Raw genomic sequence first — 277,500 nt, forward strand, 5'->3', positions numbered from 1 at the left:
GTCCCTTGCCGCTGGGGAGGTTCTGACATGAATAGCGTCCTGGAAATCTGCAGTTCCAGGGATCTTATTACCCACGTCTGTCGCAGTGGCTCTGCCGGGCTAATGTTTGTGTGTCGCTGCTGGTGAGGTAGAGGCCTGGCTGGTGGTGAAGGAAGGAAGGAAGGAAGGAAGGAAGAAGGGAAGGAGCGGTGTAGGTGTGGGTGAGGCCTGGATGGTGGTGAAGGAAGGAAGGAAGGAAGAAGGGAAGGAGCGGTGTAGGTGTGGGTGAGGCCTGGCTGGTGGTGAAGGAAGGAAGGAAGGAAGAAGGGAGGGAGCGGTGTAGGTGTGGGTGAGGCCTGGCTGGTGGTGAAGGAAGGAAGGAAGGAAGAAGGGAGGGAGCGGTGTAGGTGTGGGTGAGGCCTGGCTGGTGGTGAAGGAAGGAAGAAGGGAGGGAGAGGTGTAGGTGTGGGTGTGGGAGAAGAGAAAGAGGAAATGGAAGAAAAGGAGGAGGAGGAAGTACTTGAAGGTGAGAAGATAAAGAAGGTGGTGTTTAAGGAGGAGGAATGCAGATGGTAGACGGAGGACTGGAGAAGAGGACGTGGTGTGTCTGGAGGAATATGGTGAGGGTGGTATGAGGTAGCGCATGACGCCTGAGAGAGTGAGGCCATGAATGAGTTAACCAGTCTTGACTGTGGCAGGTCCGGTGCAGCAGCAGGTGTTGCGGCAGCACTTGAAGTAACGTGAACCCGCTCGCCGTGTCGCAGGGCTAGGTGGTCGGCGCCCGTCGTACGAGACCCCGGGACGTGACGAACAGGTGTTTAGCTTTACCTGTGTGTGTGTGCGTATGTGTGTGTGTGTGTGTGTGTGTGTGTGTGTGTGTGTTACTCCCCCACACATCACCGCCGCCCTAGGCCGCACCCGCCCCGCCGGCGCCCCGTCCCCTGCAGACGGCGTGATAAAGACGCAACGAAGGACAGGGATATGTGATGAGCAGGATGGGAAGGATCAGTGTTGCCGAGCGAGGCACATACACCCCCTCCTCCCCAAGCGGGCGAACCCAATTACTGACGGTCGTAAATCAACGCGTGTTAGTCTTTAGACAGGTCGTAACCATTAGTTAGCGGCGCATTATTTGATATGTACACCGGCCTACATGGGTTTGTCAGCGCTGCTATCTCTCTAAAGGGCAACAGTTCATTGGTGGCGGAGGTATTTTACTCGGTGGGAATAAATCTGAGAGCCTTTGTCTCTGGGACAAAATTGCTTTTGTGAGGGAAATGAGGATGGTTGGATTTTATCACTTGGGTATTGTGGGGGGGGGGGGGGGGGGACATATGACGGGAGGAGTATGTTTGTGTTTGTGTGTTTGTGGGGTCCTTGTTCCGACCTAAGTCTCCTGCTGGGGGTCGGTCCGCCCTCCCGCATCGCTCACGACGCCCCTGTGAATGGCCATCCTCAGTCAGTGGCCTCCTTTGCCGCGCTCTCTTCCTGTCTCATCATTGAGGCTTGGGAACACCTCTGTATAGACCTTAATAATGGTCCCTTTTTTTTTTTACGGCACTCAGGTGGCCTTTCCCGGGGGGTCTGTTAACGCCAGTGAGGCTTGATAAGCGGAGTGTAGTGGCCCGTTTGTGTGATGGACGCAGAGGTGCACCAGCCGAGGCAGTAAAGGGGCTGATGTTCGGCCCGGGAGGACGGAATAACAGCAGCGAACCGGAGGCAGAAGAGACCAGGAGGAGGAGGAGGAGGAGGAGGAGGAGGAGACAGATGGTGACTAGGAGGGATATGGCGGGCAGGAAGAGTGCTGTGGTGTGAGGGAGGGTGGCTATAGGGGGTCGTGTTCCTCACAGCCACTACGTCAGACCTCCCTGTCACCTGTGCCCCTCCTCCTGTACACCACCAGCTGTCTCCCGTCTGCTCTGCCGCTGTTTTCGCTCTGTCGCCCTTTCACAGCCTCGGGGCATCAGCTGCGCACGCGGGCTGTCTTCCTCCTCTCACCTTATTATGGTATATATTTCATCATGGTTTTGGTGTACTGAGTCTTGTGTGTGTGTGTGGTTGAGGATCTGGTGCAGCTTGCTCTCTCCCTCTCCCCTCCTAGTACCCCGGCTGTGTTGTTAGCTCGTTTGTTTCAGTGTAAGTTACCTGGGACCTGCCACAAGTTACCTGGGACCTGCCACAGATTAACTAGGACCTCCCACAGGTTACATAGGACCTGCCACAGATTACCTAGGACCTGCCACAGGTTATTTGGTCCTTGCCACATGTCCCTCTGGGCCCTACCACACATAAAGGACCTCCTACTCCTCCTGCCCGTCCTTACGTGGACGTGCCGCCCAACGGTGTGGATGATGGGCCTCGCGACCCCGTCTCCACTGACCGCCCCAGGTACACATGGCCAGACGCTCATGCAGGCCGGTGAAGCACGCAAGCGTACACGCGTGTGTGTATTGTCCACGCTTGCGTCCATACGCGCTCACACGCACTCAGGCACATGCACGGCCTGACGCACTCATGCGCAGTGGTGCCGCGTCACGCGCTAGCGCGCACCTACGACTGCCCTGAGTGGGGATGGGTGAGGTGGATACTGTGTGTCGCGGAAGGTGGTGGTTTGACGCGCTTACCTGCAGGTTACTGGTGACTTGGAGGATTGGGATGGGTGAGGGTAGGGTGTGGGTGGATGGAGGTAGGGTGTGGGTGGACGGAATGGGGGTTGTAAGTTGGGGTGGTGGTGGGGGTATGAGGGGAGATCGCTGGAGGAGGAGGAGGAGGAGGAGCGGCAGAGTTGGGGGGGTTTGGTCGGGGGCGCTGCCTTACTACTGCTTCCTCCTCCTCCTCCTCCTCCTCCTCATACACGTGTGTGTGTGTGTGTGTGTGTGTGTGTGTGTGTGTGCGGTGCGAGATACTGAAGGGTCATGCGGATGGTGACGCCCGTGGTCGAGTCATGCTGGATGAGTCGAGGGAAAGGTGTTCTACCTGCTGATGTATGTATCTCGACGGTCGGCAGTACACCAGGGGGTTTGAAGCGACGACGAAGATTCACTGGAAGGATTGTTGATTTTGATACCGGTGGCTCGATAAGGAAGTACAGATTCGTAGACTCTTTTGACAAATTCGTAGACTCTTTTGACAGATTCGTAGACTCTAAGAAGAGGTTCAACGGAGAAGAATGTGTACGTAGAAGTAGCTGAACCTCGTCTTATTATTGTTCAACAGTAGATGGAAGATATAGAAAACGTCATACGTGTCCACCTGGAAACTCGTCGCCCATTTTCTGTCCTCACATCACTAGAATGTTAATGTAGGAGTGATGTGGGTTTGATTATTGCCTTGTGTTTGTACGACGGGGATGGGTAGAGGTTATAGCCACTTGAACCCCTTGATTAAGCGTCATTAGCAACGTGTGTGGCGCAACATAATTACTTTTAATTACGATGAATTGCTAAGATCACGAGAATTTGTTACCAGTTCTCGACGTCTGATCAGTTGACAGCCACTCCTCGGATTGCCATTCATCACCGAACCGCTGTGTCAAGTGTTGAGTTTGTTCCGCGGTGTTTGTGTCTTCAGTCCAAGAGGATATCTCCCTCCCATGGGGCACATCATGCTTGATCCGTGCTGGTGGCATGGCACACTCCGGGACAGGAACGTGGACTTTTTCTTCCATTCCCGGCGCCACACACACTGGTTTACCTCAGGACGGACATCCGAAACCCGCAGTGTGGTGTTTGTTTCGTGAGCCGTGGGCACAGTCGACACCTGCCCTGTCTTGACTGTGGGGATGCGACGGGTCCAGGGGCGTCGGGGGAGGCGGGCGGCGCGGGCGGCAGGGTGTGAGGGAGATGTGAGGTGTGAGGCGGCCGGCCGACAGCCCGAGCGACACCTGTGACTCAGCTGTGGGTGAGTGTGGTCTTGCGGGAGTTTGTGGGAACACGGCCGTCGTCGGGGGGGGATCTGTTTTACGGGCGGGCGTCACGAGGACCAGTCGCTGTGTGGTTGTGTCCGCTGCTACAGGCTCGTCCATCGCTCGCTTGCCTCCCCCTACTCTCGCTCGCTCGCCTCTGTGTCTACCTGGCGGCGGACGGTACGCACAGGTGTACGTGGCGGCCTGGTGTGTTCGTAGTGTAGCGTGGTGGAAGATAAATAGTGTAAGACGTGTATGGCCATAAGTAGACTGTGGCCCCGGGAGATAGCACTAGCCACAGCTGGAATGGACTGAATATCGTGGCCCGGATGGTTGGAGGGAAGGTCTCCATGAACGCACTGGTTGAGAGGGTGGATTGTGAGGGTTCGGTTCCGTGGATATTGCTTGGTGCTGGGGACGGAGGCAAGTGCCCCGCTTCCGAGAAGGACCATTTGTTGGCGTTTCATCCCTGGGGGAGTGGCGGCTGATGGCCACCAGTCCTCTGGTGTCGGTGGGGAGTCGGGTTATCATGGTCCTTCCTGGAGTGGTGTAGTTAGTCCCGCAACGTCTGTGGTGGCGATGGAGGCTCGTGGTCATGGTACGAGTATTCTCGGTGGTGAGGTTGGAGGTCCGGGCACGCTGGTGTCGATGGCGAGGCTAGAAGGCTAGAAACAACCTTTGTGGTAGTGGAGTGTTGGGGATGCGGGAGACTGGTGGTGATGGAGACTCCCACAATGATGATGGTGAGGAAGGAGCGCGGGAAAAGACCGCTCCATTTTCCATGGCTTCGGGGTCCCTGGCGGGTCCAACTCTTCCACTTCATCGAAAAATCTGTGGAGGTGCTGAGCGGTGAGGGAAGTGCATTGTTTCACAGATTGGATGAGGCTGGCGGCGGGGAAAGTGCAGGGACGCCGCTGGCAGCCGCTGACTTGTGGTCACACTCCCCGTCATCATATTTTCCCTGTGCGTCTTCTCCATTGGCCACCATATTGGTGCGTGTGGGGCTGGCAGGGAGTCGGTCAGTTCGGGGCTCCTGCACCGTGGCACCCCAGTACCTCTGCCCTAAGGAGCTCCTCAGCTCAAGAAGTACTGGTGCGAAGTGCCATTGTCTACCAGTGAGGTGAGGACGGTACGCCAGGGCCGGGGAGAACAGGAAGTGGGCGCGGGAAGCAACGGTAGAGGGCCGGCAGATGTGCACCACCCTCTCCCACCCTTCCGCCTAACTTAACGTTGGCCACACGGGCCCCCACCTGCATTAGACTTCCCTCCCTCCCACCTGCGATGGTCACCCAAGCACTCACCCACACAGTCCCACACAGATCCCCTCCTACACAGGGCCACACAGCCCTACCCCCCCTCCTACACTAGGCCACAGAGGCCTCCTACACTGGGCCACACAGGCCCCCTCCTCCTACACTGGGCCACACTGGCCCCCCCTCCTCGTACACTGGGCCACACTGGCCCCCTCCTCCTACACTGGCCACACATACATAAGGATGATCGTTTCATGTCATTACCTGTGGATCTTTCCTTGGCTCGTGGCGTTACACTCTTCGTCACATACGGAACCGCGTCACGCGATCCTTTCGTCACGTAAGGAACCCCGTCACAGAATCCGTCCGTCACATACGATTGTTACAGTGGCACGGGGTCACCACTCGAAGTTCGCCTGGGGGTCAGTGGTGAGTCGGTGCCTCGCTGACCCAGCCCACACGAAGTGTTGCCTCCTCTCCCTCCTGCAAAAGCACTTGACCCGGTTTATATTAAAGTCAGACGCTCGAAGAGAAACGTTCGTCACTGGCAACGTTTAAGGAACTGCCCCCCAGACCTCTGGTAGAACTGGAAACGTTTTTGCCGTCTGTACGGAGGAGGTCTGAGGAGTCAGGAAGTGTCGGAGTGGCAACCAGATATGATCGGCCCCGAACACCGTGTGCGTCCAGGTGCGCAGACCAGAGCGCTGGATGTGGACGATGATGATTCTCACCAAAATTGGTGGTTATAATGGGATATGATGCACTTGTATGTTATTCTCAGAGCCAGTGCCACACTTTCTCCACACACACACACACACACACACTCACACACACACACACACACACACACACACACTCACACACCACAGTCCTGCAACACTGGCATGACCCAGCAGTGCCACACGCATGCACGTCAGCATTCCCTCACCCTACACGCCCAGCGCACCGCATCTCCCTCGCCACTCCCGTGCATTACCTCCCCCACACGTAACGCACCTCCAGGTGGGCACCTGTGTGATATACAGCCTAAGTGGAGGGCCACGTGTGGTGTATTACCAGGCGGCGGGTCGGTACGTGGGGGGGGGGGGGAGCCACCAGGCGGTGTAGGGCAGGTGGCTGGAGCCAGGAGGGTGTAAAGTCAACATCTTACAAGATTCATGGCTGTCTGAGCTCGGAGAGGCGCCGCATCAACAGTATGGCGGGATGCGGCCGCCCACCCGAGCCTGCTGGGATAATCCTCACCACCACCACCACCCACCACCAGATCTCCTCCCCCTCCGTCACCACCACCACCACCCACCACCAGATCTCCTCCCCCTCCGTCACCACCACCACCATCAGGCCCTGTCACCGTCACCACCACCACCACCAGACCACCGCCCCACCACCGCCAGCCACATGAAAGTCGAGCAAGGCTCCCACACACACACACACACACACACACCTCTTCCCAACACCACCTTTCTCCCGGCTCACGCACGCCCCTGGGAGACGGCGGCACGCTCCCTGCTTGGCCCTCTGCTTGTGCCACGCTCTGCCAGCGATCTGGCAGTGCTCTCCTCCTACCTCACACACACACACACACACACACACACACACACACACACACACACACACACACACACACACACACGGGTCATAGCACCGAGGGTTGGTATGGATAGAGACGCAGCCGAGTATAATATTGTTGAGGTCTTATGATGGTACATGAGTGGCACTGTGTCACTACTGGGAGTAATTGTGCCACTTAGCATTACCCCCGGTCGTCACTGGCGCTGCGCAGCGTCATTATAACATCGCGTGAACGGTGGAAGCAGCCGTGAATTGTGCATTACGTCGACTTCAAGGGCCATCTTCTCACCCCGCATCCTGTTCTTCCACGAAGCCCCTGTAACCCAGGGTTTGGGAGTTGCTGGTAGTTCTGCCAGGCAGTGGACTGACACATCTAAGTGTGCCACCACCCGTGCGATGATCCGAGGCTGCATGAGATGGTGCCAGACGGGTCACAGTGTCACCCAGCAGCCGTGAGGGAGCATCCGCCGCTGGTGTGTTGTGGCAGCAGTAATTTGGAAGGACTGCTCCCGAGTTCACTCCTTATGACAGATGTCCCGGTCACGGACGGAAGGCCTCACCAAGCCCAGGCCATGACTGCAAGATCAAGGAAGGAAGGCAGGAGACTGTTAGTGGATGAGACTGTGAGTTGTGGGACGAAATAACGAACCCATGAGGAAGAGATGTGAAGATACGACCATGGTGGAAAGGAGGATTGGATGTATATGGGAGGATGGGAGATGTGTGTATACTGTGGCCCTCTGGCTAACTGTACAGGGACCATCAGTCATGACTCGGACGGTTCCCGCCCTCACTTCGACACTCCTGCGCTAGGAGGGCAGTACTTCCCAGTGTGGCTGCTGACACGGAGGGTGTAAGATGGTTCCGGGCGTCATTTCGACTCGCCTACGTCAGGAGGGTAGTACTTCCCTGAGTGGCTGCCGTCCACTGCGGACTCGGAGGGTGTAAGATGGTTGCAGGCGCCACCACGACCCTCCTACGTCAGGAGGGTCGTGTACTCCCTCCAGCGGCTGCCGTCTGCAGTTTTCTGTTTGGCGTGAGGAACGGGTGTTTGGTGGCACCAGTGACCTGCATTTAGATCCTTGCACTGTGAGGGATCCGAGCCACTTGTGTGTCCCCCAGCTGCGGGACAGGCCGTCCAATAGACAGAAGATTGACTCTTGTTAACACTGGGTGTAAATATTTACCCTGGCGCCTTGTGGGTTCTCAGCGCGAGCTGCGACGGGCAGGTCCACTACGTATTACACCCAGCCCACCCACCCCTCCTCCTCCTCCTCCTCCCTCCCCCATTCCAAAAATTGATCCCTACACTTTTGTGTTAAACGATACGACACAACGGACGAAGGATTTGGACAAATAATGTAGGGTCTTAACCTCACACTGGTAGTCTGGCTTTCCATGTACACAAGTCTTCGTGCGCGTAAACCAAATGTATACCATGTAGGGTACACACTACGTAGTTCAAACACTTGCGACGCGTCTTATGTATTTTCTACTCCGAGGGTAAACACTTCACAGAGCAGTTACCACAATGCTTCAGAGATGCCTCTAAGCTTTACGTCGGTCGACTCGGCCAGCCCTTAAGACAACGGGAGTCGTAATGTTCATTATGCAATCATGAAGACCCATTCGTCGTGATCACTTGTTGGTCTGGTGTACGTGTGTATATATATAGCGCTCTTGAGAGGGACGTGTTCAGAGCGACGTGTCTCCTCTGACGAATTAAGTCGTCATCATTGTGAGGGAGGAGCGGGGGAGCGGGAGGGGGAAAAAGAAAATGAATTTCTACCTTCCTCAATGTTGTTTAATAGGCTATTAACGCAGTCGCCACCTTGATAAAGTGCTGCTACGCTCGCACTCGAGGGAGTAAGGAAGAAGAGGAAAGTCATTTACTCTTTTTCCCCCCCGAGGTCAGAACTGTTCACGGGAAAAAAAAGAAGGAATTATTCATATGAATGTAAATGGGGACAGAGTTAAAGATGATAGACAGAAGCCTTACTCCCGTGCTGTGGGTGCGCGGGGTTTTTTTTTGTGTCTTGTTGACGAGGCGAAGCTGTGCGTTGCCAGGAGAGAGAGAGAGAGAGAGAGAGAGAGAGAGAGAGAGAGAGAGAGAGAGAGAGAGAGAGAGAGACTCTCTCTCTCTCTCTCTCCACGCTCCCGACCCCCACACACACTCACTCGCCACCTGATGGATGAGCTGGTTCTACTAGTCATCCCTCTAAAGAGCGACAGAAGGATGTGTTTTATCATGACGTCATGATCACCCCCCCCTCTCTCTCTCTCTCTCTCTCTCTCTCTCTCTCTCTCTCTCTCTCTCTCTCTCTCTCTCTCTCTCTCTCACTCTCTCTCTCCCTCTCCCTCCCCCGCGTAGCGATGGTGGATCTCGCAATGGTTTCCGACGGCAACTTGCCGGCGAACAGAGCGCTGTCGCTCATACCCCCCCGCGTCGTCACCTGCTCTACCCATTACTCCCTTCCCTCTCAAGATCTCCCACAATTACGATTCCCTGTGTAGGGGGTCAGATCACCAAGGGTCAGAGGTGCTCCTCTCTCGAGGCTGACGGAGGGCACTCACTCCTTCAGGAGTATGTGTGACCGTGCGATACATAAGGCTTACGATGCCACACGTAGCCCAAGACTTGCTTCTAGGACCACGGCGTGTGTGGCCAGGGGCAAGCTTTCCTCTAACAGCATGATTGATCTGAGATATGGGGGTGCGCCGTGTTCCCCCTTGCCGAGCTGTAGGGCTAGAGACGTGCCGCCGCCCACTGAAATCAACGTAGCGTATACACATGAGGTATACATGTATACCCAGATAGGTAGATAACATACATCGTAAAATAACGAGACCATGTAACTCGACAGGAAGGATTTTTGTGGGGGCGCAAAAGAAACGCTGCTCAAAATATATTGTGACATTTTCATGGAATTTACGAGTGTTTTTTCTTTTTTTTTTTTTTTCCTTTTCAATATTTGTTGTGTAAACACTGAATACTCGGAAAAGCGAAATATATTTCTCGTACATTATCTCAGTTGATATTTTCCGTATTGAAATAGTTTTGTATTATCATTTCATGACTTGATAGTGGAGCAGTGTTGTCTTTAGGAGGTTCGAAGGATATCTTTAAGGACGTTGAAGTAGGGAGAGGAGGCTGGTTCCAGGGTGGCGACAGAGGGCTCGCCCGGACGGTCGAAGCAGCGAACATCATAATGAATGAACCACGTAGGGACGACCAGGCCCTGCCGACCTTGTGGTGCAGGCCACGCCGCCGGGGAGGGTGTCAGGGTGGCTGAGGTGAGGGGGCTGGAGAGTGAACACCTTGCACGGGTGGTGTCTGGGAGTGGTAGGCTTCAGATGAGTAGGGGTTGGATTGGGAGGTTCAGATGTAGGGTAAGGTTGGGAACCCCCGGAAGGCAGAGTACTAGGGGTGGGACTCGTAATAAAGAACCCCGGATTATAAACCCCACAAAGATCCCCGGAACATAAACCCCTCAGGAACCTCGAAACATAAACCCCACAGGAACCCCGGAACGTAAACCCCACAGGGAGGCCCACACACCCCACCACTGTAGCAGGTTGAGGTGGTGCACGGACCTCCTCTCTCCCTCCCTCCGTTGCCTCCTCCTCCAGTGATGGCAGACGCGTACGTCGCAACTCCCTACGGAAAGTGGGAGGATGAAGAACCAGGTGAGGTAGTGTCCCGGGCGCTGGGAGCCGCGGAGTGGCTAGTGAGAAGCAGAAACACGTATGCTCATGACGTGTCTTACCTTCAGGTGTGGTGTCTAGCTTTGGAGGGTCCTGCGGGAACCACTGGCAGCGCCAGGTGTGGAATTGACGGCAGGTGTGTAGAGTGTAGGCTATAGTGACGTAGTTGAATAGGACACACACTCTGTCGCCGGTGTAGCAGGTGTAGAGGACAGACACCCGTCGGTGTTGTGGGTTTAGAGGACACATACCCACCGGTGTAGCAGGTGTAGAGGACAGACACCCGTCGGTGTTGTGGGTTTAGAGGACACATACCCACCGGTGTAGCAGGTGTAGAGGACATACACCCGCCGGTGTAGCAGGTGTAAAGGCCACACACCCGCCGGTGTAGCAGGTGTAGAGGCCACACACCAGCTGGTGTAGCAGGTGTAGAGGACACATCACCCGCGGGTGTACAGGACACCTCACCCTCGCTGGCCAGTAACGGGTGGCGGGTGTTGGTGCTGTGAGGAGGGATAGTGCCGTGATCATGAGTGGCGGGTAAGATGAAGCTATGGCGCGGACGGAAGAGTCGTCACCCTCATGTGGGCAGCAAGGTAGTGGCCAGGCGCGGCAACGTCGTGATCCGGGTGCAGTATGGGCGTGGGCCGCGCCCCGAGCCACAGCCGGGGGGGCTGGCATGGGCTTGTGGCTGCGGCGGCCTCAATAACCCGCGCCGCAAGACTGACTCCCGCGGATGTGTCCTCCTGGTGTACAAGAGGGGCCCGGGCCTGCCGCCCGCCAGGGGTGCCCCTAGCGGTTCCGGCCGGCCTCCACACGGAGGCAACTCACTCCTCTCGTACGCCCACCTCCGTCGCCGCCTCCGCCTCCGAGAAACAGGTAACTCCCCTTTTCCTCCAAGAGCCGCCCTCTCACAGGCTCTGACCTCGACCTAAGTGACCTACGTTAACCAGAAGGGTCGCCACACTCCAGTGCTAGTGTGGCTGGCTGCCGGGGCCTCTCTCTCTCCTTCCTGCTGGGGGTGTGGGAACACCTAGGTGTTCATCTTGTTTGAATGCGGGTGATGGTGGAGTTGCAGAGTTCTGGTGTTGGAGGGGCTGGTGGTGATGGTGGTGGTGTAGGTTGAGGTGGTGGTGTTGGAGAGGTGTGGTGGTGGTGTCGGAGGGCTGTGGTGGTGGTGGTGGTGGTGGAGTGATGTGAGTGGGGTAGGAGGATTGTGATGGGGATTAGGAGGCGAGAGATTCAGATGATAGGGACAGTTCCGCTTCAGCTGACACTCCCTCCCTCCTCCCTCCTCCCTCCTCCCTCCAGACCACACCACCCTGGCACTCAGCCTCCAGCCACCCCTCCTCCACAACCCCCCCCCCCCCCCCTCCTGCTGGACAGTCCACTCTAATAACTTCCAAACAGACATCAAGAGCTGGGTGGTACTCACAGTGGGCATACGTCTCGCTGGCTGGGAAAGGAAAGAAAGGGGGAAAAAAAATGATTTTGGAACGAACTTCAGCGAGTTGATGTAGAGTTTGGGTACACTGTGTCGCATAAGTGTCGTGAATTGGATGCATGAATAAATCAGAGGAATTGAAGGGTGGAAATTAAATGGTCTGTGATGTATATTTGGTCATGGAAAAAAAAAAGAATATTACGAAAGCTTCAGATTTATTTTAAATCCTGTGTTTGATCTGTTTCCTATGATGAGGCTGCACGAGGCAGGTTCATGAGGACCTGGGCTCATGTTGTGTGGGTTGCCAGATGATGAGGAAGTGTGAGGTAGGTTCATGAGGACCTGGTCTCATGTTGTGTGGGTTGCCAGATAATGAGGCTGTGTGAGGCAGGTTCATGAGGACCTGGTCTCATGTTGTGTGGGTTGCCAGATGATGAGGCTGTGTGAGGTAGGTTCATGAGGACCTGGGCTCATGTTGTGTGGGTTGCCAGATGATGAGGCTGTGTGAGATAGGTTCATGAGGACCTGGGCTCATGTTGTGTGGGTTGCCAGATGATGAGGCTGTGTGAGGTAGGTTCATGAGGACCTGGGCTCATGTTGTGTGGGTTGCCAGATGATGAGGCTGTGTGAGGTAGGTTCATGAGGACCTGGGCTCATGTTGTGTGGGTTGCCAGATAATGAGGCTGTGTGAGGTAGGTTCATGAGGACCTGGGCTCATGTTGTGTGGGTTGCCAGATGATGAGGCTGTGTGAGGTAGGTTCATGAGGACTTGGTCTCATGTTCAGTGAAGTACAGATGTCGGCGTAGATGAAGTCCCTGATCGTCCCTTAAGCTCGACGATACGACCCTTGGACTCGACGTAACGACCCTTGTGCACGACGGTACGACCCTTGAGCACGACGGTACGACCCTTGTGCACGACGGTACGACCCTTGAGCACGACGGTACGATCCTTGAGCACTACGGTACGATCCTTGAGCACGAGGTACAACCCTTGTGCACGACGGTACGACCCTTGAGCGCGACGGTACGACCCTTGAGCACGACGGTACGATCCTTGGGCACGACTGTACGATCCTTGAGCACGACGGTACGATTTCTGGATACCTTAGGGTCGTACGGTCGTGGTCTTGAGGTCACCCAGTCAACAAACAACTGCCAGATCCTCCGTATTTTCCTTTTTGCTCTTGGTGGTTGTACCTCCCGTTGTCTACCCCCTCTACATGGTGGTTATACCTCTCGTTGTCTACCCCCTCTACATGGTGGTTGTACCTCTCGTTGTCTACCCCCTCTACATGGTGGTTGTGCCTCTCGTTGTTTACCTCCTCTCCATGGTGGTTGTACCTCCCGTTGTTTACCTCCTCTCCCTGGTGGTTGTACCTCCCGTTGTCTACCCCCTCTCCATGGTGGTTGTACCTCTCGTTGTCTACCCCCTCTCCTTGCTGGTTTTACCTCCCGTTGCAGTGGCCTCAACCGTCCATGTCGGGCAGGTAAGGGGTACCGTTCCACCATACTGTCCCTCGTGGTGCCCCTGACTGTGTGTGTGTCTGTGTCGGTGTTTGTCTGTTGTAGTTCTTCAAAGAGGAGCGAGTTCTACACTCGTCGGGGAAACCCCCCCCCCCCCCATCTCTCTCTCTCTCTCTCTCTCTCTCTCTCTCTCTCTCTCTCTCTCTCTCTCTCTCTCTCTCTCTCTCTCTCTCTCTCTCGTGTGTGTGTCAATAGTTCATGTTAACCCACGTCAAGTCAGGCTCCTGTTTACTTCGTAGTCATATACAGGGGGAGGCAGTGTGCTGCAGGGCTTCGTCTCTCTCTCTCTCTCTCTCTCTCTCTCTCTCTCTCTCTCTCTCTCTCTCTCTCTCTCTCTCTCTCTCTCTCTCTCTCTCTCTCCCTCCCAACAGCCAGCGTGCAAGTCTGGCAGCAGCACCTGCTGTGTGGTGGGCAGCCAGCTCCCATCCTGGGCCTCCAGACCAGAGCAGATCATAAAGTGGAAATTTCTCGAGGAAGTTTTGAAGTTGGCGACTTCACTCCTTCCCTATCCCGTGGTGTGACCCATGTGTGAGCTGGTAATGTTGTCTCTGGGGGGCATGGATGTAAGCATTGCCTGACATTTTCATTCGCGTTTTGGTTCGTATTGTTGTGAAGACTTTTGTTTAAGCGTCTTTGACAAGTGAGACTCGCCCTAGTCGGGTTTCAAACGACACTTCTGACTTTCTAGGGTGTGTGTGTGTGTGTGTGTGTGTGTGTGTGTGTGTGTGTGTGTGTGTGTGTGTATGGTGTCTTTACCCACACAGTTTGTACTGACGAAGTTTTCTTTCTTTAGTGCAAATATATTTCTTTTGTGTTGCTTAAGATCGTACCAGACCCGGAACTCAGGGAGGCCCTGTGATCTTCCAATATTCTGCAATAAACGAATTTTTTTTTTTTTTTTTTGAAATGTGGAATTGAATATTGAACGGGACTTATATTATTATCTGTCCATTATAACAATTGGAGGGTAAGCAGGCCTGCGCGGTGCATAGCTATCTCCCCTTAGCGCGGTATTGGATGATTTGATCGTTACAAGCGAGGCGCAGTGTTGGTAATACTGAGTGGAGTGGTAATTGGATGGTGCCTACGTTTTGCTTAATTGATCAGATGAGAATTGGTTGTCTTTATTGCCTGGTGGGGGGGTTTTGAAGGGGTGTTGCGTGGTGGGGGTCGTGGGAGGCTGTTGTGTTGTGGAGACTGTGTGGTGGAGATTGTGAGGGGGGGGGGGTGTGTGTGACATTGTAGTGGAGTTTGTCCTGGGATGTTGAGTGGAGGAAGTTGTGAGATGTTGTGTGGTGAAAGATGTGAGGAGGGGTTGTGTGGTGAAAGATGTGAGGAGGGTTGTGTGGTTAGAGGTCGTGTGAGGATGTTGTGTGTTGTGGTGAGGGTGTTGTGTGGTGCAGACTGTGGGAGGGTGTTGTGTGGTGCAGACTGTGGGAGGGTGTTGTGTGGTGTAGGCTGTGGGAGGGTGTTGTGTGGTGCAGACTGTGGGAGGGTGTTGTGTGGTGTAGGCTGTGGGAGGGTGTTGTGTGGTGTAGGCTGTGGGAGGGTGTTGTGTGGTGTAGGCTGTGGGAGGGTGTTGTGTGGTGGAGGGTGTGGGAGGGTGTTGTGTGGTGTAGGCTGTGGGAGGGTGTTGTGTGGTGGAGGGTGTGGGAGGGTGTTGTGTGGTGGAGGGTGTGGTATTGCAACATCGATCCAGCAGGTTTCAGGCCAAAGTCCCCTCTAATCTCCTGCAGCAGGAGTGAAGACATCAGCCCATCCACCTGGGGATAGCCGGAGTGTCGCAGCTGTTGCTTCTCTTCTCCCTCACTGGAGGTCCTTACCTTCGTCAGGTGGTGATGCCGTCCCCTCTTTCCCTCACTGGAGGTCCCCACCTTCGTCAGGTGGTGATGCCGTTCCCTCCTTCCCTCACTGGAGGTCCCCACCTTCGTCAGGTGGTGATGCCGTTCCCTCCTTCCCTCACTGGAGGTCCCCACCTTCGTCAGGTGGTGATGCCGTTCCCTCCTTCCCTCACTGGAGGTCCTCACCTTCGTCAGGTGGTGATGCCGTTCCCTCCTTCCCTCACTGGAGGTCCCCACCTTCGTCAGGTGGTGATGCCGTTCCCTCCTTCCCTCACTGGAGGTCCTCACCTTCGTCAGGTGGTGATGCCGTCCCCTCTTTCCCTCACTGGAGGTCCTCACCTTCGTCAGGTGGTGATGCCGTCCCCTCTTTCCCTCACTGGAGGTCCTCACCTTCGTCAGGTGGTGATGCCGTTCCCTCCTTCCCTCACTGGAGGTCCTCACCTTCGTCAGGTGGTGATGCCGTTCCCTCCTTCCCTCACTGGAGGTCCTCACCTTCGTCAGGTACTAATACTGTCCTCTCCTCCTCTTCCTCCTCCCCTCCTGCTCGTGCGGCCCATATCTGTTCAGATAGTGGGAGGGTCCGCAGGAAAGAGGTGTTGTCGTGCCCAGTGACCCTGACGACGGAGGGGCAGCGCCGGGGCGCCTGGCATCACAAAGGACACGACTGACACCGAGCAGGAATAACACACCCCCTGGTCTTTTTGTGTTCTGCTCAGAAGCAGATGTTTTGGAGCCTTGCGATACCCGCTTTAGACATAGGTGGTTGGCTTTGATATAGACTTTGTGTCATACAAGAAAGAGATGAAATTGTCTTCATGGAGAGACACTCAACGTCGATCCAGGGATGGTGCCGGTGTCATGTTGTCGGTAATGGGAGCCGTGTGCCAGCCTGGGGCCCCGGCTGGCCGGCCTCCCGTAATGCGATCCGTAGCGTTATGAAGGCCAGCCTCGACGCCTCCCCTCGTATCAACTTTAAAACAAGGACTCGATGGTGTATTTGCAGCTCACGACCGGCTGGTACAGCTGGCACCAGGACCAATTAGACAGTGGTGTGTCTCGTTCATGTACCGTTGGGGGTTTTTCCTCCTGCAGGAGGGCGGGATGTGTGCAGGCGGGTATTAACAGTGTTTGCACTCGAGATTATCCCGGGTTTATTGCGTTCAAGTTCCTTCTCGGGAGGAAGGATTGAAGGTAAGCCCTTGATGCACGAAGAAGGTACGATCATGGGTACGACGGTACAGCCATTGAGCACGACGACGGTACGACCCCCTTCAGCACGACGACGGTACGACCCCCTTCAGCGCGACAGGTCTTTTCCTGGGTACGTTGGCCCGGCTGTGCGGCTCGACCAGGTCGGAAGTCGGGCCCACCTCCATACCCTTAAGTCGTGTATTTAGAGATGGTAGCGTTGTGTTCGGGAGATGGTCGACCCGTCGTTGGCTTGAAGGGTTTAAAGGAGTGTGTTGGTGTTCGCTCGTCGCCCCAGCCGTGGTGATCGGGGCCTGCTAGCTCGGTGGAGATTGAAGCGGACGATTCCATTCACCCGACCCGCGACGGAATCAGGGCCACGCCGGTGGAGGAGGAGGCGGAGGCTGGCTGCGAGGGAGGGAGAGGGAGGGAATGACTCTCTCTTATACCCGGGTGTTCATGACAGGCAAGGAAAACATGGTAGTGCCGCCTGCTGTGTATACCTGCCATTCATAACTCCCGCGCTGCACCTCACGGTGAACCCACTCGACCAGGATCCTTTTGGTCTTATCCCGGTGCAGTGCCACCGGACTGTGACGCTGCCACACACCTGCGGGTGTTGAAAAGGCCACAGTGTTGACGTGAGGGATACAGGTGTTGACACGTTCCTCTATACTGACGTGAGGGATACAGGTGTTGACACGTTTACTTGGACCAAGATGTAACTCGACGTATGTTTTAGTGATTGAACTATAGTCAGATCCCCTTGTTTGCTTCAAGTTTCACTAGTTCTGTTGTTCGACCAGGTTTGCCTGGTATATGACTAGTCGTGTTTTGTTCGACCAGGTTTGCATGGTATATGAGTAGTACATATATTCTGGGCCCTCCAAAGTTGTGTGAAGAACCGCACATTGAGTCCACCAACTTCACAGAGGGAAAAGTTTTGTGTTGACGTAAGTGAATACAACGCCTGACCGGAATTGTGAAATTGGTCGTTAAGCTTTCGTGCAGGACGGTCTACGACCCTTGGACATGACGATCTTGACCTTTGACCTGACCCTCAGAGGCCGGGGGTCATCACACATAGTGTTACTTCTTGCTTGAGGATCCTGCTGGCGTGCTCGGTAGACCTGTCGTTGCGTTCATGCGTCTTACCCCACAGTCAGGGCTCCTGCCGTCGCGCTGTAGGGGGGTCACGGTGGCGCTCAAGGGTCATACCGTGGCGCTCAAGGGTTCTACCGTGGCGCTCAAGGGTCATACCGTGGCGCTCAAGGGTCATACCGTGGCGCTCAAGGGTCATACCGTGGCGCTCAAGGGTCATACCGTGGCGCTCAAAGGCCATACCGTGGCGCTCAAGGGTCATACCGTGGCGCTCAAGAGTTCTACCGTGGCGCTCAAGGGTCATACCGTGGCGCTCAAGGGTCATACCGTGGCGCTCAAGGGTCATACCGTGGCGCTCAAAGGCCATACCGTGGCGCTCAAGGGTCATACCGTGGCGCTCAAGAGTTCTACCGTGGCGCTCAAGGGTCATACCGTGGCGCTCAAAGGTCATACCGTGGCGCTCAAGGGTCATACCGTGGCGCTCAAGGGTTTTGCTCTGGCGCTCAAGTGTTGTACTGTCTGGCTGGCGGGTCGTACCGTTGTGTTGAGAGGACTGTGAGATATTACCGGGATCGGTCAGGAGCTGGGTACGTGTGGCCGACGTGAAGGTGAGTGAGGACGGGCAGCCAGCCAGGCCTACGGCTACGAGGGTGACCTCTCGCCCTCAACCCGTCCAAGGGTGACCTCTCGCCCTCAACCCTTCCAAGGGCGACCCCGTCCTCCAGGTAATACTACCCTCATCTTCGATTTTCCCTTTCATCTCTACTCCCCTCTCATTCTTGACCCCTCCTACCCTGAGTCTCTCTCTCTCTCTCTCTCTCTCTCTCTCTCTCTCTCTCTCTCTCTCTCTCTCTCTCTCTCTCTCTCTCTCTCTCTCTCTCTCTCTCTCTCTCTCTCTCTCTCTCTCTCTCTCTCCCCAACGATAGAGGCTCCAGTCGCGTACGAAATTCCACATCAAGGCCGGGTCTTAACTGAAACATATAGAGAGGATTTTGAAAGGGAAAATGGAAGAGACAAGGGATAGTATCAACGAATGTTGGAGGAAGTGAACAACCTGTCTTTTAAGATGTGCGGCAGGTCATAGTCGTTGGGAGAGACACGAGTAGAGAGTTCCAAAGTTTCAACGTTTAGGGAAAGAAATAGTAATCAAAACGGCCCACCCTTGAGCTGCCAACGGCCACATGATAATCATGTGACGCAGCAGCTTGCCGAGTGTTGCGTGGTCTAGCGAGTGGTGGGGGGCACACAAGCAGCCGACTCTCGGGGACAAAAACCGGAATGATACTTACAGAGGAGGGAAAGTGAACCAACATTGTGGCGTAGGGCAAGGGGGTCACGTTTCGAGGTTGCCTTGAGAGAGTTTATATGTCGGACCACTTTCGACTATGTCAAGTAAGTATGCAGAGCAAGAACCACCCCAGATGTGAGAGCAGTACTCCATACAAGGACGGATCAGTGGATTGTATAAACGGAGCAGCTGTATGGAAGCAAAGAAATTTCGACATCTAAACAGGACTGCCAGTTACTTAGAGGCTATATCCTTAATGTTGTGGTTCCAAGAAAGATTGGATGTTGCAGTAATACTTAGTAGGTTCATTGAATCAAGATATTGAATTACAGAACCGTCAGAGGAGAGAGGAAAGTTGTGAGTAATTTTCGGTGGAGAGATGGGTAGGAACTTGGTCTTGGAGCCATTAAACTTAACCAGATTACGTCTGCCCCACTGAGATATTCTGTACAAGTCTAAGTTTATTGAGGAAGTTATGTCGAGACGATATGCAGATCGAGTGAGAGGACGAGGAGGAGGAGGAGCAGAATTGAAGGACATGGAGGAATGTAGTGTTGAGTCGTTAGCGTAAGAGTGCATTTGGTTATTTGTGGCATTGAGGAAATCGTTGATAAAAGGAGAAAAAGTGTAGGGGACAGGACAGAACCTTGAGGGACACCAACGTTGATGGAGAAAGTGGGAGGTGGAATGGGGGGAGAGGCTGATCCATCAACAACCACGGAGACAGATCGGCCGGAGAAGAAGCTAGAAATGAGAGAGCAAAGTGAGGGAGGGAAGCCAAAAGAGGGGAGCTTAAGAGATGAGACCCCGATGCCGTACCATGTGAAAAAGCTTGGGATATTTCAAGGGTAACTTCATAAGATTCCCCAAAATCTTTCAGGGATGATGATCAGACATTAGTAGCACAGGAAAGAATCCACCATTTGATCTCGTCTTACGGAAGCCACACTTGTGATCAGAGAGAAGACTTTGACATTCATCATGTCTGAGGATAGGTGGGTGACGAGGAGGAATTCAAAGACTTTGGAAATGGTAGATATCAAAGGAGGAGGACGATAGTTAGAGAGGTTAGAACGATCTTTTCTCTGAGGGATGGGATGAACCAACGCAGGCTTCCATGAGGAAGGAAAAGCTTCTGATTTTTAGACAGAAACGTAACACACGAGCAAGGACAGGTCCAAGATCAGAGGCACACTCTTTCCGTACACGGGAATGGATGCCGTCAGGACCATAACCCTTGCTTGTGTCCAGAGAACGAAGCGCTTTTCGGACAGTTCGAAATGAGATTATAGGAAGAGGCATAGGATTAGTAAGAGGAGCATCAAGGGTGAAGGAATGTTGAGAGTCATCCAAGTTGGAGTTAGAGGAGAAGCGGGAACCAAAGAGAGTGGCTTTGCCTTCGGGAGTGTGAGTATAACTACCATGTTCATGTTTGACGCTTGACTGAAACAACAGGTTGAGGTGTGGGTAGCAGGCAGGCCTTACGTCCCCTCCAGCACAGCGAGACACAGCCTTCCATATTGACTCTACAGTTTTCCAAAGCGTCCGATTTAAGGCCACCATGTACATGTCAGCGAACCCAAGACCCCTGGACGCGTGTAAGTTTGTATGTGACCGGCTGACGTAACACAGTGTTACCCGTCTAGTGTTTCTTATTGACAGTGATGTTGGTCTTGCTTGTTGCTTTGTGCTGCTGGCCTTATATGTTGCATTGTGTTGCTGCCTTGTGTTACTGGCCTTGCATGTTGTTTGTGTTGTTTGCCTTGCATGTTGCCTTGTGTTGCTTGCCTCGCTTGCTGCCTTGTGTTGCTGGCTTGGCTCTTTGCCTTGCATGTTGTTTGTGTTGTTTTCCTTGCATGTTGCCTTGCGTTGCTTGCCTCGCTTGCTGCCTTGTGTTGCTTGCCTTGTATTGTTTGCCTTGTGTTGCTTGCCTCGCTTGCTGCCTTGTATTTCTATCCCTGCTGGCTGGCTCCAGAGTTTGCATATATTTTCATCTTGTGTTTTATCAGTGGGCGAGACATTGTTGGTCGTAAAGCATAACTCCAATTCTGCCCACTTGGTTGTAAATGCAGCAGCAAACGAGCGGGAAACAATGGATTGGTTAGTGTTGGCTCCAGAGAACATAAACTTTATGATGTGGGCTTACTTCCTGGTGAGGCTGGGGGACGCCATGCTCCCTCAGACCAGCATTCCCCGTGAGGCAGCGAACGTACCCCGTGGAAGGCCATGGTGGTACAGCGGTCGATGGACATGATGATTGTGGAAATGAATTTCAACAACGATTAGAAAAGAATTTTATGTATTTGTTTTTTGATAATTGACTCACAAGAAAACTTATTTATGTACGACTGATAAACCCTTAAGCACGACGGTACTACTCGAGGACGACGGTACGACTCGAGTACGACGGTACGACTTGAGTACGACGGTACGACTCTTGAGGACGACCTAACACGACGGTATGACCCTTAAGGGTGAGGTCAGATGCCAGGGGCTTCGCACCTGAAGGCCGTACCGTCGTGCTCAAGGGTCGTACCGTCGTGCTCAAGGGTCGCACCGTCGTGCTCAGTAATCGAACCCTTGTACCCTAGTGATCGTACCGTTGTACCCTAGTGATCGTACCGTCGTGGCGATCATGGATGGGGTTAGTCTGGGAGGCTGGCTCACGGTGTGGCAGGTGTGGTGTTGTGACATTTACGACTTGAGTGGAAAATGGCAGCCATTTTCCTCCTCTCCTGCTGGGCGGACGTCATCTAATTTGAATAGTAATTGTTGTTACCTCACTTGCCAGTTGCCGTTACTACACTGGCCAGTTGCGGTTACCACACTGGCCAGTTGCGGTTACCACACTGGACAGTTACGGTTACCACACTGGACAGTGGCGGTTACCACACTGGACAGTTACGGTTACCACAAATGGACAGTTGCGGTTACCACACATGGCCAGTTGCGGTTGCCACACATGGACAGTTGCGGTTACCACACATGGACAGTTGCGGTTACCACACATGGACAAGTGCGGTTACCACACATGGACAATTGCGGTTACCACAGTGGACAGTTGCGGTTACCACATATGAACAGTTGCGGTTACCACACATGGACAGTTGCGGTTGCCACACATGGACAGTTGCGGTTACCACACATGGCCAGTTGCGGTTGCCACACATGGACAGTTGCGGTTACCACACATGGACAAGTGCGGTTACCACACATGGACAGTTGCGGTTACCACACATGGACAGTTGCAGTTACCACACATGGACAAGAGCGGTTACCACACATGGACAATTGCGGTTACCACAGTGGACAGTTGCGGTTACCACATATGAACAGTTGTGGTTACCACACATGGACAGTTGCGGTTGCCACACATGGCCAGTTGCGTTTGCTACACATGGACAGTTGCGGTTACCACACATGGCCAGTTGCGGTTACCACTCATGGACAGTTGCGGTTACCACACATGGACAGTTGCGGTTACCACACATGGACAGTTGCGGTTACCACAGTGGACAGTTGCGGTTACCACATATGAACAGTTGCGGTTACCACACATGGACAGTTGCGGTTACCACATATGAACAGTTGCGGTTACCACACATGGACAGTTGCGGTTACCACACATGGACAAGTGCGGTTACCACACATGGACAGTTGCGGTTACTCTAGCACTATATAAAGAGACATTATGGGGCGTGTGAGTGCGGTGTTTCAAGGGTTTACCCGAGGACGTTGTGTGTATGGGTGTCATGTGTTGTCGTGGAGGGTGTGGGGAGCCGGGGGGAGGAGGAGGGGGAGATGCAAGAGAGAAGACACGCGGGAGAGTAAGTAAGGGTGACGTGTGATCCCCTTGGAGGGTGCCAGTCGTTGCTGGTGGGGAGACCAGCTCTCGTCGCCTCCCGCTACACGCCAGGAGTTCACGTCGTTCTCAGACCAACCCTCAACTAAATATGCTCCCGTCCTCCACGCGATGGTGCACGCCATCACCACCGAGACAAAAAAAAAGTATAGAAAAAAATAACGTAGGAAATGAGGAGATATTTTTGTCCACGAATTTTTGGGGAGATATATTGGGTAGGTTGGGTGAGATTAGGACGAAGTAATCACCCAGGGGTGGCTGGCCGGGGAGATGGGGAAATGATCACCCCGGGGTGCCAAGCAAGGCGGGAAGTAATCACCCCAGGGTAGACGGGGGGAAGGGAGGGAGGTAGAAAGTAATGGCCCCGGGGTTGGCTAGGGTGTGTGGGTAGGCAGGCAGACAGAGCCAGTCTGCCGGCCCAGCCCCATCGTTGACAGCCAAAATGGAGATTGCACCTCATCATGACCTAATGACTCGTCTGTCTTTTTTTTTTTTTTTGTCTTTTCGTTAATGAATGCATGAAATATAAGCAGGTCTCCCCGGGGGAGGTGGGGGGGAACTCCCAGGACGTCATCCGAACGTGGGCCAAGCTCTGGGGGGAGAGTGTATTCCACCACCACGACCACCACTACTGATATATTCAGTGGGGTGGAAGACTCGAGAGGAAACTTAAACAAGACAAATTTGCCTGGCTAGGAATTCTGCACTCCTGCTGCAGGCCCGGGCGATGGAGATTATCCTGCAGGAGGGAAGGATTAACCGGGTCAGTAGACAGGGTTATCCTGCTGGTGAACACCATGGTGAACGCTCCCTCCTGGCTCGGCTACCCTACACTAGGGTAACACTGGCTCCTGGCTCGGCTACTCTACACCAGGGTAACACTGGCTTCTGGCTCGGCTACCCTACACTAGGGTAACACTGGCGCCTGGCTCGGCTACCCTACACTAGGGTAACACTGACTCGGCTACCCTACATTAGGGTAACACTGGCTCGGCTACCCTACACTAGGGTAACGCTGGCACTTGGCTACCCTACACTAGGGTAACACTGGCTCGGCTACCCTACACTAGGGTAACACTGACTCGGCTACCCTACACTAGGGTAACACTGGCTCGGCTACCCTACACTAGGGTAACACTGGCTCGGCTACCCTACACTAGGGTAACACTGACTCGGCTACCCTACACTAGGGTAACACTGACTCGGCTACCCTACATTAGGGTAACACTGGCTCGGCTACCCTACACTAGGGTAACACTGGCTCGGCTACCCTACACTAGGGTAACACTGACTCGGCTACCCTACACTAGGGTAACACTGACTCGGCTACCCTACATTAGGGTAACACTGGCTCGGCTACCCTACACTAGGGTAACACTGGCTCGGCTACCCTACACTAGGGTAACACTGGCTCGGCTACCCTACATTAGGGTAACACTGGCTCGGCTACCCTACACTAGGGTAACACTGGCACTTGGCTCAGTTAACATGGTCATAGGAGAACTTTCTCATGGTTGGGTCTCGGGCTTGCTGAAGCTACCGTGTTACGTCTTGAGCACGACGGTACGACCCTTGAGCACGACGACACGATCCTTGAGCACGACGGTACGACCCTTGAGCACGATGGTATGACCCTTGAGCACGACGGTACGACCCTTGAGCACGACGGTACGACCCTTGAGCACGACATACGACCCTTGAGCACGACGGTACGACCCTTGAGCACGATGGTATGACCCTTAAGCACGACATACGACCCTTGAGCACGACGGTGCGACCCTTGAGCACGACGGTGCAACCCTTGAGCACGACGGCACGACCCTTGAACACGACGGCACGACCCTTGAGCACGACGGCACGACCCTTGAACACGACGGCACGACCCTTGAGCACGACGGCACGACCCTTGAACACGACGGTACGGCCCTTGAGCACGACGGTACGACCCTTGAGCACGACGGTGCGACCCTTGAGCACGACGTTACGACCCTTGAGCACGACAGTACGACTCTTCAGCGCAACGGTACTGTCCCATAAGCACGATGACAAACCCCTCGGGTCTGATATTCTGACCCTTGACTCGCATTTATTTTTTTTGTGGTAAACATCCACATCCAGGCCACACAGACCTTTCCATGGTTTCCCCCGGACGTTTCACATACCTTGGTTCAATTCATTGAGAGCACGTCGACCCCAGTATACCACAGAGTTCCAATTCACTCTATTTCGTACATGCCTTTCACCATGTGCATGTTCCTCATGCAGACCGTTGATGTTTCCTGTCCTTGGAGAAGCTTCTAGCATCTCTTCCATCTCGGTTGCCAAGGAGTAAATAGAACTGTCTGTTTTTTTTTTTTTTAGACTTTGTCCTTTTCGTTTTTCCCTTTAGCTCTGCTCGTGGCTGTACCCTCATAATCCCCCTCCTCTCTCTCTCTCTCTCTCAGCCGGGGAAAATCCCCTCTTAGTGTCTTTAAATTACCAGAGGTGTGTGTATTCATGTGTAGGGCAGTCAGTCGGAGATCATCAAGGGGGTTGTTTGATAGCGCTGTGTTTTCTCCCTCCTGGTTGGTGCCACCAGCGGTGTGGTGTCGTACTATGGCTTCGTTCGCACCGTCACCTCCCTTGCCTCGAAGTGTGCCCGAGCTGGCGTGGCTCCTTATCCCTCCCCCCCTCAACGCAGGCATCAGGTGGTAACTTTTCCCCTCCCTGCAGTGTGTATATCCTAGCTGCTACCTGTTACGCTCTCTCTCTCTCTCTCTCTCTCTCTCTCTCTCTCTCTCTCTCTCTCTCTCTCTCTCTCTCTCTCTCTCCCGGCTGTATACCCGAGGTGGTGTCTCCTCCCCAGGGCACGGTAAGAAGCGCCTGGTGTGGCTCTTGTTGGCCTCCTAAGGTGAAGGTCGGGGGAGTTAATTTTCGAAGACGCCGGGCCTTGCTGGCGTGCATTATGTAGAGCGGCCATGGAAGGTCCTGGGAAGACGGACATGTTATATTTGCAGAGGTTAGGTCAAAGGTCAGGCCGGCATACCCCAAAGGTCGTACCGTATTGGTGGGTCAGTGGTCGCACCGTCGTGCTCATGTGCCGTGCCGTCGTGCTCTAGGGTCGAATTGGCGTGCTCAAGCCATGGATCTTCGTCTTTGGGTGTCGTGCCGTCGTGCTCAGTTGTCTTGCGGTCGTGTTGAAAGGCTTTACCGTCGTGCTCAAGGGTCGTACCTCCGTGCTAAAGGCTTGACCGTCGTGCCCAGGGGTCGTACCGTCATGCTCAAGGGTCGTACCTCCGTGCTAAAGGCTTGACCGTCATGCTCAAGGACCGGGTTGTGCCTTGCCCAAGGACATATCGTCGTGTCCAGGGGTCGTACCGTCGTGCTCAAGGACAGGATTGTGTCTTGCTCAAGAATCGTATCGTCGTGCTCAAGGGTTGTACCGTCGTGCTCAAGGGTCGTACCGTCGTGCTCAAGGGTTGTACCGTCGTGCTCAAGGGTAGTACCGTCGTGCTCAAGGGTCGTTTTATCGTGCTCAAGGGTCGTACCGTCGTGCTCAAGGGTCGTATCGTCGTGCTCAAGGGTCGTATCGTCGTGCTCAAGGGTCGTACCGTCGTGCTCAAGGGTCATACCGTCATGCTCAAGGGTCGTACCGTCGTGCTCAAGGGTCGTACCGTCGTGTTCAAGGGTCGTACCGTCGTGCTCAAGGGTCGCACCGTCGTGTGGTGTGTACATTTTCCTTAAGGATGGAACATTTTCTATGTACTTGGTATTACAAACCTTGGACTCTCGTTCTTTGGAGCAGATTGTACTTCTATCCGTATCAAGGTACATTATGATACAGTAATTTCCTGTGTACGTAACGCCATGTAATATCTCTGTGTGTGGAATTAGGCAATAAAGAAAGACTGGACGACTTGTATGGAAAGGTTTTCTTCAGTATGTACAAATATCCATTTGTTAGATATTTATCGCTTTATACATTTTGAAGATAATAGTATGAAAAGTGGCTTTATCATCTTTCATTACGAAGACCACAGTTGTGAACTGTTTGTCTGAGAGGTCTGGGATCAAAATGATGTGTGCAACACACTCTACGGGACGCCTTGTGGCTTACATGTGTATCCCCTCAACCCATTCTCTCGAGCCCCTGGACCAACGCGTTACAAAAAACGGGAGTTTCTCCACGGTTAATATTTTTTTTTCCGATCTTACATTTTAACGTTTTTCTTGTCCTGTGTACCAAGATTCAGTAACGGTGGAGGCATCTTGGGTGTAGGGAGGTATACCAGGGTCATGTTGTAAATAAGAAGTTATCATTAATAGGCAAAACTTTTTTGCCGTTGAATATTGTGGAAGAGCCAACGGATTTGCTCATTCGTTCGCGTTAACCATACGTCTCATTCATGGCCGCCAGACTCTAGAAACCCAGGGCACTTGGCCACCATTATTTACCGAAGCCATCAACCCTCCCTCTGTTCAGCATGGATGATCAACCAGAGGTTTGTGTCATGTTATAAGACGTACGAAACTTCCCTCCTCCATGACCTTGGGACCCCGCTAGAGTCGTGCGTCCTCAGGTTCCCACTCTGCCCCCTGGTTGACACTCTACCCTCCTCCTCACCTCCTCACACACACACACACGTCACAGCTTTCCCGTTTAATGCTTGGTTAATCCTATACATTGTACCCCTCACACTGTATAATCCACCTTGAAATTGGAGCGGGACCAGGCCCAACCTTGGCCTCCCTGTGTGGACACGATATATGAACTGTAGCGGGGTGTTGCCATCTCCATTAATCATTTATATAAGACACTTCGATCAGGGTGTCAGTTAATGGATAACATTTGATAGAAAAAAATAAGGTTGAATTTATAGTTATGTGATGATGTGTGTATGTATGATTTATATTACCTTTCTGCAGTGTATTAAATGGGCAAGCCACTCGATATAGGTGGGGGGGCGTGTGGACCACCTCCTCGCCTCTGAGGGAGAGGGCAGTTTAAAATTTAAAGGGCTAACGTTTAAACGTGGCTAGGCTTCTCTTTATAATTCTTTTGTGGTAAAATATGGCTAGGACAAAAAGAAAACCTTGCTAAAATTTACATTCAGCGTTAGATATATATATTAGCTAATTGTCGTTGAGACTAAAGAGGGGTTGGAGGGGTTGTGAGACGTGATTGGTGTGCTGGTGTTTAGTGAATGTCGGTGTGACAGCTCACCTCCCAACCGTTCCTACCGGACGCCATTCTGGCCTCTACAGCCCGAACCTGCTCCTCCTACCCCTGGACATTTAAATCTCGGGAGTGTATCCAGTGGTGGTGGGTGGCGAGAGTCGTTGGCCAAACCTGTTCCCCAGATGGAGCATTTATTTTGTGTTCTCTTCATCACACACACACACACACACACACACACACACACACACACACACACACAGACTCACTCACTCACACACACGTAACCTGTGCGCACACGTGTCTCGCCTCCAGTGTTGGGCTGGCTCTCATTTGCGAAGTACCGCGTTTTGGAAAGCTTCACGTGTGTGTGTGTGTGTGTGTGCCTTGCCGTCTTGATTGATCTTAATTACCTCGTAGTGAAACCCTGTGATGGTGTTCGTGTACGGGTGTCCGCAAGTGTAAACTTCAAGATATTTAAAGTCTGTCTGACTATTTGACACTTCAGTCTGCTCCGACTTCAACGTGTGAGATTTACCATTTTTTTAAGGAAAGGTGTTCTCTCTCCCCCATTCCAGGTTGGGTCGCATACTTCCGGATCTCATGCCTTGTGAGGTGAGGATGACTCTTCCGTAACACAAATGTTTGTAAATGTTTATTGTGGAGGATGAGGAGGAGGAGGATTGTGGTAGGGGATGGAGGAGGAGGTTTAGGTTGTTCAAACCTAGCGTGCGGTGGCGAGCGTTGCGCTCCTCTGCAGTCAACTGTGACCGACATGATATATATTTTTTTTAATGGCGCAATTTTACAAATGGAATTTGTAATACATCAGAATTATACTGTTGTCGGATTCCTGAGAGCGTTACACGTTCTCAAGGTCGGCCACTTGTACTGAAGCGCATATGGCTCTGATTTAATGTATATCAACTGACTGTTATATTTCTCTCTTGTGTCTCCCCTGATGTTAATGTGATTATTACACGAAAGTGCACTAGGGAACTTTTCGTGTTTCATTTTCCCCGTGGACTCATAGGAATATATATATATATATATATATATATATAGGGGATAGGGGAGAAAGAATACTTCCCACGTATTCCCTGCGTGTCGTAGAAGGCGACTAAAAGGGAAGGGAGCGGGGGACTGGAAATCCTTCCCTCTCGTTTTTTTTTTTTTTTTTTTTTAATTTTCCAAAAGAAGGAACAGAGAAGAGGTCCAGGTGAGGATATTCCCTCAAAGGCCCAGTCCTCTGTTCTTAACGCTACCTCGCTATCGCGGGAAATAGCGAATAGTATGAAAAAAAAAAAAAAATATATATATATATATATATATATATATATATATATATATATATATATATATTATGGTGAAATCGTACTTCAATAGGAGTTCATACATATCAGAAGTGATAATGATAGTAATGATAAACACTTTTTTCACAGGTCATAAGAGTTCACGTTTATAAAATGATATAAGGAAATTTATATAATTTGTTTGTGAAGCGGAAGATAACATGATCATACATATATTTGAATTTAAATCATCGCGGTCCATGGCGCCATCAGCTTTCATTCTGACGTAAAAAAGAGATACTTTTTGATATGCTTTTTTTTTTTTCCTGTGCATATACGGGTTTAAATATATATATATACGTACATAGGATTTTTTAATGTAAAGTGAAGTCCATGTACAGAAGTGAGTATAAGTGATATAAATCAACAGAGTGGGATTATTGTGTTAGCTGTCTGGTAAGCCTGTGTGTGTGTGTGTGTGTGTGTGTGGGTGAGGGTGAGGGTAGGTTTGGCCAGAGCAGAGCGGCGGCTGCCGGGCTGGTACCAGCAGCCCTCTTGTTGAGCAGGAAGACACAACAACCTCACAAGAGACCTTAACTTGGACGATATATATACATTTTTTTTTTTTCTGTCCTGTTTAAGGGTTTTTAGTCGGTCAAAGGTGTGGTGTGTGTGTGGGGGGGGGGGGTGTAGTGGTATTTTAAGGAGCATCAGGTTGGGGTTTTTTTAAGAGTCGACGTGCTTATTACTGTCCTGTTTGACGTCTTCTGTTAATTAGATAAACGAATCACCTCAGAAGTGGTTAGAGTGTTTGTGTACGAATTATTTGCTAACGATGATGTATATCTGGTATTCAGCCCACTGACAAGATTATAAACGATAATACTTTTATATTTTGTTTTTTCAAGTGTCAAGGTTATAGTAACGTGGTTTTTATTGGTCGAAAACATTATAACACAATATAGATGAGAAACGAATATATTATTTATATTTATTTATTATACTTTGTCGCTGTCTCCTGCGTTAGCGAGGTAGCGCAAGAAAAAAGGGAAGGAACAGAGGAGAGGTCCAGGTGAGGATATTCCCTCAAAGGCCCAGTCCTCTGTTCTTAACGCTACCTCGCTATCGCGGGAAATAGCGAATAGTATGAAAAAAAAAAAAAAATTATATATATATATATATATATATATATATATATATATATATATATATATATATATATTATTGGTTAGGTTCTGCAAGACTAGGTATAGAAATGCTATGATATTCAAGGTAGACATTATATTTGAAATACACTGGTAGTCGTAATGTCAATATCTCCAAAGCCGTAAGTAAGCCCAGAGAAGGAAAAAAAAATTATTCCTTGACCCTACTGATAATTTGGTGAGGATTGTACTGACCAATTCCTGTTAGGGCGGTGGCAGAGGCGTATCAGTGCAGGAAGAGAAACTGACCATCCTTGGATCATCGGCCTGGTCGTTGCCAGCAATGTAAGTCGTCGTAAGCAGACTCGTGGATGCTTGCACACATGAGTGTGACTGTTTGATCTGACGCCTGTGCACCTCACGATCCTGACGGAACTTGCAGGTATGATTAACGTGTATATTTTTTGAAACGCTCGTGATCAATATGGCAGGTCAGTTTCGGGCACGGTGCGTCGTGAGAAAATGTCGTAAGGTCAGCCATATTTCTGGTGATCTTATTGGTAACCACTTCTAATGCTTAAGATTATTGTGGCTTATATGAAAGGGCCTTCGTGTCGCGAATTCGGGCCGTGTTTAGAACGCTCGCTCACCAGTCGCTCAAGGAAAACGGGGCAGTCAGTCAGTGTGTAGGGGGGGGCTGACTCAACAACGCTTCCGTAGCCAGACAGAACTACACATGATTGCCAGCCATAGGCAACTTGTTTGATGTTTAGAAGGAAGAAAGTAAATGGAAAATTGAGAAATATCTCGAACGCTAATTAGGAAGTGAAGGATGATTATTGATGCGTGTTGTGCATGTTAAGTTATATATATACAACTAGCCATGCCAAGACCTTGGAATATTAATTGATAAAGATAACATCCTCCCGGTATCTTTAATGAAACTTCACTCGAGGAACTTATTTATTCTATTTTGCATTATTTTTCATCATAAGTTTGACTGATAAAGTTTATTAATTTGTTTATATATTTATATTTTTTTTCCGTCAGTTTTTACATGGTGAACGTTAGATAAGTTGAAATGAGTTGTGACGTGAGCTGACTTGGAGATGGTGTGGGTAGTGAGGGTTCCTTGGGAAGGATAGCCTACTGTGTATACTTTACCCATTACATCACTGGTATTTTTACCCTACCCATGACAGGACGCGGGGTAAAAATTCGTAAGTGCATATCTATACAACAGTGGAATTTCCCTTTAGGTTAGGTTACGAATACCTTATGATGAAGCCAGACATGCCTGAGGTATGTTGAAGGGATAGTTTGAATACCCTATGATGAAGCCAGACATGCCTGAGGTATGTTGAAGGGAGAATTGCAATACCCTATGATGAAGCCAGACATGCCTGAGGTATGTTGAATGAATATTATGAATACCCTAAGATCAAGCCAGACATTCCTGAGGTATGTTGAAGGGATAGTTTTTCTCTAATGTTCATGATGAATACATGAGTAAAGGAGAGAGAGCCGGGGCAGGTCACAATGCCTCACTCCGCTCCACCATCGATTTCACCAAACAAGACCCCAAGGGCTGCCTCATGGTACTGAATTCAACCGGACATTTTTGGTCCAGTCGTTGGCCATGCTGCACAGCGGTGTAGAAATTACCAATTACTGTGTTATTACAAGGCTATTAGTTTAGGAGCGGATGGGGGGGGAACAGGAGGCAGCCGCTGCACCGCTTCCATATTTGACATTATTTTTTTTTTCTATACAAACGTTCACGTTTTCGCTCGTTTGTGTGGAGCTCTGCCCCGCCTCGGGTTAAACCAGACGCAATGGTTCTGCTTTCAATTTTCACTTCCCGGAACTGTTGTTATATTCTGTGTGGGAGAGAACCTAAGTCTATTTATTTGGTTATTATCTTTACTGCGTTTTCAGTAAACAGGATGCATCATTTACCCACACACACACACACACACACACACACACACACACTGGCCTTCATGGTGTAACGGTTAGCGTTACTGACCGTCACGCCTGCACTAGGGTCAAACCCGACCTTAGCTTGAATCCTAGTCGGGATAGCCAGTCCACAGTCCAGCCAGCTTTTCATCCTTTCCTTTGGGACTGGGCGATGAAATGGGTACCTAGCATAGGCTAGGATGTGTGTGTGTGTGTGTGTGTGTGTGTGTGTGTGTGTGCATACGTACTGGTGAAGACATTGTACATGTATACAAGATAAAGAGACGGGGGCAACACGAGTGTAAACACTCTCTCTCTCCGTAACACACGAGAAGTAATCACAGACACCATTCACACACTAAACGTAGGCCCACAGTTTTAGTGAAAGACGTGTGTTATGAACCATATTACTGTGCACGTAGTATACACAGCTTGAGTCAGTTTTTACTGCAGTCGCTCCATGGTTAAGAGAACTTGTACTGTAACTTCATTTATTTCCTTTGCAGGTAAGAGCGTGGGTGGGCGTTGGACCTCACCCCCAGGCCAGGGTGTGGGTGTCGTCTGCGTAAGTATACCATTGAGGTGCTATTGTTCCTTGACATCCAGTCGCTCACGTATTTAAGGGAGTTTATAGTGTTATCATTTCTGTACGCGTGTCTTCTGAGCTTAAGTTACGGTAATGAACACAAAATGACCTCTCTTGATAGTGTAGATATTATTGTTTATAATTATCAATTTTTATTAATAGATTTACTATAAATTCACCTTTTTTTGTGTATTGTTATCGCTCTTGGTGTACATTGCCAGCACAGTATGGGTAGTGTTAGTAGTGTATGAGGGTGTATGGGTAGCCGAGGATACAGCCTTGCGTGACAGTGTACCAAACACTGGGGCGCTGAAGATGTTTAACCACAATGATGTTTCCAAAGATAAGACGCAACACTGCCAGGATGTTGAGGGTTTCGAAGTGTGACCTGGATGATTTTGATTGTCTCTGGTCATATTGGAGGCCCAGCCCTCGGAGGAGTGCGTTAGAACAGACGAATTCAATTAGGTGTTGGGGTGGAGGCCAGGTGGAAGCTGGCATTGTGGAGGTGACCAGGTGGAAGCTGGCATTGTGGAGGTGACCAGGTGGAAGCTGGCATTGTGGAGGTGACCAGGTGGAAGCTGGCATTGTGGAGGGAAGTTATGATAATGCGTTTGTGTAGTCCGGCGTTGATAGGGCCGGCGCGTGGGAAGGGCTGAAGTTTGGCGATGTGAGGGTCCAGGGTGGAGGGAGCAGCTCTGGTGTTACTGGTAGTGATGATGATGATGGTGGTGTGTGTGTGTGTGTGTGTGTGTTACGGTTACGAGGGTGGCAGTAAGGAGAGGTGTTAACAGTTGTCATTATCAGCGTCTAGAACACAGAATCGAATCCCGTCCATCTGTTGTCTTTGTCTTACTGCATCTCACGTGCATTAGGTGCCTGCTGTGCCACACTGGACTCCCACACATCACCCACCCTCGACCACAGTCCTCAAGCCAACACGATCATATGGTAAACACGCTTCCCTATTGGCCATCCTGCGCCGTAAGGGAGTGCTTACATACCACTTCACCCTCACACAGGAACCACCACCGCTGTGCTCGATCGGACGCCGTTCCCTTGGGGGGGCATCGCCCTGGTCTTGACCTGTGCACCTCCAACCGGTTAGGGACAGACTGGTGAACCAGTATGGCTCGAGGGTCGCAGGTTCCTCCAGAAAGCCAGATGACACAAGAGCAGACGGGCCTGTGTCCAGCTCACCATCTAGTGTACAGTATTCTCGTGCATTCCTGATCTGTATACGCAGAGACACGACTCTAAAGCAGACGGCTCCTCCCTCCTGCTGCCCGTCTCCAGTATGACGACTTCCAGGAAGACAAGAACAACAACAAAAAGGAAAGACCAAGTCGATGAAATACACCGACGAGGAAATTTGATAGATAAGAATCAATACACTACACACTCGCATCTGGTTTCAGTTACTGTGAGGGAGGGAGAAAAAAAAAAAAAAGGACTGTGGCAGCTTCACTGGAAAGATGAAACGTTAGATTACCAGAAAATTATGTCGTCGTTTTTTCAAAATCTTCTCCTGGACCGTAGATGGTATATTGAGTGATCATTGAGTCCATTAAGATGCCATGTCGAGTAGTGTGTTGGCTTTGTCAGCGTGTCTGTTCAGTGACCAGTGTTTATATTCCTGCCACTTCTCTTTATTATGATACTGCTTTATGTGGTCATGTTACGTCCGTGTTGAACTTCGTATCTTCGAGTTGCGTTGGCGAGATTCTTGGGTGTTTTGGTGACCTGTTTAGTTTCCAGGGATCCGGCCGGAGCTGCTCTTGCGAAAATTATGATTTTAGATTTTTTTTTCCATAACGTTCAGTTCTGAGGGAATGAATTTGGTTGGTCCTCTTTGTATTGTTTCTCGTCCATGTTCTTTGATGAGCTGAACTGAACATCGTCTTCTAAATTTGGTTTGATTTAGATGTTTTAAAAGGTAAGCATATTGTATCCTTCCTCATGTTTTATTTGTAGCAGTGAACTCTTGACATTTTGTATAGCAGTGACCCGTGATATTCAGTATAGCAGTGAAGCGAGACATTCTGTATAGCAGTGAACTGTGACATTCTGTATAGCAGTGACCCGTGACATTCAGTATAGCAGTGAAGCGAGACATTCTGTATAGCAGTGACCTGTGACATTCAGTATAGCAGTAACCTGTGACATTCAGTATAGCAGTGAACCATGACATTCTGTATAGCAGTGACCCGTGACATTCAGCGTAGCAGTGACCCGTGACATTGTGTACAGCAGTGAACTGTGACAATTTACTTTGCAGTGACCCGTATTGGTGGTTGTTGCTGCTGGATGTCGGTTCATTCTCGTCATATGTTGCTGTTCTTGCCTCAGCAAATACTTCAAAAATTCCCGTTTGATATTGTTGTCACAATAGTGAATTGGCTTCCATTGGTCTGCAGTGAAATCCATTGGCCGTGTCGCTAACCACTGTAACAGCTCGTCCGAATACCCTCGAATCATCGAACAGTCTGCCTTTGTCTGGCCGTAATTTCGTTTATGATAACATCAGCAGATTATTAAGGTTTTTATGGTGAATTATGTCTCCAGGTCTTTGATAAAGAGGGTGAAGAAAATGGGGTGTAGAACTGAGTCTTGTGGTGCCCCCAGGTCCTGGATAAAGAGAGTGTAAAGAAAATGAGGTGTAGAACTGAGTCTTGTGTTTAGCCTTACCACAGACACGGGTGTGTAGCCTTATCAGAGACATGGGTGTGTGGCCTTACCACAGACATGGGTGTGTGGCCTTACCACAGACACGGGTGTGTGGCCTTACCACAGACATGGGTGTGTGGCCTTACCACAGACGCGGGTATATGGCCTTGCCACAGATATGAATGTGTGGCCTTACCACAGACGCGGGTGATGTGGTTATTTATATATGGTGACATGAAAGAGGTTCATAAGGCAGTAGATTCCTTCTGCAGGAGGGAGTGTGTCGCCCTGGAGTACGCCAGTGTCAGTGACGTACATACTCGAGAGTCCCCGCTGGACCTGTGAGACCTGGAGGAGGTCTGAGGCTGGCGAGACAGACAGGGACGTTCTCGCCGTCGAGTGATGAGGTGTGGTCTTATATGGTACATGACATATCCACGGTCTAGGTGTTGCCTCCTCCCGACCGTGTCGTCTCCGCCTATGGCATCCATCGCACGTCCATCACGCTACCTCCTCCCACCGTGTGCGACCTCGCCAAACGCCCCCTCGACGGGGAAGGTAGGAAAAGGACCTCCTCCCCTCGCCCTTCCTTCCTCCCCGCCTTTAGCCATGCTAGGAGGGTGGAGCTCAGGTCACGAGGCGTCGACCGCTTCGCTGGCAGACAAATAGGGTAGGAGCCTGGTGTGATGGACACGATGATACTGTAGTGTTTGTGACGCACAACACTGGTCGTAGATAGCAGACGCTATGTTGTGAGTGACTGACACGGGCTGTGGCAGGCCGAAGATAATGTCAATGATTAAGACAATTTAAGAAAAAAGAAATAAAAGAAAATCGTCGCCAAAGCGACATTTAAAGTGTATGTTATTGCCGGGTCCACACTAAATATCATGGAGTGACTTTGCTTTAGATGTTCATAAGCAAGATTGTCCATGTTGCTCTGGTATACGATGTCGTGTGGTGTAGTGCAGGTCGAGGCTTGGAGGAGGAGGCGCAGCCGAGTTAGAGCAGCTGTGGTTCTCTAACATCTGTGTTCAGGACGATGTATCTGCTACAGTCGGTCTCATTACCTGGTGTGTATTAAGTTCACCCTCGTCATTGGCAGAGTCCGTGTCGCTCATGTACGAAGATGTGGTTATGATTATTTGGCTGATCTAACGTAGGTGGTGAGGGAGGAGGATTATCTCCTGGTGAGGTGGGAGGGGTTTGGTGAGGCTGGGTGGGACGGACGCCTAAGGGAGGTCCGTGGCGCGGGGCGGTCAACTCCTGCCGCCGGAAGTGTCGGCCCGCTGATAAGAGGAATGTACGTAGACCCCCAGCAGGACGGTGCCGCCTCTGGGGATGTCTCGGTCTCGCTCGTGACCAGGTCAGGGACTGAGGGTTGTGACCTGTCCTTCATGACCAGGTCAGGGACTGAGGGTTGTGACCTGTCCTTCGTGAGTCAGGTCAGGGACTGAGAGGTGGGGGAGGGTGGGGCCATTCTGCGTCCATGGAAGGACGGGGCTCTCGTGAGACGGGGGCCCCCGTGCCAGGCTGGGGACCTTGTCTATCTCTAACGACAGGCGTCAGGGACGTTACACCCAAGGACCTTACAGTCATGCACGCGGGGTGCGATGGAGGGACCTCCTGCCTCCCATCCTCCCTCGTAAGAACACACCTCCCTCCCCTCCTCCATCCATCCTTCACTTCCTCAGCCCAGTGTACAGTTCGTGGTCTACGATGTGGCCGACTGACGTCTCTAATGATGGACGTGCGACTAGCAAACAGAATTATCCTCGGTGAGTTTTAGATTGTGGGAGTTGTCCGCGTTATTATTTTTTGTTATAACCCCTAGGACCCGTTTTCTAGGTTTTCCTGCAGGGTGGCATACGTAAGGGTGGGTGTCTTTAGTTCTTTGTTGTTGGTCTTGTCCCCATCGCGTCTAGGAGTCTTCCGGATGCGATGCTTCTAGTCTGGGGATTATGTTACGATTATATATGTGTCCAGGGCTGGGTTCCTGGTTGAGGGAGTCGGGTCCTTGTGGCTAGGGGTGGGTTCCTGGTTAAGGGAGTGGGGTCGTTGTGGCCAGGGATGGGTTCCTGGTTGAGGGAGTGGGGTCGTTGTGGCCAAGGGTGGGTTCCTGGTTGAGGGAGTGGGGTCGTTGTGGCCAGGGATGGGTTCTTGGTTGAGGGAGTGGGGTCCTTGTGGCTAGGGCTGAGTTCTTGGTTGAGGGAGTGGGGTCCTTGTGGTAGGAGTGGGTTCCTGGTTGAGGGAGTGAGGTTCTTGTGGCTAGGGCTGGGTTCCTGGTTGAGGGAGTGAGGTTCTTGTGGCTAGGGCTGGGTTCCTGGTTGAGGGAGTGGGGTTCTTGTGGCTAGGGCTGGGTTCCTGATTGAGGGAGTGGGGTTTTTGTGGCTAGGGCTGGGTTCCTGGTTGAGGGAGTGGTGTTCTTGTGGCTAGGGCTGGGTTCCTGGTTGAGGGAGTGGGGTGCTTGTGGCCAGGGGTAGGTTCCTGGTTGAGGGAGTGAGGTCCTTGTGGCTATAGGTGGTTTCCTGGTTGAAGGAGTGGGGTTCTTGTGGCTAGGGCTAAGTTCCTGGTTGAGGGAGTGAGGTTCTTGCGTATTATTACCTCTCTCATGCACGTTTGAGTCGCGGTGGTTCTCGGGGAGGGACGGAGGGAGGCGACCAGCGCGTGGCTGTGCTTCAAGGCCGGCGGTCATATGCCGCGCGAAGAATGCTGCCCTAGCCGACCCAGCTCGCGCTCCCGGCTGGCTCACCCGTCCCTCACTGTCCAAGGCCACATACCTCGCCCCTACCCGTCTCATTCCCGTCATTTCTACCGGAGGACGGAGTAGGGGAGGTTGGGGTGTAGAGAGAGGGCGTGTGTAGGTGTTCCTCTGGCGAGACTAGGTCTCCCCCAAGCTGGGAGCGTGTCCCGGGGGCTCTGGGCTGGACGCTCCGCCTGCCCCGGGTGGAGGAAGGTGGCCACTGGAGTCATGGTGTCGGATCATCCCCGGGTGGAAGTGAGGGTGGGTGTAGGGGTATGGTTCGCCGTACATGCGTCAGGTACGACCCTGCCTGGCCTTGCATCAGCCTCTGGTACGACCCTGCCTGGCTTTTCATCTGCGTCAGGTACGACCCTGCCTGGCCTTGCATCAGCCTCTGGTACGACCCTGCCTGGCCTTGCATCAGCCTCTGGTACGACACTGCCTGGCTTTGCATCTGCGTCAGGTACGACCCTGCCTGGCTTTTCATCTGCGTCAGGTACGACCATGCCTGGCTTTGCATCTGCGTCAGGTACGACCCTGCCTGGCTTTGCATCTGCGTCAGGTACGACCCTGCCTGGCTTTGCATCTGCGTCAGGTACGACACTGCCTGGCTTTGCATCTGCGTCAGGTACGACCCTGTCTGGCTTTGCATCTGCGTCTGGTACGACCCTGCCTGGCTTTGCATCAGCCTCTGGTACGACCCTGCCTGGCCTTGCATCAGCCTCTGGTACGACCCTGCCTGGCTTTTCGTCTGCGTCAGGTACGACCCTGCCTGGCTTTGCATCTGCGTCAGGTACGACACTGCCTGGCTTTGCATCTGCGTCAGGTACGACCCTGCCTGGCCTTGCAGGTTCGAGCATTGGTCTGTAGATGACCCACGACGCCAGGAACCCATGATAAGACGAGTCAGTAATGAGAGCCAGGTTCTGTCGTTCACATTCACATATCTCTTTTATTTCTCTTCTTTTTTTTCATTTAGTGGAATAGGTACCTAATAAAACCGACACATAACAGGTGAATTGTTAAAAAGTTCTCGTATTTAATGTTATTAGTGAACTTACGGGTCACTGGAAGGATCTTGTGAATGGAGATCGAGTGGTGTTGAGTTGTGAGTGAGTGTGTGTGTGTGTCGGGCGGTAGATGTAAGTACGTGTGGTGGGTGGGGCGAGGCAGCCGTCCCTTTCAACTGGGCCGGAATCATAATTTTAGAGAAAGCCCGACGTCCGCCCACCACCCTCCTCCTCCTCCTCCTACTTCTCCTTTCATCATCACCCGTGGTCTTTATATGGTCGGTGGTGAAGACCTGGGCGACGGACGGAGCCTACGCCCTCCGCCGCCAACACCAACACTCGAGGGGTGTGTGTTGTCACCAACACCACCACGGGGCTTGTTCGCTTGATCACTGCACAGATGTGGTGCTGTCCCTCAGGAACTGGAGGACTTCTCGACCTGAGGACACGGGAGGAGTTCCCGGAGGAAGGAACGGGACTGTGTCTCATATCAGGGAACGTCAGCCAGCCACACTGTAGATGGAAGTAGCCTCGGAACAACATTGTAGCCGAGAATACCACTGAAAATACTCCTAGATCAACAGATGTAGAGAAGAGAACTGTTCGTAGTGTGTGTGTGTGTGTGTGTGTGTGTGTGTGTGTGTGAAGTTCGGCCTTAGTTGGGAAAGAGCGGAACCAGCCTGAAGAGGACGACATTCAAGAACCATTCCCTAACGTATAGCGTCGTCCTCATCTGTGACCTGAGCGTCTCGGACACACACTCTGGTGCTCTGGTCACAACCTCGCCCAATCTGCATCCAGTATGGAAGGTGTACGTTTCGGCGCCGAACACACGCCAGCCTGGAGGAGGGTTTACCAGTTTCAGTTGCAATCGTGAGCGGATGCTTGTCACGGGGGTGAGTGACGTGCTGGAAAAGGCAGTATGACTTGGTGTTCAGTGAGCCAGAAACTACCTTGAGTATGGTTGACCCATCCGAGTGCTCCTTAGATTGTAACGCCCTTGTGTTACACGTAGCGGAACTCACCACCTCCCTTAACAGTAACGCCTGTGTGTTACGCGTGTCGGGCCTCACCACACCTCCCTTAACATCGGGAGGGCCATTGAGAACATGCCCATGCCCCCAGGACCAGACTCTCGGAACTCGCTCTGTAAAGAAATGCAAACCGACCCCCCTTTTGCTCGAGCACTTACCCTACTCTGACACAGAAGTCTGGACTGTGGCATCGCATCCGAGAGTTGGGAGCCGTGTCACGGGGCCCCACACTCCACACAGGAGGAAGCAAAGCATCGCCAGAGATCGACACACACCATTACTAATGCCATCACATCAGATTGCAAGGTTTGGAAGAATCGTAAGATGTGGATGGAACATCGGGGGTCCAGGACTGGTCAACACGTAGCATCCAGCCACCAGAAACACTACGGGATGTTCACTGGAGATGTTATAAGTGTACCAGGTTATCCAAGGTGTGGTGGTTACGTGATCCTTCAGGCTACGGCTTCCAACAGCTTGCTTGGCCAGCGCGGCCCAACCCCAGCCGCTGGAGGTCGTCAGTCCGGGCTGTGGAGGTGGAGGGCCTCCGACGACAACGTAAGGTGAGGCAAGGTTTCCAACCGTTAAGGAAGAGATGGGACGGTCTGGAAACCCCGTCAGATCTTCCATGTCCGTGATTTACGCCAGCAACACCAAGCCCCCCCACGACAACCCCAAGCCCGAAGTAACACCAAACCCACAACAACCCCAAGCCCACAACAACCACAGGCCCATAACAACCCCAAGTCCACAACTGCCACAGGTCCACAGCAACCACAAGCCCACAGCAACCCTACGCCTACAGCAATCCCAAGCCCACAGCAACCCCAAACCCATAGCAATCCCAAGTCCTCAGCAACCCCAAACCCACAGCAACCTCAAACCCACAGCAACCCCAGACCCACAGCAACCCCAGACCCACAGCAACCCCAAACCCACAGCAACCCCAGACCCACAGCAACCCCAGACCCATCTTCATGACAAGTCTTGTTTGTTGTCATCAGTACCAACACTACCTCCTCTGCCACCATCATCATGCGTAGTGCGACACCCGTGTGTTGTCATCACTGCCAACAGCATATCCACACCTGAGCGCGTGTCATTTGTGTGCTGTCATTACCATCAACACAAGTCCTCTTCCCGGGCACCAGTTTGACCCCTTTGTCGTTCGCACCATTTGGCAGGGGAGGTCAGTCTTCTTGCCGTCACCAGCGCTCGTAATCCCCAAAGTTCACCGCACATGTTCAAGACAGAGTGTTTATGCCCCAAGTTCAGAAGCCAGACCTCTGGAAATGGGAGTGTGGAACGTTGCCAGGTCAAGCGGCGTCCACTTACATCGAAGGTGGATCGCGACCCCACCCTTTTGCAAAACCTCCACTCTCCCTAAGTGGATTCCTTCATCCAGTCGGTTTCCCCGAGGTCGTGTCGGTGCTGGAGTTTCCAAAGTTCAGTGTTAAAAGAATGTTGGAAGCCGACGCTGTACCGAGAGTGATGTATTGTGTTCGCGGAAATTTTTGTTCTGTCTCGTATACCGTGAAGCTCCGACGGCTGCTGTGGGTGTGGTGGAGGAGAGGCACAGGTGGACGCGTACGAGATGAACCTCCTCCACTAGTGTGGAGGAGCGCCTGTGTGTTCAGTACACACACACACACACACACACACACACACACACACACACACACACACACACACACACACACGTCCATTACATTGATTGTGGACATGATCCGTACGTCTGATACATCACCAGAAGGGGATAGTGTTGTTAACAAGTGCTAGACGAAGTGTGTGTGTGTGTGTGTGTGTGTGTGTGTGTGTGTGTGTGTGTGTGTGTGTGTGATGCACGCCAGGCACCACAGACCCATGTATTGTGACACTATTCACAACCCCTGGTGATCCTAGATGGACCAGTCTTATTTCCCAGGTGGTACAAGATTGTGTGTGCATCCCGGGTGTGAGGAGGTGGCCCTCTCCGGCGTTATCTGGTGGGGGAGGGCCGCTGTTATCTTTGGCTGCGCCAGGGTCGTTGAAGCCTCCTCTCGGTGCGCAGCTGGGGGGCAGTACAAAGGTAACTTGCTGACCCTCGAAAGGAGAGACGAAATGTTTGAGCCTTGGTATATGACAAGACCAGGAGGAGGTTTGATATGTATGGTGGCGATGGTAGGGGAGCGTTCGTGAGGACTGTGGGGGAGACATGGTGGTGGTGACGGGGGGAACATTAGTGATTGTGGTGGGGGAGCCATAGTGGTGGGGGGGTGTAGTGATAATGGTGGGGAGACATGGTGGTGGTGTTGGGGGAACGTTAGTGATTGTGGTGGGGGAGACACGTTGGTGATGGTGGAGAGGCCATAGTGATGATGGTGGGGGAGACATGGTGGTGGTGTTGGGGGAGCATTAGTGGTTGTGGTGGGGTTGTCATAGTGGTTGTGGTGGGGGAGTCATAGTGGTTGTGTTGGGGGGAGACATGGTGGTGATGGTAGGGGAAGCCATAGTGGTATTGGTGATGGTGGGATCGCCATAGTGGTGATGGTAGGGGTCGCCATAGTGGTTCTGGTGATGGTAGGGGTCGCCATAGTGGTGATGGTAGGGGAAGCCATAGTGGTATGGGTGATTGTGGGATCGCCATAGTGGTGATGGTGATGGTGTGGGGGGAGGACACAATGGCGGAGGGTTTAAGAGTTACAGGGGCTTTGTCGTTGTGAGAGGCAAGCGCCAGGTGGTGGCCGCGCCCACCGTGCCTTGAGCGTGGTTATGGACACCCCTGCCCGGGTGCTCACTCCAGCGAAGGGACCACGCAGGTGGCATGAACGACCTTGGCAGAGCAAGTCCAAGGACCCAGGCGCACTCCAGCCACATGACAGATCATCCACACCTCGAGCACGGCCACTCTGGCCGTGGGTCGGCTAACGGGCTTTAGGTTATGTTATAAGCAAACTGCGTTCCAGTTAACCAGGCCCTTCGACGTCAGTGGTATGGCGTAGGCGCGGCGTCTTCGACGTCAGTGGCATGACGTAGGCGCGGCGTCTTCGACGTCAGTGGTACGACGTAGGCGCGGCGTCTTCGACGTCAGTGGTATGGCGTAGGTGCGGCGTCCTACCGTATGGAGTTCAGAGTAGCTGATGGTGGAGAAGATTGAAGGTTTCGTCGTATTGGTGTATAAAGCTACTCCTCTTAGACGAGCTGGCCTCTGTTCTCTACTGTGTGTGTGTGTGTGTGTGTGTGTGTGTGTGTGTGGAGAGAACAAGCCGGCCGTCCAGGGTATAATATACAGCTGATGGTACCTGTGTCGCCAGACTCGGAACTCCTTCCGTGACGGATCTCTCTAAGGCGGCAGTTGACCCGCAGATACCTCGCGCCGGTCACCACACCCTCCCGCCTCCTCCTCCTTCTGCAGGGGCACACCTTCCCGCCGCCTCCTCCTCCTGCAGGGGCACACCTCCCGCCTCCTCCTCCTCCTGCAGGGGCACCTGCTGGTGTGTTGGGGGGATGGTGAGAGGGTAGGACTTACGGTCGTGTTGGCAGCGTCTCATCTGTCTCGTACCGGGTGAGGTGTGATGCCTTCCATACGCTGGTTCGTGAGGTCGAGTTTGGATATGGTCATAACACAGGAGGAGGGGCGCACTGGTGACGTAATTTTTTGTTTGTTTTTTTAAACGACAGGACGACCGTTTGAGCACGACGGTACGTCTTTGACTTAAGGCCAGGTGTTCACGCCAGTGAACCCGAGGTGTCGTATATCGTCGTGATCAAGAGGTTCGCCAGACTAGAAGTTCGCTACACTACCTTAGTATCACGTGGCGTTACATCTCGTAGGTCACCAGTGTGGTGTGGGGTGAGCGGTAGGCGGCCTGGGGTGTGTGTGTGTGTGTGAGGTAACCACATGTGGTGTGCCGTCATGCTCGTAAAGTGACCTGAAGATTGTTGTAGTTAGCCAGGTAGTCGATTGTTGGCGTGGTGGCCTGGTTTGTGTTGGCGGGGGCCAAGTGAGTGGTATACTCCATATAGACACGGCGTTTCCAATGTCCAGAAGTCATAGACGGAATCCTGTTTCGCTCTCATTCAACAGATGTTCAGATTGCATGCCATAACTTGCATACACTTGCCCCTGTGTGCTCCAGACTCGTGGTTAGGTTGATATATGTTCAAGGTGTGGGATCTGATCATCTGTTGAAGTATAGGAAAACAGCGATTCCCCTCTACGTAAGACACTCTGTATATGGGGGAGATATGTGGTGACGTTGGTGATGCTGGTGGCTGTGTGGTGGAGATGGTGGCGTCCCAGCCTGCCTCCCTATGCTGCCGAACCCAGTAGCCCATCCCCCGCCTCCGCTCCCCTACTGCCCCTCGTAGGATAATGTTAAAGGATACCACCAGGACTCCCAAGATGTCTATGATAGCTCCTGCCCACCACGATGCCTCAAGCCCACCTCGCAGTATCCAAGTCGAGACCCCGCCACGATATCATCAGACTATGGAGCCCCCGGGGTTCGATGCTGGAGCGCTGCGGAGATGTAGGATTCCAGGCAGCAGGTTGTGAAGGATATGTAGGTCTGCGGGCTGCAGCCTCACATAGCCCGGCTGCTGAGAGGAGGAACAGCAGAAGCCTGGGTCCATATCAAGCCTTGGGGATAAACACCACCCGTCTGTCTATCATAGTTCCATCGCTACCCAGTTCCACGTGATGGATCAAGGACATACATCACTATTACACGACCTCGACCCACGCCCAGGGTGTTGAAACTTTGAACTTCCACAATTACTTCAGTTGCTTCTTAAGTTCTCGCTCTGTGCACTTCGAGTTGAATCGTGAGTCTGGACCTACACCTCAGTTCACACTCGCTCGATATGTAAAACACTTTCGATCCCAAGTTCACACTTCCTGGTCTCCGTTCGTGAATTGTCCTGCGACTTAGAAGATCCTGTCTCCACATGTGGCCAGCAGTGCACGGTGGACGTAAGGACCCCTCTTCCTCCCAGGGTTTCACAGGGAGACCATAATGTGTCGCATTACCGTCCGGCGTGGCAAGAAGACGAGACGCTCTGCTCACGAAACAAAACTACACGAGGCGTGATCTCTCTCTTGTCCAGCGGTGGAGGCCGAGCGTGCGAGTCGTCACAAGTGTTCGACATGTCGCTCAAAACTAAAACGTCAAGTGTGAGTCGCTGGAGATGCGACTTGCGCGGTAGATGCCAGATCGTCGCAGGCTTGGCTTAGCGGAAGCGGGTGCGGTGTTGGAGGAGGTCTCTCGCAGGCGGGTGAGCGGCGCGTCCAGGCTGCTGCTCCAGGCGGCCACAAGTTATGTTCCAGGCCAGTCGCCGCGACCACCATCCGGGCGTTGGAAACACCTCACTCTCCTACAACCCTGGCCACCTTCCCTTCCCACCCGTCTCGTGCGAACGAGGGGTGAAGGGGGTTGGGGGGGATAGGAACGGAACGGTTGTGAACGGCTAGCGTACTCACAAGAACCGACGCTGCTCACAGAAGCGGACATTAAGATCAGCTCCGGGCACCAGGAGCTACCAGCTGGTACCCATCACAGAACTTAGACCAAAGGTGATTCAAGCTTAACTGAAGCACAAGAGACACCGGCCTAGGTGACACAGTGTTGCCTGGCCCCCGGATCAGCCCGGGAGATTCAGTCTGAAGTGATTCAAGAACTGAAGAAAACAGGAAATACAGACTCGATGTATCGTATTCTGGTGATGCTTTCGTGAAAGAATCAGATATGCATGTGATGTCTCGCGGTAGATCTTTCGCCAGTGGATTCTGTTTGTTTTGGGATGAAAACCGATGGTAATGCGATACAGTAAAGCCGACCTTCCTCTCTGTAGCGGAATATGGGCAGGTACATTTCCTGGGAACATAACTGACTGAAGTTGTCCTTTGCTTCGACAGGCGGGGGACACTGTGCTCTGTACACTTCCACAAGGCGCCAATCTGGGCTCTTCTTTCCATGGACTATATAAGAATTGTGGGTTATTTTTAAGCTGGTCAGTAATTGATTTTCCCGAGAAAAAATTTGGCAAATTTTAGTATCTATCACTGTGTGTGTGTGTGTGTGTGTGTGTGTGTGTGTGTGTGTGTGTGGAATGAATGTGTACGACTCCTTCTTGATTCTGGTCTGTTTGTCTCCCTTCTTTTTACCCATGATTTCCCGTCTTACAACCCTATTCCTTCACTAACTTTAATTTTGCATCATCATCTGAAACGCGACCTGTTCCTCGTCTCGTCTCAACTTCCTCTGCAAACTCAAATTTGGACCGAGTGTCCTAGTGGAGCGGACGTAGCCTATTAAAAGTTTAACGCCTCCCGAAACCTAGTACCCTCTCATTTGCTGGTTCCGTAATTTCACCACTCCATAAACATATTTGATGTTACCTTAACATTTCATGTCTTAAGCGGCCGGGGGTTAGCGACGCTGTTTCCTGTGTGGCGGGGTAGCGACAGGAATGGATGAAGGCAAGCAAGTATGAATATGTTCATGTGTATATATGTATATGTCTGTGCATGTGTATGTTTATGTATGTATATGTACTTGTATGGGCGTTTATGTATATGTATATATGTGTGTGTATATACGAGTGGATGGGCCATTCTTAGTCTTTCCTCTCGCGACCTCGCTGTTACGGGAAACAGCGATTAAATCAAATGATAATAATATATATATATATATATATATATATATATATATATATATATATATATATATATATATATATATATTAGCCGTTGCTAACTTGAGAGTAGGATGTGATGTTTCCCTTTCTTTGCATTTACAAAGTTTTGTGTTTTTCCTAAGAAATTTCCACAACTTCAGAAACTTAAATTATCTATCTTAATTTCTCTTTACTTCAGACTGTTCTTGTTACACCAGGAAGTCTATGCTTGTGGTAATTTTAAGTCTTACTCCCTTGAATTCAAGCCTCAAATGAAGGCCTTCCCGTCTCATCGTTTTAGATTGTTCCGAAAAAAATCTTTGTTGTGGTCAGTTAAGGAGGGATTATGTATATAAAAAAAAATATAAATGCTTGTACTTTCGTGTAATTTCTTCTTTAGTATTAGTTATATTTTTCAAACATCGTTAAAAAAAAAGTCGTAGTCTTATTATTGTTAATGCTCCTTTAGGAAATCCCCATTCGCTAGCGTCTGCCAGGACGGTCAGTTTTCCACTTTTGCTTGAGAAACGCCCAATGACTGACACACATTTACGTAAATGTGTGGCTATGTGGCTGCCAGGTCCGTCCCAGGCAGCAACCTGTTTGATCGCACTTCATTGTGATTTACGAGTCATTAGCCTGTGATGGTTTTCCTTGATCGCATCGATTGTAAAGACTTTAATACAGCAGGAGCTACACGCAATTCATGCATCGTACCTGGGCTTTATCTAAATCACAGCGGTTCATGCCCTGTGTGTTGTGAGGACAGTTTGCTTGACGGAGATGGTACAGTGGTCGGATGCCGTTGAAGACGTGTTCATCATTGTGTATGGTGCTCTCCAAGTGAATGATGTTTAATGGTCAAGGCGTCAGTTGATGCACAAGGGTGATAGTAGCGTGCCACAGACCGTACTCGCTGGCGTCGTGACCCGTCACCCAGTAACCGCCGTGTCCTCTGTGCCCTTAGGTCAATGTCTTTTTTGATTTTCCTCGTTGGCTGCTGGTCTTGTCAGGTTGCTGAGGTCGACTGGTCTTGATACTTGTTATTAGTAAGTGAGTCTAGTGTCTGTTAATATAGGATGGTGAGTGTACGAGGCTGTGCAGGGAGCCGGAGGGTTTGGTATGCGCGGCGGTGGGCAGGTAGCGGTAAGAATGGCGGGGGCTGCGTACGCACAGACGCCGACTGGGCCGCTTGGCCTCGCGCTGTGGACCCAGTCTCTTCTTTTCCCTAACACTCTACCTGCTGGTCTCACACGGAAGGATATGGAGACGTACTAGGTACATTTGGTACAGTGAGATCATGAAGAGAGCCGTGGGTGTGGAGGGGAACATGTAGTGACGGACAGGTGTGTGGTCGTGCGTCCGGCAGCGGCGGGGTAAGGTGAGGCTCGCCCGCCGCCCCCGGCCCCGCATACCTCCGCGCGCCCGGGCACATCCACTACGCTACACTCGTACACTCTCACACAGTCCTAACCTTACCCTTCACTTGTCACACACACGTTGACCTATGTTTTGTCTCCTCCGTCAAGTACACTGTCCGGTCCAGGTTGTGGGAGGGAAGTGTGTTGTCTGGTGTTGCTGTGTAGGTAATGTTTGGGTAGTTGCGAGGTGTGTGTGTGTGTGTGTGTGTATGTGTGTGTCTGCCCTGGCGGGGGGGGTGGTAGGACGGGGGGTGGGGCTGGAGTGGCCGCGGGCTGTGTGAGTGGCGGCAGGCGGCAGTCTTCACCAAGCCCTGACTCTGAACGATAGTGCTAGTGCATGTAAGACAAACACATTGCCCACACTGACAGGTGCTCTCGCCCGTACGCCTGTCTCCCTACTGCTGGCGATAGGGAAGCGGAAAACCTTTAGTGTTCAGTGATTGATGTGTATCAGTGACGTGTTTAATTTCTCGGGTTGTAGGAGGGAGTGTGTGTGTGTGTGTGTGTGTGTGTGTGTGTGTGTGTGACTCTTGGGTGCACAGTGCTCGCTGGAAGGTGCACACACCAGGAGGCAAACACCTGTGTGTTAGATGTACGGGTACAACACCTTCATGGAGAGGGTACTGTGTGAAGGGTAACGTGTGCGGAGAGGAAGAACCATGTTGGTGGTGGTACCGAGCTGCCTCCAGGACGGTTGGTCGTGTGTTGTGGAGGCTTGGCAGTAGTGACCGACCACCAGCACCTGAGCAGCAGCAGTCGTAGTATACCTGCTGGGGTGGACGGCAGGACGTCTTCCATGCACAAGACACCTGCCCTCAGCCGCCACTCAGCTTGCTCCTCAACCCTCGCACACCTCGCCTCACCAGCCCTCGCAATTCTCCCTGTGACTTGAGAAACTTGACTTCATGCTAGGCCTTCAGTTCCAGCGGTGACCTCGCATAACCCCTGCTGCCTCTGCCACTGGCAGTGATCGCGTTTGTGACTTGTGTTGGTTCAGTGTGAGATCATATGGTGCAAGACCTTGGCCTTGAGCCTGGGACCCAACGCTGGGCCAGTATGTGTTCCCAGCAGTGGTCCTCATTCTCCTGTCATTCCAGCCCACACAGCCACACTCATCCACGCTCTCCCAGTGTATCCATGTCTCGAGACATACCCACACATCCATGTCCTAGGGCTCACCCACACATCCATATGTCAAGGCTCACCCACGCCACGACACTCGTCCACGCCTTGTAACCCAGACTTGTTGTGCTGTCCAGTTCATCCACACTGTTTACTTTACGCCGTGCTGTGAACCCTGGCCGCCCCATGTCAGAACCCTCCCATACCAACTTCATTGCGTCTCCAGCTGTATGAACCAGCCCACGCCGTTCCAAAACCCATCCACATCTAGGTGTGTGACCCACACAGCTCGCCTACAGACCTCCTCTACCACGTAATTAACGCCCACACTACCCATTCCCACACATGCCAGAACTCATTCATACCGCCTCCACTCTGCATGAGAACCCAACCCCACCACGTTACTTCACATGTAAGTAGTTGAGCCGATCCTTCCCTCCTTACCCAAACTCGGCCTTCTTATCTGAATATACCTGTACTGGTGGCCTGGTCGGTGTCACACTCACATACTTCCCTGACACACTAACGTCCTGACCCCGAGGTTCACACACACACACACACACACACACACACACACACACACACACACGTTCCTGTACGACGTGGGTGTATCACAGCAGGCAATTTACATAGACGAAACTTCTGAGACTCTTCTCCAGCTTAATGAGTCTTGTAACAGTTCACCTGCGTCAGAACATGATAGCAACAGGACAACCAGAGTAACATAACAACGCACCTGGACCCACACACACACACACACACACACACACACACACACCAAGTGATGTGCTTGTCTTTGTCTTCCGCCTGCCCTCCGGGTCGGAGGCAGGGAGGGAGGGAGGTGTTGCTTGTCTTCAGACTCCATGGTTATATCTCCTCTTGTTACCTTGCGCTTGTGACGTGTTAGCGAGGCACGGTCCTGTGAGGTTTGCCGACGGAGAGACACGGGAGGTGCTTCCAACGGGTCCAGTGGAGGACGGGCTTGCGTCCAGGGGATATGGTGACACTGAACAACTGACACCATTGGTGACCCGCCTCCCGTAACCCGACCCGGCCTGGCGCCCCTGTCTCTCCTTCCATGCTAAATGTACGTGTCTGTTTCTAGGGTCATAGATTCATGAGAAGGGCTGTGCGTGGCCGAACTCGATGTGGACCTGACTAACAGACTCTCAAGAACATTCGAACTGAATCACGACTCCTGCTTCAGGAAGAGCAGCTGCGGTGGTAGTGTTGTTGTCCTTCTGCAGCCGCGGCACTAGTGTTGTGGGGTCGCAGCAAGTGATATGAGGTGACGGCCAGCACTGTGGGTGGCAGTGACGAAGCGGAGACGGTCGTGCAGTGCCAGTCAGGTGGTGACCCCGTGGCCGGGTCACCCAGGGTCGCACCCGCCAGGGAGGCAGGCCGTGTGGCATGTGTGGTTGTCTGCCGGCGGCAGTAGCAGCAGGTGGGCGCCTACCGTGGTGCGGGCGGCGGGGAGCACAGTGGGTGTGGGCGGCGGGTGGTCGGGGGGGCGGCATGAGTATGGGGCGGGCGGTACGTGATGGTGTCGTGGCGAGTGTGCGGGTGGTGTAGCGGGGGCCGTGGGCGCCGTCAGCACTACCGCTACGAGGTGGTCTACCGCCGGGACGACAGCCTCTACTCCGGACCCGACTACCTCGAGTCCCTGCCAGGGGGCCGCGCTTCGCTCAACCCCACGTCGCACCACGCCCACTACCACCGCCAGCCGCAGGCCCACCCGCGCCCGGAGCACCACCACCACCACCACCACCACCGCCACCACCCTCCGCCCCCACTCCACCCAACCCCCACGGACAGCCTCACCCGCCAGAATCGCGTCAACCACTTCCTCACTGCCCTCCACCACGCCCACCCGCCGCGCCACCCGAACCACGCCCACCGAGGCCCGTGGCTCTCGTCTGCACACCTCGGAGTGGCCTCCCCCAGGGCAGTAGGCCTCCCACAGTGGCGCTCCGCTCCGTTGTTGCCCTCAAACTATCGCGACCCAAGCGTCTCGTCGCGAGACCTGAGTCGAGACACGTCCAGGGACATCAGCCTGGCCTCGAGCAGCGCCCAGAGCACCAAAGCCCTGCTCTCCTACGGCCCGGGCCACCGTCCGCCGCCCCTCCTCGCTACAGCATCAACTCCCTCGCCCTCCAAGCCGGCCCATTCCCCGAGGACGCCCCTCTCCCCCGGGCCGCCTGGCTACCCCGAGGCCTTCACATTCTCCCCGCTACACAACCTGTCAGTAGGTAAGCCATCTGCCTCGCTACACAGCCTGTCAGTAGGTAAGCCACTTTCCTTATTAGACAGCCTTTGAATAGGTAAGCCATCTGCCTCGCTACACTATCTATCAATTGGTAAACCACTTTGCTTAACTAACTACAGCCTCCCTGTCAGCTTGGTTCTGATGGACCACACCCTCCACCTGTGTCAGGGTGCGTATAGAAGGATCAGGTGTTGAGGCAGTGGATACCAGCGTTGGTATAGTTATGGCCAGTGTGTTCCTAGAGAGGTAACACGACCAGTGTTGTCTGGAGATCCGGCTAGTGTTAAAGGGAGAGTCTGGCCTCACACCACCAACATCCACCCAACTCACTCCACCAACACCACCAACACCAACACACACTTTCCTGTCCAGAGATATTCCTTTACCATCTCCCTAGAGATGCCACCACAGACGAGCGTACTTCACCAGTATTTTATCCTGTTTGAAGGTCTTCAGTAAAGGTGTTGTCCCGCTGGAGCAAGCATGTCGTGTCCAGAACTGAAGACATATCCACTTGCTGTAGGTGGGGATGCAAGTCCCATCTAAAACCCACCTGTGTCTTCCACTGTTATTCTGAGGTGCTCTTACCTCGAAAGTTCTCATCTTTACTTCACGAGAGGTAGTCCGGTAAACTCCCTTATATATATATATATATATATATATATATATATATATATATATATATATATATATATATATATATATATATATATTATCCCTGGGGATAGGGGAGAAAGAATACTTCCCACGTATTCCCTGCGTGTCGTAGAAGGCGACTGAAAGGGGAGGGAGCGGAGGGGGCTGGAAATCCTCCTCTCTCTTTTTTTTTTTTAATTTTCCAAAAGAAGGAACAGAGAAGGGGGCCAGGTGAGGATATTCCCTCAGAGGCCTAGTCCTCTGTTCTTAACGCTACCTTGCTAATGCGGGAAATGGCGAATAGTTTGAAAGATATATATATATATATATATATATATATATATATATATATATATATATATATATATATATATATATATATATATATATATTCATCTTTACGAGTAAGGACTGTTGTTACTGCTGGGAACTGAGTCTTAAAAAAAACTTCTGATGGACTATTTCAAGTATGACGAATTTCAAGACGAAAATTTCTACTGTTTACAAAAGTTTTTGAAGACGACAGACCTGTTGAACGGGTGATTTTAAAGTGCCCGGGTTACGGTGTAGAAACTCTCTGGTGGTATTGTTCTTGTAGGTACTGTATCAAGATGCTCTACCTGGAACCACTATACAGTATGGTTGTATGATGTATTATGGGAGTGGGGTGGAGGGACCACTATACAGTGTGGTTGTATGATGTATTGTGGGAGTGGGGTGGAGGGACCATTATACAGTATGGTTGTATGATGTATTGTGTGAGTGAGGTGGAGGGACCACTATACAGTATGGTTGTATGATGTATTGTGGGAGTGGGGTGGAAGAAACACAATACAGTATGGTTGTATTATGTATTGTGGGAGTGGGGTGGAAGGACCACTATACAGTGTGGTTGTATGATGTATTGTGGGAGTGGGGTGGAGGGACCACTATACATTATGGTTGTATGATGTATTGTGGGAGTGGGGTGGAAGGAACACTATACAGTGTGGTTGTATGATGTATTGTGTGAGTGGGGTGGAAGGAACACTATACAGTATGGTTGTATGATGTATTGTGTGAGTGGGGTGGAAGGAACACTATATAGTATGGTTTTATGATGTATTGTGGGAGTGGGGTGGACTGTGTGTGACGGCAGCTGCAAGATGTTTGGTGAGGAGAGCAGCTGGAAGGCTGGGGGGCAGCTGTGTCCCTCTCCTTGGGCGGCTGCTTCCTGCCCTCGCCTCTCCAGCTGCGTAGGTTCCGGCCAGGTGGTCGGGGACCTGCCCGGGCCAGGACGACGGACCACTGGCGGCCCACCATACCTGCCCGGGCCAGGACAACGGACCACTGGCCCACCATACTTTCCCGGGCCAGGACGAGATCACTGGTCCACCATACTTTCCCGGGCCAGGACGACGGACCACTGGTCCACCATACCTTCCCGGGCCAGGACGACGGATCACTGGTCCACCATACCTTCCCGGGCCAGGACGATGGACCACTGGCCCACCATACCTGGTCGGGCAGGGTACCTTTTCCCTCCTCCCAGATGTTGTTATATTATCATGGAGAACCTGGCTCTCTCTCTCTCTCTCTCTCTCTCTCTCTCTCTCTCTCTCTCTCTCTCTCTCTCTCTCTCTCTCTCTCTCTCTCTCTCTCTCCCCCTCCACCTCTCCAGCTGCAGGAGTGTTGGGGTCCTGACTCTCCCCGCGGATCGTAAACCTCACCTTCGTATTGCCTTGGATTCAGCAGGAACGGAGTTTGGATAAACCAGGGGACATTTCCGGGCGGTCCAACGTAGGTGGTTGAAGGGATTGTTAGCCTCGTCCCAAGTGTATATGACTGCTATATTTACCACATGTCTGTTGTTAAGGTTACTTGGCCGTCTGGGGCGTCGTTCGCTGGTGGTGTTGTGTGTAGGTTGTGGTGATGATGCACAGTTGTGATGGAAAGTGAGGTGTGTAGCGCGGCAGCGGGTCCCCCCGCCCACACCCGGCCGGTCATCGCTCCGCGTGTGTGTGTGTGTGTGTGTTTACCATGATGTATGGTGGCAACTGGGTTCACACCCCCTCACCTGCCCCACACCTCCATAGAAACCTCCCTCAACTGTGCAACAGTGTTGTGCATGGCAATACGACGCGCCAGGACCGTGTAGGTGGCAGTATTATGGTGGCATAAAGTGGGTTCACCTGGCCTTCGTCTCGGAAGTCTGGTCCCCGTCCTCCGGGGTTGCGTCCGCCGCCAGGCTCCTCTGTTCTTGCTCTGTGAGGTTGGTGGGGGTGTGGAACGTTCCGTGCAGCCCACAGACCCGCATGTCCACTGACACCGTGGCCTGTAAGGGGGCCTGGCTGTCGCGTTGAGGTGTCTGTACCAGAGGCTCCGTGTAGACCACGGGTATCGCCTGATGTTTGGTACTACGCGTTGTCCGTCGCTCCTGAGGCTTACCGACAGTCGTATTACCTCCGGTGCAAGATAGGAGGCTGGTCAATCCCTTCGTAAAATCTTCGTTGGTTCTCTTGACCACACCGACGCTGGAGGAGCGTCCAACTTTGGTCTGTTTCATGGCAACGCCCTCAAACGCGCGAACCCCATTGTGTCAACACCTGTAGTATGTAGGGTGTGTGTAGACCTTTGTTGTCATATCCTCAGCTGTGGAAACATTCTAGTTTGAAGATCGAGAAGTAGCATTATTGTTTCCTAGATGATGTGCAACGCTTCGTACATAACGTGTCGTGCCGTGAACCCTGGTATTGCCACTCGTTCCCTGACTCTCCTCCTTGTAGCATCTCTATCTGTATAGTTTGTCGCGTCTTGTGCTCATTTTTTCCTCTCCGGGTTTGAAAGTAGACGATTCAGTATCACTTACACTTGTCCGGGGGGGGATGGGGACTCGCTGCTCTCTGTGTATTTGTAGATTTGGATCGCCCGTGTTGACCTAGCAGGACTCCCAAAGATTTCGATTGAGCATGTGCCTACGTAGGTAGCATCGTGTACGGTGTGTTCAGGTACACCTCACCTTCGCAGCCGTGTTGACTCACGGGAAGGGTCACGGTGTTGGACGCGGCGGGTAGAGTCACCTCGTAGCCCCTCCGCCAGTTGGGGTATACACACACACACACACACGCACACGCACACACACACACATATACACATACACTAGGTATGTATCGAGTTGCTTCTTAAATGTGTGTGTGTGTGTGTGTGTGGCGGGTGTTGGTTGGTGTGTGTGTGTGTGTGTGTGTGTGTGTGTGTGTGTGTGGTGAGTCCTCCTCCTCCTCCGCCAGCCGGTGATGGCGCGCCCCAGGCCACGGATGTCGGCGGCGCTATTTTATCGCCGTGCGGATATGACCTTACTGGTTCTTACTGGGATAATTCTATACAGTCTGCCATGTTCCTCACGCCAGTGCGGATTTATTTCTGTGTGTGTGTGTGTGTGTGTGTGTGTGTGTGTGTGTGTGTGTTTTTAGGAGGAAGATGTTCTGGTGTCCTTCGCGCATTCGGTGTATAGGGGCACCTGAAGCCGCCGTAAGGTATGCGTAATAAAGGTGACCCTCCCCCCTATGCGTCTGCGCACCAGGCGATGGCGCTGCTCTGGACGTCATCCCGGTAATTTAGATCCGTGGGTAATAAATGCTCTGTCGCGGTAGCATTTATAACCAGAGGGGTGACTCAGATTCATCGTCTTATTCTATTTTTCTGTTATGGGCATCTGCCTTCTGCAACGTCCTCGTATTTCTTGTTTTTAAGTATCGCAGGATCCAGCCTGTCGTCTGAACAGAGGGAGATGGGTCTCTGCAGTGGTGGACCACAGAGGTAGGTAGGGTCGCTGGTCGTGGTGGTCTGTCATGTTTTGCCTTTGGAAATTTGTGATGTTGTAAGAAGGATGTGTTTTACAGTCTTGGTTTTTTTTTTGGGTTAGCTGAGAATGCGCGACCAACTAAGGCCCAAATCAAGGTCATGGACACTGCTTCCAGTCTGTCCTTACGGCGCCTTCCGGAGGGCGCTGCGCAAGTCTTCCGGGTTTGACCTGACCAGACTCCATTAGGCGTAGCCGATCTGCCAGACCTGCCGTGTTAAGCCTTCGTGCTCCCCTCCTGCACGGTCAGGTGTGGCGTGGCTGCTGTCGTGATCCGAGTGTGAGCTGCGTCAGCTATACCGTGGCGTATGATCACCGACACTTAAGCTGTTGTCCTGGTATGTTGGCACGAGTCGCTGATGATATCAGATAACATCTTTCCCCATCTTCGTTATCTGTCCCTCGTGTTTCCTTTCGTCTTACTCATCCATCTTCGCCCGTCACGCCCGTTCCGTCTTATCTCAGGATTCTGCTCATATCGCACAGTGCGATTGTCTCCTCGATCCCCCACGGATGACAGAGGGTGACAGACACCCACATAGGTACGTACTTATTACTCCCACTTCCCCTTGTACGGAAGGCGTCCCAGCCGGATGTTGAAAAATATGTCTATTCAATCACTTGAGTAACTTGAGAACTGTCAAGTTCTGTCTGTCACTTGTTTAAAGTTGTCTTGTGTAAAGTTTGAGCCGCAGGTGAATCATTGAAGTGCGGTGTGGCCAGCTGTTCCTGACGACTGCGAAAGGACAAGTCAGTCTAGAACTTAGCGCAAAGCTGCGACACATACGTGTCATCTGTGACACATACGTGTCACCCACCTCGATACACCCGATATTCCGTTTTCTTCGCTGTGCAGCAGATGTCTGGGTTTTTTTTTTTTAGCATACAGAAGTCAGTTGCGCTGTACAACAGATGTCCTCCTCCTTATAGCTTGTGTCTTTTCCGCTGTGCAGCAGAAATCTGTTCCTCCAAAAAAAAGCAGTTGTGTGTTCCGCTGTGCAGCGGCTGGGTTTTCCTTTGTAAGAGAGATATTCGGTATCAGACGTGCGTCGTTCCTCAATATTCCTTTCTGTGCAGTTCGATGGGAACTCGTGAAAGCCTACACCCCGACCCTGTGCCCGAGTCTGGCCTCAGAAGGTCTTAACCATCATCTATACCATCACAGCGGATAGTGGGGGCGACCCATAGAAGATTTTTTGTGTCACCGCGAATTTTAGGAGGTCGACGGAAGAATTCACTCCCAGGAATCTTTTTACCCACGACTTTGGGAGTGTATTTACCTCCGTATAACCCCGCTCTGTCTGCCAGGGCCCAAGTGATAGATTGCAGCTGCACAGTTTCTCGACAGACAAGTTCGCTTCAAGTTCTTTTGAGACGGTGGCCCTCTGACCTGTAGCATTAGCCTGTGTGGAGGACACTCGACACACAAACTTAGCGTCGTCTGTCTGAAGGAACACATTGTGAATTTCGAAACTTGCCACCTCCATATTTTTTGACATGTCTTCTGGTATACGAGAGGACCACCTCCCCTTTGCTGTATTCCCCGTTAGATTACAAGAATTATTGCCTTTGAACAGACTATTTTGCCTATTGTGATTTCCCTGTGTGTGTGTGTGTGTGTGTGTGTGTGTGTGTGTGTGTATTTAGATTTATTGTTTGCATTGTTGATGTTGTGTGTTTCCTCTGTAAGTAGACGTGGTGGTTTGGGTGAGTGGATGAGGCGAAGTCTGGTAGTGAAGCCGAGGCTGAGGGCTCTGCAGAGTTGACAGAGGACTGTGGCTGGTCCTTGCTCCCCCAGGGTGTGTGTGATCTGGAGGCGAGTTGGCTGTGAGTGCGGTCGGTTGTGGCCACCTGTTCGATCCTCACTCCTGCAGTGGCCAGGAGCCCTTTGCCAGCCACAGGCAGCTCATCCAGCGCCCTCAAGAGCACCCTGTGTAGCGACGCACATTCAGCGTCTCCCGTCACAGACAGATTTGATGTATCATACGTCTGTGTATGCTGAAGTCATACCGTAGGCGATGTTGTCATGGAAGGTACATAAGACTCGCTTCTTTGCGTTGGTTTGTGAAGGATGCCATTAGCAGAGAGGCCGATCTGTTGGAGGACCGTGGGGTCTCACCAACAGACAAGGTCTGTTGGAGGACGTGGGTTCCACCGACAGAGAGGCCGGACTGTTGGAGGATGTGGGTTCCACCAACAGAGAGGCCGGACTGTTGGAGGATGTGGGTTCCACCAACAGAGAGGCCGGACTGTTGGAGGATGTGGGTTCCACCAACAGAGAGGCCGGACTGTTGGAGGAGGTAGGTTCCTCCAACAGAGAGGTCTGACTTGGAGAATGTGGCCTCCACCAACAGAGAGAGCGTTCTGTTGGAGAATATGGACTCCACAAACAGAGCGGGGGTACTGTTGGAGAATATGGCCTCCACAAACAGAGAGGGCGCACTGTTGGAGAATATGGCCTCCACAAACAGAGAGGGGGTACTAGTCGAGAGTATGGCCTCCACAAACAGAGAGGGGGTACTGTTGGAGAATATGGCCTCCACAAACAGAGAGGGCTTACTGTTGGAGAATATGGCCTCCACAAACAGAGAGGGGGTACTAGTCGAGAATATGGCCTCCACAAACAGAGAGGGGGTACTGTTGGAGAATATGGCCTCCACAAACAGTGAGGGAGTAGTTTTGGAGGATGTGGTCGTATCCATTGTTGTGAGGATGTATCAGGTAACCACCCCCCTTGTGTACATGCACCTGCTTCTCCCCCTCCTGTATTAAATATGTATATCCTTTGTGCATCTCCGGGACGGTAACGCAACGCGGCTCTCTGTCTCAGCGAATGACGTAGTTCCTTGTGAACCATCGGAAGATGTGAAGGCCCAGGTCAACAGCAGGTGGTCGGGGTATGTTGGTCTGTGCACCGAGGGGACTTCGAGTGGGTGCAGCTCGTAAAGCGTTGCCCCCGTGAGGTGGCAAGGTGATAAATGTAAGGGCCAGATTGGAGGTCCGTTTCTACCCCGTTACGGGTCCTTCTTAGGTCCTTCTTATACATACACACACACACACACACACACACACACACACACACACACACACACTCACTCACTCACTCACTCACTCACTCACTCACGGAGGACTTGGCGTCTTGGAGGAAGGCATGGCAGTGCAACGAATGTCCCAGTCCCATTGCCATTACGATCCCAGCGGGTCCCAACGTACCCTCCGTCGTAGACAGCCACAATCATCTAATTGAACGTCATTCCGCTCAGAAAAAGCTGGGAGATGAAACCCATCCATGGTACAGTTTTGTTTGAAGTGTACGGTGGAGGATGACATGGGCGCGCCACACCCCTGGTCCTCGCTGTATACCGCGTGATGCTTTTTTTTTCGTGGGGAGTTCGAGAGGACGCGTGAATCCTCCTCCAGAAGGTCAAGACCTTGGCGGCGAGGCGGCAGAGTGACCTCCCACAACCCTTGCTATGTTGGTGTGTACGTGTAGTTAGCGGAGGATACTGGGCGGGGAGGACTCCAGGTCAGGACACACACACACACACACACACACACACACACACGCACACACACACACACACACACACACACACACACACACACACACGGATGATGTCCCTTCCTCCGTCGCTGCGTCAGCGTTGTTGAAGAAGTCGATCCCTGTGGCTCAGCGTGCGAGCGCGTGTGAGTCTGTATGTGTGTGTGTGTGTGTGTGTGTGTGTGTGTGTGTGTGTGTGTGTGTGTGTGTGTGTGTGACAGATTGAGTGAGATATTTATCGTAGCGTCTGGACATATTAATGACGTCCCTGCCCGGGGAGGTGACATGACTACTGGCGCGAATTATCATCTGAAGATGGTTGTGAGGTGGCATGGGAGGGGTCTCTCTCTCTCTCTCTCTCTCTCTCTCTCTCTCTCTCTCTCTCTCTCTCTCTCTCTCTCTCTCTCTCTCTCTCGCCTGTTGTGAGGTTCTCATGGCCATTCTCTCTCTCTGGCATGTCTGGCCCCCTTCCTGTCTCAGGCACGTGGGTGAGGGGGGCGGCTGTCGTGGTGGGCGGGAGGGAAGGATGGTGGGTGAGGGGATGGCTGTCGTGGTGGGTGAGAGGGGAAGGATGGTGGGTGAAGGGGTGGCTGTCGTGGTGGGCCGGAGGGAAGGATGGTGGGTGAAGGGACAGCTGTCGTGGTGGGCGGGAGGGAGTGAAGGATGGTGGGTGAGGGGATGGCTGTCGAGGTGGGTGGGAGGGAAGGAGGGATGGTGGGTGAGGGCAGCTGTTGTGGTGGGGCGTCGATCGATGTAATTTGATGACAGGTGTTGGCGGGACCAGGGTCTTCTGCCGCATCAGTAACACGTGTCGATCATTAGCACGTGTTGATCATTAACACGTGTTTGATCATTAAAACGTGTTTGTTCATATCCGGAGTATCAGTTCTGCTTCTCTACGTACTGCTGGGGAATCTTGGTTTATCCTGAATAAATCGTTTATATTTTGTTGCTTCCTATGCACAGCTTCAGGTGGATTAGAGTCACGAACTTCCATTCAAATTCCAGTAAGTCATTCGGTTTCCAGACACATGGCAGCCAGAGAATAGATGTGAGCGCATGACGCCTTTTCTTCGTCTGTTCTTGGCGCTGCGTCGCTCAGGTGGGGAAACGGCGAGTAAGTATGACACAAAGGGAAAACTTTATGGGTCGTTTTCCTGTGTTACTGTAATTGCCTGGTGGACAGGTATGTAACCTTTTACATTACGTGGGTGTGGAGGCTTCTGCACCCTTCCCTTCTCACATCCATCATCCAGGCTGTTTGAACCCGCAACCCGCAAGCCCTTCCAGAACACGGTCACACAAGCACACCTCCGCTCAGGTGGTGCAAAATGCTTGTAACACTTGAAGGAGACCAGCTGGCTTACAGATGCCGAATGGTTATGCGTTGTTTCCACTTCGTCGTTCATGGCAACTTTGGATTTTATTGATGGCTTTTTTTTTTGACCGAGTTTTGCTGATGTATCGCACCAGAAGGAAATACATCGTGGGGACTGTGTCTCCCCCAAGTAAATCATGCTCCACCTCTTCCCGTCTGTTCGCTGTGGGAGGTGATCGCTGCTTTCAGTCGTTGCCAGTAGCTTGCAGTGCCAGCAGAAGGCAGTGCGGGATGTGTGCGAACTCCGGTATACATCACTGGCATACCGCAGTGAGGTGTGTGTCCACCGGGTGCTTTCAGAAACGTCGTCGTGGGTTTTAAGGTCACGTCTTGTGTGGTTTGATGTGTGTGTCGGTATCCTCGGAGAAGTTATGCACTACCAGACTACCATCTTCGAGGGTGAGGCACCAGACGCTGTTGGTAAGACAAGATCTTAAACATCCCCTCGACTGTGTTATGAGGGGGGCCTCTCGTCTTTGTGTCTGGTGTTCTGTCGGGGTTTTCATTTCTCACTTCCATTAATAACGATTTGGTTGAATGTTGTCTCCATTTTATGCCACGTCCGGGTATCTTGACTCAGTTTCTGGTATGGTTATAATTTTTTCGTATTTGTTGCGTACGCCAGCTTCACCAGTTGTTACCATTTACGCATTTTGAGCGCTGTGACGCCGCGGTCACTGTGTCGTCTGCGGTGGTTAGGCATGTTGGCTACATCTGCGTTTCGACTGTGCTCCCGCAGGGCGCCACCACGGTTCCATGGTGGGTTATGTGGTAGGTGGGAGGTGATTGTCCTCCTCCAGCAGACGCTCTCCTCTCGTCACACACACTCACACACACTTCACCGTCTCCCACGCCAGCTGCCTGCCCTCATGTCCCAGGTGATGGGAGGGGTGGTGTGGACCAGGTGATGGTAGGGGTGGTGTGGACCAGGTGATGGCTGGGATGGTGTGGACCAGGTCATGGTAAGGGTGATGTGGGTCAGATGATGGTAGGGATGGTGTGGACCAGGTGATGGTAGGGGTGGTGTGGGTCAGGTGATGGTAGGGTTGGTGTGGACCAGGTGATGGCTGGGATGGTGTGGACCAGGTCATGGTAAGGGTGATGTGGGTCAGATGATGGTAGGGATGGTGTGGGACAGGTGATGGGAGGGGTGGTGTGGACCAGGTGATGGTAGGGGTGGTGTGGACCAGGTGATGGTAGGGGTGGTGTGGGCCAGATGATGGTAGGGGTGGTGTGGGTCAGGCGATGCTTTGGGTAGCGTGGGCCAGGTGATAGGGTGGTGTGGGCCAGGTGGGGGGTGTGTCGTGCCCGCCTGCACCTCGTCACTGTCAGAGCCCCTCCTCCGACGCCCCGGGTCAGCCACAACTCTCGTATTCCCATCATACACACACACACACTCGACTCGTCTTTTTTTTGTGCTTGTTTGATTATTCATCCTGTCGTTGTTTCTTGTTGGTCCGTCGTGGTGCTGACTGTGCTTTCAACAAAGCATTTCTAATACAGTAGTGATGCGGGGGTTTCGATCTCATCTTTACGAAGGAAAGTTACACTGACTTACGATCCCTAATTCCTCCTCACCATGGTATCCAGTCTTCACACTCAGGTTTTTCGTGATCATTCGTCTCCTGTGATGACCTTCCCCCCCTCACGTCATCCTATCCTCCTCCCGGCGCCCTCAGGGCTGGAGTTACTCCGCGCCTCGTCTATTTCCGTACTGTTGTTGGCCAGTTGGGAGGAGGGGTGCGTCAGCCTCCAGTAGAGACGCCGGGATGGGTTGGGATCTGCCCGTCCGGCCCGGCCCCCTACACACCCACACATTTCCGCCCAGTAGGCTTGGCCCGTGGGGCGGGCGGCCGCCACCACCCACTCAGGAACTGTGCAAAACGTCATCCCTTGTTTTGAGACGAATGACTGAGGAACAGTTTGTTTCCCCGCGGAACAAAAAAAAAAAGAGGCTCTTATCTGAGCTCTTGATTTTAGCCCTTTGAACACCACGCGATGGGCGGCGGCGTCTCTCCGTGTCTCCCATGACGCTCGGTTTCATTCCTGTATTTCGATGTGCTTGATTGTATCGCCCGCTCTAGCGAACTGGCGCCAGGAACAAAGGAACAATGGCCTCGCTTGCACACACGTCCATTCTCTAGGTGGCTAGCGAGAGGCATCGCTTGATCGCTAGGTGAGCCGTTCTTGTATTGGGAATTCATAGCACGTGTACAGTGAATATGTTATGTGAAAGAACAATATATATATATATATATATATATATATATATATATATATATATATATATATATATATATATATATATATATAAGGAAATATGTAATACAAGATTCCTTTTTTGTCCAGCGCGTGATGTGCTAGGGGCGTATGGTAGAGAGCTGTTGACAGTGTGGTCTGTTGTGTGTGTGTGTGTATGCTTGGGGTAGTGTATGGGCGTCCTCGGAGACAGATAAGGAGAGAGAGAGAGAGAGAGAGAGAGAGAGAGAGAGAGAGAGAGAGAGAGAGAGAGAGAGAGAGAGAGAGAGAGAGAGAGGTACGGTAAACGAACAGCTGCACAGAGAACATGAGGGAGGCTTAAGGGAAGTGTGGGTGACATGATGTTGATGCTGGGTGAAGGGCAGGGTATGTGTGTGTGTGTGTGTGCGGGTAGGTAGAGTGTGTGTGGTGTTCGGTAGAGTGCGTTGTGTTAGGTACGAGGGTGTATAGAGTGTAACGGTACGTGGTGTGTGTAGTGTTAAGTGGGTGTGTGAGATGTTTGATGTCAGGGATGTGTAAGGTATTAGGTACAGTGCCTGGTGTTAGAGAGGGAGGGTGTGTTGTGTTACGTAGAGTGTGTGCAGAATGTGTAACGGTTGGAAAGGGTGTGTATGTGTTCAGGCGAGTGTGTGTAGAGTGTGTGGTGTAAGAGGCTCTGTAGAGTTCGGGAGAGGTGTGTGTTTAGTCGTAGATATGATGTTTGTAGAGTGCGTGATGTTAGATGAAGTGCGTTTAATGTGTATCATAGTAGGAAGAGTGCGTGGGGTGTTGATGGAGGATGTATGGTCGTGAGGAGGCGCGGGGAAGGGCTCCCCCTCTCCTCCAGGGTTCGACACCCCCTCCCTCTCACTCACTCACCCCCGCCTGCTTTACATAGTGGCGTCATCCTGCTGCTGTTTACCTCAGCCGCCGGGTCCTCCTCGGGGTAAACACCGGCAGAAATAACCGAGGGCGACCGTAAGGAGGCGACCTCCCTCGGGCGGCGCCGACCCCGGCCGTAGCGGGGTAGCAGGAACGGGGCTGTGTGTGAGGTGGGGTCACTGGTGGGTTGTACGGAGAGTGTGGTTGTTGCTGGCGTCCTGGATGTGTGTGTGCTGGGTGAGGGGGGAGGGAACACGGGTCACACACACACACACACGTTTGCCACACTGTACATCTGGATGGTGCAATGTCATCGCAGGAGTCTGGGGTGTAGGGACGACCCACCAGCGCTATTTAGTCATTAAGAGGCCTGTGGGTCTCGACGGAAATAGAATGTATACACAAGACAGTAATAAATGGCTGTCTTCCCAGTTGATGCATCATGTTGACAGGCGCGATCCTTCCCTCCCACAACCTGCCCAGGTTCATGATGGATATTTTGATTCGTTTCCTCTTCTGCTGACTTCGTACACCATCGTGTGTGTTCGCCTCTCTGCTTCGTACATTATCGTGTTTGTTCGTCTGGTAGTTTCCCAGTCGTAATGTACCTCCTGCGTCTGATCCTCCGTTGTCACTGGTGAGTTTTGGTCGAGAATTAAGAGGTTTAATCTTGGTCAGTGTTTTGGAGTGTCTGGTTGTCAGCCGTGGGGCCCCCGGGGATGCAACGATTCCATATACGTAAACAGCTCCAGGCTCGGTCCTGGTGCTAGGGTTTGCACTGATTCAAGTATCTTATCCAATACAGAAATCAGTTCGATCGCTTGATACCTCTTTGGTTAAGGAATCCGTAGTCTAGCTTGAGGTATTGGATCGCTTCATCGGCTGGTAATAAGAGATCTGGGGGTCTGTGACGAGGTTATCTGCTGGAGGACAGTAATATTATATCCCAAGTTCTTAATCTGTGATGATATAAACAAGACACAAGATAAGGATATAATGTCAACTCTAAAAGGAATGTATGTAAGGATGCAGAACTCTGATACGCTTTACTCGAGAACACTGATAAAAAACAAAAGATAGTGAAGCCCTTGGCCGCCTTTTTTTTTAGTAAGTCACTTCGCTTATGGAAGTTCCAGAGGATTGGAGGTTTGCCAGCGTAACGCCGATACTCAGAACAGATTGTAAGTCTTACCCGGAATTGGACGCCCAGTTACCCAGACGTCCGTACTTGGTAAACATATGGAAACGGTAATCCCAGACAAGGTTGTAAATCATTTACATGGCCACTTACTTGACGACGGTTCACAGAATGGGTTTTTTACGAAATCGTTCGTGTGTGTGTGTGAGGAACTTGTTCGATTCCCTTATGATATAGCCAAAATGTATGATGAAAGTGAAGCAGATGTTATTTATGTAAAAAAAAAAAAGAAAAGAAAAGAGGAGCATTTGATCAAATCCCTCATTAGATGATCCAAGCAAAAGTGAAATCACATCGTATAGATGGGGTTCTATTTCATTGGTTAGAATATTGGTTAAGTGTTCGCAGGCAGAGAGTAGTTATCAGTAGTTTGGTTGTCTTGGACAATCGCATGTTTACCAAATGGCGTCCTAGCTTCGTCTCTTCCATGTGGATCAAGTGACTTATATTTCTCTCTCGTGTCTCCCCTGATGATGTGATTATTACACGAAAGTGCACTTGGGTACTTATCATGTTTCATTTTCCGCGTGGACTCATAGGAATATCATGATCACGCGCAAAATTGTGATCCTTTCCAATATATATATATATATATATATATATATATATATATATATATATATATATATATATATATATATATATAAAGTGATGATAGTTTTATGAAGGGTTGATTGCACTGTAGTAGGAGTGAAGATAATTTCGTTTATGGAAACTTTAACAGAACGATGTAAGAGGAGGTTGGGAGGTACGGGAGGGTCTGTGGAAGGACAGAGGGGTAGTATAGCAGGCGGTGTGGCTGGAGGAGGAGTGTAGGTCCCCTCCTTACCAAGTCCACCACCACCCCGGCTTTGGGTAGGGTCGGGAGCTTGGCACAGGAGCCCGTGCGTGTACCCCCCGCCCAACTATCACCTTCTCCTCCTCCCCATCCCCGCGTAAGTCAGTCACTGACGGCAGATGTTATTCTTAGTCATTATCTCGAACCACTTCTCGGGTGTAATTGGTTGGCTCTACGGCGCCCTGTTAGCCCGGGGCGTTGGCCTGTAAGTGGGAGTGGTCCAGCAGTTGTGGTCCGGTGTGGTGGCACTGTCGTGTCTGCTGTGGGAATATACTGAAGCGGTGTGTGTGTGTGTGTGTGTGTGTGTGTGTGTGTGTGTGGCAGAGGGTAGGACGCCTGTATTTCATGGGCAGGGTGTAGAAGATTGGTAGAGAGGTTGGCCTTGGGAAGCGTAGTGCGTCACCAGACGAGTAGGTGTACTGTGTACAGATGACTGTTGGTCATCTGTACACTGTACACATGGAGGTTAGGTGTAGTGGTCATGGTAGGGACAGTCTACACCCCCCACCCCCGTCCAGTGTGGGTGTAGAGTGTCTTGCTGTGTGGTGTAGGTGTAAAGACGTGTAGAGTGTAGGTTTACTTGAGGTGTGGGGGTCGTTTGATGGCGAGGTGTGTCAACACCTGGCATGATGGGAGTTGTGGGAATGAAGGATGGGAGGTGAGGGATGTGTGTCTGACCCCAGACGCTGACCTCTCCTATCATGACCTAATGTATAGAGGATCGTGGCTCTGATGTTGTTCTGTTGTATCATGTTTACTACAGTTGTTGCTCATCTGTTTACTGCAAGGTTCAGGTTGTCTTGTATCATGTTTACTACAGCTGTAGTTGTGTTTTGTTACACCTACTACAGCTGTAGGTGGTGCTATGCTCGCTACAACATTGACATTCTGTTGTAGGAGTATTCTGTGGTGCTTTATACAACTGTATCTGTTTTGCATTTTTGGTTTGCTACAGCGTTAAGCCCCTGCCGTAGCTGTATCGTATAATGCTTTTACGTTTTTTTTGAAGGAAGATGACAATAGAGAAGTCAAGAATGTTTACCTATTGATATGCGTTCTGTTGATGTGGTCTTGTCATGTTCACCTCCCATGAGTACTACGCGATGACCCTTGGATATGATGTCCTAGCCCTTGAGTGACCCCCTTGAGGGTCAGGTCGGAGGTCAAGTCATGATAATCAAGGGTTTTAGCTTCCTGCTCAAGGGTCATGCTGATCTGCTACCCTGCTGAGTAATGTTTCTGGTGTGTTGTTTGGTGTAGTGAGTCACTGATTGTGGTGGTGTGTAACTAACTTGTTTTTCTTTATCGTTTCAGGTAAGTGTGGACGGTAGGCTACTTGCTCCCGTGTGGCAACGGCAGGTAAGTGTGGTCAAGGCAGGGACGTGTGGCCCTGTGTGGCCCACGGCAGGTAGGTGCGACTCTGTGGGCACCATGGGGTGGGGGTGTGTGCGATGGTGGGCCACGAAAGCCATGTGGGGCAGACGTGATGAGAGGAACAGATAACAGGAGCCCTGGTGGTCCATAATGAGGTTATCTGTTGAACGAAAATCTAAATATAGTGGTCGAGACAGGACAGCAAAACAGAAGGCATCTCCCCCATCCCACCGCTCCCTCCGGCTCAAATGACGACAGGGAATGAGAGTTGATAGCATGGAGTATAGCAGTAAGGTACTGCTGTGGGAGTTTTATGGGAAAGTATGGACGGGTCAAGTTCTCCGTCAGTTTGATAACATCTTCTTTGCGTCTGGATACTGGGAAGAAAATGGACATTAATTGGAATATGCTGTCCTTACTGATGAGAAGTGTTGGTGAGGTAATTGCGCTTGGGCTTAAATTAAAATGTTTACAGCAGTGGTGGAGGCGCGGATCACAGTGGCCACGAGGGGTTAGGTTTCCTGGTGGAGGAGGAGGGTTGGTGGGCCATCGCGGGCCACGTTAAGGATAGGGAGTGGCCAGGCCAGGAGGTGGAGGTGACAAGATTTCACTGGCGGTGGCCCTCCGCGCCGCTGTTGGGGTCAGGAACCAGCGATAAGGGACAAAGGACGTCGGAGACCCGTCTTGCCGCATAGTATGTTACACACTCCTCCTCCCACTCCCTCCCCTCGTGCCCGGGCGCCACGCCACTATATGACAACAAAGGCCGGTGGCCCAAGTTCAGGCAGGAATCGCCTCTTGGCGTTTCCGGTACGGGTCTCGGGTTCACGAGGTCGCCTGCCGGCACGCCCAACGTAACACAAAAACGGACGTCCAAGTTAGGTCATGGTGGGTGAGGGAGAGGCCCAGGGCACAGGAGGATATGTGTGTGTGTGTGTGTGTGTGTGTGTGTGTGTGTGTGTGAGAGAGCCGGCTGCCTGACCTGCTCCTAACTGTAAACAAGGGCACGACTTGACCAGGGTCAAGACTGGACCAGTGTGCCATAGGTCACCGCCGTCTTGGGCATCTGTAGGTTGGAGTGTGTGGTCCCTGTTGTTAGCAGTGCTGGTTGTTGAGATGTTATGGGTCGTTATGGCATCGTTATCCTAACTACTGCCTGCAGAAATCCAGGTGGCTGACCCCGATTGGCTCAGTGGACAGCCATGATCCGAGATCCCCAGGCGCCGCAGGTGTCCTCCTGACGAGGCTGTACGTAGGCAGGTGTCTGTACGCACGCGTCGAGGCTGTACGTAGGCAGGTGTCTGTACGCACGCGTCGTGGCTGTACGTAGGCAGGTGTCTGTACGCACGCGTCTGTCTGTGGTGGAAGACGTCGAGCGATGGGCGTCCTCTGTCGAGGCACTTTTGCCCAGCCCTGGCGGTCGTGAGGACTGACCACATATTCACAGCAGCCGCAGACGATGCCAAGTTATGTGTGGACATAATGGCCTTCCTCGAAGACACTGTAAGACGTCGAAGACGCTTCCAGGAGTTTTATCGGTCGCGCCCTCCAACGAGCCGATGAAATCATGGTTTGGTCTGGGGAGATGTGATGTCGTCGTAGCTCAGAGAGAGAGAGAGAGAGAGAGAGAGAGAGAGAGAGAGAGAGGAACGTCCAAGACTTGGTAGTTATTATGCCAGAGAAGTTAGGGCTGCCGTTTTGCTCCTGCGGGGAGGAACACACACACACACACACACACACACACACACACACACACACACACACACACACACAGAGGCTGGTGAATCATTAAGAGAGTGTGGTCCTATGTTGTGTGCCAGCATCAGCCCCGCTCACACCATCTCGACAGATGGTACAGGAAATATTCCCCTTATTCTCGTGGCCTGGATCCTTTTTTTTACTGCTGCCTCTGCAAGTGCAGATGGCGCCGCCCAACTCGTACGATTGCCACAAATCTTGCCTCTTGGCAGACTCACTGCCAGCCATAAAAATTATCTGTACGCCTCGTTGTTGGTCAGCGTTTCCAGCAATTTCATGGCTGTCATTGGGTTAACCAAGAACCAGTATTCATTGGAATCCTAAGAAGTAGTCGAGCTGTTTTGCTCACTCGGGAACAGGATTCTGTCCACGAAGATGTTGTATATCTTAACGATAATAATTGGGTTTGTGTTTGTTGTGCGCACTGTCTTGCTGGCCGAGTTCAACTGGGTGTTGTGGGAGTTTTTTTTTATGTAACGATGTACAGTTTTTGTCTACTGCTGCTGCTGCTGTGTGTGTGTGTGTGTGTGTGTGTGTGTGTGTGTGTGTGTGTGTGTGTGTGTGTGTCGCGACACCCAGTGAGTCGCAGTGAAGCACCGCAGTCAGTCCTCCTCTTGTCCCTCTTCCACACACACACACACGCACACGGGTTCTCTGTTGCCACGCATCTCCTTTGTCGTCTGTTTTCCCGCCTCTTTTTGTTATGTCATCTCGGGGAAACACGTCCAGGTTACGTGTTGCCCGGCCATTGTCTTCATTTGTCTATTTATATATATATTTGTTTTTATCTGCTAGTTTTTTTTCCACATGTTTTCGTCTAGTGTGTTTGTTGTTTACGTTCCTGGTTGCGATGTGGCCAAGCACTGGCTTGGCAGACGTAACTCTGGTGTAGAGTTTCGGGGTATCTTTTCCGACCCCCGGAAACCCTGCCCCAGCCCCCTGATCTGACTTTCATCTCTGTGGTACGTGATGAGCCAGACTGTTCATGGCTGGAGCCCTCATTCCTGCATGATACCCGCAACCTGACTGACTCGGTGCAGTGTCAAGAGTCCTTCCTTTCTCAAGGAGTGGCATGGGGTTGTCCTTATGACGCTGTAGGACCGGGTAGGATACTAAAAGCCCTGGCCCTTCGCTCTCATCTGACCCTTTATAGATTGGGCATGCATGTGTAGCCCCTGTCATGATGATGCATGGGAAGCCTCTGTCATGTGAGAGTTCCTCTTGAGGAAGTGAGGTCGTGGTGTTGATCCGTGAACACGTTGGTGACGTTTCCCGGGCCATGGAGGTTCGGGGAGGGGGTGGTATGTGGCGGTACGTGCAGCACAATGATGTATTCCGGTCAGGCTGGGGTGACCACTGTAGGCAAGATCACCGCTGACCCTTCGATTCTCGACCTCTCCTCCGATAGTTCACTCGTTACAAGGTCGTGTCAGGGTGTCTGTGTGTTGTCGGGGGGTGAGAAGAGCCGGTTGATCCTATGTACAGCTGTGCGGAGGGTGGTGGATTCAGACGGATGGCGGGGTCGTGGAGGAAGACGAGATGGACGTGTTTACGTCAGTGTGTCAAGAGTGGAGGAAGGGCAGCGGGTCGGCCCCCCCAGAAGACATGCTAACCTTACGTTGGTGTTACGGCTCAACATAGCGTCACACTAGGGTCTGATTGCGTCATTGAGTTTGGCGTACTGGCTGTCTGGGTGGGGACTGTGTCATTCCAAATATTGTTTTCTATGGCATGAGGAGGTAGCTGGAGAGAGAGAGATACGTAGGTAGGTAGACCAGCAAGTGAGGTGTGTGTGTGTGTAGAGTTAGTCAGTGGGTGTCGCTCTGGTGGCCGACCCCTTACACCCCAACACACCTCCCTTGCAGCGCAAGTCTTTCCATGAAAGTCCTGTGTTGCCTTGAAAGTGGAAGTAGGTAGCTGATCAAGTGTAAGTAGGCGACATATCCGGTGTAAGTAGGTGGTATATGTAGTGTAAGTAGGCTGTGGAGGGCGTAGGAGTGCGGGTGGTTGGAGCGGTGATGATGGTGAAGGTGAAGGCTACTACGAGGCTCCTCAACAACATGCTCGCTGCCTCACTGGATCCCGCCCCTCCTGCCCACCGCGCCACTGGCTGAGGAGGAGGCGCCATCACCCCCCCCACCGCCGCCTCACCAGCTCTGCCCCAAACTCTGCAGGTCTGAGTCTGGCATTCCTCCAGTCCTGGTCACATGGCGGCTGTGATAGAAAGTTGAGAACGGGTCGTGCAAGATGGGGGGGGTTTTTAAGAGGCGACAAGGGCTGGCTGCCGGACGTACGATGTTCCCGACTGCTGCGAGTACGCGCGCTGGTCGACCGACCTGTGCGTGCGTGCAGCACCTGTGGTGGATGTGAGGGACGTTTTGTTTCCACTCGGGATCGCCCAGGGAAGTGGTCACCAGCCGCCATCGGGGGAGACCGCAAGCCAAGGACAAGGTCGCTGTTTTCGACCGCCAGTCACGAACATTGTCTCCCTGCCTCACCCAGCAGTTACGGACGGTCTCCCTGCCTCGCCCAGCAGTTACGGACGGTCTCCCTGCCTCACCCAGCAGTTACGGACGGTCTCCCTGCCTCACCCAGCAGTTACGGACGGTCTCCCTGCCTCGCCCAGCAGTTACGGACGCTCTCCCTAGCTCACCCAGCAGTCACGAACATTGTCTCCCTGCCTCACCCAGCAGTTACGGACGGTCTCCCTGCCTCACCCAGCAGTCACGGACGGTCTTCCTGGCTCACCCAGCAGTCACGGACAGTCTCCCTGGCTCACCCAGCAGTCACGAACATTGTCTCCCTGCCTCACCTAGCAGTCACGGACGGTCTTCCTGTCTCACCCAGCAGTCACGGACGGTCTCCCTGCTTCACCCAGCAGTTACGGACGGTCTCCCTGCCTCACCCAGCTGTCACGGACGGTCTCCCTGCCTCACCCAGCAGTCACGAACATTGTCTCCCTGCCTCACCCAGCAGTCACGGACGATCTCCCTGCCTCACCCAGCTGTCACGGACGGTCTCCCTGCCTCACCCAGCAGTCACGAACATTGTCTCCCTGCCTCACCCAGCAGTCACGGACGATCTCCCTGCCTCACCCAGCTGTCACGGACGGTCTCCCTGCCTCACCCAGCAGTCACGAACATTGTCTCCCTGCCTCACCCAGCAGTCACGGACGGTCTCCCTGCCTCATCCAACAGTCACGGACGGTCTCCCTACCTCATCCAACAGTCACGGACGGTGTCTCTTCCCCCTCTAGCAGCCGTGGGCGTCCCGTCCAGCACCCTAATCATTGTATACACTCGTGGCAGATCACTCCTCTCCCTCCCACACCACTGACCCTCCGTCACCGTAGCCCAGCACAGTGACGAAACTGCTGCAGTCCTGATGTGGAGGAATGCTTTGGGTACTGAGAACGGTGGAAGACCAGCAGGTATATTAAGCATGATCTCGGGTGGTTGGAAAGAACGACCAATACGCGAGATGGATCGTGGAGGAATTGTTAGTCCAGGTAGGAAAGTATGACGACTGGGTCTTCAAGGAAAGAAAAATACAAATAAAGTTCCTTATTTGATATTAACTTGTGTGAGACTTTGCTTAAATTATGTTATTACAATTAAAGTTCCTTACTTGATATTAACTTGTGTGAGACTTGGCTTAAATTATGTTATTACAATTAAAGTTCCTTACTTGATATTAACTTGTGTGAGACTTGGCTTAAATTATGTTATTACAATTAAAATTCCTTACTTGATATTAACATGTGTGAGAGTTTGCTTGGATTGTGTTGTGGCAGTGCCTGAAGTGGCACTCCACCTAGCTTGTGTTATGCAGCACTGGAGTGGCACCTTGTGCTGGCCAGTTTTGGTCACCGGTCCGTTAGATGCAGGACGCTCCCCAGGAAGTACACAGAACAGAACGATTGTGTCGCGTGAGTAATTTCTCTGGTGAAGGTGAACGAACAATATTAGATTGACGTAGTGAGGCGTGGAGTGATGAGGCTATACGATGGATGTGTTCAGGTGAATTGAAGATATTTAAGTGGACGGGAAACATATAAGTGACGATAGTAAACAAGAATAAACTCGTAGCAGATTCGAAAGATGTGAAAGTAGACATCGAGAGGGAAGTACTGACTTGTGAGTAGAGGTGTAAGTTTTGATGTTGTCAACACGTGTGGCTTGGGGAGGGGGTGTCCAGTGTCAGCTTGCCGCATGGCAACGCGTCTTGCCAGCCCTGGGGAGGAAGTGGATCAGAAGCTGTGCTTTTGCATAGGCGATGGTACGTTGCCACGCCTCAAGGATGTACAGGTCACGGTAAGTTCGTGTTCGAGATCGTTGCGATGCCGTGTTACCACAACACAAGGAGACACACGTTTACGTAAAGTGAGAGAAGTTTGAAGGGAGAATATTAAGTCCTTGACTGGTCTTTCCAATAAGACAGTTTCAAGAGGCAGCGATCTTGAAGACTGTGAGTTTGCCATTGCTTCGTCAGTATTCAGAAAAGGTCGTAAGTTGCTGCTCGGGAATCATCCCCCCAATTAGCCCGATGTCCGTGGTTGGTAAACTGATGGAAACCATCATTTGAGTCAAGATTGTAGATGGGTCAGATCACAGCTGGTTCAACAAGTTTTTAGCCAAGTTTCCAACAACATTGTCCGTCTCTGACGAATCTGTGTGAGTCCTCTTATTTACTTTCGGGCACGTGTGATGAAAGTAAAAGAGGTCGATGTCTTACATTTTCAGAAGACATTCAGTAAAGTCTTGCAACAAAGATTACTAACACTAGTTAGATCATACGGTATAGATAAGGTTGTACTTAGGTGATTAAGTAATTGGTTGAGTGGACGTAAACAAATGGTGGTGATTGGCTGTTTGGCCTCAGATGGTTCCACGTAACAAGTGGCGTGCCACGGGGATCAGTCTTGGGACCAATCCTCTTTCTCAAATGTGTTGATGTAAGATATCAAAACCCGCTGGCGATACTAAGCTGGGAAATAAATCTGCCACAGAAAATTGAACTTGAACATCTGCAAGACAACATAAAATGGTCGACTGGTTTCAGAGGTGACAAATGAATGTTAATATCACATGAGCGCAGTTTTTTTTTTGCAGTCGAAGCAAAAACGAGAAGGCAAGCTACAGGATGAATTCTAGCGAGCTTCAAAAGGTAAATCAGAAAAAAGCAGGTGTAATAATGTCAGATGACCTAGAGCCCAGTAGGCATTACGTCGAAGCAGCAAAAAAAAAAAAGAGATAATTCTAAGCTTCATTAGGAGAGCATTCAAAGTCAAGTCTAAGAAACTAATCCCCACGAATTACGTTCTGGTCACCCGGCTGGATAAAATGACATCAACCGAATCAAGAGAGAACAGGATGGTCTGTTTCTCTGTGTTTGTGTGTGTGATCCTATGTATACAGGATCTGTTATGTGCACAGTTCGTTGATCCCCTTACTTAGGTCTGCTGGAAACCCATCATTGATGCTCGTATCTCTTTCTCCAGTCTGTGTTACTGTAGTGACCATAAACAGTCTCTCCTGCTCTACAGAAGCGTCGCATTATTAACGTGTTTGATTTCTGCCACCTCTGTAGAGGAAGCTGGCAAGCAGCTGGTAAATGGATATGCCACCTTAGAGATCGAATCCCGGTCCACGCCTGGCACCAGTGCCCGAACACATGCAGTCCTGTGGCCTTCCCCTCACCAGCACACACACACACACACACACACACACACACACACACACACACACACACACACACACACACGCTGCTGATCCTCCCATGTCGATGACCCAGATGTACCTGGCTGTCTGGCTAGGTCATGGGAGGTCGAAGTTGTTGGTGTGAAATGACAGTGTGGGATGCCTCGCGTGGAGACGTGGGACTTGGCAGTGGTGGAGGTGGTGGTGGTGCATTGCACTGAACGTGTGATGTGTGTCACTGGAGGAGAGGCATAGTGTGAGGGGTGATGTCTGTTGGTGTGGACGGGGTTATCATCGCCTGCTTGCGACAGTGCTTCCTCTGTGATGTGGCACTGAGGCAGACGAGCTGCTCCTGCCCTGGTGATGACGCACAGTTGGTCCAGTGTTGACTGTTCACACAGGCTTTCTTCGCATCAGCGACTCAGTGTTTATAATTCTGGTCATGTGTGAGTGTCGGGGTGAGTGGGTGTGGAGACGGAGTGGTTCTCGAGAGAGTAACAGCAGCGGCGCTGGCGGGCTGTGGGTATGGCCGGGGGAGAACTGGCCACTCCGGCAGGAGAGACGTGATCTTCATAGGCGTTGGTCGTGGCTATGGTGAGGGAGCGGCCCCCAGCTTCAGGAGGACGAGGCGGGAGGAGCCTCCGTGTTCCCGGTTGGTGGGCGGGACACGCGCCCCCTCAGGTCCGTCCACCCGACACACTTTACAGCGAGGAATGCATCAAGATGTGGTGGTGTTCGTGTTGGTCAGTGAGTGAGTGAAGGAAGCAGCTTCCGTTGCGCCCCCCCCCCCCCTCTCTCTCTCTCTCTCTCTCTCTCTCTCTCTCTCTCTCTCTCTCTCTCTCTCTCTCTCTCTCTCTCTCTCTCTCCAGCATCAGTGTGTTATGTGGGTCAGCACGGCCGAGTGTGGGCTGGGATGTGTGTGTGTACCTTGTTCCACTTATAGATCGTGTGCCAATCTCGGTCTCACTTGAGTAAATACAGTCCAGTGTCTTCCTTTCAGTCCGGCAGAAATACCTGTCTTTCCCCACAGCTTCCAGATTCCACCATGCTGTACGTATAGCCAGGAGACTTAAGGCGACTTGGGAATTTCAGTGAAATCGTCGCCCTGCGAGGTGATCGGGGAGGAAAGGTGAGGTTCGCGTCGGTGGCGAGGTGAAGAGCGATCCGTTAGCGTGGTGTAAAGTGGTAGTGTGTGTGTGTGAGTGTGTGTGTGTGTGTGTGTGGGTGTGAGGCTGGTAATAGCGGCCGAAGTTCATTAGTCGTGTACGGCCACCTGATGCTGGAGGGAAGGAGGCGCGAGGAATGCTGTTGCCCAGAGCCAGGCTTCTGCTACACCACAGACACACACACACACACACACACCCCACACACTCGTCCCCCCTCCCCTTCTACACCTACACAGGCCAGGGCGGGGTCTGTGTGCGTGTGTGTGTGTGTGTGTGTGTGTGTGTGAGGGAGACCTCACCACCGCTGGCTGGCCTGGAATGCGGCCTTGCGCTCACCTCTCTAGCGTGACCCCAACAGTTCCCGGCCCTTGACCGCCCACCCGCCTCGTTAGTCCGGCCCTCTTGTGGGTACGGGGGACGGTAACCACTCACTAGGGGCGCGCGGCCCTACCGGCCAGGCCTCATTATGAGGGGCTTTGTGAGGCATGACAGTGAAATAATGGCGGGGAATGTGAGGCGTCCCAGGAACAAAGGATGGCCCGTGGAGGTGCATCCCTCACTGTCTCACCTCCGCCATGTATCCTCGGTGACCACACTGGGTGTCACTGACTGCCTCACTCTTCCTCACTGACCACACTGGTGTCACTGTCTGCCTCACGCTTCCTCACTGACCACACTGGTGTCACTGTCTGCCTCACGCTTCCTCACTGACCACACTGGTGTCACTGTCTGCCTCACGCTTCCTCACTGACCACACTGGGTGTCACTGTCTGCCTCACGCTTCCTCACTGACCACACTGGATGTCAGTGTCTGCCTCAGTAATCCTCACTGACCACACTGGGTGTCACTGCCTCACACATCTATCCTGTGTGGGGTTGACCTGGTGGGTTTTGACCGGGTCTAGGGTTGAGGACCGACCCTCCCCAGTAGTTGATAGGGCCATCTGTCCAACACTCTGTTAGTCCTCGTGTGGGGAGCGGTGGTCAGGTGTGTCTGGGGTCAGAGGTGAGGGCAGAGTGAGGCTATTCTTCCTGGAGATAAATGTCTGTCTCTCCCTGTGTCATCTTGTTGTTCCATGGTCTCCTTTGTCTATTAGCTTACTTCCCCTGCATCACTCGACAGCTCGGGCGAAATTTGCGGAATTAGAGACTGTCCAGGAATTTTTTCTCAGACCGTATTGATGTAGGAGAAGGAACTGAACGAATGGAACGGCTGGAATCTCTTTGAGGCAATACTCCCTGGAGCGCAGACGGGAGAGGGGCGCCATCGCCCATGCCTGGAAAGTCATGGAAGGTATGGTTCCCAGCTCACATCCGGACATGACATCCTACTGGCTCGACAGGCGTGGAAGACTTGGGTAAAATCTCTCCTATGAAGTAAGAAGGTGCCGTATGCATGCAGAAAGAGAAGCCACCCAAGACTCTTCAACACCTCGCCATCTACCCTCGGAAAACAGCCTGGGTTGCTCATTGGAGAAGATCAAGGATGCGTTGAACGAATACCCACAGGTTGTACCAGACACCAGCCAGGCTGGGGGGGGGGGGCTGCGGCTGTAGGGGGGGTGAAGACCCCCAGAAGAGCTCACCAGATAGACGGGAACTGAAGATAATCATTTTCCAGTGATGAACTTCGGGGCCATATCGTTCAAATTACGAGTTATTTATATTTTTTCCTTGTTTTGACCTCTGAAATGCATTGTGGAAACTGTGTGGGCTTTGGAATGGTTAATGTTTATCAATGAAGGTCGACATGGGAGGCGTGAGGTTGACATTCAACAGCGAAGGTTATCACTGTAGCTGTGAGGTTAATGGTAGCAATAAGAGGCATCGCGGTAGCTTTGAGGTTAATGTTAACAGTGGGAGGCATCACTGTCGCTGTGAGGTTAATGTTTACAGAGAGGCATCGCGGTAGCTGTGAGGTTAATGTTTACAGTGAGAGGCATCACTGTAGCTGTGAGGTTAATGTTTACAGTGAGAGGCATCACTGTAGCTGTGGAATCATGACGGTAGATAAGAGGAGTAACTATGACATGTGGGTGACAGTGACGGTCTGTATGAAGGACACAGTGGGTCACTTTGGTTGGCTGAGGTGGCTCACCTCCTTATTACCCTCCACTTACTCTTCTTTTCCCCCTCCTCCTCGTACTCCTCCTCCTCCTCCTCCTCCTCCTCCTCCTCCTCCTCCTCCTCCTCCTCCTCCTCCTCTCACCCTCATAATCTCTCGTCTCATAGTCTCTTCCTGGTCGTGTCTTCTGTAGGGGGGAAGCCTGTTACTGGTGCCTTACCCCTCCTACCATTCACAGCCAGGCTGGCTCCTCCTCCTCCTCCTCCTCCTCCTCCTCTTCTCCTCCTCCTCCTCCTCCTCCTCCTCCTCCTCCTCCTCCTCGCTTAGCAACGCTTCAAAAGTTACATTTGTTGGGGGTTTCATCAGGAGGCCATCTCTTTCCCTCAGACATTTCCAGCAGGATAACTATTGTGTGGAGTGAGTGCGGCCTGTGGTCATTACTGGAACCACCACAGAATGTAAAACAAAACTTTTAATCTGTATTCAAAAGACTCTTTTTTTTTCTTCTTTTAATAACAGGCAGACGTATTTTGGAAAAAAATAACTCTCTCTCTCTCTCTCCTCTCCTCTCCTCTCCTCTCCTCTCCTCTCCTCTCTCTCTCTCTCTCTCTCTCTCTCTCTCTCTCTCTCTCTCTCTCTCTCTCTCTCAGACCAGCACCGTCTCACTGATCTCGCGTCATCCATTGGCATAGTCGTCATTATCACTGACCCGTCCGAACTGCCTCGATCGCTTGACATTGCTGGTTCAGATATCTCACTTCCCCCTCCTCCTCCTCCCCACCACCACCTCCTCCTCCTCCTCGTAGAAGCGCGATCTGAGCGGAACTTGAACCTTCATCTCGAGGGCGTGGTTGTGTCTCGGGTGAGAGTCAGAATGCGAGAGATTAGTGTGCAAACCTTGACTGTTGCCTGATTGGCCGAGCATGTCAGGTCTGGTGACATACACCCGAGCCGATGCCCACAGGTGTCAATACTTGACAGACGTTATCTCGAGGGACTTGGGCTGACAAGGACCTCTGCCTTAATTAGCCAGATAAGCTTGTAAGATATTAGCAGATAGCAGTCGACCCTCCCACAGAATCTGTGTTATCAGTGCGTCTCTTATCTTAGGAGAAATTCCTGACCCGTTGCCATTTCTGTGATGATCAGACTTGCAATTATTTTTTTCGGTCTCTTATGAACGGGCATGGCCTGTAATGTATCGTGGTTGGCTCCCTCAGAATTGCGTAGAATTGTTAGGGTAATTAGTGTAGCAGTGTGTTCATTCTGTGAGGGTCGGTCCATTGGCCAGTACTGGCTGAGAGAGAGCCACTTTCCCTCCGCCCCGTCACCCCCGGCGGGAAGTGGCAGGAACGTACGAGGAGGAGCTGAGGAGCTAGGGGTCATCCTGGGTCTGGCTGAGCACAGCTGCTGGCTGGGGGGTTTGTCTGATGATGGCCAGCAACTCCCATGGTTCGCTACCGGTACTCGTTCCACCACCGTCCCTCCCTCCTTGCGATCATTATCGTTCCACCATCGTCCCTCCTTGCCGTCACTTTCCTCACTGTCACACACTCGGACCCCCATCATTATCATCATTAACATCGTCACTTTCACACTGCAATTCGTTGCAGACCCTGACGCCCCGCCTGTGCCACGTTCGTGCAGCGGGGAGGGATGGAGACACACACAGCCGCCCTCCCTCCCGTGCTCCTCGACAGAGGGTCATCCTCGTACGTCATCCTCCGGAGAGGATGTGGGCTAAGCTTCGTGAGGGACGCAGGAGTTAGCGGGGTAAGCTCGCATCGCAGACCCAGAGTTTGTGGAAAGATTTAGAGTCAAAAGCATTGAGGGAGACCTGAGTGAACATGGCGATGTGTAATTGAGTTAAAAGAGATAAGGTGATATGATGATGCAAGCGGGAGCCAGTGTGCGTGCTTGCTTGCCGTATGTTCAGCACAAGACCTCACCTTCTCAGCACATCACCACAGCCCTGGCCCCTGTGAGGAACATGGGACTTGCGGGCTCAAACAGCTTGACTGGGACAAGAGGAAGAGCGGGACAGCTTGGTCGTCGTCACCTTATCCGATCGACGAAGAGCTGGAAGCTCCGCCGACGCCGTCCACAGCTCCATCGCGTCAGAAACACAGCCTGCTGGAATATGGTTTCACCTCAGTCCAGTTCCGTTCGCGGAAGCGAAGGTTTGAGCCACAAGATTCCCACTGACAAATATTGAAAAGGATTGTGCGCTCCTGGACTCGCTGGGTAAGGTAGGCTGATGATGCCACGGTGGAGCGCGAGGTAGTGTGGATAGATTTCTGCAGAGTAGGTGTCTTGAAAGGAAGGTGTGGTAGTGGTAGTGACGCTCTGGACTGTGTGAGAGGCTCCAGCCTGCTGCTGCTGGCCAGTACTGGAGGTACAGGCTGCCGCTGCTGGCCAGTACTGGAGGTACAGGCTGCTGCTGCTGGCCAGTACTGGAGGTACAGGCTGCTGCTGCTGGCCAGTACTGGAGGTGCAGGCTGCTGCTGCTGCTGGCCAGTACCAGGACCAGTACAAGGTTGTTGCAGAGTGTCTTCGTGAGAGGACTGGACCAGTCCCCTCCACAGTGTCCTGACCCGTCCTCCTCACCCAGCAGCTGTGCTGGCGTAAGCACAGGGCAGGGTGAGTAACTGGGTTGGACGTAACTCCGCCGTATGTACGGGACTCGAACCTGTGTCCTCGGAATTCATGGGTAGCCATGCTGACCACTGTGTGTTTACGTGATGACGTCTTGTACTGTACGGGAAGGGAATTTCACACGCGTATGGCACCTTTAATTGAAAATTCTGGGCCATTAGACTGATTATTAAGTTTCATATATGCAGTCTGCATGAACCATGTCCTCAAGTCATTCTACTCCAGTCATCCACCACTCGTACTCAATACGAGGACTTTCTGACATCTTTCTTTAAAAATTTCTGGCTTGATTTCTCGTTACGTCCTGGAGTTCCTCTGGCTCCACCTTTCTCGAAGAACTGTTCTATATTGACGTCATCATTTCTGCTTTAAAATGTTGAAAGTAGTGATCAGGTCACCCCGCCGCCCCCCACCCTACTCACCTTTCGCTCTTCCAAGGTGGGCAAATCTGAGGTTTCAAGCCTTTCCAAACATTTTAATTCAGTCACCATCTTTCGTATTTTTCTTGCTCTCCTCTTGACCTTCTCTGCGGACAGCCCTTTGTGCTCCTGCAGGTGCTGTGACCAGACTTGAGAAGCATAGGCTAGTTTTGGGCCTTAAGTATGATGTGAATACCTAACTGACTATTTCCTTATCCATGAACTTGAATTCATTCCTCATACTTGCCAGACGACACTTGGTCACCTTGACTCTAACTCCTTGGTTGGGACTCTGGCCACACAGGCCAGGGACGATGTCGAGTCCCGGGTCCTTCTCACCCACAGTTTCCAACAGCTTATATCCTGGTTGATGATGATCATAGCCAGGCCTTCCTTCGCAGTAACTCATCCTCGAGACTTTACTTTTCCTTGTGGTGAACATCATCGACCATATGCCAGACCAAGTATGGAGTCTGTTTAAGTCCCCTTGTAAGATGATGCAAACCTTTTTATGTCCCTCATGACCTCTGTATCATACGCAAACATATTCAGGTAGACGTTCACGCCTTCTGGCGAGTCGTACACGTTGATCAAAAGGAATGATGATCCCAGAACAGAACCCTGCGGTACTCCTCCGCTGGTGACTTGCACCCATTTGTGTATGTGTGTCTTCGGGTCCCTGCTGCTTGGGTGTGAGATTTTTTTCTTTTCGTAATTTTGCGTACCTCCGCCTGCTGCAAGACTCCGTGTTACCCCGTGCAAGTTATATCGCTCTTGTCAGACGTGATTATCTTGGTAAAGTCTTGCCGAGAGAGACGAGTATAAAGTGCATCGTATGATGATGGGACTAGAGTGTTGTGTAGCTCAGTCAGACGAAGCATGGCAGCTCCTGATCCACCTGTAGGCTGCACCAGCTCGGTAAATACGCGGGTCCTCTACCGCCTCCGGTGCTGACCTGGATCTGCCCTCCCTCCTGCAACCCTTGCACTCCTTCCAGTCGTGGTGGAACAAAGAGCAGAGAGTCTCCTCCGTAGTGCAGTCACGCGTCGTGTGTCATATATATTTCAGCATGTTTGGTGCCTCTGTGTTTGTTGAGCCCTCCGGGAATAGCATGACTGTCCATCTTGGAATGGGTCTTCCAGCTCGCCTGGAAGAGCTTCTCCAGGCCTCCTGGAGTCGTTAGTCCAGTCGTACTGGAATAGCTTGTCAAGTCCTCCGGGAGTAGAGTGTCCAGCCCTCATGGAATATCTTGTTCAGCCCCCTGGAATAATTGATCTGACCCCCTGGAGTAGGTTTTCCAGTTCCCATGGAATATGTTGTCCAGCCTCCTGGAAGAGGGTGTTCAAACCTCCTGGAGCATCTTTTCAATCCTTTTGGAGTAGCATGTCCTCCTGTAATAGTTTCTCAAGCCCTCCTGGAATCAGTTACCGAACCTTCCTGGAATAATTTATCAGACCATCTTAGAATAGTTTGTCCAGCCTTCCTGGAATAGCTTGTCTAACCCTCCTGGAATAACTTATCCAGCCCTCCTGGAGCTGCTTGCCATGCAGCAGCTGATCCAGTCTTTCTAGAGCAGGTTATCCACCCTTTCTGGAACAGCTTGACCAGCCCTCTTGGAATAGCTTGACCAGCCCTCCTGGAATAGCTTGACCAGTCCTCCTGGAATAGCTTGACCAGTCCTCCTGGAATAGCTTGACCAGTCCTCCTGGAATAGCTTGACCAGCACTCTCTCAGGCAAACACAGTTCTAAGTTGGGTGGTTCCTCCTCATTGGGTGAGAGAGCTGTGTGCGACGCCAAAAATGGAAGATGAAGAGAGCTGTTCAGAGTGCAGACAATAAGCTCTGGAATTATAATTATTGGCGATGGCAGAGAAGCTAATTATGGTGTGGGCTTGACGGATGACCTGACAGAAGGAACAAACAGCCCGAGACACAAGAGCCCAAGGGGCTCGAGGTATCCAGGCTAGAGAGCTGGTCTCCTGGATGGACGGGTGGTGGGACCGGGTGGCAGGCAGTGCAGGCCAGCTTCCCCAGGTGGTCACGAGAAGGTGTCATGGAGAATGAGGCGGTGGTGGGCAGGAAGTGAACCAGTACAGGTATAGATGTATTGCCGCGAAGAGATGTTCCTCACCTCCCTGCTTGCCCACCGGTACCCGCGGGCTAGATTAACCCTCTTAAAAGACAGGATGCGGTGATGGAATGGCTGTCGTGGGGTGGCCAGGTTGATAACTCCCAGCCCAGCACACCACACGGGTACTGGACGCCCCTCCAGACCTGCCAGAGGTGTTGGTGGACGCGCGGCCGTTGGGAGTCATGATGCCTCATGCTTGTGTGGGGTGCGACGTGTGGCTGCCGACGCTCTCGGTTGGGGAGGGTGGCTGGGGGTGCGCTGGGAGGTGGGTCACTACGAAGGTGTAGTGTGATCAGGCAGGTAATGAGGCCGTGTAGCGGGCCAATCATGTCTGATGGCGCGGCCAGGCGTGGGAACCTTACGTGTAGGGTGCTACCTCCCTCACGCCCACACGCCTCCCTCCACCACCGCCGCCGCCGCCACGCCCTCCTGTCCACACCACCTAGTACTGCTGGCCTCAACACGCCAGGTGTTCGGTCCCACCGGTCGAAAGACTCGCCGTAGATCATCTTTATTATATCAGGAAGCGGCGATCGAGGCCCGAGGCACCTCGCTCCTGAACCCGGAGCAGTGTTGCTGGCCCTACGGTAGCCTGGCGTGGAGGAGGAGAGGGTTGGCAGGGTGAGGGTATAGTCAGGGTAGAGGGAGGGGCGGGCTAGGGTGCAGCCTGGACCGTGGGAAGTTCCTGGAGCCTCGTACCCAGGCACCGACCTCTCCTGCCTGGCCTCAGGAAGACCAGCATCCTCCCTCTCCTGCGCCACACCTCGCTTGCCCTGCCTCGTCAGGACGGTATACCCAAGGGCCGTTCCGTCGTGCCCAAGGGTTGTTCTGCTGTGCCCAGAGATCGTAACATCCTGTTCAAGGGTCGTGCCGTCGTGCTCAAGGGTTGTTCTGCTGTGCCCAGAGATCGTAACATCCTGTTCAAGAGTCGTGCCGTCGTGCTCAAGGGCCGTATCCTCGTGTTCAAGGGTCGTGCCGTCGTGCTCAAGGGCCGTATCCTCGTGTTCAAGGGTCGTGCCATCGTGCTGAGGTAAGGGGATCTTTGGAGTGTGTAAGGAGCAGGGAGGGGATAATGCCTCCGTCTCACGTCTAGTGGCAGTGGGAGGCGAGGAGGTGGTGAACCACAAGTGGCGGTGTTGGGGAGCCTTGGGGTCAGCCTGCCAGCCTCCCGTGACGCTCCGCCTCGCCTTATTACCATGCAACTCCTGCTGCACCTAATAGCCTGACTGATCGCAGGGGAAGCACTACTGCACCTTGGCCACAACTTTTGGAGGCAGAGAACAGCCTCTTAAATCAACATAAAGTGGAGACAAGGTTGAAGGCGGGTGCTCATTAAATCCGGTTTGACTCTAGTGTCATATGACATGCGTGACACAGTATCCTTGCATGGTACTCTTCCTCGCCCTTGACACTTAGAGTCGACTCGTCACCTCCAGAATCCAGGCTTTATGGAGACGGCTAAAAGTGCAGTGGAGAAGCTCTACTGTGGATGTAGAGGGTAAGCTAAGTTCCGGGACAAGTGTCCACAAAGTGTACCAGGCCAGCCAGGTTTGTCGGGGCTACGCGAGCCTCGGGGAGCAGCGGCCTTCCAGCCACTTGGTCGACCAGACGACCCACCCCAACAGCCTGGGCCAAGCCCGGTCTGTGGGGGGTAGAATCCCCCCCGAAGACTTCACCAGGTATTCACCCTTTGAGTTTACAAGAAAATCCCCGAGGCACAGTGAGTATACAGGCCCCTTAGGCTGTGAAGGGGAGTACTGTATTATGGACACAAAAGGGAAGCTTGTGGGGTCAGCCGAGTGTAATGGGTCTGAGAAGACGAAAGACATTTGGCTCAGGCAAACTCAATGCAGAAGACTGTGTGAGTTGACTGTGGTTTACACCAGGCGATGTATGGATGTGGTGGGTGAAATGGTGGACGTGTGTATGGCACACATCCCGTCCCGGTTGCCAGTGTGGTTTTAAGCGTGCGTGTGTGTTGACCAGAGCTCCTGCAGCGCCGGAACACGCCCCGATAATGATGAAGTGGCAGACTTACAGAGCAGCCCAGGAGACGTGTGTCTTAGGTCTGGAGGATCCCTATTGACCGCTACCGTGGTAGCACTGTGCCAGCACCAGGAGACGGACGTGTTTATGTTGTAGCGCACACACACGCTGGCAGTACGTCTAACGAGCGTTCACAGTCGTTGTAAGTAACGTTGAATATGGCGATTATTTAGTTGGTAGACGCAGTGCCTAAGTAGGGGAGATCCCTAGACATTATAGAATCAATGTTTATTCACGTCTGGTGTTGCTACGTCAGAATACAGTTGTGTATTCAGAGGTCGTGACGCGTCAACTTGTTGCCAGGAAAATATGAACTTAAGTTCTTCAAAAGATCTTTCGTGACGTTCAGCAGGGGGCTTGACCATGCCCTGTGGTGTTTAGGATTAAACCGATTGTTGTGGATGTGCAGGCTGCAGATGCAAACACCTCTGATCGCCCAAGCAGAGCTACGAAGCCGACCGATGGGGTGCAGAAGGGCCCTGGAAAGCAGTTGCAGTCATACTCCATCTGATCCAGTCGTGTCGTGAAGCAGAACTGGTTTGCACAGTGGGGGGCGGGGGCGAGCTGCTGGTGGTGACTGGTTCGAGAGAGCGTACGTGTTGCCACTCTTCACCCACTGACGCCAGACACTCGTCTTCGGCACCCACTGATGCCACTGACTCGCCCACGACATCCTTGCCTCTTCGGGGGCCTGGTGAGTGAGCGACCGTCTCGGGTTACCGTGGGGGGGGTCACACGCTACGGAAGCAAGACTTTCATCAACTTCCTCTGTGCTTCTTGCTGTTCCTGCCTGCATGACAGGGTGGCCGCCAGCAGGGCTTTGCTGCCACCGAAATGTTCGTTTCCCTCGTCGCGTTTAAAAACTAACATTTATGCACGTTTAAAGCATAAGAACACTAGATTTTTGTAAGACGTTTTCTTTGTTAAACAGAGTGACATAAGCTGGCTCAGGATGCAGTGGGTGTGCGGGAGGAAGGTGATGTACTCTTAGAAACGGAATTCCTGCAGTGGTGAGAGAGAGAGAGAGAGAGAGAGAGAGAGAGAGAGAGAGAGAGAGAGAGAGAGAGAGAGAGAGAGAGTTTTTTGACGGGTAGGACCTTCACTAGCAGTGGATATTGTAGGTGGACGCGACGGGCTCCCTCGCCAGTCAGTGTACGCATAAGGACGTTACTGCAGTGTTAAGTTTAACATGATGGTGGGTCACCAGGGACGTGTGGGTGCGTGAGGTGTGACGCGGGCGGTGTGGGTGCGTGAGGTGTGACGCGGCGGTGTGGGTGCGTGAGGTGTGACGCGGGCGGTGTGTGGGGGAGCAGGCGGGCGGGGAGGGGAACCCTTCTTCGGGGTGATGTTTGTGGTTCTCACGAGTAGGATGAGAAAGAATGAGGGAGCAGTGTCAGTGGGTGAACTGAAGAGGAAGTGGATCTGGGTGAGTGGGCTAGTGACGGTGATATCAGTGGTAGGCGCTGCGGAGAGTGCCACTGGGAAAGCGTGGTGATGATTGCGTCAGTGGTAGACGCTGCCCACTGGAGGAGTGTGTGGTGACGTTGTCAGTGGGAGAAGTTTTCCCTCTGAAGCAGTGTGTTCTTAGCGGTGTCAGTGTGAGACGCTGCCCACTGGAGCAGTGCGTCCGTGGCGGTGTCAGTGGGAGACGCAGGCCACAGGGTCAGTGTGGAGTATGATATATAAGAGAGTGGAAGACGCTACCCAGTGGGTCATGGTCTGGTGATTGGCGGAGAGAGGGTTGAATGTACGGTAAACATTGTGACGAGGTTCGTGGTATATGTGTGTGTGTGTCTGTCTGTTCATGGGGGAAGGTGTGTGTTGTGTGCAGGTGGCGGGCCTGGGTGTGGTTGGGGCAGCGTGCCTGGGTGTTGGGTGTAGCTCGGCCAGCTGGTCTCACACCCACCGCCCAGCCTCGATCTCAAGAGGTTTTCCACCCGCTGTCCCATGTATCATCATCCCCAGGGGCAGGTGTGTATGTCCTTGGCCACGGCCTGGCCTCCATCCTTTGTGTGGCGCTACTGGCAGTGGTGGGCCGAGAGGGCAGCACCCCTGCAACATCCGGTCAGGCCCTCATTCCCCCAGGGACACAGCTGAGGAGCAGCTCCCTGCCGCTGCGGGGACGAGCCAGCACAAGCAGAGGTGCGCGGGAGTTGGTTGAACCGTCTGTCAGTCATGTCTTTTATGTGTCTGGCAACTGACACGCTCCAACCCTCACACACACACACACACATTGTGCTTCTGATGTCAGCACCCGTGCAGTATAGAGGAGGATTTTTGATAATGCAGTTGAATTTAATGACAGAGGATTGAATTTATATTACACTCTTAAAACACATTACTTTAAGCGAGTCCCTTTGTATTATAATATGCTGGACCATACTATACTATACTATACTATACTATACTATACTATACTATACTATACTATACTATACTATACTATACTATACTATGCTGTGCTATGCTATGCTATGCTATGCTATGCTGCCGTTGAAATGTAGGTAGGAAGGGGAGGAAGGTTTTTAAGTGGAGACGTGTTGCTGCCAGGGAGGACCTTTGGTTGGGGTAAAGATCCAGGGGTTTGTCTGCCTTATTGTGTGAGGCAGTTGGCCCCACGACCCCCACAGTTCCAGCCTCCACTCCACCACTCCAGCTCCGGAAACGTTGGCCAAGTTTCCTTAAACGTCCCGTCCGACGCTGGGTTAGTGGGTTGGGGGCTCGACCCAGGCCCGCTGGGCTGGGCTGCTGGATGCGTTGCCCTCAGACGTAGACGTCCGTTTTTGCTGGAGAAATGACTTGCGATGAATCGTTTCTGTAAAGAGTTTAAATACAGTACCTTGTATGTATATACTGAAATACAGTCTCTTATGAATATAGGTACGTTACTTGTATGTATTGAAATACAGTCCCTTATGGAAATAGATACAGTACCTTGTATATATATATTGAAATACAGTCTCGTATGAATATAGATACGTTACTTATATATATTGAAATACAGTCCCTTATGAAAATGGATACATTACCTTATGTATATATTGAAATACAGTCTCTTATGAATATAGATACGTTACTTATATGTATTGAAGTACAATCCTTTATGAATATAGATACAGTACCTTATGTATATATTGATGTACAATCTCTTATGCATATAGATACGTTACTTATACATATTGAAATACGATCCTTTATGAATGTAGATACAGTACCTTATATATATTTAGATACAGTATCTTATATATATTTAGATACAATACCTTATATATATTTAGATACAGTACCTTATATATATTTAGATACAGTACCTTATATATATTCAGATACAGTACCTTATATATATTTAGATACAGTCTCTTATGAATATTTAGATACAGTACCTTACATATATTTAGATACAGTACCTTATATATATTTAGATACAGTACCTTATATATATATTTAGATACAGTACCTTATATATATTCAGATACAGTACCTTATATATATTCAGATACAGTACCTTATATATATTTAGATACAGTCTCTTGTGAATATCACGTAATATTGACTGTTATCACTGCTTTACATAAACACACCTTCATGCATGCCAAGCCTCTGTGGGGTCCCGTACGATAGTTCCGACCTGGTGAGTGGCGTCGGGGGTCGCGCGTTTCGGCTGACTGGCAAACTACCCTGCCAGGCGCAAGGCTTCCGATCATGAGAAGTGTGGCCGTTGGCATTCTGTAATTATCAAAAGAAAAGAGAGAAGAAAAGAACGAGAGGAGGTCGTCAGGCGTGGAGAAATAGATAAAGCAGTCTTCGTGTAAGGTGGACCAGTGATTATAACACACACACAAAAAAAAGGAGAACATACAGTGCACGTATGTGTGTGTGTGTGTGGAGTCGAAGGTGGGGCAGAACGTGACCGCTTGCCGCTCGCCGGACCTGTTTCAGGCCAGACACATCACACTGTTAAATACCAAATCTTGTTCCCTGATGGAATTTACGAATTCGCCGCTAAAGGCCAAACCTGTTGCCGCATGACCTATTCAGGCGAGACCATTTTAAGCATGAAACCTTCTCAGAGTCAGGTTCGTGGCTGGAGATCGGTAAGAGACTCCCGTCCTTTGCGCCTGGATCTCTCCGTACCGTCATTGCTGTACCGACGTACGAAAACGGGAGGAACTAGTGAGACGGACGTGTGTAAATGTCCTTAAGTGTTGTCACAGACTTTGTGAAGCACCTGAGTGGCTAGGACGCTCTAGCTAGATCTGCAGAACTATGTTTTCTAGAGTTTAGGAGCGAGGGGGGACGTCCTACGAATGTCGGAAGGCCATAAAGATGGTACCTTCCTGGAATGACTGACTGTGTAGAATGTGCGAGGTGGTGGTCCCAGTGAGGAACGGAGACGCAGCGGGAGATATGTGGGGAAATACCACCCTCGCCTGGTGCAGTAAGCCCTAGATGAAGAGCATAATGTTAAACCCTCGGCAGACGTCGCTGGTATTCCCAACCCCAGTTTACGTTGACTTCGTGGGAGCGGAAACGACGCCTTTGGAAACCCAGATCGAAAATCGTAATTCCTGATGAGTGGACACAGTGACCACCTGTAGGTGCTGCCATGATGCCTCTGGTCAACTTACGTGTCTCGCTGGAACGCTTCGTGAGAGCAAGACTCTTGTTTGCCATCCTGTTGTTTGCCATCCTAGACTCGCGTCTCGCCTGGACTCCCATTCTTTCGTTTTATATTCGTTTATGCTTTTCTTCATTTGTTTAAAAACTTAATGAACCGTTTTTTTGTGTGTGTAAGCGTTAAGCCAGTGTTGGATCAGAGAGTTATGTGTGATTCTTGATAAAGCAACAGGTTGTGATGATGTTTTATGGTCAAGAGTCGCCACACGGAGGGAGGGAGGCTGGAGTGACCCCGCGCCAGACATGCACCAGACAGACGCTCCCTCACTTGGCACCTGGAGGGCCGGGTCTCTGTCCTCCTGTGTCAGAGTTCTCACCTGTTGCACCTCCTTTATTGCGTCTCACTCAGCTGGTAGGGATTTCCTTGTACCCTGTCTTACTTATCCTTTCCTTTAATGATGATCAATAAAGACTTCAACATTGTACATCGTCCTCAAGACTGTAATAAAGTACAGTGATACAGTGTCTAGTGAAGGTGTTCTGTTTTCCCGTTTTTTATTCATTAATGGTAAGAAATAGCTCGTAATTTGAACGATTCGTCGCCAGTGACAGTTGACGACCTTTGTCCTGTTGCCCTTCGTCAGGAGACTGGCTTTATATGTGTGTCTGGAGTCGCCACACATGATTGCCAGCCACTTCACGGCCCAACACTTCTGCCAAGATTTAATTTGATTGCCGTCTGAGGCGACCGCTTCTTCCTCCAGCAGGATGCGTGTAGCGCTGCCTCGCTAATATCCCACTACAAGCGGGGGTGAGGCTGCGTCTGGTCCACACTGAGGAGGACTCCGGGTGCACACGCAGGGGGAAGGGGAAACCCGAATTGGCTATGTGGCTCTGTGTTTTAGATTGGTTTGCTGGTTTAGTGTGGGGTGTACTGAGTGTGTAGTGTACTGGGTGTACTGGGGTGTAGTGCGTGTGTTTGTATTGTGAGGAATGTCCATGTTGGTGCTGTGGGGGAAAGGGGGGGTTGTCGTGCGTTCGTAGGCGCCCCTCTCTCGTTCGTGCACCCTCACTCCTGGCCCGCCCCTCCACTACTGGTCCACCCTGGCGGTAAGGGCCCGCAGCCTCTTGTGGTCCACCGTGAACTGTTGCCGCCTGAAGGACCCCCGTGGTCCACACCTTATGTCTGACGCTCCTGGCTCCTCTCCCCCGTCATGGTAACCAGCCCTCCCCCTGCGTAGGTAGATAAGCCCCCCGGGGCGTGAGGGTGTAAGTCCCGGGGCTCCCCAGGGTCTTGTGTGTGTGTGTGTGTGTGTGTGTGTGTGTGTATACTAGGGGTACGCCCGCCATTGTCCCACCGCATTTACATCCATTACATAGTTATTAATCTTCATCTCTAATGGTTGTGATAGTCTCTTACACACACACACACACACACACACACACACACACCACACACACACACACACACACACACACACACACACACACACACACACACGTCGTATACAGACCGACACAGCTCGCAGCTGACCGTCCGGGTTGCTGTGTAGGTTTTCTCCATGTTGGAGGCGTACGCCACCCCGGGTCAGCCCCCGCACCTCGGGTTCGACGGCGAGGGTGAGGTGGTATGGACGAGGCTACCCGGAGGAGGCGGCGAGGGTCGCTGTTTGCTTTACGACCCTCACATCCTGGGGATCACTACTTACGCCCCCGTTGAAATTCTGGGGTGGTGGTGGAGGAGGAGCCAGTGACCGGCCGCTTCGGGCCTCCCGCTCGAATATTGATCGCTGGGTTTAGTATGCGCTGGCTGGTGCCGTGGCTTGTCTCACCTGCGTGAGGACAATTTAGAACTGTCGATTACGTTCGCATTTACCTTTTTATGTCGACTGGTAGCTTTGTTTAGCCAGCGTCCTAAAATAACTGAGGCTCCGAAGAGGCCGTCTCATTTTGTGCCTTCTGAAGCACGAATTCGTGTGGACCGGGTCTGGCGTTCGTATGGTTCTTCCATTAACGAAAGAGAGGAGGAGCTTCAACATTTTGCAGGCGACAGCTGCTGCCAGACTCAGGATTGGTGTGTGTAGTGTCCTGGAGTGATTCATGGCACCCGGAGTGTATCAAGACCTCTTGATCACGACGGTATGACCCTTGACCTGGCCCTAGGTGCTCAGGTCAAGGGCTAGGTCATCCTACTCGAAGGGTTTATCCCGTCGTGTTCAAGAAGCTGGCCAGCTGGAAGGGGTCTGAACTGTTGTTCTTCGTCTCCCTTGTACTGCTGGTGAAAGGGTGTGAGGCCAGAGGGTCATACTGGGTCACAGGGAGGGGGGAAGAGGGACCTGACGCTAACCACCGGGTCCCCCTGGGGCGTGTTACCCCTGACGGGGTTTAGTGGAGCAGTGAGGGCGAAGCGTGCTGGCGGGTCAGGGTGTATTGTGTTGGGAATGGGGATGGTATCCCTGAAGCCATGTCGATGGTGTTTTACGCCAGACCAGGTGACCAGGTATGCATAAAGCTTGTCATACCAGGTATGTATATTTAAGTTAGATGTACCAGACATACCTAAAGTGAGATGTGCCAGGTATACCTAAAGTGAGATGTGCCAGGTATACCTAAAGTGAGATGCGCCAGGTTTACCTAAAGTGAGATGCGCCAGGTATACCTAAAGTGAGATGTGCTAGGTATACCTAAAGTGAGATGTGCCAGGTATACGTGAAGTGAGATGCGCCAGGTATACCTAAAGTGAGATGTGCCAGGTATACCTAAAGTGAGATGCGCCAGGTATACCTAAAGTGAGATGCGCCAGGTATACCTAAAGTGAGATGCGCCAGGTATACCTAAAGTGAGATGTGCTAGGTATACCTAAAGTGAGATGTGCCAGGTATGCGTGAAGTGAGATGCGCCAGATATACGTGAAGTGAGGTATACCAGGTATATATACAAGGCAGGGTGAGGTATAGTTACCACGTAATGCTAGGGACAGGTTGGGAGGGAGGGGTAGGCTTGAGGGCGTAGGCGACACAGGCGTGTGGTGGGTGAAGGCGCGCCCGACCAAGGGGTCATGGCGGCCACACCCAACACACACACACACACACACACACACACACACACACACACACAAACACAAATGCTCGAGGCTCGGCTCATATCTCCACGGCCGTTGTCCATTATTCCGTAGAGACGTTTACGTGAGTAGTGGAAGTGGCGAATGACTTGGTCGTGGCCGTGGACGGACGACCCTCAAGTGTGTGGCAGGAGGGCTTGGCCGGCTTTACAGAAGTGGCTGCCTCCGGCACCTCTGCTCGTCTCTGTTCTGCAGGGCTTGCTAGCGTCCTTTCCCGGCCATTCCCTAGCGACTCCTTCCGCGGATCCTGACCGCGGGTGGCGTCCCTCAGGGTTCTGTGTTGTCGCCCGTCTTGTATGATTCCCCGCTCCATCTTCATTCTCCATCTGTTTTCACTCGTTGGACAACGATTCCACTGTCCGTTCGTCAACTCGCTCTCCTTTCTCTCTCTCTCTCTCTCTCTCTCTCTCTCTCTCTCTCTCTCTCTCTCTCTCTCTCGTTCATTTTCCTCGATGTGGACACATTTCTCCTCTTAATTCGGTCCTGTGCAAGAAGGGAGACGGAAACTTCCATTGAATTTTACGAGTGGAAGAAAAAAAAAACGCAATTTAAATTCTCTCTCTCTCTCTCTCTCTCTCTCTCTCTCTCTCTCTCTCTCTCTCTCTCTCTCTCTCTCTCCTTCCTTCCTTCCCTAAGCCCCCATTCGTTCGTTCTCTGTAGTTATTTACGTTAACGCTACCGTATAGGCTACAATAACATGAACTTATTAAGGGTAACTATATCCTGTACTCCCTGCTAGAAAACCTTATCAAGTGAATCTCAAATCTTCCCAGAAGGTGAGGGTGTTGTATATACAGAAGCTGTGGGTGTTGTATATACAGAAGCTGTGGGTGTTGTAAGTACAGAAGTTGTGGGTGTTGTACGTACAGGCGTCGCGTTCATTTGTTTCAGAGCAACCAGACCATATCGGCAGGGGGGTCTTCCTCCTCCACCTGTGTTAGTGAGACGTGGCCTCGAGTAAGGCACACATATGCCCGTCTCACATGTCGTCGACAACATAACGGAAGACGTACATGAGCACACATATGCCCGTCTCATATGTCGTCCACAACATAACGGAAGATGTATGTACGCTCACCGGGAATATTTACTTACATGTAAGAAGGTAATCCCGGTTGTTACCATCGTAACTCCCTCGCAGGAGACACGGTGACTTTCCCTTTACACGCGGGGTAACATTTACAAAAGGATTGCCACTGTGCAGGGGTTATGGTGGGTTACTGCAACCCCTCCCCCACCTTGGTTGGGTTACTGGGGTGTGGGCGGGGGTTCCGTGGGTGGCAGCCGCTGTGGTGGTGGGGCAGCACCACCGCCATCACGTCCAGGACCTATAGAGAGCGAAGCCCACAGTGGGTGTGCCTGGTCCACGGTATAGTACCGACCACAGGTTTTGAACAGTGGCTGTTAGACACCGTAGAGTTACGTGGCCTTTTTACTTTACCTCGTATATACGTGTATATCTAAGCTTACCTTACCCTGCCACATGTTTACCTTACCTTACCTTACTCATACAGTACCTTATGTAACTATACCGTACCTTACGTACGTGTGCCATGCCTTACCTTACGTATACCTTAGCGTACTTACCCTTACCCTACCACAAGTTCACCTTACCGTTCTATGCTTTAAATATAACTTACCTTCCGTCCATCTTACCTTACATTAGGTATACCTTACGATGGTTTGGGAGGTCTTCTACCCCCACAGCTAGGTCTGGGACCTTACTTTACCTTACGTATACCTTACGATGGTTTGGGAGGTCTTCTACAAACACAGCTGGGTCTGGCACCTTACCTTACCTTACGTATACCTTACGATGGTTTGGGAGGTCTTCTACCCCTACAGCTGGGTCTGGGACCTTACCTTACCTTGCGTATATCTTACGATGGTTTGGGAGGTCTTCTACCCCTTCAGCTGGGTCTTGGACTGCGCTATCATGTTGCTCCTCTGCTCCGTCAGGCTGTTCAAGGCCGCAGTGTGTATGCCTGGGTAACTACTCCATCATGTCTGCTGTGGTGGGACATTCAATAGACACCTTCCCAGTACCTATATAAGATTTCATGATTGAATACTTCACAGTTGCTCTCATGGCTGGAGGAGGCAGTATATGTAGTCGATTTTTAATCACCCAATGTTTACGTCTTTATTCCTCGATGTTCCTCTGGGTTTTAGTGATATTTTTAAGTGTTGGGTTCCAAATGTTCTGTACAATGTTTTCTGATAGTGTTTTCCTAGATTTTCAATTTGATTTTTTTCTTTTATGTTCGTCATCTTTCGTTCTGGAATCAATATGGCTCCCAGGATTTTCATGGTGTAGATCGTGACATATTATATCTTCCGTCTTCGCTCAAGAGAATTCATGTTAAGTCTTGTGACTCCAGTCGTTCCTGGTCATTATGGTTTCTGACTGTCACTGTGGCTTGTGAATGATGCTACACATGTCCCTCCTCCCCTGGAGGGTGCGGTTTGTCTGCACATATTGTGGTAAAACACACACACACACACACACACACACACACACACACACACACACACACAGCTGTGTTATAAATTGAAGAGTGTAAGTGAGGTGAAGAATTCTGTCCTCAGGTACGTCATTTCTCTCGTCTTGAAGGTTCTCAGACTCCAGCCAGTTCTTTGTGGTGTCATTGTCCGCTGCCGGTGAGGTCAACTCAGACCATTACCCACCCATCTTCACCGTCTCAGTCACATGGTCATGTTTGTGTCAGGTGTCATGAACGGGTCAGTTAGTACCTTCTGATTCCCAGTTATGGAGGAGTCGAAAACTGTCTCCTTCGACCCCGCATGGCGGTGCATGTCCAGCGGGTGGACTTGGTCGGGGTGCTGTTGTAATGTTCCCCCGACCCGAGATAAGGTATCTCTGGTTCGTATGTGAATGCTGATAAGAACCCGACTTGTATTAGCACCTATGGCCGGCACTAGAGGTGAGGTATACAGCACAGGAGTGTGTACAGGTCCCTGGGGGAGGAGCTGTTGTGCTGTGTCGGCAGCGAGTCACCTGCTGTTGGCCTGACTGCTCTCTCTCAACTCCTCCAGTCTGGTTCGTAGGCGTTTACGCCGCGGGGAGGGTGGCGCGCACGTCTCCTGACTTGCTCCCCCTTTCCTTAGTGTGTTTATATACCTCCCGTTTACAGTTGGTCATGGATATTCGAGGGAGAGGATGTAGCTATGGCGTGCGAGAGTATTGTGATCCGAGCCGGCGAGTTCGACCCGAAGTGTGAAGGGAGAGGTGGTAATCCGATGAGGATTCTGTTTCGCTCTCACGTCCCCAGAGAATGAGATATGGAGGAGGTGCTCCTCCCATGCTGAGGAGACGGTGAACGCCAGTGTACTGTGTGTAGGGGGATGCCACCCGACCCTACACAGTGCAGGAGACCTGGTCTTTGAGGGTGTCCAGTTCTTGTCATACCGATTGGCGGATGTTATGAATGTTATTGTCTCCTTTAACAACAACAACACACGTTACGAAGTGCCAACAGCTGCTAGGAATGCATAACGTACAGAAACATTCTATTCGCTAAGTGTTGTGTATGTTGGAGTTGTGTGTGTGTGTGTGTTATAGGTTTGTGTTTGGTTGTATCATGTAAGTGTTGTGATCCACACATGTGTCACGAGGCAGATAGTGTTGTGATGATACTGGCCAGTGTTGCTGTGACACACACACACACACACACACACACACACACACACACACACACACACACCAACACAGCAGTGTTGCCGCTAATTTGCCTCTGAGCGCAGGTCGTATTTTGCGCGGGAATGCTGGTGTCATCATGGTGAGGTAGGTGAGCCCCGGGCTGGGGTGAGGTGGTGCTGAGGGATTAGCGGGTCCCTCCTCCTCCTCCTCCTCCCTCAGGAGACTACCGAGCAGCGTCAGGTCATGATGGCCTCACAAGAGGAGGTCACACACTGGGCCGCTCGGCAGCGTCCTGACGTCACAGTGGGGTCAGGGGTCATCCTGTGCCTGGATGTGGGATTTCCACGCGTAATTCACCCACAGTCATTCGGGGAGCAAAGCAACACCCCTCTCCCCACCTCCTCACTCTCCCCATCCTCCCCACTCGTCGAACTGGTGGAAGATTTCCTCCGCCTCCAGTAACCAGAGTTGACCTCAGTGTTTTCTGACCTCAGTGGTCAGGATCCTCTCCCAGGGGCGTCCCATGCTGACAGAGTCTCTCTGCCTCGCTCAAGCTGGAACGGTGAATTTTAACGACCCTTGAGCACGACGGTGCGACCCTTGAGCACGACGGTACGGCCATTGAGCGCGACGGTACCACCCTTGAGTACGACGTTACGACCCTTGAGCGCGACGGTACGACCCTCGGGAACGATTGTACGACCCATGAACACGATATTTTTGCAGAGTTAACATCTAAGTTAGTGGTAAACTGACCATTATGGTGGAAGGTGATGCTCGGCAGACGTACATAGCAAGAGACCAAGTGCGTTAGTTCTTGTGAAAATAATGAAATATGTATCTTCACTACATGGGAATATCCCGCAGCGGGAAACTTACATAATCTGAAAATATTCACAGCTACACTGGTAAATATTCTACCCTGCCGTGGTGATTTTCTCACCGTTCTGGGAAATATTCATCACTGTACTAGATATTTAACGTTGTACTGGTAGATATTTGCCGTTGTACTGGTAGATATTTGCCGTTGTACTTGTAGATATTTACCGTTGTAGTGGTAGATATTTGCCATTGTACTGGTAGATATTTGCCGTTTTATTGGTAGATATTTGCCGTTGTACTGGTAGATGTTTACCGTTGTACTGGTAGATGTTTACCGTTGTACTGGTAGATATTTACCATTGTACTGGTAGATATTTACCGTTCTACTGGTAGATATTTACTGTTCTACTGGTAGGTATTTACTGTTCTACTGGTAGATATGAGAAACACTTTGGTCCTCACCAGACAGGTTGCATTGGTAGGCAGGTAGGCCAGCTGGTCGCGGCCTCTAACAGCCTGACAGATCAGAAGCCATTGAACGCTTCATTGTGTATGTTGTGTTTGGCCTAAAGGAATTTCATTTTATATTGACGTTTTGTTTGGCGTACCTGTGTGTAGGGTTCTTGGTGTAGCAGTCTAGATGTCGGGTTCCATCAGCTTGGTCGACCAGCGACCCAATCCAGCAGCCTGGGCCCAGCCCGGGCTCTGGGGGTAGAAGACTCCCCAGAGACTCAGCGAGTCATCCATAAGGTATTTTAAGGTTGTGAATTGCGTCTCGCGTAATTATTTTAAAGGTAAAATATACACGGAGGTTTTAGGTTACATTTTAGAAGGGGTGAACTAGGTAAATATAAGGGGGATAGTATAACACGTCTTATTTACGGGTCATCATATCGCTCTTGGTTACGACACGGAGATGTAACTGCTGACGTAAACATACGTCACCCTCCCCTTCCAGTACGCCCCTCATTATGAGGGGAAAGCTTGAGAGGATAATTACGGGTAGTTAATGACTGTAGCGTGTAGGAGCTACGGCCTCCTGGGTCATTAGGAGGTTAATTATGAACAAAGGAGTCGTGTGTGTGTGTGTGTGTGTGTGTGTGTGGGTGATGGCGCCACAGCTAGCTTGACACCCGCACCACCCACTCGCGAAGACCTTCGAATGGTCACCAGTGGGTGGCACTGGCGAGGTCGTGAGGCCGAGCGTCGCTCACTGGTGGAGGAGCCAGATTCTCAACACTCCGCCAGGACTGGCTGGTGCTATGGCGTTCCTTGGTGTGTGTGTGTGTCATAGTGAGGTGTTCAGTGGGTCAGGAGGAGGGGAGATGTGCCGTGTGTGAGGAGCGCGGTGGTGTGGGGGAGGAAGGCGACGTTGGTAGTGAGGGTGGCTAGTGACGGAGGATGCGTGTTCCTCCCGGGTGCCTCTGTCTGTCACGCATGACAGCCCCACCCTGCTTTTTGGGTCCCCCCCCCCCCCTTCACACACACACACACCACACACACACACACACCGGATGCATCCATGGTGTCGCCTCGGCCTCCGCCCGTGTACTACCGACGTTGTCAGAGACTGAAGAGCCATCTTGAAGAAGCTGGGAAATCCAGAGGCGCAGTTGATGACCGGTATGATAACAAGAACATGGAAGAAGAAGAAGAAGGAGAAGAAGAAGAAGAAGAAGAAGAAGAAGAAGAAGAAGAAGAAGAAGAGGAGGGATGGCGGGTGTTCACTGCTCACATAAAGTGACTGGCGGGGATACTGTTGTCACGTATGGTCACCAACGGAGTAAGGTAGGCTTGATAACCAATGGGAGGGGGGAGGTCGCGAACCCTTACGAATGGTAATGACGGAATGGTCCACGTGTACCGTCCTGGCGGAACGTGAGCCATGCAGGGTAGATGATAGGAACGGTCTGTGGTGGTTCATGCCTGGCAACAGGTAAGGATTCGGAGATGATATCTTAAGCCTAAACAATTAACAGATTGGAAGAATGAGTCAGTGTGCGAATGTTCCAAATACCTCGCTCGTAAGGCGACAAGCAGAAGCGATCGAAGGCCCAGCGGGAAAGGAGAGAGAGAGAGAGAGAGAGAGAGAGAGAGAGAGAGAGAGAGAGAGAGAGAGAGAGAGAGAGATAGAATGGTCATTGTTTACCTCAACGAGAGTGGACGTGTTAGCAGTCCACATTGGGAAAGCTTTCTGAACTCGTCGTATGACTCAGAACTGTGCCGGATGAACCCGGGGAAGGCAGCTGTGTGTACTGTGTGTGGCTGCAGGAAACAAGAGCATTGTGGAGCAAGCAAGGTGTACACGGTGAGCGCTACGCGTTACCCCTGCCTCTGGCAATCAGTCTTGAGCTCACTGGTAGTTAGCAGGGTCTGCCTCTGTTCTCCCCTACAATACGCACCGCCACAACTCTCTCCCTAACAACACTCACCACCACAACTCTCTCCCTCAACAACACACCGCCACAACTCTCCTACCCCAACAACACTTACTGCTACTTCTCTCCTCGTTCCCTCACCTACTGCCAACACTTCCTGACACCACACTGCCACCACTCCCCAGCAACACCCACTACCACCACTTCCAGACACCGCACTGCCACCGCGATTCTCACCTGCTGTCAACACCCTCTCTCCCACAACACGCACCTCCGCCACTCCCCCTTGCAGCACTCACCGCCGCCTTACAGTTTTTGAGTAAAGGCCGACACTGGGTTAGTGAGTAAGACTGTGTTATTATGTTATTAGTTAGGGCAGACATCCTCTGTGTGTGTGTGTGTGTGTGTGTGTGTGTGTGTGCGCGTCTGGCCTCGCCCGATGGCTGTGGTGGTGGCTGGCTCCTGACTCACTGGCGACACTCCTTAACACACTGTTCCGACCACACTGTACATTGTTATGGGAGGCGGCGCTCTCCCTGCTAGTCTGTGCCTGTCACCTTCCTCACACGCACGCACCTGTCGCCCCATACACGCCTGCGCCATACACCTCCCACGCTCTGACCTCTTTTCACCAGTTGCAGGGGCCATTAGTGTGGCGCAGTTGCGAGGACCATTAGTGTGGCACAGTTGCTGGGACCATTAGTATGGCACAGTAGCTTGGGCCACTAGTGTGGCACAGTAGCTGGGACCATTAGTATGGCACAGTAGCTTGGGCCAGAAGTGTGGCACAGTAGCTTGGGCCACAAGTGTGGCACAGTTGCTGGGAAAATCAGTGTGGCACAGTTGCTGGGACCATTAGTGTGGTACAATTGCTGGGGCCACTAGTGTGGCACAGTAGCTGGGGCCACTAGTGTGGCACAGTTGCAAGGACCATTAGTGTGGCATAGTTCTCGTCCGTGTACATAGCTATGGTTGGTCGTGCTTGGGTTCGGTTCTTCCGCCGGGAAGAAAACCTTTTGGGTAAACTACAGCGTTTCTTGTGTGTCGGGTGGTGTGAGGACGCGCGAGTGTGGCCCGTGGTACAGGGCGTGGTAAGGATGGGTCCTCCCGGGCGGCTGTTGCAGGGGTTAGGTTCCGTATAGCAGACGGCAGTACGCTCCAGGGCGAGCTGTTTCCGCAGTTTCTTCAACTTTCCTCGAGGTGGGAGGGTGTTGGGGGCGGTGGGTGGAAGTGGGTCCCCGTGCTCGGCTTGATGACGGCCACAGCGGCCACTGTGTGTCGGAGCGCCGCGGGGGTAGGAGGTACGCTCGGGACTCGCTCCGCCTCGCTCACCCTAACCCTCGTCCTCGACCTTAACTGGAACTGTAGCACCTCGAGCCCAGGCGGGGGCCTCCGTCAGCCAGCCACATGGACCACGCTCCTTCCATGCCCTTACAGTGTGACGCTTGAAGCCAAGTGATTCCTGAGTGCTGGAATACCTCAGGTCGTCTGTGGCTCGTTGTGAGATCGAGTTAGGTCCAGCAAGTGTTAGGAGGCAAGTAGGGCCAGCAGTGTTGGATTGGCCCTATGGAACCGTGCGTAACCAGCCATTCAAGTGTGTAACGGAGTAACCCCGACATGTCAACACGCAGTGATTCGTTAACTTCTTTGTATTTGACAGAAATGACTTCAGTCTTTAAGAATTTGGAGGAAAAGTGAAGGTTAAGTGGAAATTAGTGATGTATCCGGACGAGGCAGCTGTAGCAGTGAGTACGCGTGTTAAGGAGGAGGTGTGCAGGTGTTAATGAGAGGCCCCGGGCCAGTCAGGTAGTGTCAGGTGGCGGGAGCGGGAGGACGGACGGCACGAGTTTCTCTTCCGTTATTGTGCCAGGCACACCACACACACGTATACACACTCACTGACGCCTCGCCTCTGTAGTTGCTGTGGTCCTGGCCGCCCCTCCCTTGTGCCTCTCATGCTGCCATACGGCTGAGACGCCGGTATGCCAGTGTCGGGAACTGGATTGGTGAGGGCGTGGCGGAAGAGGAGGCGTGGCGGTCGGCAGCGGGCACGGTCGTGCGCGGCACTCTGGAGGAGAGCCAGTGCCAAGGTCAGTCTTACGCTGCGGCCGGCCATCAGGTGCTCATCGGACGATGCCCTCGACTCCCTGCCTGACGAAGACGAGTTCGTGTTCCAGTCTGGCCATAGCCTGGGACACGATCCTCTTGTGCAGCCCTCCCTCACCACCACGCACCACCTCGACAGACACATCTTCAACACTGCCCTCAAGAGCACCAAGCCCCAGTGTGACAGAGTGTCCGCCACGCACAACAACTACGTGGACTACCGGTACATGCCTTGGGTGTCGGCGCCGATCTTGGGCTACAACGAACGATGTATCGACGACTGCATCGCTGCCAAGACCCGCGTAGCGGAAACCGCAGGAGACACGTCCTCGAGTGGGGTGGAGAGCATGACACACGACAGCGGCGCCTCCACTGTCTCCTTCTCCACACGTAAACGCGTCACACACGCCTCCACGCAAAATGGTCATCTCTCTAAGATGCCGAGGACACACCGTGGACCTCCCAAGCCTCCGCTGTCACCCAGGGGTGAGCCTTTGTACGCTCGCCCCAACAAAAGGAAGTCCAGTAAGGGCGTGTCTAGAGGCGAGTGGAGCGACACGAACACATACCTGGCGAATAACACTGTTGCAGGAGACACTCAGCAGGCGTTCCCTGGTTGTGAGGCGCCCGTGTGGCCCCTCATACCCAGCGCCCACACCATACATCCTTCACGCTCCACCCAGCCACTTCCCCGTTCCACTTGTCCTCCATCCTACCCGAACAGTTTACTGCCCCTCCCGACCAGTCCACCGCCCCTTCCGACCAGTCCACCGCCCCTCCCAACCAGTCCACCGCCCCTCCCAGCCAGCCCACCGCCCCTCCCGACCAGTCCACCGCCCCTCCCAACCAGTCCACCGCCTCTTCCGACCAGTCCACCGCCCCTTCCGACTAACCCACCGCCTCTTCCGACCAGTCCGCCACCTTGTCCAACCAGTCCACCGCCCCTCCCGACCAGTCCGCCTCCCCTTCCGACTAGTCCACCGCCCCTTCCGAACAGCCCACCGCCCCATCCGACCAGTCCACTTCCCCCTTCGACCAGTCCGCCACCCCTCCCTGCCAGTTCACCTCCCCTCTCGTCCAGTCCACCGCCGCCCCTTCCCAATAGTCCTCCACCCTTGCCAACCAGTCCAGCACCCACACATAGCAGTCCACCAGTCATACCCGCCAGTCAGCTGTCCGTTCCGGCCACTGGAACGTCCAGTCTTCCTGGACCTCAATCCATTTCTTCTGCTGGGACTTCACCTCGCCCTCGAGAGGTTGGTGTGCAAGTCACGGCGCCCACCGACGCCCGCAGAACCACAAAGCAGAATTACGTGGAGGTTCGTGACGCTTCCGCCCTGTGTCGTTTGGTCATCAGAGCGGGGTTGAGCACGCACGACTCGTCGCAGGATTCAGCGCGCAACACCTCCCCCAGCGCCCTGTACGAGGCCACGTCCACCGAGCAGGTGAAGAAGGCTGGACCCCACGTCACCGCCACTTCACAAGCTGTCGGTGCCACGTTGAAGGAGTCCAGGGCGGTGGTGCGGGTGGGGAGGGTCGTTCAGTGCAGTGAAGTGGAGGGTGAGGACCCTAGCTACGACTCGGCGTCGTGGCGTTGGTATGCTGGTCCTAATGTTGATGCCTCCGTCATCCTCTCTCCTTCCAAACTGCAGGAGGACAGGCGCGCCCTCGGTAAGAACGCCGCCGCCCGCTTACGTGCCCGCCCTTCTTTTGCCGGTTTCACGTCCAGAACCTGGCTCAGGACAGCCTCCAGGGCCTTCCCCGACCGTACCCAGGACTCGGCAGGTAAGAATCGACGTCGCACTCTATTTTGGCGCAGGAGACTCAGTGGTAGGGTTGTCATGGACGACGGTGTGAGAGTAGTGGTGCGTACTCTGCCTATGAATTGTAGGGACACCGTCCATGGGATACTCTGTGGCTCACTAATGAGAGACACATTACGTTTAATGAGTGGTGAGTAGCAGGTAGCACTGGCGCTACGGATGATTCATATTGTGCAGCCCATCGCCACAGACCCACGTCTCGCTCCGATGGTCATGTTGACATCTTCAATCCTTAGTCTTCAGTGAGCAAGGTTGACTTGGCACGGTTGAAGAAACGCGTCAACTTCCCCTCCTTCGTCTGTCAAGGACACATTGTGATTTTTCTCTTATTTACCTGGGTGAGTTGAAAAGTTTCGTACCTTTAGCTGTTGATAAAGTTTTATATATGATTTTAGTTGTAAGAGATGATGATTCTCCGATACCATAGTAAAATAGTACACGTAAATTGATCGCTTCCCCGCGACGCGCGGATTCCTTTAATGTACTTCATTGCGAAATTCTCCCTGTGTTTAATTCCGGGACCTTCGTATGTGCCCCGTATTTTAGATGGTGTGGATACACGTCGGTATTGTACAGTCGAGAGCGCACAGATTCCTTGACGGGTGTCGTGGTCGGTGAGGTGTCTCAAAAGCTGCTGCTCCGTGATCTTGACTCTTTTGTGTCGAAATCTGTCCCCAGTGGCTTGAGGTGGATCTCCAACACTTGAGAGCGTCCCAACTTCTGCCACACTCGTCCTCATCCAGTGTCTTAGCTGCCGGGGGGGATATGAGGTTTGAGGCTACTCCGTGGTGCAGCGTTTAGCGTTCCTGACCGTGACGCATTCACGGGCCGCCCAGGGTCGAACGCATAGTTTTAAATCCTGGTTGTGGCAATCGGTCCACAGGTAGCCCAGTTGTTCATCCACCCATAGGGGTTGGTCGATAAAATGCGTACCTGGCTAAGGCTAGGATATATATATATATATATATATATATATATATATATATATATATATATATATATATATATATATATATATATATATATAATGTCTTCGTATTATTTCACCTCCCACACCGAATTCATAGAATCCCATCTTGTTACGACTGCGCGATCCCACCTTGCTCTACCACAGGAGGTGAGGTTGTCTCATGATCACCGGCCGACCTCCCCACCTTCCCTCCTGTCACATTGTGCCTCATGAATCCCTCCCTCATGTTTGTACCTCATGGCCCACTCGAAGACCGAGGACCACGGCTTCGGTCCGCTGAGACCTCATGGTTGATGGTGCCTCGATGGCGCGATGGACGTTTGACGGGGGGGGGGGGGGAATCGTTCCACGTGCCTGTGATCTGTGATGTTCAGAGGTGAACGCTGGAGAACAGTTCATGGGCTGGAGAACAGTTCATGGTGATGGAGCAGGAGTGGTGTGTTGGTGGTCAGTGCAGAGAGTGTTGGCTTACTACTGTTGATAGCAATGAAGTCTCCACACTGCATGATCGTCAACTGTGTCGTGTGGAAAAGATCTCCCTTCAGTGGGTGATGTGTGCTGAAGTGCATGTGACGTGTGCTGAAGTGCATGTGACGTGTGCTGAAGTCCACGTGATGTGAGCTGAAGTCCACCTGATGTGTGCTGAACTCCACGTGATGTGTGCTGAAGTCCATGAGGTGTGTGTTGAAGTGCATGTGATGTGTACTGAAGTCCATGTGATGTGTCCTGAAGTCCAGGTGATGTGTGCTGAAGTCCAAGTGATGTGTGCTGAAGTCCAAGTGATGTGTCCTGAAGTACATGTGATGTGTGCTGAAGTCCATGTGATGTGTCCTGAAGTCCATGTGATGTGTGCTGAAGTCCATGTGACGTGTGCTGAATTCCATGTGACGTGTGCTGAAGTCCAATTGACGTGTACTGAAGTTCACATGGTGTGCTGAAGTCCACGTGATGTGTGCTGAACTCCACGTGATGTCCATGAGGTGTGTGTTGAAGTGCATGTGATGTGTGCTGAAGTCCATTTGACGTGTGCTGAAGTCCACGTGATGTGTGCTTAAGTCCACGTGATGTGTGCTGAAGTCGACGTGATGTGTGCTGAAGTCCATGAGGTGTGTGTTGAAATGCATGTGATGTGTGCTGAAGTCCATTTGACGTGTACTGAATTCCACGTGATGTGTGCTGAAGTCCACGTGATGCGTGCTGAAGTCCATGAGGTGTGTGTTGAAGTGCATGTGATATGTGCTGAAATCCATTTGACGTGTACTGAAGTCCTCGTGATGTGTGCTGAAGTCGGTGTCATGCACTGGACGCCGTGGTTTAGGAATAATGTCGTATCCATTGATGTGTTCTCCAGTGTTCTCCGGTGTTCTCAGGTTGATGTGTTCTCCGGTGTTCTCAGGTTGATGTGTTCTCCGGTAATGTGTTCTCCGGTGTTCTCCGGGAATGTGTTCTCCGTGAATGTGTTCTCCGTTGTTCTCCGTGAAGGTGTTCTCCGGTGTTCTCCGGGAATGTGTTCTCCGTTGTTCTCCGGGAATGTGTTCTCCGTTGTTCTCCGGGAATGTGTTCTCCGGTGTTCTCCGGGAATGTGTTCTCCGTTGTTCTCCGTGAATGTGTTCTCCGGGAATGTGTTCTCCGGTGTTCTCCGGGAATGTGTTCTCCGGTGTTCTCCGAGAATGTGTTCTCCGGTGTTCTCCTGGAAGAACATGATCATTCATATAACCTTGGGTAAGACGATATGCTGGCAGGAACGGTTAATACTGCAGGCTAGGTTCATCGCTCTCATCCTGCACGTCCGGCAGCCGGAGGAAGGCTGTCAGCCTGCATGTCCGGCAGCCTGAGGAAGGCTGTCATCCTGCACGTCCGGCAGCCGGAGGAAGGCTGTCAGCCTGCATGTCCGGCAGCCAGAGGAAGGCTGTCATCCTGCACGTCCGGCAGGCAGAGGAAGGCTCTCATCCTGCACGTCCGGCAGCCGGAGGAAGGCTGTCATCCTGCACGTCCGGCAGGCGGAGGAAGACTCTCATCCTGCACGTCCGGCAGGCAGAGGAAGGCTGTCATCCTGCACGTCCGGCAGCCAGAGGAAGGCTGTCATCCTGCACGTCCGGCAGGCGGAGGAAGACTCTCATCCTGCACGTCCGGCAGGCGGAGGAAGACTCTCATCCTGCACGTCCTGCAGGCAGAGGAAGGCGGTCATCCTGCACGTCCGGCAGGCAGAGGAAGACTCTCATCCTGCACGTCCGGCAGGCAGAGGAAGGCTGTCAGCCTGCACGTCCGGCAGGCAGGCCAAAAACCCTTCATGACTGAGCAAGTTTTCTAACATCATGAATATGACAAATCGTTGCCTTTGTTGAGTCGTACATGTTGTACTTGTTGTTCTCGACAGGCTGCAGACAGGATGGGGTGGTGTGAAGATACACGAAAAACGTTCGTATTAATCATGATATAGTCATTCGAATGCTCACATTTGAGGAATGGAATTTGATGTCTGGGTTCGAATCCTTGCTGCTGGAGGTGAAGATACACGAAAATTGTTCGTATTAATCATGATATAGTCATTCGAATGCTCACATATGAGGAATGGAATTTGATGTCTGGGTTCGAATCCTTGCTGCTGGAGGAGGGTATTATATGTGATATATATATATATATATATATATATATATATATATATATATATATATATATATATATATATATATTTTTTTTTTTTTTAAACTATTCGCCATTTCCCGCGTTAGCGAGGTAGCGCTAAGAACAGAGGACTGGGCCTTTTTTGGAATATCCTCAACTGGCCCCCTTTGTTCCTTCTTTTGGAAAATTTAAAAAAAAAAAACGAGAGGGGAGGATTTCCAGCCCCCCGCTCCCTCCCCTTTTAGTCGCCTTCTACGACACGCAGGGAATACGTGGGAAGTATTCTTAATCCCCTATCCCCAGGGATAAAATATATATATATATATATATATATATATATATATATATATATATATATATATATATATATATATATATATTAACTTGCCAGCAGAAAATCATTTGGTAATGCTAGGAATACTCCTTTCCCTCGGCAGGGAAGTGCAGACGCTCACGTGGACGATGGAACAGACGGGAGGGTGTCAATGTCCTTACACGTCTGCTGCTTCCTGAGAAGCAGCAGATTGTCTCACTTGGCAACAGAGGTTGCAGGCCCACCCGATACGAAAGTCTTGGTTGAAATGATCCTCAAGTTGCGACATTCGTTTTGGGATTTGTATTTGCTTTTTTAAGCTGGGTAGATCCCGGGATGGGCCCGGGGGTCGGTGCCTTCTTGCTCAAGAGGGTCTTCACGTGACGTGGACGCCTTCGGGTCTGGCAGGTAACAGTACATGACTCATGAAATCAAATAATTCTTCCTTGACATTAGTGGTGTGGAGTGGTGGGAATGTTGTGGAGGAAACACAGGACGCGCCACTCACCTTGGAATGCCGGCGTAAACCATCTTCAGGACTTCGATCGCGAGTGGCGGTGCGGTCGAGGAAGATATGAAGACTGGTGGTGTCCGTTGACCCGGGTTTTGTGGTGGCCACCTGCAGCAAGGCGAGGGTGTGTCGATGCTCCCTCTGCTTCTTTCTGAAAGGTTGGAGTCGTACCTCATGCGTTGCAGTCCTCAAGAGACCCACCTGTGGGGCTAGGAGACCTCCGAAACCATCGTAAGGTTAGGTAAGGTCCATGACCTAACTGTAGGGGAAGAGGCCCTCCCGAACCATCATAAGGTATACGTAAGATGAGATTGTCTTCCGCCTCGCAGTCTCTCTTCCTGAGGAGTACAGTGACCTTCGCGTCATTACGCTGCCTCGTACGCGTATACCCGACCCCTTCCCTACCTCTGCCTTCCTACCTTCCCTTCCTTGTGCCCCACCGTGTCGTCTCTACCCCCGGGTGTGCGGCCGGCTTTCCTTCGGCAGCAAGGAAGGGAAAGTGTCGGGTCTGCGGAAGCCGGAAAGGTTTTGATTTCCGTCCTCTCGTATATATCAAACAGACCTTTACTTTACTATCGATATTTGTCCTTTCTTTTCGCTTTGCGTACCTTACTGTAGCGCTGTATGATATCATCCGGTGAGGAAGAGAAGAAATATGGCAGGAGAAACTCGAGTTTAGGGAGGATGTGTTGTGGGTAGCGGGGGGGTTGGGTTGTTACATCATCATCCCTTCCGCTGTTCCTCTCTCCTGAACCTCCCACATCCTACACCATCACCAGTGGCACCTGAACCTCCCGCCTCCTACACTCTCACCAGTGTCACCCTGAGCCACCTACATCCTTGTGATGTGTGGTAGTGTATAGTACGGTGGTGGTGCTGGGCGTGTGGTAGCGGAGCATGGTTGTGGCGGTGGCAGGCCAGACCTCTGGTACCAGAAATGTAGTGTCGCCAGCGTACGGTAGGTACTTTTCTGATGGTGGAACCCCGAAGGGTCTGAGATGATTTAAGCTGACGGTGGGGCCACCAGCCAGGTCACCTCCTGACCACTGACCCATGAAGGTCACACCGTGACCTTGTCCATGATGGTGAGTGGTGCTTGACCTGCTGTGGGTCGCTCGTCTCCCTCGGGGGCTCCGTCGCAAGTGGACCCCAAGCCTCAGGCTCTTAAGCCTATTATAGGTACCAGTCAACCACCGTCACCACCACAACCCGTCCTCCACGCCAGCCACTCCCAGTATGCCAGTTGACGTAGGGGTAACGCTGGTAGTTTGATATACGGAACTCGGAGAGTAAGCTGAGGTTGTTACCTGGTTGAGGGGTCGTGTGTTCAGTCAACAGCTTTGGATCCCGGAGTGTGGAACACATGAGTGGCCATTGTTTGTGTGTGTCGAGTTGCCTTGCAAGGGGTAGTATGTTTTCACGTTACCTTGACAGACCTTCACGAGGCCAATGTGAGGTTTGGCCTCATGGAAGACAAGGTGGGACTGCTAACGCCTTGAACAAGGTGGTGCGGCGATCCTTCGGTCTGTTGGCCAATCCTTTGACCTTACCCCTTAAGGGTCAGGTCAAAGGTAAGGTCATCATCATACAGAAGGGTCGTACCGTCGTGTTCAAGGGTCGTACCGTCGTGCTCAAGGATCGTACCGCCGTGCTCAAGCATCGCACCGTCGTGCTCAAGGGTCGTACCGTCGTGCTCAAGGATCCTACCTCCGTGCTCAAGCATCGTACCGTCGTGCTCAAGGGTCGTACCGTCGTGCTTAAGGATCGTACCGTCTTGCTCAAGGGTCGTACCGTCGTGCTCAAGGATCCTACCTCCGTGCTCAAGCATCGTACCGTCGTGTCCAAGGATCGTACCGTCGTGCTTAAGGGCTTGACCATTTTCTCTTTCTTTCAGTCAGTTGTCCGATGTACCTTGTTCATCGCCCTGCCACGGTAACTCAAGACAGGTAACGATAGAGCGAGTTCAGAACTGTGTAACACATTAAGCCACTGGAGTGTGTTGACTATAGTCGGAACCCAGTGTACAGTGTGGGGCTGGCTGGGCCAGGCCGACCTCCAGTATTTGGCCTTTTAAACCTCACATTTCGGTACGGTTTGCAGAGAATGACACAGTAATGACAGGTTTGATGCGCGGGTTGGGTCTCCACGTTCACGTAATTGTAGGTATAGTGTGTGTTTGTGTGTATTTGTGTGCATAGGTGCTGTCTTGTGTGTATGTTTCTACGTCCATGTATTTGCTGTCTTGCGTGTATGTTTCTACGTCCATGTATTTGCTCGTTTATGCTTTTGTATTTGTGTGCATGCAGGTAGGAAAGACATGAAATGATTTTTGGATTTTCTTGAAGATATTCTGAGGCAGAACTCAATCGGACGACCACTAGTATGTCAACAGATGATCAGAAAGATAGAAATATCTCACTGAACGGAAGGGTAAGACCAGATATAGGTAGCAGGGAGGGGAGATGTCTGCCCCAGTGATTAGACCTGACAAGAAGTGTAAAGTAAATCACCAAGAAAGTCACAAGAAATGAGGTAATGGTGGCTACAGTGCAAGAGCACAGTGTAAGGAAGTCTGTCACTTTTTGCCTAACAGGGGGAAAAGAAAGGCATCACCACCACAGAAAACGGAATCACTCATGTCGACGAATGATGATCAGAGAATGAACTATGTTGTAGATGAGTATTCTCTCTCTCTCTCTCTCTCTCTCTCTCTCTCTCTCTCTCTCTCTCTCTCTCTCTCTCTCTCTCTCTCTCTCTCACTGCCGCAGGTCTAAGCACCGTACCCGAGGTCAGGCAAGTGTTTAGAAGTGAGGAAAGTATATGATGCAATAGTCTTCGTGGTGATCTGAAACAGAGATCGGGAGAATAATAATCCCCTCCAGGATATGAAATGTATCCCATTTATGATAGAATTTCAGTGTTGAAGTCAGTCGGCCATTACGAAAAAAGAATATGTATACCACATCTTTCAGGTTTCGTGGACAATGCATGCAAGATGGCAACTGTAATTCCACTCTTCAGAAAGGATGTTTCAAAGAAGTAATTCGCTTTTCACTTTCATTTGTCACAAATATTTTCGACGTGATGATAAACAATTGATAAATATGCTAGTATTTACCTCGATTTCAGTATAGCCTAAGGCTGTGTTCTTGGCAGATAAACCAAACGCATGAGCATGGTGTTAGCACGAGAGTGCTGTGGACTGGATCCGAGAGTCTGGCCTACTGACAGGGATCTGAGGGTTACCGTAAATGGGTATAGATCACAGTGGGGACCAGTGACTGGTGGCGTCCCTAAGGAACCAGTCTTGGGACCTCTGTTATTTATATGTGCTAATGACTTGCACGTCCTGCTAGCTTTATCAGCGCTGGCGGTATTTGGAAATGTTGATGTACTGAACAGGAAATTCGCTTATCAGTACAGGAAGACATCTGTGAATGACATATATGCACGTAAAAAAAAAAAAAGAAAAAAAGTGGCGTATGAGATTTAGTAGTGACACACATAGAGCATCGACTTAGAAACATCCGAAATAAAGCGAATAGAGTCCTTGGGGTTACTTTTATAAGTGCTGGGAGTAACGGGACAAACGTTATACTACGGCCGGGTCTCTCTCTCTCTCTCTCTCTCTCTCTCTCTCTCTCTCTCTCTCTCTCTCTCTCTCTCTCTCTCTCTCTCTCTCTCTCTCTCTCTCGTGGGAGTAAGAACTTTGATTTTGAGCGACGTATTTTAAGATGAACGTAAATTCTCCCGAAGGGATGACCAAAAAAATGATCCATGGTATTTGAAGTCTTTCCTATGAAGAGAAACTGAGGAAGTTAGATGCTCATTACTTAGTTAAGCCTGGAATAAAGGATGGTAATATCCAAGTGCAAAGTGGATGAAACGCTTAAATAGTGTCAATAAAGATGGTGTCTATACAATGTACAGACGATCCAATCAGGAAAGAATTCGAAGTAGCGGTTTTAAACATGATTGATTTATACTGAATAATGATGTAACAAAGCGTTTGGTTTGCAGTGTTAAGAGATGTTAAGTGGAATAAGCTGCCAGATGTAGGATATTACGTGTAAACACTATTAGAGAGTTTCCAAATCAGCGTAGATGGCTTACAAATGCTGGCCCACCCGGTGCGATGCCCGCTGCCGCGCATCGCTTTCGAAAGTGTCGTACGCTTCTAAAAGCAGTTCTGATTGTGAATATGTCAGAGCCGAAGGTTGGAGCCATAAGTCACCGTGCAGTTACACCAACGAGTTTTATTAACATGAAGTTCTTGCTGAGTTGTGTGTTATTTGATTCATGACAAGTCGGTGGTATTTGACTAAGGACAAGTTGATGGTTAAAGTAATTTATATGATGTTTGATTAAGGATAGGTCGTTAATGAAGGTAATTGGATGATATTTGACCAAGGGCAAGTCACAGATGAAGATAATTGTGTGGTAATTGATGAAGGACAAATCAGTAATGAATGCAATCGAAGCGATGTTTCTTTTCATTTGTTGTATCGTAATTTTCATTGGTTGTAACGTAATGCTCATTGGCTGTATCGTAATGTTCATTGGTTGTATCGTAATTTTCATTGGTTGTATCGTAATGTTCATTGGATGTATCGTAAAGTTCATTGGTTGTAACGCAATGTTCATTGGTTGTAACGTAATGTTCATTGGTTGTAACGTAATGTTCATTGGTTGTAACGCAATGTTCATTGGTTGTAACGCAATGTTCATTGGTTGTAACGCAATGTTCATTGGTTGTAACGCAATGTTCATTGGTTGTAACGCAATGTTCATTGGTTGTAACGTAATGTTCATTGGTTGTAACGTAATGTTCATTGGTTGTAACGTAATGTTCATTGGTTGTAACGCAATGTTCATTGGTTGTAACGCAATGTTCATTGGTTGTAACGTAATGTTCATTGGTTGTATCGTGATGTTCACTGGTTGTATCTTAATTGATGTTGTGTATGTGACGGTAATCCTCATCCCTCCATCTGTTTGCATGAGAGGCCGCAGTATGTGTGCTTTCAGTGCTTTACCTCAAGCCATGACTCCCACGTGTCTGGGTGGTAGGTGGCTGCCTGCGCCTGGTGGCATTTTGTCTGGATTTAAGGTTAACGTAAGGTAAGCAAGTGGTGCCATTTCTCACAGACCCTGCGGACGACCCTCGTCTCTACTTGGTGCACCAGGGCTGCCCATGGCATGGTATAGTGCCATTATACTCGTATCTGTCTTGCCTGATTGGTTTGGGGTCAAATATCATCGTGTTCTCTCATTATTTTGCCTCATTCCTTTCCTTGTCTGCTTCTCCTTCCACATTGCTTATGCTCATGTCTTGTGTTTGTGTCACGCTGCTTCCAACGCCTCAGCTCAGGTTGGGCGCATTGTCAGTGAATCATGTTCATTGTTATCACTTCCCATCCTCCTCTTCCTCTCAGTATCAGACTCCTTGTTATTTGATGTTGGCTGTCTCGCTTATGGTGACCTGACTGGTAGGGGCGACTGTCAACCTTATGGTGACCTGACTGGTAGGGGCGACTGTCTCGCTTATGGTGACGTGACTGGGAGTGGCGATCTTATCCAGTGTCTCAGTCATAACACGGTACATCATCCTGTTTGTGGGGTTTTTCCCCGGCGAGTTTCTGCTGGTCCCCAGTGTTGGGTTGCCAGTCATCGTACGGTGGGTATCGTACGTTGACTATTATTATCGTACTGAACACCTGAGGGGGGTGGTGTCGTGCGCTTCACATGCCTGGCATTTATTTGACTTAGTTATCGTACTAATAGCTGGACGTAGAGGGTGTCATTACCCATTTATTGCCGTTCATTTATTAAATGATGCACCTCACCAGGGTACACTCGTCTTCCCATTTATCATCTTTTATTAGTTATGTTTTCTCTTACTTATAGTTCATTCTGTTTGTATTTTGATTCGTATATTTTTAGATCTCTATTAGTGTGTTTCGTGCTCCCTCTCTCTCTCTCTCTCTCTCTCTCTCTCTCTCTCTCTCTCTCTCTCTCTCTCTCTCTCTCTCTCTCTCTCTCTCTCTCTCTCTCTCTCTCTCTCTCAGACTTCACCAGAGAGAGAGAGAGAGAGAGAGAGAGAGTCGACTCATGCCCACTGCCAAAAAAAAGAGAAAAAGTTCCATGAGTGACCTAGTGGAAAGCAACACGGTACAGAACGTTAACAGGTATGTGTGTGTGTGTGTGTGTGTGTGTGTGTGTGTGTGTGTGTGTGTGTGTGTGTGTAAAAACCTCAGCAGTTTTGTGGAAAAGGCAGCAGGTGTAAGTGGCTGGGGACGCCTCCACACACACACACACACACACACACACACACGAACACCTCATTTTTAGGACTTGAGTGACTGTCTTCGCCAGCAGTTGTAACCTTGAGATGAGAGGGAGGTCTTTTTTTCCTCTCTCTCTCTCTCTCTCTCTCTCTCTCTCTCTCTCTCTCTCTCTCTCTCTCTCTCTCTCTCTCTCTCTCTCTCTCGCGTCTGGCCGGCCCCGGGGGGGCGGCGCTGGCTCACACCATCAAGGCTTTTCTCGGAAGGCCACGGAGGGATGTCCCTGGTAACAAGGCCTCACAAACCTGTACCACCTCCTCCTCCTCCTCCTCCCGCAGAAGAAATACCAGAGGGTCGGGCCACGACCATTGGGGTGGATGGGGGAACTGGTGTACGAGAGAGTGGGCGAAGCCGCTGCTGCAGCGCTGCGGGCCCGCTTGGTCCAGACGGAAGGCCATCTTGTTGTCAGCTGAATCTACGTTTCCCTTACCTTGGGAGAACACAGATGCTGGAGAACAGCTGTGGAGAACATGACGCACACGCTGTAATGTTCAGCAGCTGATTCGTAAAATAGCTGAACGGTGATTTCTATGGCCAGGTTTTCATTAAGAAGTTATTATTGTTGTGGTAAATGTAACGAAATTTATTTGCCATTTTGTTATTCACTGGGGAAGATATCGTTGGGTGATTCGCAGTGGCTGTTAGCGGCCATAGCCAGTGTGAGGAGCCTGGTAGAGGCTAAGTGCATAGCCAGCGTGAGGAGCCTTGGTAGAGGATAAGTGCATAGCCAGTGTGAGGAGCCTTGGTAGAGGCTAAGTGCATAGCCAGCGTGAGGAGCCTGGTAGAGGCTAAGTGCATAGCCAGTGTGAGGAGCCTTGGTAGAGGCTAAGTGCATAGCCAGCGTGAGGAGCCTTGGTAGAGGCTAAGTGCATAGCCAGCGTGAGGAGCCTGGTAGAGGCTAAGTGCATAGCCAGCGTGAGGAGCCTGGTAGAGGCTAAGTGCATAGCCAGCGTGAGGAGCCTGGTAGAGGCTAAGTGCATAGCCAGCGTGAGGAGCCATATAGATGGTTCGCTGTACCAGAAGGATGACCAATTATCGGCGGTACAGGACGGTACAGTCATGTTACAGTGGAGTCCTTGTGTTGGGCGTGGCAAGGTCCATGCACTTCAGATCACCAAAATCAATGAGATCATGGAAACGTCAGGACATTAGGGGGGAAAAAAACTCGAACGTTATTTCACTCACTCAGTCCACACGAAGGAAAGTCAGATGTTTCATTACATGTGGTCAGGCTGGGAACGATCAAGGGACTGGCTGACTTCCTCGGGGGAAAAGAGAAAGTTCAAGTTTTCCCCCCATTGACCAGCATCCTAAGATTGCCTCGTAGAACTCTCTCCCTTCACGTAATTTACGATCTGATTAGGAGAACGAGTCGTCAGAACGTCCCTGGAACTCCTGTTCCATTGGGGAAGGGAAGATGGAAAGGCACGTAGATCAGTTATCACCACACCGGGTGGCTGGCTGGAAGGTGGGATCACATCCCTGGTCTCCTAGCCTCATGTCAAGACGCTCCCACCTGCTCCCTTATCGCTCATACTATGGAGCAGCAGTCTCAGCCTCCCTCTCCCTTCGGTGAGGAGGGAGTCGCAGATACGGTGGCCCCTGTGATGACGGCCGTGATCACTAGATACACCCGTGTATGTATAATTCAGGTGGAGTAGTTGGCCCTAGAATACAAGTACAGACTAACCCTGTTGATCGCTTGGCCTCCCCTCACGTCTTTAGGTTAATGTAGTCACGTTGGAGGAGGGCCATCAGTTGGTTGTGGCACATGCAGGCATGTTCCGTCATGGGTTTCTTATACCCCCAGATGGAGTGATCTTGCTCCCTAATAATTAAAAGGGAAATGTTAATGGAAATATGTGTTTGGAAATAGTTGTTTTTCTGTGTGTAATATCTGATTTTCAGATATAATCAGTGAACCGATATTGCTTACGATGAAGAAGTGTTGGTTCAGTTGTATCATACGTCACAGGGATGATATTTACATTATGTACCATATTGATTGATATTTTATTTAATCTTTCGTGAAGAAATATTCCTTTCGTCCATGTTCAAACAGACATTCCCAGCGCTCGATGACCTATTTTTCCTTGAGTCTGGTAAAGAGTTGTAGTCTCAGCGTACGTAAGACCATCACTTTTGGAAAAGAAATCTTTTTTTTTTTTTTTCCTTTGGTTATAGATATTGTTTGAGCCGACCATGATCATTAGCCTGCCTGGCTTGCGTGATTTAACGCATCTCCTGCTGGCCAGGCTCAAGCAGGAGTGCGAGGGGCCACGCTGATCAGAGATCAGAGAAAGGTCACTGAGAAGCCATTGTCCATTTACTGTTACTCTTTGAAAGTCTTTACACTCGGGCCAGTGTTTTTCTCCAACGAGTACGTATTGTTGGAGACGCTTGACACAATCTATTGCCGTACCTGTATCAAGCCTCCACCGCGGCTGTTATTTTAAAGGGGCGATGATGACAAAGACGACTTAGTTGTCTTTGTTATAGCTGCTGTGTCATCCCTTAAGAAACCCACTCTCCAACAGCAGGAAAGCACAGGCCCTTTTTTTTTTTTTTAAGAAACTTGTGATAGTCTCCACGTAAAGAGGTAAGCAGCAGTTGCTATCGAGTGAACGAGTATCAGTCTCAGAACTTTACTGGTTCATTTCGTAACATTGAACAAGTTTTTGGGATATAGTGTTCAGGGTTCCCCAGTTGTGCATATAATGGCCTTGAGTCGAAGGTTTTTAGGTCACCGGAGTTTTACTGACAAGGAATATAGTTATATGGGTTAGCGTTCCTGGCCGTGGAGCATTCGCGTGCCGCCCAGGGTCGAGCGCATACGTTCGAATCATGGTTGCGGCACTCGGTCCACAGTCAACCCAACTGCTCGTTATACCCTAGGGGCTGGTCGATGAAATGCGTACCTGGCTCGGGCCAGGATATATATATATATATATATATATATATATATATATATATATATATATATATATATATATATATATTACTTAATCGCTGTTCCCGCGTCAGCGAGGTAGCACCAGGAAACAGACGAAGAATGGCTCATCCGCTCATATACACATATGTACATAAACGCCCTTACTCGCACATATACATATCAACATATGAACACACACATACACATACATGTAAAGATATACACATGTACATGTTCATACTTGCTTGCCTTCATCCATCTCTATCGCTACCCCGGGAGATGGAGTTTCTTGGAAGTGCCGAATAGCAGCAGTTCTGCAGTTTTTTGTTGTATAATGGCAGGTGACTGAGTCAGTCACAACGGCTCTGAGTCAGCCCCCCGAACGCCAAGTGAGGGAGGGAAGGAAAAACAGACCCCCGTGAGTCTTGTTCAGGGAAACCTGGGCGTTGATCATGTTTCCAGAGGCTGCACAGGTTACGCCTGGAGGCTCCCCCCTCTCCTGCCTGAGAGAGAAACTGGAGTATTGCCACGTCTGCCTGGAAGATGATAACCTTCCCCGGTGACAAAGGCTTTCCTTGATCCCCGCCCTATTGGGGAGATAAATGGCCATTCAGTAGTCGGTGTGCAGTGGTGGAGACATGGTTGGTGTCGTGACGGAGGAAGGGGCGACGCATTACTTTTCTCCTGGATGAAGGAACCACTTGGGATTCGAACCAGCGTGTGGCGGTGTGAATTAAAGTGTAGCGTAGTACCAGGCGCCGCCGCCGCCACCGCCCGTAATGTTCGTTGGTGCATGGTTCCTAGGTAGGCTAGGCACGGCACGCCACAATTATGTCAGTGAAACTCCCTCAAGTTATGTTTCTCCTTCATTAAATGACGATAAAGATTAAAAAAAAAAGTTAATGCTGAGCGACGCTTGATGATTGATGATGAGCGCGTTATGAAATACTGCGAGTCGCCTGGAAAAATAAGGCGAGGTAATGAGAAGACCGGCCACTTCCGGTGTTTGTTTTTTCCTCCCACGCCAAGATTTACTCTCTCTCTCTCTCTCTCTCTCTCTCTCTCTCTCTCTCTCTCTCTCTCTCTCTCTCTCTCTCTCTCCATCGTACGGGTTGTATCCGACGACGTAAGTTGCAACCACCAGCGTATGCTGTGCTGCACACAATACTTGAGACTTAAATCCGAATTAAAGATTGAACGACGAAGTTTTTTGTGGGGGGGGAGGGGGGAATCCTACCCTCACAGCCTAGCTCATCACTTGCTTGTAATGCCATCTCGGGGGAAATCAGGGCGTCTTGTGTGGTGGAGTTTGTCCCGGATGGTTACCGTCATGATCTAGCCACACACACACACACACACACACACACACACACACATCCATCCATGAGCGCAAAACCCAAGCTGTCATTAGTTTCGGTTCAACTTTTTTTCTTGTAGTTTTTATCATGATTTTTGAAGACTTAGATTTAAGCAGAACGATTTATGTCCATATCTTCTACCCCTCAGTAGGTCCTGAACACAGTGGGACTCAGTCTAAGAACGAGTAGTATGAGTATTTTGTGGCGCTTCGGGTATGGCTCATCTGCTTAGATGATGCATCCACCTCCTCCAGGAGGGTTCTGCCGTACCCCACCTCCAGTCACACACACACACACACACACACACACACACCACAGCTACCACCAGCCTAACCCAGATGTGTGTGTAGAGACATGTAGGAATAAAGACAGTACACATTTAGTTATATGTAAAGTTAAAAGACGAGGCAACACATGTGTATGTAAAACCTCGTAACACATGCATGAATGAAATGTTCATGGCAGGGGAATATACAGTTGACTTCTTAGAACTAATGGAAAACCCTTTCATCGGAGACACAATAAGAATGACTGTACAAAATGGCTTACAGAAAATAGGCCACTTGGGACTATCCCCGGACTGCTTCGCTGTGTCAGCCAGTCTTCGTGTCTTTGGTGACGATGTTAATGATTTACACTCTAGTTTTAAAGAGCGACAGGACTAGTGCAGAAGAAATGCTCCTTGATTGAGTGTTCTAAGCAAATTCTGGCATTGGCAACGCATTTTGATTTCGCTGCTTTGTTTCCCGATCTCCAGAGAAAACACAGGTTTTATGGTGTCCGCCAGCGAAGGCCACAGTGATCATACGATTTAGCTGGACACAGTTATGAAAATAGTAGGATATCTCCTGGCCATATGTTCTGCAGACCTTGGGGTTATGTAAATCGTTTTGTAGTGGGGGGTTTCCTCCTTTGCTTTTGATACGGGTTGGACAAATAGTACTAGGAATACATTAGGTATTTTGAAGTGTTTTTGTGGCGCCTTCGTCTTGTGTATGGTTGGGGAAAAATGTTCTCTCCCAGCTCGTTGATTTATAATGGCCAATTCGTTTGTTTTTTTATAATTAACTACATTTTCTCTTTCTTTTACCTCAGCAATACTTTTATGCGAGTAGCATAGCAGATTCAGAGGATGTCTGAACCCCCGACCACAAAAATTTAATGGACCACTAATACCGAGGTAGTTTGAAGAATTATTGGAATGAAAACCGCAACATGGCAGCTAAGAAACTGCTGCCTGGTGGCCAGGTACAGAGGCGGTGGGAGTTCAGGACAGAGTGTCAGTATTCTGACGTATGGAAACGTAGAACATCTGCCGATGGACACAGATTTAGAAGTGGGTAGTTTGCGTATCTGCATGGATTTTATCCGCTGTATTTATAACCTTTTCATTGCAAATGTGACCATTGAGCAATGCGACCATGGTATCTTGTAAGGCGTACAGAATGAGAACTCTGGCTTAGCTAGTAAAGGTGAGAGATGGGTGTATACAACCCCTTCATTAACAGATCACAACACGTTGCTGGTCAGGTTATTTCCAGCACCTCCACAGAAGAAAAGCTCTGTCCCCGAATGAATCGTACCTGCACCCTCACTGTTCCTCATTGGAATAGCTGACATTGACTTAGTCTCAAATCACTTTCATAACATCCTTTGCTGGTGGTACTAAGTTTAGTATCAACACACCCCTCAGTTGAAGACATTGACAAACGAAACAAAATCTTTCACTGGACAACCGAAAACATATATGAATATGGTGGAAAGTTCAGAAATTGATGACAATACAGTATAGTAGAGACTGCTGGACGGACACAAGGCACCGGCATGTCACAATTGAATAATGTCAGAGACCTTGGAGTCATACGTCTGGTGACCTTACCTTCAAGCAGACGAAACAAAGCAACCGTTGCATCTTTTAGAAAGGTGGTAGGATGTATCATGCAGATTGTCAAGACGAGAGAGGATATATATATATATATATATATATATATATATATATATATATATATATATATATATATATATATATATATATATATATGTATGTATATGTAATTATTATTATTATTATCATTATCAAGCTTTTCAGGGCACTAGTGCCCTCTATAAAAGAATGCCTCTGTTTACTGACGTCATACGAGACGGGCCAAATTGCTTGATCTAGAAAGCGTTCAAAGACCTTTCACAGCCCGCATTGACGCAGTTAAGGCAGTTGAATAGTATTGGGATCGACTGAAATCACTGAGCCTGCACTGAATGAACGCAGACTGGACAGGCATATCACCATTTCCCCTTGGAAAATCCATGAAAGCATGATCCCAAACTAACACTGAAAAATCCCTCCCTGTTGGCATGACAATGTGTAGAACACCGTAAAGTGGTACCTCAAAAATCGAGAGGTACAATAAACACATCCAGAGCTCAAGAATGTGTTGTTCGGTGCTTGTGGATGTCAGAAATAGCATGAGGTGCACCGTGGAGAAATTGGAGTAGGACATGAATAAGTAAGTACAAGATGCAGGGTGTGGCTAAGGGACCTGCCAGCCGTCGACCAGCGTTTCAGCTTGGGAGTTTGGACCCAATCCTCACTCTCGAGGGTTGAAGACCTCTGAATCCTATGCTAGTGTAAACATCTCATTAGAGATGAGGAAAGAGGACATGGTGTTATGCCACTGTATTCTTTGTCGTTCTTTATTAATCGCATTCTATTTGTTTGTGGGTTAAGACAAGACTTAGTCTCAGTCATAAGTGGAAGAGTTAAACTATTGTTTGTCTCATTTTCATATTCTGGAACTTAACTGTCAAACATCACTTTCGAAAAGTTAGGTTTACGGAGGTTGCGATTCAGTGCGGGACATCCCACTGGTATTATGGGAGTGTGGAAGACAGTCTACAAATTGGCGAGGCTTTATAATGACAATGTTAGTGGCGTGTAAACGTGAGAGTTGAGTGAGTGAGTGGTTGGGTTAGTTAGATAATGGCAAGTGGTACGATCTCAGCGGAGGAACGTGGCTCCCACGGTGTTGTTGACGTCTGAATTGTTTCCATAAAGTTTACAGTTTCCCCGATCTTCATTGACCGATGGGTCGCTGCCCGATGCCCAGAAAAGTCGAGGGACATACATTTAATTTTTTTTATGTGGTTTTCAATGCTCGTAAATTCTGTACATTTTGATTGCCGTGTGGGATGTTGCATACCGATTAGATATTGTGGGGTAGTACAGAAAATTTTATAGTATAGATAGGTAAGGTTCCGATAGGCTAGAGGGCTTTCGTATAGCTGGTTAAGTTTCCGAGGGCGTCCACTGCCTCAAGCCACACACCATCGTCCTCCGCTTTGGGCCACCTAACCACGCTTTCCTCAGGAGGTAACTAGGCTATATGTAAATTGACAGAAAGTTGAATTAGGAAGTTATTGAGTGCGGATAGTGCCTCCGCGAGCATTCATGTTGACAAAATGGACCATAAAAGTATTTAGTGACCTGAATTGTGAAAGGCTACCACTCAACAAATAGACGGTGGCCAGCAGTGGAATCCAGGGCTAGCTCTGTTCACACCCTCATGTTAGAGTTTGATGCTTTAGACAGCCTTTGGGCTATCGATGTCAAAATGGGTGGAGTACTTTGGATATCAATTGGTTTTTTAGTGCGTGTATGTAAGATATCGTCACGAAACTAAAATAGTATTGTGGAGAATCATTTGAGCACTGCCATACTGAAAAGTATTGAAAGGGATAAGAAGCAATCATACATTATGATAAATTCCCTTTTTTGACGTGTTCTAGAAAATATTTGTTACAGTTGACACTTCAGCCCCAGCTTTAAGAAATCGGGGATATGTGTATCCCCGTGCGATATAGATTTGCATCATTACTACAATCTATAGTCAACCTCTCATGTAACTTGTTCCTATGGTGACTGCGTGCTCTCAAAAATGATAAAAATATGTGTTTTGTAAAGAAAATAACTTCCTGTTCTCCAAAATTACTGAGAAGACGTGTACTTACTGTAAAAGAATCACATAAACATTCATAGTTGAAGTATATACAAATTAGTCTGTAGTAGAAGTTATACTTGAGGCATAAACCTGGCGAGTATTTTAGCAAGCTTGTACTCAGTATATTCACACTGGTAAAGGTCATAAATACGGTACAGTTTGTGGGCATAACGCATATCCAAGCTCTTGCGTCGGACACATGAAAGTTACCACTTTCAGTTTATGAAAGCTAAGATATAATGCTTCACTGTCTTATTGAGAAATATTAGAGGGATTTAGCTATGCTAAAACAGTTTTGAACTTTGTGTGCTGCTGCTGCTGCTTTGTATGGTCAACGTTACTTATCAACCCACAGTTTTTAACCAGTAAAAAATGTTGTCCACTAAAAAGAAAATATCTTCCCGTATGGGTCCGATGAACTTCGAAATAATTGTTCGACTCTTGGTGTCTCGTGGTGAGTGTGACAAATATATCATTGATGACTTTAACCTCACTTCATAGTTATTTCCATCGAAATATGAAACTTGTTTAACATTTATTACGGCGAATGACAGGAAATGCCGTTACTAATCGATACACTACAGTATAATGAAAGCCAATGTAATAGCCAGAGCAGTGTGCGTTTCTCAAAATCCTTCGTCCGTGGTGTCATATTGTTTCACGCGGAAAGTAGTAAGACCTTTTTTTTTTTTATTCTTTACCGCGTGTGCATCATGTGAATTGTGTTGTTGAAAACATGGTGTATTTATGGCGGGCCGAGTGAAATTGTACGATGTAGCACCAGGAAACACACCTGTGCATGGTTAGGGTGTGTAGTGAGGTCAGGTAACAACCTGGCCTAGAGGGATGAGAAGGGTAGCTTGCATTTGTTACCAGGACTTTGCTTTCTGAAATGCTCATGGTGAACCCGCTCTGCTTCCCCTCACCCAGACCCTTTCACATGTTGTCATGGTTGTTCTGTCACATCTGCCTCTTTATTTTTTTTTCATGCAATCAAGGTTTAAATCCACCAGTCAGTTTATAACATTGTTGTGGGAATTAGAATTACAAGGAATCAAATTACTGATGAGTTATTTATCGTTAGATTTTTTTTCGAGGTTTTTGAGAGACGAAGGTGAAGAGACAGGAATGTGGTAGTCCAGGTTGTATTGGAGGTAGGTGGAAGTGTCACAATAAGGCCACTTTTACAACACCCAACACAGTCAAAAATAGAAATAAAAACATTTTGAAATATTAATTTCAATGAACAACATGTGTAACATTATTTGAAAAACACTTGACTAATAACAAAGGTTTTTATGATATTTTTGCACTACATTTATGACTATAATGGTGTTGGTAAACTCGGGTTTGGTTAGGTTAGGTTATTTTAGGTGAGGTGAGGTAAAGTTAGGTTAAATGTAAATGTAATTAATTATATTCCAATGCCTTTTATCCGTATTCGTCTTAGGAAGGTAATTATATTCCAATGCCTTTTATCCGTATTCGTCTTAGGAAGGTCTAGGCCAGACGTGGTGGAGTGGTAGGAGTCACGGACAGACACCCCCCCCCCCCCAGGCCATTCATTCACCGCTAATGTAAGAATGACTGTGGTTCCCCGGGGCGCCCTGCTCCGGCCCACAATTACCGGCGGTGCGGTCCGGGGGAACCCTTGTCACCCGCACACCCGTCTTGCCCCTAATTAACATACCCCAGGCTGAAATCATGGCAGACAGCGACCGCTACCCCTCCAGTAATATTAGAACATTTCCAATGAGCGCAACTTAACCTTGAAATGTACAGCATTGATCATTTTTTGAAGTAGTGGCTCGCATTAGGAGAGAAAGGTCCTCTCCTTCAGTATGTAGTGGTTTTTATGGTTATTGATTGGTACGGTAAGTCCTTCTTATCAAGTTGAACTGTTTGAATGGTCTCTTTGTGTTTTCAGAATCTGTGGTTGGGGTAATATAAGTTACAATGACGCATACCCACATCGGCCGCTCATGGTTACCTATCAGTCTGTTCAAAAACAGCTCATGTCATAAGTTGTGTTGTAACTGATGCTGCATCTTGTTTCACACTTTGGGGGAAAAAAAAACTTTGTTATAACTCGCTGGGGCCGCCGGGCCGGTAGTGGCGTAGGAAGTTGTCCAGCGAGACGCCTCCGGCAGGCGAGCTGCCCTCGCCACATTCCTGTGCTCCCGACACAACGGAATTCGCAGAAAAATAGGTAGTCGTGACCAGAGTAGAGAAGCCCACATCACCCTGTGTTCATACCACCAGCTCTCTCGTCATTTGTTTGCTTTTCTGTTTTAACGTTGTACTCGGGCAGTCATAATGCTTCTTCTGTTCTGTCTGTAGAGAAGGAACTGGTTGGTCCTTAGGGAAACTCCTTTGAAGAATGTTTTAGAGGCTGGGGCATGTCCAGGGAGTCACCCCCTACAGCTGTAGACAATAAGCTTGATAATATACATCAAATCATGTATTATGTTATTCAGTAATGATATATACAGTCTTATTAATTACTCCCTTCCTAATAGTCCCTCAAGAAGAAAGAAACAATGTAAACGTATGTCTGCTTAAATTTCAGTGTTGACCTTGAAACAATGGTAAATTACCACGGAAATAATTCCACGATAAGTCATTTTTCCCCTAACTGCATAGCATATTTATTTGGTTTATTGATCAAAACTTTTTAATCTCGGCTTTCTTTATATTTGGTACCCGGTGAATGTAAAGGTATTCACCAGCTACTGAATGTATTTTTATTGAAAAATGGTCGCCAGCCTCGATAAACTTATTTCTGTACAGCAGCTGTACTCGCTTCCTTGGGAATTTTGGATTAATACTAGTTATTTGACTTGAAATTCCAAATATAGTGTTGATTTCTTTTAATAAACTCTTATCTTTCAAACCACATTTGTTCTGAGTTTTTCGTACTCAGTATCTTGACCATCTCTCTCTCTCTCTCTCTCTCTCTCTCTCTCTCTCTCTCTCTCTCTCTCTCTCTCTCCAGGTAAAGCCATTGTGAGTTTGAGTGTCGTGGCGGCTGAGTATGAAGTTAGCCAACCATTTAACTTCGTTAATGTGGAGAGGGTGTCAAGAATCCTGGTGTGACTCAGGATATCTTTCCAGGGACTCGTGCAGCCTAAGGCAACGCAATTTCCGGCTGCATGGAAATGTGGACTTCATAGGAATAAGAAATTCTTTGGTAAGACTGCACTCCCAGCGATACAGTCTTGCCAAAGGTGACTTTTACCTTTATTGGTCCACCCTTATTACAACTATGACTGCGAGTGGTGATATGGTAATTAGTCGCGAATCGATGACTTAAGTAACTTTTATAGTACAATATATATTAAGTATTAAGTTGAATATTTTGAAACCCAGACGATCGTTATATTTTCTCTTCACCGGAGATGGGATTTGATTGAGGCATGTTTTATATGTGCCATGACAAGTCATGATTAAAAAAAGAAAATACACTTGTCCACATTTGTGTAATTGCTGGTTTGAAGAGCCCTTGATGTTAGACTCATCCTAATATTACAGTTTCACTGTTGAGAAAATGAACCATTTTTCGTTAGCTTTGGTTCATATCTGGATAAGTTTAGATTATTGCTCACCTTTAGTCATGTGTATAATGGGCATTTCTGTTGGCTCTTGGAAAAACAAAGTTTGTGATGAAAAATTACCAAAGAAATATGGAAACATTCTACTGTACCCACATCCCGTATATACGAGAAGTATTTTACTGTATTCAAAGCCATCTTAGATTTAGTTCTGCCTTATTTGTGTAGTATGGAACATGTTGCACTCATGATCACCTCTTGTTTTCTTCTCCCAGGGTCCCTGACACGCGACCTTCGGCAGTACCTGAATACCCGGTTTCAGAAGGGCAGTGTTGACCATGAGCTACAGAACACCATTCGTGACAACGTGTACCTGCGCACTGTTCCCGTGACCACCAGGACACCACGTCAGGGAGAGGTCAACGGGGTAGACTATACTTTCCTCTCTAAAGACGAGTTCCGTGCTCTCCAGCGGTCTGGCAATCTTTTAGAGTCTGGGGTCTTCGAGGGTGAGTCTAAGGACTGATTGTCTAGTTTTGCCTGTGTTCATTGCTGCACTAACACACGAGCTGCACCCAGCTTATATGCTTGCCTGCTATGCATGATGCTCTTGTTTTAAAGGCACTAATCCACATTTGCCCTGTGGTTTGATGTCATAACACAAAACGTATAATTCATCTGTAGAGTAAATAAATATGCATTTATTTTTTGATTAAATTGTAATCTGTTTTGTTAATGTTTCAATCTAAGTATCTCTATTTGTCAGGTAGGCAAATTCATCTTCACAATCTTTTTTTTTTTTTTTTTCCTTCAGTGTTTGGTTATGATTTGATAGGCTTGATGAAAAATTATCAGATTTTTCATCATGTTCTTGAAATGAACACTTCTTGTAAGAATCATCTTTGGGTATGCCAAATCCTGCTTGGCTCTGGGAAAATGTGCTGTTTACAGAACTGTCATCTTTTATAATTATTCTAGAAATCATTGTAATTTCAAAAACATTCTTGGCTTCTCCTGGGAGGCAGGATCTTTGAATTCATTCTTCACCTCAGGTTTAAAATCAGATACAGGGAGGTGTGTTGCATATATTATATAAGCATTGCGAATTGGCTACAAATTATGTTGTATCTATTGTATCCATAAAGGTACAGATTTACATTGATATAGAGATAGGTATAATGCTGTAGATTCACCTGAGCAGAAGTAGAAGTCTCAGATGTTTTTCCTTTCATAATATTTTGTCCTCTGTAATGCCTGAATATTTTAACATCACATACTTATTAACACTGAAATGTTTTGTTTTGTTAACTGTATAATGTACAAGTGAAACAAGAAATACAATAGTGTTGAAAGATAAGATTAAAGATAACATGGCTTTGATGATAACTGATAAAGGAGGCACAGAGTTGTTCACCTGCTCAACAGTCATTGTGTGCTGTGATGGAGAATACTCGTAGACCATCCTACAAGGACCTTCTGCATCAATACAATCGTAATCGTGCCTTGCAGAAAATATCACATCATGAAGGTAAGGTGAGGGGCAAGTAGTCGAGTTAGCCAAGGATTGGGTTTAGGAAATTGCTTTAAGGAGCAAATAAGGCACTGGCATACCCATTTAGGTGTGCATGGAGTGACTAGTGTTTAGCATGTACATCAAGTTAATCTTTAGTCACTAAACCTTTAAATCTCTCTCTCTCTCTCTCTCTCTCTCTCTCTCTCTCTCTCTCTCTCTGCAAAGGGTATAGTTTTATGATTGCAGGTCATGAATATGGGACACCAGTACCATCTCCTGTCTCATCAGCATTGCCACAGAGACAGACAGTGGAACGGGTAACAAGGCGTAGACTGCAGCGTTGCATGACATCTGCTTCCTCAAATGCCTCTCCAAGTATGGCATGTGATGTTCACTCTAGCATTCCTGAGGGATCGCAGCATTTGCCACCCCTCCATAGTCCTTGGACAAGTGCCAAACGTGGGAGGTCGTGGCTGCCTAGCGATGATGCCCCACCTAGTGAACCACAAAGTGAACCAGGTTTAGACCCAGAGATCCTTATAGAAGCTGTTGATGATAGTACTAGCCTCTCACGATCTCATTCTCTACCAATGAAACAACCACGTTTTGGAAAACGCAGGTCAGACAAGATCAGAACGCTTCCTATTCGATTATTAAAAGGAGTACAGCGCCCTTCAGTTTTGGAACTGAATCGTACCTTCAGTGCAAATGAAATTAAGGAATATTTTATTCGACATGGAAGTCAGCGACACCGTTTTCCAGTACATCAGGTGCATGGACAGGCCCATGTGTCCAGTGTACAAAAAACAGCTTCAGAAGTGAAGCAGCAGACAGGTAGTTATGTTCAAAGATCATTTAATCGTAGTAGAAGTTCTCCTTCCTTGGAAAACAAAAGTTTGATATCATTTGCTGTAGATGCTGGATACAAAGCTTCACCTGCCAGCTCCTATGTAGCTCAAACCTTATTGACACAGCCCCGTACAAAACATCATAGAAGTTTGTCTAATGTAATTAGTGAGGAAGATTCAGATGAAGAATCTTTCTTTATGGACAGTAGTGATGGTGATAGTGATACAGTTGTGGGCAGTGACAACGAGTCATTATTTTCTAATGCAACATCAAGTTGTAGTTATCGTTCATCTGTTTTTTCAGATAAAGAAACTATGCCTGAAGACATGACAATTACACAGAGTATTTCTAGATGTGATCCTGCAGGCATATCTCAGATTAACCCTCTTTACAGACTCTCAGTATCTTCATTAGAAAGCCTTCATCCTGATGGATGTAATTATTTTGATCCACTTGATAATCTTTCCCTACTCAGTAATGAGGAATCAGTAGACCCTGAAATTGATGTAGTACTGCACCAGTCTGTGGAGCATCAAGAGCATGATTTGAACTGCTCAGTGACTCCACAGGGTGAAAAACCACCTTTTTTGGCTTTGGGTGGTAAATTGTTGTATAGAAATAAAGTAAACATAGACAGAAATAAAGGTTCTTCAGTTGTCATGCAGGAAGGTAATCTAAGTAGACACTCTGTATCTTCAGCTGAGAGCTTTGGTCTTTCCAACTGTAAGAATTTTGATCCACTTGATAATATGTCTTCATTTTCTAATGAAGAATCAGTTGATCCAGCTCTTGATGTCTTACCCCACCAGTTGCTGGATTGTACAAAGAATCTTGTCCAAAGTAATGTTTCACGTCCAGGTTTCACGTCTGTGAATAGTAGAGATCTAAGCAATAATGAAGTTAACACACCAAGCATTGTAGAGGAGAGCATTTTACCCAAACCAACAGGATTCACCTCACATTCAGTATTGATTAATGATGTGAGTAGTATGAATGATTCTCACACTGGATCAAAGTGTAACAGTTCTTGTGATGATAGTGATTCGGCTCTTTATTCTACACCAAGAGGAACTTCTGCATCATCTGATGTGGCTTCCAATGACAAATGGGATGTTATATCTTGCACTGATAGTGATATGTCCAGTGTTCACTTAGATGACTTAGCATGTGACTCTGGATGTGAAAAGCAGTTTGACAGCAATGAGAGTGGTTCCTCATCAGATGTTTGTGTTGTTTATCAGGTTAATCCTCCACAGCAGAATCAGCTTAAAAGTTTTCGTCCAAGTTATGCTCTCACATTTGATAAGTTATCAGGAATGAAGCTTGTACCAAAGGAAAAGCCAGTTGTTCCTCCAAGGAGTTCGTCACTTAAACAGTTATTGATGCATAGTAAACGTGATACATGTGTAAAGGACTGTATATCAGGTGTACTTCCTCTGAATGATAACCATATTTCTTGGAAAGATACAAACAATTGCTCAGTTGATGAAATTGATAATTTCAAAAATCTGAAAGAGGGAGAAATCAAACAAGCTAAATTCTGTGGCTCCCCTGATAATGATCGGCTTTCAGTCTTAAAGGAAGAAGCTACATCTGATGGCCCAGTTTGCAGTGATGCACATGAAAGCTTGGTGAGAGATGAGAGCATCTGTAATGTATTACCCATTTCATTATTTGAGAGTATGAGTGAAAACTTCAGAAAACCTTCCAACAAACAGGATTTGTCACCTGTCACAGCTGTAGAAGGTAAACATGATACTTTGAAGCATGTAAATACAGGAGATGCATTAGACCTCTCATTCTCAACTGATGAAAGCCAGGGTATTCTGAAAACTGCTCGCAAAGAGGAAGCATTTGTTGACACTGTTCTGAAGAATATGGTGCAACCAGTGATTGAAAAAACAGATGAAGTGGTTGCAACCACTGGCAAAAGTGTAAAAGATATCATTCTGGAATTAGAGAATAATGTGAGCAGGAAGAATGCATTGGATGACACAGCTTTGAACAGTGCTTTCCAAGAATTAACAGAATATGTAGGCAATCAGAATATAGTAGACACAGATTTGGATAATGCATCTCAGGAAATAGCAGAGTGTGTAGATGGTATGAATATATTTAAGGACGCAGATTTAACGGGTGCTTTCCGAGAAATGGTTGATCAAAGGAGTGAAAATACATCAGTAGAGGAACCTGCTAGGAAGCAGAATTCATCACTTGTCACAGTTTTGAGTGGTGCACGTGATGGTATGAAAGATTTTGTGTGTAGAAGAAATGCAATAGAGCATTCAGTCACAACCACTATAAATACAGTTTTAAAGAAAATTAATAGCAGAGAGGAAGCTGTATTTGAGATAGTTCCAAAGAATGTGATGCAGACCATAAATGAAAACACAGATGAGTTGATGGCACCCACAGATATGATTTTAAAGGATACCATGCAGGAAATAGAGCAGAATGCAAATGAACAAAAGATGAAAGAGGATTTGATGTTGAATGACGCTTTCCCAGCATTATTAGAATGTGCAGACAATCAGAGTACATCATTTGACACAGTATTGGATAATTCCTTTGAGGAATCAAAAGAATTTGTTGACAATAAGAATATATTTGTGGAAGCAGTTTTGAAGGATGCTGTCTTTGAAAAAATTAAAGACACAAATGAAGATTATGTTTCCACAAAGTTGAAGGAATCTTCAGGCAGTAAACATTTAGTAGATGGAACAAGTACGAATAAGTTCCATCAGAGTGTTTCTGGTCATGATACGTATAGAGTGATTGAAAAAAATGTAATAGAAACTTGCAATCAATCTCCAGGTTTCATACAAGAAGCGAACAACAAAGAACAAATAATGAGTGGAAGAAGCGTGTGCGTTATAAATAAAGATATTGAAGAATGTCAGGTGAAAGAAAGTAATGTTACTTCAAAGACAGTTGGCTTAAAAGATGTAATGATGAGAGGAGCAGGATATCCAGGGTATCCAAAAGAAGATTCAGTTGAACTTTTCAAAGAAAATGTTAAAGATGTAAAATCTAATTCTTTAGACAAAGGACAATTATTGTATGAAACTGAACCAAGCAGTGAAGAAAGAAATGCAACATCTTTCCTTATGCAAGAAAGCAGTAAGGAGACTTTTGATTTACCAGCTTTAACCGGTGTATGTAATAATCGTGTGCAAGAAAGTATTGATACAAATAAAAAGGTGCTATATTCCTCATCCAAAGGACCTCGTCCTCCATTACCCCCCAAACCAGGTCTAAATAGTACTAGGAAAATAGGACTGTCAAATAATAAATCATTTAGTTCTAGACACAGTCTAAAATCATCAAGTGGATCGATGGACCATACTCATAACATTAGCAAAGAACAAGAGGATAGTTCATTTCAAGGTCATGAAGTACATGTTGTAGATGAGAAAGAAAACTTTACTGAAACAGAAACAGTACCAAAAGAAGCCTGTGGATTTACCCAAACTAGCAGCAGTGTGTTAGACCATAGCATGGGATTTCATCATGAAAACTCACCACAATATCCTGATCCAATAGCCATTAAAACTAGTTCAACCAATGAGACTATGAAAGTTTCAGAGGAATTTAATTGTGAAACTCGAGTAGATGACAAAGGACTTGAGCAGAGAGCACATCCTCCCCAAGAAGTGTTTGGATTAACCCAGACGAGGTGCAGAATGTTTGATCAAAGAATGGGTTTTCATTCATCCCAGTACCTTGATTCATCAGTCATTGACCAAACTAGTTCAAGCACTGAAACAGTGATATCTTCCTCTGAGGAAGTTAAATGTGAAACAGGATTGAAAGATAGAGAACTCCAGCAGAAACCACAAGCACCTCTAGAAAGAACATTATTTATTAGTAGAAGTTCTCCAACTCGATTTAGCTTGATAACAGATCCAGAAAAGAGACAACAGCGTGCCTTTCATAGGAATATACCAATAAAGAGGCCTCGTATATCAAAAATGAAAACCAGAAATATTTGTAAAGACTCTAGTTTCACTGGTGATATTGAATCCAGACGCACCCCTGTAATTGACTGTTGTGACAGTCCAAAAGATGAAAAAAGCTATATCAAAATGTTGTTGAAATCTCAAAATTCAATTAAAGATATTGATAAGATTGATAACCCATCAGCAACTATGAAAATTTCTAAGCAGGATAGCTCCAACTCTCTACCTGGTGGCATGGAGCTTTCATCTCTTAGTGTTATTGGGGATGGAACAGGTATTTGAATTGAGAATGCTTTTTAAAGTCTTATGCAAACTTAGTGCATGTTGTAGTCTGTCAAAACTTACTGTATTTTTGCATGTTTGATGCACTTAACAAGTCTTTTTACTAAATATTTCTTATGAAACGTATTTCATATCTGTTTGACTTAATGTTTGATATACATACTGTAATATGATACTTAATATGAAACTGTTTCATTTTGAATAATGATTACAATACATTAGTTTGCTTTAGTTCTTTATATTTCCTCACTTGATTTTCTGTTGTAGGTAACCACTACGGCACCCCAAAACCACCCTCATTACCACCAGACCATTTAGCTCGGGGGCCAGGGGGCACTGCTGTCTTACCAGGAGCTCATCCCAGCTCTGAGGGTAAACGTCGACGTAACCGCTCCAATGTAGAAGCCATGGCTGCCAATACCTCCGGTACAGAGCCTCCTCTAGAGTCCCCCAGCCACCCTTATTCTTCTGGGACACATTACGGCCCCCCAGGCATGTCCCAGAGTATGGTGGCAGAGGAGGGTGGGATGCACCTTCAGCCCCCAGATTCTCCTACATCTGGGGAATTAGGGCCTCTTCCATTTAATTGGGAGAAAGCCTATACAGAAAATGGCGAGCCATATTATATAGAGTGAGTAGGCATTTATGTTTGATTTTGAAGATTTATTTTAAAGTAATGAGATAGTGGCAGCTTTTCTGCATGAACACCTGCATTTTAACTAAGATTTGGTGTCATAATTGCTTGGGAAGGTGCTCATTTGACATAGGAAGTCAAATTTGCCTCAAGTAGTGTTTTTGACATGGGAAGTCAAATTTGCATCAAATATTTTATTTATTTACCTTATGGTACATGTATATACATAAGATACCATCTGAAAAAGTGGTAAATAAAGATTATTGATGTACTAGAATATTAAAGAAGTAAAGATTATTGATGTACTAGAGCATTAGAGAGAAAAGAATTACAAAAGAAAAATTTTAGTGATAACATATAAATAGAAAATGAGTTCTTTGATCCTCAAAAATTCACTTGTTTGTGCTGTATGGAATTGTAGTAAAGTTTTTAGGCTTCAATAACATTTTGGGAGGATCCTGTGGGTGCAGTTCAGATTAAGTAAGTATACATGATAGAAATACTTGGAGAACTGGAGTATTCCAAGTTAGTTGAATGTTAACAGAGGTATGATCTTTCTGTTTTTCTTTAACTAGTCATATGGCTGGAACTTCTTCGTGGCTGGATCCAAGGCTTGCCCGTGTTCAGAAACGAAATGCCGAAGAGTGTGGTGAGGACGAATTGCCTTTTGGTTGGGAACGAATAGATGATCCACAGTATGGTACATATTACATTGACCATGTGAATCGCAAGACTCAGTATGAAAATCCTGTAATAATGGCAAAAAAGCAACCAATTGTCCCAGCTCAAGGTAGGTAATAGAATATATATTATGAGATGGTTAATTATTTGTAAAGCAAAATAATTGTTTGCTACAATATTTTTAGTTGTGTTTGAGCCTTTGCTTGACCAGGCAGAATTTGGTGGACAGCAGGTATTTTTTCAACAGATTCTTGAAATTCCAATCAAGGCATGTGCCAGCTGCCCTGAAAACAGGCTGTAATACCCAGTCCATCAGGACAACCCAATTTTACATCCTCCAGTCTCTTTCATACCTTAGTTTTCTTCACAGGTAATGATCAGTCCATCATTTAGTCCCCTTCTTCGTGAATGGTGAACAGCAGCATTAATTTAGATATGTTAATCCTAATAAAACAGTTTTTGCTGTAGTTCTTTCTGGAAAGTGTTTACAGTGCAAGCTTTATTATCGGGCATCTACCAAACCTAGGTGCTGCTGGAAGATATTTTACTGAAAATGAATTTGGCACCATAACAGTGCTTTCCAGTAGTAGCAGTTTTAAACTGTGATAGAGCTGGAAATAAACCTTAAACTATCATTTTTTCATACTGCTTTACCATTTCCTGTGTTAGTGAGGTAGCGCCAGGAGCAGATTAAGAAAAGGCCTCATTCGCTCTCATCCATTCTATAGCTGTCATGTGTAATGCATTGAGAACGCAGCCCTCTATCCACAACTAGGCACCACAGACCTTTCCATGACTTATACAAGGATTTTGTTTACCTTATATTGGGAAATGGGAAATTTAAATTCTCACTCTCTCTCTCAGTGTACTGTTAGAGAAAATGAAGAACATGTATGGAACTACTAAAGAAACATGTAAAAATTTGACATATGGTTAAAACCAGTTCCAGATGAGCCAAGAATTAATAGTTATGTAATGCAGATGGCAGCCGTACATCAAGCAAAATATGTAGTTAGCTCTTTGCAATACCTCTGCCATTCTGGTTAAATCTTATTATAGGTGCTCTCTCTCTCTCTCTCTCTCTCTCTCTCTCTCTCTCTCTCTCTCTCTCTCTCTCTCTCTCTCTCTCTCTCTCTCCTGATCAGATGGGGATGTAAAAACACTGACACAGTTTTTAAATGGGCAAAAGTAAACATAATAGAATGTAATGAAGATAGATTTGAGCAGGTAATTTATGGGTCAGGGAAGTATTCTTGAGTACTATTATCATATAAAGGCCTGACAGGAAAAATGGTATGAAGTGGGCCAAATGTAAAAGATTTGGTTGTCATCATAAATGAGAAATTGGATTTCAGAGGGCATATTGAGAAGATAGTGTTATCAAGTGATGAGTGATATGATTCTGAGAGCTTTCTCTGCAAGAGAGTAGCTTTCTTAAAATTTTTGATACATGAAACCTGTAGATGAAAATGTCTGATATATTAATAATAAGCAAAATTGATAACATCTTTTTTTTTTTTGGTTCAACAATGAAACACTTAGAAATAAACATATTAAAGAGAAATCAGAAATGCATCACATGGAGAATCAAGGGGATTAAACATATGAACTACCATGTAAGGTTGAAAGAACAGCAAATACAAAGCCTAGAAAGAAGAGAAAGAAATATGATCATGTATGAATTGCAATAAATTTAAGGTATAAAAGAAAATTTTTTAAACCTGTTAAGCATTTACACATTTATACAGAGCTGTTAAGGTTTCAGGAATATCGTGGAGCTTACCAAAAATAAATCAAACAATAACATTTGAGAATCCAACCAGAGAGGTAGAACAATTATTCATTATACTGCCAAGAGAAATTGGAAACATGCATGGAACATCTACAGAAATATTTAAAAGAAAAAGTGATGTAAGGTTTAAGTCAGTCCCAGATGAACCAAAAATCAGTGATTACAAAGTAGTACAAGTGGCAGCTGAGAAGAATATAGCCTTATACATCAAGGAAGACGTGGTGAACCCTGCACACTAGTTTTTCAGTTTGGCTAAATCTTGTCTTGTCATGGTACACTCTCTCTCTCTCTCTCTCTCTCTCTCTCTCTCTCTCTCTCTCTCTCTCTCTCTCTCTCTCTCTCCAAATCATGAGTAACAATTTGCAAAAAAGACCCACCATTCATCATTTAGAATGTAAGTAATATTTGGCAGAATATAGATATGTAAATGGTTTGGACATAAGGAGAGAATAGTAAGGAAAGATTGACAAAGAGGATATATTTGTCAGAGGTGGAGGGAACAAGGAGAAGCAGGAGACCAAATTGAAAGTGGAAGAATGGAGTGAAAAAAGATTTTGAGCAAACTTGGCCTGAACATGCAGGAGGGGGAGAGGCTTGCAAGGAATAGAGTGAATTGGAATGACGTGGTATACTGGGGTCGATGTGCTGTCAATAGACTGAACCAGGGCATGTGAAACGTCTGTGGTAAAACATGGAAAGGTCTGTGGGGCCTAGATGTGGATAGGGAGCTGTGGTTTTGGTGCATTACACATGACAGCTAGAGACTTGAGTGTGAATGAATGTGGCCTTTTTTGTCTGTTTCCTTGGTGCAACCTCTCTGAAGTAGGGGGTAGCAATGCTGTTCCAATGTAAGATTGAGTAGTTCTGTAAAATGGAAGAGTACTGTAATTTTTTCATTATTCAGGTGGAGGAAGTAGCCCAGCAGAAGGTGGGAACAACACTTTTCCCCGGCAAAAGAAGTCAGCACCAGATGCCGGTGGTGGAGTGACCCCAAACACTAATGAAGGTTCACAACCTGTCTCCAGTAGTGGACACAAGCGCGCAAACAGTGAGTGCGATCTAAAGTCCTCCCACACAGGTACCTAAGAAACCTCTATCTGTGCCGGTGTTCAGTAAAGGCATTGGTTAGGAATCATCTATTCTCAGTACCTGTTTTCTTCTGACACACTTGAATGTTTGTCTTTGTAAAGAGAGTGGTAGAATGTGAACACTTTGCCTTTTATGAACATAGGCCATCTCTTCTAGGTGATGCAGGCATGGCCCCTTTGAGCCATACTCCGTTTGTTAGTGTTAGTGTAATAATATCTCCATACAGAATATAAAAGGGCAGTCTTTTTGGATTTTCTTTTCTTGTAGTATCCCTATGCTAAGTTCCAGTAGGGATTCTAACCCTCTGATTTTCTGGCCTAAGAGGGGACATGTCTTGCATGCCACTTGTAGTTTGCATCTAATAATGTCTCTGTTGTAACAGTCCAGAGACAAGGATTACTTTGCTATTTTGTTTTTGTTTTTAGCAGCTTTTTGTAAACTAGTGAAAAAAGATTTCATGTGTTGTCATTGCCTCTAGGTAAAGATAGTTACATATGTTGTTGTGCAAGCAAGAAAATGTATTAAGATATAGATAAGGATTGGTCTTTGGCTAAAACAGTCTGATTTGCTTGCCTTTGTTTGTAAGTGAGTTGTCTCTGGGTTGTTCTAGGGCTCATGCTGTACCTGCCCTGTTTACCGTGCTTGGCATCAGAAGGCAAAGACTCTAAGCTGCAGTTACAAGCGCAGCAAACGAATATTCGGGTCCACAACCGGATGGACAACTCCCACCCACGCTCTCGCTCTCTTTCTCCTAATCACAAACATCCTGAAGTATCACCCAAGCATTCTAATCTTAACAGACAAAACATTACCATTTCAAGCCCTATGGATCCTGTACACTTGGCCAGTGGTACTCCATATAAGGCAAATAATCTATCATCAGATACTCAGGTTTCTAAACCAAACAATATAGCTCTTTCCTCAAAGCATTTTTATCCTAATGACCAAAATGTTCCTGCCAGTAAACAAAATAATTTTAATAGAAACCAGAAACCTGTGTTAAGTCAGGGTTTCAAAAGTCAGGAGGTTAAAAACCCAACATTTAATCAAACAATAGTGCCAAATTTTGCTAAACCTCACTTTCCAAACTACCAAAATATTGTACCAAATTCTCTCCATCCCCGCATACCTCAGGCCTCATCATCCCCAAAAGGTCCATCTCCATCATTGGGGAGGTCCTATAGCAGTCCTAGATGTAGTGTAATTAACATTTCCAGTCCATGGCATTATGGCCCTGGACAGTCATATTCCCCAAACCATCCATGGGTTTATTCTTCCTCTGCAGTCATATCGGGTAGTCCTCAGTTTCCTTCACCTCATCCTTATACACTTACTCGCTTTTTCTCTTCTCCACTGCCCAGTAGTCAGGATTTGTCATATCCTACTATTCACCACCAAAGATCATACTCAAGCTATTATTCTTATACTGCCTTCACTCCCTCTGCGTCCCCTCTCTACCTTCCATCCGAGGACCCTATAGTATCGGCAGTCAGCTTAAGACGGAAAGGTATTCTCCAGATAGTGTTGGCTGCTTTATGCTTGTGCTAATGAAAGTTCTGCTGGGCTGGCTAAAGCTTTGGCATTTTTTAAATGCAAAAGAAATTAATATGTTTGTATGTATAAGCTGGAATGCAGTATTTGGGGCTTGTCTTGTTGAGGTGTTTCCAGTGGTACCTGATGTGTGGACTTCATTTATTCATTCATTTATGCCTACTAATTATCATAACACACTAATGAAATGTGCTTTTAAGATAATCTGATATGGAAGACTGGGTGGTCTAACACATAAATCACTAACTGAATAACAGCACCATATACTTGTGTGAAAACTTTCATCATTCTCATTCTCTCAGTTATAAAGTGCTTTTTTTTATCCTCTTTTGATCAGTGATTGGATGTATACTGTATATCCTGATGTGATTTGTATATGAAGCCCTTTTGAATACCAAGCTATAAGAACAAAGAAATCAGATTAATAGAAATATACAGTATGATAGATAATTGATGCTTCACAGGTAGATGATGAATTATTTTTGCATTGCAGATCGCTCTGGCCAAAGTGTGCTATTTACACGTAATCCAGCAGAGCTTCAGGGTGAATTTATACGCACTAGTCTCGTTAAGTCTTCCCGAGGTTTGGGTTTTACTATTGTTGGTGGAGATGATAACGAAGAAGAGTTTCTACAGATAAAAAGTGTTGTCCCTAATGGCCCAGCGTGGCAGGATGGAAAACTTCGCACTGGTAATCCTAATTCTAAACATGATAGTGTTGACACATTTCAATATTGTTGTTTTGACTAAAGTTATAAAGATATGTGTAAGCTTGGTGCATGAAAAAGTGATAACTTGAATTATCTGGTACTATTTATTATACTGGTATATATTTTTCAGGGGATGTGCTGGTTTATGTTGGGGACACATGTGTCCTGGGTTACACCCATGCAGATGTTGTCAGTATGTTCCAAAACATAGACCCTGGTAGAACAGTGTATTTGGAAGTGTGCCGAGGCTATCCTTTACCTTTTGATCCCAATGACCCCAACACAGAAATTGTGACAACGGTAGCTGTTACATCAGCTGGTAAGTTATGGTAACTTAGTTTTTTTGATACATCCTATTTCACTGTTTCTGATGTTAGATTATAAGATACTGAGAACTGAACTGTAAAATTGAGTACATATGAGCATGCTGGAAAGTCCATCCATTGTTTGTAATTCAGAGCTCTTTTATTATCGATATGAATTATCTGTGATTATTATGTTTGCTAAACCATCAAAAAGAAGCAGGCGCTTTTTCAGTAACCTTTAAGATGTTGATTTAGTCATCAGAAAGGTGAAGCATTAACTACTCTCATATAGTAACAAAACTGATTTTGAAAAGGATCATAATCCACTTTTCAGGTATATATGAATTGATAGAAGAGGTCAAGAGAGTGTGGAATAGGTAAAGATATTACAGAGGAGATTTGAAAAGTAATGCACCTTTTAATGATAAAGATGTAGATAGTAAAGATGAAGTAATGAGTGAGATGAAGAAAGGATGAGTTATTGTCTTTTTTTTTTCCCCAAAAGAAGGAACAGAGAACGAGGCCGGGTGAGGATGTTCCCTCAGAGGCCCAGTCCTCTGTTCTTAGCGCTACCTTGCTGACGTGGGAGGTGGCGAATAGTGTGAGAGAGAGAGAATGATCATTCCACTGTAAAAAGATAAATTCATCAAAAATGGTTAAAGAAATACAGAAGAATAAGTTTTAGCTTATTTGGCAGTGCCTGTTTGATTGACTATAATCAAAGGAACCCTTTTATAGGGCTTCTATAGCTTCAAAGGCTGTGTTACATTCAACATGGAAATGAGTGAGTCTTATGGAGTAAGAAGCTTTTCGACAAGACTGTACTTTTTTGTTCATTGACAGCAATACAAACATTAGCTCATGAAGCCAGAGGAGGAATTGATTGTTTTTGTTAAGTAGATTACAGAACCTCTTTTAGGTGAAAAACAAATGAAAACAATTGGTAGACCATATTTTTGCTCCTGGGCAGGTAATTGAAAGACTGAAGAAATAAAGAGACAGTTAAGAGTACTGTAAAACACAAAGGTAGTGAGGTGCAGGAGGGGTATAAGTGGATGCTTTGAGTGCAAGTTTATATAGGGAGAAGAGTGCTCTAGGTGCCTACGAGTGAACATGGCAATGAATGGAACTAAGGAGGCTGGAGAGATTCATAGGGTGTAAGAGGGTATTGAGGTCTTGGATACATAAATGAGCATTTGGAAGGAGAGGTTACTATCTTTAGGGTAAAAGGTATGGATGTGAGTCTTTGGCACTGAATGCGGAAGAAAGGAAAAGGGTTGGTTCATTGGAAATGAAATGCCTCGGTTTAGTATTGTAGGAAAAAACAGTGTAAGGGTAAGGTTTGATTGTAAGTGCAGCCTATTGAGAGAGACCAGGATGCACTGATATGGCTCAAAAATATGATAAACAGAGAAAGAATGATTGTCTTTCCCTCCTATGCAAGGTATCATCAGTGACACTACCATATATGTTGCATGTGTGGGATTTGATGGTTAGCACAGTAAAACATACTTTAATGTACTTTTAGCCATTTCATGATGTAGACCCCTCTTGAATTTTGTCAAAATATTGATGAAACATTTGTTTTTTTCATATTAAGAAACTGCTTTTCATTTTGACCATGGTATCTTGACAGGTAAAGCAATGTATGTGACATAGCTTCCTAAAGCATTATAATGATTAACTATTATTACTATTTCTCTTGTATTTACAGATGCACGATCTTCTAAGTCAGCATTTGGGGAAGGATATGAGCGATCTAGGAATAATTCAAGTGAAAGTATGAACACAGCAAAATCAATGCCGGACTTAAGTAATCCTGAACGTGTGCAACAGGTTCCGAGGCCTGGTAGTGCTGATCTCCTTAGTTCAGAAAATTTTGAGCATACTCCGGATATTTTAGACTTTTACCCATCAGCTCTAAGTAAACCTGAATATTTGACTATACCAATAGTGAAAGGTACTAATGGGTTTGGATTTACAATAGCTGACAGTGCTTATGGACAAAAAGTAAAAAAGATATTAGATCGTGGAAGATGCAAAAACCTTATTGAAGGAGATATTCTAGTGGATATAAATAATATTAATGTAAAAGGAATGAATCACACGGAAGTAGTGCAGGTGCTGAAAGACTGTGCACAAGGGCAGGAGGCAGTCATTATGGTGCAACGAGGAGGGCTTAGTTCTCCATCTAAATCTCGAGGGCTTCGTAAGGAACAGTTAAGCCCCAAGAAGTCTGGAGTTGCAACTGGGCTGTTTAGAAGCAAAACTCCTACGGCAGATATGTACAGTTCACAGCCAAAGGAGATAATTCCAAACAGACCAAAGACTCCACTTGTGGATACTCGAAATCGACCGAAAACTCCAAATGTCATGAGTGGGGTTGACATTAGTGGGTCTGGAGATGGAAGCAGACAAGTGGAAGGCAACTCAGATTACCGGCCACCCTACACAGCTACCTCTGTACATGCACCTTTTCCAGGTGCATTTTCTTATACTGGGGGTCAGGTAGATTCCCAGTATGACACAAAGGTCAACAATATGTCTGCTCAGATGAGTCAAGTTAGCTTAGAACAAAATAATTTTGAAAATTATATTGGTGAGAGTCAGGGTTACCGAGGTGATGGTCAGGTTCCTGAGCAGAATAGCTATAATTACCACCATGACCTTTACAGCCAGGATGGTTACTTTCAGCAGCATGGTGATGAAAGTGATATGAAAAGAAGCCACACAAAGACACCCACCAGGGAATATAATAACCAAGGCTATACTCAGTATCCCTATTTTAATGAAAGTAATGGTGGTAATTCAAATCACATAAATAACAACCATCACAACACAAGCATGGAGCAGAACTCAGGCTATGGCTACATGCAGTATCCTAAAGATGGCTATGACCTACCCCGGCAGGACTCTGGATATAGTTCACAAGCCCAAATTCCACCTGCTAGGAATCCTTATCCTCCTTACTATGGCCAGAATAATTCTGCTGGATATAATAATCAAGCTGACAGTTTAGGAAGAAGGAAAGAATCAACCAGCTTTGAGTATGAACATCCAGCACCTGTCAGCATGCCCAGGTAATATAAAATGAAGTATTTAGGGTTTCTAGTGTGCTAGTGGTTGTAACTTACTTCTTTAAGTTTACAGCAATTAATTATGTGTGCTTTTACTCCCTGGAAAGAAGTGGTAATTGGAGATACTTGCATATTTGTATATTCTGTGGTAAGTACCTTTGGTCGGCCATTAAGTAATTCTCTAAGGCATTGTATTAAATTGCTGGCAGTCATTTTTTCTTATATTTCACCTTAAGTATAAAAAAAGGGAAGAAGTGGGTCCTTAATATTTAGTTTTTTTTTATATTCATTATTTGTATGAAAATATGGAATATTCTTGTGCCTGACAACTGGGCAGTGCTGGTAAGATGTATAGAAGGATAGTAGCTGATGTGTCAGAAGGAGTAGTGATCCTGTGAATGAAGATTAGGGTCAGTTTAGAATGGATGAGGATGTGTAGACCAGATATTTGCACTTAGACTAGATAGATGGAGGAAAAATTGATGAATGTATGTAGAAAACACATATGATAATAAGATTAGGAAATCTTTTGGATAGATTGTGACTTTTTGGTGAATATGGAAGACTTCTGAATGGTGTTAAAGAGTTGTTATAATGGTCATAGTGCATGTGAGAGACCAAGTATGAATAAGTCATTTGAAATAAATGCTGGGGTTCATTAGTGGTGTGCGATATCACCATAGTTGTTAAGTGTTTTTATAGATGGGATTTATGTAATTTTGCAAGGTTGGGGTGATAGTGTGCTGTTCGCTGAATCTGTGGAGGTCTCATGAATTATGTGTCATTTTGTTGGTGTGTGTAGGATAGGGGTGCTGAAGGTGTGTTAATAAAAGATTTTAGGTACTGAAAAACTGGAATGTCAGATAGTAATATTAGTTTGAATGATAATGTAGTGGATGAGGTTAGGAGTTTTTAGAAAAATTTTGAAAGGATGAAGTGTGAGCAGACTTATGAAAAGGAGACAGTGTGGAGAGGTAGTGAAAGTTGTGATGTATAAAGAAAATTTTGGTGTTGAATATCCGAGAACATAAAGGGTACTTGTCCCATCTTTGATGCATAAATGTGAAAGCCAAGGTTATATAGGGAAGTAGGAGAGAAGGATAGCTTGCAAAATAGGATTAAAGATAGGATGACAGAGTAAAGAATGAAGATGTCAGAAGGGCATGCAGTGCAAAGAAAATATTAGCTAGCCACATGAATGAAAGTTTTCATGATATTATGATCATTTAAGAATTGTAACAAATTATAGGTTGGTCAAGAAAATATATAGTTATTGGGGGAGAGATTGATTGTGGAAGAGATTACCTATTAACAGGCTTCTTTGAGTGGAAGACTAGTGGAGGGAGAGAAAAGACTAAATACCATTCCTTGTGGTATATCCAATAGCATCAGACATCATTCTGCTTGCCACCAGTTTCTCATTTTTCTGTTGGTGAAAAGCTCTTTAATCCATTATTCTAGTTTTCATATAGTGTTTTATCACCTCTTTCTGTAGTAACAATCTTTTTGCTTTGTCAAAGACTTCAGCAAAATCTAGAAAAAATGTCTGTTCTCTTGCATTAGTGTTGTATATGTCATCTTAGGAAAGCAAGTTTGTCATTGGATCTGTTTGTGTGTGGTTATGCTGCAAGTGAAAATTTATCTTCAGCAAGGTTATATCATTGTCAGTGGACAAAAAGGAGTACAATCTTGTTGAACTTTTCATATCAAAAGAGTCTATCCACTTCCTGCTGCTGATTGTAATGGGGCCTTGAAGCTACAGAATCTCATGGAGAAGGGGTCCAAGGATTATATAATAATAATGATTATCATAATGACGGAAATAGTGACTTGATAGTTGTGATTGTGTACTCTTACCTGTACAGATCTATGCTGACCTTCATTTGTGATATTGTTACTGATAAGTTGTTCCTTAATGTGTTAACACTCTTTTGTATATTTTGATTACATAAGATGATAGGTAAACTGGTCTGTGTATTTTTGGTATTGGAGAATAAGATGGTTTGGAAGGAGTTAGATAATGTGCAAAAGACAAGTGAGGAAATAGGAACATTGGTGAAGGGGGCAAAAGAGGAAGTGATAACAAGTAGAAATGAAGGGAGGAGGAGATGGACTTGAGTGTTTTGAAAGACTGTTAAGTGTGTTTGATGATAGAGTTGCAGATGTAAGGTGCTTTTGTTGGGGTAGTATGCAGTGTGAAAGAATCACAGAGAGTGGTTTGGTGAAGAGAGAAGAGGTGGTGAAAGCCTTACATGATGTGAAATGCATCTGGAATGGATGGTATTGTAGTTGAATTTACTAAGAAAGGGGATGACTATGTTGTTTGGTTGGTAAGGATTTTCAAATGTATATATGGATCATGGTAAGGTGCTGAGGATTGGCGGAATGCACACACAGTGCCATTGTATAAAGGCAAGGGGGACAAAGGGGAGTGTTAAAACTACTACAAGAACACACAGTGCCATTGTATAAAGGCAAGGGGGATAAAGGGGAGTGTTCAGACTACTACAAGATGTAAGTTTGTTGAACAAACCTGGTAATTTGTATAAGAGGGTGTTGACTGAGAGGGTGAAGGCATGTACAGTGCATCAGATTGGGGAGGAGCAGTGTGTTTTCAGAAGTGGTAGAGGACGTGTTTACTTTAAAAAATGTGAGTGAGAAATACTTAGAAAAACAGATAAATCTGAATGTGGCATGTATGGATGTGGAGAAGGCTATTGATAGGGTTGATAGAGAGTCTTTGTAGAAGGTTTTGAGAATATACGATATGGGTAGAAAGCTGCTAGAAGCAATGATAAGTTTTTTATGAAGAGTGTAATGCTTGTATACGAGTAGAAAGAGAGGAGAATGAATGGTTCCAAGTGAAGGTCTGTCAGCATCAGAGGTGTGTGATGTCACTATGGTTGTTAGATTTGCTTATGGATGAGGTGGTGAGGTAGGTAAAGGCTAGGGTCTTGGCGAGTATGCATCCTGCAGGGGATGAGAGGGCCTGGGAAGGGAGTCAGTTGTTTGCAGATGATATAGTATAGTAGGTAGATTTGAGTGAGATACTGCAAAAGTTAGTGATGACTGAGTTTGGAAGTATGTGTGAAAGGCGAAAGTTGAGAGCGAAGTTGAATAAAAGCAATGTTGTTAGGTTCAGCATGCTTGAGGGACAGGTTAGTTGGGATAAGAGTTTGAATGGAGAAAAGTTTGAGGAAATGAAGTGTTCTAGATATCTGGGAGTGGACGTGGTAGCAAATGGAACCATTGAAGCAGAGGTGAGTCATAGAGTTGGGAAGGGGTGAAGTTTCTAGGAATCTGAAGAATGTGAAAAGAGAGGAAGGAATCTTGGAGGGCAAAATTGGTTATGTTTGAAGGGAGAGTAGTCCCTACAGTATTATGTGGATGCATAGCATGAGCTATAGGTAAAGGTGTGTGGAGGAAGGTGGATGTGCTGGAAGTTAAATGTTTAAGGATGATATGTTGTGTGTAGTGGTTTGATCAAGTAAGTTGCAGAAGTGTAAGAGAGGTTTGTGGTAATAGAAAAAGAGTGGTAGAGAGAGCAGTAGAGTGTGTGCTGAAATGGTTTGGACATATGAAGAGAATGAGTGAGGAAAGGTTGACATAGAGGATATATGTGTCAGAAGTGAAGGGAAAAAAATCGTAGAAACCAAATTGGAGATGAAAGGATGGAGTGAAAAAAATTTTGAGTGATTGGGGCCTGAACATGCTGGAAGGTGAAAGGTGTGCATGAGATAGAGTGAAATGGAACGATGTGGTATAATGGGGTCAATATGCCATCAGTGTACTGAACCAGGGCATGTGAAGCATCTGGGCCAATAATAGAAAGTTCTGTGGGGCCTGGTATTGGATAGGGAGCTGTGGTTTCGTTGCATTACACATGACAGCTAGAGAATGGGTGTGAGTGGATGTAGCCTTTCTTGATCTGTCCCAGGCTCTACCTTGCTGGTGTGGGAAATGGCAATCAAGTATTAAAAAATAGTATTTTGCTATAAACTATAGGTATTTCATCTTTTTTCTTTTCTGTTTATCAGATACATTAATTTTCATATGTAGTTATTTACTTTATGTCAGTTGTGCGTATTTGTTATTGGTTAAAAGAAAAGCAAAACCCCCCCTCCACTTCATGTTTATCATGGTGCATAATGGGAAGAGCTTGGAGCAGGGAGTGAACAGGGCCTATTACCATGTGGTGTCATCTCTGGTTGGTCTGTTACTATGTGGCCTCATCTGGTTGGTCAGTTGTGTTCATTGATATGGTCTGTCCCTAGTTTTTCACCATGAGATCCAAATTGCCAGCAAGTTCTTATTTTGATGTGCTAGGCAAGAAATGAAACATCTCCTTAGAAGACAAGTTAGCCATTATCAAGAGACTGAAAGGTGGTGATTGACAATATTATGTAGCCTACTTCTATGTGGTTGACAAGTCTTAAAATTTTTACAGTAAGTTTTGCCACTCAGAAGGTCAGGGACACTATTTTTCTGGCTTCACCAGCATCATTTGAGCTAGTGGCTCAGGCATGAGACTCAGCTTTTGAAAAGATAGAAGATATGCTATGTCTGTAGCTAGAAGACCAGAGTAAGAAATGCATCAGTGTCAGTGGCCTGATGACTCAAGAGAAAGCCCTAAAGCTGTATAAATATCTCGGAAGAAACTATTCATTCCTCCTCATCTATCAAGCTATGTCAAGGAGGCAGAGGCTGGTTTGAGAGTTTAAAAAAATCCACAGTCTTCAGAACATCAGCATTAAGGAAGAGGTTGCCAGTGCTGGTGAACCTCTTGCCTTGACTTTTGTGGAAGAGTTCATGAACTATGTAAAGAACATGGCTACACCCTTGGATCATATATTCAAAGCCTTTGAAACTGGACAGGTATATTAATTTATGTATGTCACTAACGCAGTGAAAAAGGCCACATTTCATCCAGAAACCATTTTAAAAGGATCAAGTTTTTTAAGTCATTTAGAGGCTAGTGAAGGGGAGGCTGGACCCATGTTATGGTGCTTTTCTGAGATGCACTTTTCCAGGAACTCAACTACTGTGTATTTTGAGGTTAGTGTGTAATGGATTAATCTTTGATTTACATGATTATAGAGGAGTTGCCATAATTCACAGGTTTGGTACCAGAGGCCTTCATGAATTTTGGGTCGATGTATTTAAATGGAAGGAGTTAGTTAGGTTACAGAGGCCAAAACTTATATGTAAACTTTTAAAAAAACTGCTTTAATAAACACTAAACATTGTACTTGATACATCAGCAAATACATTAAATGAACACAGTAAAGGAAAAAATGAATGGTAGGTCAACTTATATGATATAACTGGTGTGTAGTGAACCTGTTGACAGAGAATCACTGGTGCATGATCATACATTTCAGCAGAGAATGCATCAGACTTTTTGTGTGTGATGTCCAGGTCTTAACAAGTCACCATTCATTCCAAACCATATATTTCAGTACCAGATTTTCTTGAATTTAGTAACTGAAAATACCTAGTGTAAACCCAGGGCTGAGGATGCTGTAGGAGTCCTCTCTAGGCAGGAGCATAAATTTACCATCCAAGCACACTGACCTAGAGATTCATGGACTACAGCCGCCGTTACATGTACACAAATTATGAAAATTGACTGTGACGTTTCAAAAAAGAGGCATAGTAGAGGTAACTGAAAAATTTTTTATTTGAATTTGACAAATTACCATGACTCCATTAGAGGTTTTGCTATTGTTGTCTTTATTTTTTTATAGAATTGTTCTGGTATCTGGTGCTGAGTTGTCTCGAAGTTGGTCAAGTGCTTGAAACATGGCCTTTTCTGACATGATATCTGTAAGGTCATGCACAATGTAGTGATTATTTCATCATCTGTATTTTATTTTCTCTTTCATGAAAACTGACTGGTTAGTTTTTTAGCATTTGACAAATTTATGTATAACCTGTTCATCTCCCACTTAAAGGTATTATTGCTGTTTTGTTTTTCATTGACTTCTTACTTCCTGTGCTAGGAGTCCCTTCTGTCTGTCCCTTAGGTGGGACTGTAGATCATAAAGTGTAGTGATGTATGTCTCTATGTGGGGAGGGTGTAGGGCAATTGAGCTACAGGTGTTCTGTGTCTTGGTAGTTGCATTGTGGGCATGAAGAGTATTGGGATGTGCTGAATAGGTGTTTTTAGTAATATAGAGGTTGGTGATGTTCAGAGCATTGACAAGAAAGTCTGACTCATACTTGCCTAGGGAGTATGCTTTTAGATGGGTGTGGTGATGTTTAAGACTGAGTTAGGAATGTGGTTGTATAGTGTTTGTCGGCTTATTTTAGTGTATATGTTTTCTGTCTGTTATGTTAGGGACCTGTGAGTACAGGTCCCTGAATTGTGAGGCAGGGGTGAGCTTTTTATTTCCAGTTAGGGATTGGTGGTTAGTTGTGGAGTGGTTTGGGTTGGAGGGATTCAGTGCTTTCACAAATAATTGACTGCCAAACATTTTGAGGTGGGATTGTACTAGGAGGATCTTTGTTTCATTTTGTGTGTTGAGTGTTTGTTGTTGGAAGGAAGTCAGTAGTTGTTCTGAGTACCCAGTTTTGTGTGGTTTGCAGCTTTGTTGTATTTGCTTATGAAGGGGTTCTTTCCTTGTATATGCAAATGAAGCTTTTGGAATTTGTTTTGTGCTTTTATTACTTTCTCATTCATTTTCTGTTTTCTATGTGGCTCCATTATTTACCAGTCAGCAGTTCTCAGATGTTCTTTTAGTCCTATCTTATCTCAGTGCATACCTCATGTTTTTCTGCTAATCTCCTCTGTTCTTCCATTGCTTCTTTGTCTCAGTATCTTTATTTGTATATTATTTTGCCTTTTATATGGCACTGATTTTGTAATTATTTGTTTTATATACTAAAGGAAACTTTTGTATTTGTCTTTGCATCACTGCTATTGAGAACTCCTTACTTTGCTGTCAGAGTATTGCCTTTGTTCCACCCACTGTATTTTATCTGAGCTGAAATTTAGATGAGTTGTATTCATTATGTCTTACCTTGCTTTATTTTGCTTTCTTCATTTATTTCTCCATTAAGAGTTAGTAAACAAGTCTCTGGTGTTGTGATCCAGGATGCTAGTTTTGTGAACCTCTGGGTGTCTGTGATGAGTGCTGTCATTTGAAAGAATTCAGTACTGTTAATGTTGTTTTTTGTAGGTTTGTGTGTTGTCTGTAATAGGTTGAATGTATTACATATTGTCATTAGCTTATTTAACTTTTCTCTCTGCCCATGCACGAATAGCTGATTTGCTTGTATGTTTGCATGGGTGAAGTGGTCCCATCATTTCCCACTTAACAAAATCAAAATGAAGTTAAGTGACCAAATTATTATCAACTCAGGATTGCCTATATGCCTAGACCCTGCTAGACTTTGGAGGTGCATTCCTGGAAAACGCAAGTGGAATCAACGGATAGTGAATCCCAATTTGCCTGAGAATTCAGTGTGATAATGAAGGGTTATATTCTTGGGGAAGAATTCTCAACTAAATTTTCTGTTAAGAATATCAGTAAAATATGAAGGAAAATGAAGAGCAGTACAGCTACATAATTAATCTAGGTTTTGGAATGAATACAACTTAAGAGGGTATTATCTTAAGTGAAAATATATTATCCTGAGAACAGGCATATGATGTCGATTCTGAACCTTCAATCCAAACACAGCATTTACTCCATGTTCTCCATAGCTTCTCCTCTAGTATGAGTGATCTTTAAAAATGTTGCACCTAAAAATATCACATTCGAAGCACACTGCCTCACTCATAACTATAGGGGGATTGAGAGGGTAATAGTCTTTTCAGTTGCTAGTGAGGTCCAGATTAATAGAGATTAGGTACATAACTCAGGAGCTCATCCATCTTGGTCCCTATTGGTCTTTATGTCATTACATTAATTGTATTTATGGCTAGTGTGCCTTCTCTTATTGTCACATTTTTTGTGAATTAATTTCTGTAGCTGATTTCCTTTAGACTTGCTGTTGGAATAAACTGCTACACCAGCTTGTTTGATTTTATCTCATGTCTGTTGTGAAGTTTAATAGCCATCCATGTATTCACGTAAATATTCACTGCGGCAACTGTTGGCAGCAACTCGTCACTGACAGCTGTTTTTGGGTATGCCATCACTGGCAGCAGGTCAGGTGTGTGTGCTCTGGGTGCCACTTCCTTATCTTAAAGCTACACTTGCCTTGTCCTTTGGTTTAATTTTTTACTACTTTTTCCTTGTTTATGGTTGTCTTTGAGGTGTTATCAATCTTACTGTCTTAATAATCCTCATAAGTGATTTTTTCTGCAGCTTCATGATCGCTATCCATATCATATTCTATGTTAGAGATTGGAGTTTTCAGACCTTTACCTTTAAGTATATTTTGTTTACATATCTCACATGTGGAGACTAGCACTGATTTTACATCATATTTGTTAAATCTTAAGCAGTCCTGCATTCCTACACATTTAACTGCAGGTCATTAATTGCGATCTACTTTATACCAGTTTGGACAGTATTCAGATGTGGCCATACAATTTTTAACCATCTGGTTTAGGAAATCACAGCTTTCCCGTATTCTTTTGATACTCAGTTGGGCATGCTTGCTCTGCAGTCTGTATAGGTAGTTGCTCTTTCATTTTTAGAATCCTACTTATGGTACTAATGAATTCTGTAATTTCAGAATGTAGCATTTAATTTAATTAACCTTGATACCTCATTTTCCTTTGCTTCGTTTACTAGTTATTTACTTTGTTACTATTTATTTGAGGTGATGTATGGGTATGTTTCCCAAAGTTTTCATGGTACAGTCTTAATTTATTCTCTTTATTATCTGGGCTTCCTCGTTTATTTATTTTAATTTCTATATCAGCTTGTGAATTCTTCCAAATTGCATTTACACTTGACTGTGGTATTGACTAGGATTCACATCTCTTACAACATATCTTAAGTCACTGATTACTGAGTTTTTTTTCACTCATAAGTGCTTATCACATATTCTTATGAAAATTTGTTAAGCCAGTTGCTTTAATATAATCAATGGTCTTTCATTCAAGTATGTGTTTCTAGGTGCATCAGATAGATAGATGGAATCAAAAGTTAGATTAAGGATAGAGATATTTCAAGTAATACTGTAGGAATGATGGGATTGGATTCTTAGGAAAAAATTTTGTATAGAGGTAGTGTGAATGAAGATAATGATCTGATATGCAATGTAAGTAAGAAGCACTATTATGAAAAAAGGGATTATATGTATGAAAATTCATGCCTCTTTTTTTTTTAGCACACTCGTATGGTTTAAGGATGTATAGAGTGATTTGAGAGGCTTTTTATCCTCCCATGAAATTTTGAAGGGAGTTCATAATAGAAAGATAACTGGTACATCTTTATGTTGATTATTAGTATTTGAGATATATGAGATTGAAGCTCCTTAAGTTAAAGCAGTATAATTTCTTATTACATTTCTCACTGACTTTGCCACTTCTTTAGGTTCCCTGATGGCCGGTATAATGTAAACCCAAGAGTTCCTCCAATTGGTCCTAATGGCAACCTCGGTTTTATGGAGTTCACTGTAACACTCAAGAGACAAGAAACAGGCTTTGGTTTCAGAATAGTGGGAGGCACAGAGGAGGGATCTCAGGTAAAGTAATTATGTTTCTTTTATAGTTCCTTGTATTGCAGAGTATTGATTTTGTTTCTCCATTTGTAGTAAGATTGAGGAATGTTTTCTTCTGTTACTGAATATTTGCAGAATTGAACTGAAATGCAAGGAAAAGACTAGCTGTTGTGTAATTTTTAGTGTTTGTTCGGAAGGAAGATTTTTTATTGGCTAAAAATTTTAATCGCAAAAGTCTATTAGAATTGATATGCAACAACTTTTAGCAGCCATTTGTAAATTCTCATCTTTTAATGGTGGGTGTCTTTTCATGCCTGTAGCTTGCTGCCAAAAGTCTTCCTCTTTCATTTTTACCTTAAGCCCCACTTGGTTAAATACGATTGAAAGACATTCATCTTTGTCCTATGTTCAATTACTCTGCATGTATTTTATATCTTCTGTTTCTGTTGCCATTTTCCAAATTCCACCTTTAGATATAAGCAATCCATTTTCTGTGTTCTTGATTGTGACTCCTCTGGATTTAGGAAAAACAAGATTTCATATCCATATATTAGAGTTGAAACAAGTTCTCCATCATGGAAGTATCTGCTCTCAATTCATTAGTATTCTTCCTCTTCACCAGAGCCCTCATTTCACCTTGTTTTCTTCTTTGTATAACTTTACTCACAACTTCCTTTTTACTTATTCCACTCTTAGTGATTATTACTCCCAGATACTTAAACTCATTAACAGCTTATAGATTGTATATAATCAAACTTGTATTACAGTGTGACTGCCTACTTTCATCTTCCTCAATAACAAGAACCACGCTCTGATTTGCATATGCCCTTGACACTAATTATTAAAGGCTGCAATTTTCTAACACAGGCTTTCTACTTAAAGTTTTCTCCTACTGCTCCTCTTTCTCTCTCTCCTCTAAGTTAGATTTGGAAATTGAACTATACTTCCACTTCATCATGTTTTTCATCCAAAAATTCAAGCAAATGAGAAATTTTGTGTACTTTAAGGGAAGGAAAATGTTAAATTCATTCCAATTGAAAAATGTTATTTGGTGATTCTGCAGTATTTAGTTACATATGATTACCCCGGGGTCTCCTGCTGCTCCTGAAATATGTACTGTGGGTAACTACATTCTCTTCAAAGACTTTCCTACAACAGAGCATGGGGAAGGTGTAGCACTCTTTTTTTACTGAAATTTAATGTGCCAGAGGGTCAGGAGGTATTGTGGGTGAGATTTACACAAACGACGCAGCAAACTGCCTCCATCATTTATCATGCAGTCTGCCACTCACTGCCTCTTCCACCAGGAAGGCATTTAGAATACGTAGCATATATCTCTGAAGCATATACCGAACAAGATACCCATATTTTAAGCTTGTAGTCCAAGGAGAATTTAATAAGGTAGACATCATCATCAACCTCCAAGAAGAACTACACCTGTCTCAGATAGTTCACTTACTCATTTTGTGTTTTTTTTTATACTATTCACCATTTCCCGCATTAGCGAGGTAGCATTTAGAACAGAGGGAATATCCTCACCTGGCCCCCTTCTCTGTTCTTTCTTTTGGAAAATTAAAAATGAGAGGAAAGGATTTCCAGCCCCCCGCTCCCTCCCCTTTTAGTCGCCTTTTACGACACGCAGGGAATACGTGGGAGGTATTCTTTCTCCCCTATCCCCAGGGATTCGTTTACTCATACATGGCCAAAACACTCTTGACCTGATTCTGACTGACATAGCTGACCACTACCTCTCCCCCTAGTCTCTCTTCCCCCTTGGTCATAGAACTCATTTATCAGTGTTGTGGTTCCCTGCCCCGTCACCTAACAACACAGGCAGACACCAAAATTTATCAGCCACTTACTGACTCAGCAAAGAGTTGGTCAATGGGCACTTCAGCATCACTGGACTGAGATGACCATTAACCCTGACAGCCTCTTAGAGTTCATCTACTGCAACTTGGAGAAACACAAGACCACAGTGGCATTCACTTTTGTTGACTTCATTAAGGCTTTCAACTTAGTCAACCATAACATCTTCATAAAGAAAGCTGTCAACTTTGGACCTTGGGGGTGTCTCATTTCATGGCTAGCAGACTTCCACTTCCACATCACTGTCCTTCACTGCAGTGTCCCACATGGCACCAAGATGGGGTCAGTCTGCTTCATCCATATTAATGACACCCAGAGGGACGCAAACCATCACTAGAAGTAAGTAGACAACTCCAACTTTGGCATCACTGTCACCAACAACTCTCCTGACTTCGGTACACTTCAGGACATCATTAGCTACCTTCAGGAGTGGACTCTGAGTAGTATCTGCATCAGTCACACCAAGATTCTGCTGATGCACACTAACTTGGCGATAGACAGCATCTTGCCCGTGACATAACACTAGGCCCTAATGACTCCTGGGTAGTCAGAGACATCAGATTTCTTGGTGTCACTAGAAGTTGGTTTACCTTGGAAGAGTCAAGTGAGCACTATCATTATGCATTCCTCATACTATATCTACCTTCTCCGCTGACTATACTATCTTCATTCTACCCAAGCTCATACTCTTCCCCAACCTACACAGAGGGACCAGCTGGAAAGAGTGTAGAAAAGAGTTTACTGAATCATTTTGAGCTTATCTTACACCAACTACCAAGAGGCCCTCATCTTGCTGAACCTGGTCACCTTTTCTGACCAACACTGGCAGCTCTCACAGCAGTTTGGCAATAACCTTCTAACACCCCCCATCACTGAAATTTCCTCCTCCACTGCTCATATATCTGCCACTTCGACTATGTAGATGTACCTCACTCGTGCTTGTCCACAGCATGGAAGTAACCAGTTCCACCTTGATCTTAAGCTCTTGTATGATAAGTTAACTAGTTACTGTTATGACCTCCAGTTCTATAGTATCTCTTTACTAGTTGCTATTATGACCTCCAGTTCTGTAATATCTCAACCATTCATTACCATTGTTATCATTTCTTCAGGTTTCAATAGGACATATTGTCCCTGGTGGAGCAGCAGATCAGGATGGTAGTGTTACTACAGGGGATGAAATTATTGGAGTCGATGGGGAGATGGTTCTGGGATCCAGCCATCACCATGTTGTACAACTCATGGCAGCAGCGGCAACTCATGGCAGAGTAACCCTTACCTTACGGCGACGAACACCTAACCCTACTGGTGTGTGACAACTGAAGATCTCTTTATGCATAAGGTTTTTTATATCTTGTTATTCAAAATGAATATTAGTCAAAGTAATTAACTGGAATAAAGAATATGATAATGTTTCCCCAGATACTTTAACTCATTGATTTTGTCATTTCAGAACTCCACAATAGATCATTAGATATGCAGTTTCCCTATGATGTAACGGTAACTAGAAGAGAAAATGAAGGCTTTGGATTTGTCATAATATCTTCAGTCACAAAATCTGGCTCTACAATTGGTATGTTTTTTTTTGTTTTTGTTTTTTTCAGGTTATTATGTAGAATGTTGAGTATTGGGTTTCCTGATACATGCATACTGATCTGTTTCCACCGTAAGATTGCAGCATATTCAGTTACTGTGCTTGTTAACTATCTCATATCTAGATCATGAGGGTTCAGCAGCATTACCTAAAATAATTTCACCCAAGGAATTCAAAATTGTTGCAATAAGACATCTGAAGCATTATCAGTGATAGTGACAAGTGTGCTAAATTTGAATTTCAAGGATCAAACATCAAAGTTTTAAATGTCTGTATAGTAATGAATATGGATGATTTAATAGATTTTTCCATATTCTTTTACTTTTCTTGATATTTCTTATTAATTGATGAGACAAAGATTTATTTTTATTTTTTGTCATAAATTTCAGTCCTTGGAACCCCTTTGAATCTCCATACTCAGTCCTCTAGTGGTTCAGCCGTCATTTATTTCATATTCTGCAGCTAGCCATAACTAGCAAAGAAACTTCATATTTCAAAGCCCCCAGCCATTTTCCTTATAATCAGCAACATCATATCCATTTACTCTTCCCCATCCCATCTTCCCTAACTCCATGCCTCCTTCTACCAACACACCTGCATGTGGCTAGCTTCCACAGCTGTGACTAACCCTCCTAATTTCCCTTCCCTCTGTCATGAATGTTGATTTTAAAAACCAGTACGGCTTTTATGCTTCAGGTCGCATAATTGAAGGTAGTCCAGCTGAACGTTGTGGCCGGTTAAATGTTGGTGACCGCATTCTGGCAGTCAATGGTGTAGACATTAAGACCCTACACCATGGGCACATAGTCAACCTCATTAAGGAGTCAGGCTATTCTGTCACTCTTACCATTGGCCCTCCCAGAGGTAAGTAGGTTAAAATGAATTGAAATGTATCAGTCCATATACATCACTAGAGGTTTGTGAATCTTAGGTGTTGTAAAGATTTTATGGTAAGAGGGACAGTTCACATATATTGTAGTGTGGTTGAAAGAATAAGGAGATTTTTGTTTCCAGAAAATATGAAAAATATGTTCACAAATGATATGATTTTAGCTTGGAAGCATGTATTTCTTTATTATCCCTCTGTAATATCATTTCTGCCTAGATCGATTGACTGAGTAAGCAGTATTATTGGCATCACAGGAACAAGAGCTGCCAACATAAGTATTGTAATGAAATTTTGATATGTATACTTGAAGTACTTACTTTCTGGGGCAGGAAGTTCTTTCTAAACTGGTCTCCTACAGCACTCAGGAAGCCAGCCATATTCAGTGGATGGGACCATAGGTCACAAAAAGTCATAATGTTGTGTATGTTTCTCTGTGGGAAGAGTCTGGGACAATTGAGCTGTAAATATTCAGTGTCCTCACTGAATGAGTTGCATTGTGAGCTTGAATTAGTGTTTGTAGTTACGTAGGGATGGATGATGTCCAGAGCATAGATGGAAAAGTGTGACTCATGTGGTCCAGGGAGTGTGGTTTCACATGAGTTTGTGTTCCTAATGGTATAGTATTAAAGTTTGAGTTGGGAGAGTGGTTCTTTAGTGCTGTCAGGTCATTTCAATGTCTGTGTGTTTTTTCATTGTTGAATATGTTGGGGATGGGAAGGATGTGTGAGTAGAGATTTTTGTAGTGTGAGGCAGCGATAAAGTTTTTTCAACTTAGGGTTTGGTGATTAGTGTTAGAATGGTTTAGGTAGGAGGGATGTAGTGCTGGTACAAAAAATTGGGTGCTGATCATGTTCAGGTGGACTCGTATTGGAAGGATCCATGTTTATGTGTTTCATTGTATAAGTGTTGAGTATGGTTGCTAATCAGCAGTGACTGTTTAGTGCTCAAATTTGCCTGATATGCAGCTGTATTATATTTGCTTTTGAGAGGGTGGAAGACCAAGGTGGTGAGGCATAATTTAGAGTGGAGTAGATGAGTTGTTTGTAGAGAGTGCTAAGAGTTTCTTTTACTTGTCTTTGACTGGTACCAGTTAGTATTCTGGAGGCATTTAGTGTTGATATTGATGTGGAGGGTGAATGTCATCTGTGATGCCTAGAGCAATTGATGTTTTGGTCAGTGGGAGTGCTTGTCCTTTCAAGGTGACCAGAGGGTATGAGCTGGAGTCATGTGTGTCTGGAGTTAAAAGAGTGATTGAAGACTTCTGTAGAGATACTGACATTCTGTTTTCAGGGAGCTCTTGTTCCAGTTGTGTGATCTAGTGCTGCACATTTTTGTTTCTATTGTGATGTGATTGTGAGGTTGTCTTCTTATGAGAAGACCTTCATGTTGTGGTTTGCTGGAGGTAATGGGAGGTCTCATAGGAAGATAATGAAGAGGGCTGGATAAGGAACTGCTCCTTGAGGAACTTTAAAGGGTATAAGAGAGGCCATTGTGAGTGACACTGGCATAATGGCCGACTGTGATGTTGGCCGAGCACTTTTTGTTGTTAGCGGAAGGGTTTCTTTTGATTGAGGATGTATTAGGGGACAGTGTCAGATGTTTTGTTGAGGTCTGTTGCCATTGATATTGTGTGGAACGTAGGTTGAGGATGACTGAAGAAGCCATCTAGGATATGTTGTGTGAGGTCACTATGTAGAGTTGTGATGGAATAGTTAGTCTGAAGTCATGTTGTGGTGATGAGAGTGGGATGTTTTCCTTCATTCTGTAGTGGATAAATTGTTCACATAGCTTGGTTGCTGAAGACAGAAGTGTTGAAGGGCAATAGGAGGAGGGTGAGATTGGCAGTTCTGAAGGTTTTAGGATTCACAGTATGATGGCAAATTTCCATATGTTAGGGATTTTGTTGTGTAGCTAGGAGTGGCTGAAGATATCTGAATGTCCCTGGATTTCAAGTAGGCAAAATGTTTCATGTAATTGATGTATTGTCAAGGCCTGTTGCAACATTTTTTTTAAGGTTTTAATTACATTTTGTAATTGGGAGTGCAAGGTGTTGCACGTTTGTTTCTGGATGGACTTTGTGTAGGTGTTTCATGACTTTCCTGTTTCAGTGAGTTTGGTTTGTTACTGATTTTTGTGTTTCATTAATATGATTGCATCATGAGAAGGTAAATGTCTCTAGAATGGGTCAGAAGTTCTCCTCGATCTGGGATGGAGTGTGAATCTTATTCATTGTTCACCAGAGTTGGTTGCTGTGCCTCTCTTGGTTCATTGTGTCAAAGGAGTGTCACTTTGTCATTTGCCTATCAGTGATCACTTTGGTGATTGTTATTTAGAGTTGGGATTATCCCTGTGGTTTCTATTTATGGTGAGTGGGTTCTATGTGAGGTGACTTGTTTCATGAGTTGTGTAGCTTGTAAAGGCTAGGCTTATATTTCTTTCTATGTCCCTGTGGTATGTGCTTTTTGTTGGCATGGGTGAATTATTGATGAGTTGTGATTTAGCATGGTTTATGAATGGGAAATCTTATATACTGAAGTTTTGGAACATTGTTTTCATGTATAGTATGAAGGCTGGCTAGTTTGCTTCCCTGTAGTTTGTGTAAGTATTTTTAATAGGTGTGTGGATTTGATGGGTCAGTTGGAGTGTTATCAGGATTGGCATTTTGTCGGAGAACAATTCATGTTAATTTGATCCAGTGTGAGCAGAAATTGGTGTCTGATGAGGTTGACCATTGGTGTTTGTGTCCCAGGAGACTGTTCGAGTAGATTGAGGATACTAATAGGTTGCAGCTGATTTATTAGTAGTCCACCTTTTTAATCTTTGGGGTAAGTGTAGATTTAAGTGGGATGGTGGGCATTGAAATCTTCACAGGGATAAATGTTGGGTTTGCTGGTCAGGTTTTGTAGTTGGATAGTAAATCTGGAAGGGCATGTGGAGGGAGGATGTATGTAGGTGTTGTAGTAAGTATTGTATAGTTTTATTCTTATGGATTGTATTTCTAGAGTGTTTTCATTCTCTGTGAGCTGATTTGTCTTGTCACTGGTGTTGGAAAATGGTATGGTATGGTGAAGTGTCATGAGTCCACCTACTTAGCTTTGTTGTTTGTTTTCACCTTACAGTTGTGTAGTTTTAGAAAGGTGGAGGATGGATTTGGATGTGATTCAGGTTTCTTGGATGAGGGGCATGTTGTGTTCTTGGAGTTATTTAATTATTTCTGTGTTTGTGTCCAATGATGTTGCTATTGAGTTTCAAGATGTTGAGTTTGTTGCATGGATTCTGTGAAGTATTAGGGTTTGTATGCAAAGAGTGAGACTGAGTGTTTGGTGCTGTTGTTTGTTGGATGTTTGCGTTGTAGGTGAGTGTTTTAGGAGTTGCTGTTTTAGTCATTGTTGCATATCCAGTGATATGAGTTGTGTTTTATGAATGACAGTGATATGCAGTGGAGGTGGTACCACTGAGTGCAGTTACAGCATCTGATGGAATAGTGCTTTTTGGTGATAGCATTTGGCACTTTTGGCAGAGGTACATGTGGAGGCATTTGGCACTTTTGGCAGAGGTACATGTGGAGATCCATGGTTAGGTTTAGTGTTACTGGATTGCATTAGTACATAGGAGATAAAGTCCAGGCTATCATCTTCCAGCCTTGATAGCACTAAGTAGGAGGCTAGAAGTCCTTCCCTCCTGCATTACTACTTTCCAGAAGGAATCAGGCAAGGATTCTCTTACTCTCTTTCTCAGGCTTAACTTGTTTGTTCCTGACACTACCTTTCTAAGGAGGGAAATGGTCAGTATTTTTTTTTCTTCTTTTACATATTTCATATCGATAAGGTAGTGCCAGAACAGGCAGAAAAGGTTCTCATTTACTCACATATACTCTCCAGTTATCATGTGTAATGCACTGTTACCAGCATCCCAATTTTATAACCAAGCCCCACAGCCCTTCTTTGGTTCCTCTGACCATTTCATATGCCTTGTTTCAGCCCATCAGTAGCACATAGCCTCCTCTATAGTACATTAATTGAATTTTTTCTATCTCATGCATGCCTTTCACCCTCCTGAATGGTTAGGCCTCAGTAACTTAAAGCTACTTCCATCTCATTTTTTGTCTATCCCTCCCCCTGCACCCTCTACTTTCAACATGTATATCTTCTTAGTGTCAATTCACTCGTCCATTTCATATTTAATCACTTCCTTTGGTTAAACTCAAACTCTGCTTTCGACATATACAGCTTCTTTGTGTCCGTTCAGTCATCCTTTTCATATTACTAAACCATTTAAGTGCACTGCGATCAGTTCCCTCAGTCATATTCAAGTACTTTGAAATGTCATTCATATATGAGCAACTCTCCTCACACCAGTTATTGTCCTCAGGTATTTCATTACCAACATCTCCATGCTCTTTCATTCTTTTGCATTCATAGTCCAAGCCTCACACCTGTACAACTGTTAGGTGAACTATAACATCAAGCATACCCATCTTTTCCCTCACAGATAGTGACTTTACCTTCTTTCTACACACTCCTCATTACACCCAACACCTATGTTCCCTTTCCCACACTATGTCTCACTTCAGTCTCCATGGATCCATCCGCTGCTAAGTCCACTTCCTCCAGGTCCTTCCCATTTACTTTTAATTATAAACCATCCTGTTTCATCGTCCTGCAGCATCTCATCACCTTGCTTTTGTTTTCATTCACCTTTTTTTTTTTTTTTCCCCACACTCACCCAAGCTCTATTATCAGCTTCTGTAGTATTTCTGTTGAGCCTTCCATGAGAGTTATATCATATGCAAGCAAAAGCTGTGTTGTCCCCTAGACCCCTAACCCTCTACCCCAAGTAAACTTCCATCAGGAGCAACACTCTCTAGACAAGCACTACTCATGCTTTCCCATCTGTGTACTGAAGATAATCTATCCCTACAACACTGCAAACATCATTTCATTATATAACAAGACCATTTATGCCCACCTTATGACTGCCACAGTGAAGACACCAAACACCTGTTACTAAGTTGCTCTGCACTCTATGCACCTAGACTTGCAAACATCATTGATTAATCATTTGCCCTACACTCTCTGCACATAGATGCACAAACATCACTACACTTTATGACCTATGGTCCCAACCAGTGGACTTGGCCAGCTTGCTGGGTGCTGCAGGAACCTCATAAACATGGAAGGAAGTCTTGAGGCAAGAAGTAAGTAAATAATGAAAAAGGGCTTTAAGAAATGGATTCGTTAATGTGTTTTTTCTATTTCTATTTTAGATGATGCATCGAGTACTACATCAAACTCCCAGCGGGTAAGTAACTTTGTGCATGTTCATTGCATGATAGCATTGCGAATGCATTGCACTAGTGGATTTTTTGGTTTTCCAACTAACAGTGTTTGTGTATTTTTTAAATTTTCATTGTCTTTCTCTGACCTTCATAATGAGAAACATAAGTTATATAACAAAGTAAAGAGTATGGTGGTATTCTGGAGGAGCTCTGCATGAAAAAGAATGCTAAATTTTCTGCATAATTTGATGAATTGGCAAAAACTAAGCAAAGTAAAAGTTGGAGATATTAACCTTTGGCTGACGTATAGGTGATCTGGTGCCATGGATGCTGTTGACCATATTGCTTTGACAAAATGTTGGACTTCTGTGACTTGGATGTAGCAGACTGGATAAGACTTAGGTTGTGGTGCTATTCATTATCAGTATTTTTCTACTTAAAGCTGTTTGGTTTACATTAGTATTGCCAGCTATAGAGGTGTGTGAGGAGCAAATTTATTTGAACTTACAGAGAGGTATAACTAATGCTCCCTTGTAGGTGAAAAAAGATCCAAGGAACACAGTACCTTAAAGTATGAAATTCTGTTTTTGTATTAAATTATTAAAAAACATTGTACTGGATTTGTCACAACAAATCTTTGTGAAATAAGATTTTGAAAAAAATTTGTAGGTTGAGGTTCTGTACCAATCATCTTATTGAGAAATTCCGTTGAATGGCTAGCAATAAGAACTTCCGTTGTGATTTTTCAACTTAACCCAGATACATATATACTCACTGTGAACATATGTTTACAAGGTTACAAAAATTTTTATTTTTGATTTGTTTCTTTTGACATGTTTAGAGGTTGAGATATCAAAAAGAAATTTAAAAAGCAAGTATATTGGCAAAACTTTAAGGAAGGGGATGAAAAGAGAAAAAGCTCATCAAATGTGATTTAAGTTTGAAGGTCAGAAATAATCCTCTTTATCATATGATAAGCTTTTTAAACTTAGGTTTTTGATAGTGTTGGACTAGCTGTTAGAGTGCAAGCAGTTGAAACAGATTTTTAAGGAAGTGTTTTTAAAGTTTACAGGATAGAGAAACAAAAATATGGATGAAATTTGACAGAAATAATACAGTCAGGAGTGATATTAAGTAAAAGAGTGCATTTACACACATCCTTGAGTTCAAATTCAGTATTAGCATGTTTCACGTAATTCAGAAAAAATAAAGACAGGATAATTACAGTATATGGACAATGGGAGATGCTGATTAAAGGACATATTTAAGTGATGTGACATGATGCCCAGGGAATTGGGCATATCTGATGTTACACTAGCCTGCATGCAGTATTGGGGCTAGGGACTTTATGGTACCAGAATTGGTTCTTACAAAAGGTGTATTTATGCATTAAATTTGCCTCATGTAAATATGGTTAAAGATAAAGAAGAAATGAATAAAGAGAAGTATACAGAGAGAAGTAGATGAAAAGATCATAGTCAAGGTTGAAGGAAGGAATGCTGAAGTACACCTGTCAGGAAGGTGTATTAATAAAAGCAGAGATGTACCAAAACAGAAATATAAGGAAGAGGTTTTAGAACACATAATGAGTATGGTGAGAGATTGTTCATGGAATGCAGATTAAATAGATAACATATACTTTTTTATGTTTTATGCAGGCTCCATTACAATGAACATATGCAGAAGTCCACTTCTTCATTCAAAAATAATTACTCCATTTAGATGTGTGATTAGATCTTGCTTATGACTTGTTCATTGAACTACTCAGTAGTGAAAATGGGGAGTGTGACCACAAGAGAAGTTTGATTAATTGCATCAAAGAGGATTTTGTGATTTTAGAAATTCATGGGATGAAATATAAAAAAGATAAGTTCAGTAAAATTTAATGGTCAGAAAAGGTTTCTAAGCATTCATAGAGATGATGAATCATGTAATTCCACTATGAGATTTATCTAAGTGCTTTTTATATAAGCATTTGAATTTAGCATTATAACACATGAGGAATTAATTAATTTGATCCTTGGTAAGTGCAAGATGTAAATTTCATCAAAGTGGTTTTTAGAGTGAAAAAATGAAAAGAGATGGCAGTGGCAGTCACTTCAGACAGCCTGTGATATTGGGGCAGGGAGGAAAAGCAGGAACAAGATACACAGTTATTTACTCGGACTATATGTCAGTGATAAGTTGAAAATTCATTTAGGTACAAATCTGTGGAGATGCCTACATACAGTACAACTGGTTGGAATCTCAAGAGATGTTGATTTTTATTTTTTTTAGAAAGATTTCCAGAATTGTTAAGTCTGTTGTTAGTCTGTTGTCTCATGTGTTTATGCTTGCCTAGGAAATATGATAGTATATAGAATTAGATAATACAATTGTTAATCAGTCATTTACCCAAAGTTTGATGGTAACTTCCTTCAGGAGTTAGCCAAGCTAAGCTAAGCTAAGAACTCTGTTCTTAGCTTAGCTGATTCTGCCCAGCTCTGCTGTTGAACCCATTTTATTGATTATGTAAGGTATTGTGCATCTGGTCATGGCATAAGGTACTCATATGGAGCTTTGGTAAATACAGTATCATTAATATTTATATTTCAGAGATGGCTGATCAAGCTTACCTTTTTTGAAAATAGTTGTGATGGTTATTTTTAATGAGTTATATGGAATGAGAAGATTGGAAGAGATTGATTTTAGAAGGAATAATTCTTTTTGTGAAGGACAGAGCTATAAGTATATATTTGGATGGATGGAATGAATGATTTTATGAAACCAAGAGAATACATAGGAAGAAATATGCAGTTATAGAAGTATTGGAACTCTGTAGAGTAGATGGAAAGATATATGTTAGAAAGCATGTAGACTTGAAGGATTAGTATATATGAATGTACAGTGATTTAAATGTATGAAAAAGTATGCATAGGCCATTCATAAAATTAATAATATTTATGACTGTTAGTTTGTTTTAAATCTTGATCACCATGTTTACATAAGAAAGTAGTATTAGCTATGAAAAGCTGGCTGAATGATACTGAAATTAGGTGAATGAAGATTCTGGGGTTGGTTCCCCATTTAAAGCATCAAGGACTTTTTATGGTTAGCTTGATAGACTTTGGAGCTTCTGACTGAAAAAGTAGAGGACACATGGCAGTGACTGATGACTGCTGACCTGGCTGACAAATTGACTGGTTCTTTCCTCACAGAGCTCTCAGGGGTCCATGATACTGGCTCAGGCCACACCAGTCTCGGCCCCACAAGCCACTGGCACTCCGGCCCACACCTCTGCCCAGGTGGGTCATGCCTGCTGCCTCCATCCATAGCCAGTCTAGAACACTATGGTCTTGTCCTTACACAACCCCTTCCAATACTCAGTTCCTCTAATCACATTCTTTTCCAGCTTTGAAGACTGGTTATTTCCTTAGTCCTTGACTTCTTAGGGCTTTGTGGTCGTACCCTTGATTCTCTTACTTAGCCTGTGGCGGTATTTTCATACCTTTACTCCCCAATCCGAATCCCTGTATCAGAGATGCTTTCAATCATTTCAGGAGAATGTAATTATATTTTTGACATCACCCATACCTCTCCTCATGGGACAGCGTGGTTGCACTGCAATTTATCTTACCCAGCCAAGCAATTACTAGTCAGTTAGTCTGTAGTTTATTTCAAGATTTTCCCAACCCTGTCTTGCACTCTTTTCTTGACGAGGACAGTATGGTCATTCAGTTTATATTATGCCAGCTGAGGATGGTGTGCAAACACAAACACTGCACTGTTTATATATATGTATATATATATTTTTTTTACCTCCATTTTTTATCAAAACCATATTGTTCTATAACCCATTGACTCTAGCCACTTCAGTTGTTGAAGGTAACCTCAGTGTTGCACTTACCAAAATAGATAAAAAAGTATCATGATTTTTTTTCTTATCGTTTGAAAGTGATTTTTCTGAAATGAACTTATAACAATATACAATATATGTTCGTATATGGGCGTTTATGTATATATTTATATGTGAATGTGAGTGGATGGGCCATTCTTTGTCTGTTTCCTGGCGCTACCTCACTGATGTCAGATGCAGCAATTAAGTATAATATGATGAATATGAATACAGTATTACAAGTCTACCTACGTGTGTAGTGAGCTTCCCAGATGAATGATATTCATGCTGCAATTCTGTTGGCTATATAATGCAAACCTTCCATATTCAACAATATATGTACATTTTACTAGGTAGTTTTTTAAATTTTGCTTTTTCCAGTATTACATGTTCTATCAATTTATATATACATGACTGCTGTGGTGTGGAGGTGAGTGAATGAGGCCATTTCTTCCTCTGTTTGTGGACTGTGTCACAAATGCAAGAAATGGCTGAGTGTGAACGAATGTGGCCTTTGTTGTCTTTTCCTAGTGCTTCCTTCATCCATTCCCATCGCCATCCCGCCACACATGTAATGGCATCCACCTCCCCCCTGCACGCACACGATGTAGCGCTTAGAAAAGACAACAAAAGCCACATTCATTCGCACTTAGTCTCTAGCTGTCATGAGTAATGCACTGAAACCACAGCTCCCTTTCCGCACCCAGGCCCCACAGAACTTTCCATGGTTTACTCCAGAGGCTTCACATGCCCTAGTTTAATCCATTATCAGCACGTCGACCCTGGTATACCACATCGTTCCTGTTCACTCTATTCCTTGCACACCTTGCGCCTTCCTGCATGTTCAGGCCCCTATCACTCAAAATCTTTTTCATTCCATCTTTCCACCTCCAATTTGGTCTCCCACTTCTCCTCGTTCCCTCCACCTCTGACACATATATCCTCTTTGTCAGTCTTTCCTCACTCATTCTCTATATGTGACCAAACCATTTCAATATACCCTCTTCTGCTCTCTCAACCACATTCTTTTTATTACCTCACATCTCTATTATCCTTTCATTACTTAGTCGACCAAACCACTTCACGCCTCTTATTGTCCTCAAACACCTCATTTCCAACACATCCACCCTCCTCCGCACAACCCTAGCTATAGCCCATGCCTTGCAACCATATAACATTGTTGGAACCACTATTCCTTCAGACATACCCATTTTTGCTCACCTTCCACACATTCTTCAACACTCCCAGAAGCTTCGCCCCCCTCCCCCACCCTGTGACTCTCTTCCGCTTCCATGGTTCCATCTGCTGTGTATGTATATGTATGTATACGTTACAATGTATAAGTATGTAAATGTGCATGTGTGGATGTTTATGTATATACATGTGTATGTGGGTGGGTTGGGCCATTCCTCATCTGTTTCCTTGCACTATCTTGCTAACGCAGGAGACGGCAATTATGTATAATGATATTGATAATGAGAAGAGGAAAAAGAATATGCCATATATATTGTCCAAGACATTTCCTCAAATGACCTCTTCTCTTGTTCTTCCACACTAAACTGCCTTGGAGTCACTGTAAATATCATGTTGAAACATCATCGAAACATCATCAAAGAATCCAAACTTCAGTAGCTTTGGTGGTGTTTAAAGGCATTATGATTTTGGATCATGTCAATATTAGTGTCTTTTTGTATGTCATATGATGTTTATTTATGGAAAGAATTGGTTTTTTACAGCATTAACACCATATTTTTCCATGAACAAGTTACATTTTCTACCTTCTGTATCCATCCAGTAAACTACTTCTGTTTTAGTTGATTTTCATTTGCTGTAAAAGTTGGTGTGTTTTCTATTCTTACTGGGGCTGGCTTCCTGACCATTCATTTTAGTGGTTGGGTGGAAAATTATTTAGATAACTGGAGTACAGCTACAGCAGACACTTTACATATGCTTAGTTTAAGTACTTCGAACCAGCCAACCACTCAACACACACTGGCAGTGCAAAGACATGGAGGCAGAGCTGGTCACAGCCATTTTACATATCATTCTTATTGCGCCTAGAATATATCCAGGTAAATTTGGTCATTTTGAATTCTTAGGACTTTCATCTTTCAGATTTATTGTTCAAGTGCTGCAGTCAGCTTTTTTCATTAAACAATGAAAGTTAGCTCTAGAATATAAAAGAAAGTTATATTGAAAAGTATGGTAATACTTTTCCTAGGCTACTGCCACAACAGTGCATTTGGCAGAGTTTTCAATTATGTATATATCTTAAAAGTAATGAGGTTTATCAAAATCCATAGTGAATAAAAGATTATGTTCAATAAAACTTGATTTATTCTGGAATTCCAAAAAAATACCGGAATTTAAAAATTTCAACTATCAGATCAGTTAACACATCCTAGAAAGTATGAATATCCGGAGATTCCACAATTCTGACAAATTTTGACAGGAGTCCAGGGAGATGGCAACCCTGATTCATCCAGAAGTGGGCTTAGTGACACCATTAACAGAGCACTGGGTATTGTAAGTGGATCGAAAGAGACAGAATAGTGCCGAATAACTGTTTGATGGAAATGATAAAAAACAGTACTAAATTATCTCCATAAGCCTATACCCTTGACTCCAAGAAATTATCAGACATCTCACCAATTTTCCCTCTGAGCACATACACATCCAAAATTCTTTCTTTAGTGTGCTTTTCAGAGAGGACATAATCTGGTGATGCCCACTTACCATTATCCCCACTCAACCATGTTTGTTTATGTATGTTCTTTTTAAACCAGGTATCCCCAGTTGCCAGTCATTTTTCAGCACACAACTCCAGAAGCTGCTCACCATTTTCATCTTCACTGAGTATCCCATGTGTCACATCACCCACTCTTGCATTCAAGTCACTCACTATTGTGTGATTCCTTAACTGAAATTGCTGACATACTCACCCAGCTCCTCCCAAGACACTCACATCTCGTCTTCACTCCTTTTGCTACCAGTTCATAAGCACTAATAACCACCCACTTTTTGTCATCCACTTTCATTTTCACCCAAATCAGTCTAGGGCTCACTTCCATGCACGGTTTCATAGATTGCTTCAGCTGTTGCAGCAGAGGTGCCAACATTCCTCTTTTCTCTCACCCTCACTCAGACCCTAGCCTACCAAGAATGGTTAGATGTAACAAGTAGAGTGCTAGAAGGATCATGCCTGGGACTGATACTCTTTCTCATATTTATTAATTACATAGAATATGAGGTGCATTGCAATTTATCAGATTTTGATGAGGGTACAAAGCTGGAAAGTAAGTCTACAAAACTTGAATCTCTACAGCTTTAATCTTATATAGACAAACTGATGCATTGGGCTCGTAGGTGGCAAATGAATTTTGATATCAAGAAGTGCAAAGCTTTGCGTATTGGTAGTAAAAATGAAATGGCAAGCTATAGTATGAATTTTGTTGTTCAACTACAGAAGGTAAATGAGAAAAAGACTTGACTAATAATCTCTGGTGACCTAAAATCAAGTAAGTGGTGCACAGAAGCAGTGAAAAATGTGAATAAAATTCTTATATTCTGAGATAGGGTCTTTGAATTTAAGTCCAGGGAAATCACCCTTCCTCTTTAAAAGTCATTAGTTTGTCACATCTAGAGTTTTGTGTTCAGTTTTGGTCTCTTTAGTTTATAAAAGACAGACAGAATGGAGAGAGTTCAATGTCGAGCTACTAAGATTATACCTGGGCCAAAGACCAAATCTGTAGCTACAAGAGCAGATTAAACAACTTGAATCTATTTACTTTAGAAATGAGATGGTTAAGAGATGATCTAATGTAAGTATTCAAAATTATCAGAGGTTTCAATTATCTTAAATCTGTCATGTTGCTTAAAACTTGTTTTACCTGAAATAAGGTAAAGTACTATTTCTTCAACAGGAAATAGTATAATGGATTTTTTTTTTTTTTTTTCCGCTGTCTCCCGCGTTTGCGAGGTAGCGCAAGGAAACATACGTCCACACACGCAAATATACATACCTACACAGCTTTCCATGGTGTACCCCAGACGCTTCACATGCCCTGATTCAATCCACTGACAGCACGTCAACCCCAGTATACCAAATCAATCCAATTCACTCTATTCCTTGCCCTCCTTTCACCCTCCTTCATGTTCAGGCCCCGATCACACAAAATCTTTTTCACTCCATCTTTCCACCTCCAATTTGGTCTCCCACTTCTCGTTCCCTCCACCTCAGACACATATATCCTCTTGGTCAATCTTTCCTCACTCATTCTCTCCATGTGCTCAAACCATTTCAAAACACCCTCTTCTGCTCTCTCAACCACGCTCTTTTTATTTCCACACATCTCTCTTACCCTTACGTTACTTACTCGATCAAACCACCTCACACCACACATTGTCCTCAAACATCTCATTTCCAGCACATCCATCCTCCTGCGCACAACTCTATCCATAGCCCACACCTCGCAACCATACAACATTGTTGGAACCACTATTCCTTCAAACATACCCATTTTTGCTTTCCGAGATAATGTTCTCGACTTCCACACATTTTTCAAGGCTCCCAGAATTTTCGCCCCCTCCCCCACCCTATGATCCACTTCCGCTTCCATGGTTCCATCCACTGCCAGATCCACTCCCAGATATCTGAAACACTTTACTTCCTCCAGTTTTTCTCCATTCAAACTCACCTCCCAATTGACTTGACCCTCAACCCTACTGTACCTAATAACCTTGCTCTTATTCACATTTACGCTTAACTTTCTTCTTTCACACACTTTACCAAACTCAGTCACCAGCTTCTGCAGTTTCTCACATGAATCAGCCACCAGTGCTGTATCATCAGCGAACAACAACTGACTCACTTCCCAAGCTCTCTCATTCCCAACAGACTTCATACTTGCCCCTCTTTCCAAAACTCTTGCATTCACCTCCCTAACAACCCCATCCATAAACAAATTAAACAACCATAGATACATATAAGAATAACTTGATAGATACTTCGTTTCCATGACTTGCGTTATTTGCACCTCCTTAATCACAATGACGATTTGCAGGTCTATTGTCTTTGAATTGTCACTATGCCCTCTAACTTTTACCAAGCTAATAAGTGAATTTTTGATTTCGTCCACTGTCACAGACAGCCTCAAAATGGTCCCAGTGGTCTGTTGCTGTTTGAACTCCTTTGTATTCCTTTGTATTACCCCCAATACAGTCCCAAAGTATTCTTCTTTCCTTTTACCCTTTGTTTCCCCTTAGAGATACAACATCCAGGTTCCTCTCTGCAGACATATACTTTGCTCCCTTTTCCTCATCCTGAAAAAATCCATGTACATTCAGACTGCAGCTGAGTCTTCAAAGAGGATAAGCACTCTGTTTATCTCTCTCCCCAATTCTGTGTTTTAGAATTTGAGAATACATGAAGAGGTTGGTTTTCAGCACCCTGCTCCCACCCCTTTAAGTTGCCTTCTACAACATTCAGGGAATTTAAGGTTGGTATTCTTTCTACCCTATCCCCAGTCATGAGGATATTGAAGTAAAATTGGAATGTTACGATGGAGTAGGGTCAGTCACTAACCCTAAGATCTTAACAAGGTCTGCTAGTGTGTTGCATCATACTCTCTGAATGTCTTTTCATTAATTATAACTCTCTTTTGTCTGTTTATCACCTGTTCCTTGTTTACACTTTCTTTTTTAATGATGATTAAGTACTGTATTGTTTTATTACTTCCTTCAACAATTTTTAGATAGAAAAGTTTTTGAATTATGAACAAGTTTTTGAATTATGAACAATTATGATAATAAACACGCATTAGTGTGAGCATATGAACTTTTTTCTTCAGTTTTGTTTTATTGTATTTAATTTTATAACTGTACTGCATTATTGGACAGTTTAAAGCTGAAAGTTTGAAGTTGAATTAAAGAACTGAAAAACAACCATGTTTCGGAAGCATTAGGACTTGATAACTTTTACTGTACCAACGGCGGTCATAGATAAAGCCAATGCTTAGGTTTTTGTACCTTCAAGTGCTTTAAAAAACTGAAAACTTAGTATTGATTATAATTAGTGCAAAGGTCTCTCAGATAAAGGCGCAAGTGATTCTGAAGGTAATGCTCTAAATGATTAATAAGCATAAAAAGTTTTTTGAAAGTAAATAGACTTACTGATGCCTTGACTAGGCACTGGTTATTTTAAAGGAATTAAAGGAGACAGCAGAGTGCAGCTTTGTCCTTGATGTATCCATAAAGAGTATAGGCTACCTGTGCATTGCATACTAAAAGTATAAATTAGCTTTCTGGTCACGTGTAATGTAGTTTTCAGTAGGTTTGCCTAAGATGAGGAGCTTAGCTTACTGAAAGTATGGCACAGCATATAGTTACTGATTAGTAAATATTTCTCATATTTTGAAATAACTGTTTTCCCTCCAGGCCTGCATGGATTACAACTCCTGAAAATATTGCTCATTTGCAAGTCGATCCCCAATGTTTTTGCCCAAAGCTTTTGTGTAAACACAACTGCTACACGAGTATACATAATAAGTAACGTTTCATTTTATGCAGTCCTTCCTAACACCAGTTAGGAAATCCAGCTTCTCAATTTTCCCACTGTATAAAATCATCGTGGAGTACAATCCAACCACCCACCTCTCTTATCTCAGATATTGCCTACTCACTTAAAGTTTAAGGCATTTTGTTATGCTTTGTATCCTCATAAAACTTTGTTGAGAGAAGTAGTTAGTATAGGATGGAAGAGAAGGGTAAGGAAGTATGTACAGAGATGAGAAGTATTAGGGGAAATATGATGTTATGACTAAGTGTTTTGTGATCTAGTATGTAGTCCATCTGGTTGTACTTAAAGAAAAAAATTGTGGAAAAGTCACAGAGATTTTCAGTCACTTTTTCCATAGAAACATCTGTATGCATTGAAATTAGTGGCATTCTGTCCACAAACACACAGTATTTCCTTGTCATACATAGCACTTGACAACACCAAACTCACATAGCTCATTCTTTGTATCTAGATTTTCTTGTGGTGAGCGCTATGCACTAACTCTGCCTTTTGGCAAGATGATAGGAGCAGTAGATAAGATAATAGGTTGGAACATTTAGGTAGGAGCATTAGGTAGATGTAATCAGTGTGAAAATTAGATAGGAACATGTGCAAACACTATAGTAGAGTTGGCCCCTGCTAGTGGCCTGTTAAGGGTGAGATTCTATTGCTGTGACGACCTCTTGAGAGATTAAAGTTGGAACAGACATCAAAGATTTAGATAGATAGATGCATTATGATTATTGGTGTTGATATATGAACTATTGCCTGGTAAACTTTTCCCTGTAGCTGTCTTAAAATGAGTTTCTTGTTTTGTGCCCCATTCTAGTCTTCAATCTAATCATAGAGGTTTTGTCTCCATTAGGATTAAAAACTGATGCCAGAATTATGATATTACACATGAAACTTACAACAGGATCTAATGCTGTAGGATGTGTGTTGGGTGTTAAAATCATGATAAACCTGTACAACTTTAGCATGGATGAAGCTAATTGAGTAATTAGTGTGAGACAAAGTTCCTTACTCTTGTCAAGATGCTTTTTTCATGTGTCTCCTTTTGTAATTAGAGCTAGTACTGTAACTGTTTTTTATAACTAGGTATATTTTCATCTCCATATTGTCAATGCTGACTTCTGTTAGGTCTATGGGGAGAAGTATTTGGAGGATGACAAGTTTTCATGTAATTTTCAGAGATGTGGGACCCAGAGTTGCTTGGTTTTTCTCTGTCCATGTAAGGCAGGTACAAAGGGTAATGTGCAGCATTACATTATCCTATTTTTTATTTGAAGGGCTTCACATGACTTGCCCATGCATACATTTAACCCAATGCGGGAAATGGCGAATATATATATGAAAAAAATATAGAACGTAACATATTACATTTGAGTCTTGTTAGCGCAGAGCAGTTGATAAAGCAATATAAATACAAGAAAAAATGGGGACATAAGATTAGTTCTTAAGAGTATAGATGATCATTCACCACTTCCTGTCTTCAGTACTTATTGTCTAGCTGTTGTAAATAAACCTGAAGGCTATGCAGTTTTTGTGAAGTGACAGACTCATAGACTGACATTTTTCACCAAAAGACATGGGTTTCTTTGACGTAAGAATGACAACCAGGTTCTTTATTTACCTCTTTGAGCCTCCTGTTACAGTGTATATCCTTCTGGCATATCAAAATGAATAGCTTGTACCTAAATTGGTGTTACTCATGTTTTACTTACAAAATTGAATATATAAATAATGTAGACATCTTGTCACAACTTTCATAATTGGACTCCATGTAAAGTTTCCACTGTCATTGTAATATGACCCTGTCATAACATGAAGTCCTTGTTCCACCCTTGAAGCTCACAATTTGACCTGGCACAGCTTCATGACACTGAGAGGGCTCATCATTAAGAAATTCTTGCATCCATGTGGTAGATAATTTGTATGGCATTGAGCTGAACTAGGGACTGTAGCTTGGCTTGCATTGCTTATTGGTGGACCTTGCCCCTGCTTCATTATATTTTTCATAGCATTATGGATGATGCTCTTTTTTAAGGTTCCCTGTAATGTTTAGTTCTTTCATTCTAGATAGATATTTTGTGCTTGTTTCTAGTTGCACTAAACACCCAGTGTTCTTTCTTTCCTGTATTTTTGTTGTACACTATTTTGAATAATATTTTTTTGTAGACATACTGTATATTCTGTATTCATTTACTAATATATGCTGCGTTGTATTTCATTTGTGTGTTCGGCTTAAGTCATTTAACATTTAACATTCAAAGTATTGCATGGAGAAGTGTTTGGTCTTCTTTTTTCTTAAAAGATGTTAATTAATGTTATGAGAATTTCAGTACTTCCTTTGGTTGGTTTGTAAATTCAGCAGTTGATTAATTTTAACAGTAAATCCTCCAGTTGATGAAAAATGTTGGGAATGCTTTATGTTAATTACAGCATTTACCTTACCATTCAAATTTTACAGCCATTCCCTTTTTTTTATTTTCTTATTTGCATAATTATTTGTTAAGTATGATAGGTGTATAAAAAATCTTAAAGGATCAGTAAATGAATCATGGACTTTATTCCAAGATTTTAGCGAATAAATTGGATCACCATCAGGTGACATCAAACAGATAGTAATTGGAAAAGAATTGTGTAAGAGGCTGATTTCCCTTATCAAGCATATCACAGTGACACGATATCATTGGAACTGTAATTCAAATATCAAACTTTTGTTGACTAAAAGAATTTCATTAGAATTGTTTCAGTTGGAGGGATTACTGTATTTAAGTGTGAAATTAGTCGATAATGCAACATTTATATTTTTCTATAATAATACTCCTATTAGAGTAATATCTTCAGCTATATCTTTTCTGTTCATAGCCATACACTGCTGAATGATGTTATTTGTTTTACTGCTACTATATTCTGGTAGGCTGAAAGCGATGCTGGTGATGATGGCGAGTACTATGGGGTGGAGCTCCAGCGTGGTACCCGAGGCTTTGGCTTCAGTATCAGAGGAGGGAGGGAATTCCATAACATGCCCCTCTTCGTCCTCAGGATTGCCGAAAATGGACCAGCAGCCGAGGATGGAAAGCTAAAAGTAATTTGATTTTCTTTTATTTCATTTTCAACATGGAATAATGAACCAAATCATTTTAAGCAAAGGCTAGTTCCATCTTTGTCAGCTTCACTTTTCAGTTTGTAATGGCTCACTTCAACACATAGAATTAAGGAAAATCTTTCTTTTGTTCAAAATTACTCTTTATCAAATTGTCTTGAATTAGTTTTATTGAATGTGCTTTCTCTATCAGTCCTATCTAGGTAGACCTTTTGGATTTTAGCTGTATGTTGGATGATGCAATATGCTCACAGAGTTATAGAAACTTTCATATAAGCTGGATAAATCCCTTTGAATACTAGACACATTACATCTCAGGATGCTACCTTGCTTCTTGTTTCCCCATATATATGATAGCTTGTAGTTTTGAATACATGAGAAGGCTTGTACTGTTACTTCATATATTATTTATAATTGTTGTCAATTTTTATTTTGACATTCAACAATATTTAGAAAAATGCAAGCTCTTTTCTTGTGCAATCTGTAGCTCAACCCACATACATCATGCCATAAGCCATCCTAACATTATTTACTTGTCAGAATAATTGGTCTTACATCAGCCAGCTAACATCAGCCCAAAAAGGTTAAATGCATCCACCACCAGATTGTTGCTACCCACTGCAACTGCACTGAAATAGAGGGCTAAAACCAATCAGACATTAAGATATAAGTTTGCTTACTACACAAGCAGATGAGGCTTGCAGGCATTCCTAAATGAGATAGGTTTCACTTAAATTTTCTTTTGATCATTGTTCTTTTTAACAGTTGCTGGGACTTATATAAACAGCCATTAATGCTTGTAGTTGCATTGCACATGGTGTTTCCCAAGAATACAGCCTAAATTTTTTTTCATACGCTGGTCACCGTATGTGATTTCAAGGTATCCTGTACAAGGCTTCTACCCTCATTATTTCAAGTTTTGAAGCTGTTTTATTCTCATAACATAATAGATTTTACGGATGGAAACCCTTGGTAATCTTGTTTATTTGTAACAGATTTACTTCCAGAGGTAACACATACCACCAAACACTAATAATTTTTAAAGCAGTATCACTTTTACAAGATGATAGATTTTACTGATGAAACTCTTTGTAATCATATTTTTTTGACAAAAACACTCCCAGAAGTACCACACACATTGCTTATGGAGTATCTGTGCCTGGCAATGGAGTGGCATAAGTTAAAGGCAGCATGGCACATGTAAACAGTCTTACATAATGAGTTGTATAGCCTTTTATTTAAAGATTAATGTGTAGTTAATCATAGTAACGAACATGAGTTTTTTTTATGTGGGTGTGTGTGTGTGTGTGTCTTGCCAGAGGCATGTTGCAAAACCACAAGGTATGAGTAAACCAGTGAGATGGGTTACTGTACTTGTAGACTGATATTCTCTACACTTTGGTGAAGACAGTAGCAGACCCACTTTGTCTGCCTAGGTAGTGAGCATAGGGAACATAGTGGCTCATGCACTCATGAAATTTTTTTCCCCAATTCTTAACTGTCACAAGTAGAACTCCCTCCATGTACTGCACATTTAGAGGTAACTACACTCAGACAAAAAGACAAATTGACAGAAATCAAACAGACAGGGAAATGGACAGACATGGCATATTGTGAATAGGTATGGTAAACGCTCAATAACTGAGGAAATGGCAGTAGAGCACTTTTCTCACTGATTGTGATGATAATGAAAGTTGATTGTAATCAACTAACAGTTTAAGAAAAGAGTTGTTGAATGAAAACAATTTGTGTTAGTGACCTTCCATTTCCTCTTCTCTGACCATTTGATATGATAATTCTCTTTCATGCTTTTGTAGAATAATTATAAGGTTTACACATGTATGTTCTGTATTCTGATTTGATGAATATAATCAGAGACAGAAAAGTTTTGAGATCTTAGGTTATGCTGCCATCATAAATCCTTAACCTTTGACTGTGGAATTACCTCCCATGTTCATCCCCATTTGTGCAAAAGAAAAAGGAAGAAATAGATTTTGCCTTTGTGAAATAGATCTCTATACAAAAATAAAAAGGAAGACACAATATAGTGTGGTATTGATAAATCTTGCACAATCTTTCCTCACCTCTCTGTAAGAGACTTAGAAATAGATGTCTGATATGTTTTGTTTCCCATCTGTTGTCACACTTTTGATTAAATCCTCACACAGGCATTGCATTGGTGGTGAGTAAGATGAAGCCTTAGTTTCATAGTTTACATACTTTCTACTTTTATGTTAATTGTAAACTTTATAATTTTGCACACTACGCTCTCATATACATAGCTCTGTGTTATTGGTTTTAGTACTTGCCCAAGCAGTAAAAGTCTCTGAAGCACTCACCAGTATACAGACCATCACAATTCCTTACACTTTTTTTTTTCCACACTTTGCACTGTCTTTGTTCAGTTGTTCTTTAACTTGTTAATGGCACTGGTTCAAGAAGGTGTCATGACATACCTTTCTTGCCAACCAAACTGTTGAGGAGAATGGGTTGGCTTTCCATTGTGGTCATCTTCCTCATTAAGTAATCTTACTAAAATTAGGAAGTCACTTGTTAATTCACACCTTTCATATTATTCTTCACTTTCTTTACGAACAGATGCATATGAATGTTTCTTTTAATCATATAGGTCATCTAATAGCCTACATATTTTTTGCATGGATACTGTGTACACACAACCTGCAGGTTGAAGGCTGTTTAACTTTAACGGAGGTTGGAGAAGTGTTGAGGAAAGTGGAGTTTTTGTCCTCCATATCATTATACAATGGCACTATAAGTGCAATTTGCTATTCCTCAGACACCTCACCATGGGTCATACATACTGTACATCAAAAATCCTAACAAACGAGTCGACAACAATGCAACTACTAACTTCTAAACTATCCACTCCAGCTGTCATGCCATACTTCATTGAGTGTGAGGCTTTCACCATTTCTCTTATCACCAAACCACTTGCCATGACTCACTCACTTCACTTACCTCCCCACCCAAACATCCTACATATGTGTCCCTATCATCTTGCGCATTCAGCATTCCTTAAAAATGCTCACTCCTGTTCATTACCTTTTTCTTACAGGTTACCACTTCTGTATCAGCTCCATTCACTGATGCTCCCATTTGTTCTCTTGTTCTCTCACTATTAACCACCTTCCAACACAATTTCTTATTCTCCATGAAGTTTGCTGATCCTCTCTCATTTGCCCTCTTTTTTGGCCCCTGCACCCTCCGCATGACTTTGTGGCTTGCTTTTACACATCAACCAGTCACTTGTACAACTTCCTTGCAGGCAACACCCATAGAACTCTCCCTTCTCTTTCACTAACATCTATTTCCTCATCCTACAACGCTTTTCCACTAGCCCACATCGCATCTTCTGTATGTCATATATTTTCTTGCACATGTAAGCACTGCTTCCTTAAATCCCTACTCATCTACAATCCTAGTTTCATTTACTTTCACCTTTTACCATTCATTCCTGGATCTGTCCTGGTATTTCATCACAAGCCTCATTTCCATATTTTCTCACTCTCACCACCTTTTTCCCACCCATATCATTTTCACTTGTCCAAAAGCTTTTTCAAACTTTCACCCTAATCACCACTAGGTCGTGATCAGACATTCCTCTAGCTGCCCTTTTCAGCACAATCAAATAATACAGTCTGTCTTTTGTATGCCTATCAGCTAGTACATAATCCAATAGTGACTGCTTACTTTCACCATCCTTTTCCCACCCATACCATTTCTGCTTTTATGAAAGCTTCTACAAACCCTTATTCTCACCTCCACCAAATACCAGTGAGACAACCCATCAGCCTCCCCCTATCATCACAGTCACATCCAAAAGTCTCTCTTTTGCATGCTTGCCAACTAGTACCTTATCCAGTTATGTCTGCACACCATCCTTCGTACTTACCCATGTATATTTATGCATGTCCCTCTCTTTTAGCTAGGTATGCCGAATCACCAATCCTTTTTCATGAAAATTCATTAAGCTGTTCACCATTTTCATTTACATCACTTTGTACCCCATTTCCCCTAGATATACCCTCACCTGCTATATTACCCACTTTCATATTCAAATCACCCAATACTGATACCCAATCCCTCAAATCATAACTAAAACACTTCCCAGCACTTCCCATACACACGGCTCCTTTCTTCACTGCTGTTGCTTCCAGGTGCATGAGCATTAATAATCACCTGCTTCTCATAATCCACTTTCAGTTTTACCTACGTTAGTCAGGAGCTCACCTCCTTACACTCTTTCATACACTGCCACAATTTCTTCCTCACAAAAACTTAACCCCAAAACATTTCCGAACCATTTTCCTCCTTGAGCCATGTTTCACTCTGAGCCAGAACATCCAGCTTCCTCTCATACCATTGAGATTGAGTTTGTGGTGGAGTGAAATGGGGGCTGTTGGAGGGGGCCAGGCTTGTCAAGGTTACCCCCCTGAATCTTTTGATTCAGATGTTTTAGCTGGATTACATTAGGACTTATTGCAGTGCCTGCCCTAAGAATGGATTTGATAAGTAAAGGGGTGGCAGTGCACATAGATAAATGCCTCTTGCCAATTGGTAGCATATAAATCAACTGGTATGCATATATACACAAAGACCTTATATTCTGGTGATATACTCTCTTAGTTAAAGATAGTATTTTTAGACATCAAAATATACATCTAACAAAATTTTGTTTTCCTCTTTTGTCACAAGTCAAAGCACAGTTTGAAGTTAATACATTATGCACATATTCTAAAGTGCTTTAAGTACAAAACAGCTCAAAACAGTATAACATGAAACCTTGCTGTATTGATCCTATTATGATCTGGTTTTTTTATTGTAATGTGCAAATCTTTTAATCCCAACAGTAATTCTAATAGATCCAATTATTATGATTTTTATAGGTTGGAGATCAACTAATGGAAATTAATGGAAGATCTACCAAAGATATGACCCATGCTGATGCCATTGAACTGATTAAACAGTGTGGCAACAGTGTGTCTCTTCTTGTAAAGCGTGGAGGAAAATTGCCACAACACCTTGGTAAGTGATAGTCACTGTTTGTTAGAACACTTATTTTGTATTTTGATGTACAGCATAAACTGATTTTTTCTTTAATTATGGAATTGGCAATTGCGAGTTGTTTGTTGGACTTTTAGATTAAGAATGCATCAGTATTGGTTAATTTTTGAGAAAGCAAATAAAAGTATTATACATGACTGGAGTGGCGTTCAAGGTTCTAGATCCATACAACCCTTTTTTGGAAAATTATATGTGCTTTTTAGAAAGACTGTAAAACTGATGATCATGTAGCATAGTCACATGAATTGCTAAGTTTAGATGACATATAGTAAGATGAAGTGTGCTAAAGCAACAGTAGTGGATGAGATTACAAAATGACTTCCTTAAGAAAGGGGATGATGCATTATAAAGTGGTCAGTCAGGCTAATATGTATTTATGGAACAACTTGTGGTTCTTGAGAACTGGCAGAATTCTTTTGTAGTTCATTTATACAAAGGGAAGGCTCATTTTAGTGAGTAAAAGACTTTTGAACACCTGGTAAGATGTATAGGAGACTGACAGTCTAGATGATGGAGGCATGCATGGAACATCTGCTTTAGGAAGAGCTGTGTAGGATCATGAAGGGTAGAGGATGTGAGGACTAGTGGTTTAGTCTGAATAATCTGCATGTGAAATACTTGGAGAAGAATTTCTGAGCCACTGAGATTTGCTGTGACAGCAACATTAGTCTAAAGCATTCTCTGCATGAAATGTATGTTGGAGAATGACATTTCCTTCTGCTGCTACCTCACATCTCATCACTTCTCTTACTTGTATAATGCTTTTTTTTCAGCTACTTCACTGACTGGCTAAGTTATCTATTCTAGGTTCATCTGATACTATCTCTTATGTGGCACTTTTGGGTCTGAAGATTGCACATAATAGGATTGACAGAGAGGCCTTGTTGAAGGTGTTATAAACATATGTGGTAAAGTTACTAAATGCAGTGAGGAGCTTTTACCAAGAGAGTAAGCCATGAGCCCCTTTAATGCACTGCATAATCCAATAAAGTTAGCCCTTCTAAAATTGAGGGTAATGGAGAGTTCACAAATACTTTATGAGCAGAATTGAATGGATGGAAGTCGAGAACTACTATGATAAAGTGCAAGAACATGTGATTCCATAGTCTAAAAAGGAGAGGATATATGATGATCAGTGCATGGCAGCATTGAAGATGCAAGAGAAAACATAATGAAACTGAAAGCCTCTCAACATAGAACAACAAAGTTAAGTCTGCCAGAATCCCTTGAACATACAAAAGTTATAATAGAGAAATATATATGAATGCCTTTGAAGGAAGCTCGAATGGCTAGTTAATATACTACTAGGAGAAATTTTAAGAAACTACTCAAATTGTTAAATGGAAACTTGACATGTCATTGAAATCAGTCTTAGATGAAACCAGAATAGATAAGTATGCAACAGAAGAATGCTGTAGTCATCCATCGGGCATAAAGTGCAGTGAGTACTATGCAATACCCATATGTGTACTGGGAGGTTTTAGTGACGGCTGCATAAGGATTAAGCATTTCAGTGGCTATCACATGTCACTTCTTTGCCCCAGTTTATTCTGCCTCATCAACACATGGACTGCTACCATTCAGTCCACAAACATAAAATCTTTATATCACACAATTAAATAACACAATACTTAACATAACTCACATGAATTGTTTTTCATAAATTGATATTCATGAAGTTAGCACTTTGCTAGCCCTTCCATGTAGTAAACTTTTGTCGTAAGTATTCTCTTACCCACCTGGGTATGAGGAAGTTTATGACAGTTGTGCAGTGAGCCAGCAGTTCAGTAACTTTCAAGTTTCTTTCGTTTCGTCCAGGTCGTTTTCTTTTGATTTACCCACACACAGATTGCTGACATTCACTCCATAGAAATACATTCTCTCCATTTCAGCCAATACACTTGACAATTTATTTCTCTCACTTCATTCCTTGTAGCTCTATATTTTCTTGTGGTGAGTGCTATGTGCTAGCCGTGCCTTGCAGCAGAGTCTTGTTGTATGTACCTTACATTGCAACCTATAACTTGACCTGGAATATTGATGAACCTTAACTTTTTGAGCAGAACATTCTGATTCAGGCATATATGTGCCGTGTAAGTCGTCCACTTAAAACTGAACAAACCAATGTTGAGACTCATGGTGTTTATCCATTATTTCAGTTATTATTTTTGATAGAATCTTATATATTTTGAAAGAAGGTAAATGTTTAATAGTAGGAACAAATGCTACAGGTTCATACCATAACATGTTCTATTAGTGTGTGTGTGTGTGTGTTGAAAATCCGAGTTACAACCCAGTAATAAGTGATTTAAACCTAAGGTTCAAGTCTGATGAACATGACTCAGCCATATTTTACTCTGTGATGGATTTTATGGATAAACTATTTTATATTGTTAGCTAAATAAACCCAGGAACCTATGTATTGGGTTCCTGAAGCATATATTAAGGGGATTTGCTACAAATGGAAACATTGTAAGGTGGGCTCCTTGGGAGTGGGAAGGTTCAATAATGCTCAGTGTTATCATTTATTTATAGGTGGAGACTGGGAATAACCTTTCACATTGTTATAAATGTATATATGAATATGAATTTTTATATTTTAGTGTTACCAGACTCCACTGTTATAAGGCTACACCATGAATGAAGTTATCCTCGGCAAGTGTTTATCATAGGAATTTGTCTCATAAAAGAATTTCTCACTCCAAAGGAGTCCACATTTCCTTGCTACTGGAAGTAGTGCAGCCTTAAGCTGTAGGAGCCTGTGGAAGATCTTAGGTAATAGTAATATTGTTTCTTAGAAAGAGGTCCTGAGGGTAATTTAAAGAAATAAATCAATTTATTCTTGTTTTGCCTGTTTATTGACATAAATTGCCTTACTGTTTTACAGATACGATGAATCCAAACAGTCTAGGATCACCTGTTGGCCCACCCCTGCCAGGTACCAATGTAAGATCTACAGCTACTCTCCCACCTCCTTCACCAGGCTCCATGGGTCCATCATACCCTCCCCCTCCAGGACTATCAGGTCCACCAGGTCCTCCATATTATTCCCATGGAGGTTACAATGCATTAACCACCTCTTCCACTGGGTACCCTCCAGCCTTCCCTCACAATGGTGCAATTCGAGGACCCCAGCCACTCCACTCTTCCCCAGCAACACAGTACCCTCCACCACTTACTCCAAATGGTCCACTAAGCCAGTCTTCTCCCAGGGTAATGGGAGGTGAGAATGACCCTTATTGTAACAGAAACCTCAGAGTAATGTACCCACCATGAAATCTACATAATTAAGGGAATTGGATCCAAAGTGTACATTACTCATTAGAAACTGATATGTGATCCAGCAGTGATAGTCACAAAAATGTCTTATGTATGTTGTAATATTTAAATGCAAATGCTGTTGAATGTCAAAAAAAAAGAGAAATCAAGATATTTCTGGACTGTGTTTTACCCTGCTCAGTGCCTCCAGTGTTCATATGGGACCATATTGTTTCCATAGCTTCATCTCTAATAATTCTGAAAGTTGTTCAGATAAAAAGATATGATGGCTGTTTTATTGTGATCTCCTCATCTTTATCTGATTCTGCCATTTGCCTAATGGAAGTTTTCTGTTTGAAAACTTTTAAATTAGGTACCGATTTTAGATGTCTATGACAGTTACATTTGTTTTATCATTAAATTGTCGATTAAAATTGGTCCTTTTTCGTTACCTACAGGATTATGACCAAAGTGACCTTATATACCGGAGTAGGACTCGTGCTCAATGCATTTGTTTTGTCAATATTTATAAATGTGAAATCAGTCTTATTTAGGTTTTCATAAAACAGCAAGTGTCCTGTAAAAATGTGGCCCTTTGCCATGTGTTTATGCATGTGTACATATTGTGTAGTTGAAATAGCATAGTCAAACAGACACTGAAACAGTCTGTGATGTGTTGCAATTTTGTCAGGAAATTGTACATGGCAGTTCTGGATACCAAACATATGACATGAAAATGTTAAAACTGTAAGTAATTTGTAAATTTACTATAACACCAGATTGTCAAACACTGCCTTGATCAAAAGCCCTCAAATGCCTTATAATGAATTATAAGTATTTGGACAGTTATAAGAATATTGTATGTATTCTAAAGGTTTATTTTATTTTGATTATCAGGAAAGTCACATATTAACATGTGACAGTCCTGTGTATTATATACCTTGTTAATAAATATTCAAGACAGAAATGAAAATTTCTAAGCCTTTTAAGTAGTTCTTTACCATGATATATACAGGTACAGTGAAACTTCATCTTTTAGACTAATTGGTGCTAAAGATGGGTTATATATAAGAAAGTTAAATATGCATGTGAAATTTTTTTAGAAAGAAACCAATGTAGCTTAAAAACATTTAATCTTTATGTGAATATCATGAAGTGAGTACTGACCAGGCATGTTGAAGGATGATGCTGTACTGTTGTGAGGTGCATAGGAGTAATGCTCAACTTCTAGGACTGGGAAGAAAAAAGATCAAAGGTTCTCTGGATTTTAAGGCCCCCATGGTTGCCATCAAGGGTAAAGGTTTTCTCCATTAAACATCGTTTGTGGAAACACTTTATTGATTACATTGTATGAAAGCTAAACTACCAAATCAAAGTGATGAAACATTTCCCATGGAATAAGTTCTCCATTCAGAGTTTGTTGACAAAATGATCAGGCTTGTGAAAACTAGCAATTACCCATCCAGCTCCACCACTCACATCACTGCCACAGCTCACACCATCGTAATCACCGCTCTGTACAACCATCATCTAATAGCATTAGCACATTTTTAGCTCTCTCTCCAGGGTTGGTGATGGAGGAAGACATCATGCATAGATGACTCAAATGTGTTATCCAAAATACTGGCCAACCTTTCCCACATATTATCTAACTAAATCACGTGTCAAGTTGTGAGGGCCTGCTCCCTCCTGACATTTCAGCCTTTCTTTATTCAGCAGGTGTAAGTAAAGCCCTAATTAAGGCCTTCTCAGTATTGCTATATATATATGTATATGTATATTTATTTTATTTAATTTATTTTGTCGCTGTCTCCCGCATTAGCGAAGTAGTGCAAGGAAACAGACGAAAGAATGGCCCAACCCACCCACATACACATGTATATACATACTTAATCGCAGTTTCCCCGCATCAGCGAGGTAGTACCAGGAAACAGACGAAGAAAGAATAGCCCATCCACTCATATACACATATATATATATATATGTAAATGCATATACATACGCTGACATATACATATGTACACATGTACATACACTTCCTTGCCTTCATCCATTCCTGGTGCTACCGAGCCCCATGGGAAACAGCATCTTTACCCCTGCTTCAGTGAGGTTGTGCCAGGAAAACAGACAAAAAAGGCCATGTAATTCACACTCGGTCTCTAGCCATTTCCTGCATTAGTGAGGTAGCATTAAGAACAGAGGACTGAGCGTAAGACGGAAAATCCTCACTTGGCCCCCTTCTCTGCTTCTTCTTTTGGAAAAGTTAAAATGGGAGGGGAGGATTTCCAGCCCCCTGCTCCCTCCCCTTTTCGTCACCTTTTATGATATGCAGGGGATGCATGAGAAGTATTCTTTCTCCATATATACACGTGTAAGTATTCATAATTGCTAGATTCATACATTCCCTAGATAGAATATTCTTAATGCAAAACAAGGCCAAAAACAGCATCACAAATTTAGTTATTGGAAGCATTTACATACTAGCAGTAGCATACATCTTTAAAAAACTCACTCCATAATGATGTGATATTATTTACTGATTGATGTGTATGTTGATAAAGAGCAGTCATTTATGAAAAAGTTAATGTGGAAATTGTAAGTCCAGTGTCAAAACTTGATCATTATAAGCATGTATTCAGTAGCAGTGATCTGCATTTCAATCATCTCAAATCTCGTGTTGTTTTTATGACTTTTTGTTGCACATAATCATTTATGAACACATGCCAAAAATAATTATGAGCCCAAAAACAGCTCAAATTATTTGTTTTAAATATTTATGAATTATTAGTTCAAACCTGAAAAAAGAAGTTGATGTTTACCTTTAAATGCAACAATATTGTTAAAGAAGGCTTTCATGCATCAGGTTTTATTTAGATACCAAATCCCAGTACTTGCACCATAATACATTCTTAGACAACATAATTTGTCACCTCAGTTACACCATGGTATTGGAAGTGGAGATATGCAACTTTTGCTCACTGTTCTAGTATGTCCATTAGTGATAACTGTTTCTGATCCAGGTGATTTTTTTTTTTTTACCAGTAACTAACCATGGGTCCTAAGAAGTTGTCCCTTGAAGAAAAGGCCTCTCTATATTCTTGCTCGGAAACAAGACAGTGTGTTTACAAGTGAGATTTCAAGATGTCTTTAGCAGGACCAAGTTAACCACCATTTAGACACTGTTTTTCTCTTATGTCATCTCAACCTGAAAACTGGGTCTGGTCAATCTAGGAAGAACAGTAAGGTAGCTGATAACCTGAGATGGATTTTGCAACTCCATTGATTCACAGCAAATGAGATTTTTGAAATAATGCAAGTTTTGGTCCTGTCCAGAAGGATAAAAAGGTTTGTGTGTTCTTTTCTCAAAGTTGTAATTTTATGATGCTGGGTGCAGACATTGATAGTCTAAAAAGAACAGTACAGTTTTTGCTTCATAGAACCACTGAGGGACTGATAAAACAAATCTGTGGCAGCAATTGTTATTCTTGACTGCTTGTATGAATGCAAAATTTTTTTAGTTTTTGACCCATTCTATGCCTAAGCTTGGTCTACTTTTGCATTCCCCCAGCCTAAGGTTTTCAAAAACAAAATACCTCATTAATTGATTCAGAATAATGTTAAAAATGAAAAGAAAGAAATCTTCCTTAACAACTGTAATCCCTTTAAGTTTCCTTAGCAGTACCATACATTGTGAGCCTGTTTCTGCAATGTATTTCTCATAATTAGGCCAAAATTTATATTATCATCATCATCTTTATATCCTTGTTTATCACCACGTTTCATCACAATTTGATCCTATTCCTTCCCATGTTACAGTGCATTTCTATTTGTGACTGCCAGATGCTTGTTGTGATACATGTCCTTTCACTCTTTCACCCATGAATAACTGAGTTAGAGATTTCCAAGACTGAATTTTTACTGCTGATGACATATGATCATTAAATGGCTTAAGACTGCTCTAAAATATATGAAATGGGCAGGAAACATTTGCACGTATTTCATATGTGTGTAGGTCTTGGGTCTTGTGTATAAGGTATGTGTATAGGAGTGGTAGGATTAAAGCCTGAGCCAGCAGTTTTTACTCTGTGCCCTTAAAGTAAGCACTCATTTATCTTTCCTATTAGCAATTATTTCTTTTGGCTATAGGTCATAGTTAAATTGCTGTTGAGGGAATTAAGGGAGTTGGACCAATAGTACTTGCCAGGAAGAAAGCAAGTGATTGGGTGGAGTGCAAGCTGAAAAAGAAGACAAATGAGAGTATCAATGAAGTGAAGAGAGAATATGTTTTGAAAAGAGATGAATAGTGTTAGAACAAAAGAAAAGTTGGAGGCAACAGTGTGGAAAACAAGTGGGGGAGTGGTAAATGGCAAAGATATAAGAAACATGAAGCAAGCACAGTTTTATGAAGGACTGCTGAATGTTAGATGGCAGTATAGTGCATGTGGTGTGTTAGGGATGAGGTGGCATACAAAGCAAAAAGGTAATGGAAAAAAAACAGGTCATGAAAACTTTGCATAAGCTGGCGTTGGAAAGTGTCAAGAGTGGATGAGATTCCAGTTGAGTTTCTTGATAATGAGGCAAAACTGCTGGTGACTGGTTCACCATGATGTTTGACATTTGTATAACCCAAGGTAAAGTAGTAGAGGACTAGCTAGACCCAGCATGTGCTTTTTTTTCACTTGTTTGCCATTTCCTGCATTAGCAAGGTAGCATCAGGAACAGGTAATGAGCAACCCAATTCATCAGCTATCCAGCTCTCATTTATGATTGCTCAAAACCATTGCCTCTTATCCACATCCAGGCCCCACAGACCTTTTATGGTTTCCCCTGTCAGCTCCATATGCCTGGTTCAGCCCATTGACAGTATGTACCCCCTCTATATAAGACATTGCTCCAGTTTGCTCTATCCCTTGCACTTCACACCTTCCTGCTTGTTCAGGCTTTAAACACTCTTAAGCATTTTTCACTTCTTTCCACCTCCTCCTTGGTTTCCATTTTTCCTTGTACCCTCCATATATCTGATATGTATATCCTTTTAGTCATCCTCTCCATATTTCCAAACCATTTTAGCACAACCTTCTTCAGGTCTCTCATACCTCTTACCTTATCATGTCCTGCTTGATAATCTCTCCAATATGTACCACATATTGTCCTCAAACATTTCATTTCCAACACAGTCATCCTCGTGTGTACCTTGTCATCTAAAGCTGATGCCTTGCATCTGTAGAACGTCAGTGGGACCATTATATCAAACACATCCATAGTTGCCCTCACAGGCAGTAACCTCTCTTTCGACACATTCCTCAATGTGCCTAGGAACATTGCCCCCTCACCCACCCTATGGCTCAGGCCAGCTCCTATGATTCCATTTGTTGCCCTGTATACTGCCAGGTATCTCAAATAGTCCACTTATTTCAGGATCTCTATTCAAATTCACTTTCCAAATAACCTGAGTGTCAGCACTGCTGAACCTAATAAATTTGCTTTTATGTATATATACTCAGAACTTTCTTCTGTAGCAAACTCTCCCAAGCTCAGAAACTAGCTTCTGCAGTTTCTCACTCAAACTTGCCAACAGCACTGTGTCGTCAAACAGTAACAGGCCTCCCCACCTAAACAGACTGCAGACCTTCCCCTCTCTTCTAAACCCTTGCATTCACCTCCCTTGCCACCCCATCCATAATCAGTTCCAACACCCAAGCACAAATAAGATAACAAACAGTTACAGCCCTCTCGAAATGCAGTCCATGACATAAAAGTACTCAGCACCAAGCACTACGCAATCAACACCTAAATACCTTTTGCTTTCCCCTGCTTTCCCATACACTCTTCCCACTGTCTCGCACAGCTAAACACCCACACCCAAGATCCATGAGGTGAATTGCCTTTAAGCAACTGAACTCAATCTTTACAACTTGTCAACCAGACTCCTCAAGTGAAGCGTCAACTTTGGTAAGGCTGTATCATCATTAGCTGATGAAACAGAGTACAATCTTGACAGAAAACTTCTCACTTAAAAGGAGACCATCTCATCCTGCTAATGAGTGCAGCACAGCCCTAAGTACCCCATGATTATTTTGAATGGCGTCCTGTAGTTATATATAATTAACCACCAACCTGTAAGTAGAAATAAATGGGTTACCCCTGGTTCACACGACAGCAGCCATTACTCACATATCCCCTTCACTCCCCACCCCAAACAAACATCACACTGACAAAACACAAATCCTAAATACCACCCCTCCAGACGTACACCCGGGTGAAACTACACTCTCTAGACAAACATGAGTCAAACTTTCCCATCTGTGCTTTGGACGTCACCCATCCCTACATTGCCACTCAACTGACCATATGTTCTCCCACCACTGCATCTTCCTCTTGACCTCCTGCTGCTTTCTCATATACCCCTTCCAATAATTTGCATTCCTTCCTTGTAAGTACTGCCAACTTTCCTTCATCCTACCACTCACTGCCCAGTGTGTAATTACAACTCAGGTGAAAAATCACCTTCAGCAAAGTATCATCAGTGACAAAAAGTAATGCATTCTCTTTGGGAACTTCTCACTCCAAAGGAGCCCATGTAGACTGAAACTCAGACTTGAAGCTGCATGGTTCCTTGAACAGATGTTTGGTGACTGATATGCTTAGGAATATCTTGTATAAGCCACCTTGCTCTTCTGAATGGGATAATACACATGCAGAAGACAGAAACCCAAGCACAGGACTTGAAGACAAACCACTAAGCAAGCTAGAGGAAACAGTTCTCATATGTTTTATTAGAAACTTGACTGGTAGTTCAGCGATGCATTACAAAATATAGTTTATAAAGAACATGGCTTTACTTTTCATGATATATTGTGATCCTACAGTGTATGTTTTCTTGCATTCTTGTTGTTTAAACTCATGTTTATTTTCAATTTACAATATTCATAATAGTGTATAGTATACATTTATCTACAAAATTTAGATGATAGCAAAAGGCAAAATTTCAAGAAATTTTGTGCAACAAATGAAAAGAATTATTTGGTAGATTGCTGGAACAGTCATGTTAGCTTTGGATCTTTAGTGAATGTTGGTAGAAAAGTGTAAATTGCAACACCTAAAGCATTCTTCATCTTTATTTTTTATTTTATGACATATCAATCACAGTTAACTAAAGTATATCATTGAAATAGTATATATAGTATATATATTTCATACATGCTTGCCATTTTCAGCATGTGCGAGGTAGTATCAAGAACAGATAACAGAGCCTTAGAGGAAAATATATCTTTTCTTTCTTTTTTTCAAACGTATTTGCCATTTCCCGCATTAGCAAGTTAACTTCAAGAACAGATGACTGAGCCTTAGAGGGGAAGAATCCTCACTTGCCCCCTTCTCTGTTCCTTCTTTTGGAAAAGTAAATAGGAGGGGAGGATTTCCAGCCACCTGCTCCCACCCCTTTTAGTAACCTACCATGTAAGTCTGAATGGAGAAAAATTGGAGGAAGTGAAGTGTTTTTAGATATCTGGGAGTGGACTTAGCAGTGAATGGAACCATGGAAGAGGTGGTGAGTCAAAGGGTGAGGGAGTGGGCAAAGGTTCTGGGAGCAATGAAGAATGTGTGAAAGGAGAGAATGTTATCTCAAAGAGCAAAAATGGGTATGTTTGAAGGAATAGTAGTTCCAATAATATTATATGGTTGTGAGGCATCGGCTGTAGGTAGGGTTGTACAGAGGAGGGTGGACATGTTGGAAAATTATGCAAAGAATTTTTCACTTTTATTATTGGCATGGAAAGGAATGCTGAAAGGCTGTGCTAGATTTCAAGAAAGATCCATCTGGTTTATATTTATTCCAATTTCAGTGTAACCTTTGTCCCTGTATAGTTAATCCTCACTTACAAATTATTATTATTTATCTATAATTCCTCACAACCACATCACTGTGTATACTGTTGATCCCTCGCTCAAGTAGTGCCTTTCTTCAGGACTTTGTACTCATTCATACCAACTATATACATTTATGTATAATATCTGATCAACCTAAACCTAAATGTGTGTCAATGATGTGCCTAGGTGTTGTGAGAAGTAGGGATCCAACCCTCCCCATGGGATGCCTCACTGTTCCTGGCTCTGTTTGCCTCCACTTGCCTTCCACCGCTCTCGCCCTCCTGCTGGCCTGCTCCTCCTGACCGCTGATGCTGTTGTCGACGCTGCAAAGCATTCTAGAAGAAAGAGTGGCTTTTAGCAACAAAATATGTGGAGAATTATACAACTGTAGAAAATTACAGAAAATTAGTAAGGTATTAATGAGAAGTGCAACTGTTAGAAACAACTGGATTGTTTCAAGCCTTGTCATACCATCTGTCTTTCACCCATGCATTTACCATTTGTGTCATTGTATGAAAGTTTTAGACTTGTATTGCCCCATCTCCCCAGTCTCCCCCCAAAAATCCAGTGGTTACCACTTCATATGAGGCTTTCGTACATCAGGTTTTATCTATGGAACAAATCCTATTGCTTATGGGGAGGATATTGCATGAGTCAGATGTTCTTTGCTGATGACACAGTGCCAGATTCAACTGAGAAACTGCAGAAGCTGGTTTTGAGTTTGGAAGAGCATATGGAAGGAGAAACTTGAGAGTTAATGTAATTGAAAGTAAGGGTATTAAGTGTAGCAGCAGAGAGAGACAGGTTGATTGAAGTGCAAGTTTGAATGGAGAAAACCTGGAGAAAAGATAGTGTTTTAGTTACCTGTTGGATATGTTAGTAGACGAAGCCACGCAAACTGAAGTAAACCACAGAATGGGTGAAGGGGCTCCAAGATGCAATGAGGAATATATGGAAAGAGGACACTGTGAGGCAAAGGTAGTTATGCATGATTGTTTGGCAGTCATGACAGTATTGTAGGAATATGAGCCCTAGATTAAAAAGTAGGGAAGAGGAAGGACTTGTTGGAAAGGAGACATTTAAAGATTACATGTGTTGTGAGAAGGTTGATTGAATAAGAAATGATAGGGTAAGGCAGAGGTATGGGAGTATGACAGAAGATGGTGTGCTGATATGGATTAGACAGATGGGTGGGGAGAGGCTGAATAAGAGTATACATGCCGGAAGTGGAGGGAGCAAGGAGAAGAGGAATACTGAGAAGGAGCTGGAAGGATGGAGTGAAGGTGCTTTGAGGTACTGGGACCTTAACATGCAATTGGTTGTGAGGCGTGTATGGGATAGAACAAATTTCATTGTTGTGGCATACAGGGGCAATATACAATCAATAGGCTGAATCAGGGCATATGAGGAGGTCGGGAGAACCACAGAAATGTCTTAAGGGGACTGGTTATGAGTGGTATTCTGGTTTCAGAAGAAAAATTGGATTGGCCATGAGCTGGCTGCCCTATCCAAAACCCAAATCCAGGCCCATTTGTTTGTTGGGTCAGAATGCAAACTGCTGTACTAAAGAGATACCTAATTATCTTTTTACAGGACTGAGCAATACATGTTATGTTTCCTGTTTTCTATCTTCACATCATTATATTTTTCTTTGAAATTATGAACGATTTTGGCACAAAATGATGAAATCATTATTTTCACCTTTCAGTTACTAATTTGGAAAGTGAATATCCTCATTTTGTCTTCCTCCCAATTCATGTAATTTATTGCTATGACCTCTTGCCCTTCTCTTTGCAGGTATTATATATAGTGCTCTTTATTTATTCATTTTAGTCCTCAAATAATTAAAGAGCAAAATCAGTTTTTTAAGTCTTTCCTCAAAACTTAAATTTTTGAAGGTAGACAGCTGATGTGTGGCTTTTCTCCATGCTTCTTTTTTTCTATCTTATTCACATATTTCTTCAGACATGGGATTCAAACAACTGCAGCATATTCCAAATTGAGTTTGCCTTATGATACCTTCATCTACATATATAAAGGCAATCTTCATATTGGAATATTGAGCACATATTTTTAACTTTCTCATTAATGTGGTCTTCTAGTGATAACTTAGAATTAATAATTATACCAACATTTTTATTATTCTCCTCTTTATTGACTTTTTTCTCATGAACCTCCATACTCCATTCCTGGTTCCATTCATATATTTCTGTAACATTTCTAAGTGATACACATGATTCTATGCTTTTATTTGGTAACATAGTTTTGGTATCATTTGCGAACTTTATGTTGTACCTGCCAGAACTGACATCGTCAAGTAAATCATTCAATCAAACTAAGAATATTACTGGGGTCACTACTGATTCTTAAGGTACTCTACTGGTGACATCCCTCCAGTGTGAAGATTTGCTTCCAATCAATGGTCTTGTTTTTGTTTGATTCAAGAACTCCTTCATCCATCTTAATAAGATTCCTTGAATGCTTCCTTTTTGCTATAACTTTCATGTTAATCTTTGTTGAGGTACACAGTCAAATGCTTTTGTAACCCTGAGGCCATATAATGAATTTCCAGTTGCATTCCCAGAAACTTAGTGCTCCAACAAAATATGAGAATGGTAATTGGTCTCTTTTACTTTTTGTTTTTTTCTTTATTGAGGCAAAACCTTAAAGTTTCCACATCTGGCATTGATATTTCTTGATGACAGTATTTGATAGCATAGGGTTGGGGGAAAAGAAGAAAAATGAAAGTAAAGTATTTATGGATGATGTCTGCAGGATGGCATAAACTCCTTCAAGTGTAACAGATATCTTGCTCCTTACACTCACAGTGACCAATTTTAGATTGTATGGAAAAAATAGATAGGTTTCTTTCAAACATCTTTATGTACATTTTTTTAACCAGTCTAATAAACTCTCAACTCAATGCTTCAAAATGAACAAGGGGGACATGGAGCTTGTTTCTGACCATCCAGTTGTGTCTGTGAGTGTGCTTGTACCTGTGTGTGTAGCCCACCCTAACAGCAGTTACAACTAGGTTGTGGTACTCACTAGCTTGCGTCTTGTGGCTGCCAACTGTTCCCTCAATTGGCGACGCTCTTGCTCCCCCTCCTCTTGCGCCAGCACTGATGTATTGAGGGCTGCCGTCACACTCTGACAGGAAGATTGAGGAATTAAGTTGTGGTTTTTCTATTACACACACACACACATACATACATACATATCGCCACTATGAAAGATAAAAGTTTGAGGGGTGACCTGATCACTACATTTAAGTTTTCAAACTAAACTGACAGAAGACAGTGAATAGTTCTTCAAAACATCTAGGAATAGAACAACCAGAGGGCAAGAAACTTGTTTAAAAAGATGTAAAGAAATACTTATATCGTATTTGAGTGGCAGATGACTGTAATAATATGAATGAGGACACAGTAAATGCAAGCAGCATACAGAGGTTTAAGTATGATAGACGCGATGGAGCCCCATGCGTGTAAAACTCCATCTCTGTACAATACAATTAGATAATTGTACAAACACATATCCAGGGGGCTCCTTAGTGTAGAGATTAGCTCTATATGACCATGAGCCATTACTTCTTGCATTCTAATCTTGGGAGCAACATTCAGCCCACACCCAACCCCGTGTGTTCATCCTTCCCTGAGGGCTGGCCACTAAATGGGTACCTGTTTTAGGCTAGTGTGTGTGTGTGTGTGTGTGTGTGTATGTAGTATACCCACAATAGTAAAGACATATATATATATATATATATATATATATATATATATATTTTTTTTTTTTTTTTTTTTTTTTTTTTTTTATACTTTGTCGCTGTCTCCCGCGTTTGCGAGGTAGCGCAAGGAAACAGACGAAAGAAATGGCCCAACCCCCATACACACGTACATACACACGTCCACACACGCAAATATACATACCTACACAGCTTTCCATGGTTTACCCCAGACGCTTCACATGCCTTGATTCAATCCACTGACAGCACGTCAACCCCTGTATACCACATCGCTCCAATTCACTCTATTTCTTGCCCTCCTTTCACCCTCCTGCATGTTCAGGCCCCCGATCACACAAAATCTTTTTCACTCCATCTTTCCACCTCCAATTTGGTCTCCCTCTTCTCCTCGTTCCCTCCACCTCCGACACATATATCCTCTTGGTCAATCTTTCCTCACTCATTCTCTCCATGTGCCCAAACCATTTCAAAACACCCTCTTCTGCTCTCTCAACCACGCTCTTTTTATTTCCACACATCTCTCTTACCCTTACGTTACTTACTCGATCAAACCACCTCACACCACACATTGTCCTCAAACATCTCATTTCCAGCACATCCATCCTCCTGCGCACAACTCTATCCATAGCCCACGCCTCGCAACCATACAACATTGTTGGAACCACTATTCCTTCAAACATACCCATTTTTGCTTTCCGAGATAATGTTCTCGACTTCCACACATTTTTCAAGGCTCCCAAAATTTTCGCCCCCTCCCCCACCCTATGATCCACTTCCGCTTCCATGGTTCCATCCGCTGACAGATCCACTCCCAGATATCTAAAACACTTCACTTCCTCCAGTTTTTCTCCATTCAAACTCACCTCCCAATTGACCTGACCCTCAACCCTACTGCACCCAATAACCTTGCTCTTATTCACATTCACTCTTAACTTTCTTCTTCCACACACTCCACCAAACTCAGTCACCAGCTTCTGCAGTTTCTCACATGAATCAGCCACCAGCGCTGTATCATCAGCGAACAACAACTGACTCACTTCCCAAGCTCTCTCATCCCCAACAGACTTCATACTTGCCCCTCTTTCCAGGACTCTTGCATTTACCTCTATATATATATATATATATATATATATATATATATATATATATATTCTTTCTTCTTTCATACTATTCGCCATTTCCCGCGTTAGCAAGGTAGCGTTAAGAACAGAGGACTGGGCCTCTGAGGGAATATCCTCACCTGGCCTCGTTCTCTGTTCCTGTTCTCTGTTATATATATATATATATATATATATATATATATATATATATATATATATATATATATATATATATATAAAGGTTAGGATATAGGGCAACACTCTCCTCATAACACAACAGCATTAACCTCAGCTCCTGTATCTTATCTCTTTTGTGTTGGAGTGATTAGTGGTGCTGACCATGAATCATAAACGAAGCCGTCGACGTTCGACTCCTGAGCAATGCAGCAAGCCCACAGCCAACCCAGCTGTTCATCCTCCCTTTGAGGCTGGTTGATAAACGGGAACATGCCTTAGGTGTGTGTGTATACAAGTATATACACATAATTATTACAAAAGGATGGGGTAACATGAACGTAAAATCAGCTCCTCATATTACACAAATAGTAGTCAAAGTGGATTTTGGTTCCTTCACACTAAAGTGAAGTATATGTAATTTTACCGAATGGTACAATATGTGAGCTGTGGGTGAAGGACGAAGATTGTCAAATGCCCACCACAATATGAAAATTGCAGCTGTAGAAAAAGAAATACCAGTAAAAAAGAAGTAAATGAAATAATCATAGTGGTGACTGCTCCACTTATTATAACTCAATTGTGGCAATAATAAAGCCAACACCATTCTCGGATCATCTGAATGTTTTCTGCTAACGTTTTTATGATCTAAACTAAGGCTTCTACTCCCTCCCATACCCCAACCAAACTTAAAAGCCATGAAAAACGTCAGGGATACAGGCGAGTCTTCAGCTGAGCCCAATTATTTACCAGGGATATGAGCTATTGTACAAGGTAAACTGAAAAAAAGTCATATCGAGTTTGAGTGAACTAGTGGCTGTTGAAGCTGATAAAGAAAACAGACTGATAATGACTGAAGAGGTCTAAATTCCATATTTTCTCTTCTAATAATGTACTGGATTACTATATATATATATATATATATATATATATATATATATATATATATATATATATATATATACATATGTGTGTGTGTGCAAACTGATATCAAGAACGGTATCTTAGTCAACATTTCCCCTTGCATGGCATTTCCTCGACACGTTTTCCTGAAGAAAAATTGTACTTGTATAAGATATAATTCTGGTGTCGAATACACGGAAAAACAATTACGTTCGTTGATAAAACATATATTGAGAAATGTTAACAACACGCAGTGGCCATGTCATCTTTACTTGATGACTTCCAAAATTATTACAGTACAAGAATAAAAGAAATTCGACTAAATACAAGCTAATATCTTAGCTTATCTTTTTAAATACTTATTTACGGTGTAAGTAATTTTAGGTTTATTTAGTTCGTTTTGTGGTCATAGTTTTGCTTTCGTGACTCGCCACCAGAGGGGTTTGTTGTCATGGAGGAAGAGAAGGTTGCAAGGAAATTTTTTCCCCCAAGAGTAACCATTTTAGTGTTGTGAAAGCCCTTTTTTTTTTTTTTTTTAAATCAATGATATCGGTTTTGGATGCAGGAACAGAAGGATGTTTCCCTTGGAAGGTAAGTGGAGCGCATGCGAGATAAAGGGAAATGGGGACTTAATATTTTCCTGTTGTTAATTTGCTTTTTTTTTTTATTTTAAGCGAATTATACTAGATGTTCATGAAACTAAATATTCAGAATATTATTATATCAGGAGAAGAACAGCCGCCACAGAGAAAGCATCCTAAGTTCTTAATATACGCATTAACGTAGTATCTAAAGAAACTGATGACATACAACCCGAAGTCTGGGATACTATAGTAATTTGGGCACCAGATTCATGTTATTCCTCTAGTATTATTTTATATAACCTGACCATGTCTCCCCAAATCACTGATGAACGCAAATTGGATATATACATTCCCCGATTCTTCACTAATCTCCCTTCGAATTGGTTTACTCCACTGAGCTGTAAAGATATCCCTAGATGAATTGTTAAGGAATAGAATATTTGTGGTATACCATTGTCGTCACTCAGTACCTTGATTTGGTCGTCCTTGGAGCGGAGTTGGTGGATGAGGTGGGCCTGGGCGGCGGCCGCGTCCGGATGCTGGGTGCCCGAGCGTTCCATCATCCGCCGCAGCTCCTCCACTTCCCTCTCTTTATGCGCCACCTTCAGTAACGTCGGAAATACAAATATACTTAGAATTTGGAGTACATTACAACGGCTTTAGAACTAATCTTTAACAATGATTATTCCCTATGTATCGATAAATTGTCCTCAGACATTAATGATGATATATGATGAACTATAAGTTTTCCAGTAATGGATATGTTGTGATAGGTGTTGGCCTCCCTTCACTGAAGGCCGTCTTCCTCCTAGTAGGCTGCGCTACCTCTCTCCTAGCATTGCTTCAGTTGCCCTTACCGTCTCAGCTAAAAGAAAAAATGTAAAGCTATCTGAATAAATTTCATTACCCCAAGCGGGGTTGACTTTCACCTGGATAATACTACATAACTGGTCATGGTGGCTGTCATTTTGTGGTCACTTTGAACAGAAAACCAATTCTAGTTGACATATTTGCATGAGCAATTCGGTAATCCTTCAGCATTTGATCATTTGCAGTGTGTTCCAGTTTGCTACCGAAGCTTTTTTAGCGAAACTTTGCTTGCATTGGCATAGCAGTACCAACGTGCATTTGAACGTTCTTTTGGCACTAGACCCATTTTTGCCTAATGAGTTTCCAAAAATAGCGCAGTGGCAAGTGCGATGAAAAATGTTTAGACCGGAACCATATCAAAAACTTCACCGCGATGTAATAGCATTGTTTGCCGTCAAATTTAACGAATGAAACTAAAGTATGTACAAAGATGGTACCGGAATTAAGAGAGCTGAGTTTTAGGGAAAGGCTTAGAGGCCATACTTTTGCCCACTGTAGAAGAGATAGGTGACGTGATCAGTACTCTATTGGTTTACAAAGTGCATAGTTCTTTGAAAAATGCGGGGATAGAACATAACGAGGCAATAGTGTGAAATTAAGAAACGTGCTGGAAAGGATGTGAAGTACTTGTAGAGAATAAGAATAACGGATGAATGGAATAATGACATTAAATGCGGGCAGCATACAGGAATTTATAAGGTTGTATGATATATATGGATCAAGATAATCGGAATCAATTTCCTCAACAACACTGTAACCTCGAATTTTACGTTATTAACTCTCACTATCACATGCTGGTGAGAAAATTCTACCAGCCAAGTTATCAGATAATCTGTTATAACTCGAGTTTAACAAACGTTTAAGCTTACAGGCGTCGTGAACAAAAGTCGTATATCCTTTTAAGGCGGGTGCTGAAGCATGGGGCCTCTGGTGGCGCAGTTACTATAGGCCACTGCCAGTGTTTCTTACCTCCAACCTGACCACCTCACCTCACCCTCGCTGGCCGCCACCCTCTGTGTTGCCGCCACCAGCCTCTTCTGCAATAGTTGGTTCTTGCGCAGTAGGTCGTACTTGCTAGGATCAGATGCCTGCAAAACAAGGTGCAGTCAACAGGTGTATCTATATTTGAACAAAGAATATGTTTTGAATAAGTAAATTTACAGGTGATATTTCCTGTGTGAAAGATATCAGCATTGCGCAAAGTTTATTAATCTCTGTTAACGTATCACATATGACCACTTAGAATGCAAAATTAAACAAGATGACTAATCAGAAACTTAATGCTAATCACTGGCTTTTTGCATATGGAACTAGCCTAACGTACTCGCTGAATGTCCGTCCTAAACTTACCCAATCTAACCTAATGTAAAATGACGTTAACTAGTCCTAACAATACGTAACAACCTTAAAACTAAGCGTAACATTGGAGTCATGGAAAGCGAAACTTATGAGTTACTGAGCCGATGGGCTGCTGTTTTTTTTTTGCTGCTTGTGCCTGGTGTAGCCTCGAAAATTTAAAATTTTTCTGGCAGAAATGAAGAGTAGACAATGGCTGTGTATTCCTGACAATGGATGTATATTTCTGTTCATGTTGGGAGGGATACTTCCGTGTTTTTATGCAATAGCGGCATGCAGTAATGACCGAGGCATAACTGCTCAGGTGCAGGCAAATTACTCTGCTGCATGCCTAGTTTCATGAGTATCCTCAGGAGCAAAGCCAAAATCAGCGGGAAGTGCTTTCAGAGTGGTGCCCATAGAAGCAAAGGGAATAGAATGAGGGAAGCTCCTCCTAGTGGCATTTGATGGGTATAACACCAAGGGGGTTTGTTTAGATGTGCAGGCTTTCAGCTTTAGGTGTTGTCATGCTTTCCAGGGAGGGAGAACAAGCCTCACCCACCATACGGACGCCCATGCCTAGCTTGCTTGTATTTACCCAGCGCCCTATGTGTTCAAGTCTGCATCAAGTAGTGTATGATGATAGGGTTTAATTTTCAGAAAAAAAAAAAACGCTCCCAGTCAAGTACAGGTTGACTGTTTGCTTTATTAGTGAACGTAGATCGCTATCATATAGAATAATAGGTATGTAGTGACGGACCAAAGGCTACACACGTATATAGTCTTTGATGGCTCATAGGGCATGGTCAAAACATACCCATTTGGTAGACCGTCTCTGACGAAAGGAATAGATGTAAAAAAAGTAGACATTAATCAAGACTCCGAAAGTGTTAGTAGACCTGATTCTTTAACGGAATAAGAGGGAAAGGTGAAAGTAAGAGATTTCTACAGCTCGGCTGTGCGAGGAAGGATGATAAAGGTAAAACATCCTTTTGTCAGTCTTAACACGACACCAACAGCGGCCAGATGCGTGCTTCGGGTATCCAGTCCTTGGGGGAGGAGACATGACAGCTAATGTGAACAGTTGATGTCGTCGTTAAAGAAAATCCGTGCAAATGATTATGTACAATCCTACGTTACTGATAAATGTTCTTGATATTTTACGTGCATCATATTTCAAAGGTGCCAGATACATCATCGATAAGTTTTTATTTTATTTTCCAGAGCTGGGCACGGAGTTGCTACGTAAACAAAAATCACCTTAATCGTTTGAGGCTTAAGTTCATGAAAGTTATGAAGAAAACCCAATAGTTAAGGGAAGGTGAGTACATCCGAACTTAATTCTGTAGCAGTTTGAATTAGGCAACCAGCACTTTTTTGTGGAGGAACTAACCTATTCTAATGGATGCCAGGGATGTACTATAACTTGTGTAATAGTTCTTACCCTGAGGGAGCCTTCCTTCAGTATCAAGTGAATGTTATCAAAGTACTTATCTCAGTTCGTAGGGGAATGGGTGAATGCTTGAAGGAGCAGCTGCTGTGCAAAAATCGTACTGTCCCGCTGATAGGTAATGAACAGTGGTTTTGTATTGAGTATTGTTTAAAAACAATTAAATACTTATTGGGCTTATGGAAAAGACGTCGTAATAGCACCTAGAGTGTCATACACACACACACACACACACACATCATGTTATACTAACATCTGCGTAGACCAATTTATCTAGCAAGTCTCTAACGTACGTGAAGAGACATCATGTATGGCCGACCTTGAGCGTGGTCCAACGGTGAGACTTTTCTCTGCGGATGATCTCTTCTTCCAAGACTGCTCGCTTTTTCTGGGAGGCGATCAACTCCCTCTGGAGGCGCACCAACTCCACCTTTAGGGACTCCACCAGTTTCACATGGCGGGATAGCACCTGCCGCTCGTCCCTGTACCGTCCGGTGACACCCACAATATAGGGAGTAGAAGGTGAATTTCAGCATTACCTGACGTTTAATGGTATAATTCCTAACGTGAAAAATACTTTCACCAAAATCGTAATGATATACCAGCCTATTAAGGTCTCTCAATGGCTAATTATTTTAAATATAAGTTGTAGCCTAATGACATATACTCATTTTTCTTTGTACCATACCACCCTTTCGTACGAAAATACTGGCTTGCAGCTACAGTTGTGCATTATGATTGCGCTTACAAGGCTAGTGCGATCGCCCTTATAGTTATTCAGAATGAGTATGAGAAAATATGCCATGGGAGTTAAATTGGTGTCACCTGAGTGCGTTGACTTCATTGGCGAGAGTTTTGATATCGTTGAGGCGGCTGGTGTAGTCTTTGTCGCCCTTGTGGAGGACGTGTTCGAGAAGCCTCACTCGCTCCCTGAGCGCCCGTACTTCGTCGTTTCGCCGTGCTAGTTGTGTCGCCACCAAGCCTCGTCCCGTGCGCTCCTGCCGCCACACACCACAAAGAGGTAGTATAAAGAGCGAGAAGGGACAGGCATACAGTTTCATTCACTTAGGAGTCAGGGAGAGGCATTATACAAGGTTATGACTAACAATGATAACGATTTCGTTGCTATAGTGATAACGCAGCTAAGGTATGTGAGATAGCACTGCCTGTAATGTTGAGAATAAGATTAATGGCAAGAAGTTTAGGCATCAAGTGATATGAATACGAAGATGATATAGTGCGTCTTGAACTTATGTGGTAATTCTAAGGATCAGATGAAGCATCCATGGACATACCTCCTCCAAGTCTTTCTCCACGGCCTTGATGGTGTTATCTTGGTCATGGAGGACGTGGGTAAGTCCCAGCTTTTCCGCCTGGGCGTACTGGACAGCCCGCTGCCGCTCCTCGGCCACGCCTCGCGCTGCCCTCTCCGCTGCCTGCACCTGTTCCTGCTCCCGCTTCATCATCGAGACATCTGTCCCCGCCCACCACGGGAGTTAACTGAGCGATATATTGCTGTGGCTGATGATGCTTGTGTATCCTAACAACATCTTTACGGCCTAATGAGGTCTATTGCTGGGTTTCGAGTCACTAAGTCATGCTTGTCATTTTTTTTTTTAGGTTTGATATATGGCATAACAGACGTATTCTGTATTGTTTCTGGCGTATAAATATTCCAGACCAACACATGTAACAGCTGCTAGTAATCTCACTATAGTCCTTCCGGCGTCTGTGTTTAGGGTTACTTGGATTTGCTGTTTATACCACACTGGAGTTTATGAGTGACTGTAGTCTGCTGTTAGGCCGTCCTTAAGCCTGCTATCAAACTATGACGAGATCAGTTGTCTTAAAGCAATAATTTGTTTTGATCTTACTGAGGTCTATTTTCCCCTTGTTGATTTCTGTTCGGGTGTTACCGGACTCCACCTGCTCGAGGATACATTCGAGTGAAAAGTCACCTTTGACGAGGTAGAATATAGTTGAAAGTAGTATACTGCTGTGGTAGTATATTGTTGTAGTATATAGTTTATGGGGGCGACGTGCTGTCACTGGGTTGGGCTCGGGCATATTAACTGTTTGATTACGACTTGAATAATAATCAAAGTTCATAAGCTCGTCGGTGAATGGAATTTTTAAATAAGATAAATTAGCTTGAATTTTGAGTATCTTATTGTAATCGGAATAACGTATTATTTGCGTAAATGTTTATGAATGTTGTACTATTTTAATGTGATCCATGTTTAAGAGAAAGTAGTTAAAGTAAATTTCTTTTAGACTATATATATATATATATATATATATATATATATATATATATATATATATATATTGGAAAGGATCACAATTTTGCGTTTAATCAAGTATATTCCTATGAGTCCACGGGAAAAAATGAAACTAAGTTCCCAAGTGCACTTTCGTGTAATAATCACATCATCAGGGGAGACACAAGAGAGAAATATAACATTCAGTTGATATACAACGAAGAGACGTAGCTAGGACGTCATTTGGTAAACATGTGATTGTATATATAGGCTTAACAATTTAGAAAACTTCTTATTTCAGCTTGAACTTTTTTTGTTAAGTACATCATCGATAAAATCTCTTGATATTCATTAAGCTTAGAAGTTTGTTCGGGGTTGCAAACGACTAAATGTCCATTGCAGATGAAAATGCTGCAAGTGGAGGGAAAGCAACATATGTACACAAATGTTAGAAAGAATATCCCAGAAGACTGCTCACCACACGCCCACGCGGACAAATAAACAGCCCAGGATGAGAGGGCATATATCGGGCCCACAAAACCCGAGTGACGTCACACTTTCTATGACTCTTTTTGCGTGTCTGGAAGTGTTTCGGATTTTTATGCTTGATCTGAATGTGGATATTTGCTATTGAACTAAGATATATGATTCAGGTTTACTAATGTTGCATTGGGGCTTGGGTCATCGGTGTTGGGACATCGGTGATACGGCGGGAGTCAACGCCCTGTTGCCTACCCTTCATTTGGCTTGTATACACAAAACATTTATTCATGGGGTCAGAGTCCTGCCTCAACGGAACTCCCTCCCACCAGGAACGTACGGCTTTACGTATATTGTTCCTAGCTGGGTAAATAATGCAGATAAGCAAACTCACTCGAGGTATATATACAGAGGGATGAAAAGGTAGATGAAAATTGCAATATGTGGTCGTATATGTGATTAATATTCATGATTATTGTTTGTGTGATGAGGGGAGAGTTTTTCACTCGTGTTACCCCGTCTCAACTTTTTATATAGGTACTTTTTTTTTTACCTGGAAACACCCAACTGTGTATGTGCACTTGATTAGCTACATGTTACCTATGAATTTTCTTCGAGGACAAACAAACACAATGTAATGTAAATATATGATGGTCTTTCCATTGTTCAAGGAAAAAAGTGGACTCATAGGAATATCTATATAACCAAATAGTTATATAGGAAGAATTAATTGTGCTCTTGGTATACTGTATGGATTTGTGTATGGAACAGCACGGTCACCACTTGTATCGGCTTCAATAAGTAATTAGATATTCAAAGGTATTGTCCATGTTTATTGTAGCAAAGAACGCCCTGGTGTTGAAGTATCCTTCCATCTTCACATCCTCTTCCAGTACCGCCTCAGGTGCAGATCATGAGCTGAGATAGATATTTGATCAACAGAAGAATGATTATTCTTGTGCGTTCGTATCAGAGCGCCATAAGTGTGGAGGGATGGTCGCCTCTGACGTCACAGCCTCTCTTGTCATAACCTTGTCCTCGATAAATCTCTCTTAAAGGTCGGGAAAGTTACAGCAACACTTTACCGCGGAATTTTATAATTATGTATAATTATAAACTACCTTACAAAGGCTTAGATATTTCTGAAAAGGAATATCAACTGTTTGATGAATAGCCCCTTAAACTCGAGTAATGTACAAGAGAGTACAGTATAATACGCCTAATCTAATCAACCATTTTTCAATTTGGATGTCTTTCAAACAACTTATTTTGTAGACATTAATGCCCTTATCTGTCAAAAAAAAAAAAAAAGATAGCGTGTATTGGTTGCCTCCCTCCCTACCAACATGTCTTGCTCGGCGGGCGGTGGGTGCACCTCTTGCGGCTGGACGTGGTGTACAAGGAAGGAGCATTCGGGTGCAACCTCTGATATGTGGCCGTTTTTATATGTTTCACTAGTAGGGTTTCTTGCGATATGACGTACATTTGGTATGCATCTTTGTTTCATTGTCCCTTGTAAGTTAGGGTTGTTAAAAGATTTTTCATCTTTGTCCATTATTTACCAAGCTAGCACAATATTTCTTTAGTTACACTGCGACAGGCATGTCGTACACCGTTACACAATCAGCAGCGTCACGTAATAATGTACCTCTCATCTAACCTACATAACTCGAGACATGGCTGTTTCACTTTTTTCCTCTGTCTCTAAAGTTAAAACAGTTAACGTCTTTAAGAATGATGTATTATTACGCTACTGATAACGTATGTAATAAGTTGTGTAATGTAAGTAGATGACTAACCATTTTGCTTATTGGTAACCTGACACGAATGATATAAAAAGTAGATTTTTCCCTTGGCTTAACTTTTTATTATTAATATTTCTGGGGTTCTACCTGTATCCTTTCTACGTAGTTGGCGTTGTCAAGAGAATACAGTTCACTGCAAGGTAAGGAAGAGTGAGAGGCGATGGATAGTCAGAAACGTGGGATCAATGGAGAGCAGGAGGTGTTTGGTGTGGAGTGACAGAGGAGGTAGTGGCGTGGAGAGAGTGTGTGAGTGGCGTGGCAAGGTAGTGAGTGTGTGGCATGGAATGAGAATGGCAGGCAAGTATGTGGTGTGGAATGCGTGGTAGGATCGAGATGGGTAGTTGGAATGGATAGTGAGTAAGTTGTGAGGATAGGGATTTAGAAGAGAAAGGGAGAGAGTTTGGCCATGACAGCCTCTTCCCTGTCCAGTATCAGATGTCGCAATAAACCCGCCAGGTTTGTTTTAAGAATAAGCTTTACTCTTCCGCTATACAAATTAGTTCCTGACAAAACCGGTTAAGCTGGTGTAAGGTGGTAGAAAGGAAAGCTATATAGTTGGGCTGCTTTGAATGGTACTGGGGGAGCCTTGTTGTCACCAGGAGACTGTAACGTGTTATAGATAAGAGAATGTGGCAGTCCCTGGGACAGTTTGGTGGGGAAGAGGTTGTAAAACTGTTGGTCTAGGTCCTCAAGGAAAATGGAAGAAAATGATTTATCTTTCTCCAAACTTGAAAACCAAAGTTGAACATGTTTCTCTTGGCATACAAGAGACATTACCAACAAACGTAGGTTCCTTTTATATCTTAGAATTTTTTCTTAAACTAGTGCCGCAGTTTTAAGTCTTGCTTACCAAACCTTTCCCACTAGGCTTGCTTACTGGGCCATAGGGGCTACACTTGCTCACTACGCAAGAACGGTTAGTTTCCTCATAAGCCGGAGGATTTTTAGATGGCCACAGTGGTAAAACCTTTCTCACAAGAGTCAGGACCAATATATATATATATATATATATATATATATATATATATATATATATATATATATATATATATATATATATATAGGTCGGCATGTTCCCATTGACGTAGGCTTTTCCTGACCACAGCGTTAGACTTATTCAAAGTGGTCACAGCTATTGGCTTGCCCGCAAAGTTGGATTGGCAACTTGTTTTCAGAGCTACTTTGATAATTAGGATTGTTCACAAGGCATACATACTGTCTAGATGTGCCCACCATGCAACAGGACTTAGGTTTGCTCACGAAATTAGAGTGCCTAAGCTATCTCACAGATGGCATTGGACTTGGCTTGCTTTGTAGTAACTTACCTGATAAGAGCTTTTGGATGTCATTTTCGCGGGTATCCAGGTTTTGCTGCAGCTTCGTCACCAGGTACCGCGCCTTTCGTGATTCCTCCACCACTTCCTCCTTCTCCGTCTAGGGGGAAGAAAAAAATGGCAGTTATTAATCGTGCCAGGAGAAGGTGAATTTGATTTAGATTAGTGGTACGGTAGGAAGGCGTACGGTATGTTTATATGATCTTTGACCTGCGTGAATGTCTTTTAATCACGATAATGCAGCTGATACTTTACTAGGATTGAAAGACAACTTATTACTAAGGAACGCATACCTCCTAGTTTTCGAGGCCGAGCGTGATAGTAGAAGGAATTAAGAATGCAGCTCTAGTTTTGAGAAATGGCAGAAATAATTGTGAACTTTCATAAGAACGGAGGTGGAAAAGTGCTTCTCACAACGGCGTTGCGGTGTTAAGCTTCCTGGCAAAGATAGAACTAAGCTTACTCGCAAGGTTATTGCGACTAAGCTTTCCCGTAGAGTTATGACGTCTAAGCATGTTCACAAGGTCTTAACCGCGAGGCATCTTCCCAAGGCCGTGGCGTCTCAGCTTCTTAGTAAAGCCAAAGCGTATAGGCCTAATCACAAGGCCATAATAGCTAAGGTTGTGCACAAGGCTGTAGCTACTCAACTTTCTTGGTAGGCCATAACAGCTGGGATCTCTCACAGCATCATAATGGTTTAGGCTTGCGCACTGAACCATACCGGCCACGCTTGCTCACAATTCCTATACTTTAAATAAAATTGTTCTAAAGTAGCTAACTCCTAGCGGAAATCCTATTCGTCATAAATTCATCACATTGCTACTAGACCTTTTTACAGTGATGGGCTAGCCGTACATTAATTGTAGCTCAGGAAATTTTGTTCCCAGTTATTTAATCCACTTGGGTTCACAAAGAACAGGCCATTTACTTGATCTATAAGGGTCAGTTGAAGGACAGGCTATTAAGATATGAAAATATTAAAGGTATGATTTAAGAATATATATTGAAGTGGGAGGATAATATACGGTGATTATTTAGCAAGTCCTTGACGATGTCAGCCGTAGTTAGGCTCTGTACATTGACCCACATGCGGGTGATTATACGGTTGTCGAAATTTTTACAGCCGCCGCGTATCGGCGCTCCTGTGTTAAAGCTGTGTTACAACCTTTCAGAGACATCTGTATCGACTGTATCAGTTACACTGTAACTATGATGTAAGCTAAATGAAGAGCAGTTTATGACCAGCCTCATTTGATAAGTAATGAAATAAAATATGTACACAAAATTTTAAATACTGAAAGACTCAGGACTTTTAAGAACATCGTGGTATACGTAATTTGAATAGACCAGTAGATGTGGTAGACGGTAGAGTTTTTATATGGCGAGGGGGCCCCACCTTGATGTTCCTTAGTTGTCTGGTGAGGATGAAGTTGTCGGTCTTAAGGGCGTCAGCGAGGGTGTTGGACTGCTGTAGGTGGGCTTGAGTGACTGCTTGGGTGTGGTGGGAGCGCTGCACCTCCCGACCTCGCGTCTCCACCTCCGACGCCAGCTCCACCACCCGCGTCTCCACCCGAGCCGTCTCCTCCAGTTGCCTTGAAATTACGTGCCATAAGCTTACACGTGACTATTGAATAAGCATATTAAAATCATGTATATTTAAAGTATATGAACATGGAATTGAATATGTTTGCAAATAAATGCGTTATTGATAGAAGTGCATACTGTTTTGATTAAAAAAAGTGTGCTGAAAAAGCATCACCTGTTCTTTATAATTGAGAAGCTTTTGTGTGTAGTAAGTCGTTAGGAAAACTGCGTTTCAAGGCGAGGCAAATCTAAATTATAATACTAGTTAAAGTTGGATATTCATTTGATGTTAATTTTGATGACATGTAGGTTAAGTATAGGAATATGTTAGTTTGGAATGAGGTTAGACTTGGCGTCCATTACTTTGAGATGACTTAGATAAGAACAACCTTTCTCTGTCATGCTGGAGGGAGGTGATGAGTCTGTCCTGCTTCAGGAGGTCGCGTCGGGTTCGGCCGAGCTCTCGCTCAGCGTTCTGCCGCTCCACCTCCCGGATGTGCACCAGACCAGCGTGCCTCTGCACCGTGCCTGAGGGAAAGTAGGTCATGCATCATTCCCCTGTCTTGTCATGCAGTTTGATTTATTGTCTGGTTTATATAGTATCATTTCATGATTCTACTATACCTAAAGAAACAGGATTTTTGTATCAATATGTTTTTCTCGTATTTTTCTCAAGTTTTTCACGATCAATAGCTACCAAGGCTTATACATGCATTGAAAATAATAAAATGTAAACATAAATGACAGCGGACGCTTACTATGTGAAATTTATGATTTTTTTCAGTAGAATGACACTTTCTTCTGATGATTTTAAATATGCTAATGTGTTCTTGACAACTCGTAAGTGATGTCAGTAGAAATAGGACACACCTGATGATCTTTGTTAGTTCATTATTGATTATAGATAAACACGTGATTTTTAGAAAGCTAGATCATTCAACAAAACCAGATGCTATAGGAATAATTGTGATTGGAAATTAAGGTGATGTTGCAAGATAATTATTCCCTTAATTACGACGGTACGACCTTTGTGCACGACGTTACGATCTTCAGAGTTGGACGGTACATTTAGGTATGGTAACCTGAGTAGGATGGTACGACATTTGGGTATGATAATCTGTGTAGGACGGTACGACATCTGGGCATGATAATCTGAGTAGGACGGTACGACATTTGGGTATAATAACCTAAAGGTCAGGCCATCATGTGGTTAGGGAAAGGAGTTTGGGAAGCCATTGGTTTCGGCACACTCAACCTACCGAGAGTCTTGACGTAGGTACGATGTAAGACGTCTCTGTCCCGCTTAAGCTTGTCTGCCTGCCTGGTCACCTTCTGCCGCTGCCGCGACTCCATCAGCGCCTGCTTCTCCACCACCTGCAGCCCGACAGTAACATAAGTTACCGTACTCTAGGGGTGATGGTATTTTAATGCTAGGCCGCTAACAAGGCTATCGTGATTTCCCTTTAAAGGTGAACTTGTTGTGTATGGAAAAGGTCATGGTATTCATGGGGTCTGAGGATAAGATTTATAGTTTGTTTTTCAGAGGGTAAGGGGTATGTAAACATTTGGGGAACAAGTGGGAGGAGTAGAATGCTCTCGTAGCTCACACAGTAGAATTATGAGCCAGTGAGAGGCTTACAAAAGTGCTAACCAACTAGTCAGTAAGGTTGTTTGTTCTCACAGTGAGGTTGGTAGTTTGTGAACACTTGAGGGACGGGGTTAATTACTTTGTCACCGTTTACGATGCTGGAATTACTATTCATATTCGATGCATAGGAAAAAGCTGTATTCTCTGTTTTCGATAAGCTTTTTAGTAAGTGGATATAAGTGTTTTAATTGCAAAACTTTCCTGTAATAGATATAACATTGTGAACGTCTACAAGGTGGGGAAGGGGTTCTGCAAGGGATGAAGAGTATGTAAACATATTAGGAAAGTGGAAAAATAAATGTCAGCAATGTAATTTACGTATAAACTTTTCATAAACCTTTGGGGTTAAGAAAATATGGGCTTGAGAAACTTCAGTTCTTGCTAACAGTGTTCGTTTATCTTTCCACAGGATGTGAGTGTCGGTGCTTTTTACTCAAGGGGTCAAAGGCCTCCCTTGAGAACGGGTGATTGACTTAGGGCTTTCTGGGAGTGTATAGAAGGCTCTGGCCTGGTGCTGTCGTACCTTAAGCTGACCCCGGAGGTTCTTGACCTGCGTCTCGACGTCTGCCCTCCTCTGGTCCTGGCGACGCACCGCTTTCTCCAGTTGGTCGTACTGACGCCTCGCCGACGACGCCTCCTTCTGGAGTCTCACTACCTCTTCCTCCTTCAGCTACGACAGGGAGGTAAGACAAAATGTTAAGTCACTTGATAGGTAAAAGGTTTGCTGCTGGTGTATATCTATACGTTCTCTCTCAATTTCCGCTCTGGATTCCAAGGGCATCCCCATCTTCCGTATCCTTTCTGGATTCCCAGTAATCCCTACTGTTACTTCTTTTTTCATCCCTGAATTCCTTAACTTCTGAATTCCACTTTACCTCATTATCTCAATAACTCCTTCGATTCCTTTCGTGATAGCCTCATGCCCATCCCTACTCAAATCTTCATGTCAGTCAGAATCCCTCAGTAATGTCCTACATCCCCACATGCATCCCTTCAACACTGAATTTCCCTGAACACCCTAAGAATTTTGCTTACCCTCCTGAGCCCCACCTTGACCCCTGATCCGTCTCCATTATTCCCATCCTGTGCTTCGTAAATTCTCCCTTACACTGTCTCGTAACTCCCTAGTCTTTTCCCGAACCCACAGACCACGTCCTTACCCACTGTAGGGGGCCTCTTACCTTTACGACGCTGACGGTGTCCTTGTAAGTGGCTTCCAGTCTGGCTAGGACGCGGGCACGCCCCTCCGCCTCCTTCTTCAGTCGTCCGGCCTCCTCCTTCCCCTCCTCCAGCAGCCGAGCCATATTCTCCCGCTCCTCCTGCCGTGCACGTCTGGTTAGTGGTGATCACCTGACTCACAAAACAAGGCCATGACGTATGCACACACCTCCCAGCGGGTCTAATGATGATGTTGCATCACACATTTTTAATGCCTGCCGACATGGCTTGAGCAGACATGCCCTAATCGCGGCCAAACCTCGAATGAAATAGAAATAATTTCGGCGTCAACTTGTGTTTGTCGACCGCACTCTACGGTGCGAAAGTTTATATGAGCGGGAATAAAAAAAGAAAGAAAGAATTCCGCAACTTTGCTGTTCGAGGGATGAAGGAGGCATCGTAACGGTCAGGCCTCTCGAGTGGTGGCTAGGCTACGTTGCCAGATGCGCAGAAAAGTGTGGATACTTCGAGAAATTTTGTCAGACAATTTCAGAATTTTTGGATGAGGTGAATAATTAGATTATCGAGTAGAAGTAGAAATATTACTCAGAATCTACTTTGCTCTCTGTAGGACGACTATGGTAGCAGGTCTCTGAATGTACCTTGGTGTCTGTATGACAACTACTGTGGAAGCAGGTCTCATGTTCTGTAACCATTAAGTAAGATAATAGATTTAAGTAATACATTTTTATGGGCGCTCTGTGCGTTCTGTCTTCCTGTACTACAGTTGGTAGTGAATACGAAACAAGCACCAGCGCTCAAGCCAAATGAAAAGTATTGTCAGATATATTCCAAATCCTGGGACAATGACGACAGATATATTCCAGATCCTGGGACATTGACGAGGAGTTTGAGAAGTAGCTGAGAAGTAGTCCTAAATTTAATTCCGAAAGCTGGAAGAGCTGAGTTTAGGATACGTTTTAAATGCAAAGAAACACACTGTAAAGTGTTCTTCGCCTCCTGGGCAACCGTCAGTGTTTGGACTGCCTTCCAGAAGCGAGAACAAGCAGGAGAGGGAAATAGTTTAGTGACATTCGGGTTGCAACAGTCTTTGCTCATGATCTGCCACGGACGGTAATTCATCATACGCCTAAATCCACTTTAAGGATGTTGATCATACGCTTAATTCTACTGAGAATGTTGATCATACGCTTAAATCTACTAAGAATGTTGATCATACGCTTAAGTTTACTAAGGATGTTGATCATACGCTTAAATCTACTGAGGATGTTGATCATACGCATAAATCCACTAAGGATGTTGATTATATGCTTAAAATGATTATAGATGTTTCCCCCGACTCCGAAATAGCGAGGCACATTTAATGTGGCAGAACTGAACCAACGGTGAATATTGCAACAGCAGGTCAGGAATATTTTTTTGTGGCTCATTCGAATGCCGCAGCATAGCAGACCCTCTCGTGTTTTAGAATCTATGAGTCTAACGATAGAGGTTGTATCATACACTTAGGGTTTTAGTTGCTGTGCAACACTTGAAAAATGACAATGAAGTTTGTTTTTCTAGCTTATTCCTGCACAGGAATGATCTGCTATCGTAGTGCACTCTGTCATTGTCAAGTTTGTTGGGGAAAATAACATACAATTTAGGAATAACAAGTAGGCTTCGGTGTTGATCGTGCCTATATTATGCTTAATCCTTCATCAGTCATTCTCCTCGCCGCTGAGATGAAAATCCTGGTGTGTTGGTTATTAAGTCGCTGTGTCTGCCATTCACTTGCATTGTGTTCATCAGACGCATGCCCGAAGCTGCCCAGAGAAATAGATGTAGCGCGCGATGTTGTACAATCATTTTTGCTAGCAGCCCAGAGGGGCTAGGATTTTTGGAAGACCTTTGCAAATTGTCACTCCTCCCTCACCGGCTGCCGTGTCCTTGCCATACCTTCAGGTCTTTCACTGTACATTGTTGTGATCAGATTCCTCTGAACAATACAGAACTGTTATTCTATACTTTACTGATGTGAAACAAGAATAGATGAATGAATCTTAGAGGTTGAAAACTCCTCACTTGGACCCCTTCTCTGTTCCTTCTTTTAGAAAAGTAAAAACTGCAGAGGAAGCTTTCCAGCCCCTTATGATCAGTCGCCTTCTACGACATGCAGGGAATACATGGGATGTATTCTTTCTCCCGTATCCCCAGGGATAAAGTAATTATTGATAAGAAACGATAATGATAATTGTTGTGTCTATCTCAGAGCGACACCTATTATCTTTAACATATCCGTCTTATCTATTGGCCTTATCGATGCACAACGTGTTTGTGAACAGCTGCAGCAGCTTTGTTTACAGTTGATATGAAGACGACCTGCTTCAAAGTGGGTTTCTCCCAGGGAAAAAAAAAAAAAAGACGTGATGGAAATGAGAATAAGAAAAAATGGAATCTGTTTTGATCCGGCTCAAAACCTGGGAGCAACGCGGCTCTGTACCGTGTACCATCGATTGAGGGCTATTAAAGCGTTATTGTTGTGACGCAGTAGGCCGTAACGATGGCGACGTAGTCGGCCGTTACTGACGCTAGTGACGCAGTTGGCCGTAACGTTGGTTGACGCAGTAGGCCGTAACGATGGCGACGTAGTCGGCCGTTACTGACGCTAGTGACGCAGTTGGCCGTAACGTTGGTTGACGCAGTAGGCCGTAACGTTACAGAACTTTTGCGACTGATATCCTTGCTTCCACCTCCCCCCATGATTGATCCAGTGCGTCAGCCCCGGATGTGTGACTTAGTCCAGTGCCCCAGGTTATATACGCCCGTCTGGACGACAACAATCCTCACCTGTGGCGTCTCTGGTCGTGTGGGTCGTCACACATAAGCCACTGGTCGTGTGGGTCGTCACACACAAGCCACTGGTCGTGTGGGTCGTTTCAGGTAAACCAATGGTCGTGTGGGTCGTTTCAGGTAAAACCATGATCGTCTGTACTGTCTTAGGTAAACCAGTGGTCGTCTCTGCCGTCTTAGGTAAACCAGTTGTCATCTGTGCTGTCTTAGGTAAACCAGTGGTCGTTTCTACCGTCTCAGGAAAACCATTGGTCGTGTCTACCGTCTCAGGTAAACCAGTGGTCATTTGTACTGTCTTAGGTAAACCATTGGTCGTTTCTACCGTCTCAGGTAAACCAGTGGTCATTTGTACTGTCTTAGGTAAACCAGTGGTCGTTTCTACCATCTCAGGTAAACCAGTGGTCGTCTATACCGTCTCAGATAAACCAGTGGTCGTCTCCACCGTCTCACGTAAACCAGTGGTCGTCCGTACCGTCTCACGTAAACCAGTGGTCGTCTCCACTGTCTCACGTAAACCAGTGGTCGTCCGTACCGTTCGGATACATACACCAGTGGTCGTCCGTACTGTTTCGGGTACATACACCAGTGGTCGTCTACAGTTCCCGACGACTGGGGAAGCGACTCATGTGGCACCCACCTTCTGCATGTTGAGGGCCTTGCTCTTCTCCTCGACGAGTGTGTGGAGGTTCCTGACGAAGGTCTGTAGGTTGGTCATCTCCTTCTCCAGGCCCTCGGCGGCCTCGTACTGAGCCCTCAGCTCGCCCTCAAGCCACTCCCTCTCTCGCTGCTCCTTCTCCACGCCCTCCGTCAGGATCTGGTTGTCCCTGAAGGTGGAGAGGGGAGTGTGAACTGAATTGCCCAAAGGTATAACCTCTCCACCTATGTTGACAGTATCACCAATGTTCGCCTGTTGACTGCAGCTCATATGACATTCTTTGGTAACCCTGTGACGTCGACCAGTCACCCACCTGTCACTGGTAAGTCTGGTCGACCAGTCTCCCACCAATCACTTGTTACTCTGGTCGACTAGTCACCCGCCTCTCACTTGTTATTCAGGTCGACCCGTCACCCACCTGTCATTTGTTACTTTGATCGACCAGTTACCCACCTCTCACTTGTTATTCAGGTCGACCAGTCACCCACCTGTCACTTGTTACTTCGATCGACCAGTTACCCACCCGTCGCCTGCCAGTGCACTTGTTCATGTCGACCAGTTACCCACCTGTCACTCACTCGTTATCTGTCCCGTTCACATTTACTCACCTCGCCACCCAAACGTTTATCGTTTTCTCTCATGTGACCTATCTTTTGAGTGGTTGTCCTCTCCCCATGTGACCTAATGTGACCCCATGGGACCTCATGTGAGCTTATGTTAGCCTATGTGACCCCATCCATGTGACTTACGTGGTGAGTGTCTCGATGCGTCGCTCCAGGTCGCGTCGTGCGAGGAGGGCTTCGGCTCGAGGCACGGAGGTGGCCAGCTGCTGCGTCAGTGCCCTGATCTCCTCCCGCGCTGCTGCAGTCTCGGCCTGCGACGCCCGCAGCTGCTCCTCCAGCTCCTCTACCGTCACCCTGACGGAGGGACACCGCCACAGTAGGCCAGGGAGAAGGAGTTAAGGCTGGGAGATGCCTCAGGGGTGAGGCCAGGACACACAGATAGGACAACGAGGGTGCGTAAAAACAAGGAAATGCGTAAAAAACGTAAAAAAATACGTAAAAATTAAGATAAGAACAGACTCATTGAGGGAGGAGATGGAGAGTAAGGTAAAAGAAACAATAAGGGAGGAAATAAGGTAGAGAGGGTGCGTTAAGGCAGGGAAATACGTTTGAATAAGGTAAGAACAGGCTCAGTATGGGAAGTGGTAGGGCAGGGAGGGTGCGTTAAAGTAGAAAAATACGTTAAGAACAGACACGTTAATGGAGATAGGGCAGGAAAGGTGCGTTAACAGAGGGAAATACCAAAGAGTAAGGTAAGGAGTGACAGGACAAGTGGGCAAATAAAGGAGCGTTAATGTCAGTGTATGTTGTGCATGTAGGAAATGAATATGTGACCAAAATATGAAGGAAAGAAAGTATTCTATAGAGGAAGTCAGTAATGGACAAAGAAGCGTCTAAAGGAAATGCCAAGAAATTATCAGAATGTCATATACGGTGAAGGGACGTTACGATGTTATGATATTAAAAGGAAATTAATTAACGACGTTAGAAATAAACAATATGGTAAATTCGTCATTATTACAGCAATTAGTGTAAGAAGATTGAATTCGGAGATTAAACAATGCAACTGTGGAGTAATATGATGATTAAATAGGTTACGGTGCATCTTCACAAGATGACGTAAATCAAGTATACTAGCACCTACAATGGTCGAGGGACGGAATTATAGACAGGTGCACAAAGACGACAGAACGAATCAAAGCTATAATGATCACGCGTCTTATCTGCAGGTGGAAAATATAGTTCTAAATGAGTTATGATAGGGTCTTCGGTGGCATTGGCTATAATGGGAAAAGTAGCTACAGTGAATCATGGCTACACTGAGAAGAGCAAGTGTCATATAGGCTGTTGTGACACAAGGCTATAATGAATGTAGAAATAAGAAATCGTCCTCGCCTACAATGAATATAATCCACGTTGAGTAATTTGATTATTTGATTACAGTTAGAAAACGGTCTTGAATTACATTGAGAAAATGGTCATGAATTACATTGGGTAGAACATGGGATGAACATGAAATATAATGACTCATGTCTACATTAACTATGGAAAGTAATAAACATGAAATTCACTGAACCAGATTTTTCTAAATCTACCAACCGTTTTGACTGGACATGATTATTTAACCAACTAAAGCTACAATATATGGATAACACAAACTGATCAAGAGGCAACACTTAAAGCAAGACTTTAGTGAGTGAAAGTTAGTATTATCTGAACTGTGTCCCGAAGCTACTCTAAATATTCTAATGGGTTTTGGGAGACAAATAAAGCTCTGGGTTATTTTAGCTTCCTGTGAACAACTAGTCAACCACTATGACTTAAAACTGTGAAGAACTTTAGAAAATGAAGTAGTCAAACACTACAAGGAACTTAGATTATACTGATTAAGAAGTGAAATAATTTGCTGAAGATGAAGCAAATGAAATATCTAGACACAAACTTTCAAACTTAAAAAAAAAAAAAAAGACGTAGCTAAAGTTACACTGAGTTAAGACTATAGGTTTTCTAAGTCTAGAGTGTCATGAGAGCAAAGTAGAAGGAAATGTGACGCGTACGTCTCATCAGCGTCTGCCGCTTGTGGTGTGGAGACAGACACCGGCGTCTCCTCCTGTTGCGTGTGGTCCTCCGGTGCCGCATCCTGCTGGGGTAAACACCGTTATTGCCTACTCTTCCCAAGAGTCATACAGCATGTATGTCACTTATCTATTCGAAGAGTTCGTATCATAGGCTGACATCATACAACTGTGCCCTGGTCAGAGAGAAAAGATAAACGTGGTTTCTTGTTTATCTTTTTTGGTCCCTGACGGTATGTCGTTGTCGCGAGGAAGCCATTCCGATATAAGTTGTTTTAAACCGGGATGAAACTATACTAAGTTTGCCTCTAACGTTTAGTAGATCTATTTCCTATTACGCCTCGATATTTGCTTTTACCTTATGATATGAAGTTGAACAGGTATGGATAAAGGTTGGAAATAACCACGAGGAAAGAAAGACAGCCTCACCATCGTTCCTTCCATCTTATTAACGCTTTTCCCCTTCCGTTGGACAGCCGTTTAAGCGTCACAGGCTACAGTGTCTGCATTATTTCCTCCGTGGTCATGCAGCCGATGTATTTGATTCAATAACAGGCCAAGTTACTGTCTACGGAAGGGTCCGTCTGCATGTTTAGCGTCTCCGTTACCAAGGCAACCAGACTAGGAAGATAGGACGCCTGCGCTGCGATACACTCTATAAATATCTATATCTGTATATATATATATATATATATATATATATATATATATATATATATATATATATATATATATATATATATATATATATATATATATATGGGAGTGGGAATCGCGTTATATTAGTTGCTATAAGAACCAGTATAACCAGAGTAACAAAAGAACTCGGAAAACAAGTGATTGATTAGTGAAACAGAATCTAAACTCCAGGTCTTGTGATCATAAAGTGAATTATCAGAGTTCATAATGAAGGGCATTGGTCACATGAAGTTTATGAAACAAGTTGACAAGTTTAACAAGACTTCTCAAAAGTTTACGGACAGCGAAACTTAAAAAACATATGAAGGAAGACTGATATGCGAGAAATAGTTGAGTCATTCAACTCATGGAAATTGACGTTCATGAATCTTTTAAAGAGAAGTCAAATGCCAGAGGCAGAAATTCTCTTAAATGAAATCAATAACCATCTATCTTTCATTGAAATTGAGTTGGTTATGAACCTCAAAAATAACAGATGGTGTATTCTAAATAAACTTTTAGAGAAATGCCATAATACTGTTCTGTTGATATTTATATTAATAGGGTCTGGTGCATTGACGTCATGCAACCCTGGTACAAGGGGTATGGCCCGCTGGAGTTGTAGTTCAGGAGGTGGGAGGAGTTCGAAGGGTAGAGGGGCCCCCAAAGGGAACTCAACCCAGGGCTCTTTGGCCAAAAAGGTAAGGCCGTACCTGACATGGCAATACTTTTTGAAGTATAAGTAAATTGTGTTTAAATTGTTGCCTTCCTGGATTTCGGGTATGTATGTAGTGGTTCATTAGGAGATCAAGATGGTTTTAGTAAGCTCTGTACTGTTACTGATAATACTTATCTTAAACTCGTTGTAGATATTTATTTATAAAGAAGAAAGAAATTACTGTGAATGTTTAGGTTCAAGAAGATGAGTGATATATTCTTAATAACTTAAAACTAATTGCAAGTCGCACTAATGTTTAATATACCAAGGGAATGAGGAGAAAGAATTCGTTCTTGTCATATGAAACACAAAGGAACAAAGACGGAGGGGCAGGAATTAAACAATTATTTTTCCCTAAAGGCTCCGTGGCGCTACTTCGCCGTTATAGAGCGATTTCTCCCTGTTATCCAATCAACAGTGGTGTTCCTCAAGGTTGTGGCCTTTCACTTACTCTCTTTCTTGTCAATAAATGATCTGTCTTCAGCTTGTAACCGTATTTATACTTAATGATTCCACTTAAGCTTCAACTCACTTTCCATGCTTTCAACTTTCTAAAGCACTCTCTTACTGAACATATTTACGCTCTGTCCAGTTGCTAGAAGGCAGTTTCTCCCCACCTCGTTTAAAGTGTCACTTGTTTCCCTTCTGTTTAGTTTCAGATCACCACAATTCAACCCTGCAACAAGGAGAAACGTGTAGGGCCAAACCATACTGTTCACTCTTCTGGAATTTCCACTTTCTATCACAACGTCTGCTTTTCCTAAGCTAGTAGTGTTGTATAGTTGCTGTAATTATTTTTCGTGAAAGCAGTTTTTTGTTTACAGGGGTTTTATTTGACATGGTATGGAGTGCATTTCAAATATATGGGGTGGTTCTTCGTCCACCCCATCTGTTAGCAAGTATGGAATCATTTTTTCTCCCCAGACTTCACTCAGTCTCCAACCTCATCAGCCTGTATATCGCGATGATGCTACTGCTCTCGTGAGCTGCGTATTGTCCTTGCCACCAAGGCTCGTACCCAAGGCATGTATCGGGATGCTGCTTCCCGCAGTTTACGTGGGGAGACTGCCCATCTGAGGATTGACCGTTATGATACCTCCTCTCGAACAGCTAAGCTGGAGAATTCCCTCTTATCTTTCGTGTTCCGCTGCTCCTGCAACTTTTCTACGATTTATTTCTATATTGTTTTCTCACCCAGTTTCCTTTTAATTGAGACGGCCTTGATTAGGGCATATTTCGCCCGTGCCATGTATATATATATATATATATATATATATATATATATATATATATATATATATATATATTCATACATACTCGCCATTTCCCGCGTCAGCGAGGTAGCGTTAAGAATAGAGGACTGAGCCCTCTTGGAAAATTAGAAACGGGAGGGGAGGATTTCCAGCCCTTCGCTCCCTCCCCTTTTAGTTGCCTTCTACGACACGCAGGGAATAACGTGGGAAGTATTCTTTCTCTCCTATCACCAGGGTCAATTCAATTGGGAGGTGAGTTTGAATGGAGAACAACTGGAGGAAGTGAAGTGTTTTAGATATCTGGGAGTGGATCTGGCAGCGGATGGAACCATGGAAGCGGAAGTGGATCATAGGGTGGGGGAGGGGGCGAAAATTCTGGGAGCCTTGAAGAATGTGTAGAAGTCGAGAACATTATCTCGGAAAGCAAAAATGGGTATGTTTGAAGGAATAGTGGTTCCAACAATGTTGTATGGTTGCGAGGCGTGGACTATGGATAGAGTTGTGCGCAGGAGGATGGATGTGCTGGAAATGAGATGTTTGAGGACAATGTGTGGTGTGAGGTGGTTTGATCGAGTAAGTAACGTAAGGGTAAGAGAGATGTGTGGAAATAAAAAGAGCGTGGTTGAGAGAGCAGAAGAGGGTGTTTTGAAATGGTTTGGTCACATGGAGAGAATGAGTGAGGAAAGATTGACCAAGAGGATATATGTGTCGGAGGTGGAGGGGACGAGGAGAAGAGGGAGACCAAATTGGAGGTGGAAAGATGGAGTGAAAAAGATTTTGTGTGATCGGGGCCTGAACATGCAGGAGGGTGAAAGGAGGGCAAAGAATAGAGTGAATTGGAGCGATGTGGTATAACGGGGTTGACGTGCTGTCAGTGGATTGAATCAAGGCATGTGTATGGGGGTGGGTTGGGCTATTTCTTTCGTCTGTTTCCTTGCGCTACCTCGCAAACGCGGGAGACAGCGACAAAGCAAAAAAAAAAAAAAGATATATATATATATATATATATATATATATATATATATATATATATATATATATATATATATATATATATATATTCCTATGAATCCACGGGGAAAATGAAACACGATAAGTTCCCAAGTGCACTTTCGTGTAATGATCACATCAGGGGAGACATAAGGGAGAAATATAACTTAGTCGATATACATCGAAGAGACGAAGCTAGGACGCCATTTGGTAAACATGCGAATGTCCAAGACAGTATATATATATATATATATATATATATATATATATATATATATATATATATATATATATATATATATATATCTTTCTTTTCTTTTAAACTATTCGCCATTTCCCGCGTTAGCGAGGTAGCGCTAAGAACAGAGGACTGGGCCTTTTTTGGAATATCCTCAACTGGCCCCCTCTGTTCCTTCTTTTGGAAAATTTAAAAAAAAAAACGAGAGGGGAGGATTTCCAGCCCCCCGCTCCCTCCCCTTTTAGTCGCCTTCTACGACACGCAGGGAATACGTGGGAAGTATTCTTAATCCCCTATCCCCAGGGATAATATATATATATATATATATATATATATATATATATATATATATATATATATATATATATATATATGAAAAGGTTGGTATATACAGAGTTTACTTTTGTTACTTGCAGGCTAGAGGGTGAAAGTCCGCCTCCCGATGTCAAATGCATTACCTAACTCCCATCCGGAAGTTGGCGGACGAGTTGCATGGCGACCTTTCGCTCGCCCTAGCGTCTCGTATTGATTGCATTCTTTGTCCGCGGAATGCATTGCATTATTGCTGCCGACATATAGACACAGCGAACTGTATTATGGCTCTCTGGTGTTGAGCAGAATGAGCTCTGTTGCCTGTTTGAGGTAGTGAGCTCTGTAGCGTATCCGAGAGCAGTGTGAACTCTGTACAACAGCCTTCTTAAGACAGACATTGAGCTCTATAGCCTACGTGAAAGATACACACACAGTTTGCTCTATCGACCACTTGAAATACACTGAGCTCTATAGCCTGCTTGAGAATAATCGCAGAGCTATCTTACGGAGAGATACACAATTTGCTCTGTTGTCCACTTGAAATATTTGCTCTATAGTCCACCTGAAATACAAAAAAAACTCTATAGTCTACTTGAGAATAACCATGGTGCTCAATAGCCTACTTGAGAATAATCATAGAGCTCTATAGCCTACCAGAGATAAGCATAGTAACTTCTTTAACGTACATGAAATAGACAGTGCGCTCTGTAACCTAGTCGAGAAAAGCAGTGAAATCTGTAGCCAACCTCAGATAATGACAGTGAATTCTGTAGCCTACTTGAGGTACACATTGAGCTCTATGGCTCAGTTATAGCCACCTGGAGATACAAACGAAAAACGTCTTTGAGATACATGCAATGAATTTATACCTTCCTCGATATAGACACACTAGATTCAGTTGCTTTTTTAAGACATACACTAAACTGTACAGTCTTTGTGAGGCGGATACAATAAACTGCCATAGCTCACTTGATATAGACATAATGAGCTGTTACATTATATAGGTTACGGGAGAGGTACAACGAACTGTATCGCTGATTTGGCTCATACCGCGAGCAGTATAACCTGTTTAAGGTCTGCTGTTGTTTGAGATAACAACTACTATAGAGTCTGTATGAGATAACTTATCAGAGAAAGGGAATTGTATATAAAAGTATTTAAGCTGGACACATGGACCTAAATTAAATACACGCAGAACTATATACCTTGTTGAAATTAAAAAAAAAGTTATGGACAATAGGATAACGCAAGAGACACATGTACACTTGTAGCCTGTGTAAGATAGCCAAACTGAATTATAAATAACGTGAGGACATTGTGAGGACATTTGTTGTCGCCACTGGGAGGCTGTGAAATCGTCTCTAAAACCACAGTAAAGGTCATTTGTTGTGCATCACACTTCGAAATGCCAGGTTGTACCGCTGAGTGTGAGGCAGACCACACAAACATGTATCAGAGGAACAGAGCTTACTCCAATTTTTCTATCTTCACCTTAGTATTTATTATGTACGTTAGGGTTGTAGGCCTTATCGCTCTATTATACCAGAATTGTAGAATACGTTGTGAAACAGAAAATTAGGACACAAGGTATTATCATGATTATGCTAGTGTTATTTGGAATCGTTCATTAGGATCTGTCTCTAACAAAAATGTATCTTTCATGTAACAGAGATAGTCTGGGTTTATTGGTAGTTATATTTCTAATGTTATCCTGTATTCTCCAGTTTGTATGTATGTGTGATTGCTATTTGTGTGTTGCTATCTCAGCCTTAACCGTAAGCCATTTCATTACTCTATAGTGCACACACACACACACACACACACACACACACACACACACCGAATAACAAGTTCAAAAATAATTTAACATTGAGACACTATATCCTTGCAACACTGAGATGGAATGGGGGCGATCCCTGCAAGGCGCATTGATCCTGAAGAAATTCAACTAAAGGTGCAAAAGATCTGTGCATTTACGCGCGATACACCATTTGAATTCCTGTCCGAGGTGTCAGGGGAGAGAGAGAGAGAGAGAGAGAGAGAGAGAGAGAGAGAGAGAGAGAGAGAGGAAAGGATGACCATAATCTTCATACTTATATTCACAAATAGGAGACCGGGAAGAGATGTTGAACTTCTTCACACGGGTCTCACTAACGAGTGTGGTGCGTAAGTTTCTCAGAAAGATTATTAGAAAGCAAGTGGTTGATTAACCAGGAGATATTTCCCAACTGAGAGACTGCAGGGTTTTAGAGGAGAGAGAGAGAGAGAGAGAGAGAGAGAGAGAGAGAGAGAGAGAGAGAGAGAGAGAGAGAGAGAGAGATACGGTATATAACCCATGTACGTATCTTCTGTGGCGGAAATTTACCTCTGCAGAAAATGAAAATGGCAACATAGTCACTGTGTATGCATACCAAAGTTCCCTGTAAAACACATAAACCTGATGTTTGTATATATATATATATATATATATATATATATATATATATATATATATATATATATATATATTTCTAAAGAAAACCATAAAATGAATTGACGTTACCGATTATGGAAATTGCGAATGTGGGAAGCCGTGGACATAACCCACCTGTGACCCCTGTGTGCCCGGCAGCCCACACGTTGCTTATATTGCAACACAATATTGGCTCATGCAACCTTAAACAAGATCGAATGATTATATCTTATAAGGCCTCTATGTGGGATTGACCTTGAAAAAGCTCAAATTCCTCGGAGGCACACTGACGTCAGATGGAGTAGATGTGATTTAGATTATACAAATATTTGTGAGTTGCAACACATAAGCCGTAAAGTACTCACCTCTTCACATATGTCGGTCATATTAAAAAGGACGTCTATCAAGTCTAATGTACATCGGTAGTAGGTTTGGTATGTGTATGGGTGAAATGAGACACTGCATACGATTAATACTCATTGTATGAGTATGCAAGGTAGAACAGATAGTAGATGGAAAAGTAGATAAAGATAACATATTTTCATTAACCTGATAAGATTGGCAAATATAGTGGTTGTAAAGTGCGTATTACTTTTCACTAGAAGGTAGTGTGGTTATTAAGGAAACTCTGAGATACCTCGTATATGTAGGAGATAAATTAAAATTGCATTTGAGAGCAAGTGCAATGTATGTTTGGAAAACACCGGGATTTGTTTTGGCAACTTATGTTTGTAGAGCCAGTGTGTGTAACGTGGACATTCCTCCGTGCAGCATGGAAGAGTCTTCAAGTCATATACCAGCTTTAATATGAATCCCATACACGCATGTTTAACACAGGCATTGTTAGGAATCTTAGGGAAGTAATCTGATGTACTACGATCTTTTGAGAGAGAGGAATGTGTGGCGAGGTGCGCCATGCGAGGTTCAGGTGTCGGCGGCCGCGCAGCATTGTGGGTCGCGATCGAAGCAGCAGCAGCAGCAGCAGCTCCAGCCAAAGTGGTCGGGTGGACACACGCACGCAAGACCTCTCAATAATTTCCCTTTTTTCTACTGGTGCTCCCTCTTCGCATCTCTCTTGTCATCATGTCGGCGCATGACCAGATGCGTGCGATGCTCGACCAGTTAATGGGGACGTCCAGAAATGGTGAGTATGTTCAAGTGAATGGATGATTTGATCAAGTTGAGGGATAGAAAGTGGATCAGCGCGAAGGAGCAATTGCTCTCTCACAACAATGGCGATCGGTGTAGGAAGTAAAATTCATGTTGGTTATACGATGTAGGGAATAATTTGTTTTTATATACACCCATGACATGCAAATTAAGATGTAGTAACGTAGTTTATATAAGTATTATGTCATCAGATGTTCTGATAAGCTTCCTCGGTCTTGAGGCAGTAGGGTAGGCGCCATCACAGGTATTTTATAGGGCAAATATAGGCAGGCGGTATGTTATTTACATACATGATTTTTTAGGAATGTATATAAATGTTGTATTATGGAGTAGATTGGGAATACCTAAGGTTAATATGTTCATCGCATGACAGTTTCACAATAGGTTATGCCATGCAGGACCATTATTGTATGTAGCCAATTATTTTTGTTGACAACTTAAGTGTTTCTTGCAATGGGAAATGGAAATTATTTCCCCCAGTGAAGTTCACTTCAGTGCTGCCTCAAAAATAGCTTTGGAATGAGTGATATTTGGCAGGTGTAACTTGTGAAGATTAGAATGAGAATGATAAAACTTTTTTCTTCAGCGATAGATAACTTTGGGGTTGGCAGTGAGCTGTAGGGGTGTGTGTGTGTGTGTGGTGTTATGTAACAGTAGATGATATACTTGTAAGAACTCAACATAAGCTGTGAAACCACCAAACTTCCTCTAGCAGCCAAGTTTTACTTATGAGGTTTAAGGATGTTGTTGGCCATTTTGTGGATTTAAGGTCAGTAAACATCAAACATAGCAACAGGATGCAAGCATGTTTATTGGTTACACTAAATGACCAGCAAGTGTATGCAAACTTTTAGCAAATTACTTTTACCATGTTGGAGCTGGCTGCAGACAGATGTTTTATTGACATATTTTGACTAGTACATTGAAAGTTAATGTAAATGTCGGCTGATAACTGAGGTAAAGTGATGTTTTCATAAGTTGTGTTGGTTTCAACTAGCATGTCACCTTTTAAATTCATCAACGCCTAATTTTCTCAGAACTTCATGATTCTCCCGAGGATTGCCTTATTTTTCATCGTTAAAGAAAATGCCACAAATCACCATATACCACACTTTTTGTCCCGTTTACACTGTCACTTTAGGACAAGTATGTCCTATTCCAAAGCTATTTTTTGGGGGGCATTAAGCTGGAACTTAACTTTTTATGATCACATACATATTAGCTCACGCTGTGTTTATGTTTTTACTGGTACTTTGGTTATTGGTAAAGGATTCAAGAGAAACTGAGGACTCTTTCATTTATGTAAAATTATCCCATTTTTTGTAATATAAGTATCTGCTATTGGTGCATGCTCAACCAGTGTTGTGGACATGTTTAGCAATGCTGTAAATTATTAGGGATTAGGAGTTAGGCAGTTGTTAAGTTGACACCTCAATACACATTTTACAACATGATGTGTCTAAAATAAAAAATTCTCACAAGTACTTGTAATCCAGTAATCTGGTGAAGGAAATGAGGAAAGAGGATACAAATGTACACATATAGATTAAGGAATATTTCTTTGATGTGCTGTGGCTGTTGTTGACTTGTTTTTTTTATTCAAGGAAAAGTGTTAACATAGACCTGTCAACCAAAATAAAGAGCCGAGTTTGTTAGGTTAGGTTGGTTTGTCTGGTTTGTGTTGTAATTTTGGACTTGATGACTCGCCGTGAAAGTGTAGGTTGGCCCAGGTTCATTATTGAACATTTTTTGTTATGCTGTTGATTGTAAGTTCATTACATATTTTGTCGTTGCTTCCATTACAGTTTTGAAGTAAAGGGAGGAGCAACCTTTCTTTTATACCCATACCCTGACTTCTTTTGTTCCTGACACATTTTGGACTTCTAACATTTGAGATTATTGGGTAGTAGTTGGTAGGCAAGCAATGAGCAGGGAGATACATTATCGGTATTATCTGTCCTGGTATCAGGAGGGTTAGTGATGGCTGTGTTGTGAACTGCACTTCAGTGGTTGTAGAGTTGCACTCCTTTTATTTAGATAACTGTCATTTCTTTCTGCCCCACCACATGTGGAGTATTGGCATTCTGTCCACAAATATACATTCTTTCCTCATCATACTTAACACTTGACAATGCTTAATTCCCACAGTTCATTCTTTGTAACTAGATTTTCTTTAGGTGAGCACTGTGCACGAACCCTGCGTTTTGGCAAAATAGTAGGAACATTAGGTAGAGGTAATAGGCGGGAACATTTAGGGAGAAGTGTTTGGTATAAACATTATATAGAAGTTGTAGGTAGGAGCATTAGGTTGTAGTCAGTAGGAACATTAGGTAGGAGCCTTTGCAAACACTGTGCTAGAGTTGCCCTCTGCCAGTGGCCTATTAAGAGTGAGGCACTCGAGGCACTGGAGTTCACTGGTTATGGAGACTGTGGCCACCCCCTTGAGGGTGTTACAGTTGGGAACAGGTGTCAGAGATATAGGTGGATGGACATTTGAGAATGAAGGTACATTATCAGATTGCAGCATTTTTGCTCCTTGCTTGTGACATTTCAAGGTATTTTTATACTGGTGCATACTTTGATGGTTGTGGCAAAATAGTATCCATTTTATTACCCTTCAGCTGGCAGAATGTATTACAATTCCTGTTCAACCTGTCAGCAAACATTGTCAATCAAATGGTCAGTTTAGCTACAGTTATTCTGCTTTTGCCTGATATACTTTGTTTAGGGAATACTCTGGAGGAAGGAGGTTACGCCTCAACAGTTGCATTGCATTGATAAGAGTGGCTTACTTTGGAAATAAATGTCAGCTTGCATGGAAGAAGAGACTGCTCATGGATGCAGATCACATGGCTCTTTATACTGGGAGTGATTGCTGGGGGAGATTATAAACTTAAGCCCATGATTGTGTTTTATTCAAAATCCCAGGGCAATGAGAAGTCAGAATTGCCCTTGATTTGGCAACAGCTGTTGAATCCTTCCCTAAATCCTTACAGATCCTTGTACCCATTGTTCTGGAGAGGCTATTCATCCTGTGTCTCCAGCTTTTGAATCACATAGCCACTTTGGTAGTGGTGGCCAAAGCGATCGTACATTAAATGTGCTTTATAACTTGTCTTTTGCTCTTGCCTTTCCCATGCTTTATCCATATTTCTTGAAAATGTCTCAACAGAACTATAAGTAGTGACAATTAGACATTTCATTACAATTGTTAGTTATCTTGTTGCTGAAAGCATGTTTCTGGTGTTTAACAGGTCTGGTTCCTGAACATCTTGTTCTGTCCTTTAATGATACTCGTCATTTGATGGAACTGTACCCTCACATCCATCCCTGTCATGTGTTCTCCATCAAATCTTAATTCTAAATCATGTCCTCAGTCATCAACATTTTCTGTCATTGTTGTGAATATCAATTTGATAATTAGTTCTTGAGAGATAAGTAAAAACTCAGAAAATAGTGGCTTAAATTATAAAAGTACACATTACCCTTGCATTTATAGAGAAAATAATGAAAATTTTCTTATGCATACCTAAGGATTTAGTATGGCACCACTGGCTAGCTTACCTTTGGATGCATGCATGTTTGAACTCTGCCATTTTCTCCATGATTTTTACGGATGTATAAATAGATATAAGGTCATGAGTAAGGTAACAACCTTATGAGGAGAATTAAGTCAAAAATTTATGTGGTGTGAAATTTGCTGAGTTAGGTATATATATTAGATTTATACCATGGGTGCTTTATTCAACATGTGGCTGTTCAAATTATGCCATCCATTCTTCATGATTTTTGTAAGTATTTAGATAATTACTAGTTATAGAGATAGGTAGCAACCTAATGGAGAGAATTGTATGGAGGAAGATATGTAGAAATATCATTTGTTGAATGTCTTGCAAGGGACTAGTTTCACATGCAAAGGATATCATTTGCTATCATTCATGTGTATGACATGTAGTTGTTCAAACTATCTTCCATTCTTTGTTATTTTTCTGGGTATTTAGATCATTGTTTGTTCTCAAGTCAGATAAATTCGTACTGGACAAAACTTTATTGAAAAAAATATGTATATGCAATTTAGTGAGTGAGTGTTGGATATTTTGTCACTGGTGCTTAGCACTTACTAAGTTCAGCATTGGTTTATTTGATATAAAACTTTGAAATGTACCATCCATTTTCTCTTATGTTTGTGAATATGTAGGTACTTATTAGTAATGGCACATGGATAAGTTAACAATGAAAAGATGTATACTGGTGTTATGATATCTCTTTACCACCATTTCCTAAGTTAGGGAGAAAGCACCATGAACAGATGAAGAAAAGGCCTCATTCACTCACATCTATTCTGTAGCTGTCTTGTAATGCACTGCCACAAAAAAAAAGGCCAAACACAGATTTTTCTGTTATTTCTTGCATTTGCTTCATATGCCCTGGTTCATTTGATTTCTTGATTGGGCAAATGTACTAAATGGTCACTAGTGCATATTGGACTTGCATATATTTCTCCTACCTTCTCTATATTTTTGTGAATGTTTTTATTTTTTTTTTTATATAATTTACTGAAGAGCATGATGCAAGAAAAATTTACGAAAAATACAATTATCATTTTACTGGTTGCATGTTAAATGTTTCTTGTTGAAGATACTCAAGACTACCATTTACTTCACCTATATTTTTGTGAATATGTGGATGATTATTTGTTGAAGAATACGTGAAAAATTCCATTGATGGTATCATATAACTGGTTATATAAATGTACATACAAAGAGATTCAAACAGCAGCAGACCATTGAGGCCTTTTGAGGCTGTTTGTGATTGTAGAAGATATCAGAAACTTACAGATTAGTATAGTAAAAGTTAGAATGTATAGAGGTAATTAAAAGAATAACTTGCATATTGTCAGTGACTTATGGAGACATAAATATTAGTCATGGACTTGAAGCAAAATATTTATCAAGTGTATTCTTCGGTGCATCTATTGTTTTGCATTCACCAACTCTAATTGGCAAATCACTCCATATTTTAACTATCATTTGATAATTGGCAAATCTTTCCATATTTTAACAATCCTGTCAAAGAATGAGTCCCTCACCTCATTAAAGGTAAAACGTTTGCCCTTGAGTTTGTATACATTGCTGGAAGTGAAATCAGGCAAAACAAGTCCCAAGTAATTTGATGGATAAGATTATCAAAGCATGTGATGATTTTGAATAATTGTGTTAAAGCACCTGGGCTTTTTTTTTTTCAAAATTCATTTATTATTCTGCTCTTGTAGTATTTATTTTTCAGCCTAGTAATTGTCATGGTTGCTCACCCTTGGAGACTTTCCAGTCTGTGACCAAAATTTGAGCACAGTTTACATGATGGGGAGGAATCAGTCAGTTGTAAAATGTAAGGATGGTTTCCCAGTACTTAAATTTGAAGGCACTGCCCATGAATGCAAGAATTTTGTTTGCTCATTTCACAGCTTCTGTGCACTGTTTACTTAGTTTTAGGTCACCAGAGATTTATTGTGCCAAGTCTTTTTCATCATTTACCTTTTGCAGTTCAACATAATTCATACTGTATTTTGCCTTTCTGGTTTTGTTACTAGTATGTAAAACTGTGCTCATACCGATATCAAAATTTGTTTTGCCTGCCATCAAATGAGCCCAGTCCATCTGTATTTGTCAATTTGAAGCTTCAGGTGTTCGAGTTCATTTGCAGATTTATTTCCCACCTTTTTAATATCAACGAATTTTGATATCTTGACCATTAATCACGACTTCGTTTACGGCCAGTCAACCAATTTCGTATCCACTGAAATACAACCCCATTGGTGCCATGTGACTTAATTTTTGCCAATAGCCTTTGATGTGGAACCATACTGAAGTCTTTTTGAAAATCTAAATAGATAATGTCAACTGCTTTACTTTCATCATACATTTTGATTGTAAAGAAAAAAATCAAGCAAATTTGTTGGATGAATTGTTTCTTTAAAAACCTTGCTGAGAATCGTTTATTAAGTGGATGTCCTCTGAATAGTTTAAAGTTCTATCTTGAATAGTTCCACAAGCTCTCCAACTGTAAACATAAAGCTACTTGGATTATGACTAATTTCTGGGGAGTGACTTATTACCATATAAAAAAGGGCTGTTGGGTTTGTCTTATTTTTCACCTCATTATTCTCAGATAAGACTTATCAGGGCCTACTGTTTTATTTGTTTTCATTCCAATTAATGATAACAGTGTGTCTCCAGCTTTTATGTTAGTTTGTTGAAGAACATTCTATTTTATCAATGAAACTGGATTTAGGACATGGTTGTGTCTTTGATCGAAAATACAAAAATCGCTCTTTTTGCTGTGGCTTCATTGTCTTAAACCAAGTCAATATTTCCCTTAATTAATGGGCCTATTGACAGGATAACTAATGTCTTGCTTCTAATATATCCATTAAACTCCTTAGGGTGTCTTTTGTCATTTCCAGCAATATATGCTCCATATTGATGTTTACTTTGTCATATAACTTTTAGTTCCATTATGCAGATATACATAACATTATCATATTTAATTTTGGTCTTTTTTAAGTTTCTTTTGAGCTGCTTTCTTAAGAGGCACTTTTTCATTTGATCCTTCCATCACCTTAGCTTCATCTTAGAAATAGACCATCTTTTATGCATAGGCTCATTTGTTCCCTTTACTGATTTAAAGTATTAACTGAAGCTTTTCCAGTCTACATCCTTGTTGTTTTCTTTAACAATATCATCTGAGGTTTGCCTGTCAAGAGCAATGCAAAGGTAAAGATTTGCCTGTTTGAAATTCTCTATTTTTTTGGCTGTCATGTTAACTAGCACTAGTGTAGGGTTGAAAGCGACCTAAGAAGTAATTTGTTGATGATCTTTTATACCAAAATTTTCTCCAGCTTCATTATTAATGAGATCCTCCATTTTACTTTGAACAAAATCTAATATATTTTCATCTCGGGTAGGTTTCTTTACTAATTGGATTAGGGTGCTTTCAAGCAAACTTGGTGGAGTCCATGCCTTGAGTTACTGTAAAGGGAATTTCACCATTTCAATACTAGTGCGTAAAATCTACTATTATAGATGATTCATTATCCATTTCTGCTGTGATCAAAAAATCTTTTGTTTGGGGTCTTTGCTGGGGCCAAACAACTAATTTTACTGTTATTTTCTTAAGGTTATAATTCCTCTAAAATGGAATTATTTCTATAGCTACAACATTTTTGTACTTTGGGATTTAACTGAGGTCTAACAAAGAGCAAGACACTACTATCTACTGTGTTTACCTTATTCCTTGGAATTGAATATTTGGCAAGAAAAGCTCTATTGTTGATATCTAAGACTCGGAATTGTTAGTCCTATTATCATTTCTTTTTAACATAGCTGCCTGTGACTCTTAGATTTTATTGCATTACTCTTTGAGTGTTCACATGAAGTGTTTTAGATGAGACAGACCTATTTCGAAGGGTCTTTTACAAAGGGGAAGGGTCTTTTTTTTTTTCCAGAAAGCATGTGCAAAATCAAGGAGGAGCTTACCAAAATGTGCATCTCCCACTTCATTTAGGTTAAGCCCATCGTTCATAAATCTAACAGGCTGCATGTAGAAATACTGCCACAGGTTTCATAACTCATTTCCTTGAAAGCCAACGTTCAGTAATCTATTATTTAGACCAAATGCCTTACTAGAGGTGTTTCTGGTGCCAGTCCTGGGAAGGACTCCAGAAATCATGTTATTATTTTTATATGAGAAACTTCAAAAAAGCTTGCAATACTTCTCCAATAGCTGCTCGTATCTCTCCGTCAGGTATATTGTTAGTACTTAATGGCAGATAACATTTATTATCATTAGTGCCATCACAAACCTTGTCTTCAGTGTTGGCAGCGGTATTTACCTTGGCATCTGGGGAAAAAATTTATGGCATTAAGGATTTTTGTCACAGAATTCCTCCACCTTCAGATCATGGAGTTGCCAATGTGCCTTACTTCATTTTCATTTTCCTTATCATCCAAAGCCAGGAACAGATTTTTATGTAATTATTGGCATCAAAGGTGAACAGTTATGGGGTTTCACATCTTGTTGCTATAGTTGCAAGGGTCAGCTTTCTTTGATGAGAGAACAAGGAATACTTGGGAGTCTCAACACCCATAGTGAAGCTTTTCCTCAAGGGTCCATCTGTCTTGGAAAACCTGCAAATCAAAAGGCATCACAAGATTGTCGTATAACTGAACACTAGACCTGGTGGCACACTGAGATAATGTGTAGAAATTCTATATAACTGAAAATAAGGCTTCATGAAATTCCTGAAGAATGGCCGCTGAACTTTTGACCTTATGAGCTCTGACCAAGTTCCTTACATTTCAGGAATTCACATTTCTTCTACAGCTATGTATTTTCTCAGCTCATATTTATCATTTTCTGTTTTAGCAAGATAGCACCATTAGCAGATGAAGAAAAGGCCTCATTTGTTCACATCCATTTTCTGGGTGTTATGTTTAATGCTCCAAAAATGCAGCCCCCTATCCACTTCCATGCCCCACAGGCCTTTCTGTGGTTCCCCCAGCATGTCACCCTGTAAACCACACTGCTTCCATTGTCTATCCTGTGCACATCTTTCACCCCCTCTGCATGTCGTAGGCTCAAACCAATCAAAATATATGTTGTTACATCCTTCTATCTCTGGTTAGGTCTCGCCCTTCTCCTTATTTGCCTCTGGGATTTCTCTTTTTCAACCTCCCATCCCTCACTCTCCCGAAATGTCTGGACCATTTCAAAACTCTCTCATCTATACCTCTCCCTTGGCCTTTTAGTATGTATTTGATAAAATTGCCTCACATCACATAGTCTTCAAACGATTCTTTTCCATCACATCTACACTTCTTTGCACAGTTTCGTGTACAGCCCATGCCTCGTGTCCATACTGCTATGTTGGGATTACTGAACCTTCAAATATAACAGATGATGACTTTTCTTTCCATACACTCCTCAGTGTTCCCAGAACCTTTGCCTCTTCAACCATCCGATAACTCACTTTTGTTTCCATGATTCCATTTACTGCCATAGTTACTCACAGATATCTACAACACTCCACTTTGAAATTTTCTCCATTCAAACAGATCCTAACTAACTAGTCCCTCTGTCAAGCTGAACCTGATATTTTTGCTTTTGTTCACATCTACTCTCAACTTCCCCCTTTTCACACACACACATGCATAGTCACCAGCTTTTGTAGATTCTCATTGTAATCTACTAGTGCTCTGTCAACAAATAGCAACTGACTGACTCCTTAAACCCTCTCATTCACACACACACACACACACACACACACACACACACACACACACACACACACACATATTTTTGAAGGTATCTAGTCCCAACAATATTATATGGATGCAAGGCATGGGCTGCAGATGAGGATATGTTAAGGGGGTTGGATGTGTTGGAAATGAAATGTATGAGAACATTATGTATTGAGGTGGTTTGATCAACTAGTTAATAAAAGGGTAAGAGAGAGGTGCATTTATAAGAAGTGTGCAGTTGAGAGAGTTGTAAAAGATGTGGTGAAATGTTTTGGACATTTGAAGAGGATGAGTGAGAAAGGTTAACAAGAAGATATATGTGTCAAGTGGAGGGAGCAAAGGAGGAGGAGGAGACCATGTTGGAGATGTAAAGATAGAGTGAAAAAGATTTTGAATGCTTGTGACTTGGACATGCAGGGGATGAAAAGGTGTGCACATGATAGAATGAATTGGAACGATATGGTTTACAGGGTTCGATGTACTGGCAATAGACTGAACCAGGACTTGTCAGTCAGCTGGGGTAAACCTTTGAAAGGATGTGTAGCTTGGTTGTGGATCCAGAGCTGTAGTTTCAGTGCATTACGTATGACAACTAGAGAATGGAAGTGAGGGAATGTGGCCTTTTTTCCTCAATTCCAGATGCTGCCTCACTAATGTGAGAAATGGCAATCAAGGATGAAAGAAAAAGCTCCCACTAATGAAGTTGGCACAAAGGGAGTGCGCACAGCCATAAAGGACAAACATGAATTAACACCATGTCAGTTGTGTATTCACCACCACCAAGTACTGTATTGGTTTCCCTTTCCTCTATATCCACACCTTGAAATGACCAGGAACTGAATTAGCAAGATTCTGAAGCCACTTAGAATACACCTTTGCCCAAATTTCAGGAATGGCTGTCTCTGGCTTAGTTAGCAATGAAATCTCCCTCTTACATAATTTGATTTTCGTAAGTGCACATAAGTTCTCTGTTGGACTCGGATCTTGTGAATCCCTTGGCCAGTCACTGAAAAGTTCCTTCTGCATAGTCCTTAAGCCAGTGAGTGACTAGTTTGGCAGTGAGGCAGGGAGCCCCACCCGGCATGAACGCCTGGGCCTGGCACTTTCAAAAAGAATCTGGAAGATGGTTATGCGGTAGCTCATGGTTCCTACATATATAGTTTTGTTCATTGGCAACACTACAAGGCCCCCAATGCCGTAACTGAATTACTTCCATACAAAAAACAAGAAGGGAACTATACAGCCTGATCGCCTGTACACATGCTCACCACAGCCACCTGTCTCAGAAAAGGTGGACTCATCACTCCACAAGACAATTGTAAACTTAGCTGTATCCCACAAGACGTATTTCTCACAAAATTGGCCCTTTTCTTCTGGTGCTTACAGGTTACAAGCAGTTTGGGACACAGCCGGCAGGTCCTCATGTAAGCAGCACTGCACTGTCCTTATTGAAACACCACTGAGCAGGCTAGGGTTTTTCAATTCTTTTGCACTTAATTGTGGATCTGGATCCTCTTGATATTTAAGTGTGACATAGACTCCATTGGTAAACCAATGGAGCCTTAGCTATGTCTCATCCGTGTATATCAGCTGACTGTTCTAAGTCTTCTATTTCATTCTTGTATCTTCCCGGACTATATGATCATTACACGAAAGTGCACTTGGGAACTTAACGTGCTTCATTTTCCTTGTGATTATCAGCAGGCACTAGAAAGAATACTTCCCATGTATTCCTTGCTTGTCGTAGAAGGCAGCCAAGGGGAGGGAGCAGGGGACTGGAAATCCTGCCCTCCAGTTTTTAATTTTCCAAAAGAAGGAACTGAGAAGGGGTCCAAGACAGGATTTTTCCCTCTTCGGCTCAGTCCTCTGTTTTTAATGCTACCTAGTTAATGATAGAAATGGCGAATATGTATGAGAATTTTTTTTTTTTTTTTTTTTTTCTCACTGTCTCCCGCGTTTGCGAGGTAGCGAAAGGAAACAGACAAAAGAAATGGCCCAACCCACCCCCATACACATGTATATACATACGTCCACACACGCAAATATACATACCTACACAGCTTTCCATGCTTTACCCCAGACGCTTCACATGCCTTGATTCAATCCACTGACAGCACGTCAACCCCGGTATACCACATCGCTCCAATTCACTCTATTCCTTGCCCTCCTTTCACCCTCCTGCATGTTCAGGCCCCGATCACACAAAATCTTTTTCACTCCATCTTTCCACCTCCTATTTGGTCTCCCTCTTCTCCTCGTTCCCTCCACCTCCGACACATATATCCTCTTGGTCAATATTTCCTCACTCATTCTCTCTATGTGACCAAACCATTTCAAAACACCCTCTTCTGCTCTCTCAACCACGCTCTTTTTATTTCCACACATCTCTCTTACCCTTACGTTACTTACTCGATCAAACCACCTCACACCACACATTGTCCTCAAACATCTCATTTCCAGCACATCCATCCTCCTGCGCACAACTCTATCCATAGTCCACGCCTCGCAACCATACAACATTGTTGGAACTACTATTCCTTCAAACATACCCATTTTTGCTTTCCGAGATAATGTTCTCGACTTCCACACATTCTTCAAGGCTCCCAGAATTTTCGCCCCCTCCCCCACCCTATGATCCACTTCCGCTTCCATGGTTCCATCCGCTGCCAGATCCACTCCCAGATATCTAAAACACTTTACTTCCTCCAGTTTTTCTCCATTCAAACTTACCTCCCAATTGACTTGACCCTCAACCCTACTGTACCTAATAACCTTGCTCTTATTCACATTTACTCTTAACTTTCTTCTTTCACACACTTTGCCAAACTCAGTCACTAGCTTCTGTAGTTTCTCACATGAATCAGCCACCAGTGCTGTATTATCAGCGAACAACAACTGACTCACTTCCCAATATATATATATATATATATATATATATATATATATATATATATATGTGTGTGTGTGTGTGTGTGTGTATATATATATATATATATATATATATATATATATATATATATATATGTGTGTGTGTGTGTATATATATATATATATATATATATATATATATATATATATATATATATATATATATTCCCATACATATTCACCATTTCCTGTGTTAGCTAGTTTGTGTTAAGAACAGAGGACTGAGTCTCAGAGGAAATATGTATACCTACACATTGGGCCATTCTTCGTCTGTTTCCTTGATGACCCGGAAACAGCGACTAAGTACACTAATGATAGAAAATATCCACATGTTTATATCACGTAAGACCTGTGCCATTTCCAATTTCAGTAATTTAGATTCTACATCTTTAAAACAAATTTTTAAAGATTGAAAATCTAAGCAGCCTCTTTATGAATTGACTTATATTTGGTAAAAAGAAGACTAGACTGTTGAAATGGCTACCCATATGTGTCGTATCTATCCACACATGGTTTACAGAACATTATGATTCATACTTTGACTCCCAGTCCCTGCTAACCCTCTGTGTAGTGCACTGGTTCCTACCATTTTGACTTATCTGAAGTGTTTAGAAATTTTTTAATGGTCTCAATAATTTTGGAGTTGTATTATGGTATGGCAGTATTGTCATCATTAGCTTTTAAGTGTTTAATTTTCAGCAACAGATTATTTTGAAACTTAAGGGCAATTAGACTTGTAACAAATTACAGGTTGAGTCCTGATTTGGGGTTTTGGCCCATACAACTTTTGAAAGTATAGGCCAAGAATTGTCTGTTTTCAATATGATTTGAAGTTATGTAGTGTCTTGACCTATTGAGTAGTTGTGAATGGTGATGTTTATTCTTTGCTCAAGCTAATCATGATAAATGGGCTAATTCATAGTTGTGCACAAAAATAAGTTGTAGTAAGTCATGTGATTTGTATTTGATCATGGAAGTGAATGTCGATACTTTAACATCAAAAGCCCTAGAACCATTTTTTCAGTCACATAAAGCATTGTGTTGTGTTCATATAATTTCAGTGACAAGCAAATTAATGTCTTCTCTCATTTAGTGAGTCTAGGGTGAGCACTTGTTTGTGTTGACCTTCTGCAGCTGTCATGCTTCCAAAGTTGGAGTTATTCTTCAATTGAAATACATTGAGAATCTTAGAGTGACAGAAAAAGATAAGACCAATGTTATCTGAGCAGGCAGAATGAAATGTACATTAAACTTGCAAAACAAACAAGTGTAACTGAAAAATTGCTGAAAGTTGCATTTCGTTTGTCTAACTTCCAGATGAATACATGTAATAAACTTTTTTTTGTTTATTTTAGAATGGAGTTGCTCTTGATAAAACCAACTTCCTGAAAATTAGTGGTAGCATCTGTGAATTGTGTTGTAGTAGTAAACATAATGACTTGCTCTATCAAGAAATAGCCAAAAATATCTCCATATCAACTTTGCTCCTGTGATACAAATTTTCAATAAATTTTTCCCTTCCTTCCCTTCCATGGTTCAAAATAGTGAAGTTTTAGTGTGTGTAATGTATGTATATGCATATAGAACAGGGAAATAGGTTAAATTTGAGATTATTTTGGCTAGGTTAAATTTGAGATTATTTTGATTAGGTTAAATTTGAGATTATTTTGACTCCTTTTAGAATTTGATCAGATGTTTATGAATATGCTTTGAGCATAACGTGAGGTTATATAAAGTATTGAGAGCACTGTCACACTTAAAAAAGTCGTTGATTAGGAGGTCATAATATGCTTGCTTGTTCATTTTGTATCTTTGTGCCTCTTCATGGGAAGCATTTATATGTATACTTGTTGACTAAGCAATTTTGTGATTTAAGTAGTGTATAAATTGAAATTGGACTTTGGTTAATTGGAGTAATACTGATATTGCAACTACGTTAGTATTTTCATAGTTGAGCATCAGACAATAGCTTTACATTTGTAGGCTTATGGTTAGGGTTTCACAAGGTTTTTGTGGTGAATCTTGGTTGATCTTGTGTGTTGCTAATTCTTGGTTATGCATTTTGAATGAGTAGACTTTATTTTTTTCATTGTATGCTTATTTATGTATACAGGAGTAAACTTCAGAATAGACTAGTGGGCTAGAAAACCATATTTTCACTTATTTTAAGTGGATTTTGATTTTTAGAATTTTTGATGTTAAATCTCTGTGAAACGGATGTATGTTGCTAGGAGAATTAAAGCATTTGAGATAGATGGTAGATTAAATAGATGGACTTGCTGAAAGTGCCCATACCCTTATTTTTAAGGTTAAATGGTGAAAATGTCAGAAATGGTGGAGTGTGGAAAGTGTGGTTAGCAAAATATATATCTTTTCTTTATGATCTAATTTAGTATTTTATTTTTGCCTAGAAGAACATTTTTAGGTGTAAGAACTTATTTATTTTGAAGAAATTTACTTCAGTCATCACATTTGAGCATATTATTTAATCACATTAAGTTTAAGCATATTATTTTATTCATCACATATTTTGTGCTAATGTATCAGGGATCTTAGGTTTTATGTAATGAAAACTTCAGTATTGATTTTACATATAACAGTATTGTGCAAAAATCCTCGTATGATAGATTTTTTGTAAGTATATGATGAGTTTTATGTACATTGGATGTCACAAGTGGTTGAATGTACAAAATGATTGAGAATCTGTTATGTACACATAATCATTTATTAATTCATCAGGAGCAAGCATACTTAGTATGCTTTCCATGAAATTTGTGGTTTAAATATATTCGGTACTGAATATACAATATGTTGTTGAAATTGGGACTGATGTCCTGTATTAGGAGTCTTGTATGAAATATGTGTGCTTTGTCTTTTAATATTGAACTAATATCCCTGATCATTATCACTTTTAACTGATATACAGATAATTGTTAGATGACAAGGCCTTATCTGAAAATTAGGATGTTCAAGATGAATTTTTCTCACCCACAAGTATCTTTCTTTGGGATATCTTTTATTGGTTTAGGTTATTCATAGTATCTGAAAATGTTTTAGGCATTTTTATGGTTTGGACATTCACAGACAATAGATTAGCATTAGTGTTAAATGATGCTTGATTAATGATTTGATATATCAGGCATAGTATGATACATATTGGTGGATTGATCTTCTCATGATTGGTAATAGTGTGACAGTCATTATTTCCAGGATTAGTGCAGAGTAAGGAGTAGATGACTGATTAGTGTAGATTTGTACAGTAAACTTAAAAGAAGGGCTTATTGTAGGAGATAGGAGTGTGGATTATGTCTGAATGTAGGTTGTAGGAAATAGGAAATGTGAAGGGATGATAAAAGCTTCATATTATAATTACTTTTTTCATTATTTATTATACCTTGACCATGTTTGTTGACTAGGGTTCTTGAATCATGGTGTTCATTCTTTTTACTGTATGCTTCAGATGCCTGTTGCTGACACTTTTCATCAATAATTTAATCATTTTGACGTAATTAAGCAATTTTAATTGTCATGGGAGAAATTTTAATTGAGGGGGATGATATTACTGCCATTAGGTTTTTCAGAGAAGTAGCTTTGATGCACGTTCTTTTGGTGTACTGATATTGACGAGTTAATCCCAATTTCTTCTAGGGTGGAGCAAAGAGCGACTCAATGCTTTAACTTGACATGGTGGAAATCACTGCGACCACGTGTGTATAACCTGTTGTCTATTTTTCGCCAAATGTATTACAGTTTTAATAACAGTTTTGATTATGCAGTTTATCCAACTCACTGTCCTCTTTCTGCAATTTGCCAGTATGGTAGTTTCATTTGTATTAAAATTTAGGAACACGAGATTGGCCAATCCTTTCTGTGCCAATCTTTTCTAAACAAGAAAAAACTAGTTTTAGCATTTATATATATGAAAGTTGTCCTAAGATGGTACAATGTCCAATACAGATACTTATGGTTTAACATCCTCTAACCCTGTGTCCAATAATGCTCAAAATTGGGCATACTTTCCAGGGATAATCCAGCGGCAGAGAAGATATCTCCATACGGCTTGGGGGTGCTGGTTGTGAGTTTTAGACGCATAATGTCAATCTTTAGCCCTTTTTTTTATTTTAAAACATTTTAAGAATCACTAATGTTTTAGGGTGTGGTGTAACCTGCTGTGGGAGGTGAAAGGCTGAAGTGTGTGCTTGGTTGTTGGAAGCAGTTTTATTGAATGATTCATGAGTGATTTTGGCCATCATTTTATGGGTCTGTGTGACTCATTTAGCACTTCAGGTTACACCCTCACATGTTAGTGTAAGTACAAGGTAATGAGCATATTGTGAGCATGACCTTGCTTGGGGTACTGTTCTCTATAATTTATATAATTTAGTTAGGGTGGACTTGACTTTTCAAGGAATCAGAATGATTTTTTTAAAGATAGAAATACATCCTTGTAAATCACTTGAGAAAATTTTGATTATATGCAAGGTCATGAGTCACTATATTAACAGTTAAGTATATAGATTAGGTTGAAGTATTGATGCTCCCTATGCAGCCAAAAATCATTTTGCTTTTTGAATGTTATAATTTGTTTGGAATAAAGCTTTTCAACCTCAGTAAAATATTGAATCTAAATTCAGAAAAAATAGTAGTCTTCTTCATGTCATGTTTGTGTTAAGCCAAGCATTGAGATTTGGGCTGCATCTTGGCGCATGCATTTTTTGACTCGTGGCCGGTGGTTCTCCCATAGGTGATGACACCAGATACCGGCTCAAGTTCACCGATCCAAAAGTGTGCAAGAGCTTTCTGCTTACCTGCTGTCCCCATGAGATCCTGTCCTCAACGGTGAGTGAATTTCCCATTTTCATTCTCTCTCTCTCTCTCTCTCTCTCTCTCTCTCTCTCTCTCTCTCTCTCTCTCTCTCTCTCTCTCTCTCTGTGTGTTAGTAGTGCAAAAACAAATAAAGGTTTTTACCAGTAGTTGAATCAAATTATCACAAGCTGAGTGCTGTTTAGAAGTAAATATGTTAGCATAAAGTGAAAAATACAGAGAGACAGACAACAGTGAATGAATAAAAAAAAAAAGTGGTAGAAAAAGTGTGATTTGTAATAATCTTTAAAAAAAATATAAAAGAATAATGGAGAAGCTTAGAAGAGAGCAGAGAACTAAAGAAAAGTAATTCAAGGCATGGAAGAAACTCCAAAGTTATGCAGTAAAATTTTTAGTTTGACTTATGGTTATGGGCAAAACTTGCCCCAATCAGGACTATCTTAGGTGAAAAGAAAGGCTTCAGAACTCAAAATTTTTTGTACTGGGAGAAAAAGGTACCTATCAACATGAGGTGCCTGCATTATATTATTACCAGTTGTAACTGGCAATGCACAAGTACACAGTAATAAAAAATATGTTCCATTCACATCATCGCAAGACTATAAGAGCCTCATTAATGCAATTTAGAAACCTGACAGCATTGTTATCATATTGAAAACTAAACCTAGATTAGTGTGTTACCATCCTGAATATAATGCTGAAGGGTGTCCTTTATATTCTTCCTCAAAACTTCTTCCGTAATCCCATTCACTCGTGTCCTAGCAGTCTTAATATAGCCATGATAATATTCTTACACCTGTGTAGGATCCTGCACCTTTTCATATTTCATCGTACCACTTTATACTCTTGTTGTTGTCTTTCACATAGAAAAGCGGTTATTATTAAAGAAGTCCATGAAAAATTACAGGGATAGCTGGCTATCATATAGAAATGGATGTAAGAGAACCTGATGCAGTTCATTGAGGAGAAATGTGAACAAATAAGTCACAGAAAAATTATTGTATTAGCACCATCCTAATTAAGCCTTACAGAACGTTAAAGTAGTAGAGACTGTCAGAAACCTGGTAAATGAAAGACCCAAATTCAAGGATCACAATGATAAGGTAGTGATTTCAAATCATGTAAGGAGTTATCTGATAATGAGAACTTCCAAAACGAGACTGAAGACCAGTGATGAAAATGGTCATTGTATCTAGAAGCATGGCCACTGATCAGATAGAAATGAACAAATTATAAAGACTGCAGAAACACAACACACTTAATGGTCTGGAACGTGGACTACAGGTTGAACCTCTTTAATCTGGCAACCTTATGACCCGGCCCTTACCAGACCACAGAAAATACCAGAAAACAAACTGATCCTTAAAGGAACCCTCTATGTAAACATGTGCCTGACACCTAGTCTTGTCAGCTCATTGTACATACATACTGCTGCGTTATCAGAGGTAGAACAAAGCTTAAAACAGGAAATAAATACAACCATTAATGCTTCCAAACAAGGTTTTTATTGTTAAATCAGATTACATCAGAAGTACCCCCAGACAGAGACTCCTCAGAATCTTGGGCGGGAGTTTTTCGTGGCATGTAATGCCAATACAGGGCAGATTCGTCAACGTTCTACACTTGTTCTGGGGCTAAGTTTTTCGCAACCACTAGCTGTGCATGTTCTTCCACATACTTTGTTGCAGCTTTGTGATGAGTAATTAATGTAATGACCATAGGTTGGTAGTTTGTTGCATCATTCCCAGTGAGGCTGCCAACTATTACACTGTCTCACCCCATGTACATATTGGTGTTGGTTGTTTAATTGAGAATTGGAGCATTTATTGATTCTTTTAATATGATCTTGCACTACAAGCTTCTGTGTCAGCCCTACAATTTTCACCTGCACACAGTGTGTACTGAAATTCTGTGTCTCCTTTTAAATGTGTGTAACCATCCTTGTGAATATTCATAGTCATAGTCTAGTTTAGTTTTCTATGAATATTTGTGGCCTGCTTGATAAGCATCTCCCCAGAAATGCTTACACCTTCACTACATGGGAGCTTAAACCACTTTATAAGTGCACTGTCTTAATTCTGTGCTCCTAGCACCTTTCAAAGTTTTCCAAAATTTTAAACTTTTCTGACTTTCATTTTCAGAAAAAAATTGAATATGAAAAATTAGCAGGATTTTTAAGTAGCTTGGCTGTAGCATAAAATGATTTTGGCACCTTAGCACTACTGACAGCGCCACCTTGGTGGCAGATCCACAAAGCAAATGTGGAAGATTCAGAACGTGCCAGACCACAAAAAAAAAATGCAAAATCCATTTATTAAGAATATTTTGAATCTGAAAGCATTTCAGCAAGGAAGGCAAGAATCCTTATATCGAGTAATTCTTGGGAACATGCTAAAAAAATCTAATAGAAATATATGAATGTCGTGTAGAGGTTTTGAAATATTTAATGCATTATCAGAGAAATTAAGAAACACATGGAGTGACCAGAAACATTTAAAAGACCAGATTGATGTCTGAAGTCAGTATCTTATGAACCTTGCATTCATGGTTATGGAAAAGATGTAATGGACGTAATAAAGCAGTATAATGTAACAACCAAGACATGCTGTTAGTGCTGTGTTATCCCTGCCATCCTTACAAAATATTTCAGACAAAAATATATGAGAGTCCAACAAGAGAGCTTGAAAGGCTGCTTGGTATGTTTCCAGGAAAAATAAACTTGCATGTACCTGCTAGAATATTTAAAAGGAAATATGGAGTTGAAATCAGTCTAGGATTAATTTAGATAGTTATTTAAGGAATACGGCAGTAGTGATTGGTGGTATTAATGTATTCATTGAGTGAGGTGTGCAGTGAGAGTTGTGTGCGGTTAGTGCTGTTATTTTGGCAAAATCTTGTCATGGGTTCATGGAGGAAAGTAGTCTCTCCCTCTCTCAGATGTTTTACAGATGAGTAAGTAAAATGATTGTATCAGAAGGCAAAGCAAAACTTTTTGTGATTTACAGATGGACAGGAAAACTTGACATATTTCAAGGAAGAGAAATTTGGACATTAGTTTTAGAATTATTAACTCTACGTCAGTGAGTTCCAATAAAGGCTCAGGAAGGGAAGATATTAAAGATGTGTGAGTTTTCATAAGTTTCAAGTAGTGCATTGGTAGTACATTGATCTGTACATTTTAGAAAGGGGGAGGAAAAGCACTTATAAATGTGGAGCAGTAAATCGAGTGCATTAAGAATCATGTACTGTATGTGAAAGCTTCTTAGTAAGGTAAATACAGAACTTTTATGTTTGTTTTGTTAAATGGGAATATACTTAAAATATATTGGACAAAACAGTTCAGGGGATTAAAAACTTGCTTTAAATATTTATATTAGAAATGTGAATGAAAACTTGATACATGGTTAATGCCAGTCCTAGATGACCCTTGGATATACATCTATGGAATGTGCATGGCTGTGAAGCATCTTTTTATATTTGAAAATTTTTTGACGTATGGTCTTTTTAGCTGACACCTTTCCCTAGTGTTGGTTGGTGTGATTTGTTCATGAAATCAAGATCTAATACTTGTATGACAAAAGAGTCAGGTTACCGTACACTTCCATTTATTGCTTTCATAAACCCAGAACTGGTAACATGCCATGTTAATTTTTTTTATGAGCATTGGCCATCACACACAATCATAAAAGTCAAGATAACCTAACTAGGTACTAAGTATCTAGTTCTTAATTGTTCTTGTATTGAAATCTTGTATGTTTTATTTCAGCGAATGGACTTGGGGGAATGCCCCAAGGTTCATGACCTGGCACTGCGAGCTGACTATGAGCAAGCATCAGTCACGAAAGACTACTACTATGACATTGATGTAAGTTGATGAAAAGAAAACCCAATGTATCGTTCTGTACGTTATGTTACAGTATTCTGTTTCCTCTTGGGACTGTTTTACGGTGAACTATATCAAAGGATTGACATTATTTCGTAAAGTACATTTTGATCTCGGAATAATCTTTTACATTAATGTGACGCATGCATTCATGTGTGCCCTCTTGCATATATTTGCAATCAATATCGTTATTATTTTTTCCCAAGGGCTCCTTTTATGGAGCTCTTTACACTTCAGAGCTGCGCTTGATGCTGGAGCAAGATGAGTTGTGCATATTTGGATTGAGAGAGTTCTAACAAAGCTCTTCTCTTTTCAATCCATTAATGATGATAAAGCCTCATTAAAGATGGCTTCACTCTTGTGGTGTACCACTTCTAGGTGGAAGTAGTGAGCCTCATATTTGTATGCATAGCCATTACTGGACTCTTATTTGAGATTACACCAAGAGTGAATATCACCTCTGAATTTTTATTGTCAGAGTTCTGTCTTGTTAAGGAACTTCTCACTCCAAGGAAGTAAATCCTATTCCTGCCAGAGCTTGTAACACAGTCTTGAAGCTGCAGTAACTCTTGGAGAAGGAATCCTGGGATTATATAATGTACATATATTTGTTTATGGATGGGCAGGATCAGGGAGTTGAATGTAAGTGTCTTAGAGGGGTAATTATAGTCTGTAGGGGATGAGAAGGTCTGGGAAGTGAATCTGATGACACAGCACTGGTGGCAGATTCAATTGAGGAACTGGAGAAGTTGGTGAGTGAGTTTAGAAGACTGTGTGAAAGGAGAAAGATGAGAGTGAATGTGAATGAAAATAAAGGTACTAGGTTCAGCACAGATAAGTGACAAGTTAGATGTGGTGTAAGTTTGAATGGGGGAAAATTGGATGAAGTAAAGTATTTTAGATATCTAGATATCAGTTAAATTTTAACATAGGTCACATAAATTCCATCTAGATGTTTTAGGTCTATCTTATGTTAACTTTGACTCTTTGTTCTGAGGTCATTCCATTTGTTGCTTTTACGGTTAGTGAACTTGATCATAGTTGGTTTGATCTTCCTTGCATTAGCTAGGTAACCCACTCGAAGTTTTCTAGCTGTTGGTGTAAGTCTTTGTTAGTAATGCATCTATAAACTTATATTACTCAGTACAGCATCCCATCTAAGTAATCTTGAGTATATGTTGCCAACCTCTTGTATTTTGAACTGAATACAATGCTAGTTTGCAGTATTGTTAAACACCTTTGTACAATTTTTCTACTGCAGCTTACAGAAGTCTTTCTTGGATATTATTGTTGGAAAATGACATTTTTTTGAGTTTGAAGATTAGATTTTTTTGAGTGGGAAGATTAGACGGTAGAAGGAAGTTGATAAAGAAATAAAGTTCAGTTTTTACATATTTGAAGATTTACATTTAAATGGATATTTGTAAAAGATGGATGTTGCATGGATTATAAAGTATGTTGTGGGGGAGGTGAAGAGGGAGACAGAAGGTGAATGGAAGAGAAAATTGGAGTATGGGTCTGAAAAGGTTTTTGGCATACTTGTGTTTGGCATGAAGCAAAAGGAAAATCTAATTTTCCTATTGAATAGTGGGATATGGCCTCATAGTGTTAGATACTTGTAAAATTTAAGTGTGATTTGAATATTGCAGGCCATGGAGCATCTACAGTCATTCATCACAGATTGCGACAGACGAACTGAGTCTGCCAAAAAGCGATTGGCAGAGACTCAGGAGGAGTTGAGTGCAGAGGTTGCTGCAAAAGCTAATAAAGTACATGACCTGGCAGAACAGATAGGAAAGAAACTTGCAAGAGCTGAAGGTCTTGGTGCTGATGGAATGGTTGAGGTAAGAAATGTTTGAAATTTGATTTTTGTTAATTTAGGCATTTTATTAACATTTTCTGGATACTCATTATGGATACAATGTGAGGTGGAACTTCTAAATCCTTACTCAACCACACATTCATTTTAACACTTCTGTTAGAATTAGTTTGTTTGGAATCATATGATTACATTGATCATCATAGTAAATATTTTATGAACATTCTAGCTTAACTGACTTTTGTTATATTGATCAAAGATTTTATTGATATTTTGTGTTTACCTAGAAGGTATATATTGTCGAGAGGAAGTTTCATCCATACCTGGCTTAACATGAATTTTTCCACCTACTGTTGATGTATCCTTCCCTTTTGTAGAGGCTTAGTTTCTTTGGGACCATATGATTGCAGTGATTAGGAAGGTGAATATGTAGGAAAGATTCCAGTTTAAACCCTTAGGAATTTTGAGTTGGAAGTGCATTGTAGCTTGAACAAGTTGGTGAGAGGTGTGCAAGGAATAGAGTGAATTGGAACGATGTGTCATAACAGGGACAACGTGCTGTCAATGGCCTGAACCAGGGCAAGTGAAATGCCTGGGAAACCATGGAAAGGTCTTTGGGGCCTGGATGTGGATAGGGAGCTGTGGTTTTGGTGCATTACACTTGACAGCTAGAGACTGTGAATGAATGTGGCCTACTTTGTCTAGTTTTCTTGGCGCTACCTCGCATTGCTGTTTCCCGTGTGGGGTAGTGCCGGGAATGGATGGAAGTTAAGCAAGTATGAATATGTACATGTGTGTGTGTCTGTGTTTTAATTTTCCAAAAGAAGGAACAGAGAAGAGGGGCCAATTGAGGATATTCCCTCTAAGGCTCAGTCCTCTGTTCTTAACGCTACCTCACTAATGCAGGAAAAGGCGAATAAGTATGAAAAAAATATATGCACATGCACGCACCTCTCTCTATCTTGATAAAAACTACTTCCTCAACCTATAAATGTAGCTTCTTCCACAGAGCATATTTGTTAACTCGCTCATTTGCTTTCTCCAGATCCACAAATCCTACATATAAGACCTGTTTCTCTTAAGTATTTTTGCACTCATTCTTCAGAGCAAACTCCTGGACACAACCTCTACCACTCCAGAAACCTCATTGTTCTTCCCCAGCATGATGCTTTATGCATGCCACATTTATATGTATGTCATAAAGTTATGACACCTGATCATGGGTACTACATAGTGAAATGATGACTTGTATTAAGTTCAATAGCCAGTTTTCATCCTTATAACTTAAGTCTTGTTTCGTAAGTGCAGAGACCAATCTGAATTTTGTTTTCCTTACCTGATGATTTGAGTGATAGTTAATATACAGTATGGCATTGTTTGATTTATTCTATTGATTTATTTTACAGGAAAGTATGAAACTTATGGAAGAAGTAGAAGATCTACGTAAGCGTAAAGCTGCTGCTGAGCAAGAATATCGTAATTCCATGCCTGCATCAAGTTACCAACAACAGAAGTTGCGTGTTTGTGAAGTGTGTTCAGCTTACCTGGGTATCCATGACAACGACAGACGACTTGCTGACCACTTTGGTGGGAAGCTCCACCTTGGCTTTATTAAGATAAGAGAAAAACTGGATGAACTGAAGGTAATTTTTGATATTTCCTTGGATAATGTAATTGGTTCATCATAGAATCCCTCCAGCTGTAGTTGGAAAATCCTGTTTTATACTGCAAGATAGAATATGATAGAGAATATGAATTTTACCAACACATCATTTCACCTTCCCTGGCCAAAGCTCATGTGAGCTTTTATTGTCTCTTGTCATCAACTGTGCACTGTTTCCAGTGAGCCCAGGGCCAATTTAAGCTAAACTCGACTGGGTGGTCCCTTTTCAGAATTGGTTCTTGTGTCCCTGACTACCATATAAGAAAGACTATTTCTAGTAAAGCCAGGTGAGAGATATAAGCTCTTGTGAGCATCAAGTTTGTTGGTGACACCATCCAAAAAAGATCAAGTTTTACTGTGTTGATGTAACATGGGTGATTAGCTTACTTCTTCATCAACTGACAGTGATCTGACCGTACTTTTAAGGAGAACACTACTACTATTAAAGCCAGGCAAGCAATGCAGGCTCTTGTGAGCATCAGATTTGTAGGTGACACCTTCCAAGAACATAAGTATTCTTACTGTGCAGATGTAACATGAGTGAATAGCTAAGTATTCTTACTGTGCAGATGTAACGTGAGTGAATAGCTACCTTTTTCATCAACTAACAGTGATCTACCCTCTCTTGTGTTGATTTTTCACACACGGGTTAATTGAAAGCAAATAGATTCTGATGGCACTACTTCATTGTTATATATGTATATATCTTCAAGTTTTAGCACATGTGTGACATAACATTCAACAGCTTACTGAAGATTTCTGAAAGTTGAGCTGTCTACTATGTGGGTGAAACAGATTTGTATATGATGGAAGAATATTATGACTAAGGAATACAAGATGATGGACAGATGTGTGAGAGACCACTAGCAAGAGTAGGTTTAGAAAATTAGGGTCATGTGATATAACAAAAGGTAAATGCAAATCAGATGTCAAAGAAAGGTTGTGTACAGTTAAAGAATTAGTGGCAAAAAATGTTATTCTTTTTGATGGGAATTAACTGATTTTCCCTATATATTAGAGATGCAGAGATTTTAAAAAATTCAGATTCTTGTTTAAAAGCTTGTGGGTAACCCTCCCTTTCTTTTCATAAATCATGGACTCAGCATACAAATCAGTCAGAATGATATTTGGGCATGTTCCATCTGCCTAGAAAGGACTCTTAGGACCTTCATGTGAGGGTTTACATTTGGTATTTTCTATTACCAAATTCAAGGACATTTAGTAATGAGAAATCTTTTTGTTAATGAAAAATATGTATTGGCAATAATAATGTGCTGGAAGAACCTGGATATCATAGACAAAATGTTTGATAAGTTTCCTGCTGAAATATATGATCATACACTGAAGGAGAAAGTAGAGAACTAAACTACCTGTGATTCTCTGTCAACAGATTCCTTACATGCCAGTCATAGCATGTAAGTTGAACTACGTTTTTTCCTCTATTGTGTTTGTTTAGTTGTTGATTTATTGTGTATGATGTTTAGTGTTTATTAAAGCAGTTTTGTAAGAGTTTATGCCAATTATTTGGCATTGGGAACTTCATTATCTCCATTTAAATCACTAAGCTAGAATTCATGATATGATGATTTGCAGAGGCTTCTGATGCCTGACCTACAAAGTGTCTCAGCCTTTGTGTGTGTAGTGCCATGAGAATATATGTAACTTTATAGAAATACAGAGATTTAACTGTTAGTAGCAATTTGAACTTGAGGGGACAATATTTAGCTATACAGAGATGTACAACCATGTGGATATAGATTTTCGGTAAAAAATTATCCTTAACTGTGTTGTAATTATAAGTGCTCCTGTGTGTTTGTTGGCTCTTATATATTACTTTTACCTCACCTTGGAACAGGTTAACATTTTCCTTTTGTTAATTATGTTAAAATTATAGATATCTCTTTCTTTTGAACAGAAAACGGTGGAAAGTCGAAGAGAAAAACGTCGGGAAGAGCGGGAGTTAGAGAGAAATGCTAGATTTGGTGAAATTGCTGATTATGATGTTACAAGGTAGGTGCATACACTTGCAGGCACAAAAAATTGGCTGTCAAAGGTGATAGTAAATGATATATGCATTGGATATTAAGTCTTGAATGAGTCAAATTTTGAGTTTTGATATGGCATAAAAGGAAAAGTTTCCCTGGTTCAAACTGAATGTCTGGGAGTATTGCCATTTTTAGTGAATCAGTTTCTCTTAATTGTTGTGTTTTTTAAGATCTGATTTTTAAGAGCATTAGTGGCTAATTTTGGGAAGTGAACATGTAACTTTTTAACGGTGTAAAAGTGCAGCTCTTAATTGACAAAAGGTAGTAAGGTTTTATTGTAATCAAAAGGCAGTATAGTCATTGTCAGTTAAAGATTTTATGATTACTCAAGATTAAGGCTACTTTGTGCTGGTAAGACTTACTGCCATTAATGTTATTACTTAAGAAGATCAATTTATGACCTTTATAGGAGAACCAGAGGACAAGGCATGAAATTACACTAAGAAGTTGTTGAAGAGTGCTTTTTAGTACAAGTGGTGGATGGTTGGAATAAAATGAGAGAATACATGGTTAATGCAGACAGCATACATTAATTAAGAATTCATATAATAGCAAAGAATGGTAGGTAGTAGTTGGTAGTCAGCCACTGACCAGGGAGGTATTTTACCATTACTTCCTGCCTGGCCATTGCAAGGGTTAGTGATAACTGTTTAGTGAGCCAGCATTCCTTTGACCTAAGCATTGTCAATTATATCTACCTCACGTACACATGGACTGCTGGCATTTTGTCCACAATCATACAATCTCTCCTTGTCGTACATAACACTTGACATCACTGAACTTACACAACTCATTCATCGCAACTCTAGATTTTCCTGCAATGAGCACTTTTCAATGGCCCAGCCTTTTGGTGAAATGATAGGAGCAATATATAAAAACAGTTGGTCGGAACACTGGGTGGAATTAGTTGGTAGGAGCATTAGGCAAAAGTACGGTAGTAGGTTTGAATATTAAGCTGGAATATTAGGGGGAAATGTTTGTTAGTAGTTGGAAGGAACATTAGGTAGAAGCCTCTGAGCACACTGCACTGGAGGTGGCCTCTTCAGGGTAAGACGCTGAAGACTTAAGAAGTGGCATAGGAGTTCAACAGGTATGGAAACACTTTTTTGTGGCCACCCTCCCTGAGGGAGTTCCCACATGGAACAAGCATCAAAGAATGTTCAAAAATTGGGGCCTCACTTATGTGGAACTCCTTTACATTAGAAATAGGTGAATGAATACATGCACATTTGCATCCACTAATGAGTGTGGTGTGTAATTTTCTAGTAAAGATTGTGTTGGAAATGAAATGTTTGAGAACAATATGTGGTGTGAGGTGGTTTGATCGAGTAAGTAATGAAAGGGTAAGAGGGATATGTGGTTATAAAAAGAGTGAGGTTGAGAGAACAGAAGAGGGTGTTTTGAAGTGGTTTGGACATATGGACAGAATGAGTGAGAAAAGGTTAACAAAGAGGATATATGTGTGAGGTGGAAGGATGGAGTGAAAAAGATTTTGAGTGATTGGGATCTAACATACTGGAGGGTAAGAGGCATGCAATGAATAGAGTGAATTAGAATGATGTGGTATACTGGGTTGATGTGCTGTCATTGGACTGAACCAGGGCATGTGAAACATTTGGGGTAAACCATGGAAAGGTCTGTTGGGCTTTGATGTGGACAGGGAGCTATGGTTTGAATGCATTATACATGACAACTAGAGACTGTGAACAAATGTGGCCTTTTTTGTCTGTTTTCTTGGTGCTACTGCACTGAAGTGGGGACTAGCAATGCTGTCTCCTGTGGGGCGGGGTGGCGTCAGGAATGGATGATGGCAAGCTAGTATGAATATGTATAGTGTATATATGTATGTGTATGTTTATGTGTATCTGTTGACATGTATGTGTATGTATATGTACGTATATAGGCGTTTATGTATATAAATGGGTATATGAGTGGATGGCATTGCAGTGGAATTTATTAAAAAAGGGGTGACTGTTGTTGACTGGTTGGTAAGGATATTCATTGTATGTATGGATCATGGTGAAGTGTCTGAGGATTGGCAGAATGTATGCATAGTGCCATTATACAAAAGTAAAAGTGATAAAGGTGTTTTCAAACTACAGAGGCATACATTTGTTGAGTATTCCTGGGAATTTATATGGGAAGTTATTGATTGAGAGGGTAAAGGCATGTACAGAACATCAGATTGGGGAAGAGCAGTGTGATTTCAGAATTGGTAGAGCATGTGTGGATCAGGTGTTTTCTTTAAAGAATGTATATAAGAAATACTTAGACAGATGGATTTGTATGTAGCATTTATGGAACTGAAGAAGGCATATGATAGGGTTGTTAGAGATGCTTTGTGGAAGGTTTTAAGAGTATACGTTGTGGGAGATAAGTTGCTTGAAGCAGTGAAAAGTTTTTACCAAGAATATAAGGTATGTGTACAAGTAGGAAGAGAGGAAAGTGATTGGTTCTCAGTGGATGTCGGTTTGTGGCAGAGGTGTGATATGTCCCCATAGTTGTTTAATTGTTTATGGATGGTGTTGTTAGGGAGGTAAATCAAGAGTTTTGGAGAGAGGGGCGAGTATGCAGTCTGTTGTGGATAAGAGGACCTAGAAAGTGAGTCATTTGTTCGCCAATGACACAGCTCTAGTGGCTGATTCAGGTGAGAAACTGTAGAGGTTGGTAACAGTTTGGAAAAGTGTGTGAAAGGAGAAAGTTAAGAGTAAATGTGAATAAGAGCAAGGCTATTAGGTTCAGTAGAGTTGAGGGACACATTAATTTGGATGTAAGTTTGAGTGGAGAAAAATTTGGTGGAAGTGAAGTGTTTTAGATATTTGGGAATGGACTTAGCAGTGGATGGAACCATGGAAGTGAAAGTGAGTCACAGGGTAGGGGATGAGGTGAAGGTTCTGGGACCGATGAGAGTGTGAGGAAGTCAAGAACATTATCTCGAAGAGCAGAAATGGGTGTGTTTGAAGGATTAATAGTTCAAACAATGTTAGAAGGTTGTGAGGGTTGTTGGAAGGAGGATGGATGTGTTGGAAATGATATGTATGAGGACAATATGTGGTGTGAGGTGGTTTGATCGAGAAGGTAAGGGAGATGTGTGGAAATAAAAAGAGTGTGGTTGAGAGAGCAGAAGAGGGTGTGTTGAAATGGTTTGGACATATAAAGAGAATGAGTGAGGAAAGATTGACAAAGAGGATGTATGTGCCAAAGGTGAAGGGAATAAGAAGCGTGAGACCAAATTTGAGGTGGAAGGACAGTGTGAAAAAGATTTTGAGCAATCAGGGCCTGAACATACAGAAGGGTGAGAAGCGTGCAAGGAAGAAAATGAATTGGAATTATGTGGTATACCAGGGTTGACGTGCCATCAATGGACTTGAATTTAATGACCAATATTATGATCTTCATCTTGTCATTGCTGTCTACAACAGGGATCATGACCGAGACCGAGAACGCTATCGTGATGGTGATCGTGAAAGAAGAGAGCGATATCGGGATGGTGAAAGAGAAAAGCGACGACGAAGGACAAGATCTCGCTCACGGTCACGTGAAAGGCGTCATCGCCGTTCTAGGTCCCGTGAACGCTACTACAGATCCCATTCACGATCAAGGTCACGTGACCGCAGGTAATTGGCATGCCTTTCAAGGAAATTTTGCTTATATTTGTAAAATTGTGTAAAAAACATGAAGATTGTAAAAACAGGGATGTACAGTAAAATGAATTTGAGATTTAGCAAAGAAGGCCTCTTTTGATATTAAAGTACATTGGTAATGATTATTGGTCTTAAGAAAGTTCCTTGGTGTACATGGTTTGTGGGATGTTCTTTGCTGTTTTTGCAAAGTGCTAGTTATCACTGCATTGGAGGAACTCTTCTTAATTTGGATTGAAATATTGATTGGGGAATGGCAAAAGTGAGGGCATCTTTAGATGTTTTACATATATTAGATCTTTCTTTCATACTATTCGCCATTTCCCGCATTAGCGAGATAGCGTTAAGAACAGAGGACTAGGCCTTTGAGGGAATATCCTCACCTGGACCCCTTCTCTGTTCCTTCTTTTGGGGAAAAAAAAAAAGAGGGGAGGATTTCCAGCCCCCCACTCCCCAAAAGGGAAAAAAGTGGATGGATGTGTTGGAAATTAAATACATGAGGACAGTATGTGGTATGAGAAGGGTTGATTGCAGAAGAAATGACACTGTAAAAGTGAGATTTGGTAGTAAGCTAATTCTTATATAGAGAACAGATCAGCAGGATATGCTGATATGCTTTGATCATATGGAGAGGGTAATTGAAGAAATATTGACAAAAACGGATCTACATGGCAGAAGTTGGGGAAGGAAGTAAGAGGCAGCGGAAGACCAAAGAGATGGAAAGATGAGTGAAAAAGGTTTTGTTTTTGTTTTTTACTATGGTACGGGCAGGCTTTGAGGTACGAGGACCAGAGTATTCAGGATAGGGAGAGAAATAATCATCCCCGAGGGACATATGAAGTGTTCATGGGGATGATGGAAGTGTAGTTTGCGATCTGTACTTTTCTTCTCTCAGCAGACAATGCCAGGGAAGTTACCAGACACGCGATGTCTAACCTCCATACACAGTTGCCAGTAATTTGCCCATATACTTTGTAGAATAGAAATTGCTATCTGCTGTGATGATATACTTTTGGAGGGAATGTTTTATTATAGAGGAAGAAGGTTGTGCCTGCAATAAGGGAGGCATGGCATGAAGAGGGAAAATGGCAGGGGCAAGTAATTATCGTAAAGAACAGTGCCATTCCACCCTTCATGGTGTGTTGGCTAGGGAGGAAGGGAGGGTAAAGTGGTGGTGAGGGAAGTTGTGGCATCCCATTGCAAAAGTTTGCATTTGAGGGCTTGAATCTGCTGTTAACTCTGAAATGCTTGGGATGATGTATATACATCATTCTGGAATTCTTTTTTGCCGTTTCTTCTGTCACACCTGGTAAACTAATATTAGTTATGAATCATACTGTTATTTATCATGCTTATTTGCTGTTTTTACTGAATTGATATTTGATTGATTAGATTTTCTGAATGATAGCAAATTTCATGTTAAAACAAAGAAAAAAAGCAATCCTGTCACCATTGAGAGCTAAAATTTACAGTTGATTGCATGGTTTCATCACAGCAAATTTCATGTAAAAACAAAGAAAAAAAGCAATCCTGTCACCATTGAGAGCTAAAATTTACAGTTGATTGCATGGTTTCATCACACCTATCCTTCTCACCCTCTCCACACACACACACATTCACATATGGAATTTCTGGGATTTTACTTTATGGACCTCTGTGATGAAGCAGTTAGTGTTACTGACCATCAACCATACACACGTGCTGCTTGGGCGTGATTGAATCTTGGTCTTAGCAGCTGGTCCACAGCCTACCCACTAGTAGTTCATCCTACCCTAGAGGCATTTATAAGTGTATGAATGTGTGTATACATATATATTAGTAGACTTGGTACATGTATACAATTTTAAAAGACAGGGCAAGAGGAGTGTAAAACTCTTGTTACAGATAGTAAATGCACACATGCACATACAGATTTCCATGGTGTGGTGGTTAGCACCACTGACCATGAGTCATCATGGGCCTGTCAGGAGTTGGGTTTGCATGGATTTGACTCTCAATCCAGGTGTTTACCCTCTGCTTAGGGCTGGTTGATGAATGTGTACCTGGCTTAGGCTGGGTGTGTATATATACATACATGGGAGTAGAGACATGATACAGATATGTACATGAAGAGACTGGGGAACATTGGATTTGAAATTCTCTTCCTGTAACACAAATGATAATCACACATGTACTTATGCATTAATGTTAGAAAAGAGTAGGGAAGAAGAGACATAAGTGGATTTTTTTTTTTTTTCTTTTGTCGCTGTCTCCCGCGTTTGCAAGATAGCGCAAGGAAACAGACGAAGGAAAATGGCCCAACCCACCCCCATACACATGTATATACACACACGTCCACACACGCAAATATACATACCTATACATCTCAATGTACACATATATATACACAAAAAAAAAAAAAAAAAAAAAAAAAAATCCCACGTATTCCCTGCGTGTCATAGAAGGCGACTAAAAGGGGAGGGAGCGGGTGGCTGGAAATCCTCCCCTCTCGTTTTTTTTTCAATTTTCCAAAAGAAGGAACAGAGAAGGGGGGCCAGGTGAGGATATTCCCTCAAAGGCCCAGTCCTCTGTTCTTAACGCTACCTCGCTAATGTGGGAAATGGCGAATAGTATGAAAGAAAGAAAAGAAAGACACATACATATATACCCATGCACACAATTCACACTGTCTGCCTTTATTCGTTCCCATTGCCACCTCGCCACACATGGAATACCATTCCCCTCCCCCCTCATGTGTGCGGGGTAGCGCTAGGAAAAGACAACAAAGGCCTCATTCGTTCACACTCAGTCTCTAGCTGTCATGCAATAATGCCCAAAACCACAGCTCCCTTTCCACATCCAGGCCCCACACAGCTTTCCGTGGTTTACCCCAGACGCTTCACATGCCCTGATTCAATACACTGACAGCACGTCAACCCCGGTATACCACATCGATCCAGTTCACTCTATTTCTTGCCCGCCTTTCACCCTCCTGCATGTTCAGGCCCCAATCACTCAAAATCTTTTTCACTCCATCTTTCCACCTCCTATTTGGTCTCCCACTTCTCCTCGTTCCCTCCACCTCCGACACATATATCCTCTTGGTCAATCTTTCCTCACTCATTCTCTCCATGTGCCCAAAACATTTCAAAACACCCTCTTCTGCTCTCTCAACCATGCTCTTTTTATTTCCACACATCTCTCTTACCCTTACATTACTTACTCGATCAAACCACCTCACACCACACATTGTCCTCAAACATCTCATTTCCAGCACATCCACCCTCCTGCGCACAACTCTATCCATAGCCCACGCCTCGCAACCATACAACATTGTTGGAACCACTATTCCTTCAAACATACCCATTTTTGCTTTCCGAGATAATGTTCTCGACTTCCACACATTCTTCAAGGCTCCCAGGATTTTCGCCCCCTCCCCCACCCTATGATTTACTTCCGCTTCCATGGTTCCATCTGCTGCCAGATCCACTCCCAGATATCTAAAACACTTTACTTCCTCCAGTTTTTCTCCATTCAAACTTACCTCCCAATTGACTTGACCCTCAACCCTACTGTACCTAATTACCTTGCTCTTATTCACATTTACTCTTAACTTTCTTCTTTCACACACTTTACCAAACTCAGTCACCAGCTTCTGCAGTTTCTCACATGAATCAGCCACCAGCGCTGTATCATCAGCGAACAACAACTGACTCACTTCCCAAGCTCTCTCATCCACAACTGACTTCATTCTTGCATGTCTTCCGTAGGAATTGTGGAAACATTAAACTAGCCAAGCAGGGAGGAAGTAAATACAAATAGCATATATGAATTGTATGCCATTTATGTTGAGAAATTAAAAGGTTTTCTGTTTCTTCAGACGCCATTCAAGAAGTAGGGAAAGATCAAAACGCTCCAGGAGGTCAAGATCTAGAGATCGTCACACCCATTCCCGTGACAGGTCTCACTCAAAAGAAAGAACTTCAAGAGACAGAATAGCACGGGAAGTAGAAGAAAGAAAAATGCAGGACCAGACACAAGTAGAAGCACCAGAGAGGAGGTAATTTATTTGTTTGGTTACAGGTTAGTTTTCCGAGAAAACTTTACTATTTTTTAAGTACTTGTATATGTATAAGAAAACTTTAAGATAATTATTTTTAGAGTCAGAAGAGTTTCTGTTTTCTGCAGACTGTTCTGTGGTTATGAGAGATTCTCCTGGATTATCTTAGGGCTGTCAGGGTCAGGACTCAGCATTTCTGAAGAGAAAGTGTTGGTGCACCTCACTCTTAGCTAATCATTCATCAGTGATTGCATTGGCTCACTCATTTATGGACCTCTCTCCCACATATTCCCTGCGTGTCGTAGAAGGCGACTAAAAGGGGAGGGAGCGGGGGGCTGGAAATCCTCCCCTCTCTCTCTCTTTTTTTTTTTTTTTTTTTTTTTTTTTTTTTTTTTTTTCTCCAAAAGAGGGAACAGAGGGGCCCAGGTGAGGATATTCCAAAAAAGGCCCAGTCCTCTGTTCTTAACGCTACCTCGCTAACGCGGGAAATGGCAAGTAGTTTAAAAGAAAAATATATATATATATATATATATATATATATATATATATATATATATATATATTGATTTAATGACTGCTACATAGTGAGCCAGTGCTTCAGTTGTTAGGATGCACCCCTTTGACTCAGATAGCTGTCATTTCTTTCTGCTTCACCATGCGTGAACAGCTAGCATTCTTTTCACAGACGTACAGTCTCTCCTTGTCACTTGACAACCCATTAGTTACTGACACAACTCATTCTTCATAACTCTATGGTTTTCTATGGTGAGTGCTGTGCACTAGTCCTGACTTTTGGCAAAATGTTAGGAGCAGTAGATTGAAGTAGTAGGTAGGAACTGTAGACAGGAGTATTAGGTAGAAATATTGGGTAGTAGTAGTTAGGCACATTAGCTGGGAGCTTTAGGTAGAAGCAGTAGGCTATAACATTAAGAGACAAACATTAGGGAATAGGAACCTCAGAAAATGCTGCGCTAGAGCTCCCCTCTGCTTCTGAAGGCTAAGAAGCGGTGCAGGAGTTTACCAGTTAAGTAGACTCTTTTGCCATGGCCACTACTTCAAGGGAGCTCCCAAAGGGAACGGGAACAAGCATCAAAAATACCATATTTAGTGTATGTACTCTAAATATTCCAAGTGTTTCTGCCTCTTATGTGTAGTTTGACTTTGTCTCCATGTTTTGCACTGCAGTGTTGTCAATTAATTAGTTTTTATTTGGTGTTGCTGATATTTAGATTATCAAGTTGAAGGGCACATTGGTACAAACTTAGTATTCTGAGTGGCACATATATGGTAATTTTGAATTACTTTTACCTGGCAGCTCAAATTTACACCATTTGGCTTATACGTATCCCCATAAAGGTTTTCCAGAGGTATTTCAGGCTTGCTCCCATAACTAATCTTCAGAAATGATAGGTCTGGCTTACCTTAAAGTCATTTTAATGATTTCAGCCACTTTTGCCTGTGTATCAGCATTTGTAAGATTTTTACTGATGCTGCTAATACTTGTATAGGTAAATAATGGGAAAATGATTTCTTTTGTAATTTTGTTTGCATTGGTATGTGTGAAATCACAGCATATGACTTTAACTGATTTCATCAGTTCATCATCATGATGTAAAGTTTCAGGCATTTTTTTTTTAATAATGCTTTATGAATTTTATGTGGTTTTGCTAGTATTAATGTTTTTTCTTTATGCATGGAATTGAAACTAGTTCATAAGTTTTTATTAATGAACAGGAGGTCAGAAGGAAAGTGCTGGAGCTAGAAGAGAGCAAATGAGAGTTTGGGTGAGCAAGTATAAACAAACTTGAGGGAGAGTAAGAAAATGTTTTGGAAAGAGGTTACTAGTATGAGAAAATATTTTAAGTGAACATGTGGTGATATTACTGGAGAAGGCAAATGGGGAAGTGTTGACAGGCAGAGATAAGTTGAACAGGACATGGAAGTAGTACTTTGAAGAATTGTTTAATATGTTAGATGACAGGGCCACAGATGTAGGATGTTTGGGTCTAGGAGGTATGCAAAGTGAAAGTCATGGCAACTGTTCTGTTGAAAAGGATGGTGAAATCCTTGTATAAGGTGAAATGTGTTATGATGGTTGGAGTGGATGGCATTACTGTCGACTTTCTTTAAGAATATAGATGACTCTGTTGTTCATTCTTTAGTTAGGATTTTCAGTGTATATATGGATCATGGTAAAGTGCCTGAGGATTGGCAGAATGCTTGGGTAGTGTCATTGTTTAAAGGCATTGATGACAGAGTTAAGGATTTGAATTACAGAGGTACAAGTTTGTTGAGTATACCTGTTAAGTTGTATGAAAGAGTGGTGATTGAGAGGGTGGTGGCATGTACGGGGCATCAGAATGGGGGGACCAATATGTTTATAGGAGTGCAAGAAATTATATGGATCAGGTTTTTGCTATGAAGAATGTGTGATAAAAATACTTAAAAGAATGGGGATTTGTATGTGGCATATATGGATTTGGAGGAAGCATATGATAGGATTCACAGAAATGCTCTTTGCAAGACGGTATCAATTTTTGATATGGAAGGAAAGCTGTTAAAAGCAGTGAGTTTTTATCAAGAAATTAAGGCTTGTATGTGAGTTGGTAGAAAGGAGGGTGAGTCATTCAAGGTGAAGGTGGGTTTGCAGGAGGAGGTTATGATCTCACCATGGTTGTTTAATCAAATTGTTGATGAGGAGGTGAGTGCAAGGGTATTGAAGAGGAGCAAGAATTCTGTTAGGGATTTGGTTACTGAGAATAGAGGTCAGTTGCTTGCTAATGATATGGTGCTCATGGCATATTTGTGTGTGAAACTACAGAAGTTGGCATCTGAGTTTGAAAGAGAGTAGGGAAGGAAAAAGTTGAGAGTAAACACAAGTAAAAAAAAAAAGGTTTCGTGGGATCAGCAGTGAAGAGACATATAAGGATCCTAATTGGACTGTTGCCTTGAGTACAATTGTTCTTACCCCTTTTCGGGTATCTGACTTATTTAATTATTGAAAGCCAGTAAAATTCTCTGCTACTGCCAGGGAGGTGTAGGGCATTATTCTGCCCTTCTCAGTACCTTTACAACCACCTGTGTGTATGTTTTGACCCCACCCTAGTCATTGAGATGAACACTTATCACATGTTTTGGATGGTGAGGAAAATGTAGAAATAATGTTAGAAATGGTTGAAGGCAAAGTAAATATGAATATGTACATGTGTATATGTATGTGTATGTATATGTTATGTATATGTATTTGTTTGTATATGAGCCTTTATGCATATATATGTGTATATTGGTGGATGGGCCATTCTTCATCTGTTTCCTGGTGCTACCTCACTGACACAGGAAACGGCAATTAAGTATAATATAAAGAAAATAATGATAATAGAAGTGTAAAGAAAGAAGGTTGCCTATAGAATGATTATGCAAGGGATTATATAAGGAACAGGGAGGCCAGAGGTACAAGTTTGTTGAGTATACATGGAAGTTGTGTGGGAAGGTATTGATTGAGAGGGTGAAGGTATGTGTAGACCATCAGATTGGGGAGGAGCAGTGTGGTTTCAGAAGTCCTAGAGGATATGTGTATCAGGTTTTTGCTTTAAAGAATGTGTGAAATAGAAAAACATGGATTTATATAGAACATAGATTTGTGTGTGGTATATATGGATCTGGAGAAAGCCTATGACAAGGTTGAGAGGAGGTATTTTGTGGAGAGGTATGGATTATGTGCACCACTGTGACCTATTGCAATATGTGTGTGTATATTTTATTTATTTCATATTTATTATACTTTATTGCCGTCTCCCGTGTTAGCGAGGTAGTGCAAGGAAACAGACGAAAGAATGGCCCAACCCACCCACATACGCATATATAAACTCCCACACATGCACATATACATAACTATACATTTCACCATATGCATACATATACAGACATACATATATACACATGTACATATTCATACTTGCTGCCTTCATCCATTCCCGTTGTGCATGCACACACATGCACACACGCTGCACTGTAGCACTAGGAAAAAACAAAAAAAAGGCCACATACTTTCACACTAAGTCTTTAGCTGTCATGTGTAATGCACCGAAACCACAGCTTCCTTTCCACATCCAGGCCCCTCAAATATTTCCATGGTTTACCCCAGATGCTTCACATGCCCTTGTTCAATCATTACATGCCTTTCACCCTCCTGTATGTTCAGGGCCTGATCGTATATGTGTATATATACATGTGCATATATGTGAGTGGATGGGTCTTTGTCTGTTTTCTGGTGCTACTACGCCAATGCAGGAGACGATGATCAAGTATGATGATAGTAATGATAATGCACTTTAATTATCTTAACCGTTGCTCTGTTTCTTTAGCTAAGTGAGAATGTTTTTGCTAGTGCATCCCCCCAAAAAAAAATTATTCCACATGTTCAGAACTTGTATTTTGTCTTGGAATTGTTTTGTGTTATTTGAGAAGCTTTGGTTTTCAAAACAGGAGAATTGTGACACTGTCTATATGTTGTTTTCCAGGGATGGCAGTCCAGAGAATGGTGAAATCACAGATGATAGGTCAAGAGATGGCATTGAATGAGACCATTATAGTGAGTGTATCACCAACGAATTTGACTGCAAACAAACCAGCCATTGAGTGTTTAGATTTTTTATTTTCATTGTTTTACATATTAGTGTAATTAATTTGTTCACAATCCACAGTTCATCGTGGGAAAAGTTTTTCTTTTGATTTCCTGTGGCATGTTAATAAATCATTTATATGACATTTTCTTTGTCTTTTCATATACATATTAATGTAATTTATAAACTTAGGCTCATACATGTTAATGTAATTTATAAATTTAGGCTAGTTACTTCCAGATACCTGAATTACAACCTGAAATAGTTACTAGCATATTTTTCTCCCCAGCAAAAACGCAGACATTCATTTGAAACATACTGAAGAGACAAGTTGCTATCGACTGACGATATTCAGGGATGGTAAGGTACCCATGTTGCATGCACATTGCCATAAGAGGTGTCAGATATAACTTTTTTGTATACTGCAAATTCTCTTTATGTACAGTTCCAATAAATTGTCTCTGGCAGTACTTATTTCATGTATGAAGTAATGAAATGATTGCTAGTGCATGAAATGTAAGGATGGTTTTCACTTGCATTTTTTAAATCCTTATATAGTTGTAGTGAATATGTATAGCTCTACATATAGACTGTGCTGAGCTATTGGATCTGCATATAGACTATGCAGTGCAAACAGTTATTCTAGAATAATCTTTATAGAAGATGAATAGTAATGGTATAAATGACATTACAATAACTGTGAGCTGTAATGATCATGTATATTATGTTTTGTGATTTTTGAGGCTTGACCAGCAAAGCTATAAGTTACAAGTTATATTACATGTTGGTTGTAGAAACAGGATCATAGTTATACAGATTTTTGTTAAAACACGGAATTACTTAGTTTTTAAATGAGGGATGATTCTGTTGTATACATGTAATTACTTGAAATAAAAGTTTTAAATTGAGATTTCTTTCATTCATTAACAAACAACAACAAAAGTTATGTAGGTATTTATTTTGATTAGAAATTGATTTTATTATTATCTAAGGATCCAGCTGTGCATAATAGGTACCAGAAAGAAAGATAGTTATCTGAGGTGGTTGGCATAGGATTCTAAATTGATATATATAGTACATTAGAGCCTTTATATTGAAAGTGACTCTGGTGCTTGAGAGGAAGTGGTGGTATTTGTGACTGGCCTGAAATACATGTAGAAGTGCATCAAAATTATGTAGTGTTCTTTGCCTGTGCAGTACCTTCCGCAGGAACCTATCATACGGAGCTCATGCAGCTCTCGGAAAACCAGCACATGCACCAGGTAGGACTGTAAGTCCAGGAGTGTAGTGTTGTGTATTTGTCTATGTGAGGTGAGTGTAGGACAGATTTGAATTAAGTGGTCAATGTTTTCAGTATGGAGGTATGGGCATCAGTGGTCCTAAGATAATTTGAATAAGTGCTTGTAGTGTTGGGAGAGATTAGTGCAGCCCAAAGTGAAGATCAGGAAGTGTGTAGTTTTAGATTGGTTTATGTCTGGTGCATTGGTGTTTAAGATTGAGTTGGGAGGGAAGTTGTTTACTACTAGTTAGAGCATGTTGGTGTGTGTGTTTTGTCATGTTTTTGGGGTGTGATAGAATCCGAGTATATAGTTTCAAGTATGAAACATTGATTAGCTTTTTTTTTTCACTCTAGGAGTAAGTGGTTTGTTTTGTAATGGTTTCAATGGGAAGGGTATAGTGATGTTGCAAAGAATTAAGTACTGATTGAATTGAGATTGGACTATTATTTATGATTTTTATAGGGAAGAGAAAATACTGCCCCTTTTTTTTTTTTTTTTTTTTTTTTTTTTTTTTTTATACTTTGTCGCCGTCTCCCGCGTTTGCGAGGTAGCGCAAGGAAACAGACGAAAGAAATGGCCCAACCCCCCCCCCCCATACACATGTACATACACACGTCCACACACGCAAATATACATACCTACACAGCTTTCCATGGTTTACCCCAGACGCTTCACATGCCTTGCTTCAATCCACTGACAGCACGTCAACCCCTGTATACCACATGACTCCAATTCACTCTATTTCTTGCCCTCCTTTCACCCTCCTGCATGTTCAGGCCCCGATCACACAAAATCTTTTTCACTCCATCTTTCCACCTCCAATTTGGTCTCCCTCTTCTCCTTGTTCCCTCCACCTCCGACACATATATCCTCTTGGTCAATCTCTCCTCACTCATTCTCTCCATGTGCCCAAACCATTTCAAAACACCCTCTTCTGCTCTCTCAACCACGCTCTTTTTATTTCCACACATCTCTCTTACCCTTACGTTACTTACTCGATCAAACCACCTCACACCACACATTGTCCTCAAACATCTCATTTCCAGCACATCCATCCTCCTGCGCACATCTCTATCCATAGCCCACGCCTCGCAACCATACAACATTGTTGGAACCACTATTCCCTCAAACATACCCATTTTTGCTTTCCGAGATAGTGTTCTCGACTTCCACACATTTTTCAAGGCTCCCAAAATTTTCGCCCCCTCCCCCACCCTATGATCCACTTCCGCTTTTATCTCTAACATATCATACAAGATATCCAAGAGGAACGTGAGCAGGGTGCTATAAGTCCTTACCTTTTTTATTAATTTCCAAAAGAAGAAACCAAGGAGAGTGTATGATAGTATGATTAAAGTGTTTGGTGTGAGAGGAAGACCAACTATGATGTTTGGAAATAGATTAGAATAGTGCTGAAGGAAGAGAAATGGAAGAATGCATGGAATGGTGTATGTGAAGCCATGGCCACACCCTTGATGGGAGTTCCTGGAGGGAACGGGCTTTAAAGATTTAGTTAGATAGGAACTAAGGGAGAATTTTTCTTCAAGGCTGTCATTCCTCACATTAACCTGCTGACATGGGACATTTCAAATTTGCATGAAATCTGTATCTGTATGTCACTGTGGCTGTTTAATATGTTTATGAAAGGGATAGTATGGGATAGGGTTGTGAGGGTGTTAAAGAGGTAGGATATCAGTATGGTGGGGGGAGTTGTCAAGTAGGCTTGTCAGTTGCTGTTTACTGCACAGCACTAGTGACATTAGTGTGTGAAATGCGGAAGCTGGTTTGAGGGAACGTGTGAAGGTTGAGAGTAAATGCAAATAAAAGCAAGGTAATTGAGTTTAGGGGTGGAGAGACAGCCTATTTGAATGGAGAGAACTTGGAGTTGATTGTTTAGGATATTTGAAAATGGACATGGCAGCAAACAAGTGGTGCAGATGCCTTGGGTGCATGTTTGATGGTTAGGTAAGCCCAACTTCATTGTATGGATGCAAGGCATAGACCTTGTATGATAGAGTACAAAAGAGGGTGAATGGGATGGAAATGAAATGTTTATAATGACAGTATATGGTGTTAGGAAGGTTGTTCAAATAAGAAATGATAGGGTAAGAAAGAGTTGTCTTCTCCCTGATAACCAGTTTGGCATCTGTAAGACGAGATCCATTGGTGATATTTGCAATTTTACTGATGTTTAGTCATCATGTCTGAAAGATTTTGGGGAGTTGTGTTTAGTTGCCCTTGACATATCTAAGGCTTTTAACGGTATGGCAATGGGGTCTCGTCTCTAAGGTTCACTATTTTGGCTTCCCTCACTTTGCCTTCGTATCTAGCTTCCTCTCTGTCTGATCTATCTATGTGGTTGTTGATGGACCAGCCTCCTCCCTTTTCTCCATCAACAGTGGTGTCCCTCAAAGTTCTGTCCTGTCCCCTACACTTTATCTCCTTTTTTCAACAATTTCCTCTCCACAAATAATCCAGTACACTGATAATCAGCACTGTATTCATCTACATCCTTCAATTCTGCTCCCCCTTTTCTCTCTCGATCTGTATCTCATCTTCACACAGCTATCTTAATAAACTCGTACTTGGACAGGATATCTCAGTAGGGTAGACAAAACCTATTAAATTTGATGCCTCCAAGACCCAATTTCTTCCCATCTCTCCATCAAAAACTTCTCACAACTCTCATCTCTCCTCCTTTGACAGTTCTGTAATTCCACCTCTTGACTCTATGAACATATTTGGTATTACTGTGACATCTCTTTCTTAGAAACCCCACATTACAAGAATGTGTATGTCTGCCTCTAAGAATTCTACTGGGTGTCCTGTTTTGATGTTGAAACTTCTGAATAGTTGCTCCATTTATACAAGGGACTAACTCGTCCCTGGCTTGAGTACTACTCTCACATTTGGTGTGGTTCTATACACAAGGGACTGATTCGTCCCTGGCTGGAGTACTACTCTCACATTTGGTGTGGTTCTATCTCAATCTTTACTTGACGGAGTTGTTGATAATGGTCTGATTTATAAACGGTCCCAGGATAACTTCCAAATTTCACCCCCTTGCCCCATGCCACAATGTTGGTTCACTTTCCCTCTTGTATAGGTATTACTTTGATTTTTACCCCCAAGGACTAGCTGCCTGTGTGCCCCCACTTCTAGCCAGACCACGGAATACTCGGCAAGCTGCTGCGTCACTTGATTATTGTGTGACCATCACAAATCAAGGGTGGGCCATTTTGATACCTGCTTCCTTCCCAACATTTCGAATCTTTGGAACTCTACCTTCTCATGTCTTCCTCAATAACTATGACCTGGCATATTTCAAAAGATAGGTCTTTCAATTCCTAAAAAATTTATACTTCCCCTATTCTTTTTATGTTTCAGAATTTTCCTTGTTTCAATTGAGACCCAGACTTGATGTGGACTTTTTTCTGAGACTGGAGACTTCCAACATAAAAAACAAAAAGTTTATGGGAGCTAAATAGGGTGTGCCGGAATGTTTCAGGCTTATGTGCAGTATGAATGAGAGGGTATACATGTCGAAAGTGAAGGGAAGAAGGAAAAGGGTAAACCTAGGAGGAGGTAGGAGGTTGGAGTGAAAGATGTCTTAAGGGCTCTGGGCCTAAACATGCTGGAGGATGCAAGGTGTTCAAAGAATACGTCAAATCAGTGATTTGGTTTACAGGAAACGATCGCCTGTGAAGAGCATATGATGATTATTGTTATTATTATTATTATTATTATTATTATTGTTATTATTATTATTATTATATACAACCTTAAGACCCCTCTTTTGGAACTTTTAGCATCAGTACTACACTTCACTCGGGAGCAGGTAAATATTGGACTCTTAGGAGAAAGTAAATCGTAATTTGATATATACCTTGGATGGTAGACGTGGAATCCAAGCTTGAATAGAGTTCGTCTTCTGGAAGACGTGGACCCAATTGGTGCCGTTATCTTTGGCAGCCGAGCATTCCTGAAGCTTACACTGCAAGTGAAACATCACTGGCGAGGCTTTTACCACTTAGAGTTCATTACCTTAAAAGATCTCATTCCAAAGTTCACATTTCCTTGACGCTGGAAATGTGCAAATGTTGCTAGAGTCTGGAGAGAGGTCGTGGATAGCACTAGAGATTCTTCATAGAAATTTCTTTAGGGAAGTTATGAACGAAATATATAAATTACCATGTAAGATGCAACATTTGTCTTCACTAATAAAGCCTCCCCCACGTCCCTGCCCGCTTAAGAAAACTACCTGGCTTTGGACATCCTACAAACAACCCCAACCAAAACGAACGTAATTCTACCTCTCTCCAAAGGCCCATTAACACCATATTTTACACCAGTGGTCTCGAAAACAAGCATACGGAAACACTTGTCCTGCTTTAAGAACAAAACATACACAGTAGCGATTAAATTCGTAGATGCAAACTTTTATCACGTCATGCATAGGTTTTAAAAAGAATGAAAAGCAGACCTAAAGTAAATAGCAATGATTTTTAAATGCAAGCAACCCCAAGTGATTCTGACATGATCCAACATTTTCATATTTAACGTTTAGACGAATTTTCATGTTATTCATCTCGTATCTGCTGAAAATGCAACATATTAACATACGTGGACATGAGGAATTTCATTGTTATTACTGACGCCACTATTAATTTCAAATGTCTTTAACGCCATCTATTGGCTGAAAGCTAAGGTTCCAGCACGGAATATTACGGCAGACGTTGATGTAGTGTCTGTTCTTAGTGTCTTTCTGGTTTGTTTGGCAGTGGTGTTGTGGTTAGAGTACTTGAAGAGACATTTTAAAGAATTACGTGGTTTGTATTCATGGTACAGGAATTCTAAGAGCAGTTTGAGAATTGTACCACCCAACAGCATCTAAGGATAGTCAAGATCAACCTGGTCAACTTAAGGTAAGAAGAATGCAGACATAGGTCTAAGTGATGCCAGTGCCTGTCGAACGTTCGACAGTGGCTGGCTGGTTGCTATAGTGACCCTGTGGTTGGCCCTCAAGCTTGTTAGGGTACGAATTTGTACTCTAACTTTACCAAACTACCCTAGCAGAAAAATGGGGGTCCAAGTGCTACCGGCGCCACAGAGAACAATCGCTATTCATGACAAGTTGTAACTTAAACCTAACTTAGCCAATCCAAATAAGCTTCACCCAGAACTGCTCACCTAAACGAATTTCATTATTCGACTGCGTCTCTGGCAGCCATTGAGCAATATAACAGAACGTATTAGAAGTGAAACTTAAATGTTCAGTACGTTAAGCTTTCTGAAGCCTCTTGGTCTTTTGTTTCCTCAAATATGATCATTTATTTTAGGTGGAATTGGGTACGTTGTGGGGCGGGTTTGCCTTTGAATCGCACACAAACGATTTTTTTTTTTTTTTCAAATAACGTCAGAAATAAGACAAAATTCAGGCTGCCAGGGGAAGGTTGGTGAGCAGTTTACGTTAAGGGTATTTACACACTAACATAAAGGGAAGTTTAGTAATTTCAGATTATTTTGACTTTCATTTTCTTCTCTATAAGTGTATTTTAGGGTCAGGCAACGGACTAAATTGTAAGGAGGAACCTTATTTAGATTTTAGAATTTGGAAGGTGAATGATGTTTGGTCAACAATATGATAATCGAATTAATTCAGCTGGTAGCAGGTTTCATGGAATCGATCATTTATGAAACTAGAGATACGGGATAGGCTTCTTAATTGATGATATCGCTGAGAAATACAAGAATTGCTGTAATGGTCTGTCGCAAACCACGGGATACAGCCAACGGGGAGTAGTTTCAGAATTTCCTTAAGGCATTTTTTCTTGCACGTCATGTTTGTGATGTACACAAACGCTGCTTCAGTCCTGGTCCACTCACTGCACTTCACCTCAACCTCTGTCTTTTCTTGCACATGTACACTCTCATCCTCTCTTCATGTTAGTCTGTACCTTTTGATACTGACCCAACACCAATTTTTTTTTCAGCCACTGCTTCCTTAATTAGGCATTTAACAACTCTATCTCATTATCATTTATCACGTCTCATTTCAGCTTTACATCACTCACTCAGTAGATTTTATTCTCTGTAATCCCATTTTCTCCTCTAATCATCCGTTTCCAGTGAATATAATTGGTAATGATAAATGTTGTATATAAACAGATGTTTACTGATGCAGTGGCGGACTCTTCCTAGTCTCATGTTAATATATATAGATATCAGAAATGTATTGGGCGAAGATAGTTTGTTCACACACTGCACACATACAGTTATTGTGAGTACATTTGATTACACGTACAGTTATTATGAGTACATTTGATTACACATGTACAGTTATTATGAGTACATTTGATTGCACATGTGGAGTTATTATGGGTACATTTGATTGCACATGTACAGTTATTAAGTTAATTTAGTTGCACATGTAGAGGTATTGATTACATTTAGTTGCACATGTACAGCTATTGATTACATTTAGTCGCACATGTAGTTATTGACTACATTTAGTTGCTCATGTACAGTTATTGATTACTTTTAGTTGCACATGTACAAGTATTGATTACATTTAGTTGTACATGTACAGTTATTGATTACATTTAGTTTACTTGAGGTCCACGACCAGCTTGTGACTGGTTTGCGTTTAGAAGATATTAGTCGAGCATACAGTAGTTGTTCAGTCTTGTAGTGAACTTGCTATAATTTTTATACCATGGCTCCGTTGTGCATTTGGTCTTAATTAGTTTCGTGAGCGAGATCGATTGCTCGTTAACTTGTCTCATCATACAGCCAGTGTTGCTGTAATAACAGCAGGAGTAAGGCTATATATCGAAGCAAACAGAGCATAGGCTCGCCCGGGGTGCAGCTACGTAATACAGCGACCCATGAATGCGAGTCGAGTTTACATTGCGGAAATATCAGGTGGTGAAATGATAGGAAGAATGCCTTTATTATCTATTTTAATGGATAAGATTATTCAAACAGCGAAACCAACCTAACGATGTGATTTTAATTTTTTTTTTTTTTCTGTTTTACGTGTCCATGCAACTGTTGACGGGACTTCTCACTGTATTTAAGGGAATAATATTATTGTTACTTTTGCTCCGGGCATCTTCACGTACTTTCAGATGTTCTGACCACACACTCACGTGCGTTGTCGCCCACGCGCGTGTACAACCCCCTCTGTACAACATAGGTAAATGCGCGTGAGCAAATGTATCCTTATAGGACATACAAAAGTACAATACACTTAACATCCATGTAAGATCTTAGTCACACATGTAAGACATAATTATTTCATGGGAATTATAGAAACTGCTACATACTGGCAAATTTACTGATACATTTACCCAAACGGGACACAGAAAGTGTGAAACCCGAGGGGTTAAAAAGTGGGCGTCCCTGGATAGGGTAACGGCGGTTTGCTGCGACGTGTGGGCAGCTTGCGTCCTCTGGCTGGACTTCCCTGTGTTGCCGCTGCTGTAAAGTGCTTTTTGCTGCCTCCATGCACAGGTGTGAAGCCCCTGTCTCGGGATATTTTTGTGTGTGCCTCTTTATGCTTGTGTTGTGACCTGCTGTTCTCTCTCAACCTGTGGTGGAGGCTTAACCCCTTAAGTACGACGACACTTTATTCCTTGAGTTCTTCGACTTGATCCCATTGAGTACGACGACTTTAACCTTTTGGGTACGACGACTGAACCTTGTATTACGACTATTTTCCGCTGCCTTGAGTACGACAATTCAACCGCTTGAATGGTCGTGACTGCCATGCTTCACGTATGCCACTGAGGCTGTGCTGGTGTGTTTTGATATGGCTGCAGCACTTGTGTTCTGCTGCTGCTGCTGCTGCACATGTGGTGTGCTGTTGCCACAGCTTCGCTGATGCAGTTGCTGTACCCGTTTTCTGTTACTTCGTCCCTGAACTCCTGCTGATGTTTCCGTACACTGTGACTGCTGTACCTGAGGCGTATTCCTCTGTAGCGCATTATATCTGTCCTTTCGACTTGTAAGTGTTGTTGTAGCATTTCTGACTTCCTGACGTCGTGAGATGTTGCAGCTGTGTGAGTGGCTACCGTAGAGACGTCTCTCCGTCGGGGATGTGGTTCGATAAACCCGATTCTCTCCCTTTGTTTTCGATTATCTTGAGCCATTTTCATGGCATTGGACAATTTCGCCATGCCTTCCACTCGTCCACTTTGCTCTGCGAAGAGTATTTCTTCACATCGACCTTTTCCATTATTTTTTCCCCCGCTTCGGCGTCCTCCTCTGTTCAGTCGGTTGGTCTGATATCAGAAAACTGTCTCAGCTCAAGTTGACTTCCTCGGCGCCGTCGAGGAACAAAAGACTTTGTGACTGTTTTCCCTCCATAGTTCTGTCTTCCAGCGCGAGCGACGCGTGTGTGTGTGTGTCTGTCCGTCTGTTGATCTTTCCACAGGTAGTTTCAGTAATTCTGATGAAGATGTCTTTTGCTCGACGTTGGAGTTTTTGTTGTGCATCTCCGTAGCCTTGATCCCTTGAGCACGACGGTACTACCCTTGAGCTCAATAGTACAACGACCCCTGGGCCCAAGAGCACGACTTTTGAGCACGACGGTACGACACTTGAGCACAACGGTACGACCCTAGGTTATGATGGCCTGGCGTTTGGGGCGACGTGAGAGGCCAAGTCATCGTACTTAAGGGCTGTGTGAGTCTAGACATTGAGCGGGGGTACCAAACTGGCGGCGCATAGATTAATTTGGGTCTGATTAATGGCGCGAATACCTTCCCTGATTGTCCACGTACTACAGCAAAGCTGTTTCGACAAAACTATGATACATCTGCCCGATTTCATGTTGTGCTTGTGTGGGTGCTGGGGTGCTGTGAAAGCACTTATGAAACTTGCTTTCCAGCTCCTTTCGTATCACTGCATCACGTTATACAGTTATTTATATCCTCACGTATCACTGCGTCACGTTATACAGTTATTTATATCCTCACGTATCACTGCGTCACGTTATACAGTTATTTATATCCTCACGTATCACTGCATCACGTTATACAGTTATTCATATCCTCACGTATCACTGCATCACGTTATACACTTATTTATATCCTCACGTATCACTGCATCACGTTATACAGTTATTTATATCCTCACGTATCATATTCCCACGTATTACTTCACGTTCTTCAAGTCTTTCCCATGGCTGCCTTGGCCAGTTGAACGTCTCTTGTACCGAAACATTTCCTCTTGGTGAATAATAAATGTCTTATTTACTCATTTCACATTTTCCCGTTATCCCTCCTCTTGCTTAACGTGGTGCAGCCATTCTCTGTTGTCTCTGGCTGGAGTCCCGCCCTTCTCCCTTCATCATCACGTCTCGCAACTACTCTCATTTGTTTGCTATTTATTGAACCATTCCTCCGTCTTTCCCTAAAAGCTACCACTTAGTCCTCATCTCTTCATCTTCTTGGAACCCTTGACCACAGGTGCCAATGTTGTTGTTCTCACTGGCGACCGAACTCCATTGCCCCAAATTTATGCCATCATAGAAAACTGGGCGAATGCGGCCTTTTTTTTATTTTTTTCCCTAACGTCTATTCCTAGCGCTACGTCGCTGACGCGGGAAACGGCGAACGAGTAGGAAAGAGTAAGAAGATATTAATACTTTTATTTTTGTAGTTAACACATATCCCCTTAGATCTTGTGTCATCCCCGCTCTTCTCACATCCTTAGACTGTAGCATTATATGATCTCTGCCCCGTTGGTGTGTTCTGTGTGATATGCTCAAAATCCATTGTACAGTGTACTACAACATCATGAGGTGCCGGTGTGATGTTGCTGCTGCTGATGATGATGTGTGTGTGTGACATGCCCTCAGCTGCACCCCAGATGTACTCATAGACCTCCGAGGGGTAACCCCCAGGTCTATTGTGGGGAGTCGTGAAACATCTCTTCATACGTTTGAGCGTGACTTCGTCTTGTTTTTGTTTTTTTCCTTCGTTGTACGTATGCAAATGAGGACCTCACTGTGAATTGTGTGTATGTGTGTGATTACGTTGTCTCCATGATTATTTTGGTGGCCAAGATCGTGTCTTTGTACATATGCCAAAAGGTCACAAGTAGCGAGTGTATATAAGATGCGGGTAAAACCGAAGGGAAATACACGAAAGCGCTGGACGCTTCGAATTTTCCGTTTCTTTTTGGTTTTACCCGCATATATATATATATATATATATATATATATATATATATATATATATATATATATATATATAGAAAGTCACTATCCTTTGAGATACGTATGTGCGACCACTTGTATGATTAGGAAGGAGCTGGACGTTCTTGAGGCTTCGTCATTTAAAGAATAAATAACATCTTAATGCTGACCTTGAAATTTCCTCGTGTTTAAACTGCGACTTGTGTGTGCGTGTGTGTGTGTGTGTGTGTGTGTGTGTGTGTGTGTGTGTGTGTGTGTGTGTGTGTTTTGAAGTAGGATGAAAATGGTTGGCAGTGGTGGTGTCATGCCTGAGTGCTTCGTGGTGGAAGAGAGGAAGGAAGACGTTAATCCTTTTTCCTCAGAATCTCGAAAGCAGTCCTATGGCCGGAGCTGAACGCAGACCCCGGGACCAGTCCGTAATGTGTGTGTGTGTGTGTGGAACTCTCATGATGATGTGGAATGCGTTCTAATGCTTTGATCGTAGCTACGTTGACCCCCCTTTGCTGTTTAGCAACAATGTTGTGATAACATTAAGCTAATTACAGAGTAATGAGGCGCCAAATGTTTGTCTTTCCTTAGTGTCATTTGACGTAGCCAGCTGACGTGATCATGTTTACATGTGTGTGTGTGTGTGTGTGTGTGTGTGTGTGTGTGTGTGTGGGGCTTCGCAGTTGACGTGCCCCCACAGATGACGTGCGCCACTCCGAA

The 277,500-nt window shown here is 44.3% G+C and overlaps 3 protein-coding genes across 14 annotated transcripts; 2 read left to right on the plus strand and 1 right to left on the minus strand.

Annotated features, from left to right (window-relative positions):
* Positions 1-48,589: 48,589 nt before the first annotated feature.
* Positions 48,590-185,261, plus strand: LOC139746783 (uncharacterized). 7 transcript variants are annotated; one of them, XM_071658336.1, is made up of 21 exons: positions 48,590-48,675; positions 50,564-51,707; positions 126,989-127,222; positions 128,473-129,606; positions 129,655-133,308; positions 133,584-133,947; positions 134,526-134,740; positions 137,328-137,501; positions 138,123-139,019; positions 139,557-139,754; positions 139,904-140,092; positions 141,793-143,158; positions 152,650-152,800; positions 155,758-155,953; positions 156,099-156,218; positions 156,936-157,103; positions 162,395-162,429; positions 165,604-165,690; positions 175,760-175,927; positions 180,853-180,991; positions 183,918-185,261. In XM_071658336.1, exons 2-21 carry the CDS (start codon positions 50,999-51,001, stop codon positions 184,304-184,306), a joined length of 10,587 nt encoding a protein of 3,528 aa, XP_071514437.1. In that variant the 5' UTR covers positions 48,590-48,675; positions 50,564-50,998; the 3' UTR covers positions 184,307-185,261. The 7 variants fall into 7 exon arrangements, with proteins under 7 accessions (XP_071514437.1, XP_071514435.1, XP_071514436.1 ...); XM_071658334.1 differs by lacking the exons at positions 48,590-48,675; positions 50,564-51,707; positions 129,655-133,308 and adding an exon at positions 101,502-104,076 and having other exon boundaries at positions 128,473-129,060; XM_071658335.1 differs by lacking the exons at positions 48,590-48,675; positions 50,564-51,707; positions 128,473-129,606; positions 129,655-133,308 and adding an exon at positions 101,512-104,076.
* Positions 185,262-191,010: 5,749 nt separating this feature from the next.
* LOC139746796 (cilia- and flagella-associated protein 58-like) lies at positions 191,011-217,045 on the minus strand (the record flags this gene model as incomplete). The annotated part of the gene is made up of 15 exons (XM_071658348.1): positions 191,011-192,492; positions 195,206-195,307; positions 199,134-199,265; positions 200,523-200,621; positions 202,638-202,800; positions 203,144-203,316; positions 203,614-203,792; positions 208,190-208,298; positions 209,595-209,790; positions 210,172-210,310; positions 211,042-211,156; positions 211,954-212,100; positions 212,612-212,749; positions 216,079-216,265; positions 216,846-217,045. Coding segments are annotated over 15 exons (2,232 nt in total), but the record flags the coding sequence as incomplete, so codon positions are not given.
* Positions 217,046-226,329: 9,284 nt separating this feature from the next.
* Positions 226,330-266,216, plus strand: LOC139746797 (putative RNA-binding protein Luc7-like 1). Of its 6 annotated transcripts, none has more exons than XM_071658354.1 (11): positions 226,350-226,519; positions 242,421-242,479; positions 242,796-242,847; positions 243,517-243,611; positions 247,363-247,461; positions 249,129-249,323; positions 250,705-250,941; positions 252,877-252,971; positions 256,429-256,623; positions 260,507-260,709; positions 265,207-266,216. In XM_071658354.1, exons 5-10 carry the CDS (start codon positions 247,366-247,368, stop codon positions 260,688-260,690), a joined length of 1,002 nt encoding a protein of 333 aa, XP_071514455.1. In that variant the 5' UTR covers positions 226,350-226,519; positions 242,421-242,479; positions 242,796-242,847; positions 243,517-243,611; positions 247,363-247,365; the 3' UTR covers positions 260,691-260,709; positions 265,207-266,216. The 6 variants fall into 6 exon arrangements, with proteins under 6 accessions (XP_071514450.1, XP_071514451.1, XP_071514455.1 ...); XM_071658352.1 differs by having other exon boundaries at positions 226,363-226,519; positions 260,507-260,686; XM_071658349.1 differs by lacking the exons at positions 242,421-242,479; positions 242,796-242,847 and having other exon boundaries at positions 226,330-226,519; positions 260,507-260,686; positions 265,207-265,277; positions 265,598-266,216.
* The last annotated feature ends 11,284 nt before the right edge of the window (positions 266,217-277,500 follow it).

This window comes from Panulirus ornatus, chromosome 66 (genome assembly GCF_036320965.1).
Source record: "Panulirus ornatus isolate Po-2019 chromosome 66, ASM3632096v1, whole genome shotgun sequence".
NCBI lineage: Eukaryota > Metazoa > Arthropoda > Malacostraca > Decapoda > Palinuridae > Panulirus > Panulirus ornatus.

Bases quoted from the DNA above. Each gene is read 5' to 3' on its own strand.
- LOC139746783 (XM_071658336.1), top strand. From the start codon at position 50,999: ATGGTGTCGTGGCGAGTGTGCGGGTGGTGTAGCGGGGGCCGTGGGCGC. The intron at 129,607-129,654 runs ATCAAGAGCATG...AGGGTGAAAAAC, and splicing joins ACTGCACCAGTCTGTGGAGC to CACCTTTTTTGGCTTTGGGT. The intron at 165,691-175,759 runs GTGGGTCATGCC...ATATTCTGGTAG, and splicing joins CGGCCCACACCTCTGCCCAG to GCTGAAAGCGATGCTGGTGA.
- LOC139746797 (XM_071658349.1), top strand. From the start codon at position 226,459: ATGTCGGCGCATGACCAGATGCGTGCGATGCTCGACCAGTTAATGGGG. The intron at 243,612-247,362 runs GTGAGTGAATTT...GTTTTATTTCAG, and splicing joins ATGAGATCCTGTCCTCAACG to CGAATGGACTTGGGGGAATG. The intron at 247,462-249,128 runs GTAAGTTGATGA...TGAATATTGCAG, and splicing joins ACTACTACTATGACATTGAT to GCCATGGAGCATCTACAGTC.